Genomic DNA, 288,358 nt, shown 5'->3' with positions numbered 1-288,358 from the left:
TAGGGGAGGGACAATGGGGGGTAGGGAGTTGAGGAGGGATAACGTGGGGAGAAATGCCAGATATAGGTGATGGGGATGGAGGCAGAAAAGCACATTGCCATACATGTACCTATGCAAAATCCTGCATGTTCTTTACATGTACCCCAGAATCTAAAATGCAATAAAAAAAAATATATGTATATATATGTGTGTGTGTGTGTGTATATATATATATGTAATTTTTAAAAAAAGAACTGAACTTTCAAAAATAAAAAAAAAAACAGCTACAAGGTTACAGGTGATAATAATTTCTTCCTGGGACACAGTGAAGAAAGGTGTGGGAAGGACATTGAGTCATCCCTTGACCACAGGGTGGCAGTGTTAGCACAAGACAGCTTGGTTGTAGCTCAGACCCAGTGGAGGATGTGGAGGGAAGCAGGGGAACAGGTTTCCAGGCAGGCACAGAGCCAGGCATATGTATGTATAAGCCAATCAAAGGCCAACTGTCTTGTGATCTCCACATTAACTGCACTGTATTTTACATATGTGCATAAGTTCTTTTAAAAATTCAATTAGAAATATATGTAAATTTGTCTGTCAAACAGATTTGGAACAACTATTGTTTAGGACCCTTTTGGTTGCATGTGACAGAAAACCTATCCTCATCTGGAAGGGACGTTTTAACAATTTTTAATTATTTCATTATTTTGCTCACACAATTTAAAAGGTGTAGATCTGCCTTCAGAATCAAATTATGTCACTGGTAGTCATGTCTCTTACTCCCTCTATGGGGTCTGTGCCTTATACACTGACTCCATTCTCAGGCAGCCTCCCCTTTTGGAGTGAAAGGAGGACTACAGAGGTGACAACACTACATCTTCCCAGCTCAAAGTCCCTGGAGGGCAAAGACAGCACAAAAACCCGGAATTGAGCGTTGTGATTTCTTATTGGCTAGACCTCCATCATATGATCATCCTTGAAGCAATCACTGTGGCTGAGGATGTGATGCACAGATTGGCTTGGGCCAGAGCCACTGAGCTAGGGTGGGACTCTGGGGGCTAACCATTGTATGTAGAGGAGTGAATTCAAAAAAGAAGATGGGGCACATGCCAGAGAAGGAGTAATGGGTGCTGCAGAGACAAACACCTGCTTCACTCTATGGAGAAAGCCTAGATGATGATAGTGATGATGATGATGGTGATCATGACTCAAACCTCACATTTACTGAGAACTCACTCCATAATGCTTGCAGTCTTTGGGGCATTTTCCCATTATTAGTTTCATTTAGTCCACTCAACTACAGATGGGGGTATGTGCTATTATTATCATCCTCATTTTACATATGGGAGAAACTGAGGCACAGATATTATGAGTAACTTTCCCAATATTACAAAGCTGTATACGTGGTTCAAAGTCAACCCTCCCTTCATCAGATCATGTGGCTGCTCTAAGGAGATGGGGTCTTTACTGAACCTTATTATGTATTCAAGGAGAGAAATTCAGACATGAATAGCTGGTACACTGTGGTAGAGGAATAGGCAAACCCCCAACCAAGTGGCAAATGACCTGGGGCATGGAAGGGTGTTTGGAAGAGGAAGGAGAGTCTTCCTAAAGGAGGTGATATTTGAGCCTATTTTCTCATCCAGAAACATTCAAGCTGGGCTAAACTTATTTGATAAGACTTCCAAATACTGAACATCTCATAGTCTTCTTTGTCTGCTGCCAAAGGTGAAGCTGGGTCTAGTTTCCAAGTTTCCTGCCACTATCTGTAAACCTCAAGTGTCAGGGAGCTGGGGGCTACCCAAGGCAGCCCTGCCTGGTCAGTGGTAGTGAACCATGGCACCATGGTTGGAGCCAGACCCACTTAGGTTTGAATTTTGGATCCTCCATAAATTATCTGCTGAAAGTTGGACAAGATCTCTTAGGAGCCCCTCAGGTCTGCGTTTCTATCATTACCATTTTCTGTGCTGAAAAGCTGTGACATTTTCAGAGTCTATTTTAGACAAAGTGGGTATGTTGAACCTACACAACCTGGCCCCAGACTTCTGTGATTTGAGTTCTTACATCTGCTTTGTAGTGTTTTCTAGAATCTTTCTACACCATCTCTGCCTCCCAGCTACTGTGTGTCTAACTCAATTCATCCATTTGCCCCAAAACCTTCCCCTGGGCCAGGCCCTAGGGAACCAAGAGAAATGGGACATATTACCTGCCCACAGGAGCTCACCATCTTCAGAGGGCTCATCAAGTAAACACACAGCCACAAGACAGCACAATGCCAGCCAGCATAGGCACCTCCTGGCAGCAGGCAGCATCTGACAGTGTATTTTGTTAATTCTGCCATGCACCAGTTTTTCTCTAACATCTCTGAGAAGGAACCTCAGCAGCTCACCATCCTCATCACCAGGTGGATGCTAGAGCATGGCTGTCACTGCCTCTGGTTGTGTGAGCCTGATCATGGCTGTTCATTTGTCACCGTTGTGCCAAGCTCCATGCATTGTTGGAATGCATGTATTGAATTTAATTGCCACTTAAAATGTCTTTGGCAAGATTACATTATGATTCGACATTGAATTGGAAAGTTATTGTAGATGCAAAAAAACACCTAAAAATAGAGTATAAAGGCAACATTAGTGAAGCAAATGTTCACCATAGGAGGAATCATCATATTTTCTTGAAGAGTGACCAAGTGCTTTACCAAGCCCCAACAGGGAAGAGCTCCTCAAATAGACAAAGCTCTGTCACCTTCTGTTACTGACCCAAGCAAGTTGGTTGACCAGCACACACCAAGCAAGAAAACACCAGCATGGGACCTTGCAGAATGGGTGTCAGAAGTTTTTAGAAATGCTGCAGCACCAATGATGACTACAGAGGACAATACTATATAGAAACCAGACATCAACAACTGAGTCAAAAAGTCTTCAAAACACTCAGCCTCTGAGCATAAAAAGGCTTTAGGACTAACCTAACCAATGTATTACTCTCTTTTTATACACAAGAGGGATGAATGATAAACTCTATGTCTAGAAGGGCTCTTTTAATGAAATAAAAATTCCAAGTGAATTTTTAAGATAAGCATTATGCCAATACTTTTAAAAGAAATCATTGCATCAAAGTTTAAATGGCAGAATGTTTTCTCCTCAGATGTGTATAAAATAAAGGTGATCTTACAATCGGTAATGTTTTAGATTCAGTGGAATACACCAGACCTTTTTTAACTTTTACTTTAGGTTCGGGGTACATGTGCAGGTTTGTTATGTAGGTATTGTGGGTTGTGGGTGTTTGGGGTACAAATTATTTTATCACTCAGATAATAAGCAAAGTACTCAATAGATAGTTTTTTGATCCTCTCCCTCCTCCCACCTTCCACCTTCACATAGGCCCCATTATCTGTTCTTTCTTTCTTTGTGTCTATCTGTACTCAATGTTTAGCTCTCACTTATATGTGAGAACAACTGGTATTTGGTTTTCTGTTCCTGTGTTAGTTTGCTTAGGATGGTGGCCTCCAGCTCCATCCATATTGCTGCAAGGATATAATCTATTCCTTTTTATGACTGTGTACTATTCCATGGTATATATGAACCACATTTTCTTTATCTGTTTATGGGCATTTAAGCTGATTCCATGTCTTTACTACTGTGAACAGTGCTGCAGTGAACATACAAGTGCATGTGTCTTTATGGTAGAATAATTTCTATTCCTTTGGATATATACCCAGTAATGGGATTGCTTGCTCAAATGGTAATCTGTTTTGAGTTCTTTGAGAAATTATTACACCACTCTTCACAATGGCTGAACTAATTTGCATTTCCACCAGCAATATATAAGCATTCCCTTTTCTCTGCAACCTCACCAGCATCTGTTATTTTTTGACTTTTTGACGATAGCCATTCCGACTGGTATGAGATGGAATCTTATTGTGATTGTGATTTGCATTTCTCTGATGATTAGTGATGTTGAGCATTTTTTCTTTTTTCTTTCTTTTTTTTTATTGCATTTTAGGTTTTGGGGTACATGTGAAAAACATGCAAGATTGTTGCATAGGTGCATATGTGGCAGTGTGATTTGCTGCCTTCCTCCCCTTCACCTATATGTGGCATTTCTCCCCATGCTATCTCTCCCCAACTCCCCACCCCCCGCTGTCCCCTCCCACTTGCCCCCAACAGACCCCAGTGTATAGTGCTCCCCTCCCTGTGTCCATGTGTTCTCATTGTTCAACACGTGTCTATGAGTGAGAATATGCGATGTTTGATTTTGTGTTCTTGTGTCAGTTTGCTGAGAATGATGGTTTCCAGGTTCATCCATGTCCCTACAAAGGACGTGAACTCATCATTTTTGATGGCTGCATAATATTCCATGGTGTATATGTGCCACATTTTTCCTGTCCAGTCTATCATTGATGGGCATTTGGGTTGGTTCCAGGTTTTTACTATTGTAAACACTGCTGCAATGAACATTCGTGTGCATGTGTCCTTATAGTAGAACGATTTATAATCCTTTGGATATATACCCAGTAATGGGATTGCTGGGTCAAATGGAATTTCTATTTCTAGGTCCTTGAGGAATCACCACACTGTCTTCCACAATGGTTGAACTAATTTACACTCCCACCAACAGTGTAAAAGTGTTTCTGTTTCTCCACATCCTCTCCAGCATCTGTTGTCTCCAGATTTTTTAATGATTGCCATTCTAACTGGCATGAGATGGTATCTCAATGTAGTTTTGATTTGCATTTCTCTAATGACCAGTGATGATGAGCATTTTTTCATATGCTTGTTGGCCTCATGTATGTCTTCTTTTGTAAAGTATCTGTTCATATCCTTCGCCCATTTTTGAATGGGCTTGTTTGTTTTTTTTCTTGTAAATCTGTTTTAGTTCATTGTAAATTCTGGATGTCAGCCCTTTGTCAGATGGGTAGGCAGCAAAAATTTTTTCCCATTCTGTTGGTTGCCGATTCACTCTATTGACTGTTTCTTTCACTGTGCAGAAGCTGTGGAGTTTGATTAGGTCCCATTTGTCTATTTTGGCTTTTGTTGCCAATGCTTTTGGTGTTTTGATCATGAAGTCCTTGCCTATGCCTATGTCCTGAATGGTTTTGCCTAGGTTTTCTTGTAGGGTTTTTATGGTGTTAGGTCTTATGTTTAAGTCTTTAATCCATCTGGAGTTAATTTTAGTGTAAGGTGTCAGGAAGGGGTCGAGTTTCTGCTTTCTGCATATGGCTAGCCAGTTTTCCCAACACCACTTATTAAACAGGGAATCCTTTCCCCATTTCTTGTTTTTATCAGGTTTGTCAAAGATCAGATGGTTGTAGATATGTTGTGTTGCCTCCGAGTCCTCTGTTCTGTTTCATTGGTCTATATCTCTGTTTTGGTACCAGTACCATGCTGTTTTGATTACTGTAGCCTTGTAGTATAGTTTGATGTCCGGTAGTGTGATGCCTCCCGCTTTGTTCTTTTTGCTTAGAATTGACTTGGCTATGCGGGCTCTCTTTTGGTTCCATATGAAGTTTAAGGTGGTTTTTTCCAGTTCTGTGAAGAAGGTCATTGGTAGTTTGATGGGGATAGCATTGAATCTGTAAATTACTTTGGGCAGTATGGCCATTTTCATGATATTGATTCTTCCTAACCATGAACATGGAATGTTTCTCCATCTGTTTGTGTCCTCTCTTGTTTCGTTGAAGAGTGGTTTGTAGTTCTCCTTGAAGAGGTCCTTTACATCCTTTGTTAGTTGTATTCCTAGGTATTTTATTCTCTTTGTAGTAGTTGTGAATGGCAGTTTGTTCTTGATTTGGCTCTCTTTAAGTCTGTTATCAGTGTATAGGAATGCTTGTGATTTTTGCACATTGATTTTGTATCCTGAGACTTTGCTGAAGTTGCTTATCAGTTTCAGGAGATTTTGGGCTGAGATGATGGGGTCTTCTAGATATACAATCATGTCATCTGCAAATAGAGACAATTTGACTTCCTCCTTTCCTAATTGAATACCCTTTATTTCTTTTTCTTGCCTGATTGCTCTGGCTAGAACTTCCAGTACTATATTGAATAGGAGTGGTGAGAGAGGGCATCCTTGTCTAGTGCCAGATTTCAAAGGGAATGCTTCCAGTTTTTGCCCGTTCAGTATGATATTGCCTGTTGGTTTGTCGTAAATAGCTTTTATTATTTTGAGATACGTTCTGTCGATACCTAGTTTATTGAGGGTTTTTAGCATAAAGGGCTGTTGAATTTTGTCGAAGGCCTTCTCTGCATCAATTGAGATAAATGTGGTTTTTGTCTTTGGTTCTGTTTATGTGGTGAATTACATTTATAGACTTGTGTATATTGAACCAGCCTTGCATCCCTGGGATGAATCCTACTTGATCATGGTGGATAAGCTTTTTGATGTGCTGTTGTAATCGGCTTGCCAGTATTTTATTGAAGATTTTTGCATCTATGTTCATCATGGATCTTGGCCTGTAGTTTTCTTTTCTTGTTGAGTCTCTGCTGGGTTTTGGTATCAGGATGATGTTGGTCTCATAAAATGATTTGGGAAGGATTTCCTCTTTTTGGATTATTTGGAATAGTTTCAGAAGGAATGGTACCAGCTCCTCTTTGTATGTCTGGTAGAATTAGGCTGTGAGCCCATCTGGACCTGGGCTTTTTTTGGGTGGCAGGCTCTTAATTGCTGCCTCAACTTCAGACCTTGTTATTGGTCTATTCGGGGTTTCGACTTCTTCCTGGTTTAGGCTTGGGAGGAGGCAACTGTCCAGGAATTTATCCATTTCTTCCAGGTTTTCTAGTTTATGTGCATAGAGTTGTTTGTAATAATCTCTGATGATGGTTTGAATTTCTGCAGAATCTGTGGTGATATCCCCTTTATCATTTTTTATTGCATCTATTTGGTTATTCTCTCTTTTCTTTTTTATTAATCTGGCTAGTGGTCTGTCTATTTTGTTGATCTTTTCAAAAAACCAGCTCCTGGATTTATTGATTTTTTGAAGGGTTTTTCATGTCTCTATCTCCCTTCAATTCTGCTTTGATCTTAGTTATTCCTTGTCTTCTGCTAGGTTTTGAGTTTTTTTTATCTTGCTCCTCTAGCTCTTTCAATTTTGACGATAGGGTGTCAATTTTAGATCTCTCCTTTCTTCTCATGTGGGCACTTATTGCTATATATTTTCCTCTAGAGACTGCTTTAAATGTGTCCCAGAGATTCTGGTATGTGGTGTTTTCGTTCTCATTGGTTTTGAAGAACATCTTTATTTCTGCCTTCATTTCATTGTTTATCCAGTCAACATTCAGGAGAAAGTTGTTCAGTTTCCATGAAGCTGTGCGGTTCTGGGTTGGTTTCTGAATTCTGAATTCTAACTTGATTGTACTGTGGTCTGAGAGACTGTTATGGTTTCCATTCTTTTGCATTTGCTGAGGAGTGATTTACTTCCAATTATGTGGTCAATTTTAGAGTAGGTGTGATGTGGTGCTGAGAAGAATGTATATTCTGTGGATTTTGGGTGGAGAGTTCTGTAAATGTCTATTAAGTTTGCTTGGTCCAGGTCTGAGTTGAAGTCCTGGATATCCTTGTTAATTTTCTGTCTCGTTGATCTGTCTAATATTGACAATGGTGTGTTGAAGTCTCCCACTATTATTGTGTGGGAGTCTAAGTCTCTTTGTAAGTCATTAAGAACTTGCCTTATGTATCTGGGTGCTCCTGTATTAGGTGCATATATATTTAGGATCGTTAGCTCTTCTTGTTGCATTGATCCTTTTACCATTATGTAATGTCCTTCTTTATCTCTTTTGATCTTTGTTACTTTAAAGTCTATTTTATCAGAGATGAGAATTGCAACTCCTGCTTTTTTTTGCTCTCCATTTGTTTGGTAAATCTTCCTCCATCCTTTTATTTTGAGCCTTTGTGTATCCTTGCATGTGAGATGGGTTTCCTGGATACAGCACACTGATGGGTTTTGGCTTTTTATCCAATTTGCCAGTCTGTGTCTTTTGACTGGGGCGTTTAGTCCATTTACGTTTAGGGTTAATATTGTTATGTGTGAATTTGATCCTGCCATTTTGATGCTAGCCGGATGTTTTGCCCATTGGTTGATGCAGATTCTTCATTGTGTTGATGCGCTTTACCATTTGGTGTGTTTTTGGAGTGGCTGGTACTGGTTGTTCTTTTCTATGTGTAGTGCCTCTTTCAGGAACTCTGGTAAAGCCGGTCTGGTGGTGATGAAATCTCTGAGTACTTGCTTGTTCACAAAGGATTTTATTTTTCCTTCACTTATGAAGCTTAGTTTGGCTGGATATGAAATTCTGGGTTGAAAGTTCTTTTCTTTAAGGATGTTGAATATCGGCCCCCACTCTCTTCTGGCTTGTAGGGTTTCTGCTGAGAAATCTGCTGTGATTCTGATAGGCTTCCCTTTGTGGGTAACCCAACCTTTCTCTCTGGCTGCCCTTAGTATTTTCTCCTTCATTTCAACCCTGGTGAATCTGATGATTATGTGCCTTGGGGTTGCTCTTCTAGAGGAATATCTTTGTGGTGTTCTCTGTATTTCCTGGACTTGAATATTGGCCTGCCTGGCTAGGTTGGGGAAGTTTTCCTGGATAATATCCTGAAGAGTATTTTCCAGCTTGGATGCATTCTCTTCGTCACATTCAGGTACACCTATCAAACGTAGATTAGGTCTTTTCACATAGTCCCATATTGTTGACTTTGTTCATTCCTTTTTACTCTGTTTTCTCTAATCTTGCCTTCTCGTTTTATTTCATTGAGTTGATCTTCGACCTCTGATGTCCTTTCTTCTGCTTGGTCAATTTGGCTGTTGAAACTTGTGCATGCTTCGCGAAGATCTCGTGTTGTGTTTTTCAGCTGTATTGATTCACTCATATTTCTCTCTAAGTTGTCCATTCTCGTTAGCATTTCGTCAAGTCTTTTTTCAAGTTCTTAGTTTCTTTGCATTGGGTTAGAACATGTTCTTTCAGCTCATGGAAGTTTCTTATTATCCACTTTCTGAAGGCTGATTCTGTCATTTCATCACACTCATTCTCCATCCAGTCTTGTTCCCTTGCTGGTGAGGAGTTGTGATCCCTTGTAGGAGGAGAGGTGTTCTGGTTTCGGGTGTTTTCATCCTTTTTGTGCTGGTTTCTTCCCATCTTTGTGGATTTATCCACCTGTCGACTTTGTAGTTGTTGACTTTCTGATTTTGGTAAGTTTAAGTCTGCAGCAACAGAACTCATAAACCCCTGTTTTTTTCACCAGGTGTTCTGTCCCAGGGATTTAGGGCTTTATGAGTTTCTGCTGTGCTGCTGCCGTTTTCCCTGCCCACAAGGAGGCAGCCTAGTCACTCTCAGCCTGCAGAGGCTTTGCTGAGCTGCTGTGGGCTCCACCCAACTGCGGTGTGAACTTCCCTGCAGTCTTCTTTATATGGGTGTAGTTAGAACTGCTTCCGCTATGTTTGCCCGCCTCTGTAGTGACGGACTCTCTCTGTAATGGTGGGTTGCCTTGGCGATGGAAGGTTGCCTCGGGGAACTGCAGGCTGCCTCCATAATGGCGGACGCCCCTCCTCCACAGTGCTGGACCGTCCCGGGTTCAGTTGTGCTTGCCATGAAAGTCAACCCAGAGCATTCCTAATTGCTGTTTTTTTGTTTTTGTTTTTGTGGGGGTCAGACCAGCCGGGCCTGGTCACCTGGTTCCCTGCCTCAGAGCCTTTTGTTTTTTTAGTTGAACGGTCGGCTCTCTACCAGGTGACCTGGTCGCCTGTTGAATAGGCACAGGGATCTGTGTGATTTCCTGTGCGGCGACCCACTGCGCCAGCTGAAACCACGGCTCTGAGACTCGTGGTGCTTTTTTGCCTGGGAATCTCCTGGCCTGGCTTCCTGCTTCAGCTCCCCTTGCTGGCTAAGAGGGGACACAGTCTTGTTTACTCTGCACTGGGAGCTGCTGCGCCGGCTGAAACCGCGGCTCTGAGATTCATGGCACTTTTTTGCCCAGGAATCTCCTGGCCTGGCTCCCTGTTTCAGCTCCCCTTGCTGGCTAAGAGGGGACACAGTTTTGTTTACTCTGCACCGGGAGCTGCTGCACCGGCTGAAACCGTGGCTCTGAGATTCATGGTGCTTTTTTGCCTGGGAATCTCCTGGCCTGGCTCCCCATTTCAGCTCCCCTTGATGGCTAAGAGGGGACACAGTCTAGTTTACTCTGCACTGGGAACCCCTGCACCAGGGTGCAGGCCAAACAGCCGCGCCAGCCAAAACAGCAGTGCTGGTGACCCGTGGGGCTCCTCCGCCTGTGAATCTCCTGGTCTGTGGGCAGTAAAAATCCGTCTGGAAATGCAGCATCCACTCACCCTCTGTGCTTTCACTCGGACCTGCAATCCTGAGCTCCTCCTAACCGGCCATCTTGGATCTCTTACTTTTCATTTCTGTAATTCCAGCTACTCAGGAGGCTGAGGCAGGAGAATCACTTGAACCCGGAAAGTGGGAGTTGCAGTGAGCCGAGTCACACCATTGCACTCCAGCCTGGGCAACAAGAGTGAGACCCCATCTTCCTGGTTGGTCCCAGCTCAGCTCAGGGGGCTGAGCATTTTTTCATATGCTTCTTGGCCACATGTATATCTTCTTTTGAAAGTGTCTGCTCATGTCCTTTGCCACTTTTTAATGGGGTTATTTTATTGTTAATTTGTTTAAGTTTCTCATAGATTCTGTGTATTCGACCTTTGTTGGATGCATAGTTTGCAAATATTTTCTCTTATTCCGTAAGTTGTCTATTTACTCATTGATGATTACTTTTGCTGTGCAGAAGCTCTTTTTAGGTCCCAATTGTCCATTTTTGTTTTTATTGCAATTGCTTTTAGCATCTTCATCATGAAATCTTTGCCAGGCCCTATGTCTAGAACAGTATTTCCTAGGTTATCTTCTAGGGTTTTTATAGTTTTTGGTTTTACATTTAGTTTTTAATTCATCTTGAGTTGATTTTTGTATATGGTATAAGGAAGAGGTCCAGTTTCAATCTTCTGCATATAGCTAACCAGTTCTCCCAGCACCATTTATTGAATAGGGAGTCCTTTCCCCCATTGCTTAGTTTTGTCACCTTTGCTGAAGATCAAGTGATTGTAGGTGTGTGGCATTATTTCTGGGCTCTCTGTTCTGTTTCATGGTACACTAGATTTTGAAGTAGGTTTTTCAGCAAGAGAAATGTGGCAAGACTTTTCAGATGGAGGAGACAGCATCATGAAGAGGGATGGACAAGAAAGGACTCGAGAGCAGCCTGGGCAACACAGCGAGATCCCCATTTCTACAAAAATAAACATTAAAAAATTAGCCAGGCATGGTGTTTCATGCCTGTAGTCCTAGCTACTTGAGAGGCTGATGTGGGAGAATCACATGAGCCCAGGAGTTCAAGACTGCAGTGAGCTGTCATTACCCCACTGCACTCCAGCCTGGGTGACAGAGCAAGACCCTATCTCAAAAAAGAAAAAGTAATTTCAAGTGATTTGTTAGAAGATTGAGAAGTGGAAGGAACTAAGACCTGGAAATTCAGAGCAAATCAGGATAGAGCCCTTGTCTTTTTTTCTTTCTGGGCTGTTCACTGTTTCAGATTCTCTGTTCCTGCCTGGGAAGTCATGTAGTACAGCCATTGAGAGCCAGGGTTCTAGAATCTGCCGCTGCTCTGCTGCTTACTATATGATGATTTTAACCTGCCCTTTCATCTCTCCAAGCTTCAGTTTCCTCATCACAAAAACAGGGATAATATATTAGTAAGGATGTGGGCAGGATGAGATAAGCCCTTGGAGTAAAAGGCTTAGAACTGGGCTGAGCCAGAGTAGGTGCCCAGTAAATGGTAATCCTAGAATGCAATGTGGATTGTGTATCCTGGAGTTATGCAAGGCAATTGCCCTATCTACTTCCTCACTTCAGGGCCTAATTCCAAATTCAGGGTGCTCTGGGTCTTGGCTTGGTGAGTGGAGGATTATGTCATCTGTCTTCTCACTCAGACTCACCCATGCCTGTGGACTGTGGGCCCTGAATCTCTGTACCAGAAAATAGGTTTCTTTGGTGGTTTTAAGGAGTAGTCTCTTCCTGCTTGAGTGCAAACACAAAATGAATCCTCCATTGCATGGTGCCATGACACTTTCTGTCTAACTCCATTAACTGCCCCCCTCAACTTTGACTAGGAAAAATGGCAGGGCCAATACTGCTCTTCCTGTTCAGCCCTCTGTAGATTCTGCTTCCACCCATGATGAAGATAAGCTTCTGCACCTGTTGAATTACATCCAAGCCCATGATCAGTAAAAGAACGAATAGAGATGAAGGTTTTAATAGCATAGACCATGCTATTGCATGGCTTACTGTGTTAAGTTCAGTGTAATACCATCAGGAAACAAACAATATTTTACTTAAATTGATATCAGTTTGGTTATTTCCCTTCCTCCTGTCCTCAAAAACACAGAATCTGATTAATCCTAATCCTTTATTCTTGAGAACTCTAAGAGTCTGTAGATAAATTACTCAATATAATGCAAAAGCTTAGCAAGGTTACTGACTATAAGATCAATATGAAAAAGGCAATTGTATTTCATATACAACAAAAACCATTTCAGAACATTACCTTTTTCAAAAAATAACAGATACTGCAAGGTTCCTGAGAAAAGGGAATGCTTATACACTGCTGGTGGGAATATAAATTAGTTCAGCCATTGTAGAAAACAGTTAGTGATTTCTCAAAGAACTTAGAACTACCATTCAACCCAGCAATCCCATTAATGGGTATATACCCAAAGGAATAAAAATTATTCTACCATAAAGACACATGCACACATATGTTCATTGCAGCACTATTCACAATAGCAAAGACATGGATTCATCCTAAATATCTATCAATGGTAGACTGACACTATGCAGCCATGACAAAGAATGAGATCACGTCCTTTGCAGGGACATGGATGGAGCTGGAGGCCATTATCCTAATCAAACTAACATAGGAACGGAAAACCAAATACCAAGTGTTCTTACTTATAAGTAGGATATAAACACTGAGTACACATGGACAGAAAGAATGGAGCAATAACACTGGGGCTTACTTGAGTGTGGAAGGTGGGAGGAGGGGCAGTATTGAAAACTACCTATGGGCTACGATATTTATTACCTGGTGATGAAATAATGTGTATACCCAACCTCTATGACATGTAATTTAGTGATATAACAAACCTACACATGTACCCCTGAAACTAAAAAGTTTTTTAAAAGTTACCTTTTAAGACACATTTGTAAATGTGTAGAAAAAATACAAACTACCTAGGAATAAATCTAATAAAAGATTTCTATGTGCAAAACTTGTGTGTAGAAAATTAAAATGTTGTTAAAAGATATTACAGATGGCCTAAATAAATGGAGAGACATTTTATGACCATAAATAGGGATATATAATATTGCAAAGGTGGCAACTTAACCATAAATTGTGTATAGCTCCAATACGATTCCAATTAAAATTTCAACAAATTTATTTGGGGACCTTGGCAAGCTGATTCAAAATATTATTTGGCCCACAAAAAATAAAGCTAATAAACAAGTTAAATTGTAAGAAACAAGATCAATATACAAAAACCAGTTATGTTTTTATAACTAGCAATGAATAATCCAAAAATGAAAATGCAATAACAAGTCTCTTTATAATAATAGCAAAAAGAATAAAATACTTAGGAATACATTTAACAAAAGAAGTACAAGACAAGTCGGTTTTTCAGCAAGAGAAATGTGGGGAGACTTTTCAGAAAACTATAAAACGGTGTTGAAATTGAAGACCTAAATAAGCAGAAAAACATCCCATGTTCATGTATCAAATACTGTTAAGATAAAAATAATCCTCAAGCTGATCTACAGATTCAACACAATTCCATAAAAATTCTAACTTTCTTTTTTGCATAAATTGACCAGATGTTCCCAAAATTTATATGGAAATGTAAGGGACCCAAATAAATGTAAGGGACCCAAAATAATCTTGAAAAAGAACAAAGTTGAAGAATTCACACTTTCCAATTTTAAAACTTACCATAAAGCTACAGTAATCAAGACGGTGCAGTGCTGGCATAAGAACAGATATATAGATAAATGGAAAAGAATTAAAAGCCCAGAAATAAATCCATGCATCCATGATCAATTGCTATTTAACATGGATGTCAAGATAATTCAATAGAGAAAGAATAGTCTTTTCCACAAATGGTCCTGGGGCAACTGCAAATCCACATGCAAAAGAATAAATTTGGACCCCTAACTCACACCATATATAAAACTTAACTCAGAATGGGTCACATTCCTAAATGTAAGAGCTGAAACTATAAAACCCTGAGAAGAAAACACAGGAATAGATGCCGGCAATCTTGAATTAGGTGACAATTTCTTATACGTGACACCTAAAGCACAAGTAACCAAAGAAAACAACTGATAAATTGGATTTCATTAAAAATTTAAAACTTTCATGCCTCAAAGCATACCATTTAAAAAGTGCAGCCAGGCACAGCAGCCCATACCTGTAGTTCCAGCTACTTGGGAGGCTGAGGTTGGAGGTTCACATGGACACAGGATTTCAAGACCAGCCTGGGCAACATAGCAAGGCCTCATTTCCCCCTAAAAAAAGAAGGAAAGAAAAAAAGTGAAAAAGCCCACAGAATGGGAGAAAATATTTGTAAATCATATATCTGATAAGGGTCTAGTATTCAGAATAAATAAAGAACTTTTACAAATCAACAGTAAAAAGACAAATAGTCTAATTTTAGATGTGCAAACAATTTGAATAGACATTTCTCCAAAGAAGACAAATGGTAAAAAAAAAAAAAAACACATAATGAGATACTCAACATCATTAGTCATAAGAAAAATGCAAACAAAACCACAATGAGATACCATTTCACACCCACTAGGATGACTACAATAAAAAAGGCAAAAAATAGCAACTGCTGGCAAAAGTGTGGAGAAATTAAAACCCTCGTATACTCCTTGTGGCCATGTAAAATGGTGCAATGGCTATGAACAACAATATGACAGTTCTTCAAAAGTTAAACATTAGAGTTGTCATATGACCCAGCAATTCCACTCCTAGATGTATACCCAGCAGAAATGAAAACATATGTTCACATAAAAGCTTGTACATAAATGTTCATAACAACACACTATTCACAATAGCCAAAGTGTGGGAGCAAGCCAAATATCCATCAACTCATTAATGGGTAAACAAAATATGGTCTGTCCACACACTGGAATACTATGCGGACATGAAAAGGAATGAAGTATGGTGCATGCTGTGACCAGGATGAACCTTGAAAACATGACGTCAAAATGAAAGAAGCCTGTCACAGAGGCCATGTATTGCATGATTCCATTTATATGAAATGTCCAGGATAGGCAAATCCATAGAGGCAGAGCATAGATTTATGGTTGCTTGGAGCAATGAGGAGTGTTGCTAATAGGGACAGGGTTTCTTTTTGGGATGATAATGTTGTAGTTGTGGCAATGCTTACACAATCCTGTGAATATACTAAAAGCCCCTGAATTGTGTAATATATCTCAATTTTTTTAAAAGAATAAATAACCAAGAATACATACATACATATATATATGAAAAAAATATATATATAAGACAAGAAGAAACAGGACAGGACATATCTGAAGAAGATTAAAGGCTTGCCTTATCAGATATCAGAATGTGTTCTAAAACTCTCGTAATTAAAATAGCAATGCCTGAGTTTTCGTTAAAATCCGGCAATGGTATTATCACACTACTAGGCATGTTTTCATTTCTGATGGGCCTTCTTGAAAACACCGTTGATGACATTCCACAAATGTTTGTGTGCATCTCTATTCCAGTGACCCACAGAGTAATCAATCATCCTGTCAGTGATGCAGTATATTAAAGACCCCTCCCCCAGACCTTTAATGGGCTAAATGCGCCCAGTACTGAAGGAAATATAGACAGGAGTTGGCAAATAGCTGTTTCCAACTATTTCCAAAGTGTGGTTCCCAGGCCTCCTGCATAGGAATCACCAGGAGGCTTGGGATAAGCTACAGATTTCAGAGCCCCACTCCAAACCTCCTGTATCTGAAGTTCTGAAGGTGGAAATTACAAATCCCGACATAGTGGGTTCACTGTGTGATTCTTCCGAAAGGCATGAAGAACAACTGCTAAGAAGGTTATACCTATGAGCCACTGGATAGCCAAGTTCACCCCAAATGTCCCAGAGCTGTAACTCCTCTTCAGATCATGCAGGAAGAGTGTAGCTTGCCTTGATTTCTTTAAGGTGCAAAGAGGCTAGGATGTATATTTCTCCAGCATGTTGAAGACCTAAAGTATTGAGTAGCCTTCGAAAATATTGGAAAAGACAAACTACTTCAGATGTAACAGCCTTTGGACAAGACATTTGAGTGAAAGGATGGACAGGACTTTGTTGGAATCATGGATCAATGTGTAGAGAATAATATTATTATCTTCCTAAGAGCTACATGAAAAGCTTCTCTTAAATTTCATATTTCCTACATCCCAAATTTCCCTGGCCAAAATTTTGATGGGTTCTGATGATGTCACAGCAATTTTTTGCATCATCCAAGCCTGCCTATTACTCCAGGGAAAGCTAGGATGCCAAAGCCCTGATTTGGGGCTGATTTTTAAAGGTCCTTTTGACTGAGTGCTTGATACTGTAAGTACTCTAAGTGTAATACACTTAGAACAAGATTTCAGGGGCAAAGTATTCTTTCGCAGTTTTGCTTCAATCATATTTGCAATGAAAACATAAGAAATCCCAGCACTTTGGGAGGCTGAGTTGGGCAGATCGCCCGAGATCAGGAGTTCAAGACCAACCTGGCCAACATGGCGAAACCCCATCTCTACTAAAAATACAAAAGTTAGCCAGGTGTGGTGGCAGGTGCCTGTAATCCCAGCTACTTGGGAGGCTGAGGCAGGAGAATTGCTTGAACCCAAAAGGCAAAGGTTGCAGTGAGGCGAGATTGTGCCACTGCACTCCAGCCTGGGCAACAAGAGCAAAACTGTCTCAAAAAAAAAAAAAAAAAAAGATCATGTGGAAAACCTTCAAACCACTCTGGAGTATGCTTAGAGTGTTCTCATGATACCAAGTGCCAGGCTCCCATTTTCTTCAGTGTGTTTCTATTTTATTATTGACAGCTCCCTTCAAGGGACCCACAGGATACCCTTTCACCCAATTAAAAAATATTTTAATGCACTAATGAGGGAGGAAAGCGTTTACCAAGGCCAGACTCCTTAGCTGAGGGACTCTAGGCAATTAAAAACCTTACAGTTCCTATATCTATCCATGATTTTGCTAATATAAAATTATGCTAAAGCTCATTTTAAGTTTGCTAAAAAATTTAAAATGTGCTTGCATTGAAGAATAGTGTCTGTGTTTTAATATATGGCTGTGTTATTTTCAGACTTTGATTTTGTGTATGTAGTCATTTTTTTAACTGAAAAGAAAGAGGAGGCAATTAATGGGTTTTGACACCTACACACAACACAACACCAAGAGAGTTATGTGAAGGTGGAGGAAGGATTTGATTTTGCCTTGAGGCCTCTCTGTACCTGTTTAGCAAATGGCTTACATGCTGTTTTTCTCTGAGCTGGTGGCACAGGACTTTCTCTTCTGTGACATCCAAGCTCTTACCTTTTCTGAATTTAGATTCCTGGCAGAAATATTTTATATGTAATGCAACAATAATAACTATTAACGATGATGATGATGGCAATAACTGTGCCTCCTGACATATCAAGCCCTTTCTAACACAGACCTCTGCCAGAAGAATCAGGCCTCATTTTCTGGGAAAATATGTGCTGTTACTCTCCCCATCTTACAGATGAAAAAACTAAAGCTGAGGCCGGGTGCAGTGGCTCACATCTGTAATTCCAGCACTTTGGGAGACCAAGGCAGGTGGATTGCTTGAGTTCAGGAGTTCAATACCAGCCTGGCCAACATGGTGAAACCCTGTCTCTACTAAAAATACAAAAATTAACTGGGCATAGTGCCTTACACCTGTACTCCCAGCTACTTAGGAGACTGAGGCAGAGGGATTGTTTGAGCCCAGGAGGCGGAGATTACAGTGAGCCAAGATATAGGCACTACACTCCAGCCTGGGCAACTGAGACTTTGTCTCAAAAAAAAAAAAAAAAGAAGGAAGGAAGGAAGGAGGAAAGGAAGGAAGGGAGGGAGGGAGGGAGGGAGGGAAAAAAGAAAAGAAAGAAAAACTGAAGCTCAGAGCAAGAGGTAAAATATCCAAGATCGTACTAATAAAATTTGAACTTTAGCCTTGTCCGATCCCTCACAGAGAGAGATTCCTAATCTCTCAAAACTAATAAAGCAGGTAATATGAATTATGTAATACAACAATTTCCAAATCAGCCATGCTGTAGAGTTCCTGGGAGAACTTGTTATAAATAAAGATTTCTGAGCCCCAACCCCTGTGATTCCAATGGGCTGGGATAGGACCTGGGGTTCGTTTTGTTTTTGTTTAACAGCCCTCTAGGTGATTTTCATGTAGTCTGCCCACAGATTAGTCAGGGGGAAAACGTTCTGAGACAGCCTCACTATGTTGCCCAGGCTGTCCTCAAACTCCTAGCCTCAAGGAATCCTCCCGCCTCAGCCTCAGAGCCCTCTTGGAACTACAGGTATGCACCGCTGCACCCAGCTCCAGGGCCAGCAATTTGGACAAAGGGTGATATAACTTATGGCCCTCACAAGAAATATACTTGGCCAAAAGCCACTCAGGTTTGCAGCTCTGGCTTCCAGAGCTTCTGCCTCCTCCTCAGCCCAGCAAAGCACTTTCACCTCTGTTAGGTCACCCACGCCTCCCAGCCAGCCACTATGTACTGCTCTCCCTTGGGGAGTGGTCTGGTCACACACAACCTAATCTGCCCACTCTTGTAACGTGCTGACTGCAGAGAGGGCTTTCACTCCAGGTGCTCATCCCCGTTACCAAGGAGCTCATCCGCGTTACCAAGGAGCTAAGGGGACGGATGACAAGCTTGCTTTCTTCAATTCTCAGTTTTCCCTTTTCTGACCTATGCCATTTATTTTCAGCCTTCTTTCCAGGATGAAATATTTTCCCAATAACACCACCTAACAAAATTCCAGGCCCTGTTTTAAGCACCTATATAAATGATCTCATTAATCCTACCACAGTCCTCTGAAGTTGAAGCTATTACCATGCTCACTGAGAGAGCTGTGGCTCAGAGAGGTTAAGCAACATGCCCAAAGACACACAGCTAATAAGTGAAGAAGACCACCAAGCAGTCTGGTTCCAGAGCCTCTGCTCCTAAACGCCATGGTTCACTCATGCCCTCGCTCATTGCTTCCCCCTTCCCCAGCATATCGGGCTCCAAAATGGGATGTGCAGGCCCAGAGGCTAGGCACCACGCGTGGTGGGAAGGAAGAACACGTAAGGACGCCTTTCTCTTTATCCATCTCCTTATTATGTTTTATGCAATTGTTTGTATAGCTATTAGCACCTATTTTTACAAATATAAATGTTTGTTCAATATTTTAATATTTGATAAAATACAAATAAATTATATACCTGTAAATAAAAACTAGCACATAATTCAGAAATGAATAGATGGTAGAACATGGGGATCTATATCAAGCTGGATTTTTTTGGCTGATAAGGGTGTGCCATCAAAATAGTCTGGACCCCATTGGCTGAAGGAGCCTCTGTTTTTGGCAAAATGGGGGTGATGGTAATAATGCTTCTCTCGTGGGGTTACTTTGAGATGAAGTGAGAGGGTTCAGGTAGGCTCACAGTACGGCGGCCGGCCGTCGGACGCTCTCCACTGAGAGTGTGCTGGTCCCTAGAGATACAGAGGACACTCAGCCTCGGACCTGCTGCAGAGGAGGCCACGGCAACAGGCTCACTAACAGATAACAGCTGTGGGGAGGGCAGGCAAGTGTTCCCCACAGGAGATTCCAGGCAGGCTTCCTGGACCAGGGCGCCTCTGCGTGGAGCCTCGTGATGACTAGAACTTTAAGTGAAGCAGGGGAACACATGCTGCAAGTGAAGTGAGTTGTGTCATTTATTGAGCACCTACTATGTGAGAGACATTGTTTTCACCATTGGGGGTATAGCAGTGAACCAGCCAGACAAAAACCTCTGGCTTCATGGAGCTGACAGCCTTGCAGGGAAGACACAGTCATGAGTAAAATATATGGTGAATTATGGGTGAGAAGCGACAACAAAAATAAAGTAGGGCAGGGAAATGGGAAGTGCTAGAGGCCCTAGAGTGAATGCTCCTAAGAAAGGAGCATCAAACCAGAACCTGAAGGAGGTACGGAAGCAAGCATCTGGAGGAGTGGAACGGCTGGAGGATGGAGCAGCCTGTGCAAAGGCCCTGAGGTGAGGACGGGAGGGCACATGCTCAGGAAACAGTGAGGATGCAGTGGGCCTGAGGCAGAGTGAGCCAGGGGAGGCAGACAGAGAGGATCAGGCCAGATGATGTGGGCCTGCAGCCCAAGTGAGGGTTTTGTCTCTGCCTCTGAGGAAGGTGGGAGCCATGGAGGGTGTGGAGCAGAGGAGGGAGGTGGCATGACTTCCAGTTTAGTTGCATGCATTCTGACTGCATCAGGAGAAGGGATTGTATGAGGGAAGTAGGGAGCACAGGAGGGTGAACTGAGAGGCTGTGGCAATGATCCAGGCAGGGGCTGGGGGCTTGGACCAGGAGTGGGGCAGGGAAACTCCTCACCCCGCCTCTTAGGGAGGCTCCTCCTGACTTGTCCCCACCCCCACCCCTCCCTGCACCCCAGCCCAGGCAGTGTTCGCTCAGAAAGCCCTGCCAGCCACCCCCAGGAGAGGCCCAGGCTAGCGGAAAGAGATGTTCAGAGACCGCCAACCCTGCAATTACCCATAAGATGGATTCTTCTCCCTGACAGGGCACGGGAACAACCGAGCCTGTTATTACCAAGGCCTAATTACAGCGTCTCGGGCTGCAGTGCTCATTGCAAGAGAAATACCAGCGGCCCGCAAAGCGGGGCTAACTGTTCCCTCCTCCCTCTTTCTTTTTGTCAGTGTATTCAATTGGCAGCAATAATTACACATTTTCTCCCCCAAGGCACTCCAAGACAGGCTTTGCTCTTCTCCCAGGGCTGGAAATTCAGCTCCCTGAATCTGGAATTACCAGCAGGCAGCTTGGATGCTCACATAGAGGGTGGGTGGCCCTAGGCAAAACTCTTCTCTCTGGGCCTCTATTTCCTGGGTCCCAAGACCCAGATCGGAGTCCCAGAGCTGCCTCTGTCCTCCAGGAGCCTCCAGCTTATTTACTGTCCAAAGTGCCTGTTCATGCCTGAGCACACAACTTCATGCCTGGGAGCCTCAGTTTCCTTATGGGTTAGATGGTTCCATGGCACTCAGCATAGGGAGTGGCAGATAAATGAGCACAGGCAGGTAAAACCTTGGCCACGTGCTGCTGCAGAGTGGGCGCTAATACCTGGTGCTTGGTAGGTCAGATTCTCTTTTGAGAAGTGAAGGAGGTTCTGTGTGTTGAGTACCTACTACGTGCCTTACACCCAATGTCCAGCAAGTATTTGTTGAATGACCCATCTCCTAATGACAGCTCACGACCAACCTAGAAAAGGGAGAGTTATTGTTCCCATTGTACTGATGAGAAAACAGAGGCCCAGAGAGGGCAGGCACTTCCCCCACAGTCACGGTCACATGGGGTGTGTGTGTGTGTGTGTGTGTGTGTGTGTCTATATGTGTCTGTGTGTGTGTGTGTCTCTGTGTGCATCTGGGTACACCTATGTGTGTCTGCGTGTGTATCTGTGTGTGGGCATGTGTGTGTATCTGTGTGCATCTGGGTGCACCTGTGTGTGTGTGTCCATGCATGTTCTGGGTGTGTGTGTTGGTGTGTGTGTGTGTCTGTGTCTGTGTACCTGGTGGTACGTGGACAGCAGAGCCAGCCCCCTAGCCATGAGGCTTTCAGAACCAGCCTTCTGATATGGGACTTTAAGCACATCCTCCCTCTTCTTTGGTCCTGGGTTCCCCAAGTTTCACATAAGAAGCCATTAGATGGGACCAGAACACTAAGTAATGTGGGCGCGCCTGACAAGAAGGTCCATGATCTCCTCCTCCTGCTGACTGCTGCGTAGGGAAGGTCTTGGTTGCTGCCAGCCTGTCTCTAGTGCCCTCCAATGCCTGCCCACTGCCTTTATTAGCCAAGGGAATGGACCTCAGCATCCTGAGACTCATGCTCACCAGCATTCATCACCACTCCTTAGAAATCACTGGGTTCATTGTTTGACTGCCTTGCATCCCTGGTGTGTGATGCTGGGTTTGGGGTCATCGTTGTTTAAGGCATTTTATCAAGTTTCCATTAGTTCAAGAGGAAAAACGTCAGTGTGCCTGAAGTAAGATGAGCCCAAAGACAAGTCTCCCAGGATATGGCAAAAATGGGAAGGGGCAGGGCAGTTCCAGAACAACTCAGGAGCATCTGAACCAACCAGGAGTCCTCTTGTGTGAGTTCCCAAAGATGCTGAGCACTGAAATTCTATGAACCCCTGAGCTGAAACCTGGTCCATTCATCTCTGCCATTGAGTCACTGCCACCCTTTGAAGCACCGTCCCCTCACTTGGCCTCAGTTTCCTCATTTGTAGAGGGGAAAGGACTGGCCTCTGTAGCCGCTCCCTTCCCAGCCCTTTCAGACCCCAGACCTGGGTCCCAGGCTGGACAGCTCTGGGCCGGAGTCCTCTGCCAGGTGCCACAGTTGAGTGAGATGTCAGTGCTCAATGGCTCCACTTAGGCTGATGGGCTAATGAGGGGGCACCTGACAGCCCTGAAGACCTGACATGTCTATTTTCAGGAAACGAAACATCTGGTTCCCAGCCCCATTTTTCTCCTCTGCACCATCTGCCCAGCTTCAGCCAGGCCCAGTAGTGTCTGTGCCTGACAGATTGCCCTTCTGATATCTTTATTATTGCTTTGAAAAGACACCACAGGGGCTCTGGACCCACCAATCTTTCCTGGAGAAATGCTCCCCCCAGGGCGTTCCGATGTCAGCCAGGTTAAGGATGTGACACCACCGGCAGTTCCTGGCCAGAAGTTCCCCCTGTCACTCGGACATCTCCATAAATAATGCCCAGCCTCTCTGAGAAGTCCAGCTCAGGACTGGGATTGCAGATGCTTGCACGACACGCTGCCAGTTCCACATTTCCTGCCAGAGGTCAGCTCCTTCCACAAGTTCTGGGAAATAAGGATTTCCAAAAACACAATCAATACATAAATTCAAGTACCATGGGTTGCACACACCCTCGAGGCCTCAGGTTGAATTCAAAACTTGTCCACTTTTCCTGCAAAGATGCCCTGAGAGAATGCGTATCAGCTGTCATACATTCACTCACTCATCCACTAATTCATTTCCAAAGCGTGTCCATAGGACACACTTTGACCTTGCTTGTTCAAGAAATGACATAGAAATGAAAAGCAGGGAGAGCACATGTTATAACGACACTTAGGAGACTTATCAACCAAAAGCACTTTGTGGATCTTACGGGAATCGTGATTTGAATAAATTGGGTTTGAAAAAATACCCTTGAGAGGAGTGAGGTGGTTGATCACGAATGAAGCTAGAAGATAGCCAGGAATTGCTGTCAATTTTTTTTTTTTAGATGTCATAAGAGTTTCGTGGTTACTTTTTTAAAAATCCTTATCTGTAAAGTTCAGGATTTCCTTGAAAACATTCCAGCCCTTCCCCCTACACACACACACACACACACACACACACACACCCCTTAGGACTTTGGGATGAAACGAGAGCAGCAGAACGGGACAACAATGGCTGGGACAACAGTGGGGAGGTGCGGAGAGTTCGCGTCTGTATAATGATTATGCCGGGCCCTCCAGTTCTCGGCTCCTTTTTAATGTCAGTAATAATCATAGTAAGTTAAAGGGAATGTCAGCCTGCAATGTTGGAAGACTCATTCTGCTGGGTGTGAAAATTAACTGGCACCCAGTAGGTGCTTATTAAGGATAATCCCCCCATTCCTTTTCATATAATCATCCCCACAACCCTTGTGGTGAGGAGCTGAGTCTTGGCGACATGGAGTGATCATCCGGGGATCAGAACTGAGGCTACCTGGTATCTTACTCTTAGGGTTCCCAGGGTACTCCCCATGTTCCCATGGAAGTCAGCCTTGAGCCTGCCTGCAGGAGGTCAGCATTCCATATAAATATAAGAGAACACATAATACCATATATCATTATATATAATCATCATATATAATTTATTATGATGTTATAATTACCCACATGTTATCCTATAACATATTATATATGTCATATTATTGTCTTACTATATTACACAGTGTTATAACACATAATAAATATAACAAATGATGTATTATCAGTAATATTAGAATGAATATTATGTGCAAGGTTTATATTTTATATTTTTCTGTAATAAGCTTGGGGAGATACATACATGATTTTAAATTGCAGCTGGTCCTCCCAGCACTTTCTCTCTCTCTCTGTTTTATTTCTAACAGGGAGGAGCTATTTTATCATAGAGGATATTAAATGACAGTATATAATGGAGTTATTTATCATGTTTTCCAAAGCATCAGGAAATTTAGTCAGTTCTGATTCACTTCTAGCACATCGTAGGCCCCCAGTAAAGCTTCCTGGGCAATTAGACACAACCTGGGTTTACACAAATGTAAATCCCTGGTTCTCGGCATGATGGAGGCTCAAATGCACCCTCCTTTTACCCCCACCCAAGGTGCTCTAAGATCATGGGCACTACTCACTGACTCATTCACTCATTCCTTCCCTACCTCCCTCATTCACTTACACATTCCCTCTGCATTTGTTAGCTGGGTATCATCTCTCCACCAGTCCCATTGAGATGTGAAGGATAGACAAGTCTCCAAGGGATATGGTTTGTCTGTGTCCCTACCCAAATCTCATCTTGAATTGTAGTTCCCACAATTCCCACATGTTGCAGGAGGGACCTGGTGGGAGGTAATTGACTCATGGGGATGGGTTGTTCCCATGCTGTTCTGGTGATAGTGAATACGTCTCACAAGATCTGATGGTTCTATAAGCGGGAGTTTTCCTGCACACACTCTCTCTCTTTTCCTGTTGCCATCCATGTAAGACATGACTTGCTCCTCCTTGCCTTCCATCATGATTGTGAGGACTCCCCAGCCATGTGGAACTGTGAGTCCATTAAGCCTCTTTCCTGTATAAATGACCCAGTCTCAGGTATGTCTTTATTACCAGCATGAAAACAAACTAATACACTGAGCCTGTGGAGTTTCCTTTTCTAAAGGGAAAGGCAAACCAGAAACAAATACTTACATAATTTAAATACCTGCAGATAGGGATTTGGGAAATAAAAAAGAGAAACTAGCAGAAGTTGCTGTAATGGAGAATGAAGGAGACCCACCTTAGACTGGGTGGTCAGGAGCAGGTGACATTTGAGGCAAGAGCTGTGAGGAACTGGGGATAGAGCACCCCAGGCAAGAGAAGAGCAGGTGCAAAGGCCCTGAGGCTGGACCAAGCCCATCTGTGCAAGGATCAAACACAGGCAAGGATCAAACATAGTTGGTCTGCAGTCAGCCCAGGACGGCCTACTCAGCACAGCTGACTGCTTCAGTGCTGCTATCAGAAGATGTCTTCTATCTTTTGTGAATAATTGGAACTTTTAAACCTCTCCTCCCCTCCTCCTTTCCCCTCTGCACCTGTTTTTTTCCCATTGGTTCCAGACAAATATGACTTATAAATATATTTAGTGTTTTGCCACACACACATACACACAAAAAGAGTCCCAGAGCTGCCTCTGCCCACCAGGAGCCTCCAGCTTGTTTACTGTCCAGAGTGGTGGAGGGGCTAGCAAGACGGGCAATGGGGTGGCTGGCCTTGTGGGAAACAGCCAGGATATTTGTTCTGCACCTCATTCAAAAATTACCTTCCTGAATGTTTATGCACTATTGGTGGGAATGCAAATTGGTTCAGCCCCTATGGAAAGCAAATTTCTCAAAGAACTGAAAATAGAACCACTATTAGATCCAGCAATCCCATGACTAGGCATATACCCAAAGGAAAATAAATTGTTTCACCAAAAGGACACTGTAAGGCCAGTCGCCTCGCTGGGAGCTCGGACACGCCCACCCCCCTCCACACCTAGAAACCACGTCACCACTCCACACCCACTTCTGCACTCAGCACGCAATTCTATAGCTCTGCACTCAGCACCTAGGCCGCCGTTAAACTCCCCCACGCCCACTTCTGCACTCAGCACTCAAATCTGCACTCAACACTAGCCTCTGCACTCAGCACCAGCCAACCGTTGAAGAACCCCACCAAAATTTAGAAGAAGCCCCGCCAGAACCTGCCCGATAGCATTTTGCTCCGTCCAGGTCCCACTCCCCCTGGGTGGCCCGCTCACCAGAAATCCCGCCCACCTGCCAATAGCAGCTTGCCCCATCCACATCCTGCTTCCCCACAACCAATCAAAACGCCTCCACTCCCTATAAAACCCCACGCCCAAGAGGAGCCAAGCGCGACTTCTCCAGCCCCTCCTGTCAGACCGCAGAGCCTCGCCCAGGAAGAAATAAATTTCTTTATTTCAATAATGGCCTCAGTTGCCTCATTTGAACCTCAGTTGCTTCATTTAAACCTTACAGACACCTACACTGGTATGTTCATCACAGCACTATTCACAATACTAAAGGCATGGAATCAAACCAGGTGCCCATCAATGGTGGATTGGATAAAGAAATGTGGTCCATATACACCATAGAATATGACACAGCCATAAAAACAAATAAAATCCTATCCTTTACAGCAACATGGATGCAGCTGGAGGCCATTATCCTAAGTGAATTAACACAGAAACAGAAAAGCAAATATCATACTTTCTCATTCATAAGTGTGAGCCAAACACTGGGTACACATGGGCACAAAGATGACAACAGTAGACACTGGGGACTCCAAAAGGAGGAGAGAGAGGGCAAGGGCTGAAAAACTTCCTATTGGGTACAGTGTTCGCTGAGTGATGGGATCAATAGAAGCCCAAACTTCAGCATCATGTAACATCCCTTGTAACAAACCTGCACATGGACTCCCTGAATCTAAAATTAAAATTAAAAAGAATTCCTTTCCCTTTGCTGGGAAAGGAGTTTCCCGCAGCAATGAGTTGAGTGCTAAGGCAACACAAATGGCATTTGTGCTCTCAAGGGGCAGCCTGGGGGAGCTTCTCACCAATCAGATGGAATTCTTTCTGCCAGGAAGACATAGAATCTCATAGGCTTTCAAAGGAATCTAGTTCCCCGTCTCTCATACCCAATTAAATGCCCAAATTCCCCTCTGCACTGCCTCCAGCACCCAGACCCTGCTCCCCACCTGCCATGGTAGAGTGCTTTCTCCCCCCTTGGAAACCCTCCCTGGACAGCTCCAGGGAAAGGAACCTCTTTCTCACACTGAATTGGAAGCGGCTCCTTGTGCTTCCCTCCCCACTGAGTGCTGGTGCTGGCCTGTCCTATGGTCTCCCACCCCTGGTGCTGCCCCTGCCTCACTGTGACTCATACTAACTGGCCCATGGGAGGTACCAGTTCAAAAAGCGAATTGTATATGTGGATTGCATTAACAAAGAACTGATGCCCAGAAGAGAGGAGGGATCTTCGCTGGTCTGTGCTATTCAAACTTTCCTTTGAATCCTGTGCTTAGCTCCAGGCCCTGCCCAGGAATAGTCCAAGAGTGTCCAGAGAAGGTGGTCAGGGATGTGCAGGGGTTGACAATCTCACCCTGCAAGGAGGGGCTAATATAGTGAGGCCAGCTCAGCACGGAGAAGCCTCCAGACTCCAGTGCTCATCTCTGATCTCCACCAGGACAAAGGGAATAGGCAAGAGACCTCAACAAATTTTGAAAGAGATGAAAAGCTAATGGAAGGAAGTTCAATAGGACAGAGAAACTATAGTCCCAAGTACATGTGGAGGTGGGTACCAAAGAGGACTGGTTCCCCCACAGGCCCCAGGAGCCTTAGGACGTGGGAACCCCAGAGCCAGCAGACAGCAGGAGTGGGAAGTGAGAAGTTGAAGGTCTCTGAGGTCTCTGCACCTGAATAATCTACCTGTTCCTCAACACCTGCAAGAGACCCCAGGAGCCAGGTGCCCATCTATTCTGACTGCCACCCGCCTGGCCTCATCCAGGCAGGAGATGAGAGCTTTACTCCTTGGAGCAGGTGACAGAGAGGCACTTAGGACCTGAGGTGACAGCAGACAGGGCATTGAAAAGAGGAGCTTAATTACAGTGCAGCACAAAGATGGTCAGACATTTGTCCCCTTTCCACGCCCCCCATTGACATCAGCAGGACAACTTCCACACAGGAAATTGAGACTCTTCTTTAGGAAAACTGAACAGACTCAGAGAAAAACCCTCCACATACTGATGTTTGGGAGATGCCCAATAAAATAATCAATCCCTTGAGAGGAAACTCACCAGAGGACAAAGCCCACCAGAACCTCAAATATTTGTCTTTGGAGTGTCTTATTCTCAGACTGAGCGGACGGCAACAGCTCCCAATGAGAAACAGAGAGAGATCAGGCTCCAGACAATAAATAGCTTTCATTTGCTAAGTCCACCCTCTGCACCAAGCACTGTACTGAGGGTTTTGCATGGATTACTTCACTTAATTCTCACAACACTATGAGGTCAGCATTATCATAAGTCCACTTTACAGATGATCTTCAGAAAGCTTAAGTAATTTTTTTCTTTTTTCTCAATTTTATTTTTATTTATTTGTTTACCTATTTACTAGAAACAGGGTCTCACTACTTATTTACTAGAAACAGGGTCTCACTATGTTATCCAGGCTGGTCTCGAACTTCTGAGCTTAAGCGATCCTCCTGCCTTGGCCTCCCAAAGTCCTGGGATTACAGGTGTGAGCCACCGTACCCTGCCTTTGTTTATGTATTTTTTTTTGTTAAGTAACTTTCTGAGATGATACAGCAAGTTCATCAATGACACAGCAAGTTCAAGTTCAAGTTGTACGTAGAACTTGACTCCAGTCTGTCTGACTCCAAAGTCCATCCTCCTTCTCACTGGACTCATCACGTAGACTGTGAACCTCAGTGTGATGAGTTGCCTGGGAGGTCATAATTACATGAAGGTTGTATGGGGAGTATAGAAACACAGCCTGAGGGGTTTTAGTCTTAGGTTACCCTGACTGAGGTCAAACTACCTCAGAGCAGAGTGCATGGCTAAACCTGCTGTTTTTTATATGGTTAGGTATTTACGTATAGGGCTGGGGCAGTAAAGATAATAATCCAACACAGAAAAGGCAGCTAAAGGATGAGTGGCACTTTTGTTAGCTTCACAGGATAGGGGACAAGAGTTAGGCTTTACCGAAGGGGAAGACACTGAAAAAAAGCCCATACTTTGGAATGCAATCCTGCATTCGGAACCCCAGAAGCAAATGTGAACAGGAAGTTGGTGAGTCCAGCTTCCAGTCATCTGGACACCCAGAAAATCTTGATCTGTGAAACTGCATTGAGGTGATGCCAAATTCTAGTGTCCACTAGGAGACCAGTAGAAGCAAACAAAAACATTCTCTGAAAGAGAATACCTACCATCCTAGGCCTCAAGCTATTTTGACAAACAATTTTGCATATGAAATATCTACCACATAGCTAAAATACCCAAGCAAATGAAGAGACAAGACAACATAAATGAAACATAGACACACAGAGGCTCTGGATATTGGGATGATCAGGAATAGTCTTTAAAATTACTATGTTTGTAAGTCCCAAGAGACAACAGAAAAGATTGATGATTTCAGCAGAGATTGAAAACTCTATTTTAAAAAATGAATGGCATATTTAAGCTAAATAGAAATCAATTTTCCAATTTCAAAATATAATCACTGAAATTAAAAATATAAAGGATGGGTTAACAGCAGATTAGACACAGCTAAAGAGAGAATTAAGTTAAATGATAGATTAAAAGAAAATGTCCAAAATGAAGCACAGTGAGATAAAACTATGAGCAGAAAATGAATGAGGGAATAAAAGAGAAAACACAATGAAAAGGTCTAAATACATTTCATTGGAATCCAGTAGAAGCTATGAGATAGAGGGGGCAATATATGACAATAAGATGGCTGAGAATTGTCCAAAGGTGATGAAAAAAATCAATCTATAGATTCAAAAATTCCAACAAATCCAGAGCAGAATTTTTTTAAAGCCTACCACAAATATTTCAAAGTAAAACTGCAGAAAACCAAAGACAAAGTCTTTAAAACAGGCAGAAGTACCCAAGAAATTACCTTAAAACATAACAATTAGAATGAATGCTAGCTTTTCCACAAGAAATACAAAAGACAGAGGACAATAGAATAACATTAATGTGCCAAAGAAAATAACTACCAACCTAAGAACTTTATAACCAGAGAAAACATCTTTCAAGAACAAAATTGAATAAAGGCATGTTCAGATACATTTTTTTAAATGACAGAACTGTCACTAACAGACATGAACTGAGGGAAACACTAATAGGTTTTCTTCAAGCAGAAAGGAAATAATTTCAGATGTAATTTCATCAGTTCAATGTTTTAAATGAAGGGTAGTAATAAAAATAATATGCTGTGGCGGTAATGGTTAAGACATCCAGCTATGGTTGTGTGAGGATGTCAACAAACTCTCTGCTCAAAAAGCTGGATAAAACTGACAGTCCAACCATTTAGGCATTCTGAAAACGGGCCACATACATACAGCCCTCTGAGAAGCTGTTATGCTTGAAAACCTACTGGTATACAAATAGTAGCAGGGTAAGACTGCGACCATAGGGGCTAGAGCTGTTCCCAATCCCCCCAATTCAGTTGACACAGAGGCTCTTCTTGGGTATGAGAAGCAGAAATGAGGCTGCCATGGTTAAAGGTGGCTCATTCAATGTAGAGCAGTGTATGATGCCCACTTAGCAAAAGCAATAATCTCAGAATCGGGAACAGGCAGGCCAATAGCCAATAGCTCTATTATCCTGAGTTGTGGTTGTGACTGGGGCAAAGAGTTTATATTTTACCAGTATTAATATTAATTGGAAGTAGACTGTGATAAGATGCATATTAAAATCCCTATAACAATCATTAAGAAAATAACTCAAAAATAGAGAAAAAATCAATGGAGAAATTAAAATGGTACACTAAATAATGTTCACTTAACGTGAAGGAAAGCAGTCAAGGTAAAACAGAGAAATAAAAAAGACAGGAGACATAAAACAACAGTGAAATGGCCAATGTAAGTCTAGCCATATTAATAATTACATTAAACAAATGACTGAAATACCCAAATATAAAGGCACAGATGGTTAGACTGCATTAAAAAACTGAGATCTAACTATAAACTGCTGACAAGAGACAAACTTTAGAGTTAAAACACAAATTAGTTGAAAGGAAAAGGATGGAAAAAGATCCATACTATACAATAATAACCATAGAAAGCCACAGTTGCTACATTAATATCAGACAAAATAGACTTCAGGCCAAGAAATATTGCTAGAGACAAAAAGGACATGTCAGAATGAAGAAAATCAAGTACATCAGAAAAATATAACTGCCTCACTGTTTAAATTATATAGACATCTAATAAGAGCCTCAAAATGAAAGAAAAACTAATAAAATTGAAAGAAAAAATAGGCAATTCAACAATAATAATTGGAGACAAAGAAGGACGTTTTTATGATAATAGATGGCTCAGTCTATCAGGAACACGTAACAACTATAAACATATTTTTCCCAACAACAGAGCCCTAAAATACGCAAAGCATAACAGACAGAAATGGACAATTCAACAATAGTAAGACTTAAAATTCCACTTTTAATCATGAATAGAATACCCAGGAAGGAGATTAACAAGGAAATAGCAGACATGAACAACCAACTAGATCTAAGAGACATCTGTAGAATACTCCACCCAACAATAGCAGAATATACATTCCTCTCAAGTGCACATGGAAGGAACATTTTTCAGGATAGACTACACATTAGGCCACAGGCAAGTCTGAATACATTTTTAAAATTGAAGTCATACAAAATATGTTCCCTAACCACAAAAAAATTAAATTAGAAATCAACAACAGAAAGAAACCTGGGAAATCCTCAACTATTTGGAAATTAACATACTTCCAAATAACCCATGAGCCAAAAAATAAATAACAAAGAAAGTTAGAAAATATTTTTACCTAATTTTTTTAATGTCAAAATTTATAGGATGCACTAAACCAGTGTTTAGTAGTACATTTAAAGTTTCCATCTTAAGAAATTAGAAAATGAAGAGCATGCTAAATGCAAAGAAAGCAGAAAAAAGGAAATAACAAAAGTTAGAACAGAAATCAATAAGAAATCAACAGCAGGGTAAATCAATAAGACCAAAATTTGGTTCTTTGAAAAGATCAATTAAATTGATGAACCTTCAGCTAGACTGACCTGGAAAAAAAGACAGAAGGCACAAATTACCAAAATCAGGAATTAAAGAGGAGACATCCCTACTTATCCGGAAAGGAATTATAAGAAAATGTTATAAGCAACTTTATACCAACAAATTAGGCTACTTAGAGGAAAAAGGCAAATTTTCAACAGACGCAAATAACCAAAATTGATTAAAGAAAAAGCAGAAAATCTTAATAGAACAACAATAAGTAAAGAAATTGAATTAAGAATGAAAATCTTCACACAGGACAAGATGGAGTGGTTGCAATTTGGCCTATTCTTCTCTAACTACAGCTAAAAAAGAACTTCATTTCATTTGTAAAACAATAGTAAGATGCCAGAAACTGGAGGGAAGAGAGAAGACCAACTAAAGAACTTGAGACCCAAAGGGCAACGTAACAGTGTGCTCCGTGGAGTGTCCTTTTGCCTCCTAGATCTCGGACCAGGTGCTAGAAAAGCCAGAAACACCAATGGTTGTAGAAATTTTGAAGTTCTAACTTAAAAGCCTGATTTCTGTAGCCAAAGGACCAGGAAAGAAACGACCTAGCCAGACAGATAACTTTAAGATAATAATTTCCCTCCAAACAGTCCTATTCCTACATGGAAAACAAAAACCAAAACAACCTGTTTACTCAGCCCCACTCTTATCAGCAAAGGTTGACTAAGGAGCCAGGATATTCATCCTGACCCAGTAATAATAAGGTATTCCTCCCCCTCCCCTCTGGGTGTTGTCAGAGAAGGCCAAGTGGAAAACAAGATTTTCACCATTGCCTAGTGGTAATGAGAAACCCGCTCCACTACGTCAGTGGAAGCCACATGAGCAGTAACAGTATCCCTCTCCCTCAAAACCATATTGTGTTGGCAGAGGCCTACTGAGGACCTTCCATGCCCAGTAGTAACAATCTATCAGCCCTGGGGGTGTCCATGGAGGCCTATTAAAGAACCTGGACCTCTACACCTACTTGAAGATTCAGAGCTTTTTAATGTATCACACAAAATGTTCAGGATACAACAGAAAATCACTCATCACACCAAGAACCAAGAAAAACTCAAGTAGAATGAGAAAAGACATTAACAAATGCCAACACTAATATGACACAGAAATTAGAATGATCAGACAAGGATTTTAAAGCAACCATCATAAAAATGCTTCCACAAGCAATTATAAACATACTTGAAACAATTAAAAAAATAGAAAATTTCAACAAAGAAATAGAAGACATATAGAAGAACAAAATGGAAATTTTATAACTGAAAAATACACAACTGAATGAACAACTCAATGGACAGTTCAACAGGAGAATGGAGGGGACAAAGGAAAGAATCCATGAACTTGAAGACAGAACAATAGACACTGCCTCATCTGCACGAAGAAAGAAAATAAGCAGGAAAAAAAATAAGCAGAGCCTCTGCGACCTATGGAACTATGAAAAAAATATCTAACATGTCATCAAAATCCCTAGAGGAGAAGGGGAAAAAGTGTGAGGCTGAAAAAGTATTCAAAGAAATAATGACTGAAAATACTCATGAGCTGAGCTGATGCCAACTAAACTCAAAGGTATCCACACCAAGACATACAGCTAAACTTCTGAAAACCAAAGAAAAGTCTTGAAAGCAGTGAGAGAAATATGACACTTTCCTATGTGAGAAAACCATTCAGATGACAGCAGATTTCTCATCAGAAACTATAGAGACCAGAAGAAATTGGCATGGCATTTTTCAAAGTGCTAAAAGAACAGAATGCTTAACTTAGAATCCTATACCCAACAAAATTATTCTTCAGAAATGAAGAGAAAATCAAGATATTCTTAGATGAAGTAAAACTAAGAAATTGTCACCAGCAGACCTAACCTAAAATGATGGCTAAAGGAAGTTCTTGAAAGAAAATAAATGATTAAAATAAAGGAATTTTGGATCAAGACAGAAGAAAAGAAAGAATAAAAATACAGGTAAATGCAGTAGATGTTCTTTCTCCTCTTGAGTTTTCAAAATTATGTTGGAGATTAAAACAAAACTTTTAAAACTATCTGATATAGTTCTCAATGTATATAGAGCAAATATTTAAGACAATTAAATTATAAAGGAGAGAGGACACAGGAATGTGAAGAGAGATAGGTTTCTGCACGTGACTCAAATTGGTAAAATGTCAACACTAGTAGGCTCTGATAAGTTATGTATGTATCATAATATCTACAGCAACCACAAAAAAATCTATACAAAGAGACATACACAAATATACTATAGATAAATCAAAATAAGATTCTAATAATTGTTTAAGTAACCACAGGAAATTAGGGAAAAAAGAGAGATATGAAAATGGAATAAATAGAAAATAGAATGGCAGACATAGCCCTTAACTGGCAATAATTAATTACATTAAATTTAAATGGCATTATATTAAATGTAAATTAAAAGGCAGATTGGCAGGGTAGATTCAAATATGATCCAGCTATATACTTTCTACAAGAAATAGATTTGTCTAACACATATAACATTGCATCTAGAAAATATTCGGGTTTTTTTCTTTTTTCTTTTTTCTTTTTTTTTGAGACAGAGTTTTGCCCTTGTTGCTCAGGCTAGAGTGCAATGGTGCGATCCCAGCTCACCACAACCTCCACCTCCCAGGTTCAAGCGATTCTCCTGCCTCAGCCTCCTGAGTAGTTGGGATTATAGGCATGCACCACCAAACCAGACTAATTTTGTATTTTTAGTAGAGATGAGGTTTCTCTGTTGGTCAGGCTGGTCTCAAACCCCTGACCTCAGGTGATCCGCCAGCCTCGGCCTCCCAAAGTGCTGGGATTACAGCATGAACCACCATGCCCAGCCCTGTTTGTTTTGAACACAGATGGGGCACTGACAAAAAATTGATCATATCTTAAGCTGCAGAGCAAGTTTTAACACATCAAAGATTTGAAATCACCCAGAATACATTCTGTGACCAAAATACAATTAAGGTAGAAATCAATAATTTGAGAGGGAGGCAGGGAATTATTTATTTTTACTTTAATCGTATTGTAAATTCTCAATTTTTTGTAACTAAAAGATAAACTTGCAAATAACCAATAGATCAAAGAATGAATCACAATAAAATTGGAAAATATATTTAACTGAAAGGTAAGGAAAATGCTACATATCAAAACTTTTGACTAAAGCTAATGCAATGATTAATGGTTAATACTTCTAGTATTCAAAAAGAAAAAAGGCTGAAAAGAAATCAGTGACCCCTCATAAAAATTAGAAAAGGATAACAAAATAAACCCAAAGAAAGTAAGAGAAAGAAAATATCAGAAATTAGGCCAGGCTCAGTGGCTCACGCCTGTAATCCCAGCACTTTGGGAGGGCAAGGCAGGTGGATCACGAGGTCAAGAGATCGAGACCATCCTGGCCAACATGGTGAAATCCCGTCTCTACTAAAAATACAAAAAATTAGCTGGGTGCGGTGGCACGTACCTGTAGTCCCAGCTACTTGGGAGGCTGAGGTAAAAGAATTGCTTGAATCTGGGAGGCAGAGCCTGCCATGAGCTGAGATCATGTCCCTGCACTCCAACCTGGCAACAGAGCAAGACGCTGTCTCGAAAAAAAGAAAGAAAGGATAAGAAATTAATAAAACAGAAAACATAGCAAAGATGATCAAAAATGCTAAAAGTGTATCATTTTGAAAAGAGCAATAAGGTCAATAAACACCTTACAAAACTGATCACGAAAATGAGAGAGTGAATACACAAATTATTAATACTGGGAATTTAAAAGGGGATATTTCTACAGATCCTATAGACACTTAAAAAATAATAACGAAGTTACAAACAATTTTATACCTGTAAATTTGAAAAGTAGGTAAAAATGGACAAATTTATCTTTAAAAATGCAATGTATCAAACTGAGACAAGAAGTAGAAGTATCTTATAACTATTTTCAAATTTTCATCTATATTTAAATATTTTTCATGCAGAAAATATACTGGCAAATTCTACAAAAACCATGAGGAAACAAAGTCAGTTTTCTGCAAATTTACCAGAAAATAGAAAAAGAGATAACTCCCCCATTAGTTTTATGAGATCAGTATAATCTTGATATCAAAACCCTAGACTCAACAAGAGAATCATAAGAAAGAAAACTACACAGCCCAATCTTATTCAAGAACATAGATGCAAAAATCTTAAAAAATATAGTAATTAAAATTCAGCCATATGGTCTGTTTTACATGTTTTTCTTTTTATATTAAAAAAACTTCTTAAAAATGAAAACAATGCTTAGCTCCAGGGTCAGACAAAAATAGGATATCAGCAAGATTTTACCCACTATTCATGGTTTGCCAACTCTTGATCTAAATAAAAGAAGAGAAAACCATGTTTAAGAGTTCACATCTAAGTAATCCAAAGAATCAATCAGGCCGGGTGCGGTGGCTCATGCCTGTAATCCCAGCACTTTGGGAGGCTGAGGTGGGTGGATCACGAGGTCAAGAGATTGAGACCATCCTGGTCAACACGGTGAAACCCCATCTCTACTAAAAATACAAAAAATTAGCTTGGCACGGTGGCATGTGCCTGTAATCCCAGCTACTCAGGAGGCTGAGGCAGGAGAATTGCCTGAACCCAGGAGGTGGAGGTTGCGGTGAGCCAAGATCACGCCATTGCACTCCAGCCTGGGTAACAAGAGTGAAACTCCATCTCAAAAAAAAAAAAAGAATCAATCAATGAAATTCCAATAGAAAATACAACAGGTTATTTTGTGAAAATGGATAAAATAATTCTAAATCTTATATGGCTATATAAGAGACTAAGAATAGCCAAGTTCAATATAAAAATTGATCACAAAGTTTTTGTAATTAACACAATGTGTTCTTAGCACAAGAATAGATAAATAGATAAGTATAACATCATAGAAAGTTTAGAAATAGTCCCAGTCATATCTGAACATTTGAGTTATGACAAAGGAGACTCTTCCGGGCAATGAGGGATGGTCTCTTCAATACAGGAGAAAAAGGAAACCTGACCCCTACCTCACATCATATACAAAAATATAAATTCAGTAGAATCATAGACCTAAGTACAAAAGGTGAAGTAATGTAGCTTCTAAAAGCTATTATGAGACAAAATCTTTGTGAGTTCTACTTCCTGCATGATAGTGTGAGTTGTCCTATAGACCACTCCCAGAGCAACTGGTGAAAAAAAAGTTTTAAACAATTATTTAATGTATCTGGAAGTACTTCTAAAGGTGTACAGCTAATTAATAAACATTTATTTTTTAACTATACCAAAATTCAGGAAGATCAGCAAGAGTCTGTTGTGCTTAAACCAACAATAATTGATACAACAAAAAATTATTTTATTCCTCCTCTCATCCAGCTCAGTGAGACAGAAACTTTACTCCATACGAGTATAGCCAAGAACACAGGATTTCCTTTCCTTCCCACTCCTAGTCAGAAGCTAACTTCCCAAGAGGTGCACAATGTCAGTATTCCTCATCCTGCTCGTGGCTGCCTGTGCTGACTCTATGTTGCAGGCAAGTTCAGCCGGGTGGTGAGGGCTCTTCTTCTACCCAGCCTAACTCATGGCATGGAGGCTCTACCTTGGGCACAGATCCACAGAGACTACTGGAGACCGAATCACTGTTGCCCAACTGGTGGAGCAAGGATTCCACACAGAGAGGTAAGCTGAGGAGACCTGAGGCTGTTTTCCCTACATACTCAGCACTCAGATCCTAAATCTGATGCGTCATTCAGAGAAAAGTTCACCATTGCCCTACTTCCAGCATTAGAGCTTTGCTTCAGAGATTTTTGCCTGGAAGAAAGAACAAGGAACTGACTTCATTTGCAACCAAGTGTGGACAAGTTTAAGCCTAAAAGCACTCTCGGAAACATTGCAGGTTGTGGTAAAAAGCAATTGGGAGGAAATTGATGGGTTCATTGGAGATATAGGCTAAATTATAAACCAGCTATTTTACTGGAGAGAATCAAGGGAAGAGATAGCTGAAAAGAGCCCTCCTGAGAGTCACAAGAGATCTCAAACACTGACCTCAAGAGCTATCTCTTCAAAGGAGTCTGGTTTTGATGGGATCAGTCTTTAAAGAAATGTATGTAGTGTTGAAAACAATAGGGCAATCAGCCACCCATTAGTGGAACTTAACAGTTGGGTGTGGTCAGAGAAAGATACAATTAAAGAGAGCACTGTAAAAAACACTGTCATCTCTGGGTGGCTGTGGGCATACCCAAGGATGCACCCCCTAAGAGCAACACCAGAGGCTTCACGCAGGAAAATCAACTTAACTAAAATAATCCAGCAAGTCACAAAAAAGTAAACAAGTAAATAAGTTCCAAAAGGAAGGACTAATTTATCCAGAGTTGCTACAACACATTATATACAATGTCTACTTTTCTATAACAAAAAGATTATGAGACATACAAAGAAACAAGAAAGTATTACTCATATACCAGGGGGGAGAAAAGCCAAAACAACTGCCTGTGAGATAGATCGTATGTTGGATTTAATATACAAAGTCTTAAAAGTAGACATTGTTAATGTGTTTAAAGAACTTTAAGGACATCATGATTAAAGGAGTAAAGGAACATATGATGACAAAGCCACATGAAATGGAGATATTAATAAAGATAGAAATTATTTTTTAAAAGAATCAAATGGAAATCTATAGTTAAAAGTACAGTAACTGAGATTTTTAAAAATTAACTACAGGAACTCAACAGTGCATTTGACCTGGCAGAAGAATTTGTGAATTTAAAGATAAGTTAATAGAGATTGTGAAATCTAAGAGCAGAGAGAAAAAAATGATGAAAAATGAACAGAGCCTGAGAGAAATGTGGCACATCATTAAGCACAACAAATACATGTAGTGGGAGTATTAGAAGGAGAAGAGAAGGAGAAAGAATCAGAAAAGATATTAAAAGAATTAATGACTGAATACAACCCAAATTTACATTAACATTAATCTATATATCTAGGAAGCTCAATGAACTCTGAGTAGAATAAGCACAGAGAAATTCACAAACAGACAAATCAGAGTAAAAATGTTGAAACCCAAAGACAAGAAGAAACTCTCTAAAGCAATGAGAGAAAAATGACTCAGTTTACAAGAGAATCCCAATAAGATTAACAATGAACTTCTCATCAGGAATAATGGAGGTCAGGAGGCAATGGGATAGCATATTCAGAGTGCTCAAAGAAAAAAACTGTCAACCAAAAATCCCAGATCCAGCAGAGCTGTCTTTTGAAAATGAAGGTTAATTCAAGACATTACAAGATAAACAAAAGCTGGGATCACTTTTTGTCTAGCACATCAGCCGTACAACAGATACTAAAGGAAGTTCTTCAGACTGAAAGCAAATGACCCCTGACAATTACTAGATTCCACGTGAAAAAAAGCAATTATGCAAATACAAGAGGCAGTACAAATGCGTATTTTTATCCTTCCTTCTATTAACTGATTTAAAAAGTAATTATATGAAGCAATTGGCATAAAACATATTGTTGTCCCTATCATACAAAAATATAATATATTTACCAATTACAGAACAGGGAAATATGTGAGAGAAAAGCTGTACTGGGTTAAGAAAATGACTCCAGATAGTAACCCAAATCCACAAGAACAAATGAAGAAAACAAGAAATGACCAAGAAGGGTAATATAACAAAAGCTATGAACATATACTTGTTCTCCTTTCTACTCTTAGCTTCTTCAAAAACATCAGATTATATAAAACAGTAATTCTATAATGATGTATTATTGTTTGTAATATGTATAGCAACACTATCACTAAAAGAAAGGGAGGAATAGAGCTGCATAGAAGTAATATTTCAATTTCTAACTGAATTTAAGTTAATATAAATCTAAAGCTGATTCTGAAAATTTAAGATGTATATGGAAAGCCCTAGACTAATCATTAAGAAAATAATTCAAAAACATGTAGTAAAAATGATTAATGATTAAATGCTACATTTTTAAAATCACTTAATGAGAAATGCAGTAATAATGATGAATATAGGAACAGAAAAGACATAAGACATAGAAAACAAAAAGTAAAATGGTGGATGTTAATCCAACTACATCAATAATAACATTAACGTGACTGGATTAAACAATCCAATCAAAAGGCAGAGATTTCCAGACTGGATTAAAAAAAAAAAAAAAAAAAAAAAAAACAAGATCCAACTATATGCTGCCTGTAAGAAATACACTTTAGATTTAAAACAAATAGATAAGGGTAAAAGGATGAAAAAATGATATGTCATGTGAACAGCGACCACAAGAAAGTTGTAGTGGCTATACTAATACCAGATAAAACAGACTAAAATGCTACTAGGGATAAAGAATGATAAAAAGCATCAATCTATCAGGAAGATACAACAATTATAAATATATGTGCAGCTAACAACAGGGCCCCAATGTACACAAAGGTAATTCAACAATAATAATAATAATAGAAAGATAATTCAACAATAATAATTAGAAATGACAATTTCCTATTTTTAATAATGTACACAAAAAATTGGCAAAAGATCAAAAAGGAAATAAATGACTTGAACAATACTATAAACCAACTAGCCCTAGCAGGCTTCTATAAAACACTCTACCAAACAAACAACAGCAGGATATGCATTCAAGGGTACATGGAACATTCTGTAGGATAGACTGTATCTTAGGCCAGAAAATAAACACCAATACATTTAAAAGGATAGAAAGTATGTTCTCTAACCATAAAAGAATGAAACTGGTTAACATCAACAGAAAGAAATTTGAAAACTCACATATATGTGGCTACTAACAACACACTTCTTAACTAATGGATCAAAAGAGAAATCACAGGGGAAATCAGAACTCTCATCTAGTCCAACAACACTGGCATTTTAAAGGTGGGTAAACTGAGGCTCAGAAAGGGCTGAGGACTTAAAACCACACAGCTAGTTGGTTCAGAGCCTGGGCAACACCTCAGGTTCCCAGGACCCCATCTACGCCCTTGGGACTAGGCGAATGGGCTTGATGAGAGTTTCCCAAGGTGTGGACTTGGCCCACTGATGGAATGGCAGTGCTGCTATACACCAGGACCAGGGTGGGGAGAGGCATTTCCTGTGCAAATCTTTTTAGTCCTTTTCATCACTTCCCAGCCAAAGTGTCAGCTTAGTGTTGGGTGTCTTCACTTTCCCACCAACAATTGTTGGTCTCTCTGGAACTAGGGACTAGAAGGTCAGACCTTGAGCTCAGGGCCCCCCCAGACAACCGGACCCCACTGGAATATGGTGGTGGCCTTGCTCCATCCCCATGTGCTATTGTCACAGCTACCTTCTGTTAACAGAAAGTGGTGGTATATCTTTTCATTTACATTCACTTAAGTAGAGAAGCTAAAAATAGTGAGTGAGAAAAGCGTGTTGTAGGGCAGTGTGTGCATTGCATACTAAAAAATTGCCTTTGGATTGGAAAAATACATCAAATACATATAGTTCCTATTTGTTGATGTAAAATAATAACCATGGCTTTGGGGGAGGGGCAGGGGGTGGAAGACAGGATGGGAGGCAGACTCCCCTCAAAGCACTTACTAAACTTTGATTTTTGAGCCATGTGAGTACAGCTCAGATGCAAACAAAAATTAAATGAAAAAATAAATTAAAACTTAAGACAATCATGAAATAAATTATAGTAATGCTCACTCATAAGGCAAAAATCTCAAAGGTGGCGCCCAACTGACTGAGGCTGGGGAGACGCCGGGCTGGCCGGGAGCTGCAGTCCCTCCATCTCTGGCTGTGGTGATGGGGCCGCATTCCCGGGCACATGGCCCACTCCCCACCCTCCACTGCCCGCCTGGTTCCCGGCGGGTGCCCGGGCACGGCTCCCTCAGCCTGCGGGACTCCTGTCAGTGCACAATGTCCTGTCTGTTTCTGGTGCCTGGTCAGGTCGGGCCTGCCCACGCCAGACATGCTCTTCAGACTCCAGAGACCCCCACCTCACAGCAAACCCCAGTTCCTGTGCTGGGACTTTGGCCTGAAGATAGGAGCCGGCTGGGGTCAGTGCTCTATGTGAGGACCTCCCCAACCAGGGCAGGCTGCCTCCACCCTAAGTCGGTTTTCTCATGTTGCCCCTAGAAGATAATAACAAATGGCACAGCTCTTCCGTGCACTGCTCTAAGCATTCATCTTACAGTCACTCACTTCATCTGCCCAGCAGCTCCAAGAGGGAGTTCCCATTATCATCATCACCATCTTCATCATCCCATTTTCCAGGTAAACACATAGAGGCAGGCTAAATAATTTGCTCCAAGGCCACACATCTGAAAAGGCAGAGTCTGGATTTGAACCCAGGCCCCCTAACCCTGAATCCACCACAGAGCCGGGTACAGAGCAGAGACTCTACAAGGGTCTTGCGTCTCAGCCCTTGGAGTTCCAGATGGGGCACCACAGCCCAGAGAGGGAAGCACAATACACAAGGTCACACAGACAGGAGACCAGACCCAGCCCTGCATGGTGGAATCCCTTGGAAAAGGCTGCCCCATCCACAGGGATATATTTGGTTGGTGCAAAAATAATGGAGGTTTTTGCCATTACTTTAATAGCAAAAACCACAATTACTTTGTACCAACCTAATACTTTGTGCACCTGTTTTCTTGAGAGAGAGAGAGCATGCAAGTCTGAGTCTAGTGAGCCTATCTAGCATGTTCTGCTGCCAACTGTCCACTCCCCCACCCCACCCACAGCCCCTGCCCTCATAGCCAGGCCCCCTCCCCTCATTGTTCCCATCACACCTAAAAGAACATGCACATTTTTCTGCAGGAGACATACCTCTTTCCCTGCTGCAATCCAAGGAGGGTGGGGGGACTAAAAAGGAAAAAAAAAAAAAACCCAGGGAGGCAAGAGTTTCAGATTAGAGCAGCTGTACAGAGGAGACCCAGTCAGACAGTGGAAGGGCTAAGGTTGAGGCTCAGGTGGACAGATTGGGTCGCAGAGCCTGTTTTGTCATCAGTAAACAGGGTTCTCGGCATGTCATTTGCAGACCTGTTGTCAGGGTTAAACAGGATTTATATGAAATGGCCTAGCTCAATGCCCAATCCGGAGCAGGTGCTAATAGGCATGCATTTCTTTCCTCTGTGCCTCAGTTTCATCATCTGGAAAATGGGGATAATAGCAACCTCTTTTTTGAGGTTTCTCAGGAGGATTAAGTGGGTTAATAACTGTCAAGCTCATGAGAGGTGCCATGTGATCTGTGTGACCAAATGCCTGGATTTGCATCTGTCATCTTCAGGTAACTGTTAATCATGCCCCTGTTCATTTCCAAAATGTCCTAGCTTGGAATAAAAACTATTTATGTCCTGTGTCAAACCATTGGCCAAACGAAGAGTGAACACAGAAGAGGACATGGTTGCCAAAGCCGCATGCCCCCAAGCTGCTCATCTGCACAGGCCCTGGTCACCCCAGCCTATCCCTGTGTCTCTCCCAGGGCAGGGCTGCCTCTCACAGAGGACCAGGATCCTGAGAGGGCTGGGGGAGGGTCCTGAGGCTGAGTAGCGTCACCATCACTTCCCATTTCCAGTAGGGTTAAATTGCAGAGACAGTTTCTCAGACCACTCACTGCCCTCCCAGGTCCTGCAGTTCCCTGTTTCTGTCTCTCAGGCTGTCATTCCATCCTTTGCCTGGCTCTTGTACACAAGGACAAGGCAGTCCCAGGGTGATTTCTCTGGCTGGGCTCACTCTGGTTTCTTCTTGCCTCAGGCCTGCACTTATTTCCATTGCCTCCCTGCCTGGTGGACTCCTAAGCATCCTTCAAAGGCCAGGTCAAATGACCCCTCCCCCCCAAAAAAAAGCCTTCCTCTTTCCTCTTGGCAGATCATGGCTCCCTTCTCTGGCCATTTTTCTGGGCTCCCTCACTGCTCTGAGATGCACCACTTACCAGCCACCTAACCCAAGGAGAGTCTCCTAACCTCTCTGTGCCTCCGTTTCCTCATCTGTGAAATGGGAATGAACATAACAAGATCTTCTTCCTAGGGCTGCTAAGAGAATTATATGAGCTGGTACATGGGAAGTGCTGAGAAGCGTGCCTGGGACTTGGTGAACACATAACTTCCTGTTACTATTACACTCTATTAACTATCATCATAGCAATCATCCTCACCGTCACCCTCACCGTCCTCGCCACCTCACACTGCCACTGGCGGTTTTCCTGTCTGTCACCCTCATGAATCAAGGAGCACACACAAGGGTGGAGGCTGGGGCCATCTCTGGATCCCCAGCTTACAGCCCTGAGATGGGCAGAAAATCGATCCAAATGGTAAAAAAGCCGCTTCACATGGGGGGTAGCCTCAGTTTCTTCCATGTGCTCCCACCACAGTGGTGGTCCAGCCTCCTCACCTGGGGGTCCCCTCAGTTTCCTCTACATAACCCATTGAATGGTAGACCAGCCTCCTCACACAGGGGTCTTTTGTTCCCTTCATGTGCCCCCACACCAATGGCAGACCAGCCACACCAAATGGAAATCCTCTGTTCCCTCTGCACGCTCCCCAATGGTAGACCAGGCTCCTCACATGAGGTTCCCCTTATTTACCTCCACGTGCCCCTACGCCAATGGTAGACAGGCCTTCTCATGTGAACATCTGAGTTTCCCTCATGTGCCCACCCAATGGTAGACCAGCCACCTCACATGAGGGCCCCTTCAGTTTCTTCCACATGTCACCCCAATAGTAAACCAGTCAACTCACATAGGGTTCCTCTCAGTTCCCTTCACATAACACACTCACAAATAGACTAACCTGTTAACACGGGGTACCCTCAGATCCCACTATATAGCCCTTTTAAGGGCAGACCAACCTCCTTACACGGGGATTTTCTGTTTCTCTTCACATGTCCCCTCCTCAATGGTAGACCAGCCACCTCACATGAGGGTTCCCTCACTTCCCTTCTCATGCCCCTACACCAGTGAATGACCAGCCTCCTCTCATGAGGCCCCCTCAGTTCCCACAGGTGACTTCTATAATCAATGAGCCTTCTCACATGGGGGTTCGCTGTTCCCTCCACATCTTCCCACCCCATGGTAGACCAGTCTTCTCACACGAGGGTCTCCTAAGTTTGCTTGACATGTCCCCAACCGAGGGGTAGACCAGCCATCTTACGTGGGGATACCCGTGTCCTCCATGTGCCACCAACACAATAGTAGACCTGCCTTTTCACATGGGAGTCCCCTCAGTTTCCTCTACATAGCCCACTTAATGGAAGGCAAGCCTCCTCAAACAGGGTTCTATATGCCGCTTTATATGGTAGACCAGCCACTCCAAATGGGAATCCTCTCAGTTTCTGCCACATGCTCTGCAGTGGTAGGCCAGCGTCCTTACACGATGTTCCCCTTATTCACCTCCAAGTGCCCTTACCCCAGTGGTAGACAAGCCTTCTCATGTGGACATCCCCTGCGTTTTCCCTTGTGCCCACCTAAAGTTAGACTAGCCACTTCACACAAGGGTCCCCTCAGTTTCTTCCACACACCACCCCCCATAGTAGACTAGCTGCCTCACATGGGGTTCCCCTCAGTTTTATTCACGTGACCCACTCAGTGGTAGACCAGCTTCCTAACACAGGGGTTCTCATTTCCCACCAGGTAGCCTTTTAAGGATAGACCAGCCTTCTTACACAGGGATTTTCTCAGTTTCTCTTCACGTGTCCTCACCCCAGTGGTAGACCAGCATTTTCACATGAGGGTCCTCTCACTCCCTCCAAGTGCCTGCACACCAGAGGTTGACCAGCCTCCTCTCATGAGGTCCCCTGAGTTTCCTCAGGTGCCTTCAACGGTAGATAAGCACAAGGGCTCTCTATTCCATGTGCCTCCACCCTTATGATAGAAAAGTATCCTCACACGAGGGCCTCCTAAGTTCTCTTCACACACCCCCAACACAGTGGTAGACCAGCCACCTCACACGATGGTCCCCACAGTTCCCTCCACATGCCACCCCCAATGGTAGACCAGCCTTCTCACATGTGGATTTCCTCAGTTTTTCTTCACATGCCCCCACCCCAATGGTAAGCTAGCATCCTTACACGGGAGTCCCCTCAGTTTCCTCCATGTGCCTTCACCACAATGGTAGACCAGATGTCTCACAAATGGGAAGTCCGCTCCATTTCTTCCATGTGTCCCCACCAGTGGTAGACCAGCCACCTCACACAGAGGTCTCTTAGTTCCTGTCCATGTGGACCCTTAATGGTAGACCAGCCTCCTCAAATGCAGGTCCCCTCAGGTATCTCCACGTGTACCCCCACCCCCATCCTCCTCACAGGCAGATTGTCTCTATCCCTCTCCATGTGATTTCCTCAATAATAGACCAGTCTCCCACATAGTGTTCCCCTCACTTTTCTCCATGTGGCCCCTGCAAATGTAGACCAGCCTTTCCACACAGGTGTCCCCTAACTTCCCTTTACACTCTCCTACCCAGTGATAAACCAGCCTCCTCAGACAAAAGTCCCCTCAGTTTTCTCCACATCCTCCCAGCTCAGTGGTAGATCAGCCTGTTTATATTGAGGTCCCCACAGCTCCCTCCATGTGCCCACCCATTGGTAGTCCAGCAGCCTCACACGGGGTTTCCTCAGTTCTCTCCACGTGCCCCAATCACAGTGGTAGACCAGTCTTCTTTCATGGGGGTCCCCTCAGTTCCCTCCATGTGCCCACCCAGTGGTAGACCAGCAGCCTCACACAGGGTTCCCTCAGTTCTCTTCACATGTCCTGACCACAATGGTAAACCAGCCTTCTTTCATGGGGTTGACTCAGTTCCCTCAATGTGCCACCCCTAATGGAAGACCAGCTACCTCACATAGGGTTTCCCACAGTTCCCTTTATGTGGCCCATTCAAAGGCAGAAGAGCCTCCTAAAACAGGGGTCCCCTCACTTTTCTCCACATGGCCCTTTAAGTGATAGACCAGCTTCCTCACATGGGGAGTCCCTCAGTTACTCTTCACATGCCCATAGCCCAATGGTAGACTAGCATTCTCACACAAGGATCTCCAGTTTCCTCAATGTGCTGCCACCCCTCTGGTAGACCAGTCTCCTCAAACAAGGGTCTCCTATGTTCCCTTCACACACCCCCAACCTAGTGGGAGACCAGCCACCTCACATGAGGGTCCCCTTAGTTCCCTCCACATGCCACCCCGATGGTAGACCAGCCGCCTCATGTGAGGTTCCCTCAGTTCCCTTCATGTTACCTGGCCAAAGTGGTCCTCTCTCTTCCTTGCAAGCGGTCCATTCAGTAAGACCACCCTCCTTACATGGGGATTCCCTCAGTTTCTCTTCATGTGCCCCCACCCAATGGTAGACCAGCATCCTCATGCGGGGGTCTCCTCAGTTTCCTCCACGTGTCACCCCCAACGGTAGACCAGCCACCTCACATGGGGTTTCCCTCAGTTCCTTTCACGTGACTGTCTCAAAAGTAGACCACCCACTTCACATGGAGGTGGGGGTCCCTTTAGTTCCACTCCTTGTGGACCGACACATGCTCGTGCCCTCAGTTTTCTCCAGGTGCTCCCCCAGTGGTAGACTAGCCTCCTCATATGTGGGTCCCCTCTATTCCCACGTGGTTTTCTCAGTAATAGGCCAGTCTCCTCGCTTTGGTCCACATGGCCCCTGCAGAGGTAGACAAGCCTCCTCACACAGGTTTCCTCTCAGTTCCTCTTCATGTGATCCCCTCAATGGTAGACCAGCCTCCTCAAATGGGAATCCCCCCAGCTCTCTCCACATGCCCCCCGATAGCAGACAAGCCTCCTCACACAGGTTTCCTCTCAGTTCCTCTTCATGTGATCCCCTCAATGGTAGACCAGCCTCCTCAAATGGGAATCCCCCCAGCTCTCTCCACATGCCCTCAATAGTAGACAAGCCTCCTCACATGAGGGTTCTTTTAATTCTCCTCCACATTTCTTTATTCCAATGGTAGAACAGCCCCCACACACAGAGATTTCATCAGCTCTCTCCAAGAGCTCCCTCCCACCCTGGTGATAGACAAGCCTCCTTACTTGGGCATCCCCTCAGTTCCCTTTACATGCCCCCACAATGGTAGACCAGTCTTCTGATACTGGGGTCTCCATCCAATTCCGTTCATGTGCCCCCACTTCAATAGTAGACAGCCGCTTTACACGGGGTCCCCCGAGTTCCCACCATGCACTCCCATCCCTCCTCCTTTGGGTCTCCCCTCATTTTCCTCCACGTGTCTTCCCCAAGGATAGAACAGCCTCCTGACACAATGATCTCCTCAGTTCCCTTCACCTTCCCCCACCTTAATGGTTGACCAGACACCTCACACATAGGTCCCCTCAGTTCCCTTGATGTGCCACCACCCAGTGGCAGACAAGCCTCCTCACATGGGCGTTTTCTGTTTCCCTCAAGGGTCCCCACAATAGTAGACGAGTCTTCTCACAAAGGGGTTCCTTCAATTCCCTCCACGTGCCCCCCACCGCAATAGCAGACCAGACTTCTCACAGGGGGATCCCCTCATTTTCTCTCCCTGTGTTCCTACCTTTTTTTTTTTTTTTTTTTTTTTTTTTTTTTTTTTTTTTTTGAGACGGAGTTTTGCTCTTGATACCCAGGCTGGAGTGCAATGGCGCGATCTCGGCTCACCGCAACCTCCGCCTCCTGGGTTCAGGCAATTCTCCTGCCTCAGCCTCCTGAGTAGCTGGGATTACAGGCACGCGCCACCGTGCCCAGCTAATTTTTTGTATTAGTAGAGACGGGGTTTCACCATGTTGACCAGGATGGTCTCGATCTCTTGACCTCGTGATCCACCCGCCTCGGCCTCCCAAAGTGCTGGGATTACAGGCTTGAGCCACCGCGCCCGGCCGTGTTCCTACCTTAATGGTAGACCAGCCTCATAACACTGGGGTCCCCTCAGTTTCCTCAACATGCCTCTGTCCCAATTGTAGACCAGCCTCCTTACACTGGGGTCTCCTTAGTTCCCCTCACATGCACCACCAATGGTAGACAAGCCTCCTCAAACTGGGATCCACTTAAGTTTTCTCCAAGTGCCCCCACCCAAGTGGTAGACCAGCCTCCTCACACAGGGGTCCCCTCCTCACACGTGGCTCCCTCAGTGATACACCAGCCTCCTCACATGAGGATCCCCTCAGTTTTCTCCAGGTGGCCCCCTCAATGGTGGAAAAGCCTTCTCACACTGGGGTGCCTCAGTTCCCTCGACGTACCCCTATCCCAATCGTAGACAAGCCTCCTCACACGAGGTCCCCTCAGGTTCCTCAAAAAGGCCCCATCACAAAAGTAAACCAACCTCCTTACACAGGGGTCTGTTTTAGTTCCCTCCACATGCCCCCACCCAATGGTACACCAGCCTCCTCATACGGGGGTCCCCTCACTTATTTCCACTTGGCCTCTCAATGGTAAACGAGCCTCTTCATATGGAGGTCCCCTCAGTAGCTTCCAAATGGCCTTCTCAATGGTAGACCAGCCTTCTTACACAGGGGTACTCTCAGTTTTCTCTGCATGCCTATACCCCAATAATAAAAGAGCCTCCTCATATGGGGGTCCACTTAGTTTCCTCCTCATACCCCTCAATGGTAGGCCAGCTTCCTCACAAATAGGTCTGTTCAGATTCCTCCATATGGCCCTACCCAATGGGACACCAGCCTCGTCACATTCGGGTCCCCTCACTACTTTCAACCTGACCCTTTCAATGTTAGACTCCTCACATGGAGGCCCCAGCAGTACCCTCCATAGGGCCCCCTGAATGGTAGACCAGCCTCCTCACACAGGGGTCTCCTCAGTTCTCTCCCCATGGCCTTCCCGACGGTAGGCCAGCCTTTTCACAGAGCATACCTTCAGTTTTCTCCGCATGCCCATACCTCAATAATAGAAGAGCCTCCTCATATTGGGGTCCTTCCATGTGCCCCCAATCGTAGACCAGTCTCCCCAAACAGGGGTTCCACAGTTTGCTCCACATGACCCCACAATAGCAAACTAACCTCTAATACAAAGGTTCACTCTGGTCCCTTCATATAACACCATCAAAGGTAGGCCAGGCTCCACACGTGGGACTCCCCTCAGTTCTCTTTATGTGGCCCCCTCAATGGGAGACCAGTTTCCTCACCAAGCGTCCCTTCAGTTCCATTCCCGTAACCCCCTCAATGACAGACCAGCCTCCACACTCAGGGGTCCTCTCAGTTCCCTCCACGTGGGCCCCCCAGTGGTAGACGGACCTACTCACACAGGGGTCTTTTCGGTTCCACTGCAAGTGCTCCACCCCGATTGTAGGCCAGCCTCCTCCTCACACTGTGTTTCCTCAGTTTTTCTCCACGTGTCCCAACCCTGATGGTAGACCAGCTGCCTCACATGTGCATCTTCTCAATTCCCTCCACACGGTCCACTCAAAGGTATACAAGCCTTTGCACGTGGGGGTCCCCCCACCATGGTAGAACAGCCTCCTCACATGTGCCCCAGTGATAGACTAGGAACAGCGAGGAGGGCAGAGTGGCGGGAGGGAGGGGAAGTGTGGTAGGAAAGGAGGTTGGAAAAGGCCCATTAAGTTGACAGAGGGAAGGGGCCTTCTGGGCTGGGCACGGCATGAGCCAAGGCCTGGAGATGGGGAATGCAGGGCGTGCTCCAGCGGGGAGCCTAGCTCAGAGGGACTGGGGCTTCGGGAGTGTCCAGAGTTAACAGCCTAGGACACGGGCCTCGGGAAGCCTCGCTGGCCCCGTAGGCAGAGGCACCCAGGACGGTGCCTGAGCAATGGCAGGCCAAGGCCCGCCTTGAGTTGGGCTGCCCTCCCAGTAAACCCTGAGTTCCTCCTCACCTGGGTGTCACCCCTGCTGGGAAGCCCCTGTCACTGAGGCTCTGGCTCTATCCTACCTGATGGCACTCACAGCACCCAGATAACTGGCCAAGCTCAAAGGCCTGGCTCTGACTCTCAGCCACACCACCGGCCGACTCAGGGACCGCAAATGACTAATTTCCCTTTGCTGGGCCACCATTTCCCCACATCTAAAGTGAGCAGCGCTGGGGGCTGTGGGCAGTTCTTCCAGCCTCACCTGAACCTTAGTTCACATCACAGAGCTTTGGGAGCAACAGCTGTGTGCTTACAACCTGGAGCAGAGAAGCTGAGGCTTTCGTACAGATAGGGAGACTAAGGCCAGGGAGGGTGGGGTTGGCCGAGGCGAGTCTGTCGATAATATCTGGGAGGGAGCATGCAGTGTTGTGTGATGCTTCAGAGTCTGCGGCCGTGGGACACCTCGTCCCCACTGTTTGGACAGATGGTGATCTCCCTAGCAGAGGTTAATGCAATTCTCATTGTCTGAGAGCTGGACCCGCCCGACAGTAACAGGATCCTTGACCTCTCTTCCCACCTGCAGGGCAGCCTCTCTGATACCCGAGCCTCAGGATTCAAACAAGGGGACATAGGCAGGCTTGCTGGTGGAGAGACGTGAACTCAAGGAGGACGAGCACCTGCTATGTGCTAAGACCGTCATCTTACTTAATCCTCAGAGCTGCAAAATAAAGCAGGGATTGTCATTATCATTATCCCCTTGCGGATGGCGAAACTGAGGCTCAGGGAAATCATAGAGGGAAGAGGAGAAGGCATCCCAGGACTCAGGAAAGCAGGATCCCAAATGTACAGGGGACCAAATTGCCTTTTGTAGAAATGCCTTTTTGTTTTTTTTAATGTTTGCCCTTCTCATAGGCAGGCCCTTCTCAGATGAGCCAGGGAAAATGATGCCTCCCCAGATAGCCCTCCCACCCTCCTGGCAGGGATAACCACTCCTGTCTCTCAGCTCCAATTGCTCCGAGATCCACTACTTACCAGCTGCCTAACCCAGAGAGTCTCCTAACCTCTCTGGGCCTCAGTTTCCTCATCTATAAAATGGGAATAAAAATAAGACCTTCTTCCTAGGGCTGCTGAGAGAATCACATGAGATAGTAGGCGTGAAGTGCCTAGAAGTGTGCCTGGGGCATGGTGAACACATAACCTGCTTTTGTTATTATGCTCTGCTAACTATTATCATCACCACTATCATCCTCACAGTCCTCGCCTTCACGTGCAGGCCCTTCCTAGAGGGAACCTCTTGGTGTTTGCAACAACTTGGGGATACAATGTTGTTCCATTTCTCAGATGAGGAAACTGAGTCTCCAAGAGGTTTCCTGACTTGGCAGTTGTCAGAGGAGGGAGAGAAAGCCAGAAGAACCTGACTCCAAAGCTCTGCCCCACCCCATCTTTCCAGCCATCCTGTGGTGACCACAGACAAGATGCTAACTGTGCTAACCAGGTCCTTCCATTCGTGAATTTCTGGCTTCCTCTGGGCGGTCCACAGACTGGACCTAGGGAGAATCCCCTTGCTCCTCTTCCCCTGCAGCCAGGGGTGGAACACAGGCATCTGAGGTGACGGGGTGTGGGGTCAGAGCCCAAGCCAGTCTCCAACTGGGCCATGCCTTCAGCTAAGGGTGACGGCAGCTTTTCCCAATGCTAGATACTAGGCTCAGGTGCAAGTCCAGCAGAAGCACCCAAAAGACTCACTTACATACCTCCCTCACTGGAGAGGTCAGTACTGGTCCCAGCTTTGCCCAGGACAGCCCTGCAGAGGCTGGGGGACGGGACACCTGGGCAGACAGTTGAACTGACAGGGAGGGGCGAGGAGGGCACCCAGCCTCCCTTCTGAGGAGTTCTGCACCTGCCCCCACCAGCAGAGCCACAGGAGGATTGGGGGTGGCCAGTAGGCAGTGCAATGGTTGGGTCGTGGCCTCTGGGGACCAAACACTTGGGTTCAAATTTTTCCAGTTAGTAACTGCTGCGCTTGGTCATATTCCTCTGCCTCAGTTTCCTCATCCGTAAAATGGAGCCAAAATGAGGTGAAACATGGAAAGGACTTCTGTGTCTGGCACAGAGTGAGTGCCCAATATACAAATGTGAGTTGTTGTTTGCATTGTCCCATATTTCTGGATTGAATGAATGGTGCACCCAGGCAATGGCTGGCATGGAGTGGGATGGGGCAGGACCTAGGAAAGCCCCTCTGGAGCACATAGCGGGCAGGAATTCCCATCCCAATCCTGGTGATGAATCCACCATTCAGCCTGCACCAACAATACAGGATCAACCCATAAATGCCCAGGGGATGCTGGGGCTAGGCCAGTATTTGAATATGAAAGGGTGAGAAACCAAGAAGCATTCTGGGGTCTGGGGGCAGGGAGGGAGTGCGGCTGTGCAAGCCAGGCTGGGTGCAGGCAACAGCATGTATGCCTTGCACACAGACACATAAAAACACACACATGCACATAAAGACACGTACACACCGTCAGCAAATACATGCAAAGGCAAATACAAACTCACAAGCATGCACAAACACATGCATACACACATAAATGCATACATGCATGTATGTGACAGACACACACACACAAACACAACTCCCTTTTGCCCTCGCAACTGCACAGAAACAGCAGTAAGACCAGAGTAATGGACGTGCATTGAGCAGAGCCTGAATGGCACTCCAGTCACAGCCTCAGAAGATGTTCAAGAAATTTTTAATAAAGATTTCTCTTTCTTTTTTTGAGAAAGAGTCTTGCTCTGTCGCCCAAACTGGAGGGCAGTGGCACAATCTTGGCACACTGCAACCTCCATCTGCTTCAAGCAATACTGGTGCCTCGGCCTCCCGAGTAACTGGGATTTCAGGCGTGTGCCACCATGCCTGGCAAAGATTTCTTTTCTATGTGAAATTCATTTCTTGAGTCCTACTCTCACAGAAATTTAATTTTGGCCTGTCTGGAATGCCCACCTTTCCCCCAGAGCCCCTGAGCTGGGAGCCATTCAATCTGGCCTGATCTGCTGAGGACTCCACAGGCCTCTCACAAGGCCATTAGCCTTGTACCTCTCCTGCATCTGCCTGAGGCTCCTGTGTGCCCCTCCAGGTCCCCCTGACCCTCCAGTGCCCTACCCAGGGAAGCTCTCCATCAGCCACCACTCCCATGGAGTGGCAGAGCAAGACCCGCCTGCTACTACCGCCTGCTACTACAGTTCACAGCCAGCCTGAGCACCCAGAGCCCAGCCAGCTTCCCCCTGAGCCTTCTGCCTCCTCGCCACCACCCCCAGCCTGGGAAACCTTCCTGTGAGCTGAAGCAGGCAGGGAGGAGGCTGGGGAGACTCAGACTCCAGGCTCACCACAGTCTATGGCAGAAGAGCACAGTGATGAAGAATCCAGGCCCCCGAAAGTCACCACCCCCTGACATCACTAGCTGTGTGCCCTTGGGCAACACACATAACCTCTCTGCGCCTCGGTTCTCTCATCTGTGAAATGGAAATAATGAGAGCACCTGCCTCATAGACTGGCCTTAAGATTCCAGGAGACCACATGTTCAGAGCAATGGGAACAGTGCTCAGCACACGGCGAACTCTCACTACCTTTTTAAAGACCTCCTGTGAGATCTTCCATTCCCAGTGGGTCTAGGCTTTCGAACACCAAAGTCTAAGAAGCAGCTGGTTCACTGAATTGACCAAGAGGTAGCACAGGCTATCTGGAGAAAAATAACTATTCAGTAATATTTCAAAATAGAAGCCCTCCAACTCTCCTGCTGTAGCCAACAGCATGCTAAGTTCTCTGTAAGCCTCAGCTTCTTTAAGCCTCCGAGAAAATCCATGGGGTCAGTACTGTCAATCACTACCTCTGCTTTGGAGATGAGGAAACTGAGGCCCAGGCAGGCGGCACATCTGACCCCAGGACCAGGCTCAGAGTTGGGAGTTAGACTCGGCCCTGAAGCCACTTGCCCAAGGCCACACAGCCAGGCTTTGGCTGAGCCTGGCCTGGAGCCCGATCCAGGCCTGGGACACTGGACACAGCACATAAGTATCTGGGGGCTGACCTTGGCCATGAGGACTCGAATGTCCCAGGAGTCTCACTCAGTCATATGCTTCTCTTTCACTGATAGAAAAGCCACTTTAGCAGCCTCTGTGGTTCACTCCAAATTTCTATAGGATTGCTCTGGGGTGAGGGGAGAATGGAGAGCAGAGCCAGGACTAATGGGAGAAGGGAACTGATCACAGGAGGAAAATCAGAGTGTCCTATGAGGAGAGCTTTCTCCCAGTCAGGAGGCCAAAGAAAGGGAAGGGTATCCAGGAGGGAGTAAGCTTCCCATCAGGGGAGGCATGCAAGCTAGGTTGGAGGAGCAGCTGGTAGGGCTGCTGCAGAGGGAATTTGGGGACTCTGCCTGGTAAAAACATGCAGGAGAATCTCCCACAAGACCCCATAATCAGGCTTTCCAGACTGAGTAAGAAGCCAACCTGTGTGCTAAAATTAACCACCCATTTGCGGTTCCCAGAAGACTTTCCATACCTAAACATGCTCTGCTACGTGTCCTGGGACGTTGTGAGGGAGATTCCCCCAGGCTGTATTGCACAGCTTCCAATGCCCAGAGTACAAGGCAGAGACCACAGTTGTCCACAAGTTTTCACCTTCTCCTTCTTATGAACAGTAAGGAATCCTCTACCTGTCATCTGGGATCATGATGCCCCACCATCCCCCAGGAGATTACATCTCCCAGCCTCTTTTGTGGCTAGACACGGGCATTGGAGGAAGTCCTGGTCAATGGGAGGTGAGCCAAAGAGGCACATGCCACTTCCAGGTGCACCATGAAAGGAACTAGTGCCTGCAGCACGGTACTAAGGGTGGCTTGGACCCACCCAGCTCTCTCCCACCATTCTTACTTGCAGTCTCAAGAATTGCTGTAGAATGTGCTGGGGATGCAACATCCTGGGATAAGGAGGACCTGGTCGGAACAGCCTGGGCTCTGTTCCTGTCCCTCCTAGAGCAGAATGTCCTGCAGAGATTTAGCTCGGCAAGTTGCCTTGTCTCTGGAGTATGAAACCCAGGGCTGACTGCTTTCCAGAGTCCTTCAGCTGCAGTGCAAGTGCGGCACATGCAGACAAGACTCCATCCACCCTGGGCAGCCTTCTCGAGCCTGGGGACCAGCTCGCCACACATCCCAGGCTCCGCTGTCCCTGGCTACCTATCTCTAAGTAACAAATTTGCCTCGTGTAACTTGCTGTAGGTGAGTGTCGTCTCACCAGACTCATGCAAGTGACAGAAATTAACACAACTCAAGGTGCAGTGGGCAAGGTGTTTAGAGTCCTGCCCTGGGACTGACGTGGTACACAGTGACCCTGCATCGCACTCCCCAACCTTCCTCCATGAGCCAGTGTCGCCTGCACCAGAAGACTGTCCGGCCCTGCTCTGCACCTCCCCAGTTACTGTCTCTCTCTGCACCACTTCACTGTCTTCATAGCCCTCCCTACACCTCCACAGGAAGTCATAACTTCGTGTGTGTGTGTGTTAGCCCTCCCCACACCTCCACAGGAAGTCATAACTTCGTGTGTGTGTGTGTGTGTGTGTGTGTGTGTGTGTGTGTGTGATGTCTGGTCTCCTCCCAAGACCGTCTGCTCCAGGAGGGCAGAATCGTGGTCGATTTGGCTCAGTGGTGCAACTCCAATGCACAGCCCTGGGCCTGACACATTGTAGGGGCTCTGTGTATGTCTGGGGATGAATGACAGAAATATAGGCTGCCTTAGGTTGAATAACTTCACGCAAGAGCAGAGGTGGACCCAGGGATGGCACCTATGTTCTGGAGCAAGGCGGGTCGGTGGGGCTGGCTGTCCAGACGGGAGTTGATTTGAATGGAGCACACCCAACAGAGCCAGCACTCACACCCAGGCTGCACACCACACCAGCACCCTGGACACTCACTGCAGGTGCAAGACAGGTTCACTGTGCACCAGTAACAGTCCCAGGCGAGGACTTGGCACTCGCCAAGAAATTGTGTATCAGCCAATTTCTTTTTTTCCTTTTTTTTTTTTGAGATAGAGTTTTGCTCTGTTGCCCAGGCTGGAGTTCAGTGGAGCAATCTCAGCTCACTGCAACCTCTGCCTCCTGGGTTCAAGTGACTCTCTAGGCTCAGCTTCCTGAGCAGCTGGGATTACAGGCACCCACTACCAAGCCAGCTAATTTTTTTGTATGCTTTAGTAGAGACAGAGTTTCACCGTGTTGGTTAGGCTGGTCTCAAACTCCTAACCTCATGGTCCACCCGCCTCAGCCTTCCAAAGTGCTGGGATTACAGGCATAAGCCACTGTGCCCAGCCGGGTGTGCCAATTTCTACCACTTGCCCCACTGCAGCAAGACAGAACACTTGCACACGCTGCCCCCTTGGCCATGCATTTCACTGCCACCATGACTGGCCCCACCACTTCATTAGCTGAGAAATGGGAGGGACTTGTAAACCAGTCACAAATCCAGTGCCCTCTGCGGCCCTCAGTTTAGAGGTTGGACGAGCCTTGGGGGTTGATGGGGTCTAGGGGTGGAAGGATCACTCAGGGAGCCTGACTCCAGAGAGAGAGTCTTGGGAAGGTGGCTTCACCACCACCAGCAGCAGCAAATAACAGCATTCAAGGTGTGCGCACCTGGGATTCCCTCCTCCCGGGAGCCTTCTCAACCCATCCCGTTCCAGCTGCCTTCGGGAGCCCCACACCTTGTCTGCCCCTTCCTGGGCTCTTGCCCATCCCCAGCTTCATGGCTGTGGCAGCCCATGCCTTATAATGGGCATAATAAAAGCACAGGGAATTAAGAGAGCCCTGAGCAGGTGGGCAGCCAGACCCGGCCTCCCACTGTAGCATTCCAGGGGCCAGGACAGTCTCTCCGCCTGGCCCTGATGAGGTGGGCCTGTGACCTGGGTGTGGCCAGCCAGATGGTCCTGCCCAGAGTTTGGATTTGAAAAACAACTCAAAGAGGCAGGAGTGTTTTGGATTCATTCCAGGAACCTCAGGAACAGCATCCCAACACAGTTCTCAAGGCCCTGACCAAGGATTAATTGCATTAATTAGGAGCGTGTTCAGCTGCATGTACTAAAAACCCCTGCAATGGTTTGAATATTTGGCCCTTCCAAAAATCACATTGAAATTAATCCCCAGTATGGCAGTATTGAGAGACGGGGCCTTTAAGAGGTGATTGGGCCTGGAGAGCTCTGTCCTTATGAGTAGATGAACCCATTCATGGGTTAATGAGTTAATGGCTTAATGGGTTATCATGGGGATGGGACGGTGGCTTTCTAAGGAGAGAAAGAGAGACCTGAGCTGGCACACACAGCCCTGCACCACCTTGGAACTCTGGAGTGAGTCCCCAGCAGCAAGAGGGCCCTCACCAGATGCAGCCCATCAACCTTGGACTTCTCAGCCTCAAGAACTGCAGGAAATAAACTCCTATTCTTTATAAACTGCCCAGTTTCAGATATTCTGTTATAAGCAACAGAAAATGGACAAAGACAACCCTGTTTCCATGCTTAGCCAAATAGGATTTTGGTCTCCCCTAGAGATTGGCAGGCCACGGCTGGGGCAGCTGCTTGTGGCTGTCATCTAGAACACAGGCTCCTTCCAGCTCCTGGGCTTCCATCCTTAGCATGCGGCTTTCATCCTCATGCAGGCAGTGAGAAGATGGGAGGATGGAGAGGGAAAAGCCTATGCCAGCCTTTTTAGGAAACAATAGCCTTTAAGAACCCACCAAGCAGAGTGTCCCATCCCTCTAGACAGAACTGGGTCTGGTGGCCACCTGTAGCCAGTAGGGCATCTGGGGAAGGAGCTTCAAGGACACATCATTCCTCTGAAGTAAACTGGGATCTGTTAAGAAGGAGGAAGGAGGGAAACAGATGCAGGGTAGATCAGCAGCAGCAGCTGCCACAACCGCCCAAACCTTTCTCTCTGCCCAAGCCAGAGCCACTTCTGGGTGATTGTAAATAAGATCCACAACTGACATGGGGGGAACCCAATCAACCTGAGGATACTGGGAATCTTCCCTGAGCTAAGATCTGAAGGATACTAGGGGTGACCCTGACAACACAGTGCAAGAGGAGAATTCCAGGCAGAAGGAACAGAAGGGAGATGCTGAGAGAGAAGACAGCATGGGATATTTGAAGGAAAGAAAGCAAGCCAGCATAACCAGGGAACAGAGAGTGAGAGGGAGAGAGGGAGAAGATAGGGTTGGTAAGATAGGAGAGGGCTAGCGCTGAGCTCTATGGGCTGCAGTAAGGGTTTGTGACTGCCCTATCAGCAACAGGACCAGTCACAGTTTTCCACAGAAGATTAACATGACTTTTAAAGATTATCCAGGCATGGAGGGGGCCAAGAGAAGTGTGTATTGGTCAAAATAAGTTAATCCTGTAACAAAGAGCCACCAGATCACAGTGGATTGAAACAGCAAAGGTTTCTTACTCACATCACCATCCAATGCAGGGACTCAGCTCCACACAGTCATTCAGGGATCTAGGCTCCTTCCATTTCGTGCACCTCCATCTTTGACACGTGGCCACCAAGGTCACCTTGGCATCATCCAGCTGGTGAATGAAAACAGAGAATGGGGAAGATGATGTAGGGTTCTGGAGGCCAAGCCTGGAGATGGTGTCCCTTCTGTCCACATTGCTTTGGTCATAATTCAATCACATGGCCCCAGCTAACTGCTAGGAGCCAGGAATGTGGCCTCATGCAGTGCCCAGGAGGAAAGGAGGTGACATGAATATTGCTATCTACTAGCAGTCTCTGCCACAGTCTGCCCCCTGCCAACACATACCCATGAGGCCCTCCTTCCTACACATAGAAAAAGCTCATCCTCTCCCCAAGGAGAACAACCTGAAACTCATCCAGCCACTGTATGGTCTGGTGACCTGTGGACTATAGAACAAATGTGTTCGTTGCTCCCTTACACACACACAGACACATACACACACAGAGAGAGAATGTGATGGTGAGGCAAGGATAAGATAACCCCAGTAAAAACTCCCACTCCAAAGAGAAAGGAATGGCAGCCACTCAACAGTAGGCAGTCCATTGCAGGGTCCATTGTGCAGGGTCCATTGCACAGGGGCAGAGACTGAGATGTTTCCCTATCCTGGTGGCCAAGGGTGTGCCCTGACTAGACTCTGGCTCTGCTCTCTTAGAAAACTCTTTGTCTAGGTTGCGGTGAGCCGAGATTGCGCCATTGCACTCCAGCCTCGGTAACAAGAGTGAAACTCCATCTCAAAAAAAAAAAAAAGAAAGAAAACTCCTTGTCTAGCTGGGCACTGTGGCTCACACCTGTAATCCCAGCACTTTGGGAGGCTGAGGCAGGCGAATCATTTGCAGCCAGGAGTTTGGGACCAGCCTGGCCAATACATAGTGAAACGCCATCTCTACTGAAAATACAAAAACTAGCCAGGATTGGTGGTGTGCACCTGTAATCCCAGCTACTTGGGAGCCTGAGGCAAGAAAATCACTTGAACCCAGGAGGCGGAGGTTGCAGTGAGCCAAGATCGAGCCACTGCACTCCAGCCCGGCAACAGAGCGAGACTCTATCTCAAAATAAAATAAAATTTTCTCCACACCCCCCTACTCCCCCCGCCCCACCCAGTTCAGCCTGTATGAGCTCTTCCTTGTTAATTTTCCTCCACTGCCCCCTCTGACGTGGCTGTGTAGTGGAGTTCCCTCCTCAAACGCCACAGAGTTTTCAGAACCTACTTCTTGTTCCTGGATAGTGGGGGGTGGACAGGGATATTTTAAGCTTCAAAGACTCTTTTTATTTCCAGGATTATTGCTTCTTTATCAGTGCAATTCCCTCCATAGCTAACTTTCTGATCTATTCGCCTGTCAGTCAACAATCACACCCATAGTTCTCCCATAGACTTAATTGTCCAGCCCCATTAATTTTTTCCCTGCTTCTTTGCTTCCCTGCCTTTTCCTCCCAACATGACCATCTTGAGGCTACGTAATTGAGTGGAAATGTCACATCCTTCTTCTAGTCTTCACTGTAGCCTGAAGTGTTTCTCACTCTTATTTCCTACTGTTTCAGGTCCAGATGTGCTTGGTTTTCAAACCCCGAAAAGCCCCTCTTTCTGTCCCCTTCTGTTTCTGCTTCAAGCCAGCTGTGACTCTCCTGAGCTCATCTCTTTCCTGTAACACCTTGCCAAATGCAACCCATGGTAGCCAAGACACACTAATCCATCAATTCCTTCCAACTACTTCCCCTGGAGCTACAGGTTCAATGCTGGTGTGCTTGGTCATCCCAGCTATCACAGGCAACCGTTCTTCCAAATACTTTGCCACTTCATAACATGGACTGCCATATTTCACAGCATCTAATATCAATTTCCACACTGTTGCTCCACAACCAGTGCCGCACCTTGTAGGTTCTTACGGTCATGCTCATTTCAGATTACCAGTTTTTGTATTGTTGGAGAAAGTTAACAGGCCCAAATCTCAGCAGCTCATCACCACGAAGGTCTATTTCTCACTCTTGTTATAGTTCAAGGAGGCTTGTCCAAGGGGCTCAGCTTCACACAGTCACTTCAGGACTGAGGTTCCTTCCATGCTGTGCACCAGTGTCTCCACTCTGTGGCCCAGAGGCCACCCTGGTATCGTCTAGCCAGTGAGTGGAGACAGACTGTCGGCAGGAGGAGGACACCTTTTCTGGGCCAGACCTCAGAATGGCAGGCATCACTTCTGTCCACAGTCCAGGGGCCAGAACTCAGTCACTAACTGTAGGTCAGCCTGAGGGATGTGCCTATCCGTGTGCCCAGGAAGAATGGCAGCACCCAGATTTCAGATCTAGGGTCTAGCAGGTGCCCACAGGGGCCTCAGTTTGTGCTTCTTCGCCAGGATGCCTCCATTCTGCCTAGAGCATGACTTCACAGCCTCCAGGGTTCTGATCCATGAGTGACACTTCCCTCCCCCAGGCAGGAGGGAGGGAGAACAGGTGCAGGGTAGATCAGCAGCAGCAGCTGCCACAACCGCCCAAACCTTTCTCTCTGCCCAAGCCAGAGCCACTTTTGGGTGACTGTAACTAAGATCCATAGTTGATATGGGGGGACCCTATCCACCCCATATCCACCCCAGGCAGAAATGGCAAGTCCCTGCTCTGTGCCTGCCCTGTAGTCCACAGAGGACTCTTCCCAGCACTCCTCGGTGAGGATGACAATGGTCCCTTTAACTGATGTCCAGAGCTCAGGATGCAATAACATCTGACTCAGCTCTATGTGCTCAGCGTGGCACAGCACAGAGCCTGGCGTGGAAGAGGCACCCATCAGTGTCTGTGAAAAACCAAATGTCAGCCAGGACATCGGCTTCGAGTGACAGGTGGCTTCCATTAATCATACTTCTTGCAGCTTGGAAGAGGTATCTGACACCTCTTGTCCCCCACCTCGCATGTGCTGGGCCATGCCTGCCCTCCAGCTGTGGCTGCAACAACCAGCTCTGCATAGGATCAACCCAGAATGCCTCACATGCCAGCCCTGATGATCCATCTCTCATAGGTCTGCTGAAGCCACCACATGGGACAGGGTACTCTCCCCCAGAGCCATGCTGACACATGGGCAAACCCAGAAGTGCAGGCAGGGGAGGGACGCCCCACTCCACAAGGACTTAACCTCCTCCCTAGGAGGACAATCCTGAGGCACCCAACACACTCCACAGAGGGCCCCCAGCAGGCTTGAACCCTCATTGCCCACAGCAGTGACTGACTCAATAATGTCCCCTTGGACTGGCCTTGGGGGGCTTCTGTCTCACTAGCCTCAATCCTCCTTCTTCTTGGGATTATACCTCAAAATAAACTGCCAAGTCCTAAACCCTTGCCTCAGGCTCTGTGTTTAGCTGGGAGCCCAGGCTAAAAGACACATTTTTTCCAAGCTGACAAGAAGTATAACCAACAGAAGCCACCTGCTGCTCACAGCCAGTGTCCTGGCTGACACTGGGTTTTTGACAGACACCAGTGAGTTCCTCTTCCATGCCAGACTCCGTGCCATGACAGGCTGGGCACATGGAGATGAGTCAGATGTTGTTCTTGCACCCTGAGCAAGATTGTTGACTTTCCCCAGCCTGGAGGGCCCTTAAGCCCCCAGAAAACTGGCCTGTTTAAAGAAAACCCCACGCTTGAGCTGTGTGCTGCTCCTGGAAAGACAGCTTCATCTCCGTTGGTACCCCCAACCCAGTCCAAGCCAGCTGGCACCAGCCTAGTTGACCTCCAACGTCTTTTCATCCTGAAACCCCCTGCCATGGGAACGGTGGCATGTGTCCATCACACAGGAGGAGAGGACCAAATCCTCAGCTCGTCAGGCCAGGCTTCCAGAACCAAGCTCTCCCCCTCCCACCCTCTTACATCTTCCTTTCCCACTCAGTGTTCCAACCAACGCCCACATGACAATTTCCACTGCTTTGGGTGCATTGTGTCACTCTCCAAAATCCACATACTGAGGTCTTAACCCCCAGTATCTCAGAACGGGAGCTGTATCTCAGACAGGGCCTTAAAGAGGTGATTATGGTGAAATGAGGTCCTTAGGGTGGACCCTAATCCAAGCTGATAGGTGCTCTTATAAGAAGAGGAGATTAGAACACAGATGCCCAGAGGGAAGACCATGTGAGGACCCAGGGAGAAGACGTATCTACAAGCAAGGAGAGAGGCTGCAGGAGAAACCAACCCTGCCAACACCTTGGTCTTGGACTTCCAGGCTCCAGAACTGCAAGGAACTGTTTCTCTTGTTTAAGCTTCCCCATTAGTGGTTCTTTATGATAGCGAATACACCCCCTCCACACCTCTGTCCCCACTCTGGAATGCCTTCTCCCCTCTGCTCAGCTCACCAGATCCTGTGCCTCTCGGGGCCTTCACACACCTCCAATTTCAGGGGCCCATGTCTCGCTGGAGCCCTTCCCTGGCCATGAAGCAAGTGACTTCCCTTCTTCATCTGTGGGGTAGGACAACCGCGCCTCACTCACAGGAGAACGCGCCAAAACATAAAGCACCTCGTAGTGGTCGCCAAAGTTGAGGATTTTCACAAACAAAAAACTCTATCTCAATAGAGAACATTGTTCTGCTTAGAGAACATTCTGGCTGACTGAGCTAGAATCTGCTCCCCACCCCATTGAGCCCAGCCCTGTGTTTGCCTGCGTGCCCTGTCCTGGGGCAGCCTGCAGAAAGCAGGGCTCAGCCACAGGCCCCTGCTCCCCCGCAAGGCTCAGCAGCCTCAGAACCTCCCTTCTGACAACAAACAGCACAATTTTGAGACCCTTTTATCCTGTCAAGTCAGGCCCTGGAGACAACACATTCACTGTGTCAGCTGGTCCATTTTGGGAGAATCCAGAAAAATTACTGCATATGCAAAGAGAATGCAAATGAGCTGCTTCTGAGCCCAAAGTGCTCCCTTTGGCATTCTTTGAGGGCCTGCTTTAGCGAGTAGATATAAATGCCGGTAAGTGGCACAGAGCAGCTGTTGGCATGGAAACGGGGCTTCCACAGTGCTTAAGGAGACTTCAAATCAGCCCTGGAACCAACTATGCTAAACATCCTCTCCCTGCGGTCTTGTTCACACTCAAGCTTCCCACTTCAGCTGGAGAGAGGGTGAGCATGGCTTCCGATGGTGAGTGCTGAGTCGAGATTCAAGAGATTTGCCCCAAAATGGACACAAGCTTTAAAGTCACACAGGCCTATGTTTAAACCCTGGCTCCCAAAATGCCCAGCGGTGAGACTGTGGGCAGGTTGCCAGATGCCTCCAGGTCTTCGTTCCTCACTGTAAAATAGCGAAGTTGTGGGGGAGCTGTCCTGAGGATCCAACCAGTTGGAGGGGTCCTCACAATCCCACCCAGCCCTGGCCAGAGGCTGCCAGGATCTCCCACGCTCCCAGAGCAAGGCCCAGGACACATGAACACTCAACATTCCATCCTCCCTCCATCCTCCCTCCACACCAGGAGGAAGGAAGAAACTTCTCTCAGGTCGATCTATATATCTTGTGGGCTATTTTTATTTGTGTTCCAGTTGAAATAAAACAAGTTAAAGCAGAGCATGAAATCTGAGGATTCCACCTTAAGGGGAAAAAAAAATCAACCTTTGCAATAACAAATAGTTGGAGCTGGTGCACTACTTGGGTGAAATTGTTACCCCTCAAGACAAGTCTAAACTCTTCAGCGTTATGAAAAGTCTGAGGGTTGCTTTGCTACTGAAAATTTATGGCCTCCAAATCATTTCTAAAAGACAGCACACATTCCCAACTGAGGGTTTCCTTCTGGTACAACCAGCTCCCACCTCTGGGCGACCTGGGGAGGCCCTTGGCTGCCATATTTGGGGACATGGTACAGGTCGTGCATTTCTGCCTGAGGTGTCTGCTCTATGGGGCCCCACACAAGACCCAGCACATAGTAAATGCTCAACAAATATTCTGTCTTTGTGTGTTTCTGGCTAGTGGCAGCACCAAAAGATGGATTGGGAGGGTTCCCTCTCCCTGGAATGCGCTTGCCACCCCCCTCCCCTATCAGACACAGAAATAGAACCTCAGCTCTGGCTGCATGCTCCCTGCTCACCGGCAGGGGATTGAAGGTGGTTGTCCCCATACCCTCCTCTAAGGAACACATTCACCCTTGAAGATGAAGAGCCAGAACCTGCCTACACTAAAAGAAACTTCTAGACCAAGTGGTTCATCCCTGAATTTTATGGATGTGGAAACCAAGGCTCCAGGGGTGCAAGGGAACCTGCCAGGGCCACATGGAGGTGGTGCTGAGACCCAAAGTCCTGGGTGACTCCCCTGGGCAGGGACAGCTTCACATCTAGGGCAGCACAGGTGTAAAGACCCAGACCCGCCCTTCCCTGGCACTGGTCTGTCCGAGGGCCCGGGAACCTCTGAGGAGAGGCGCTAGGTGACTGCATCCTTTCGCATCTCTGTTGACTTTGGAGAGTTGACTTTGGAGGTGCCCCCACTCAAGAACCTCCATGGGTCCCCATCCTCACCGTGTGATTGGAGGGTCCTGGTGGCTTCCTCTGCCCTCTGCCAGCCACCCTGCTACCCCTGTGCCCCCTCCCAGATGAGCTGCAGTCTCACTGAGCTCTTCTTTGTCCCCCTTGAGGCGGGGTCATTCTCACACTGTCCCCCATTCCTGGCCTCCCAGCAGCCCTCTCAGTGCCCAGCCTCCCTCCTCAGTGGCACCTCTCTGGGTGTCTAACTTCCCAGGGCTCTACTTGCTGGTCCCTGTGGCTTCACAGCCTGAGCTGCTCCCCACAGCCCGCTGCCTCCATCTGACGCCATGCAGGAGAGCAGGGCAGAGCTGTCCTTCCTCTGTCCCCACTGAGCTCAGCAGCAGTCAGCCACGATGCCTCCTGAGCACAGACAAAATGCCAAGAGGCCTGTGCTGAGCCTGCTCCAGGCACCACATGCTTTAGTCCACTCCAAGACCCAGAGAAGCTAAGTGACTTGCCCAAGGTCACACAGCAGGTAAGAAACAGAGCAGGGAGTCCAAGCAGGTCAGTTCAGATGAGTTGGCAGTCGCAAACAGAGGCAGCTTAGGGGTCACACATGGTACATTAATGAAGGCCCTGGCTCAACAGGGGTGTGGTGGGGAAGGACATGTCCTCCTCCTTAGTAGGGTGCTGCCCCCAGCTCCAGCCAGAGATTAGCAGCTTGGGAACATCAGTACTACCAAGGTGAGATTCTTCAAGAGAAGGTAGAAACCCAAATTTGTATGGGAAACCTCCTACATTTGAACATTGACACCTGCCCTGATGTTTGTTGTAACACCGGACAAGGAAAACACACCTGCAGGCCCGACCCAGGTACCACAGCTGCCGGGATGGGGCTTGGGGTTCTTTCCAGATAACAGTTTCAGAGCACGAGTGTACAGCCCCTTTTGACAGATGAGGAAACGGAGGCCCAGACACTGGAAGCTGGCTATGGTTACATGGGGCTCAGTGGTAGAGCCCAGCCAGCCAGTCCTTCGGCAAAGGGATGAAAAACAGCAAACAAATGCGGCCCGGCTCCATCTCTGTGTGCGCAGGCCTGGGGCCGTTTTGGGCAGAGACTAGAGACAGGGCCAGAGGCCTCTCTCTGTGATTAGGAGGCGGACCTAATGTCTCCGGGCCTCAATTAACCCACCTGCAAAACAAGGAAAGAAAAACATAAGAAAGCTTCCCTTCATTTCCGTCTTTGTGAAGATGATAAAGGAATCACGGGTAGAAGAAATGTGTAAGTAAGCCTAAAATCAGGAGAGGCGACAGGTCCCTCTCTGTCCTCAACAGAGCTTCCTAGACTGAGAAATTAGAACAGATTTCTGGGGTCACAGCCCCTGGCATCTGAAATGGGCTGTGGAGGTAAATCTTGTCCTCCTCTCGGGGACCGTGGCTAGGACCACAATTTACAAATGAGAAGATGGAGGCTTGGCAAGCTTGGTGCGCGTCCACAGACCCAGGACCCCAGGCCTCTCCGGCCGACCGGGGTCGGACCCCCAGCCTCAGCAGGCCGTCACCCCAGTGTGGCTGCACTCACTGCTCCCTTTGAAGTTCAAAGAATGAGCCTCACCCCTCCAAAGCAGGCTGTAAATCAGGCAGGAGAAAGGAAACTGTCCGTCCTGGCTGACTTATGGCAGCCACGGCGAGACAGCCCCCACCCTCCAGGACGGCCGGCCCCACCCTTACCTGCCCCCGCCCGCCCTCTCCTGCCCCCTCTGCCCTGGCCCATCTCCTCCACTCCCACCTCTGGCTCCCAGGGTGTCTGGCTGGAGGCTCCTGCAGGACTCTCCCTCTAACCCCATCTCCTTCTAAGGCAGGCTGGAGGCCCCTCCACGCCTTCTCTATCAAAGAGTGGTTTGGCCCGTGCTTGCATACCTCCTGTGATGGGAAGCTCACTCCCATGCCCAGCCAGCTTTGACCTGGACAAAGCTCTCCCTTCTGTGGGTTTGGAGCGGCTCCCCAGTTCTCTCCCATCTCACTCCTGAGGGCTGGTCCTACACCCTCAGTCACAGGCCCCCCCCCCCACCCAATACAGCCCTGCAGAGACGGGAGAAACCACTGCAGTCACCTCAGGTGGCTCTCGGTGTCCCAGGCTCCCCAGGGAGGCAGACATTGCCCTGCCTCGGGGCCTGAGGATTCCAGTGCAAACTCGGGAGTAAGGGTGCATGTGAGTGATTTGCACGTGGAGATGTGTGAACTTGTGGGTGAAACGTGTGGGTCAGGGCATCGGGGCGCACACCAGAGGGAGCTCAGCCAGTATGCGGTTGTGTGTGTCCAGCGTCTCAGCACAAGGCCATGAGGCAGCATATCAGGGAGTGTGAACGCACATGCGCCTGACTGTGCAGCGAGTGCACAGGGGGCCGGTGGGGAACAGGGGGAGCCCAGGGCATGTCCCGCTGAGGAAGCAGGAGTGTGGGAGGCTGTGAGCCTCCCAGCCTGTGTGAGAACATGGGAACATGTAAGAGTGTGTGTGTGCATAAGTGTGAGTATGTGAGAGTTGTGTGGGTGTGAGGATGTGAGTGTATGAGGGTTGTGAGAGAATGAGGAATGAGAATTGTGTGTGAGTGTGAGTCTGTGTGTGAGTGTGAGTCTGTGTGTGAGAGAGCTGTGTGGGTGTATGTGCCTATGTGTGAGGGCTGTGAGAAAGACTCTGGATGTGAGAGTTGTGTAGATGTGAGGGTTGTGTGATAGACTCTGGATGTGAGAGCTGTGAGTGTGAGTGTGTGTGAGGGTTGTATGATAGACTCTGGATGTGAGAGTTGTGAGTGTGGGTGAGGGCTATGAGAAAGACTCTGGATGTAAGAGTTGTGAGTGTGTGTGAGGGTTGTGTGATAGACTCTGGATGTGAGAGTTGTGAGTGTGTGTGAGTGTATGTGAGGGTTGTGTGACAGACTCTGGATGTGAGAGTTGTGAGTGTGTGTGAGTGTGTGTGAGGGTTGTGTGACAGACTCTGGATGTGAAAGTTGTGAGTGTGTGAGAGTTGTGTGGGTGTGAGGGTTGTGTGACAGACTCTGGATGTGAGAGTTGTGAGTGTGTGTGAGTGTGTGTGAGGGTTGTGTGACAGACTCTGGATGTGAGAGTTGTGAGTGTATGTGTGAGAGTTGTGTGGGTGTGAGGGTTGTAAGTGGGTAGGTGTGAGTTGTGTGGGTGTGAGAGTTTGTGTGTGAGAGAGAGTTGTATGGGTGTGAGGGTTGTGTGGTAGACTCTGTATGTGAGACTTGTGAGTGTGTGTGGGTGTGTGTATGAGTTGTGTGAGTGTGAGTGTGTGCCTGTGTGAGGGTTATGAGAGAGAATGTGGGTGTGAGAGTTGAGGGTGTGTCTTGTGGGTGAGTGTGTGTGACAAAGAGGTTGGTGACTAAGGTGGCGGGGAGGCCAGGCCTGGGCGGATGGCAGGACCAGCACTGAGCCCCTCCCTGGATGCAGATCGGAGGAGGTGGCAGGGAAGAGGTGAGGCACTGGCTGTGTCTCAGGCTGCTGGGCTGGGGGTGCTCGGCCACCCCAGGGCACTCCTCTCCTACTCAGGGCCTCCTGGGGCAGACAGAGGAGGCTGGCTCCTGCTTCGCCCAGGGTCTCCAGGTTCCTGGGCCAGGGCGGCAGTCGAGGGGGCAGGTACAGCTCCTTCATTGAGGCCTGACTGCAGGCCCTGGACAGGCCGCTGTCCCCGGCACCCACCTCTGTAGTGAGGGTAGCGCCTTCCTTCCAGGCTGCCATGAGGGCCCGGTGCCTTCCTGGTGCAGTCTGGGTCCAGGGCCGCCCTTCTCCCTATGGGGCAGGCCCAGGGGACACCCGGGGGAGGCCCTGCTCCCTTGAGACCCTCACCTATTCAGTTGCGAGTCAGCCAGGGCCCCGGGTCAGATGCCTGGGCGCTGTCCTGACCAGTCACTCTCTGGCCCCACATCCAACCCACCGCCAAGCCCCTAGGTTCTTCTCCTCCATCTCTCAGGGACCCAGCCCCAGCTCTCCGTCTCCACCAAAACCACCACCACCTCTCGCCCGGACCACACAGCGGCTCCTTCCATGACACACTCCTGTAGACACATGCACACAGCTGTCCACAGATGTGCACGTATGCATACGTAAGCGCACACACACACATGCGTGCGCACACACACGCCTACATACATGCACACAGCCTCAAAAAGGAATTAAGAAATGCCACAAAGCTCACAGAAGGGAAAGATATCTTCTGCCAGAGTCCCTGGAAGAGGAGGAGAACCCCCGGCTAGGGCGTCTTTCCTCATGAGAATGCTGAGAGGCTGCACCCCTCTCTCTGCTTTACAAAGGAGACGGATGCTCCAGGCAGGAAGCAGCTCCCCCAAGCTGCACAGCCCAGGGCCTGGAGTGTGGCTGTGACACTGCCCAGCAATCCATGTCTGGCTTCTGCTCTCCTGCAGTCCAGGGCCTGTGGGTGTGACGAACAATGCCTTGCTGCCACTTCCAGCCAAAGGTGTGGGGGCTCAGAAGTCCAGCTGGTGGTGGGCAGGCTTCTGAGAAGAGGTGTCCCTGAGCTGGGCCTTGTGTCCAGCCACAGCTCTGCCCCCGGGCACACACGGTCCACCCAACCCACTACCCCTTACACCAACAACTCACAAGACCAAGCCAACCCTTCCCCAGCACCTCTGGGGGTGCCAAGTGTCCCTGTGCCCTCTGGCTTCAGGCTGAGTGTGGCCAGGGAGCACAGGAAGAGAAGGGAGGCTAGCGCTTGTCCCCAGGCCCCTGTCTCGTGGCCGTCTTTCTGTTCCTCTCTTCCTCTCTCCTGGCTCCTCAGGCCCAGGAGGAGCACCCTTGTGGCCACGAGCCCTGAGGTCCCGCACAGTGGGCTCCAGACACTGTGCCGTTTTCTCTGGAAATCATCCCCTGATTGAATATCCCCCTCCCAACCCGGCCGTGCCCTTCCAGTTCAAGTGGGCCTCTGTTCCCCGCTGTGGCCCTGCGCCCGCGCCCAGGTCTTCTGCGAGTCACTCACACATTCCCCTTCCTAGGCGGGCTCCTCTCTGGCCTTGCTCAGGCCGGGTTCTGTGTCCCAGAGGCCACCACAGGCCAGGGTCGGGGGTACTATTTGGCCACAGTCTGCACAAGGCCCAGGGAGAGGGGAGGAGCCACCAGCCCAGAAACACACAGGCCATTGTGGCAGGAGTGGACCCCACACAGCCAAGGTCCCCCAATCTCCCTCCTGAGCTCGGCCTGGGTGTGCTGGGTCTGGGCGTTCATAGCACATCCCAGAGAAGATGTAAGGAAGCCACTGTTCACAGAGACCTGGGGTCCAGGACAGAGGTCTGGGCAGCAGGCAGAGCTCCAAGGGTCCCCAGGGTGTGGGAGATTCTAGAAATAGTTCCTTGACATAGCTACCCAAATCTGTGTGACTCTCTCACTGCCACGTGCTCCCAGCAAGCGGAAGCTTTGTGCAGGCAAAGGCCAAGAGTCACTTGCCACCTTTGGATATAAAGCAGCAGGCTGCAGTCTCACACATAGTAGGTGCTCAGTGAAGAGAGCCTCACTCAAAACACAGAAACACCACGTCTGAGCCCAAGGGTCTTTGGAGATCAAAGTCTCCCAAAGGAAGCTGAAAACTTGGAGGTCCACGGGGGCCCAACAATTGCCATAAATAAGGGGAATGGTCTGGTGCAGGTCATGGGGAGCTGGAGAGCCTGTGTTCTGGATGCGGGGACTCCACTGCCAAGAGCCATTGACCATGGCCCTGCAGGGTGTGTGCCCAAGGTGCACAACGGGCTCACATAGACAGCTTCTCCCCTCATCGAAGCCTCTCTTTCTGTTGAAAACAAACTGGGGTCTCCAAGAAACTCAGTGGCACAGCTACACACAGCACTAGGACAGAAGTTCAGCCCAGGTCCCCAAGGAGCATGGCAGTGGCCAGGCTGGTGAAGGCAGCAGGTGGTGTTGGTGCCAAGCCCAGGTCCCCCTTGTCAGGAGGTACACCCATCCCTCAGCCATTGCCAGGGTCTCCACCATTGACTCACAGCCACCCTTTACTGAAGAAGGACCCACAACACCTGGAAATACCAGGACGGTTTATGCACCATCCGACCCGCACCCCCGGGGCTACCTGCAGCCTGTTACGAGGTCCTGTCTGGCTGGACTTCAGCTCTGCCGTGCCCTTTACTCCCCAGCACTCCCCGTGGGGTCAGGCCGAGACTAGACTTCTCCTGCACCCTCGTGCTCTCTCGGTGTCATCCCCGCCTCACCTGCTTCCCTCCATCAGTGACTACAGGCGCCCAATCCCTATCTCAGGCTCTGCTCCTAGGGAAGCAACCCGAGCAGCAAGGGTGGCAGCGGGAAGACTGAGCGGGCACAGCCGAAACCTGAGCACACCTGAAGGCAAGAGGAGGGAGACAGATGCGGTGTGCAGAGAAGGAAGCTGCTGGGGAGAGGGGTCCCCTATGCAGCCGAGACCTGCAATCTCCAGAAGTGTCCAAAGCCACCAAGTCGATTGGCAGTCATTGTCAACTTGGATGAAAACCAGGGGACAGTCATTATTGCCATGTTCCCTAAGGAATTCCATAGCCAGCCAGTCAAAAATACTCATTGAGGGCCTGCTGGGTGCTGCAGCTGTGGGGGACACATGCAGGCGGGTGAAGCTGCAGCCTCTCCAGCCTCGTGGAGCTGCCCGCCTGCTTCTCTCCTTCCTTCCGTCCACATGTGCTTTCTCTCCAGATTGTCTTTCAGCCCTTACATTCTTCCACAGTCTGTTTCCAGTAGATTTCATGCGTGCAGCACAGCTAAAGTTTCTTGAAACCCTAAGAGAGGAATTGAAGGAAAGAAGCTCTGGAAAAGCCCCAGAGAGGGAGGTACTGAGTCAGAATGCAATCCCAGAGGGCTTCAGAGAGAAGAAGACCTCTGAGTGGCCCTGAGAAGGATCATATGAAGGGAGGGGTGTTGATCTGGGTAAGGGGAAGGCTGTGATTTTTAGCTAGCAGCATCCAATCTCTCTCTTCAAGCCCCCAGATGTCTCTCAGAATCTCTCCTTTGCCTTTCTTGGGGCCCTCTTGGCAAAAGGGGGTGCTCACCTCCCACCATGGAAGTCCAAGGCTCCAGCTCCCTGCTCCCTGCCCTACGGCAGCTCCAGGAGGGCATGGATATGGGCTGAGCTGGTCAGATGCTCCATTCCAGGCCTCTAGGTCTTGAGAGAGCTACCCACAGGCTGTAGAAGACTGAGGAAGGCTGGAGGAAGGCCACATGGTCCCTGCCAGCTCCCCAGAGAGTCCTTCAGACTGGCCCCTTTTTTTGTAAACATAATGCCAGATTCGGTGCTGGTCAAGTCCCTCACTTTTCTGTCCCTTGGCTCTCTGTAAGCATGTATCTGCAAATTACACACCGTATTGTTCTGACTGATTTTGCATTTTACACAGAAGTATAAATTGCGAGTATCCTTCTTGAACCTTGCTTAGTCTGGCTTACACCTGTAATCCCAGCACTTTGGGAGGCCAAGGCAGGCAGATCACCAGAGGTGATCAGTTTGAGACCCTGCCTGACCAACATGGAGAAACCCCATCTCTACTAAAAATACAAAAAAAAAAAAAAAAAAAGCCAGGCGTAGTGGCGGGCACCTGTAATCCCAGCTACTCTGGAGGCTGAGGCAAGAGAATCACTTGAACCCAGGAAGCAGAGGTTGCAGTGAGCAGAGATCACGTCACTGTACTCCAGCCTGGGCTACAAAGAAAAGAAAAACACTCATCCAGCTTCTTAGATCCAAGTCCTTTAAGATCAAGAGAAGGAATTCCAAAGCAGTCACACACCAGCTGGTTGGAGCATCCTCATGCAAAAAAGTGACTGTCTATAACCCCTCTAAACTGGGGCTCAGAATAACTGGTCCCAGTGCTTCTGCTGGAGTTTCGTGCAAAGTAGGGCAGCTCCCCTCCCATCTCTGAGTCTCAGTATTCTTTGTTGTCTGTGAAAAGGGGCACTAATTTCTGACTTACAGACACATTGTGAAAATCGAGTAAAATGATACAATCTAGCACAGTTGTATTTCAGTTCCTCTTCTCCTGATGGACTGAGTGACCTGGGGTACGCCTCTGTCACTTTTTGGACTTCTTCATCTGCAGTTTAGGAATAATCACTACTATCTCAGGATAATTTGTGGAGTAGATGACAGAATGGATTCCTCTCGTGACAAGTTACAGAAGACCCATTTTAACTAGTCCAAACTAAAAGGGGAATTTATTAGAGCACATAACAGAACATTCCAAAAGTAGATAGTTTCAGGCAAGGTTTGATCAGGGCTCCAACTTTGTGTCTCTACAACTCTTTCTCCTCTACAGCCCTTTGGATGTTGGCTTTGCCTCAGGGTGACTGTCTCTATGCAGTGATTGGCTTAGGCACTCACTATATATCCATCACTCTGACAAAAGAAATGGGACTGTGCCTCCTGGTTCAGGTCAAGCAGTGCTCACGGTGGAGCTAAGGTGAAAACAGCCACCTTCAACATGTCATGATCACTGCATAGTGGGGTGAGGGGAAGATTGGATGCTGAAGAGGCCACACAAGGACCCTGACAGGTACCTAGTCCTATGACAGACATATGGGTTAAGGTACCACCTCCTCTATCACTGGCATGTCCCTACCTGGGCCTCAGTTTCCCCTCTAGTGATATACAATATAAGAGGGCTGCCTGGATGCTGCCTCTCGACTTCCACCCTGCCCCAACTCCCAGAGCCCACGCCTTGATGGACCAGTTTGAGCCTTAGGTGGGAGGCTAGGGCCCACCCCTGCCAGTTGGGTGGAGTGGGCTCCACGGGCAAATGCGTCTGAACAGAACAAATTGCTAGGGCATTGTTTCTCATTCTTTCTCAGGGTGAATGATTTCCAGTAGCCAACTGGGTGGGTGAATGATTTCCCAGCCCTGCCAAGCCCTTTCCAAGACCATAATTGCATTTCTCGTGACAGGTTCCCAGTTGGGGCTCCCCCTCCAGGGCCAAGGTGTGGCAAACTCTGTTCACACATTTTAAAGCCATCTATCTGTCTGCTGCCCGGCCACCTTCTGCTCGCAACCTGGGGTCTGGACCCTTGGGCTGCAGCCAAAGAACTGAGAGTTCCAGTACTGGCTCTAGCACTGAGTCTTCCAACACAGGGTCGCCGGCCGCATGTGGCTGTTTAAATTAAAAATTCAGTCCTCAGTTGCACTAGCCACATTCCACGTGCTCAGTGGCCGTATGGCTAGTGGCTACCATATCGAACAGCAGAGCATGGAACATTTTCATCACTGCAGAGGGTTCTATTGGCCAATCTGTTCTCCAGCAGAAACTCAGTGGGATACCCCAGGCAGTCCCCTCTCCCTTCTGACCCCCGATGTATGCTTCCATCCTTTCCAGTTCTGAGCCTCAATTTCCTCCTCTGTAAAGTGGGGGCGACAGTGCTAGGGGATACGTTTGTGAGATAAGGGCTGTGAAATGCTAAGCCCTGGGCCTGTATGACTGGAACATGACTTGGGCTCAGGCTCGGGCCACTCCAGGGGAAGGGGATGCTGTCACAGGGGAGGGGGTCTTTGAGCAGACTTCACACAAGAAACTTGTTTGGTATCCAATGCAACAGTCAGTCCTTCTTCCTGTGGGGCTAAAATGCATAGTCCTCGGGAATAAATGATGATTGTCCACGCCAATCACGACACCCATAATTATTTATCTCCAACAGAGCAAGAGGTGACCAAGTGACATCAGAGGAAGTCTGCTGGAGGCTTCTGGGAAAACGTGTCATCCCTGATAACAGAGAAGCATATCCAAAGAAAGCCCCCTTTGTAACCTGCACTCCCGCTTCCTGCTTTGGCTCTACGGTGCCTGGTGCTTTTGCAGCCATTTTGGGGCCGTGAAACACCACCCCAAAGGGGAAAGTGAACACACTGAGGAAGCCATGTGGGAGGATGGCGAAGGCTGGGGCCCTGGTGTCTTTGTCTGTCCCCTCATCTCCAGGCTGCTTTAGGATAAAACTCAATACCCCTGGTGAACAGATTATTGCAGCCAAAACCATCCTGAGTGATTCTCTTTCAAGGGTGAGTCAGTTTGTCTGGTGGGCAAGATGCAAAAAACATTCCAGGCCAAGAGAGCAGTGTGCTGAGGACACGGAGTGGGAGGCGAGGGCTGCATCCTGGGAATGGAGAATGGTAGGTGGGTGAGGCTGCAGGCAGAGCTGGAGTTGGTGAGGGCAGCTCAGTGCCAAGTGGCAGAATTCAGACCTGCGCTTGCAGGCTGGTGGTGGAGTGGGGAACATCAGAGGGCTTTAAGGGATGGTTCTGAGTTACAGGGTGAACTGTGGGTTAGGAACAGGTTGGCAGGGGGAGACTGGAGACAGGGAGGCCAGGGAGGGGGCCAGGTGGGGGCTGACCATGTAAGGCCAGAGTGGGAAGGAGGTGAGGGAATTGGGAGGGAGGGGGAGGGGAGGAGCAGACAGGTGTTGGCAGCTGAGGTGATGAGGGGAAGAGGAACTGAGGGTGGAGAAGAAACTAAGGACAGGGTCCTGGGGATATGGACATCATGGAGACTTGGGGAGAAGAGGAAGCGGTCAGAGAAAGCCAGGAGATGAATGCAGAGAGGGTTTCCAGAAGGACGCTGGGCACCTGGGTGGAATGCTGCTAAGACCGCTGAGCCCTGGGTGCTGTCTTCACAATGTATCCAGAGCCACCCTCACCAGCACCACCTCCCACCGCCCACATTACACCTGAGTCCACACCACCAGCCCCTCCAGCAGCTTCAGCCTCCTGCTTCCCGTCTCACTCCTTGCACTCAGTCCTCCCACAGCAGCCAGAGGGAGCCTGGCAAAACCTCAGCCAAGTCACACTCCTCCTCCGCTCCACACCCACCCTGTCTCCCCCACCTCAGAGTAAGACCGAAGTCCCCACCAGCACCTTCAACGCCCTGAAGACCTGCCACCTCCCACCCCACCTCTCCAACCTCACCTTCCCCTACTCTCTCTCTACCGTGTTTCAGCCATGCTGGCCTCCTTGCTGTTCTGTAGGCAAGCCAAGCGGATTTGCACCTGAGGGACTTTGCACTGACCGTGCACACTGCCTGGAACATGCTTCTTCAAGATTTTACAAAGCTCCATTCCAACAACGAGCAGAAAAGACAGGTCTTCTCTAGCTAACTTATACAACACCGCTGCTTCCCCACGCACTCTGCATCCTCTACGCTGTTATTTCTCTCCACAGCATAAATACTGGGCTATTTAGTGCCCCTGCCTCCCCACGCACGCCGCATCCTCTATCCTATTTCCTGAGCAGCTCAAAGCAACTCCATGTGTCTTTTCTGTTGTGTCCCCATGTCTAGAAGACTCCTGGACTATAATAAGTGGTCAGTGAAATTTGTAGAATGAATAAATGAATGAGGTTCAAGTAGGATAAGAACTGCAAATAGCCCTCTCTGAGTTTGGCGATGAATCCAGAAAGTGGGAGGCATGGAAGCCAAGGCACCAAGTATAGACGATTCATTTCGCAAGTTCGGTAGTGAATGGGAAAAAGAAACAGGATGGGGGAAGGAAGTGAGGGAGGGCTTTATTTTTCAGATGCATGTAGTTTACACGTGTTTAAAGAATGAGTGAAGAAGTCAATAGAGAGAGAGAGATTCCCAGACCCAGGAGAGGGGTAACTGACAACGCTGGCCAGGGCAGGTGGGAGGGAGACAGATCCAGAGCCCTGGACAGGGGGCTGCATGCCTTTGGGGGAGACAGGAAGTGGGGTGTAGGTACCTCTGAAAGTGGTTCCTGTCGTGGGCAGAGCACATAGGGGATGCATAATGACAAAAGTACTTCAAATTAGTTTGGTTCATCCAAAGGGGGTTTTGAGGGGCCACTTACATTCCACAGAGACAAGAGAGTCGACAATAGCACCTAACACACATTTATCAGGTGCTCACTCTCTGCCAGGTACTGGGCCCAGGCACTGGGCAAAATTCAGTTTGTGATATAGCCCAACTAAATAGTAGGAAAAACTGAGACTCTCTTTTCAACGCCTCCCCCTTTTTTTTATTAGACAGAGTCCCGTTCTGTCACTGGCTGGAGTGCAGTGGTGCGATCTCGGCTTACCCCAACCTCCACCTCCCGGGTTCAAGTGACTCTCCTGCCTCAGCCTCCTGAATAGCTGGGATTACAGGCACACACCACTGCACCCGGCTAATTTTTCTATTTTTAGTAGAGACGGGGTTTCACAATGCTGGCCAGGCTGGTCTTGAACACCTAACCTCAGGTGGTCTGCCCACCTCAGCCTCCCAAAGTGCTGGGATTACAGGCATGAGCCACCTCACCTGGCCCAACACCTCCTCTTTAGGGATGATGAGAATGATATCCGTGTTGGTCTCTCCTCCTTTAATTGGCCACTAGGAGGCTCAAAGCCAAATTTGCAGGTCAACTTGTAAAGCCATGTAGAATTCTTTGACCCATGTGGGTGCATTCTTACTGCCTTCCCAGACTTGATTTCTAGTTGGATTTTTCTTTTGCCTTTCCCTGAAGTTTTTGTTTGCCATTGCATGTCTGTGGGGCTGCACAGCATAGAAAACCTAAATAACAGTGGCTTAAAACATGATAGAACTAGAAGTCAGGAGGTATACAGACCAGGCCTAGATAGCCACTCTACACTGTCCCCAAGTACTTGGGCTCCATTCCACCCTACTCTACCTTCTTTCAGGTGTGCCCTTTTCTCATGATCATAAGGCAGCTGCAGAGTTCCAGCCATCACATCCACATCCCAGGCAGAAAGGGAAATAACTGCCAGAGAACAAACATCAAAATGAGTTTCCCAGATGCCTCTCCCAACATCTGCTTAGAATTCATTGGCTACAGCTGTGTCCATGTCCACTTCTAGCTGCAAGGGAGGCTGAGAAACATTTTCTTTACCTGGGCATAGGGCAGCTCTGAACAGAATTGGAGCTCTGTTACTGAGAAGAGGGGGAGACAGGTGTTGGTCAGGTAAATAACAATGGCTACCATAGTTACCTATATTTTTCTTTTTCGGCCTTCGTAGAATAAAGAAACATACAGATGTTGGAATGAGTGCATAAGCCCTACAGTCTCCGGGGCAACTGTAAGCTGTCTGCCTTGTTTGTGGCTCTGTCTTCAGTTTCTGGAGCAGGATCCGGCGCATACAGCTGACACTCAACAAATATCTGTTGACTTGAGGAGGAACCAAGCACCTCTTCTGTGGAGAAGAGTGTCATTACCCCCATTTTATAGGAGACAAAACGGCCTTTTCTCCAAACCTCAAAAAGCATCAATCCACAAAGTCACTGGACTTAAGTCGTTATTTCACAGAGGAGGAAATGTGGCCCAGAAATATTAAATGACTTGACCAGGATCACACAGCAAATTCACGGCAAAGGCTAAAACCTGGGTCTTCCGAGTTTTCTTTCGGATGACACCTGGTCCAGACAGAACTCAGCCTGAAGGTCGTCTAAGGCAGGGTTTCTACACTCCCTAGGGCACCAAAATTCCAGTATCTACAGTGAACTTAGACGTGGGGCTCCAGGAGGTGGGAGACTGGAGTCGTCTTTGAGTCATACAGCTGCCACAACACCAAAGGAATGGAGAAAATAATTAAAAATAACTTGCGATCAAATTCAGGGTGAAACTGGTAAACAATGAACTTGAGGCAGAGAGGGGGTTGTTTTCCACTCAAAGTCCATTTCCTTAGGTCAAAAACATTTTTGGCAAGATGGTTTTCCAGTAGACCGTGAAGACCTGAACATGCCCAAAATATGTAAGCCCTTAATAAGTGCCAGAGAGACCCCATGCTGGCATCCCGACAAGTTGCCACCCGAATCACAATACAGTTTCAGCCCCCAGAGAGAAATCAAAGTCCCCCTTATTAAAATGTGTTATTTATAGCTTCCAGAAAGTCTTCCAGACCCCTGACAGGTTAGGAATGAGCTCGGAAATTAACTCTTTGATATTATCAGGGTCAATCCATCTCTCTGGATTCTTTGCCCCGTGTTCTTTTTTTTTCTGAAAGGCATGTACTGGAGAGGAATTGCATTCAAGGCACAAAGGAATGACGAAGTCAGCTGAGGAATTGCATTAGTCCCTTCGCTGAACAGCCCTCTGATTCATCTGTCCTTTGTAAAGACAGAAATGACTTCTTGTTTCATTAAAGGTAACCATAAGGACAGGAGAACCCAGGAGGTGGCCAGGGATGCAGAGAGTGAAACTGGAGCGCTCCCAGACACCACCTCATCCCACAGAAGCTCAAAGGGGGCCAACGTTTGCCTTTCTCACACAGCAAGCCAGTGCACCAGGGCTGTGGGAGGGGAGGGAAAACCAGAATCCCAGAGCCAGTATTGCCCTCTTGGAAGTCCTTGGCAAAGATTTGACTGCTTGGAGCCTCGGTTTTCCTCTCTCTGTAAAATGGCTATAGACCCAAGCCCAATGTGTTACGAACTCTCTTTTGATTATTGAACCCCTATTAAGCAAAACCATTCAAGGAAACCTTAAAAAAAACAACAACCAAAAAAAAACACGATGTAGGCTGGGTACGGTGGCTCACGCCTGTAACCCCAGCACTTCGGGAGGCCGAGGCGGGCAGATCATGACGTCAGGAGTTCAAGGCCAGCCTGGCCAACATCATGCAACCCCATCTCTGCTAAAAATACAAAAAGTTAGCTGGGCATGGTGGCAGGCAACTGTAATTCTAGCTCCTGGGGAGGCTAAGGCAGGAGATTTGCTTGAACCCGGAAGGCAGAGGTTGCAGTGAGCGGAGATTGCGCCATTGCACTCCAGCCTGGGCGACAGGAGTGAAACTCTGTCTCAAAAAAAAAAAAAAGAGAGATGTAAAGTGTAATCATTCCTCTCCCAGTCCACCTACCATAGATGCCAAGGGACCCCCCACTGGAACTCTGCAGCTCCATGAATTTCAGCATAAGCTGAGCACTGAGACACCTCCAATGTGGAGCTCTGGGTTCTGCTGGGGTGGGAAGACATCTTTACCACTGGGCTCATTTCTGACTATGCTGGCTCCCTCCTTGTCTTCAGGGGCGCCCATGGCAGAGACAGGATCCATGCTGGAGGGGTGGAAGAATGGCCCACCTGTGCCCAAGCAGGGGCTCCTGGATAGATGAATGGATGGGTGGGTGGGTAGGTGGGTAGGTGGCTGAATAGGTGGATGAGTGGGTGGGTGGGTGGGTGTACAGATGAATGAATGGGTGGGAGGGTGGGTGGGTGGATAGGTGGGTAGGTGGCTGAATAGGTGGATGAGTGGGTGGGTGGGTGGGTGTACAGATGAATGAATGGGTGGGAGGGTGGGTGGGTGGATAGGTGGGTAGGTGGCTGAATAGGTGGATGAGTGGTTGGGTGGATGGATGAGTGGTAGATGGCTGGAATACATATCTTCCTAGATATCCCTTCTCTTTCCCAGAAACTAGACTGGGAACAAGCGCATACTCAGGCAGAGCTTCCAGCTTTCTTTAGTATCAGACACCTATACATAGAGGGTCCTAGCCCACACACTTTCCTGCCCCTCCCACCTCCAGCCCCTTCAAGGAAGCCCTGCAGACACTGGAGGAGGTAGTGACCAGGACCCCTGAGTGACCAGCTCCTCCAGTTGCCCCTCACAAAGAGGTCTCTCCTGCCTGGCTGCCCCCTCTGGACATAGCCCAGTCTATGCCTGACCTTTAGTAAAGGATCCCAGCTGCAGCATTTAGGGTGTTCTAAAGAGCATAGAGGTGGAGGCAGACATCAGCTCCTTCCTTCTAGGCTCTATGCCCTAGGTAATGTGGCCTCTGAGCACATTTGCTTTTCTGTGCCACACGGGGCTGAGCCCCTGAGCCCCATCAACAGTGCTAACCCATCTTCCTATCCTGACCACGTGCATTTTGCTTTTTGGACCAAAGTGCTGGAATTGACCTGATTCCTGCCAACATGACAAGGCCACTGTGAGTCCTGAATCAGGGTTTTGAGCCATTTCCACCTCAGCCCAATTGCCCCTCACCATTCTTTGAGCAGCCAGGACCCAGACACGGTGGCACTTCTCCCTGAGGAGGCCACAATGGGCAGGGGGAGCGGGACAGGGGAGGCAGCACAGTGTCCTCGTGGTGAGTGCCTGAGTCAGACTCTGGCCCTCACCCTCCTCCCAGTGTCTTCAATTTTCATCCTTTGCTTCCCCCTTTATCTGGGTTGGGGGCTGCAGTCCCCCTCCAGGCAGAAACTTTTCGAAGACCCAACCCTACTTCCCCCCAAGAACCCCTGAAAGTGGACATGACACGAGTGTGTTGTGTGCTGTACAGATGAGGAAACAGAGGTCTGTAGAGAAGATGGGCTGGTCAAAGGTCTCCCAGTACATCTGGGGCCAGACTGGATTCCAGCTCTATTAAGGCACCTCCATCACTTACTAGGCCGGGCCATGCTGTGGTTAGACAAAGGGACACATTTCTGGGGTGGAATATCAGCTCCTTCCCATACGAGCCAGGTGTCTTTGGACAGTGACCTCTCTGCATTGTCAAATGGGATTAGTATAGGACGCACCCCACACCACACAGGTGTTAGGAGGATTAAATGAGGTAGTCTATGTAGCGTGTGAAGAACGGTGCGCCGCCCCCCGCCCCGCCTGGAAATGGGCAGCAGCTCTGCATGTCTGCCCTTCCGAGTGCCAGACAGCATGCTGGGCGCACCACGCATCCTTACCTTTCTTCCTCACGGCACACATGCTAGTTAGAAAGTTGTTCGCATTTTACAGCTGGGGAAACTGAGATTCAAAGAAGGAAGCCCAACCTGCTGCATGTGTTGGTGACCCCAAAGCGGTCACCACGTGTTCTATTGAACCAGAGAGCAAAGGCACCCACCCTTGGGTCACTGCCCACCTGTTTCCAAGTTCACAGTTATTCCAACTCTCATTTCCAGGCACCAATCTGGGCTCTGAGGAGCTGTGCGGAGCAGCACAGACAAGGTCCCTGCTCTTTCTGTTGTGGAGAGACCAGGACGGACCTTCAGCCACCACCCACTGCGATCTTGACTTGGTGCTGTACCCCTGAGAGAGCTGAACCTTAAACCAGCAAACAAATACAGAAAAAGACACATTCCCAAAGTGATCCTGCCACGATGAAGACAGACAGGATAATGAAGGGAAGGGATGGGGGCAGGGCAGGCACGTTTAAGCCAGCGTGGGTAGCCAGGAAACCTCTCTGGAGACATAGTTTAAGTTGCAGAAAAAAAGATAGATGGTGTCTATCTACAGGAAGAGATTCCAGGCAGGGGAAAGGCAGGTGCCAAGGCCCTGGGGCAGGAGCGTGTTTGGCCTGTTTGAGAAGCAGTGAGGTGGCCGGCGTGGTGCTACCCAGAGTGAACCAGAAGAGACAGAGAGCGGGAGGAGATGAGGCTGGGCGTTTCGGGTCCCAGGAAGAAAGCCTGACTCCCCAGAGGGTATCAGCTCCTCCAAAGCATGAGGAATTATGTTTGAAGGAAGAAACATATGTAGCACGGATCACTTTTGATCCCAGAACGTTTTGTGTAAAAACTAACACAGAGCTGTGGGAGTAGGAACCAGTATCATGCATCAAACATTAAAAATGCATGCTCTGAACAGGCAATTTTGCTTCAAGACACTGATGCTAAGGAAGCAGCGTTACATGGAGACAAAGATTTAGCGCCAAGGGTGATCGGGGCATATTCACCAGAGCAGAGAAAACCCAGGAAACACCTCAGTGTTGATGGAGGGTTAGGCTGCATGCATTACACCCTGCCAAGGCGCTGGATGCCATGCAGCTGCGTGAAATGATACTGTAGAGAAATGTTTACCAGCACAGACTCATGAGCACTATGTACTGTTAAAATGAAAAATAGCATGGTCCCTTCTTTCTAAATATGCATCTGTATATGTGGGCATAAAAGAAGAGATTAGCAATGTTAATGACCATCTCTGTGAGAGGGGCTTGCATGAAAGTATTCTTGTACTCCTTTTGTTTATCTGGATATTTTTTTCCCTAAAAGCCAATTCAGTTCCCAAGTTCACAGGGAAAGTTTAGAGATTCATGGCTTTGTGGTCCTGTAGCCAAGAGGAGTCCCAGAATGGTGGCCTCATGACTCTGGTCACTGGGATGGGTCAGTCTGTCATCTGCAGTCCTCTGCTAACGCAGAACCTATCCTTTCATGCCCTCATGTACCAAGCCCTGTGTCGAAGCTTACCCCATACAGCTTCTAATCTGGGAGACGCTATTGACAACTGACAGATGGGATACGCAGGCTCGGGAAGGGTGGCAACCGACCCAACGTTTCACAGCTAAGCATTACCAAAGCTGGGACCCAGACTCAGCCAGACTCTGGAAGCCTGTGACTAGATGACAGCACCAACTTATGGCCAGGTTTCTACCCACCCACTCATCATTTCTCAGTGCCAGCCACGTGCCCAGCCCTGTGTAGGGCAGCTCTGCACATGCTCTCACCATGATGGGAAACTAGGCACAGAGAGGTTAAAAAATTTGCCTGAGGCCGCCCAGCCTAGAAGTGGCAGAGCCTGGAGCCCTGACTGCCCACTGCACACTCCAGCCTCCATCTTGGGAGAAGTCAGAGGGAGGCAGGAAGATAAACTGCCTTCTGTTCGTAATGGCTTGGTGGGGAAGCTGAGGCAGTTATGAGTGGTTGCAGGGAGCCGCTGATGACCCACTTCCCAGACAGTCCAGCCTTCCTTCTGAACCTCCTGAGATACTGAGGGCCTTGGATGGGAAGGTCTCCATTAGAGGCACTGTCAGAGCCCTGGAGTTCCCCAGGAGGCCCAGAGAATGGTGATGACTTGTCCAAGGTCACACAGCCCGAAAGCAGCAAGGCAGGGCCCATAAGCCTCCTTCCCAGACACAACAGGCTAGTAAGGGGACTGTCAAGGAGAAGGAAGGAGAGAGCTGCGTCTTCCAGGCAGAGATTCCTCACGTCTGGCAATCACGTCATCGGCCGGGATGCCACAGCCCCCGGAGTCACCGTCCCCGTCCTTCATGACCTCATCTCTTGGCTGGGACCCAGCCCAGCGCCTGGTGCCTGGAATCAATACCTCTTGGCAGCACCCAAGACCCCCTTGTCTTCCTGCCCCCACCCTGGGCAGCGCTGCCCAGCACCTCGACCTGCCTCCCACGCCTATCACAGCAGGCTGGAAGCCAGCACTGAAATCATCAGGGAGCACAAACTCATCCCCTCCCCAGTGGCTCGCCTGTGCTGAGCTCACTGTAGGTGGGAGGAAGGAGCCTCTGTTCAAATCCAGACATCTCCCCACACTTGCCACCCCATGGGGGCAGCTCGCATGTCCTCCTTGAGCCCCTGTTTCCCTGTGGGACTAAGGGAGGGATGAATCCAACTTACTGGGTGGCCACGAGTTTCCACTGTCAAACACAGTGCCTGGCAAACAGCGGCGACATCATACACACTAAGCCCTCACCCTTTAGTCTGGATGCCTAATAAAGCAAGTTCAGGAGCCTTATCACAGTTAACAGCAACCATGGGAAGGAGACTGGGGGATCGATGACTCCTCTTTACAGATGGGAAAGCGGAGGTTTGGGGAGGGCAACATGGAAACAGGCTTTGAACCCAGCACTTAATGACTTCAAAATGCTTCTCAGGGCTGCATCTCGGTGCCTGGGCTGGAGAGCCTCTTATAGAACGTGCCACCCAACCCACGCACCTGTTCACGGGTGGGAAAACCACGGCTCAAAAAGGTCCAGGGATCGCTGAAGGTCAGAGAGCCAGTCAAAGACGGGGCTGGGTGTCTACACTCCAGGCCTGTGGGGACTGGAAGTTTTCAAGTCCTGCGACCTGGAGGAGGCTGTGACAGGATGGTTCCTCCTCTGCAGCCACCCACTCGGCCCCTGCGCATTTGCGGGCATCTGCCATGTGTCCATCCAGTGAGAGGGCCTGTTCTCATCACCCCGTCTGGGGACTGATCTCCCTGTATCAGATTTGACCAGGATGTCGTGGCTTCTCTAGGACTTCTCTTATGTCCCTGCTGCCAGCTTCAGAGCATTGGGACAGGGTGTCCCAGGAGGGGCTAAGAGAGCTGGAGCCCTGCACCAGCTGGGGCTGTAAAGTCAACGTAGGCAGCAGAAGGGAGATGAGAGAGGCAGCTTGGCTGCTCCTGTTGGTGTTATTGTATTGTTTTTGAAAAAAAAAAAAAAAAAAACAACAAATCCAGATTTTTAAGTAAAATCGCCTTATTGAATCACTTAAAACACTGAGTCTCAAATAAAACCTTCCTGCGAGCTGAAGGAGGCCCCTCCAGAGAGGGCCCTGGTGGATGGAAGGGTGCCTGTGGGGAGGGAGCAGGGATGAGGGAGGGGAGTTTGGCCCTAAACCAGGAGCCTCAGTTCCCTGTGCTGTAAAGCCGGTACATCAGTCCCAACCCGGCTGGCTGACTGTGCAAATGCCTCTTGGGCTCTCCAGAACTGTACAGGGCCAGGCTCACCCTGGGCTTTCTCAGGTTTCCTGGTGGGGTAGGGTCCCCAAGTGGCCCACCCCTGCCCTCCACAGGCTGGCACTCGGGCTGAGGACACCCATGTGCAGCCTTGGATGTGCGGCCGCGGGTGAGGGTTTGGGGCAATTCCTGGTGTTTTCACTGGCACTCTCCTTTTCGCTCCCCGACACAGAAAGCAGGTGGAAAGGACTAGCAGGGAGAGCTGGGAACGTGCTCTGGTTCGGCGGTGGGAGCAAAAGGAAACCACTCCCACCTCGAGTCCCATGCATTTCACTCAGGGCACGTCTCACACCACACACCCCTCAGCAGCTAAGACAGCAAACGGGGCAACCACAGGGCTGCCTGGACTCAGCTACCCACCCTGAGCCATTAGGGCAGCCTGTGGCTGAGAGGAGTCGGGGTTAGAGAGTCCCCATGCCAGCAGCGAGTAGGACTAGGCCACTGTGGTTTGAAAATGATGCATCTCCCCCACCCCCTGCCGAAAAGAAAGGCCACATCCTAATCTCAGAATCTGTGAATATGTCACCTTGCAGGGCAAAAGAGGCCCTGCAGATGTGGTTTAACCAAGGACGCTGAGATGGGGAGAAGACACCAGCCTGCCCAGGTGGGCCCAATGCGATCACAAGGTCCCTATAAGAGGGAGGCAGCACTTTGGGAGGCCGAGGCCAGCGGATTGCCTGAGCTCAGGAATTCAAGACCAGCCTGGGCAACATAATGAAACCCCATCTCTACTAAAAATACAAAAAAAAACTAGCCCAGTGTAGTGGCACATGCATCCCAGCTACTCTGGAGGCTGAGGCAGGAGAATCACTTGAACCCGGGAGGTAGAGGTTTCTGTGAGCCAAAATCGCACCACTGCACTCCAGCCTGCAACACAGTGAGACCCTGTCTCCAAAAACAAAAAAAACCGTGGGAGGAGGCAGGAAGTCCCAGTAGGAGAGATGGGGTGGCCTCGCTGCGGGCTTTGAGGATGGGAAATGGCCAAGAGGGGCTTCTCAGAAGGGGCGCAGCCCAGCCGACACCTCGATTTTGTCCATGAAAGCCATTTTGGATGCCTGGGTTTCAGAACCATCAAAAAAATAAGGTGTTCTTTTCACCTGCCCCATTTGTGGGAATTTGCTATAAGCCCCATAGAAAAATAATCCAGCCTGAAGAGGGCGTGGGGCAGGAGCGGCTGGGGCATGAGGAAGCCCTGGGCACGCCTCCCACGGGACACTAAGCTACCCCTGGAAAGGCCACATTCCTAGCGTGGGCACAGCCGTGAGCATGGTGGGGACCTCTCACTCCCAGCACATGCGGCAGGCACACACACCTGCCTCGAGGAATGGGCCATCCCACCCCCTCGCCTCAACGACTGGTCCAGATGAACCAGGACCAAGTCAATCAGAGCATGGCCTCCTCCTGCCCCTAGAACAGGCATTAAAATGGTCCAATCGGTGCAAAGGACAGAACCTCTGCTGGAAACCTTCCAGAGAGGCCTGGAATCACAGCAGCAACTTTGCCATCATGAGGGAGTCAAAAACCAGAGGAGGCAGGAGCAAGAAGACTGCCAGCAAGAGAAGAAGAGCTCTGAACCAGAACAATGGCTGTGGAGAAGGCAGAGGGGGCCAGAACAGAACGCTCTGGAGAGAACAGGGAAACCTGGAGCTCTGTGGCACTGGGGGAGAGAGGATAGCCTGTGGGGAAACTGAGTCATCACCCTTTCTCTCATCTACATTCTCCCCGCAGCAGCCAGGAGCACGTGTACAAACCTAGGTCAGACCACCACCCTCTACTGTTCAGAACCCCCAGCAGGGTCCCTGCCCAAAGTCCTTACCCGACCAAACTCCTTACTGTGCCTTCAAGGTGCTGCACACCATCTGGCCCTGTGGCCTCTCCGAGCCCCCTGCACCCAATTTGCTACTCCCTAGCCTCGCACTGTATTCATGCGCATGAGGCCCATGCCCGCCTAAGGACCTCTGCCTGGGCTGTGCTGCCTCCTGAAAGGCCCGGTCTTGGACGCCTACTCGACTCTCACTCCTCCTCTTGCAAATGTTTGCCCAGGAGTCACCTTTACAGTGAGTCTGTCAATGACCATCACCTTGCCATCACTCCAACCCCTGTCGTCTCTCCCACCCCACGTCCTGCTTGGGTTTGTTCCCTAGAACTTAGCGCAGGCCATTTATTTCCCTATTTGTTTTGTTAATTGACCGTATATAGCTCCTGGAGGGCAGGGACTTTGCCTTTGCCCAGGGCCTATGACAGCTTAGCCCCAATCAGAGCATGGCCTCCACCTGCCCCCAGAACAGGCATTAAAATGTCCCAATCTGTGTGAAGGATAGAACCTACACAGAGGAGGTGCAAAATTCATGCTTAACTCAAAACCATCAGATGGGAAGCTCAGCTCTGACCCTGATCACCTCCTCCACACCCACCTCAGGGCCTGGAGCTTGCTCTGGGGTGCCCTTCACCCCCCAGTCGCCTGTGAGTGGAGCCAGACCTCCGGAGTCTGCACAGATAACTCTGCCTTAAAAAGAGCAGGCATTCCTGGGCGCCCCCCTCCCACCGCCCCGGCCCCGGGGCGCTAGTGCACACAGGCGCATGTACGAACAGGCCGGCAGGAGCGGATTCCAGAAGCTGAGGGAGCAGCCTGTGAGCCCAGAGAGGCTGCCCACCAAGGGGCACCAGCAGCCCCCACCCTTCAAGAGCCCCACATCTGCTACCCATGTTCCTCTACACACACGCCACATACACACACACATATGCCATGCATACACACTGTGTTTGGAAATTTCAGAAACTTAGAATTTTGAAAACTCGCTTATTTCAGTTTAGCTCACATTCTGTTCTTGAAGCCTGAGTCATGGACAACTGTACCTTCCCAAACCCTCAGAATCTCCAAGACTCAGAGCAGAAAGGCCCCACAAGATCGTCCTGTAGCAGAGTCAGCTGGTAGATACCAGAACAATCCTCCCCTTCTTTCCCTGAATTTCAGCTGGGCTCCCAGAATAAAGCCCTCACTTTCAGCCTCTCTGGCGACTAAGGGTGGCTGTGCAATGAAGTTCTGCCCAGTAGGATATAAGCAAAAGTGTCCCACATCAGCTTCCAGAAGGCTTTCTTAAAAAAACATCTGATATTCACAATCTGTCCTTTTTCTTCTTCCCTCCTACTTAGAACTTAGATGTGATGACTGGAACTCCAGCAGCCATCTTGGACCACAAGGCCAGATTTCCTCCTTGGTTAGATGGAGCCAGGAGCTAGAAGGAAGCTGTTCCCCATGCCAGATCTGTACCACCTACCTTGGAGCTTAAAGATGAATGAGATAGAATTTCTCTTTTCTTGAAGCCATTATTCTTTGGGTTTTTCATTTACAGTCCAATCCTTTTATTGCATAGATGGGGCAAGTGAGGCCTGAGTCAGGCATCGACCTATGCAAGGCTGGACAATGAGTCCAAGCAGAGTCAGGGCGGGACTGACGGCACCTCACCTGCCTTGCCTTCTTGTGAGCCCCTAGGCTGCTTCCTCTGATTTCTGCTTTAATGGTCACAAGACCCTCTTCCCTTGAGGCCACACTTGCCAGCCCCTGTCTCATTCCCACCTATGGAAGCCCCAAAGGTCCCAGAGGCAGCCTTAGGTAGAGGTACTGGGAAGCCTGGGCTCTGTGTGAGCCTAGGCGAGGCCCTTCCCCTCTCTGGGCCTCACGTGTGCTATGTCACCTGCCTCCATGTCTATGGAGGCTATGTCACCTCATGTGTGCTATGTCACCTGCCTCCATGTCTATGGAGGCTATGTCACCTCATGTGTGCTATGCTGACCCCGGTCACCTGCCTCCATGTCTCCATGTCTTTCCCAGGGCCCAGAATTCATGGGTTCTGACTCACCCTCAAGTCTCAGGACTAGAGGGTTCCTCGGGGGTCTGCTAGCCCAAGACCTACCTGCCCCTTTCACAGCATCACTGCCAGATGGCCACCCAGGTGCTGCTTGGACATCTCAGGTGACAGGGAGAATGGTTCCTCCCTGCTGGTCCAGCCCAGTGCTGCTGAGCTCCAAGTGGGATACCTGGGCCACACACAGAGCTGGACCCAGCCTCCAGCCCTTGGCCCCGGCCTACCCTCTGGGCTTACTCAGGGGCAGAGACCAGGACTCCCTGAAGCTGCTTCTCTCCAGTCTCATGGGCATTTGCCACCCTGCCACTCTGAAATTCTGCATCTTGGGAAGAAGTTCAAGCAGGAGACAGGAGGGAAGAAAATACAGACTCACTGGGGCCTTTTCAAACTCTGGGTTTTGATCTCAGTGGATAACAGAGCTGCAGAAGCTCACCCAGGCCTCCCATGTCACAGGAAGGGAGGGAGCTAGCGCATGTTGACCCCTGGCTGTAGACCACGTGGAGTACTGAGTGCCTTCAAACATCATCTGCTTCCATTTTCATACAATGCTCTAAGGTAGGCCCGAATATTCACCCCACTTTACAGATAAGGAAACTGAGGTGCAGAGAAAGTTGCCCAGGATGGCCGTGCTAAAACATTCAGCTTCCACCCAGGTGTGCCCCACTGCGAGGTCTGCACTCTTTCTGGGCCCAACCATGCCCCTCAAACCTGGAGCAGGTCTCAGTGCTGGCTCTGCCACGGGGCCACTGCTCCTCAGCGTCCCTCCCCCATCCCACGTCCCAGTCAGGACAAGACTCCAACTCGCAGCAGAAATTATGAATAAGGCAAAAGAAAGTTGTCCTGGCCCCTGTGCATGCCTTAAGTATTTAAATTCTTTTTCATAATTATCTCAAATAGTAATTATTGCAGGAGCAATGCGCTTATCGCAGACATGAAACCACCTGCCTTCCCATTTTTGTCAGAAGTGGAAACACTGACATTATTTTCGCGATTCATTTCAATAGCTGTTTTCACTGTAAATACCACCTTAACCACAAGAAAAATACCCTGGGAGACGCTGGAGGTATCGGAGGTTTCAGAGGAATTATTCTAAGAGGGCTGGAGGTGTCTCCCAAGCACAGAGAGAATGGAACGTGGAAAACTGCTTCCTCTCCAAGCCAAGAGGGAAAGCGCACCCTGGGGAAAACTCCCATGGGCTCACACGTGCCCCCCAAGTCCCCTTCCTCCTTCTTTCATCGAACTGCCATCCACATTGTCACCTCCACCCACCCACCCTGGGCTGCCCATCCACTGGAAGCACCTCATTCACTCTGAAAAACATCAAAATCAGGAGGATTCCTCCCAGGCACCATCAGAAACTAGGGGCCGCGGCCGCAGATTCTTCCTCCCGTAGGAAGTTCGAAGAATCTGAAGACTAGAAGGGACCAGATTTCCAAGAATGCAGCTTTCCAAGATTACACAGTCTGGCACGGGTGTGGGCGGGGGAAAGTTGGAGAAGGGAAAGGAACATCCGGAGCTGCAGCCTGAGAAACCACCTGCCCTACAAGGAAGGGCCCCAAGACATGGTTGGATGAGCCATGAAGGGAAGCAGGCATCCTGGATTCTAGTCCCGTGCCCGCCACAGGGTGGCCTTGGCCAGGCTGCCAACCCTCTCCCGACCTCAGCGTCATCTGTCAAGTGGGCAAGAGTCCTAAAGGGGCCCCTCTGCCTCTCATTCCTGGTGACTATATGGTGGGCTTCCTCTTCCTAAGCTTCAAGGTTCTCCTCCAAACAGCAGGTCTCTCCCGACTCTACCACCCCAGGTCATCAATGCAACCCTCATGATTATTGTTACTGTCACTGGGCACTGACTAAGTGCAGGCTCTGTGCATGCATGATGCACGTGTATATGCCATGCAGAAGATCCCCACACCATAGTCTTCCCATCACTTTACAAGTGGGAAACTGACTCAGGGAGTTGCCCAAAGCCACACAGGTCGTTGTGTGAGGCACACACGGTTGCAAGCAGACATTACTGAGCACTTGCGACGTGCACCCTAGAGATGAAACTCTGATTGCTCCCACTTCACAGATGCCATGGAGGCTTGAAGAGATGTGCCTCCCAGAGCAGCGGAGTGGAGCGGTGATTTCTGCAGGTGCTGTTCATGCTGCGTAGGAGGGAGGAACTTTCCAAGAGAGAAGTGAGGCTGGGTACAAAGAAGCAGAGGGGAAGGGGTCCTGTCTCCAGCCCCGACTAAGTGGGAGGCCCCAGGGCGCTCAGATTCGGTCCTCATCCACCACCCTCATCCTAGCCGTGTTCTCTGCTGCCTCTGTGTGGTTGTTGGGGTTGGTGCAGCCTTTCGGAGCCGCACAGCTTTGGGGACAGGGAGCTTTGGGGTCGTGGAGCTTTGGGGTCGCGGAGCCGGCTGGAGGAAGGAAGGGGTGACTGCATTGGGCAGATGGCAAGGGGGCACTGGGGTGCAGGTCACAGTCCTGCACAGGAGTCTCGCTCATTCCATTCCAGCCACACCTCTCCCCGGCACATTCCCGCGTCCCAGCCTTTGCTCCTGCAGGTCCCGCCACCTGGCACATTCTTCCCCTGGCTTTTCACATCATCCCATTTCCCGTCCAGTGGCAGCCCCACTGTCTAACCAAGGCCCCTGCTGCTGCCGTCTGACCCCAGCCCTGCTCACCTTCCCACTTGTCTCCATCTAACTTCATATCGATTTATTTGCTGACTGTCAAATTCTCCAGTAAAATAATATCAGCTCCAGTGTCTGGCACACAGTAGGTGCTCAATAAAGACTTTTGGAAAAATAACTGAATGAACATTTCCACCAAATAGCTATCCCAACTTGTTCACCCCCATGTGGCAGCTATGAGTAAAATTGGGACACCTTTTCATAAGCTTGGGACCTGTCTTCTAAAGGTCCCAGTCCTGCCCACAGATCTACCAGCTTCTCCTGACCCTCCTGTCCCAGGACAACTCTGCAGAGAATTAGGGACAGCGGTGGGAACCCCCTCCAGGCTGAGCCACCCCATCTCCTAACAGAATGCTGTCTCCAGGGGTTGCTGTTCATCTCAGGATCCGCTGAAGTGTCTGGAGCTGAGCACAGGAGCCAGAGAGCTCAGAGAACAAAGCAAAACTTGACATCTCCTCCCTCACTGCAAGTACAGACCTTTGGTAATGTGGCCTGACAGACACAGTCATCCACTCAACAAATATATCTTCATGCTGCCCCATGCTAGTTCAGAGGGGTCTATAGAAATGAATCAGGCCTGGACATTGCTCATGCAAGAGACATACGGTCTTGGCCCCCTTTGTCCTACACACCTGTCAGGCCATGTGAATTTGGGCAAGCCCTTTAGCCTCCTCTGCTCAGTTCCTTGTAGGTACAGTGCGAGGCTACTGAAGATGGTCACAAAGCCCCCATCTCACTGGTGTCAGACCTGTCCCTGCTCTGAATCTGTGCCTTCCCAGGTACCCCCACCTGGTGTGCCTCCTGCCTGCCCCTCTCCAACTACTGATCGCCTCCCACTTGCTGCTCAGAGTATGGAATCCACAGCAGGGAAGAGGAATATATGGCTCAGGGGGACAGCCAGGGGCACCGAGGGCTGCCCTCCACCTGCCCATCACCCTTCGAGGATGGCCTGACAGCTGTTGTCATCACTGTCTTCTGGGAGGAAGGGGACAGCCGGCTCAGTCTCCCCATGAAAGCCTCCCTTGCTGTGTGACAAAGTAGGGGAGACTGCCACCCACATTTACTGAGCACCTATGTGTGCCACAGCCCATCCCTGACGTGCCCTGTGTGAGATGCAGCTGTGCCCATTTTACAGATGGGGAGCCTGGGGCTCAAAGTGTCTTGCAACTGGCCCCTGCCACCTAACTGGTTTGCGTCTCCAAGGCCTCTGTCTTGGCCTGGCACAGACTTCACCTCTATGACTCAATGTACTGGGGCCTCTTATTTCCTTTTCTTCCCAGAAAGAGAAAATTCTGGACCAAATACTCACCGCAGGGTAGATGCAGCTATCTTTCTCAACGCCCTGAACCTCTGTGCTGCGACGTGAGTCTCTGGGTTCCTGACCCTGCAGCGAGTGATGGTAACTCCCGGGGCTGAGCTGGAGCTGGACTGCACTGAGCTTCCAGTTCTCGCACAACCCGGTGGGGCTGCTACCTTCACTAGCCTCGTCTCACAGGTGGGAAACGTAGGCTGCTACCTTCACTAGCCTCGTCTCACAGGTGGGAAACGTACTGCGTTTCTTGCCTGGAAAACGCAGAGCTGGGATTTGAACCCAAGCCATCAGGTGCCTCGTGGCTACACTATACTGAAACTCTTGAGGGCGGAGGTCCCGAATTCTGGCGCTGAGATTCCAAAGCAGAGATAGTTTAGACCCCTAAGAGAGTGTTGTCTCCTTAATGGGATGTTCCCGGAACCTCCTCCTGCTGCTCTCTGGGAAAGCCTTCAGGCCCACGGAGGGATGGCACCTGTCTGTGCCTTCCAGAGAGGTGGCCCAAGGCTCCCCGTAGTCTCTGGTTATCTCTGGGCAGCCGCTCTCCTCGGAAGTGCCAGGGGGAGGAGGAGACCCCCAGGGTTGGCTTGTCAGGTCCCTCCAGCCCCGGTCCCGCTCACACGGGCACTAATGGGTGAAGCCAGGGCGGAGCGTCGAAGGGAACATCACGCGCCCCAGGGGCACTGGCAGACGCAGCAGGGCAGGCGGCCAGGGCGGATGAGCCTTGGGCCGCGCCTGGGAGACCCTCAGGCCTCTCGCGTCCCCGGCGCCGCAGCGGCCCCTGGCGGCGGTCCCGGCCCTGGGAGCGGGCGGACCCTTCCTGCCGAGCGGGACGCGCTGGGCGGCCAGGGCGCCGGGAAGAGGAAGAGGCGCTCAAGGCCCGGCCGGGCGCTGCTCGGGGACGGCCGCGGGCGGGCAAGGGCGGAAGGCGGCAGCCGGGCGGCAGCTAGCGGAAGGGACCGGCTCCCTGGCGGGCCGAGCCTCGCCACCTGCTGGAGGGCGTCCCGGCCCCAGCGCCCCGCTCACACCCCGCCCCCGGCCAGGTTGAGCCCCTCCGACAGCCCGGCGGGCTGGAGAGCGACCGCCCAGGATCCGGGACACTTCTGCGCAGCGCCGTTCTGGGGACGCCTGGGCAGGGAGTTGACATCCCATCGCCCAGCTGTGCTGACAAGCAGGCCCCCCTCCTGGTATCGCCCGGCCCTAAGGGGGAACCTGAGGCAGAGGGGATGTCTCCAGCTGTCGTGACGCTGAGGGCTGCCGTGTGTCACTCCCCGCCAAGCCCACATCCTGCCCCAGTGGGCATGGGAGGAGAGAGGTGGGCCAGGCATAGGTTTGATCAAAGCAGAGCTGTGTGCAGAGGGAGTGCCAGGGCTATGGGGCACAGATGACAATGCGGGAACTGTCTAAAGCCACCTGAGGTGAGGACACGCTCCTGCTCCCTGTGCCCTGGGTCCTGATGCCCCTGATCTTCCACCCCTAGCCTGGTACCCTCTGCCCTTTCATCATCTGCCTCACAATCTAGTAAAGCAAACTGCAAGCTGGGGGCTGGGGGCAGGACGGCCAGAGTAGGGCCAAGTTGTGGCTACTGGCCCCTCAAGAAGCCCAGACCCCACCCCTGCAGCAGGGGACCCCCAGAAAGCAGGCTCTGGGTCTAACAAAGGGAGGCAGATGCTGCCTCTTCTAGAGCCTCCTGCCTCTGTTTCCATGGCAACCCCACTTCCAGGACAAAGCAAAAGTTCAGCATTCCCAGGACACGTGAGCAGGCAGGGACAGAGAGCCCACGCCTTATGGCACAGAAGGGGAAACTGAGGCCCAGAAGGGCAGTGACTTGCTGTCAGTCCCCAGGAGATGCCCGGGTTTCCCCCATCACAACACCCATCATGCCAGAGTCTGTCTCCCGGGGCCCCAGATTATACTCGTGCAACTAAAGATATAAAGCAATGTCCACAAGTGAATGTGCCTTGAAAACACTCATGCAAGAGTGAGGAGGGGGATGCCAGGCGTTGGGGAGGGTATTGTAGATATGGCAGTCAGGGCAGGCGACTCTGACGAGGTGATATCTGAGGAGAGGCCTGAGTGACAGGAGGGAAGGAGCTTTATGAACGCTGGGGCCAGCATGTGCCAGGCAGAGGAAATGGCAGGTGCAAAGGCCCCGAGGTGGGAATGGGCTCACTGAGCTGTGGACACGGCAGAGGGAGGGGAGGGAGAGGAGGTCGAAGGGGCAGCAGCGCCAGGGCTCCGAGGGTCTCACAGGCAAGGAATGTGACTGTGTCCCAGTGTGATGGAAACCTGGGGCTGGGAGCTGAGAAGAGTCATTAGTTGTAATGGCTCAGCCAGCTGTGAGGAGCAAGGTGGTGACAGTAGACGGGGAGGGGGTGGAGAGGAGAGGAGGAGAGCTCCAAGGAGGTGATTGCAGATGCCGGCAAGAGATGGCGGCGGCTGGAAGCAGGCCGGGGCAGTAGACACCTGGGAAGCAGCAGGTGCTGTAGCGGGCAGAGGGCTGTGCAAGACACCGCTCGCTAGGAGGTGCGGGGAAGGGCAGGGACCGGGCTGTCCAGGTTTCTAACTGAGCAGCTGGGTGACCAAAGGCACCATCTCCTGTGTATCCACTGATCCAACTGGCCTTGCCCCTCCTCCCATCCCCATTCCTTCCACTGCAACCCCTGGCCCCAGCTTGCTGCCAGCGAACCCACTAAAACCACCTCTTCTTACCTCCTGCTCTGGGAGCCCCAGCCTGTGCGTGGGACCCCTGTTGAGGAGGCACCCTCTCAAGCCCCAGGCCTGGAGAGACGGTGTGCAAGGGATGGCCCTGCAAAGTCCATGTGCATTGGCACTGGCAAGGGGAGCTCCCGAAAAGAAAATGGGGACACTGCAGTCAGGCACATTGGCTGAGGTCCTGTAGACATGTGCTGTCCAAGAGCTCCAAGCGGTGCGTACTAAAACAGTGCCCACTTACAGCTGTGGAAACAGGCCCCAGGAGGCACCATGTCCCAGCTGATGTCTCCCAGCAGGACAAAGACGCTAGCCATGTTCACTTGGGACCCAATCTGCAGCTGCCCCGTGCCAACCCCTCACCCTCGCCCACCCCGCAGCCTGGCCAGCTCCCAGCCTGTAGGCTCTACTGGGCCCCCTGCAGCGATGGCTCAGCACCAGACCGAGGGCGTGGGCCTGGTGACCAGGTCTCAGGGTGGGAACATCAGGGCATAAATCCTGACCTGGCTGACAGCGCCCCGGGGCAGACACAGAGGCCTTACTGTCCCCTTCCTGTCCCCACCCTTCCTGGTATGTTTCACAGGGTCAGAGTTGCTGGGTGGGGAGGACAAGCACATAAACCTTGGCCCCAGCAGGTCAGCCTTGAGCTTCCGACCTGATAAATGGATGGAGAAGAGGACAAGGCCTGGCCCTGCACTGACCTTTAGGGCCGAGAAAGAGTGAGTCACAGAGGGCCGAGCTGCAGAGGGGATATCCAGGGGCCTGAGTTGAAGCCACGGCCAAACCCCATCCAGGATCATGCAGAGAGGGACCTGGAGCAGATGCCTCAGGTGTTGGGGTAGGGTGTGCAGCTCATAGGCCTAGCCTGGCCTCCCAACCCCAAACACAGCCTGCTGGGGACTCAGATCATGTTAGCTGCATCAGTCCTGAGAAGGGCTACCTGCAGGGATGTGTGAGGGCAGCACGGGCACACAGCAGGGAGATGCCAACTCTGTGCGGGTGCTCAGAGTGGAGCATTGCAGGATGCATAGGAGTTTGCCAGGCACTCTAAGCAAAAGATACAGAATGGGCAGAGGCATGGAGATGAGAAGGGTCTTGGAGGGTGCTAGGGAGGGCTGGTGGCTGGGGTGGCTAGAGCATAGGGAATGGACAGGGAGTGATGATAATGAGACTGCAGTGGGCAGCGACCGGAATGCCAGGCCGTGGCACTGGGACTTGATGCTGTGGCAATGGGGAGTCATGGTGGGCTTCTCACAGGGGAGAGACCAAAGCTCAGTGTCCTCTCTGCTAGCTCAGCCCCAGACATCTTCCTCTCACCTCCCGACACAGCAGACAAGGACAGCAAGGCTTAGAAAGGCCAGGCGTCCTGTCCCACCCAATCCTCAGCCTTTCATCAGCCCTGGATGGACTTCCCGTGTGGCCTGGGCCAAATATTCAACTCTTCTGGGCCACAGTTTCTGTGTCTGTAAAATGCGGATGATCATGGAAGGGAGGATAAGTTTAGTGAGGTAAGAAGTCCACACATGTAGCCCACCTGCCTCCCTCAGAGGAGGCAAGACAGAGCAGTTCCGGACCATTTGCTACCCCAGGGAATGGCTGGGCAAGGTCTCTCAGAGGGCTGGAATGACCAGGCTGAACGCAGGGCTATAGGTTAGGCATCCGCTAGAACTCAGGCACTGGAGCTCAGAATGCCCTACACACACACACACACACACACACACACACACACACACACCCAGGACAGGGCAGACACCCCTCCCCACCTCAGATGCAGTCCACCAGGAACCCCCACACTCACAGCCACATGCCTGCAGAGATGCAAACTCACACACAGCTCCCAGTGTCCTGCAGGCCTCAGGGTGGCCCTGGTCCCAGTGTGCCAGGGACAGTCCCACCTCATGTCCACTGCCCTGGCCTTTCTCACTCATGTCCATGTCTACAATAAACTATCTGATCAACCACTACGTAGCAGACACGCTGGCGTTGCCTTTCCTCTCCAGAGGGGTTCTCAAACATGCATGTGTGTATGTGTGCACGTGTGCATACATACGTGTACATGCAGTGTGTGCACGTGTTCATGTGCATGCCTGCATGCATGTGTGTCTGCTTGTGTGCATGTTAGTGTGTGTGCATGTGTGTGTGCCAGAGACACCTTTGGCAGTCTGGGCAAGCCTGTAGGTTCTTAAATGCCAATTAGATTTAAATTATAGTTATTAAAATACTAAAAGAGGTCTGTGACATGGCGCTACGTGGGCTTCCTTCTTAACCCAGTGAATGACACCATCTAGCAGCGGGTCTAACACCCACTGTAATTTCAGAGTAGTAAGGAGGGAAAGCAAGATTGCGCCATCTCTGAAATGAGTAGTGCTACTGCAGTTCATTGCGTCCGTAATTAAAGGACGTCCTACGTTCCAATTAGCGTACAAAAGATGTTATTTCCGCCATCCACGTTCACACACACCCCGATTTCTCTCCAGGTCCTGGAAGCTGCTGTGGAACGCGGCCCTCGGACCCTGCCACCTGCCTCTCCCTGGCCCGGCCCGCACTGGCCCGCATCGCTGGGCACCACCTCTCCGCTGCCCGCTCCTGCGCAACCGTCCGCAGTGGCGCAACCACCGCCAGGTGTCGCTGCACACACGCCGAGGCCCCTCTGCAAGCCAGACCTGGGATTCAACCCTGGGGCAGGTCCGCGAGGCTCTAGGGGACACCCAGGGTCCTGTTGCCCGCCGCCCGCAATTTATCTGTGCACGGAGCACCCACCCCCACGCTGCACTAGGAACTTCCGCTGCTCCCGCAACTCCTCACTCCTCGGTGCCTTGTGCATGCTGCCTTTAGTGCCTGCCCTGATCTCCAGCTGGGCAACTCCTGCTGCACGTCAATACCCACTGGAGGCAACACCTCCCTCAGGAAGCCTTCCCTGATGCCACTGTAGTGGCCCCCTCTTGAGTTTCCACAGCCCCCTGTGGCTGCCTCATCACTGCAGTGACTGCCCACATGGCTGTGTCTGTTTCTGTGTCTGACTCCCCACTAGAATGTGAGCTTTGGGAGTACAGGGAGGGCCATGCAGTGGGCTGTTGTGTTTTGTTCTTTAAACAGGCTTAATTATTTTTAGAATAGTTTTAGGTTCACAGGAAAATTGAGTAGAAAGTACAGAGAGTTCCCATACACCCCCAGCTCCTACACATGCACAACCTCCCTCTCTATCACATCCCCAGCAGAGGGGTGCATGATGGGCCTGCACTGGCACATCAGTGTCACCCACAGCCCATGGGTTACATGAGGGCTGTACATTCCATGTGTTTGGACAAATGTACAATGACCCTTATCCACCATTATTCTACCACACAGAATAATGTGTCACCGCCCTAAAGATCCTCTGTGCTCCACCTGTGACCCCCTGTGCTCCCTTCCCCCAACCCCTGGAAACCACAGATCCTTTTACTGTTCCCATAGTTCTGTCTTTTCCTGAACGTTGTATAGTTGGAATCGTACAGTGTGTAGCCTTTTCAGATTGGCTTCTTTCACATAGCAATAGGCATTTAAGTTTCCTCCATGCCTTTTCATGGCTTGGTAGCTCATTTCTTTCTAGCCCTGAATACTATTCCATTGCCTGGATGTACCACAGTTTATCCATTCATGATACTGAAGGACTTCCTGGTTGCTTCCAAATTTTGAAAACTATGAATAAAGCTGCTGTAAACATCTGTGCACAGGTTTTTGTGTGGACATAAGTTTTCAACTCATTTGGATAAATATCAAGGAGCACGGTTGCTGGATTGTGTGGTAAAAGTTTGTTTAGTTTTGTAAAAAATGGCCAAATGGCCAGGCACAGTGGCTCACACCTGTAGTCTCAGCATCTAGGAGGCTGAGGCAGGCAGATGGTTTGAGCCCAGGAGCCTGGGTCACATGGTAAAACCCCACCTCCACAAAAAATACAAAAATTAGTTGAGCATAGTGGTGCATGGCTGTAGTCCCAGCTACTCAAGAGACTGAGGTGGGAGAGTCAGCTGAGCCTGGTAGGTTGAGGCTGCAGTGAGCTATGATCATTTCACTGCACTCCAGCCTGGGTGACAGAGTAAGACCCTGTCTGAAAAAAACAAAACAAAACAAAACAAAAAAACAGCCAAACTGTTTTCCAAAGTGGCTGCACCATTTTGCATTCCCACCAGCAATGAATGTGAGTTCCTGTTGCTCCACATCCTCGCCAGCATTTGGTGTGTTAGTGCTTTGGATACGAGCCACTCCAGTAGGTGTGTGGCAGTATCTCGTGGCTGGTGTAATTTGCAGTTCCCTAGTGACATATGACGTGGGGCATCTCTCGTGCTTATTTGCCATCTGTGTGTCTTCTTGTCTGTTTAGATCTTCTGCCCACCTTTTAATTGGGTTGTTTTCCTATTGTTGAGTGATAAGAGTTCTTTGTAGACTTTGGATAATAGATATTTATCAGCTATGTCTTTTGCAAATATTTTCTCCCAGTCTGTGGCTTTTCCCTCCCAGGGATCATTCATTCTCCTGAACAATGAGGTTTTGCAGTCTCTACAGAGTTGAATCCCTGCGTGGCCCTTGGCAAGTCATACGCTCTCTCTAAACCTCAGTTTCCACCTGTATAGATGGGGCTGGGAGTCCTCCCTCCATGTTGTAGAGGGAAGAGGATCTCAGCAACGCAGAGCCCGCCAGCACAGAGCGTGAACAGGGGAGGGGCTACCGGTAGATGCTGGTGGAGCTGAGCCACCTCCATTCTCTTGGGGGTGCATTGTGCCCACAGTTCCACCATGAAAGCCCCTAGCCATCAGTGATGGTCCCATCCGTGGCAGAGCAGGCCAGGCCGGCCGATAAATCTGTTCGCAGGAAAATTCTTGTGGGTGGGAATCCCTTGGTCTTAGGAATGAGTCAGAGGAGCAGACCCCAGGGAGGCCTTGGGGTCGGACAGACCTGCTGTTCAAGGGAGGGGAGGCCACTCTGCCCAAATTCCCTCAAGGACCACTCCTCACTCGGCATCCTCTCCCCTCCCCATCTGGTCCCCACAGACCTCTGGCCTCTGCTCCTGCCACACCAGCCGTGAGCAAGGCCTTGCAGCCCTCCCTTTCCCCTGTGCCACTTGTTCAAATCCACCCCTCTATTAGTTGCAGGCAGAGTGGCCAGGCTGAGGCTGCAGCCACAAGGGGGCACTGTTGCCCCACAGCTGCATCAGAACTCATCCACAAAGCTGGAAGGCGCTTCTGTCCCACCAGCTCACAGAGGAGCAGGCGAGGAGAATGCCTCTCACAAAGCCATGGAAACTAAGTGGGAAACTAAACGAGGGGGACTTCAGGGGCCCCATCCCACACCTAGAACCTACTGGGGCCGCTCTCACACCTCCTGCAATGGGTGCTCACTGCCTCCAGCCAGGCTGCCCGTCTCTTCACGGGAAAAGCGCTGCCTGGAGAAAGGACTTTGCAATGGTCCGGACTATTTTGCAGAAGCCATAAGGTCCTGTGGGGCCACAGGGTCTTCCAAATGGAAAACGTTTAGAAGAACAGATTTAGCTTGGAAACCATGAGAAAGCAGCAGCTTGGGGTTTCCAGAGAAGCCCAAAACTAAAAGTGCACGTGACATTCCTCAGCGTTGACATGTTGGCTCAAAACTTTTCTAAATATTGTGCCCAAGCCAAGCAATGACCCACTTGGGCCTGCAGCCCACAGGATGGGATGCTGGTTTCGGGTGTATTTCAGTGACTCAGAAAGCAGAACGCTTAGCACCCACGTGGAGCACCACCAGAAAGCAAGCCCGGCACACCTGTCCACTCAGCACATATCAGGAAGTGGGATAATTGACGGGATGCACAGGCTTTCTGGAGGGCAGCTGATAAAATGGGGCCAAAACCAGAGCACAGACACCCTATGATCAGCAGTTCACTTCTTGGTTGCATGTCCAGGAAAGTCCACAAATGAGCCCCCTTCACTGCAGCATTGTCTGTGGGGTGTGTACCTGGGAGCAGCCTGGACACGTGACCCTGGGGAAAGTGTGGGGTGCCCCTCGGAGGACTCCGTAGCAGGTAGCAGCAACAGACAAGACGTGCAGCAACAGCAAGGAACACTTAACACAGCCGACTATACAGTCAGGGAGCCGAGTGGCGTCCACAACACTGCGCTGCAAAGCAACTGCAAATACGTTCACCCCAGAGTGGCGAGTGGGGAGGAAGAGAAACTTCACAGTGGAGAGACCGACCAGCACCTCAGCCAGGTGGGCACGGCCAGCATCACAGGGCGTGCGTCACATTGACAGCAGGTGCCCTCCATTTGATGTGCTGATCAGGGCACGTACCTCTGTGATCTTCCTCCCCAGACACAATCCCAGTATTATCATGAGAAAAGCGTCAGACAAACCCCAGCAGTGGGCATCCTACCACGTATCCGGCCTGGCTCTTGTCCTGGTTTTGTACAATGGGTCGGGCCTGGCTCTTGTCTTGATTTTGGCTTGACAGTCCCGCCTCAACTGTCAAGGTCGTCAAAACCAAGACAAGAGCCAGGCACAGCGGCATGTACCTGTAGTCCCAGCACTTTGGGAGGCTAAAGTGAGAAGACTGCTTGAGACCAGGATTTCAAGACCAGCCTCAGCAACATAGCGAGACCCCCATCTCAAAACAAAAACAAAATCTCAAAGCGAATCTAAGAAACCGTAATGTGGAGAGGACTTCACATTCCAAACAAGGTGCAGGGTTCATTTCTGTGGGACTGATACGGAACTGAATTTAGGCCCAGGGAAGGAGCCACTGGTCGAGAGCCGCCCAGGGGGGCAAATCGAGACGTTTCAGTGGGGTGGGGCACGTCCCCACCTCAAAGGTGCAACTGGCTGGGAGGGTCGGCGGACTTAACCCCGTCGGTGCTCCGTTTCGAATTCTGTGCTTACCTCATCCCTCCTGCAACCCACGGTCCACGAGATCCCTGCCAGGCGGTGGGGTACTGTGGGTAGTCGATGCAAATCTGAGCAGCGGCTACTGCCGGCTCGGCATGTTGTCGCAGGGACCTGGGGGGGAGTTTGGACTAACGCCAGCGGGACAGACAGTCCCACAGAGGGAGGCAGAGTTGAAAGCAGGGAAACAGAACTTAAGGCCTGACAGGCCCCACCTCCACAGAACTCAAACTGAAACCCTTGCTAGAGAGCTGGGCAGCAAATACACCAGCTTCACCCCAACCAGGAAGACCGAGCTCTGGGAGAGACGCCATTGGGAGGCGGGGCCAATCTCACCTGCAAACAAACTCCAGGGAAGGACCACCCACCCAGCAACCTGACGGAACCCGAGAGAGCCCAGCGACGCCCTCTACAGGCCAAAAAAGATACAGCGCCAACCTCAATAGAAAAAAAGTCCACTCAGAGACGACTCCTGAAATCACCAACTTCAAAGATTAAAGGGAGATAAATCCACAAAGATGGGGAAAAAAACAGCGCAAAAAGATTGAAACCATCAAAGAACAGAACACCTATTCTCCTCCCAGGGATCAAAACTCCTCACCACCAAGGGAACAAAAAAAGAGAATGAATCTGATGAATTGACAGAAGCAGTCTTCAGAAGGTGGGTAATGACAAACTTCTCTGAGTTAAAAGACCATGTTCTAACCCAATGCAAAGAAACTAAGAACCTTGAAAAAAGGGTAGACGAAATGCTAACTAGAATAACCAGCTTAGAGAAGAACATAAACGACTTGCTGGAGCTGAAAAACACAGCACGAGAACTTCACAAGGCATACACGAGTTTCAACAATCGAATCGATCAAGCAGAAGAAAGGATATCAGAGATAGAAGATCAAATCCATGAAATAAAAAGAGAAGGCAAGATTCGAGAAAAAAGAGTGAAGAGAAATGAACAAAGCCTCCAAAAACTATGGGATTATGTGAAAAAACCTAAACTATGCTTGATCGGCGTACCTGAATGTGACGGGGAGAATGAATCCAAGCTGGAAAACACTCTTCAAGATTTTATCCAAGAGAACTTACCCAACCTAACAAAGCAGGTCAACATTCAAATCCAGGAAATACAGAGAACACCACAAAGATATTCCTCAAAAAGAGCAACCCCAAGGCACATAATCATCAGATTCACCAGGGTTGAAATGAAGGAAAAAATCCTAAGGGCAGCCAGAGAGAAAGGTCGAGTCACCCACAAAGGAAACACCATCAGACTCACAGCGGATCTCTTGGCAGAAACCCTGCAATCTAGAAGGCAGTAGGGGCCAATATTCAATATCCTTAAAGAAGAGAACTTTCAACCCAGAATTTCATATCCAGCCAAACTAAGCTTCATAAATGAAGGAGAAATAGAATCTTTTACGGACAGCAATTGCTGAGAGATTTCATCACTACAAGACCTGCCTTACAGGAGCTACTGAAGGACGTACTAAACAGGGAAAGGAACAACCAGTACCAGCCACTGTAAAAACGTACCAAATGGTAAAGAATAACAATGCAATGAAGGAGCCATGTCAATTAACGGGCAAAACAACCAGCCAGTAACAAAATGGCAGGATCAAATTCAAACATAACAATATTAACGTTGAATGTAAATGACCTGAATGCCCCAATCAAAAGACACAGACTGGCAAACTAGATAAAAAGTCAATAACCATCAGTGTGCTGTATTCAGGAAACCTATCTCACATGCAAAGACTCACATAGACTCAAAATAAAGGGATGGAAGGAGACTTACCAAGCAAATGGAGAGAAAAAAAAAAAAGCAGGGGTAGCAATCCTAGTCTCTGATAAAATGGAGTTTAAACCAACAAAGATCAAAAGAGACAAAAAGGGGCATTACATAATGGTAAAAGGATCAATGCAACAAGAAGAGCTAACTATCCTAAATATATATGCACCCAATGCAGGAGCACCTAGATACATAAAGCAAGTTCTTAAAGACCTACAAAGAGACTGAGACTCCTGCAAATAATAGTGGGAAACTTTAACACTCCAATGACAATATTGGACAGATCAATGAGACAGAAAGTCAACAAGGACATCCAGGACTGGAATGCAGATCTGGACCAAGTGGACCTAACAGACATATACAGAACACTCCACCTCAAATCCACAGAATACACATTCTTCTCAGCACCATATTGCACTTACTCCAAAATTTACCACATAATTGGAAATAAATCACCCCTCAGCAAATGCAAAAGAATGAAAATATAACAAACACTCTCTTAGACCATAGAGCAATCAAATTAGAACTCAGTGTTAAGAAAAGCACTCAGAACTGCACAATCACATGGAAACTGAACAACTTGCTCCTGAATGATGAATGGATAAACAATGAAATGAAGGCAAAAATAAAAATGTTCTTTGAAACCAATGAGAACGAAGACACAATGTACCAGATCCTATGGAACACATTTAAAGCAGTGTCTACAGGGAAATTTATAGCAATAAATGCCCACATAAGAAACAAGGAAGGATCTAAAATCAACACCCTATCATCAAAATTGAAAGGGCTAGAGGAACAAGATCAAAAAAACTCAAAAGCAAAGAGAAGACAAGAAATAACTAAGATCAGAGCAGAACTGAAGGAGATAGAGGCACAAAAAACCCTTCAAAATATCCATAAATCCGGGAGCTGGTTTTTTGAAACAATTGACAAAATAGACCGCTAGCTAGACTAATAAAAAAGAAAAGAGAGAAGAATCAAATAGATGCAATAAAAAACAATAAAGGGGATATCACCACTGAGTCCTCAGAAATACAAACGACCATCAGAGATTACTACAAACAACTTTACGCACATAAACCAGTAAATCTGGAAGAAATAGATCAATTCCTGGACACTTGCTCACTCCCAAGACTAAGCCAAGAAGAAGTTGAAACCCTGAATGGACCAATAACAAGGTCTGAAGAACAGGCAGCAATTGATAGCCTACCAACCAAAAAAAGCCCAGGTCCAGACGGGTTCACAGCCGAATTCTACCAGACGTACAAATAAGTTTCGCTTATTCCTGTCGAAACTATTCCAAACAATACAAAAAGAGGGACTCCTCCCTAACTCTTTCTATGAGACCAACATCATCCTGATACCAAAATCTGGCAAAGACACAACTAAAAAGAAAACTCCAGGCCAATATCCATGATGAACATCGATGCAAAAATGTTCAATAAAATACTGGCAAACCGATTACAACAGCACATCAAAAAGCTTATCCACCACGATCAAGTAGGCTTCATCCCGGGGATGCAAGGCTGGTTCAACATACACGAATCTATAAACGTAATCCACCACAGAAACAGAACCGAAGACTAAAACCACATGATTATCTCAATAGATGCAGAGAAGGCCTTTGACAAAATTCAACAGCCCTTTATGCTAAAAACCCTCAATAAACTAGGTATCGATGATATGTATTTCAAAATAATAAAAGCAATTTACAACAAACCCACAGCCAATATCATACTGAAATGGGCAAAAATTAGAAGCATTCTCTTTAAAAACTGTCACTAGACAAGGATGCCCTCTCTCACCATTCCTATTCAATATAGTATTGGAAGTTCTAGCAAGAGCAATTAGGCAAGAAAAAGAAATAAAGGGCATTCAATTAGGAAAAGAAGACGTCAAATTGTCCCTATTTGCAGACAACATGATGGTATATTTAGAAGACCCCATCATCTCAGCCCGAAACCTCCTTAAGCTGATAAGCAACTTCGGCAAAGTCTCAGGATACAAAATCAATGTGCAGAAATCACAAGCATTCCTACACACCAACAAGACAAACAGAGAGCCAAGTCATGAGTGAACTCCCATTTACAATTGCTGCAAAGAGAATAAAATACCTAGGACTATAATTAACAAAGGAGGTAAAAGATCTCTTCAAGGAGAACTACAAACCACTGATCAAGGAAATAAGAGAGGACATAAACAGATAGAAAAACATTCCATGCTGATGGTTAGGAAAAATCAATATCGTGAAAATGGCCATACTGCCCAAAGTAATTTATAGATTTAATGCTATCCCTATCAAGCTACCTATGACCCTCTTCACAGAACTGGAAAAAAACCCTTTAAACTTCATATGGAACCAAAAGAGAGCCCAGATAGCCAAGACAATCCTAAGCAAAAAGAACAAAACTGGAGGCATCACACTACCTGACTTCAAACTATACTACAAGGCTACAGTAATCAAAACAGCATGGTACTGTTACCAAAACAGAGATACAGACCAATGGAACAGAACAGAGGCCTTGGAAGCAATGCCACACATCTACAACCATCTGATCTTTGACAAACCTGACAAAAACAAGCCATGGGGAAGGGATTCCCTGTTTAATAAATGGTGTTGGGAAAACTGGCTTGCCATATTCAGGAAGCTGAAACTGGACCCCTTCCTTACACCCTACACAAAAAATAACTCCAAATGGATTAAAGATTTAAACACAAGAACTAACACCATAAAAACCCTAGAAGAAAACCTAGGCAAAACCATTCAGGACATAGGCATAGGCAAGGACTTCATGACTAAAACACCAAAAGCAATGGCAACAAAAGCCAAAATAGACAAATGGGATCTAATTAAACTTAAGAATTTCTGCACAGCAAAAGAAACAATCATTAGAGTAAACCGGCAACCAACAGAATGGGAAAAAGTTTTCACAATCTACCCATCTGACAAAGGGCTAATTTCCAGAATCTACAAAGAACTAAAGCAGATTTACAGGAAAAAAAAAAAAAACACACAAACAAACCCATTCAAAAGTGGGCAAAGGATATGAACAGACACTTTTCAAATGAAGACAAATACACGGCCAACAAACATCTGAAAAAATGCTCATCATCACTGGTCATTAGAGAAATGCAAATCAAAACCACATTGAGATAGCATCTCACACCAGTTAGAATGGCGATCATTAAAAAATCTGGAGACAACAGATGCTGGAGAGGATGTGGAAAAAAAGGAACATTTTTACACTGTTGGTGGGAGTGTCAATTAATTCAACCATTGTGGAAGACAGTGTGGCGATTTCTTAAGGATCTAGAAATAGAAATTCCATTTGACCCAGCAATCCCATTACTGGGTATATATCCAAAGGATTATAAATTGTTCTGTCATAAAGACACATGCACACATATGTTCATTGCAGCACTGTTTACGATAGCAAAGACCTGGAACCAACCCAAATGCCCATTGATGATAGACTGGACAAAAAAAATGTGGTACATATACACCATGGAATATTATGCAGCCATAAAAAAACAATAAGTTTGTGTCCTTTGTAGAGACATGGATGAACCTAGAAACCATCATTCTCAGCAAACTGACACAAGAACGGAAAACCAAACACTGCATCGTTTCACTCATAGGCGAATGATGAACAATGATAACAGTTGGGCACAGGGAAGGGATCAACATTCATAGGGCTAGGTTGGGGAGGGTGGAGGGGAAGTGGGGAATAGCGGAGGCGGGGCAGGGAGGAAGGGGAGAGATAACACCAGGAGAAATGCCTGATGTAGGCAACGGGGTGGTAGGGGGAGAGATGGAGACAGCAAACCACCATGGCATGTATGCACTTATGCAACCAACCTTCAGGATGCAGGACGTGCACATGTACCCCAGAGCCCAAATACAATTAAAAAAAAAAAAGAAAGAAACCGTAATGCGTATCCCAGAGGAGGTCCTGGGACAGAAAAAAAGGACATTAAATAAAAGCAAAGGAAAGCTAAATAATGTATGGACTTTAGTTAAGAATATATCAGTATTGATTGATACACATCTCGCTGTGGGCATATGGTAACGTAAGGTGTTAGCAGTGGAGGGAATTAGGTGGGGGACCCTCAGGAGCTCTCTGTACTAGCTTTGCACCTTTTCTAGAGATCAAAAACTATGCTAAAACTAAAACTTTATTTTAAAAAATACATACCCAGGCTGGGCATGGTGGCTCACACCTGTAATCCAAGCACTTTGGGATACCAAGGCAAGCAGATCACCTGAGGTCGGGAGTTCGAGACCAGCCTGACCAACATGGAGACACCCCGTCTCTACTAAAACTACAAAATTAGCTGGGCATGGTGGTACATGCCTGTAATCCCATCTACTAGGGAGGCTGAGGCAGAAGAATCGCTTGAACCCGGGAGAGGGAGGTTGTGGTGAGCTGAGATCACACCATTGCACTCCAGACTGGGCAACAAGAGTGAAACTCTGTCTCAAAAAGAAAAAAAAAACCTGCCCACCACACCACAGTACCCATTTTCTAAACCAACTTTCAGCACAGAGATACCCAATGAAGATGTTAGGATGGAGGCCTGGGGGGCAGAGATGGGGATGTTGGCACAGCCCCCAGGGACAGTGGTGTGGGTAGCTGCCAGCCCTCACCCCCTAGCTCCCCAAAACCAACCCAACAAGAAGGCCAGGGGCCCTAGGCACTCCCCACATGCCCTCTGCATGTCCTGATAGTGGGGCAGCCGTACAGACCTGCCCATCACAGTGTGCCCATCTCTAGCTGGTCCCATGCTGACCATGCCCAGAGAGGACAGGCAGGCTGACCCAGACACGGGACCCACAGGCAGCAGAGAGGCCCTGGCAAGGGAGGCCAGCGGGTGGGCTGGGTGCTGCCCAGACCGTGTGGGACTAACACATTCGAGTGTGTCTGGGGCCTGGGTGGGGCTGTGCTTCATTCCACACGCTCCTCCTCCTGCAGGAGGGCAGAGATAATGAACATGGGTTTGAAAGTCGCTGCTCTGGCTGAGATGGGTCCAGCAGGCTTGTATAGTCTGAGATGGGTGAGCCACCAGCCTGTCCTTGAGATAAGAGGGGGCCCAGGCATGAGATACAGCCCAAGTGATAAGACTGCCATCCCAGGACCCGACACCACAGCACCCCAATATCCCAAGGGATCAACTCTAGCAGGGCCTCCCCTGTAATCCGCTCTCCAGACTACAGCCAGAGGGGTGTGGTGAAATGCAGGTCAGAGGCTGTCACTGCTGCCCCTGCTTCAGCTGCTCCCAGTGCCCAGGGGATTTGCTCAGAGCCCTAGTGGAGGCTCATGGTGTCTTGCTGACCCTGCCTCACCACACCCCCTCCACCCTCATTCCTCATCCAGTCCTTCCAGGCAGATCAGGCTTCTCCACTTCAGAAACTTTGCACATGCTGTTCCCTTGGGCTGGCATGCCCTTCCCCACTTTTCACATCATTTGGTTGGACTTTTCCTATTACATTCAACAAAAAATTCACAGGTCTTCGGCCTGCCACTCAGCTCTGCCTGCCCTTCCCCTTCAGGAGACAGGTGCTGCTTTGCGAGCTGCTCTAGGCCCTCTGCCACCCACTTAGCCACCAACCTCCTACTCACAGCTCAGACTCTCATCCCTCTGCCAGGCAGTGCAACTCAGCCGCCCCGGCCAATTCCACTGTCTTTGTAGTCCATTCCCTCACATTTTTCCAATGCCTGCACTGGCATTTCCGGCCACAGCATTCCCTGTGCGTGTTCTCAGGCCATCACTGGTGCCATCTTTAGCAATTGTGCTGCCACTTTGTGCTGGGAATATCTGTGCCCCAACCACCAATGAGCTCCAGTAAAAACTCTAGGTACCAATGGCTCAAATAAACTTCCTTGGTTGGTCATCCTCTTCGTGTATTGTCATACATCATGCCTGGGAGGAGGTCACACCATCTGGGACAACCAGAAACCCCATGTTTGGACCCTTCCTGGATTCTGCCCTCTGTGCCTCTCCCCTTGGCTGGCTTGGATCTGGATCCTTTTACTAGAATAAAATTGTAGTAAGTATAGCAATTTCCTGAGTGCTATACGCTTCTTTGCATCATTTTAGTGAATTATTGTACCTTAGGATGGTTACGGGGACCTCTGAATATGTTGCCAACTGGTCTGAAGGGAGGGTGATCCTGGAAACACCCACACTTTCGGCTGGTCCCTGAAGTGAGGGCAGTCTGGTAGGGATGGCTTCCTTAAACTATCATTTGCTGAACTCCTTACAGTTGGTGCCAGAAGTGGGACTTTCTAGACCAACCGTGACTCACTGGAACATGTGGTTTGGGAAGAGCAGAGGTAAAAGGGTGGGAGCTGAGGGAACTTTGATTCCTGGTGGTAGCTGTGTTGCAATCAATTTTTTGTCTTTTTTTAATACATTTGCAGGTAGAACCAATGCAATCAATTTTTTAAGGTAAAAAATTTTTTAAGGTAAAAAAATGTAATTTTTTAAGGTAAAAAAATTTTTAAGGTAAAAAATTGATTGCCAATGGAATTCAACATGATGGATCCAACTCCTAAGCAGCTGGCTCTCTAGAGTATAAGGAAATGCAAAGAAACAACAAAAAAGAAAAATATAAAACCCCTTGGTTATTGTCATCTGCAACAGTTAAAAGGTAAGTAAGGGTGAGTGTGGGAGGGGACCCTGGCCTAAGGTTCTGGTCAGCCTGGACTGCAGCCTCTAGCCTGAGGCCCCACCCGAGGAACATGTGGGGTAGATTCTGTTGCTGGGCCATGGTACAGTCAGTTGGCCCAAGATGTGGCTACTGGCCTCAGAGCCTCCTACAAAGGGAAAGGTGTGCAGGGACAACAGATACCAAAGGTTTTTCACGACAGCATGGACGAAACAAAGGGGTAGGACCGAGGAGAGAGTCAAGGGACTCATCCCAGCAGAGTGGAAGCTTTTAAACAGTTGTTAAGAGTAAGATGAATAAAGTGGATATTGACGGGACAAAACAACGGTCTCAATGCAGAAGCTGGTCCACTCACAGAAGCGGGAGGACTCTGCCAGCCACCCAATGTGAAAGGACCCTAAAACATCTGTGTTATTCATTCTAGTTTGGAGGATTTTTTTCTAAGAATGAAGAAAACGAAGAAAAAGGAAGAGAAAGAGAGAGAGAGAATGGGAGTATTGCTTTCTTGCCCAGGCTAGAATGCAGTTTAGTAATGGGTATTGAAAACCTCTTTTATACCAATAATTATACTTAATGATGTAGACAGGAAGGAATAAGGGAAGAAAATAACAAACGAGCAGCCAACCAATATTTCATTTAAACCTACGAAATGCTATGCGATTACTGAGGAGTGATTTACTTCCAATTATGTAGTCACTTATGGAATAGGTGTGAGGTGGTAATGTATGTTTTGTGTATTTGAAGTGGAGAGTTCTATAAATGTTTATTAAGTTTACTTGTTCCAGGTCTGAGTTCAAGTCCTGGATGTCCTTGTTAATTTTCTGTCTCGTTGATCTATAGAATCGTTAGCTCTTCTTGTTACATTGATCCTTTTGCCATTATGTAATGTCTTTCTTTGCCTCTTTTGATCTTTGTTACTTTAAAGTCTACTTTATCAGAGGCGAGAATTGCATCTCCTGCTTTTGTTTATTTGTTTATTTTTACTCTCTGTTTGGTTGATAAATCTTCCTCCTTCTCTTTGTTTTGAGTCTTTGTGTATCGTTGCATGTGAGATGGGTCTGGATGCAGCATACCGATGGGTTTTGGCTTTTTATCCGATTAGAATATATATAACTTTAATACTGGCATTTGATGCTAGCTGGCTGTTTTGCCCATTAGTTAGTGTAAATTTTTTGTTGTGTTAATGTTCTTTTCTTTTTGATATATTTTTGGAAAGGCTGATATTGGTTGTTCCTTTATATGTATAGTGCTTCTTTCAGAAGCTCTTGTAAAGCAGGCCTGGTGGTGGTGAACTCTCTAAGTACTTGTTTGTTCACAAAAGATTTAATTTTTCCTTCGATTATAAAGCTTAGTTTGGCTGGATAGGAAATTCTGGGTTGAAAGTTCTTTTCTTTAAGGATGTTAAATATTGGTCCCCACTCTTTTCTGGCTTGTAGGGTTTCTGCTGAGAGATCTGCTGTAAGTCTGATAGGTTTCCCTTTATGGGTAACCTGACCTTTCTCTCTGGCTGCCCTTAGTATTTTCTCCTTCATTTCAACCCTAATAAATCTGGCGATTATGTGCCTTGGGGTTGGTCTTCTTGAAGAATATCTTTGTGGTGTTCTCTGTATTACCTGGAGTTGAATATTACCCTGCCTTGCCAGGTTGGGAAAGTTTTCCTGAATGATATCCTGAAGAGTATATTCCAAGTTGGAAAATACACATCTTCGTCACATTCAGGTACACCTATCAAACGTAAACTAGGTCTTTTCACATAGTCCCATATTTCCTGGAGACTTTGCTCATTCCTTTTTATCCTTTTTTCTCTAATCTTGTCTTCTCGTTTCATTTCACTGAGCTGGTCCTCGACTTCTGATATCCCTTCTTCTGCTTGATCAATTCGACTGCTTAAACTTGTGCATACTTCGCGAAGTTCTCGTGTTGTTTTTTTCAGCTCCATCAATTCACTTATATTCCTCTCCAAATTGTCCATTCTCGTTAATATTTCGTCAAACCTTTTTTCAAGGTTCTTAGTTTCTTTGCATTGGGTTAGAACAAGTTCTTTTAATTCACAGAAGTTTCTTATCACCCACCTTTTGAAACCTGCTTCTGTTATTGGAACACACTCGTTCTCCATTAAGCCTTGTTCCGTTACTGATGAGGAATTGCGATCCCCTGTAGAGGGAGAGGCATTCTGATTTTGAGTATTCTCTGCCTTTTTAGGCTGGTTTCTTCCCTTCATTATATATTTATCCCTCTGTCATGTTTGTAATTACCGACTTTCTAACTAGGTCTCTGAGCCAATGTCCAACTTGTTGATTCCCAGCATCGAAATCTGAGCAATCCACTGCACTGGCCAAAACAGCGGTGCTAAGATTGATGGTGCTTTTCTGCCCGGGAATCTCCAGACTCTGCACCAAGTACTGCCGCACTAAGGCGCCAGCAAAACCGCCACGCTGGCCACAAGAGTTGCCCTGGTGACCTGTGGGGCTCCTCCGCTGGGGATCTCTTGGTCCATGAGCAACAAATATTCGTCTGAAAGTGTGGCGTCCTCTTGTTCTCTGCGCTTTCACTGGGAACTACGAGCCCGAGCTGCTAGTGATCAGCCATCTTGGATCTCTCTCCTAGTTTGGAGGATTTTTAAAGGCTGGGAGGCCTAAAACGACAGTGAGAATTCTGATCTCGAGTTGTCTGAGGCAGTGGTCTCACAATCTAACCAGGAAAAGGCCTGAGTCCCTTGGCTCACCACCTAGCTGGGGACCCAAAGCCCTAGGCGCACGGCAGGGAGAGGAGGACAGACTGTCCATGGGAGCCCCTGCTCTGTGATTCCAAACCCCATCAGTGAAGTCCAAATGGAGGTTCTCATTCAAGGGAGGATGTAGAAATGTGATGGTTAATGGAATTAAAGTGGATACTTAGGTGAAAACTGGAATGTTGGAACAAACTCTCTGTGAAGTGGCTGCACCTGCTTTACCTGAGCATATGCTGGGGATGGAGACGGTGTGGCTGGGAATGCTTCTCCCACCGATTGCTGCAAAATAGAAGGCAGGTAAACCTGCCCTTCAGGCAATAGTGATTGAAGACCAGCATCTGGTCAGTCGATTCAAATTTTGGGGGGTTCACACTCCATGTCCAGGAATACCGCAACCCCTTCCCATAAAACTATCCCCAAAAGCCCCAGAGTCCTTACACAGATGGGGCTTTATGGCAAAAGCCTGTTAGTGCCGCCCAGGGGTGACCACAGGGATTTGGGACTAGAAAATTTTCATTTGAGAGACAATAATTGGACTTTGACTGAGGCCACCCTTACTTACGACTGAAGGTGGCTATAAAATAATCTCAAAATCTGAAATACACATAATGTTCTGGACAATGTCAAAACAAACGTCTAATGGGGAGGGCAGCCCCCAGAGGTTTTTGTTCTGTTTTGTTTCGTTTTTGGGACAAGGTCTGGCTCTGTCACCAGGCTGGAGTGCGGTGGCGCCATCTCAGCTCGCTACAACCTCCACTTCTTGGGTTCAAGCCATCCTCCCATATCAGCCTCCTGAGTAGCTGGGACTACAGGCATGGGCCACCATGCCTGGCTAATTTTTGTATTTTTGTAGAAATGGGGTTTTGCCATGTTGCCCAGGTCTCAAACGCCTGAGCTCAGGTGATCCACCCACCTTGCTTACACCACCACACCCGGACCCAGTTTCTTAATAAAATAGAAATGGTTTGTGCAGGAATGTGCTACCCGGGAATGCAAAGAGGTACTTGGTGTAGTCACGAGCAGGCAGGCTTTCCTTCCCCTAGAACAACTTTGGAACCACCCGAGGAGCTGCCAGATCCCTTCCAGTCTCAGGGCCTCAGTTTCCCAGGTTCCTTCAGGCACCTGCCCAGGTCTACTGCCTGACCTGACAGCTCAGCAACAGGGGCCAGGACAAGTTCTGGATGACATCCAAGTGACACACCAGCGGCGGAGGTCCCCATCTGGGGAAGGCGGAGGAAGGAGGTGGGAGGATGGAGGGAAAGCAGAAGTGGTAAAAGCAGAATACAGGGCCCGAGGAGTGTCTGCTCACACTGGGGTGCTCTCACCCCAAGGTGAACTCCCGGTGCGGAGCTTGTTATTGGAGAAGGACATCAAGGTCTTAATCAATGAGCTGACATGCTGGCCAGGCCACGGAACCCTGTGACATCTGGTCAGGCCATGGAACACTGTCAAACTCAAAACGCTTTACAAAAGTAAAGGGACCAAGAGGTGTTTTCCTCTGTTACTTTATAACCCTTTCATACTAGTTGAGCATTTTTTTTTTAATGTACATATACTACTTTATAATTATACAAAAAACTTTAAAATGATTTTTTAAAAAAAGAAAATCACAGTGGAACATGAAATGGAATGTCAACTTTGGGGACAGGTCATCCAGGGGAGTCCAAGAGCCCCAACGTGGTTGCGTGTCTCTGGTCCTCAGGTCATCGCCCAGCCTCACCCATAGGGCACCCGCCACCGCTGTGGCCCACCCCACAAGCTTCCACTCGGTGCCTGCATGAGAACGCACCACCTGCCACGGAACTTCCTCCTGTGGGGCAGAGGAGGCATCCAGAAGGCCACAGGAATCAAGTCAGCAAAATTAAGTTAATTTACAAAGTTATAGTAAAAACCACAATAGTAACCCAGTCCCTCCCACACAGCGTGAGCCCTGGGCTGCGCCGCCCCCGCAGGTGGCCCGTGCTGGCACCTCACACGCCAAAGGCGGTGAAGAAGATGTGCATCTTGGCCAGGAAGGTGGTGACGGAGCCCTGCCGCCAGAGCTTCATCTCCACATCCAGGGCAAAGTCCCGGGGCTCCAGCACCGCTCGCTGCAGGTAGACCACGCCCGTGTAGGGGGTGAGCCTGCGCGTGCCAAAGTAGCCCTCCTCGTTGCCCTTGATGATGGTCAGGGCGATGGTGTCCCCTGTGAAGGCTGGCGCGGGGCCAATGCGGAAGATATGCGTGGGCACCAGGAGGTTTGTCTGGAAGTCAAGCTGGTAGTGAGTGATGGTCGCCGGCGAGTCACGGCACTCCACGAAGTCATGGCACGTGGTGCGCTCGCACTTCCTGCAGGGAGGATGGGCTGGGTCACCACTGCTCACCCACCCACCCCCACCCCAGACAGGGACACAGACATGGCACAGCTCAGCAGCAGGATCAAGGGCCAGCTCTCTCCCAGTGGCCTGGAAGCCTCAGGTAAGTCCCCTTACTTCTCCTGGGTCTCAGTTTCCTCGCCTGTGAGAGGAGGTTAATAAAAGCTTCATGGGCTCACTGGAATGGGGTGAGGTTATGCATACAAAGCTTAGCATGGCACTGGCCAGGCTCATTAGCAGCTCTTACCCTCCCCATGCTCCTTTCTTCCTCCCTCCTGCCATCCTCCCATTCTTTCTCCTTCCTTTTCCTTCTTCCCTTCCTCCTCCCTTCTCCCTTCTTCCCTGTGCACCCAGGGTCCCTCCCAAGTCCGGGCTATGTGGCTGGTGGCAGAGTAGCAGTGTGTGAGTTCTAAGGTTAAGTGAGGTTAAGCAGCTATCATTCATGCTCCTGATGCCAAGATGGGGAGTGGCATGTCGCAAGCAGCCTCCTGGAGAAGCTCATGCGGTGTGGAGCTGAGGCCTCCTGCCCAGAGCCCCATGAGTGGTGGCAGGACCCTGCAGCCCCAGCGGACAGCCCCTGAGACCCTGAGTCAGACCACCTAGCTACACCGCTCCCGGGCTGCTGGCCCTTGGACACTGTGTGACAGAGAAATGATGTGTTGTATTATGGTGCTCAGTGTTGGCTGGGTCACACAGCAGTAACTACTACGTATGTGTGTGAGGAAGCGGGCTGGTGTTTTCTGTGAGTCTTTTCCCTTCTTTCTCTCAACGCTGAACTCTCTACAAGGTTCTTATATTTGTTTTGGTCACCAATCCCACAGACCCAGCAGTCAGGGGCTGGAAAGAGAAGGAGGCGGTCGAGGCAGGCGCCCATCTCTCGGCCTCTCCCCTGGGTAGTGCGGGACCAGGCCAGGCTCCCTGGGTCGGGGACTGGGGTGGGGGCACTCACGTGTTGGAGACTCGGACATAGTTGGGAGGACAATCGAAGCGCAGGCAGCGGAAGCTGCCCGGGATGTTGTGACAGGTCTCAGCCTCGGAACAGTTGTGGGTTCCCAGTGCACACTCATCCAGGTCTGAGGGAGAAGAGGGGCAGTGGCAGAGTCGCTACAGCTGGGGGGCCCAGCCTGAACCTCCCCAGCCTGCATGAGAGGCCTGGGCCCCACGGCAGCAGGACCTGTGAGAACAGCCCGTGTGCCTCCCTGGACACACATGCCCCATCTCACTTGCTCGGCACCTGCAACAGGGGGCCTTGCTCTAAAGTGTCAATCACCTCATGTCACATCCTCCAATGGCTTCTCATACCCCAGAATAAAGCCTAAGTCCCACCCTTGGACATCAAGCCACACAGGGCAAGGCCTCTCTGACCTTTCTAAGCCCCTTCTCTTCCACAGAGGCCACAGTCCTGCTGGACATCCTTGGGCTGCCCCAATAGCCCGACCTTTAATCTACCCCAGGGCCTTTGCTGCTGACAAAACGCTTTCCCCAGCTTTTCCTATTGCTGGTTCCTTCTCATCTTTTAACTCTCAGACCTTGCGTCACCCCTCCAGGATGGCCTCCCTGACTCTACAGTGGTCCTCCTTCACCCTCCATCCCACCCATTTTATTCCCTGTGGCTCGTCATGCTCTGCAGCACACCTAGGCTGTTTTGTATGGCTGCATGTTTTGTATGCTTCCACCGTCCCCCCTCAACCTGGGCTCCAGGAGGGCAGGGGTATTTGTTCTTCTCATTCCCACGGTGTCCCCGGCGCCCAGTGGAGTGCCTGCATGGAGCAGCTCATTCCCACGGTGTCCCCAGCGCCCAGTGGAGTGCCTGCATGGAGCAGCACTCAACACGTCTTGCTGATGGAAGTGTAAGACCCATCGCTTGCAGGTACAGACTCCGAGACACAGAGCTATGAGTGAACGTCCCCCATGAGCCACAGATGTGCCGATGCTTCCTTTTCAGAAGGAACTCCAACAGGCACAAAGGCTCAGCACACATGTGAGCACACGCACACCCACACAGGTGCAGAGAAACATACAAAGGGCCCATCCGGGACAAAGAAACATATACATATAAACATCAACAGACATAGGAATAGATATTGTTCACAAAAGCTCAGAGAAGCCGGGGTATGTGTGTGTGTGTAACCTACAGACATCCCAGAGGACAAAAGGTCTTAGAAATGGGTTCTTGAGAAACTTTCTTTGAGGATGAGCTGCTCAGCCCAGAGAGGGCCATCTCAGGAGGCCTCAGGGAAGTCCCATGAGGTGGAGGCAGGGGTCTTCCAGGGGCAACCATGGAGGGCTTCAGTTTTTGTTTTTCAATCCTCCATATCAATACTATTTAGAAATTTCTCCTCACTCAGTCCTCACACCAGCCCCGCGCAGTGAGGGTCACTGGCTTCCTCAGACAGAGGAGGGCATGGAGGTGCAGAAAGGGGCAAAGCCTTGCTCAGGGTCACACAGCAGTGAGCAGGGCAGCAAGCCAGGTGTGCCTGATGCCAAAATCTGGGATCAATCATGATGCTAAGCTGACTCCTAACAATAACAATATAAGAGTAATAGTAACAATAGTCAGCCTGCCTCCAGAGTTCACCGCCTAACATCCCTGCGATGCCTGAGGCACTCTGCACCGACACCAAGCCCACGAAGCAGGTGCAGGTGTCCACGAATGTGCCCCAGGTCACGCGGCTTCCAGGGCAAGGCCAGGACTCACTACCCCTGGCCCACCACCCACTCTGGGCTCTTGGCCACCAGGCTGTCTTGTAGTGGGTCAGCTCACATCTGTTTACCTTTCTGGGCCTCACTTCCCTCCCTCTGTAAAATAGGTCCCACGGTGGTGCAAAGGTGAGTGGGAGAAAACATCGCAAGAGGCCAGGCAGGGTAGAGCCCAACTGGGTAGTCCCAGGCTGCTGATTATTTGCTAATGGACTCCACATGGAGAGGGCCTCCTTTGGCTTTTCCTGTCGTTTTTTTTTTTTCAACTGTTGGAGAGGGGCTGGAGGCTAATGGAGACATTGCCCAGCATATTCTTTCCCCCAAGGTCGGCCTCCGCCTCCATTTGAGCCGAGAGACCTCGGGGTTTGGCCCAAGCCAGAACAGAACAAGAGGACAACCTCTTAGCTCTGAAGGTCAGTAGCTGCAGAAGTGGCTATGTGGAGTGACCTGGGAAATGGACGAGGCTGGGGAGCCGGCAGCCCCCGCTGTGCCCTCGCCCACCATGTGAGTCAGAAGGCTCTTCCAGAAGGAAGGTCTGGAGAGGAAGTGAGGGCAGCAGATGTGCGGATGTGGGGCTCTACCTTGCCCCAACCTCCTGGTGCAGGCTGGTGGTACACAGGGGGCTTGCAGAGGGGACCTAGCCTCACCAGTTCTTCAACACAGAGCAAGCTGTGGGGGCAGAGGGGCAGCCACCCCAAGAAGAGGATGCAGAGACAGGGTCGGGGGCAAGCCCGGTCAAGAGAGAAGCACTGGGGGTCAGGTACACCCATGATGAGCATATGCCGTCCCAGGGAGCCCTCTCTAGTGGCCAGCCAGGCACATATGGGCATCAAGGTGTACCCAGGTGCCTGGTGTGGGTCGGAAAATAAAAAGCCAGGGAGAGTCTGTCCTCAGTGTAGACGGGTTAGCATCCTGAAACTCCTCCAAGAGCTAATGTCACTGCAGGGTGTGACAGGGCTTCCTTGAGGGGCCACACTTGTGTTCTGGCACCAGGAGGAACAGGGCCCAGTGTCACGTGTGAAATCACAATCCAGAAGGATAAAGTCGTATTTCCTGCCAAGCTAAGCACATGGTGAGTAGAATCCTTACATTTTACAGAGTCCATATTGATTTTTTAAAAATTAAATAGTAGAGGGCTTTGCAGCCCGCAAGACTTAGGCCAGCTTCTGTGGGCCTAGCAGGCCTCCCAGTCAGAGAAGATCGGGTCTTCTCATAGTCTTCTGATTTAACTTATGACTGATATGTTTACATCCACCCACAGTAAGGACTCCTTGAGCACTGGGACTAGGTACACACATAAGGGCTGGAACCTAGGGGTACCTGCCCCATGCTGCGCCACTCTACCCTGCCCGATGCTGCTTTCTGTTCTATGCTAATAGAAAGGAGAATGCAGACAGCTGGCTAAAGTCCACCGACTTGATCTCAGGATTCACTGACAGGGAGCAACCACCAGCCTGCGCCAAGCCGGGCTAACTCCAAACCCTTCTGGGTGCTAACTCTGACCCCTGGTCCTCAGAACACCAGGACCTGCCTTTGTGAGCCAAGAAGATACCCAGGGCTGAGCCAGGTCCATGATCACACCCCGAAGGCTGCACCCCAGGGAACTCCAGGTTCTCAGCTCCATGTGTGGGGAAGACCTGGCCACTGAAGCCAGGAGGAGGGCAGGTGGTCTGAGCTCTGCAGCGCCCAGGGGCCGAGGGGCTGAGGGACTGAGGGACCGAGGGACTGAGGGACTGAGGGACTGAGGGACTGAGGGACTGAGGGACTGAGGGACTGAGGGGCTGAGGGGCTGAGGGGCTTAGGGCCAAGGGGCCAAGGGGCCCAGGGGCTGAGGGGCTTAGGGGTTGTTTCTCCCGGGGCAAGGGCCCCTTCTGCGTCGTGGCCCCTCACCTTGCCCTGGTGACTTACCAGGCCCAGAATCTGGTGGCAAATGGCACTGAACTTAGAATTATGACTCTCTAGAGGAGGAGGAACACTAAACACCACAGAACATGGTCTCTATTCAGGGACACAGTCCCCTCTCTTGCAAATTCGGACAGGTGACTGGCCAGGCCTTGTACATCCTCAATGGCAGGGGAGTGGGACACCCTCCCATTGTGCAGCCCCTCCCAGATCTACACAGCTGTGACGAGGAGAATGCCTTTCGGCACAAGGGCTGGGATCAGCCTCCCAGTGACCCCCTGCCCTACTCCAGGGATCCCACCCTACCCTCTGGGTCCACAGACCTGCCTGATCCCCTTGTGCCCGCATAACACTGCAGAGACTCGGGATACTGCCTGGGTTCCCTGTGGCTCTTCTGCAGTCTTCTCACTGGACAGGCCTCCTGCCTCCTTAGAATCACCCCATAGTATCCCTGTTCCACTCTCAGGGCAGGGTCGCAGAGCTGAGCCCAAGCCTAGAAGATTCTAAGCTGGACTGAGCCGCAGCAAGACTGTCAGCTTCTTCACCCCAGGCACAACCTCAGTTAACGTGCATTGGACGCAGTGGCCATCCTGAATTTCTGCACTGGGTGTGGGGGCTCCAAGTGCATGCAAGCCGTGTGTGCTTTTCTGGGTCTGCTCGGAGCCTGCCCAGGGCCCTGGTGGAGGCGGGGGTGGGGGGACTCGCTCACCCTTGCAGGACCTCCCGTTGGCGGTCATGGTGTAGCCCCGCTCAGGACATGCACACTGGTAGCTCCCCGGCACATTGAGACAGCGGAAGGTGCAGAGGATGCTGGCACCTTGAGCACACTCGTCGATGTCTGTCAGAGAAATGTTCGGCCCCCAGTGAACCCCGTCCACCCACAGGGCCCAGCCAGACAGTCAGCCTGTCCCTGTCGCAGTCACAGAGCTTAGAGGCCCATTTCTAAAATGAGGACAAGGGGACTGAGAGAGTAGAAGAGACTTGCCCAAGGCCACAAAGCAAAACAGGATCCCACTCCAGTGCTTACACCCTAGGGCTGCTCCCTGATTGCTGCCACCAGCGGAAGGGACGATCAGATGCCAGTCATGGGCACCTATGTCAACTTAGTTCTTCATCCCCCTGAAGTCAGAACCATTATTCCCATTTTACAGAAGAGGAGCCTGAGGTCAGAGTGGAGAGGCAATTTGCCCAAGGTCACACAGCCAGGAAACTGCAGGGCTGGGGCTTGAACTCAGATCTGATGCTAAAACCTTTCTGTGTCCATGGCCCAGGAAGGACTCTCAGGGAGCCTGGCACAAGGGGAAGGAGTCTCTCTGGAAGGGAGCCCTTGGGCAGAGGAGAGGTACCTGTGCAGGTATGCCCATCCTCAGCCAGCTGGTAGCCCTGGCGGCAGTAGCACTGGTAGGAGCCGTAGATGTTGGCACACTCCTGGCTGCAACGGTGGGCCTCACACTCGTTCACGTCTGCAGGGACACCAGCGGGCAGTCATGGCAGGGCCCAGATCCACCTTGGAGAGCACATCCAGATGCCTCCTGACAGCCAGGCCCGCCATGCTCCCTGGTCTGGAATGGGGCTGGCCCATGTGAGGGCCAGCTCTCCTGCCAGGCCCTGTAACTGGGAAGGGATGCATGGCCTCCCAGGGGTCTCAGCCAACTCATCTCACCAAGAGAAAGCAAGGAAAGTGCCTCCAGGCCAGGGAGGGGCTAGAAAAGACTGCGCCAGGTAAATGGGCCAAGACCTCATGCCCCTCTGTCTTGGCCCCTCACTCCCTCGCTGAGCAGCCTGGTGGCCTCACTCCACATCAGGCCCCACTGAGCTTGGGGCAACAGCACCATGAATACATGTGGGAATAATGTGACAGCCCCTCCCTCAGCCACAGGTGCATCCCACACAGGTGGGTATATGAACCCACCTGTTCATGCCTCAGATACCCCACTGGGGGGTACAGATGACACACAGACCCAGCCCCTCTGGACTGAGGGAGCTGGGGCCCCAGGACCTCATCGAGGGAATTCAGGGCAGAAAACAATAGGAGGAAGGCGAGAGTGGAGGCCTTAGAGGGACTGGCCAGATGGAGAAGGAGGGAGGGGCCAATGTGGGTGAAGGTGTGAGGGTGAAGGGTCGGGGAGGCTCTGGGCTTTCCAAGGTGGCTCTGTCCGTTATGGATACCAGGCGGCATGGGGTTGGAGGCCAGGGTCAGGGTCAGAGATTAGGGCCGGTGTACCTTCACAGTGCTTGCCGTCGGCTGCCAGCAGGAAGCCAGAGGCGCAGGAACAGCGGTAGGAGCCGCGTGTGTTCTCACATGTGTGCTGGCACAGGCGGCCCGGCGAGGTCCAGCACTCGTTCACGTCTACGGGAGGGCAGGCATCAGACACAGGGTGGGTGGCCTGGAAGCCACCTCCCTCCAGCCCCAGGGGCCACCCAGGGCCGAAGAGGGGACTGGGTAGGAGAAGGACACAGAAGAAAAGACAGGGAGAGGCAAGGACAGAGAGGCAGAGACCAGGTGGTGGGGACACAGCAAGGGTGTTGGAGGAAGGCGAGAGGCAGAGGCCAGAGGGACAGACACAGGCATAGCAAGTGACAAGAAGAGATGGTGACAGAGACTGAGGGAAGCAGGAAAGACCAGAGCAAGAGGGGCAGAGCCACAAGGATGAGACAGCAGGGACCAAGAAGGTGGCAGAGTCACAGCCAGGCCCAGCAGGAGGATGAGGCCAGCTGGAAGGCGGCCTTGGGGGCTTCATCAGGTGGGTCCCTCAGGCAATGGGGGTGCTGGGCATGGGGAGGTGAAGTGCACAGAGGGCATGGGCCCAGCCAAGTGTTCCCCAGGAGTCCTGGCCACCAGCCCTACCTACCAATGCAGGCCCGGCCGAAGGCGTCCCGCTGAAAGCCTGCTTTGCAGTCGCAGCGGTAGGAGCTGGGGAGGTTGTGGCACACTTGGTCCTCACCGCAGCGGTGCACACCCGTCTCACACTCATTCACATCTGTGGATAAGCAGGACACCCTGAGGCCTGGGGCTCCCTCCACACACACCTCCCACAGGTAGGGGAGCGGGCAAGCCACACTGGCTGGCAGGGCGGAGGGGCGGGCCTTACCCACACACTTGGCCCCATCTTCACTGGCGTGGTAGCCGCGCCTGCAGACCAGTGGGTTCCTCTGGCAAGTGTAGGAGCCCACTGTGTTGATGCAGCTGAAGCCTGACCGACAGGCCTCGGGCAATGATGTGCACTCGTTGATGTCTGCAGAGGCAGGTGAGGGTGACAGGGAGCCTGGCGTGGTGCCCTCCCAAGCCCCATCCCCTCCCAGGGCCACACTGGGAGGGGGTTGGTCCCAGGCTCCACACCAGCCTTGGTCAGAGCTGCAGGGCCAGACTGTCCCACCCCTGTGTCCCACATCCCAGAAGCCAAGCACCTGCTGGCTGGCCCTACACCCTTTCATATCTGCCCAACGGAGCAGCTGGAGGCAGGGTGGGATCGAGGCTCAGTACCAGGATAACTACACCAACCACAGGCCAGGGAAGCACATGATGCTGGGGAAGCACAGCACATTCACAAGACATTTTAGAGGCGCAGAGACTAAGTTAGCAAACCCCTTTTTGGAAGGAGTTGATGGGGGCGCAGAGCGGGTGGAACCTCAGGCCCACTTGGGGACAACTAGACTGGCATCTGTAAAACTGTAAGTCTCAACCCTCGAGTGCAGCATGGAATCATTCTAGGAGGTCTCACTGGCATTCTCTGGTAATGGGGAATTTCAGTGGGTATCACACACAGCACTGTGTGGGGACGCTGGTGTTCCAGTTCTTCCCAGATGTGTGTAGATATATATGCCAGGTCATGATCTATCACACAGCCACTGCTGACTGGTTAAAAAAAATGGATACTCATTCGCATCCAGTCCAGCTCCACAGACAGCTTCACGGAGGCCACTGCATAGTAACTCAGCCAAGGTCTGACAGCTCAAGGTAGCGGAGGCAGCTGCACTTTGGGGGTAGCGGTGCCCCCAGGGTTGGACACTTGACATGCCATTCACAGGGAGGGACAAGAAGGCTGGGAGAGGAATGGAGCAGAAGCCAGGCCTCACTGGTCTCTAAAGCCCTCAAAGCCCCCACAATGCCCCAGGTGGCCCCCAGCCCCGCAGCCTCTGCTCACCCACACAGTTGCCTTCAGGGTCCTGCAGGAAGCCCTCCATGCAGCGCTGCCGAGCCTGGCAGTAGAAGGAGCCCTTGGTGTTCTGGCACAAGAAGCCTGCCTGGCAGGTGTGCGTGCCCATCGCACACTCATCCACATCTGCAGAGGAGAGGCTGGATGTCAAGGGCTGGGGGGCAGGTCCTGCCTTTACACTGAGCAGGCCTGCCCACACATCCCCAGCCTCAGAACCATGACCCTGAGGGCCACAAAGATCTGCTCCCTGGGAAGCTGGCAGAGCCATACTGTTGCTGGCATGGCCCTTGTCGCAGGAGTAACAACGATGTGGCCATGTTTATTGCACTTCTCCTTGGTCCCAAGCACTGTTCTGGGCACTCTGAGATGGACTGATTTCCTTAATCCCCACACAACCCTACGAAGTGGATGTCATGATGTGCTCCATCTTACAAAGAGGGAAGCTGAGGCATAAACAAGGCTCCACCACTGGGAAGCACCGGACCAGGACAGAACTCGGGGGATGGGCTTCCAAGCCTGCTCTGTTAGCCGCTGACCCACACTTGCAGGGGGCAGAAGTGGGGATGTCCCCACCATGTGCCTAAATCTCAAAGGTAAGGTCATGTGTCCCCACTTTAGGGAGGTAGCACAGGGAGCAAGAAGGCTCCAGCCCCAGAGACTTTCTGCTTCTGAACATGCCAAGAGTGCTTCCTCCCCACATCCCACGGGCCTCAGCACACTGTCCCCTCTGCCTGAACACCCTCCCCAGGAGCTTCTTATTCAGGTCTCAATTCCAACATCACCTCCTCCAGGGGCCTCCTTGAACCCATCACTTACAGGGGCCCCCAGTCACTCTGCCATCTCTGTTTGCCTGTGTGCACCCCACCATGAGATCAGAGAAGGGCCACAGCACCCCACCCTGCATCCCTGGTACCCAGAACCCAGCAGGCACTAAGAGCAGCTTGGGAAGTACTTGTTGTAAAGGTTGGATGAAACCCCTCCCTCTGCTTAGAAGGCTGGAATTTTCCAGGGAAAGGGACAGGGTGAGCCCTCTGTGGGCTCCACCTCAACATACAAACAGGGGAACCAACCCACAATGAGGAGAATAACTGGCACCCAGACACCAGCAGGCAGGAGCAAAGCCGGGGTGGACCTAGCCTGCCCTCACCCAGCCTCAGCCTCCCACCTCTGCCCCAAACACCACCATCATGGGGTCTTCCCACCAGCAGGAAACCAAACTAAGGGAAGCTTGCTAGAACGGAGGGGATGGGGAGGGGCGTGGTCAGGCCTGAGCATGGCCAGGGCAGGACTGCGGTGGAGCCAGGGAGCGGTAGGGCCTCCAGCTGGTCCTTCTGGGCCCTTCTCACCTTCACACTCGCCATCCTTGAGGGCATAGCCTGGCTCACAGGTGAGTGCCTTGTAGCAGCGGAAGGAGCCCAGCGTGTTCACACAATGCTCACCCCGGCTGCACGTGTGCAGGTCCGTCACGCACTCGTTGATGTCTGCAGGGAGAGCGAGGCAATCAGAGGCTGCAGGGAGCCCCCAGAACAGTGGCTGAGTGCAGCCAGCAGACCTTGGGCCACCAGGAGGGAGGGAGCACCAGGCCCTGCCCTCAAGGTGCTCACCATCCAGAGATGTGGCTGATGTCTCGGCACCCAAACATCCGTTCATTCAACAAAGATTTATTGAGCACCTGCTATGCACCAAGCACCGTTCTTGGCACTTGGTGTACATCAGTGACCAAGACAGACAGAAACCTCTGCCCTTGTGGGGCAGACACACAAGGGGAGGAGACACAATAAATACATAAACAAACATAAATGGAGGTGGTGCTCAGTGCTGTGGACAAAACAGAGCGGGACGCCAGAGGCAGGGAGTGCCCAGGTACAGCGGGGGCGCTGGGGAGATGGGTCAGGGATAGATTCTCAGAAAAGAAGACATTTGAGCAAAGATGTGACAAGCTGACAGACTGGGTTGTGCAGACAGTCCAGGCAGAGGGGTCAGGGACGTGAAGGCCCTGAGAATGAACCCAGCCAGGCAGGTTCAAGGGCCCACCAGGAGTGGCATGTGCTCCAGGGGAGAGAAAGGAGAAAGAGGGTGAGCAGGAGGAAGGGTGGGAGCCACAGAGAGTTCCAAGCAGAGGAGGGAGTGGTCTGACTTATTTGGAGCAGGGATCTCTGGCAGGGGGTGGATAATAGGGGTGAGGATCCAGGCAGGAGATTCACTGGCTCAGACTACCTTCCATGGGGCGGGAGAAGCGGTTGGATTCTGGAAGTATTGTGAAGCTGGAACCAACAGGACCCACTGACGGATGAGATGAAGATGAGGCAGGAAGAGGGGCCCAGAGGCCCACAGAGCTTCTGGCCAAGCAGCTGGACAGGTGCCAATGAGGGCGGCTGTGAGGTGCAGGCTGTGGGGGAAGGTGGGAGCCCTGCTGGCCATGAGAGTTTGAGAGTGAAGAGGCAGTCAAGGACACGCCTCTGAGTTCACACAAGGGGTCCGAGTGAGAATAGTAACTTGAGAATGGTCAGATGGCTGAGGCCACCCAGGAGAAGAGGCCACAATGAGAGGAGGCCAAGGACCAACTCCTGGGAGATTCCAGGGATAAGCAGCTGGAGAGAGGAGATGCCAATGAAGCAAAGAGAGGATGCATAAGGAAGGTGGGGAACCACAGAGGCTACCAACTCAGAAACCACCGCTGGGGCCACAGAGGCCACCAACTCAGAAACTGTCCCCAGGGCCACAGAGGCCACCAACTCAGAAACCGCCCTGGGGCCAGAGCTAAGCCAGCATGGAGAGCTGACCCAGTTCCTGACTCCTGATGCTCCACCTTGCAGCGGCAGTCGGGTGCACCATTCCTCTGCTTATCCATCCATTCTACACACATTAACTGTGCTAGGCTCCTGTAACCAAGTGGGTGTGTCGGCCCCAGCTCTGGCCCTCAAGGACAGGCAGGTGGAGGCTTGAGGGCTCCAGCCAGAGAACTGTCTGCTGTGGTTCTGGACCATCAGATTCACTGCTCAGGAGTGGTGACATTCGAGTTGAGTCTACAAGGACGACTAGGCGACCAGGTGGAGAGGTGGAGCCCTGGAGAAAGAGACCCTCCCAAACTCACAGGTGAACCAAACAGTGTCCGGGCCAGGCAGACCCGGGGGTGGCTGGGAATGGGCCAGCAGTTCTGGGCCAGCAGTTTCCAAGGAAGGCTTGGCTGCACAAGATAAAGACTTGATTTATAGGCTGGACTAACAGAGGGAGACAGTTCCCAGGACCCCAGAAATGCCCATAGCCCAGGGAGTCTCCCACAGCCTGGAGGAATTAAGGCAATAAATAATAGCAGCACCATGAGCAGAGGCTCACCAGGGTCAGGTGGTTTAGAGGACCTGGTTCTGCAAGCCCCGTTTCACAGATGAGGAAATCAGCCTCCCAGTAGTGCTGTGACTGGACCAGTCACACGGACAGCCATGTGGCAGGATCAAGAACGGAAGCCAGAGTGCCTGGCCCCGAGCTGTGCTCTTGCCCCATCATTCAGGCACTGCTGCACCACCACTTCATGGCAGGCTCAGAGCTGGGGGCTGTCTCCCTCACACCTCCCTGCAGCCCAGCCCACCTGAAGCACTTTTCCCTGTGCCCAAGACAGTCTACAGACCACAAGAGGTAAATGGTAAGCACAGGGGAGTCTCTGGCAGAGCTCACACCCAACACTGTCCCACTTTGATTTACATACCTCCAGTGACAGAGAGCTTACTACCTCTGCAGGTTGCCTCAGTATAATACATCAATTGAATCGTAATGATGATGTCACAGAACTAGCAAGTTCTTTAAATGAACTAGTTCATTTAATTCCCACAATGACTCTTTGAGATGGGTGCTGTTATCTCATTCCCAGTTAAGGAACTGAGGCTCAGAGAGGTTAACCAACTCGTTTAAGGTCTATAATTAGAAATCCAAAGAGCGAGGATTTGAGCACAGGCAGGCTGGCTGCAGAGGCCACACTCTTGATCCTAGCATGATTCTCCCATCTCACCTGCCCCGGTTAATAAACAAGTACAGAGCAAACAAATAAACTGCAGGAGTGTGCTGTGGACGTACAAACGATGGAAAGAATGCGCAGCAGGTGCTAACACGCCAGGATGAGCATGTGCGCGAGGGGCATGGAAGGATGAAGAGGAGGCGCTGACGCGTTTGTACAGGATGAACAAGGAGGGAAAGAAATAAAGGAATGCATGTGAGCTCATAAATTTTGCTGAATGGAATGTGCCCTTGCTCTTTTACTCCCAGAACCCAGTTTGCAGGTGCCTGGGGATCCCTTTTAGCGTGAGGTCTTATCTCCAACAACCAGAGGAGCCTGCATACTCAGGCACAGTAAGAGGGCAGGGCGTCCCAGGAGGGGTGCTCAAGGGCCCTCGTGGGATCTGCCTTCCCAGACGTACACACATGGACCCAACCCAGACAGGAAGAGCTGGCCAGTTGCTGGCAAGCAGGGTCAGGAGCGCATGTTGTGCCGACGGCTGGAGGCCTAGGGCAAACATGTCTGCAGCAGGCATTCAGCCCAGCACCATGGGCCCATGTGCCCAGCGGTGAAAGGTGAGGAAGGAAGGGGCCATGTCCGGGCTGGACATGGAGCACAGAGAAGACAAAGGGGGCTCTGGTCACAGGCCTGCACACACTATGTTCTGGTCCTACTTCCATACCTTTTTTCAAGCTGTTCCTTCTACCCACATGCCCTTCCTGATTTCCAAATGCTATCCCGCTACCACCAGCTGGAATGAGCTCGCCCTCTGCGTGTGTCTCTGTGATGGCATTTACCACAGTCTGCCCTGAGTCCCAGCTACTTTAGGTCTATCTCCATTTGGGACCACGAACTGGAGGAGGACAAGGGCTTACGGTCCTCTATGAAAACATCGGAGGCTGCAGACATGTACGCACAGAGCACTCCTGGAGTCCCAGTCCCTGGCCCACGGGCAGCCTAAGAGAGGGGAAAGAAGAGACGTCACCAATAACCGACCCAGGCGATGTGCAGCGCAAGTGCCAGGCGTGAGCCCTCACCCCGTCCTCTGGCCCCACGGTCAGAGGGGAGGAAAGGGAGGCTCAGAGAGAAGAGCTCTGCTGCTCAAGGTCACATAGCAAGAGAATGTCAAGCTGGTGTGCGAGGCGGGCTCTGCTGGACCCCAGCCTCCATCCACCAGCCTCTGTGGGGCATCCTGGGGAAGGCACACAGCTGATGTAGCATGCTCCCAGTGCCTGGGCTCTGTGCTATGACTGTGCACACACATCACACAATTGTCAAGGGAGGAGCAACAGCCTCCATGTTACAGATGAGAAAACTACAGCTAGGAGAAGGCAAGTCATTCATCCACGGCCACGGAGCTTCTGGGGGTCCTGCTTGGAGCCCAGGCCTCCCACCCTCCAGACCCCACACACGCTATTCTACTCTCAGCATGTCTGACCCCCTCATTTCCCTGCAGCCCAGGTGGGGTCCACGACCCACTAGGCCACACATCCAGTTCCCTGACACATAGACATGTCCCTGGGGAAAGCAGCCTCCGGGTGGAGCTGGCAGCCAAGCGGGACAGGACGCCAGGACACAAGGGTGCAACATGGAGCACAGGGGTGCCGGCTGTGCCGAGAGCTCACATGCAAAGGGCAGGCCCTTTGGCACGTGGCTGCAGTGTGACAGGCTTGGCTTGGAGCAGAGCAGAGAGCTAAGACGGCAGGCAGCAGGCGGGGCCCTGGCTTACCCACGCACTTCCTGTGCGCATTGAGGATATAGCCCTCGGCACAGATCACTGTGTGGTTGACACAGTAGAAGGATCCCAGGGTGTTCACACAGAACTGTCGCCGGCTACAATCGTGAGCACCCATCAGGCACTCGTCTTGGTCTAGCGGCAGCCGCAGGAGGAAAACAGAAGTACTGTTAGAGGGGCATGGCCTGCCATGGAACACCCAGTGACAGAAGGAGAAGGAGACCCAGTGAGGGGTGGGGCCTGCTGGGGTCTCCCCATCTGTGTGTAGCTGGGCCTGGGCCCAAGTCTGAGTGTACAGAACTGGGCCCCACTGCTTCAGTAACGACAGTGGTGAGGTGAGACTCAGAGAGGGTGGGCGGCTGCCCACAGTCACAGTGGGGACACGCCCAGAGGCTACCTCTCATGCACACTCGACACTTCCCACATCCACAGCCATCAAAGGAACCACACCACAGAGAGCTTGCAAAGTCCAATACTTAGGGGACCAGGCCAGCCACATAAACCAGAGAAGGGCCCACAAGGGCTCCAGGACACTGAGGGTCTATGCTCTGTCCCAAAGGGGACAGGGCTATGAGCCCCTTGTATAGAGATTTCACAAAGTTTCAAGAGAAACCTGGAATCTGGAAGTGTTTTAAGCAATCAAGTGTTTAGAACTCACTTAATTATTTCCAATGCAGCAGAGTCGAGCAGCGCTCCTCTGCAGGGCAGGTGCCCCTAAGAATGCCCATCACGACCTGTGGCCTGAAACCCGGCTTTCACTGCCAGGGCCTCCAGAGGAGGGAGGGGGTCCTGAGGATGCAGACACAGGCCAGGCTGCACGGCCAGCACAGGCAGAGAGGCCTCACGGGGCCAGGCCCAAAGGAGGCCAGACCCAAAGGAGGCCCACCCCAGGAAAGATGCAGTGCTTACATTTTCAGGGCCCTGGGAGATGTGGGGCAGGGCCCAGAGAACCCAGCTCCACCTGGACCTGAGAGCCGCCCCCACCATCAGAGAGGAAGGCCTGCCAGTTACCACCACATCATGTACCCTAGGCAAATCTACTGTCCTCTCTTGGCCTGTAGGATGGTATCTGTCCACATCAGAACACGGTCTCAGCTGGGGGTGGACACAGGCTTTCAGCTTCTGACAGGGATATGGGTATTCACCCGGGCAGATTTCACTCTGTTCTCCCCAGACACCTGCCAGGGTCTCATCTCCTGAGCCTGAACTGCTGTTCTTCCTAGGCTCTGCATGCTCCATTTCTGTCCTGCCCCCAGGCAGGAGGTGGAGTCTTGAGACCTCTTAGCTTGGCTCTTCAGATGCCACTCACTATGGGAACCAATCCAGCAGGTGCTGGATCCAATGGTCTTATTTAACAGTGGGGGGTCCTGGCCCACAGAGGCCCCGCAGAGACAAGACCCAGACCTAGGCGGGGCCATGGGGGTGGAAGGACTTGGCTCCCCGGACAGCTAATCATCACCAATGTCCTTCATTTGGGAACAGATTCAGCCAGGGATTCCTGCTGTCCAGCCTCCCTCCCACTCATTGCTGGAGACACTTCTGTCTGCCCTTAAAACAACCAGCATTGCTGGGCCGGGCGCAGTGGCTCACACGCCTGTAATCCCAGCACTTTGGGAGGCCGAGGCGGGTGGATCACGAGGTCAAGAGATCGAGACCATCCTGGTCAACATGGTGAAACCCCGTCTCTACTAAAAATACAAAAAATTAGCTAGGCATGATGGCGCGTGCCTGTAATCCCAGCTACTCAGGAGGCTGAGGCAGGAGAATTGCCTGAACCCAGGAGGCGGAGGTTGCGGTGAGCTGAGATCGCACCATTGCACTCCAGCCTGGGTAACAAGAGCGAAACTCCGTCTCAAAAAAAAAAAAAAAAAAAAAACAACCAACATTGTTTCCCCTTCCCCCACTCCACCCAGGCCTGAACATGGCCGCACAGACCAGGGCAACTCTCAAGGGCAAGGTGAGTGGAGGTGGTATCCACGAACCAGCAGCATCCACATCACCTCATTAGAAGCACAAATTCTCAGGCCTACCCACTCAGACTATTGACTCGATCTCTGGGGATTTGGCAGAATCTCAGGACCACCTGTTTTACCCAAGCCTCTAAGGACTCAGGTGCACACTCAGCGAGAGAAGCACCACTCCAGGAAACACGGAGCAACACCATAGGAGGAGCCCGGGCCCTGTCCCTCTGCAGCCACGTTTTTGGGCCGCCCTGGAGTGCATGTAACGCCACACAGCCACGTGAGAGGGAGTGACTATTTAACCTGCTCCACTGGGGGTGCTCATCATAGCAGCCAAGACCTTTCCCCCACAAACTCAGCAAGTTTTAGGTCCCAGCCACCCCCACCTGGAGGTCCCCATCACAGGCCAACTCAGGTTTGCACAGGTAGGAGGGCGCCCCAAGGCACTCACCTTCACAGGACACGCCATCCGCCATGATGGCATAGCCAGGAAAACAGGAGCACATGGCTGAGCCCCCAACGCTGCTGCACACCTGCTTGCAGGGTCCATTGTCTGAAGGAAACCACAAAGAAATCAGAGACCACCCAAGCCTGGCCTTGGCCCACACTGGCTCATTCCCCATCCCTGTCTCTAACCTACTAGTGAGACACAGAAACAAGGCTCCTGGGAGGCAGAGAGGCTGGGAGACAAGGAACCCCACTCCTGGTCCTTTTCACAGGTTCATCCGTTAAGTCGGCTCCAACACTGGCTGGCGTCAGGGACGATGTCCTGGGTCTGCCTCCCCCACCACTCAGATCCCAGCCCATGCCTTGAGTGATAGCAATAATAGTGAGGAGGCGGAGGAGAAGAGAGAAGGAGGAAGAGAAAGGAAGGAGGCAGGAAAAAAAGGACAGGGAGAGAATGAGGAGAACAACAAAGAAGAGGACTTTCTAGGCATCGCTGAATGCAGCCTCCACGACAGCTCGGCAAACCAGGAACCGACTACCTCAACTACAAGAACGGAGACAAAAAGCAGCTAACTGGCTTATTTGGGGTCACACACCAGGCCCCAGGCTGCCCCACACTGTGCCTCCTCAGTGACTTCCTCAGCTCCTCACTCAGCCCCAGGTGAGTCCATCATCCCCAAAACAGAAGCACCCCCTTTGGAAGGGCCATCTTGTACACACCCAGCAGCAGAGAGCTCACCACCTGCAAGCAGCCCAGACCCCCCTCCCCCGGGCCCTGGGCCCTGTCCTGGAGACACTGCCCCCACTGCTTACCTCTGCAAGTATTGGGCTGTGGCAATGGCAGCGGGATGGTGTTAGGGGCCACCTGGGAAAATTCTGACTTCAGCGCAGGCTCCCGTGGGGCTGCCGGCTGTGGACGGTGACCCTCTGTCACGGGTAAAGCAGAGAGGGGTTTGGGGAAGGTCTCAGGTCTTCAGCCAGGCCTCAGGCACTTCTAGGCACCCGCCCTTCTCACGCAGGGCACTGACATTTAATCCCCCACCCCATTTCACAGGAAAGGAAACTGAGGTTTGGAGTGTGCATATACCTTGGGCAAGATCAATCTCAGCTACTGGGAGTAGAGGGGGTGGAATGAAAAGAGGAAAGGAAGAAGAGAGGGGAGAAAGGAAAAAGTGTCTAGATTAAAAACCAATCAATTCTGGGACCACTGGCTGGGAGCAAATCCCTCTGGAGCACCGTGGGCCCAGCGTCGGGGAGATAGCTGGGTTTTGGTGAGAGCCTCTGTGGCCTGAGCCTGTCCCTGAGCTCAAATATAGGACCAGGAACTGGGGCCAGGTCCCTGCAGATGGAGCTCCAGGAAGGAAGATTCTATTTTCTCTGCCTCACAAATTCCCCATCACCGGGGGCTTCAGGCTCCTGTGGGTTCCAACGTGTGAGGTAGCAGGAGGTGAAGGAACCCACAGTGTGCACTCCAGGAATGCCACACTCCCCTGGCAAGATCAGCCCTGCCCACAGCCCCTGCCTTGTCCATCACAGTCCTTACCTGGGCGGCAAGTGCGGCCATCATCCTGCAGTGAGAAGCCGGGAAAGCAGGCACAGTGGTAAGAGCCCACAGTATTGATGCAGAGGTGCTGGCACAGCTCTCCCGGGAGGAGAAGGCACTCATCCTGGTCATCGCCTGGCAGGCTGTTGGGGAGCTCAGCCTCTGTGCCCAGGGACAGGGCCTCTCGGCCTGCCATCTCTGCCTCTGAAACTAGGACAGGGGTGAGAGCTCAAGACAGAGCCAGCTTTGTCAGAGAAGGTGGCTGAGACCACCGGCTTCAGGAAACTAGTGCAGGTCCTCATCAGGACCTTTGTGTCCCCAGCAGATAGAAAGGATAGATGAAGCAGGATGGGTGGGTGGGCAGGCAGACGGATACATGGAGGGGTAGATAGGTGGGTGGGTAAGTAGATAGATGGATGGGTGTGGATGGATGGGTGGGTGAGTAGATGGGTAGATAGATGGATGGGTAGATAGATGGATGGGTAGATGGGTGGGTGGGTGGATGGGTGGGTGAATGAATGGGTGGGTAGATGAATAGGATGGGTGGATGGGTGGGTGAATGGGTGGATGGGTGAATGGATGGGTGGGAGGATGGATGGATGGATGGTGAGTGGATGGGTGGATGAATGAAGGAAGATGGATAGATAGGTGGATGGGTGGGTAGAAGGATGGATGGTAGATGGATATGTGGGTGAATAGATGAAGAGGTGTGTGGTTGAATGGATGGATGGGTGGGTGGGTGGACAGATAGATGGGTAGATGGATAGGTGAGTGGATGAACAGATGGATGGGTGAGTGGATGGGGATAGATAGCTGGGTAGATGGATAGGTGAGTGGATGAACAGATAGATGGGTGAGTGGATGGGGATAGATAGCTGGGTAGATGGATAGGTGAGTGGATGAACAGATAGATGGTGAGTGGATGGGAGGGTGGATGGGTAGATGGAAGGGTAGACAGGTGGATGAAAGGATGAGTGGGTAGATGGATATGTGAGTGGATGTATGAATGGGTATGAGACTGAATGGATGGATGGGTGGATGAGTGAATAGGTAGATGGATGGGTGGACAGACAGATGAACAATGGATGGATGGATTGGTAGGTAGATGGATGGACTGATGGATGGATGGACGGATGGGTGAGTGCATGGATGGATGGGTGGGTGGGTGGGTGGATGGATGGATGGATGGATGGATGAGCAAATGAATGAACAGACCTCCGCAGTAAGAATGAACCCATCAGAGCCAGGTCCAAATCTTCATCACTGAGTCCCCTACAATAGGACCCACAGGAAGCTCTCACTAAAGTGTTATAATGGATTCAGACCCCTGACCTCAGTGACATCAGGGAGGACCTTCCTTAGCAACAGAAAGGGCTCCAAATCTGGGCTCCACTGGCTCAGATGTGACCACTGACCTGGGCTTTCCCTAGGTGGGTCACCTTGGGTAGCACTAAGCCTCTCTGTGTCTCCAGATTCTGAGATAAACCCATCTCCCAGGGCTGCCCTGGGGAGCAGGTGGGAGTGGGAGGGGAGGCTCCTGGGGCTGAGCTGCCTTGGGAAGCTCTTTGTATCACAGCTGTGGAGAAATCATGCAGCCAGGACTTCAGGGGGAGGCCTACCGCCCCTCCAAGCTCTGTGCCAGCCCAGGGCCTCCGCCCTTCCCACCCAACCCAGGCAGTGGAGCCCACAGAGAGAGTAGCTGCGTGAAGTCATGTCTGAGGAACGTGTTTCATATGGAGGATGTTTACATTAAGCTGCAGCCCAATCAGTCCCAGCCGGTGCCTCCAGGCAGGGCCATGATGGCTGGCAGTCTGGCCCTGCAGAGATTCAGCACTGCAGGCAGATGGCGGACAGACCTGGGCCCAGGGCCCCTCCTAGCACACCACAGGCTAGGCAGCACCTCCAGGATTCAGGCTCAGCTCACCCTCACCAGCATGTTCCTCACAGGAGGAGGAAGCATGGATCTCTGGTCTGGATCATGCCTGGCCCTGTTGCCCACCCACCCGTCCTTTGACATCTGAAGCCAGACTCCCTCTCAAACTCTATCTTGAGCCAGACTCTTCTGTGTACTAAACTGGCCTTCATACCAGTACTCAACCAGCCCCCTTAGAGCCAGTCTCAGCAAGTAGTACTTCCTTAGACGGGACTTAGTCTCTGTACCCACATTGGATTGGAGAGGGTGGTTTGTCCATCTATTTTGGTTAATCTGCCCAGGCCTGGCCTGGTCCAACCCCCACACACTCGCCCCTACCTCACTGTGATAGGAGATCCAGGTATCTGTTCCCCGACCTGTACCTCACAGGATATGAGCTCTTCCTGTAGGATCTCCTGGGCCCTGGCAGCTGCAGACAGCAGGCACCTTAATCCCTATGCACGGACTTCCACCATCTTGCATTATAGTGACAGAGACCTGGGTTGCTTGGAGCCCAGGCTGATTGGGTCTAGGTAAAATTCCGGGCAGCAGGAAGCCTGAGGCAGAAATGGAGTCATTAGAGACAAGACGTCCAGCCCTGGCTGTGCCAAAGACCCGGCACATGCCTGGGGCAAGATCCTGCCCTTCTCCAGGCCTCATCTTCCTGCTCTGAGCTACTGACGCATGGCAATGGTAACAGCAACAGTGGTGGTAATGCTGAGTGCATCACTAGGCACTGCGGAAAGCCCTTGACAGGCATCCTATCATTCATCCTTGCACTGAACAAGGTAAAGAACACAACTCCATTTGACAGATGCCACAATGAAGGCTCTGAGGACTGTGTGACTTGCCCCAGGAAAGCAAAGGAGCTGGGATTCCAACCAAGTCTGCTTGACTCTCAAGGCTAAGAGTTTAATCTTGATACCAGGATTAAATTGTGGCTTTAATTCCCACTCCATGAAGTGCCCAGGACAAATCCACAGGGGTCCCAGATGATGGTCTATAGGAACAGCAAAAAAACTAAGCTGGTGGTTCTGGAACCCACCTGGACATCTAACCCCCAACCAGTTGAGGCTGAACATGTGGATACCCACAAAGCAGGTCTGCCAGGACTCTCATGGCACCCGCCCCAGGGCCACCAAGGCCCATGTGCACAAAGAACACCTGCTGACTCACTGGGGCACCCTCATTGGGCTCCTGCAGACCTACCAGGCACAGAGAAGGCTAATGGTCATGGGTCCAGGAGACAGTCCTGGCTAGGAGACAGGAACTAGACATGGCAGCTGTAACACACATCACAAGAAGGGAAACAGAAGGGGGTGACACCAAGAACAATGAGGGAGGATGGATGGATGTATGGATAGATAGATGGATGGATGGATAGATGGATGGATGGATAAATGCATGGATGGATGGATGAATGGATAAATGCATGGATGGATAGATGGACAGATAAATGGACAGATGGGTGGGTGGATGGATGGATGGATGAATGGATAGATGAATAGATGGTCAGACAGATGGACAGACGAACAGATGGACAGATGAATGAATAGATGGGTAGGTAGATGGATAAATGGATGGATGGAGGAATTGATGAATGGATGAAGGGATGAATGGATGGATGAATGGATAGTAGATAGGCAGATATATTGATGAATGGATGGATGGATACATAGATGGGTGGGTGAGTGAATGGGTGGATGGGTGGGTGGATGGGTGGGTAGGTGGATGGATGGATGGATGGATGAATGGATAGATGGATAATTGGGTGGGTAAGTGGGTGGGTGGGTGGATGGATAAATGGAGGAACAGATGATGGGATAGAGGATGAATGGGGGAGTAGATGAAGGGATAGAGAGATGGACAAGAGGACAGGAGGATGGGTGGGGGACAAGTGCAATGGGTGGAGAGAAAAAGAACAGACTGGTAAGTGGATAGGGAAGAAGTTGTATAGACAAAGAGAGGGGAGGGTGAAAGGGTGATGGGTGGTAGTTTGTGGTTAGGTGGGTGGAGTGGGTGGTCCACGGAAAACAATGAAATCACCATCCTCAGAACTCTGTTTAGAGCAGACCTTGTGTCTCAAGCCACAGGTGATAATGGACCCAGGGTTCCCACAGAAGGCCAGAGGTCACCCAGCCTTGGCCTCATATGCTACAGCCAGGGAAGGACAGCACTCACCTCTCCGTGGTGCAGCCGCGGGCTCTGGAGGTCTTCGGACCTCAGGTACTATGAGAGGCTCTTCACCCTCACAGCAGGAGAGCATGACATGATTGCAGGGATAGCCCAGGTTGGGATTGGACTCACACGACTGGCCCTCGGCCCGCACGCGGAGCCCCAGGCCACAGCAGTCACAGCATTGCTGCAGGGAGAGACGGTTATCACTGCCCAATCCCTGGGCCTAGCCTGGAGCTAGGCTCAGAGGAGGGGCTGATAAATCAAGGTGAATTCACCATTATCTTATCTCCTCTGCCAGACTATGCGCTCTCCCAGGGCAGAGGGGTCCTCTGCCTCTATTTCCCGGGTCTGGCACAGGGTAGGGCTAATTTAAGTCTTTTGAAATAGACAACAAATAAATGGCCTATTGTGGAAGGAACTATAAATTAACTCCCCAGCTACACTCATTATCCCCTCATGTTTACTAGCAAACGCCAATTCTATTCAATCAGCTAAAAGGCAGCATTTCCCAGGGGCCTTTGCAGCTAGAGACAGATTCACTTGGTGAAGCCTTCAGGAGGGCTTTAAACTGGGGATGACTCTACTTGAATCAAGTACATTATTTTTGCTCCCTGTCTTTCTCCTTCTTGGAGCACATATATGATGGCTGGAGCTTTAGCAGCCCACTTGGGCCATGAAGTGACCCTGAAGATGAAGGCTCTAAGTTAAAGATAAGTAAACATAAAAATAGAAGATAGGGTTCCTAGAGATGTAGATCTACCCCATCCCAGACCACTTTCTTCAAAAATAAATTGGTTTAATTATTTTAAAATACAGTGGTATATTGGTTACAGTAACAGCACCAATTATTCACTCTTTTCTGTGTTCACTGTCTTTGTAATGTGATATTGCAGCTACTTCTATTAAGAGAATGTGTGTATTTCCCAGCCTTTCAGTTGTGCCTTATGTCTTGCTTTGGCCAATAGAATGAGATACACATGACGGTGTACCAGTTCCTAGCCTAGGCCTCAAAAGACCTCGAATGCTTCTATTTCTTTTCCTGGAACTCTGCACATCCACTAACGGAAGATGCCCATGCTAGCCTGCTAGGGGTTGAGACACTGCATGGCGCAGAGACAAGTCATCCCAGCAGAGGCCATCCTAGATCATCAAGCTCCAGTGGAGCCGTCGGCTGGCAGCAGCCACATAAGCAAGCCCCCCAGGATCAGCTGAGCATGGCTCAGGTCAGCAGAAGTACTTGGCTGACCACAAATTCATGCGCTAAGCCAGCAACAGGCCACTGGGTTTTGGATGGTATGTTATCCAGCAAAAGCTAACAGATAGTCTAGTCCTGCATCTCTCAACGTTGAACACTTCCTGCTACTGAAGGCCCATCACATACTTAACACTTACTTGCATTATCTCTGATTCCCCACAACCACCCAAAAAGACAAGGATTATTAGCCCCATTTTCCAGATAGAAAAGCTGAGGCTCAGAAAAGAGACCTGGTCAAAAACAGAAAAGGGGATTCTAAACGTTTCTAAACCCTGTCAACGGGGTCCTCTCACTAATACTAGTTGTTTTAAAGAAAAAACTGACCCCAAGATGACGAAAATTGAAGTAAAATTCCTCCCCTAAATGCCAGAACCATCCAGTGGCCTCTGTCACCATCACCCAGGCTTCAGACCGTGGGCTTCAACTCCTTTCCCGGCTCCCCAGTCAGGATGAGGTCCCTTCTGGGAGGTTTCCCGAAACTGTGCTACTGCCCTAGCTTGCCCTCCTGTGCTACTGCCCTAGCTTGCCCTCACCTCTGCTGTAGACAGCCAGCTATCCATCCCAATGTCTGTTTTCCCTTCTTCCTCATGTTCAGTGGGGCCTCTGACCTCCCAGAATAAAGACACTGCATTCCTTAGTCTTCCTTGCAGCTAGGTGTGGCCAGCAGACTAAGCTCCAGCCAATGAAATCTAAGCAGAAGTACCGTCCACCCTCAAAAAAGGGAGCTCTTCTGCTAATGTTCACAGCAGCATTATTATTCACTATAGCCAAAAGGCAGAAGCAACCCAAGTGTCCATTGATGAATGGACAGATACAGAAAATGTGGTCTGTCTTACACAATGGAATATTATTACTCCAACTCAAAAAGGAAGGAAACACTTACATTTGCTACATATGGCATGGATGAACCTTGAAGACATTATGTTAAGTGAAATAAGCCAGACACAAAAGATCAAACACTGAATAATTCCACTTACATGAGTTCCCTAGAGTAGTCCAACTCACAGACACAAAAAGTGGAATGGTGGTTACCAGGAGCTACAGGGACAGGGAATGGGAGTTAGTGTTTAATGGGAACAGTTTCAGCTCGAGGAGAAATTCCTTGGACGGATGGTGGTGATGGCTAAACAACAATGTGAATGTGCTTAATGCCACTGAGCTGTGCACTTAAACATCGTTAAGACGATCAATCTTACATCACATGTATTTCACCATGACCAAAAATAATATAAGCCAGGCACGGTGGCCCCTGCCTGTAATCCCAGTACTTTGGGAAGCCGAGGTAGGTGGATCACTAGAGGTCAGGAGTTCGAGACCAACTTGGTTAACATGGTGAAATCCTGTCTTTACTAAAAATACAAAAGTTTGCCAAGCGTGGTGGCGCATGCCTGCCATCCCAGCTACTCGAGAGGCTGAGGCAGGAGAATTGCTTGAACCCGGGAGGCAAAGGATGCAGTAAGCTGAGATCATGCCACTGTACTCCAGCCTGGGTGACAGAGACTCTGTCTCAAAATAATAATCATAATTATAATAATAATTATTATTATTTAAAACAAGGGAGCTCTCCTGTCCTTTTCTGGAGTTCATCCTGGACCATAAGGCAGCAAACTAGAGCTGGCAGGTCAAGAAGACCACCACGCCTGTGACCCATTCCTGATGACCATGGAGCCACTCACTCCCCTAACTCAGGTCTGCCTTCCCCAGCCTGTAGCATATGAGAGAAAAGCCAGTGTTCCAGGAAGTTTTCCATTACTTATAGCCAAACTGACACCCTGTCCCTGGCTCTGTCCTGCAGTGGCTACCATGAGCTCCAGCACACAAACTGACCTCCTGATGCAAATCCCTCCCAGGGCTGTGCAGACGCTCTGCTGGAAGCCCAAAGTTCTCAGCATCTTCTACTGTCCTTTATGTGCCAGCCTGAAGACTCCTGGTGGCCTGTCTCTACTGCTGCCAGACCACTGGACCACACACCCCATTTCCCAACGTCCTCGCCTATGTGTTAGCTCACACTGTTCTCTGCACCACTGCTGCCTGGTGGGGTTTTACCCCATCCCAATCCCACTGCCCATGTGGGAAAGCCACCATCAATAACTGGTCCCCACAACTGCCAGAAGGGACCCGAATTACGTCCCTCAAACTCTCCATGGGGTCCACCTTACTCAGAATCAAACCACAGTCCTTCCCATGATGGCTGAGAGCCCTGTCATCTCTCTGGGCTTGGCTCTGCCTGCCCCCTGTCACTCGCTGCACTCCAGCCACACAGCCTAGACATGCCAAGCAGGCTGTGACCTCAGGGCCTTCGCATGAACTACACTCTGCCTGAAAGCATTTTCACAGACGTCCCTACCCCAGGCACAGTACAAATGTCCCCTTCTCAGTGAGGCTGTCAGCTGGTACTGTAGCCCCTTCCCAGCCCTGACACTGCTTATCCCACCTCTTCTTAGGTTTTCCTCCTTAACACAATCACCTGCAACCACGCCAGGTGCTAACATATTCACCGTGATCTTTCTCTGTCTTCCTGGCCAGAAAGAAATCCCCAGGAGGGCAGGAATTACAATCTGTATTATTCATTGCTACATCCCTGATGCCTAAAACAGGGCCCGGGACACACACGGAATTACAATCTGTGTCATTCATTGCTACATCTCTGATGCCTAAAACAGGGCCTGGGGCACACACTGGTGCTCTAAAAAATACTCTCTGAATTAACTGGTCAGTATAATAACTGATGACATTTTCTAAGCAGATGTAGAGTCCCCCACCTCAGGCGTGAGCACTACCCCCAGGAGGAGTCCCGAGGAAAGCCTAACTTCTTGGACTGTGAGGACCTTCAGGCCCAGGCCAGCTTCCCCCGTCGCTGCCCTGCCCCGCCCCGCCGTGAAGGGTGCAGGTCAGGCTTGCCTTGTACAGGGAGACACTGCAGGTGTCGTTGTCCTCAGCCCCACAGGTCTCACCCTCCTTGGCTCCCAGGACACCGGCCATGCAGCTCTTCTCCTTCAAGTAGGAGACACAGCAGTGCCTCTGGGCTGTCCTGCAACAGAGGGGGCACCTCAGCCCCCGATCGCCCACCCCATCCTCCCAGAGGGGAAACTGAGTGAGGCTCGGAGGAAGGAAGCCCTGTCCAAGGTCCACAGCGAGGGAGCTGGTGCTGATGGCCGAGCCGGCACAACCTCCGCTGGCTTGCATGGGTTTCATTTCTTGACTTAACCAAGAAGAAGCAGGCCTGGGTCCCTGGACTCGGAGCTGTGTGTCCCTGACCTCTGAGAGAGAAGGGTTGGTATCAGGGCCCCCACCACCACAAGGGTCGAGAAGGACAGAGAGACCCAATCCCAGGAAAGGCTGGCAGGTCAGGCTGGAAGAGCACAGGCTCCAGGTCCCTGGTCACTGCCTGTCAGTCACCATTGGGCTGCCTGGGGCAGAGGTGGCTGACAAGTCAGCTGCAGAGGCCGGAGCCAGGACAGGGTGGTGGGGATTATGGGGGGCAGGGTTCAGCACCCCCTGAGGCAGGGCAAGTCCACAAGAGGGATGCAAGCATGTACTACGACCGCTGGCTCCAATCTCCAGAGGTCCCAGTGGTGCATGCTCTAACTCCTAAGTAGCCCCAAATTGGTGGAATAGCAGAAGGAAAAGGCAAGGTTAAAATATAAATGTTTTAAAGGAGGTGGAGTGGTTTCCTGGGATTGGGAAACATAGGGTCTAATCGTGGCCATGCTGCCAGTGAGCTGTGTGGCTTTGAGTGAATCACACTGCCTCTCTGAACCACATCTTTCTTGTGTGGAAAAACGAGCAGGTTAGACGGGGTCCCTGGAAAAAAAGAAAGCTTGAGCAGCTGACTAAGAGCCCTGCTGGGCCTGGAAAAGGGAAGAAGGCACGGGGATAAATGATTGCTTTGCTGCGATATCAGTCAGAAGAAACAGTCAGCACAGCAGCAAGGGAGCATGGTGAGAGGGCAGCCTCCTAGAGGCCCAAGGGTAGCAAAGCGGAGAAAGGAAGAGGGCAGAGGAGAGAAGGCCCGAGGAGGCTGAGTGCGGCTGCAACTGCAGCGTGTGGGGAGGGGAGCACCCAACTGTTCCTAGGAGATAGCAGTTTTTTAAAACTTGTTTCAAATTATATATTCCTCGGATCTTGCTCACTGGGCCAGTTACCAATTTATGTGGCTGGTTTGTTCCTGGGACATCTTGGACTTTCCACGCCTGGAGAAAGCCTGGCCAGATGGCCCACGGCAGCCACACCCAGTCACCCTCGTGCCCCGGAGGCAGGTGAAGGTACAGTCTCTCTGGGCTGCCCAGGGCCTCGGGTCCTAGGCAAGCAGGGTTCTGGAGAAGGCCAGTGGGCAGCTCTGCCTGCTCCAAGGAGCCCACCCTACCTGCAGACGCTGCCCTCGGTGCCGCTCTCAGGGATCTCCAGGCACTCGTCATTGTCGATGGCCCACTGCTGTCCGGCCGCACAGCACGTCTCGATCAGGTCCTTGGTGGAGCCTGTGGATGGCAACATGAGAAAGAGTCACTACATAGAGGTCACCGAGTACAGCAGATGCGCAGGTGCCTGTCCAGGTCTCCTTCACTGGGCAGGCAAACACCCACCCCTGCTGCTGTGCATGCTGGCTGCTGACAGCTCACAACAGCTGTCTTTGGAGAACTATCTGGGAGGTGGAATCCTCCCCACAGGGGCTGGGAGGAGCCCAGGCAATAACAGGCTAGCATGGGGCTAGAGCTCAGCCCCTAGTCTCAAAGCAGCCAGCTCTGTGGGGCCACTGGCACTCCGGAGATCCCATGGGGTCAGACCGCAGGCAGGTCACAGCTTTGAACGCCTCTCACCCCTTACTCCTCAAATAGTTCTCCTGAGACGTCTCCCCAAATGAACCAACACATGCACAAACTCAGGCTCTGCTTCTAAGGAACCCAACCTAAGACACCAAGACAGGACAAGAGATGAGAAAACAGCAGCAGTGGCAGCAAGAGAAGTTTAAGCTCATTCAGGAAATTCATGGAGGGTTCATGTTGAATACACACCTGACCCCTGAACAAAACAGGAGTCTTTGCTTTGGTTGGAATCGCACTGAAGCTGTAGAGTGAGTAGAAGAGAATAGTCATCTTTAAGGTATTGAATCACCCATCCAGACACATGTATGCATTTATTTTGAATAAAGTGTAGGTTATACCCATAAAACGATTAAATCTTCTTCAAGTGAATCAAGCATATTTACTGTAGATTTATTTCTAGAGAATTTTTGGGATCTTTTTCCTGTTAACTTTTCTATTTAATTGTTACGGGGGCCTCTGCCACCCCTGAGATGGCAAGACCAAGCCCTCCTCCTCCTCAGCCTTCTCAACATGAAGACAGCGAGGATGGAGACCTGTGTGATGGCCCACTTCCACTGCAGAAATAGTAAACGGATTTTCTCTTATGATTTTCTTAATAACATTTTCTTTTCTCAGGCTTACTTTACTGTAAGAATACAGTGTATAAAACACATAACATACAAAATATGTGTTAATTGACTATTTGTGTTATCAGTAAGGCTTCCTGTCAACAGTCAGCTATTAATCAAGTTTTTGAGAAGTCAAAAGTTACATGTGGATTCTTGACTGTTAGTGGGGTCAGCACCCCTCACTCCTGAGTTGTTCAAGGGGCAACTGTATTTGTGACGGGGAGGTTGGAAGGAGTCAAGAGTAGTGGAGAACTTCTTAAAACTCAAAGGCACAAGCTGTAGGTTACAAAAATTAATGAATTTGATTACCTCAAAATTCAAATAATATGTATAAGAAAGACTGTTGACAGATTAGGAGACGTTTCTGGAATGTCCAAAACTGACAAGGAATTGCTATCTACAAAACATAATAAACTCCTGAAAACTAACAAAAAAAAAAGAACTCCAAAGTGAAAGACACCTTAGGCCAGATGTGGTGGTTCACACCTGTAATCCCAGCATTTTGGGAGGCTTAGATGGGTTGGTAGCTTGAGTTCAGGAGTTGGAGACCAGCCTGGGCAACATGGTGAAATGGTGAAACCCCAACTCCACAAAAAATACAAAAGTTAGCCCAGCTACTTGGGAGGCTGAGGTGGGAGGATTGCTTGAGCCCAGGGATGGGGAGTAGGGGCGGAGGTTGCAGTGAGCTGAGACTGAACCACTGCACTCCAGCCTGGGTGACAGAGTGAGACTCTGTCTCAAAAAATCATAATAATATGTCCATTAAACTGGAAATACGAGAAATGCCAGCCAGAGGTGAGGATCCCCTTTTCTCCTTTAGTGCTGTGTTCCTCCACACTGCTGTATGTCCGCGTGTCAGGGTGGGAGTGGCAAGCGGTGCGGCCAGCTTGAGGGAGATGTGGCACCACTCGCTTACGCAGTTAAGCACATGCATCATCTAGGACCCAGATGCTCTGCTCCTGCTGTCCATGCCAGGGAAGTCCTCACCATAGCCCATAACACAACCAGTATAAGGATGCCCATGTCAAGCGTTATTTGTGAAAGGGGGTTGGGGAAAGCCTGGGTGTCCATCACTGGGAGGAAGATGAGGAAAATGGGGGCCATCCTACATGGAGGAGCTATCAAAAACAACACACTGGATACAAACACCGCAGCACGAGCCAGACACACGGACACCCAACAATGTGGAGGAACACAGCACTAAGGGAAAAAAGGAAAAAGTCAAATCAGTTCTACTACACAAATTTAAAATATCACACGTAAAATAACAATACATACTTTGCAAGAACACATGAAAGCAAAAACACACGGATGAGATGAAACTGTCAGCTATGGGGGTGGAGGTGGTGGATGGGAATGGAGAAAGGGGATGAAAGAAAATAAAATATTAAGACTGTACTTTCAGGGATCATTTCTATAGTTTGTTACTAGAGAAGTTTCTCTAACGTGTAGAGCACTGAAAATAAAATATCAATATATAAATAAAACAAGAGAGAGCCTTGCAAAGAGGATAATAAGAGCCACGCCAAGAAATGAGAAATGTAATTAACCCAAGCATTTGCCCCTGAGGTCTGAAAGTGACATTCCTAAGTCAAGTTCATACAGAATGCCTAGACATTCGTGCTGGGGGCAACAGGTAACAGACGAGTGCCTCTGAGCCTGATGGGCCTGGGTCCACATCTCAGCATTACCACTCACAGCTGCTTCTCCTCCCTACAGACTTGGTGTCCTTCTCTGTATGAGGATGAAACCGCTGTGCAGGCACTAAGGCCCATAAAGTCCTCTAAATGTCCTGAGCAGTTCATGTAAGGGTGCAGGGCTGAACAGCAGGACAGATGCTGTGAAGGATAGCGCCTACATACTCCAGCAGGAGCAAGAGCTTAGCAGGCACAGCAAGTCACTACGCTTTCCTAAGTTTCTATTCCACAGGGAAAACAGCTTTCATCACAGCCTGTTACTGTTCTGAGGCACCGAGAGGAATGAGAGTTCCTGAAAACTGGTGTCTACCAGAAGCACACAGCAAACATCACACTCAATGGGGGAACATTAAACACACCCCCCACTGAATCATTAAATATTACAAAAATAATGCCCATGGGCCATGCTACTGCATAGCATTGTCCTGGAGATACTGGCAAATACAGTAAAACAAGAAAAAAGGAGGCCGAGCACAGTGGCTCACGTCTGTAATCCCAGCACTTTGAGAGGCCGAGGCAGGTGGATCATAAGGTCAGGAGTTCAAGACTGGCCTAGCCAACATGGTGAAACCCTGTCTCTACTAAAAATACAAAAAAATCAGCCAGGCGTGGTAGCATGTACCTGTAATCCCAGCTACTCAAGAGGCTGAGGTAGGAGAATTGCTTGAACCAGGGAGGCAGAGGTTGCAGTGAGCCAGGATCATGCCACTGCACTCCAGCCTGGGTGACAGGGCAAGACTGTCTCAGAAAAAAAAAAAAAAGAGAGAGAGAGAGAGAGAGAGAGAGAAAAGGGCCAAAGAAATAACAGAAAGAAGAAACAACAGTCATTATTGGCAGATGTTATGGTTTCATCTTCCTAGACAATCCAAGAGAATCAAAACTCACAAAGTATTAGAATTGATACAATTAACAATAATGATTTATAATACAATAGCCAAAAACAACACACTCAAATTAGTGGCTTTCCTATACCCCCATAACAGTTAAATAGAAAAGCTAATAGGAAAAAATTCCCTACAAATAAATCTACAGTAAACATGCTTGATTCACATGAAGAAAATTTAATTGTCTAATGGGTATAACATACACTTTATTCAAAATACATCCCATGTGTCTGGATGGGTAATTCAACACCTTAAAGATGTCAATTCTCTTCTACTGACTCTACAATTTCAATATGATTCCAACCAAAGCAAAGCATAACTGTCACAGAATTTGTCATGTTAATTCTAAAATTCATCCCAAAAAAAGAAATGTTTAAGAATACCCAAGAACATTTCTGAAAAATAAGAATAGAGAAGGCAGACTTATCTCTAACAGTATCAGAATACACTTCAAAGTTCTAATAATCAGAACAAGGAGACAAGGAGCTCAGTGGAGACGAGTTCAGAAGCAGAGCTATGTGCATACGGGAACTGAATATATGAGGAAGGCAACGTTCAAACTTAGCAGGGAAAGAATATAACATATGATGCTGGGACCCACATCACATCATACACGAAAGTAAATTCCAAATCTATAAAGGTAGTATTAGAATAAAATTTACAAAGATAATTTCAGAATAAAGAGAATCTTCTTCAGAAATAAAATCCACAGCCTGTAATCCCAGTACTCTGCCAGGCTGAAGCAGGAGGATCACTTGAGACCGATAGTTTGAGACCAGCCTGAGGAACACAGTGTGACTGTCTCTTAAAAAGAAAAAATTTAACCGGGCATGGTGGCACATGCCTGCATTCCCAGCTACTCAGGAGCCTGAGGGGAAAGGATTGCTTGAGCCAGGAGATGGAAGCTTCAGTGAGCTACGCTTGTGCCACTGTACTCCAACCTGGGTGACAGACTAAGACCTTGTCTCAAACAAACAAATAACGCTCTGACAGGAGATGGCACTGTGAGAGGCTCTTGTTTATGAGTTTACTTTCTCAGTTGTCTGTTTCCTCCTCTGCAATGTCAGCTCCCAGATGGTAGGTATCTTATCTATCTTGCTCACAGCTGTATCAGCCACTGGCACATGGCAGGTGTTCAATGAGTGCTGAATGAATCTAGGAGACCCTGGGCCCCTGAGAGCCGCTGTGTCAGAGGCTGGGATCAGTGCTCACCATCTGAATGGAACATGGCTCAGATATGTCTGGCCCAGGACTCAGGAGTACCGGGTGCCAGGCAGAGCCCTGCCTCCACCTCCCGGGATGCCACAGTCCCGACTTGAGTCTCTGTGGCCACTGAGGGTGATGCCACTATTCAATGCTTCATCCCCTCTTGTTACACTCTGGGCATGTGGGAGTGTCTCATTATTTGGATACTTCTGCTGACAGGCTTTGACTCTGCCCAGGTGGCTTATCCTCTCTTCTGCACAGCTCAGACTCACAACATTTTTCTACAGAACCAAATCCTCCCTCCCTAAACCTCCTCCAAGATTGCCTTACAGAGATGATGGTCCCTGGATCTTAGCCAGGTGACATCAGTGGGATGCCCAATGAGGATAACAGTAATAGCTGAAATACAGCAGAGCGAGCAACCAGCCAGGCCAGGTCCCAGCACACGAACCTCAAAGTTACTAAGAGTGGGTACTGACAGCATTCCTATTCACAGATGAGCTGGGGAGTTAGAAATCCCAAGCAAGGTGATTACACGTCACAAAAATGCACTGTGCTCAGGTGATGGATACCCTCAACACCCTGACTTAATCACTATGAATTACATACATGTCACAGAATTTCACATGTACCCACCCCATAAGTGTGTACAAATTTAAAAAAGAAGTCCCAAGCCTCAATTTCCCCTCTTCCTCTCCTTTCTCCAGGCCTGAGTTTCCCCACGTCTTTTGCACAGGGGACCTGATGCAGCTGATCCTGAAGGTCCTCTCTGAGACTGTAACTATCACCAGCCCGAGAAGTGGGTCTGCTTTTGTGGCGGTTGAATGGCGCCCTCCACCTGCCCCTCCTTGATCAGATGCCAGGTTTCAGCCTGAGTTTGGCAGGCTTCTCCCCATTCTCTCCTGGCCACCTTTCTTCACAAACAAAGCTCAGGAGCTATGACCCTTATGCTGGGAGGGCCAGCCACTTGCAGCAGGAGGGGAAATTGTGCAGGTATGATGAGTGGCATTGCCAGGTACCATCCAAAATGTGGGAGGCAGAGCCAGGCAAAGCCCAGCAAGATGAGTGAGTACAACTCATCTTATGTCCAGAGGCCCCAGCCCTCCACCCTGATTCTCCAACCAGCAACCACCTCCACCTCCTCTCCTCCAAGTCTCCTTCTGAGATCACCTCTCTCCCTCTCTCTCCCTCTCTCTCTCTCTCTCTCTCTCTCTCACACACACACATACACACACACACACACACACACACACATTTTAAGTTCCTGAGAACAAGGCTTTTGGAGTCTCAGCCCTGAGGCTTCTTCTCCATCACACCCTGGCCTGGTTGATCTCATCTCCAAGCTTCCAATGCCACTTTTTCCTTGCCCCCGCCCCCCACATCACATGCACATGCCCATAGCTGGCCAAGAAACCACCCCAGATGTCTCCCTGGCACTCCCCCAGCTGGAATTTGCTCAGCTCCGGATTTTCCCGAGCTGCCCCCTTCCCAGGCCTTCCTGTGTCAACAAAGGCCCCCCCATCCTCAGGCCAATACCCCGTCCCCCGATTCCCTCCAATCCATCACTCATGGGGCCACCTTCAAAGGCATCCCAGTCCACCAGTCCACCAGCCACCCCCTCCTCTACCACCCCCTCCTGTCCTCCTTGCTCCCACTTCTGTCACCCTCCAGCCCATCACCCACAGGGCTACAGAATGACTGTCCACAAACACAAATCAGATTGGATCTCTCCTGCGCCTATGGCCCCCCCATGGTCCCCACATTCCTTACAAAGCCCTATATGGTGGGGCACTGCCCGCCTCCCCTCCTGGCCTCCTTTCTCTGACCCACTCTCCTACTCGCTCTCTCTACTCAGGAGCTCCTTGGGCTCAGTCCTGCCCCAGGGCCTGGGCACTTGCCATGCTGCCTGCCTAGATACTCCACCTCTCCCTGTGCCATCCGCTGCCCCTGCTCTGTATGGGGCGGGCTCCTTCTCTTTTAGGGGGACTCTCCTTCTCAGAGAGGGTCACCCTGACTTCCATATCTAGACTAGCTCCTACTCAATCCTCATCACATCACCTTACCTAGTCTTCCTCACAATGCCCGGGCCTTCCCATCCATGAGTCATCTTGGGGAGCCCTGGGGCTCCACAGATCCCACAGGAAAGCCACTGCCCTATAGGATCAAGTGCCTCTCTCTGGAGTGAGACTCAGAGCCTTCACAGGACAGCCCAGACTCAGCTCCCAGTCACACACACCGTCTCTTCTTCTATGCCTTTGCACACGCTGTTCCCTGATGGGATGCCCTTCTACCTTCACCACCTGGCAAGTGTCCAACTACCCATTCCTAATAAGCCAGTCCAGATGTGACTCCCTGTCTGTCCGTCCAGCAGGCTCTGTCTAGCACCCAGGAAAAGCAGCTGCTTCCTCTGACTTTACTCACGTCCTTCCACCACGATGTCCCTGTCGGGTGGCAGGCTTGTCCTAACCACCAGATTGTGAGGGTCTCATGGGCCAAGAATCAGCCTGATCATTTCAGGGTCTCCAGTGCCCAGCACACAGCACAGACCAGGTCCCTGGTAAAATCTGGGGCTGGGTGAAATATTTCAGGCTCTTGGTGTATATCATCTCATGTAAAGCTCACATCAACAACAGGAGGTCAGTGTGATGATCTCCCTGTCCCAGAGGTGTAAAAAGAGGTTCTAAGAGTTTAAGAGGTATAGCCCAGCCAGGCCCTGTGGCTAACGCCTGTAATCCCAACATTTTGGGAGGCTGAGACGTGTGGATCATGAGATCAGGAGATGGAGACCATCCTGGCTAACACGATGAAACCCGATCTCTACTAAAAACACAAAAAATTAGCCAGGCATAGTGGCATGCACCTGTAGTCCCAGAATCACTTGAATCTGGGAGGCGGAGGTTGCAGTGAGCTGAAATCGCGCCACTGCACTCCAACCTGGCAATGATGCAAGACTCCGTTTCAAAAAAAAAAAAAGAGAGAGAGAGATGCAGCCCAAGGGCACAGGCTTAGAGAAATGACAAAGAAGAATGCAACCCTTACTGGCCACCTCCCCTTACGCCACCTCTAAGTAGCAGATGCTACCAGGGTCACAAGACAAGCACAGGTGTGTCCTCCCACCGCTGGAAGCACAGGTGTGTAGCTGGGCCACCACTCACCGGCTGGGGGACCTGAGCAAGTCACTCAGCTTCTGAGCCTCCATTTCCTTACCTGTAAAATGGGAAAGTAACCCCTCCACCCACATTTCACAAGTGGGGACATAAGATTCAGTGTGCGGTAAACAGCTAGTGCTCAGTAAATGCAGCCTCCCTATCCCCTGGCGCATGCAAGATGCTTGGTGACTACTTTCCAAATTAATTAACAAAGGGACAGACAAATCCATGTAAGGATAAGCAACCATCCCTTCAGCATCAGAAACTGGTGCAGCCTTCAGCCAACTCTACTCTGCCTCTTTTTTCTTCTGACTTTTCAAGAATTCCCCATTTCTGTCCACTTTGCTGCTTTGCAGGAGCTCAGGCCGAGGGAAAGCAATGCCTTCCCCACCTGCTGGTTCTCAGAAGCACTATGGAAAGAGAGATGCAGGTGCTTTTCACCCTGACAGCCCAGCCCCAAGCCAGAGGCTCTCTCTGGCCTTCTGGGATTGGCAGCAACATGGCCCAGCAACATCCCGGCTTTAGAACGCACGGTTGACTTCACAGCATCAGGGCTCCGGGCCTGGCAGCAGGGTAAGCACGACCCTTGCCCGGAAGGAACCCCACTGCTCCCACGCCGAGCAGCACAGAGCAGGTCCACTCTGGAAAACCACTCACTGTCCCCTGGCAAAGTGGAAGGTGCCACACCCACGGCCCTGAGTGTTCTGGTAGTCTCCAGGTGGTTTCCAAGTGCCCACAAATGAGAGAAAGGGTCCATAGGCTGCAGGGCGACCACATGATGCCAGCTCCCTCAGACCACAAGGACCACACCAGCACTGCGCCAGGGAAAGAGGCAGGTCACAGGGGAGTACTACACACAGACTTGCATATGAGGCTCAAAAACAGAGAAGAATGAGGCAAGATTGCTCGGGGGTATAAAGAGAAGGAGGGAAAATGGTAACTGTGGGGTGGGGTGTCAGGGCAACCCTATGGTTTCTGCCCTGCTGCCCACGTGGACACTTCCTGAACTGCTCTTCTCCTCCCAAATAAAAACAGTACTGAAAAAGGTAGTATGATCAGAAACCTCTAAAACTAAAGACTAAAAGAGTATTTTAAAAATAGATCCAGGCCAGATGCAGTAGTTCACAATTATAATACCAGCATTTTGGGGGGCCGAAGTGGGAGGATTGCTTGAGGCCAGGAGTTCGAGACCAGCCTGGGCAACACAGCCACACTCCATCTCTATAAAAAATTTAAAAATTAGCCAGGTGTGATGGTGTGTGCCTATAGTCCCAGCTACTTGGGAGGCTGAGACAGGAAGATCATTTGAGCCTGGGAGGTCGAGGCTGCAGTGAGCTATGATCGTGCCACTGCACTTCAGCCTGAACAACAGAGCAAGGCCTCATCTAAAAAAAAAAATTTTTAACAAAAATAAACTTAAAAAATAAAATCAAGGTAAGTGAAACAAGCCAGATGCACAAGGATAAAGACTGTATGATTCCACTTGTATAGGATCCCTAGAGTAGTCAATTCATAGAGACAGAAAATGGAATGGTGGGTGCCAGGGGCTGGGGGTGGGGGATAGGGAGTTAGTGTTTAATGGAGACAGAGTTTCAGTTTGGGAAGATGAAAAATGTCTGGAGGTGGATGGTGGTGATGGCTGCATAACGAGGTGGATGTAATTCATGCCATAGAAGAGCAGAGCTAAAAATGGGCAATGTCACATTATATGATAAAAACAAAAATACACTGCAGTGTAAAAAAGTTGTGACCCTGCACCTCTCCTTGTAGGAATTTAATCTGCTGATAGAGTAGATGATCTAATGAACACAAACAGGAGCATCACAGATTCTGATGCACCTGCATTTGTGATAGCAAAGATCCAGAAACAACCTAAATCCCATCTGCAGGGCAGTGATTGAAGAATAACTGATGCTGACCAACACAGTGAGCCTCCATCTTCACAAAAAAATCTAAAAATTAGGCAGGCGTGGTGGCATGCAGCTGTGGTCTCAGCTACTTGGGAGGCTGAGGCAGGAGGACGGCTTGAGCCCAGGAGGTCTAGGCTGCAGAGACCAGTGATCACGCCACTGCACTCCAGCCTGGGGACAGAGCAAGACCTTATCTCAAAACAAAGCAAAACTGACGCTATATCCATCTAATCTGATGCAGATGTTAAAAAGCATTAGATCTGCACGTACTTACACGAACCAATTTCCACGTGTACGGTGAAGAATTTTTTAAGGATCAATGCTGAATAGTATCTCTAATAAGCTACCATTTGTCTTTCTAAAAAAATGCATGGATATGCATGGATTATTTCTAGAAGGAGACCCAAGAAACTGGAAACAGTGGCTATCTTGGGGAGGGACTCAGCCCTGGGAGGGAGGAAGGAAACTGACCTGTCACTGTTTACCCCTTTTGATTTTATATTTGTTTCTTATCTCATATGCAGGTATTACTCATTCAAGAGACTTATAAAAAAATTGAGATTCTGAGGATTCTAAGCTCCTTTGATCATAGGACAATGGATTTCCGAACAATTCAGCGCAGAGGTCGTGACCCCTCTAGACAGTCCCAGCTCCTTGACATTAAAGCCTTAAAGAATTCTGGCATTGAAAAAATGCTGCAGAAGAGTTTTCACACCTGGCAGGAGGCTGGTGATCAGGCCATCTCCACCAGGCCCGTTTGGACAGGATGTTTGTGAGGCCTGAGTAAACATCGCAGAGAAGGCTGCAGCCTTGATGTTCCCGCCATCCTTGGTGGGAGGGGCAGGGTGAGGGGGTTACCTGCAGGTCTGGGGAGGCACCTTGAGTTTTTTTTTTTTATGAGGACTGTAAAATGGACAGACAGGAAGGATTCCTGAACCCGGGTCTGCCTTCCTCCCCAGGATCACAGAAACCAGCAGGGGATGGTAAGAAACAGCAGGAGTGGCTGGGTGGGGGGCTCTGCCTGAGCTCACCCAACTCAGCCCAAGGGACACCTTCCTCAGCAGGCAGAGCAGCCCCAGCCGGCCCCCTCAGCACCAGCTTCTGTGTCCCCACTGCTCTCCATGGCCCTCACATCACCTTCTCCTCTGTGGATGTCTACCGTCTGGACACTCCAGCCTGGCCCAAAGGAGGCGCCTGGCCAGTCCCAACAACCAGCCGGATCTCAGGCTTGGCAGAGCTACCTGCTGGGCCCAGGCCTGTACCCATGGTATCTTCCCTTTGGCTCTAGAAGGAAGGTCCTAGCCCCAGCCCTCATTTTGCAGACCAGCAGACAGCTGTGGAAAGAGGAAGCACAGCTTGCCCAGACCACACACCCAGCCAGGGCAGCCGCAGGATCTCACCCCAGCTGCATGGCTCCAGAGTGCAGGCTCCTGAGCCAAGCATCAGAGAAAGGAAAGAAGGGGAGGGAAGTTCAAGTCCCCATCCGCATCAATTCTTCCAAAGGAGCCAGGGCCCTCCCTGCCACCCCTCTGGCCCCTTCCCCACACTCACTCTCACAGCAGGCTCTTGGCTACACACTATCCTGCACAGGGTCTGGAGCCAGGGGCCTGGGCTCTGGGGTCCCTCTGCCTCCCCAGCAGAGTGCCACCTGGGAGCCAGCCTGACCATTCAGCTCTGCCAGCTTGAGATGCCCGGCTCCCAGCAAGAGCTGTTCCCTGGGCCCAGGTTGGGGGCTAGGACTCCCCCTCCCCTCAGAGCCTGCAGAGCCAGGATCACTAGTAACAGCCACCACTCAGCTGGGAAAACTAAGACCCAGGGAGGCAAAGTGACATGTCCAAGGTCACACACAGGGTTTAAATAGCATGTCGGGCTTATTTTGTGAGGTGACCCCTACTCCCCAAGACAGGAGTCAAAGCTGCCCAAGCTGCAGGTTCCCTGAGCCCAGGAATGGTGAGAGATGAGGTCTGAGCACAGAGAGAAGCCCATCACAGCAAGGGACCTCTGCCTGATCCAGAGAGAAGCCTGTCACAGCAATGGACCTCTGCCCCATCCAGAAAGAAGCCCATCACAGCAAGGGACCTCTGCCCCCTCCAGAGAGAGGCCCACCACAGCAGGGGACCTCTGCCCTGCCCAGCACCACCCCCAACCCATCAAGCCCAGGTAAGTGGTTCTCTGATGGAACTCTGCCCACATATCTACACACAGCCGCCAAACACCAAGGAGAGTAGGTTTAACCGTACCCTCGGTATCCCACCCACCCACTGGGGTCTTTGAGCTTTTCAAAGGTCTCCAGAAAAAATGCTTGACTCCTGGCTCCAAATATAGAGGCTCCAAAATCTAAAGAAACAACCACAGAAAAGAACTGGGAACATGTTCACTTAAAAGTCTATAAATTTTACAGGATAACAGCTTGTCGACTGTAGCTCAGCTCAGCTCAACTCTGAAGTGGAGGTAAACTGAGTGCTAGGAAAGCTTGCAGTGTTTGTGGCAGAGCAAGAGGAGGTACACTGGCTTAAGACGGGCTGCTTCCGGGGCTGAGAGAGGAAGATTTCATATTTGCTGATGGTTACAGCCGCCCACGCTGGGGACTTCTGAATATGTCACCCTACTTCGTTCTCCCCACAACCCTTCAGGCTACGGGTAATTATCTTCCCTTTTTTTTTCTTTGAGACGGAGTCTCGCTCTCTGTCACCTGAGCTGGAATGCAGTGGTGTGATCTCAGCTCACTGCAACCTCTGCCTCCCGGGTTCAAGCAATTCTCTTGCCTCAGCCTCCTGAGTAGCTGGGACTACAGGGGTGCACCACCATGCCCGGCTAATTTGTGCATTTTTAGTAGAGACGAGTGTCACCATGTTGGCCAGGCTGGTCTTGAACTCCTGACCTTGTGATCCGCCCACCTCGGCCTCCCAAAGTGCTGGGATTACAGGCATGAGCCACTGTGCCCAGCCAATTATCTTCCTCTTAAAGGTGAAGAAAGTGACTGCACCAAGATTGGAATGCAGCTCTGCCTGTCTCCAAAGCCAAGGCTGTTGTCTACCAGAGATAAACTTGAAAACATTTCCTTATGTTTATATCACAATGTGAGTGTGCAGATTAACTCTAACCCAGGCCTGGCTAGTTAACATGTGGAGGACTCCAATGAGGTTCCCACCCTGCAGAGAAGGCTGCTAAATTGAGTGTGAATATTGCCATCCTATCTGTGACAACTGCAGAAATCACCTCAAGAGGTGAGAGGTAGCACCTATTTCCCCACCTGTTGAATCTGGGCTGATCTCGTGACTATGTTGCCATGGACAGCAGGATACAGCACATGCGAAATCCAAAGGGACCTTGTGGCTTCTGCACTATCTCCTGGGACTCTGTAGTCTGGGCTGGCCTGCTGGAGGATGGATGAGGGAAGATCGACAAGCATCCCAGCAGAGGACATCCAGACCAGCCATCCCCCAGCTGAGCCCCCAGCTGACCACAAACACATGAGCAAGCTCAGCTAACATCAGCCACACCTGGCCCACATCAGCAGAGCCCAGCCTAAATTGCTAACTCACAGAATGAGCTAAATAAACTGTTACCAAAGCAAACTAATATGAGCCACAAAAACTTAGAAAATGAAGTGTTGAAATCAATATTTGCAATAGTATTAAAAACATCAACTAGCTAGGAATATGTCTAATTAAAGATATACAAGAACTCTACACTAAAAATGACAAAACACTCCCAAAAGAAAATAAAAACAACCTAAATAAAATGGGGATAGATCATGTTCATGGGCTGGAAACTTAATATTGAATGTCAATTCTCTCAGACTTGAGCTACAGACTCAATACCATACCAACTGAGATGCTAGCAGCCTTTTAAAGGGGCTAACTCTAAATTTCAATGGAAATGCAAAGGACCCAGAACAGCTAAAACATCTTGAAAAAGAAGATCCCATGCTGGAAAACTCCCACTAGCAGATATTAAAAATTACTACAAGGCTACAGTACTCAAGACAGAGCGGTAATGGCGCCAAGATAGATAATGGAGCAAAAAAGAGAGGCCAGAAACATTGGCCGGGCATGGTGGCTCACGCCTGTAATCTCAGCACATTGGGAGGCCGAGGCAGGCGGATCACTTGAGGTTAGGAGTTCAAGACCAGCCTGGCCAGCATGGTGAAACCCCGTCTCTACTAAATATACAAAAATTAGCTGGGTGTAGTGGCAGGCGCCTGTAATCCCAGCTACTCGGGAAGCTGAGGCAGGAGGATCGCTTGAACCCAAGAGGCAGAGGTTGCAGTGAGCTGAGATTGCACCACTTAAGTCCAGCCTGGGCAACAGAGTAAGATTCTGTCTCAAAAAATAAATAAATAAATAGATAATAAAAGAGAAGAGAGGCCAGAAACAGACCATACAGATGCAGTCACTTGATTCCTGGCAAAGCTAACAATGTAACACAGTGGGGGAAAGACAGCCTTTTCAACACATGCTGGGCCAGCTGAACGTCTATTTGTAAAAAACTGAATTTTGACTCCTACTCACACCATACACAGAAATAAGTTCCAGATGGACTAAGGAGCTAAACGTGAAAGGTAAAACAATAAAACATCTAGGATATAACAGAAAAATATCTTTATGACCTTGAGAGAGACATCGATTTCTTAAATAGGACACAAAATGTATTAACATAAATATACAGATCAATAGATGACACTTTATTCCAATTTGGAATTTGTGTTCCTCGGATGACAACATTTGCAATGAATTCATCAGAAAGTATCACTAAGAGAGTAGAAAGGCAAGTCATAGAATGAGATCACATACGTGGAATCCAACAAGAAACTCATAACCAGAACATATTTTAAAAACTCCCATGAACCAATATGACAAAGAAACTTAATTTTAAAATAGGCAAATGACAACAAAATGGCCAAGTGTAATATAAAATGTACACAACATCACAACTTGTGAGAGAAGGCAAATAAAAGCCACAGTGAGCTACTACGACACATCCTCCAGACTGACCAAAATTACAAAGAATGGCAACCGCCAGAGTCGGCAAAAATGTGGAGCAAATGGAACTCTCATGCATGGCTGGCAGGGATGTAAACTGGCGACATACTTTGGAAAACCATATCCACTAACGTTAAACATAACCTTTGATGTAGCAACACCAGTCCTCGATATATATCCAGCCGACATGGATGCCTACATCTTCCAAAAGACGCAGATGAGAATGTTCACAACAACTGTGTGCAGCATGGAACCCAAATATCCATCGACACTAAAATAGATTTTTTAAACTATGACATATTCCTACAATGGAATCATAAGGAGTAATTTTCTAAAAATAAACTGCTGCTATATGCACCAACATGCATACGTCTCAAATACTTTATCTTGAGCTAAAGAAGTCAAATACAAGCAAGATCATGCTGTATGTTCCCATCATTCAAAATAAATTCAAGAATAGAAAACAAAACAGGGCAGGGTGCAGTGGCTCACGCCTGTAATCCCAACACTTTGGGAAGCTGAGGCAGGTGGATCATTTGAGGTCAGGAGTTTGAGACCAGCCTGGCCACCATGGTGAAACCCCATCTCTACTAAAAATACAAAAATACTACAGGCATGGTGGTAGGCGCCTGTAGTCCCAGCTACTTGGGAGGCTGAAGCACCAGAATTGCTTGAACCTGGTAGGCAGAGGTTGCAGTGAGCTGAGATGGCGCCTCTGCACTCCAGCCTGGGAAACAGTGAGACTCTGTCTCAAATAAATTAATTAATTAAAGAATAGGTAGGCTGGGTGCGGTGGCTCACACCTGTAATCCCAGCACTTTGGGAGGCCAAGGCAGGAGGATCACAAGGTCAGGAGTTCGAGACCAGCCTGGCCAAATAGTGAAACTCCGTCTCTATTAAAAATACAAAAAATTAGCCGGGCATGGTGGTGGGCACCTGTAATCTCAGTTACTCGGGAGGCTGAGGCAGGAGAATTGTTTGAACAACCTGGGAGGCGGAGTTTGCAGTGAGCCGAGATCATGCCACTGCACTCCAGCCGGAGCAACAGTGCAAGACTCAGTCTCAAAAAAAAAATAGGAAAGAGTTAGGCCAGGCACAGTGGCTCACACCTATAATCACAGCACTTCGGAAGGCAGGAGGATTGCTTAAGGCCAGGAGTTTGAGACCCAACACCTGGGCAACATAGCTAGACCCCATCTCTACAAAAAAAATAAAAAATCAAGGCAAGAGTAATTGATGGTGATAAAAGTCAGAATAATGGTTTCAGGCAGCGATGGGGTGTAAGAACTGAGGAAGGGCACCAGGAAAACTCTGCAGTGCTTGAAATGTTTTCTATCTTGACTGTGGAATGCCCGGATTTACACATAAGTAGAAACCTGCTGGGCTGTTCTATTAGGGCTTGTTGCTTTATTGTCTATACATTTTACTCTAATAAAAAGCTCTGGCCAGCAGCAGTGGCTCACGCCTGTAATCCCAGCACTTTGAGAGGCTGAGGTAGGCAGATCATGAGGTCAGGAGTTCAAGACCAGGCTGGCCAAAGTGATGAAACCCCATCTCTACTAAAAATATAAAAATTAGCCAGACATCTTGACATGTGACTGTAATCCCAGCTACTCGGGAGGCTGAGGCAGGAGAATCACTTGAACTCAGGGTGGGGGTGAAGGTTGCAGTGAGCCAAGATGGTGCCACTGCACTCTAGCCTAGGCAAAAGAGTGAAACTCTGTCTCAAAAAAAAAAAAAAAAAGCTCTAAGAGGAGTACTGTTATATTATTCTAGATTAAAAGACATTCAAGAGTATAGACATTATGCTTCAACAGAAACTTTAAGAAAGAAGGAAACTCAGGAAACATAACAACCAAAAATAAACCAAATATCTAATTATCCTTGATTAGACGTTCCTTTTACAAAACGAGCTATACAATATCCTTTGGGAAGAAGAAGAGAGAGATGAATATAGTCTGAATATTAGAAGGCATTAGGGAATTGGTAATTGCCTTAAGTGTAGGGTCATAGTATGTGATAATATTAGAGAACAGCTTTATTTTTAAGAGTTGCAAGATACAGTGTCAAGATTGACATATCTGTGTGTCTGTGTGTGTGTGTGTGTGTGTGTGTCTGAAATTAGAGCACTGGACAATGATGAGGCTGAGCCCCTTCTTCACTTCACCCTTCCCCCTCAAACAGCCCCACTGAAAGTCTGTCCCAGCTGCTTGGTGTGGGCTGGGGTTCCAAGTGGAAACCTGGGATGTTAGTGAGCTATGGCTGGGAGAGTCACAGCTTCCAAAGAGGGCTTGATGGTGGGCTTCAACAACGTGGGAGGGAGGGGCCGTGAGACCCCACAGTATCTGACTTCCAGCTGCTCCTTAGAAAGCTCTGGAAGGTGGTATGTTTGCAGTCAGATGACCCATGGGCAAGCTGCACCCTTCCACAGCCTTCCAGGAAGCCAGTGATGTGTGTGGCTGTCGTTGGCATTTTCATGGGTTATTTCTGTTGAGATGTCTAGGGGCCAACTCTCTGCAAAAGAGAGAAAAGTATCTTGCACAACTCTGGGCTCCCCTGATTCAGGAGAAGCACAGAAATTCTTGACAAGTTTAACTCTGTTTAAAAAGAATGTGTGGAACATGCAAGACACAAAAGTGTGTACCGTCCCTTCTCAGAACTGTCAATTACCTCTTTATTAGTTTAAGGAACTTCTGTTACCTAAGAGACTATATTTCAGCTCAAGCTGAAGTTTAACACAATTCTGATTCTTAGACTAATGTTTTATAATACAAAAATTAGCCAGGCATGGTGGGGCGTGCCTGTAATCCCAGCTACTCAGGAGGCTGAGGCAGGAGAACTGCTTGAACCCAGGAGGCAGAGGTTGCAGTGAGCGAAGATTGGGCCATTGCACTCCAGCCTGGCCACAGAGTGAGACTCCGTCTCAAAAATAAAACAAACAAATAAACAAAAAAGTGAATGTTTTGTGTTACTTACAAATGAATCTTACAAATGACTTAATTCTGTTTATGGTTTTTCTATCTTGCTTAATTCCCAGCCTATCATATATACAGTTTAATACGAGACATTTAACTACATAGCAATTTTGGTGTTCCCAGGCCAGTATTTACTGTAAGAAATATAAATTTTTAGAAACATTAATAAATAGTGATTGATAAAAAATAAAAATAAAAATATCACATAATATAAACTGGATTTTTTTTCTCTTAGAAGTAAACAGGAAGTGGGGCACCAGCATGGTCCAGCTCGGTCCTCTGCAAAGCCTCAGGTGACCCACGCTGGCCAGCGAGGCGCTGACTCAGAAGTCCTGCCTGGAGAAGAGGCAGCAGGTATCCTGGGAGCAGCCACTAGATGCACTCTGCTAGAGCAAAGCCAGGGTGGTCTGGGACCTGGAGCTCAGGGTTGCCAATGAGAAGCCTCAGGGCCAGGCTGGGGCCCTTCCAGAACTGAACACCCGGTGCCTCCACGTGGAAGCTTTCCATTTCTCTTCACCCCACACAATCATGCATCACTTAATGAAGGGGACAAGTTCTGAGAAATGAAGAGTTAGGTGATGTCATCATCGTGTAAGGACACGGAGCATCCTTACCCACACCTAAGTGGCATAGCCTGCTACACAGCTGGTCTGCATGGTGTAGCCTTGCTCCTAGGCGACACATCTGTCCAGCATAGGACTGTACTGAGTGCTACAGGCAATTGAAACACAATGGTAAGTATCTGTGATCTAAACAAAGCTAGACATAGAAAAGGCACAGTAAGAATATGGTATAAAAGATAAAAAGTGGTTCCCCTGTATAGGGCCTGCAGACCCAGAAAACCTGAGACAGTTCTCAGTTAATTCAGAAAGTATTTTGCCAAGGTTGAGGATACGCGCCCATGACAGCCTCGGGAAGTCCTGACCACAAGTGCCCAAGGTGGCTGGGGTGCAGCTTGGTTTTATACATTTCAGGGAGGCATGAGACATCAATCAAGTACAGTTAAGAAACACATTAGTTTGGTTCAGAAAGGCAGGACAACTCAAAGGGAGGTTGGGGGCGCCTCCAGGCTACAGGTAAATTTAAACATTTTCTGGTTGACAATTGGTTGAGTTTGTCTAAAGACCTGGGATCAGTAGAAAGGAATAATATTTGGGTTAGGATAAGAGGTTGTGCATGGTATAGTTTTATCATGTAGATAAAGACCAAAGTTTTATGCAGATGAAGCTTTTAGCTAGGCTGTAAAATGTTTCTTATCAGACTTAAAGTCTGTGTTGATATTAATGTGAGAGGTATAATGAGGCCTGTCCGACCCCCACTTCCCTTCTTGGCCCGAACCAGTCTTTCAGGTTACATTTTAAGAGCCCTGGCCGAGGAGGAAGTTGGTTTAGATGGTTGGAGGTGTTGTGGGGTGGGTAGAATTTTATTTTTGGTTGACAGGGCCCTTACCACGCATGGAACTTGCAGGACTGGATGTTGCTTTGAATGAGTGTGAGTGCATGTGAAGGCCTAGGGCACTACTCTGCACTACTGCAGACTTTATAAACACTGGATACTTAGGCTACACAACATTTATTTAAAAATATTTGTCTTTCTTCAATCATAAATTCATCCTAGCTTACTGTAATGGTTTTACTGTATAAACTTTAATATTTTACCCTTTTGTAATAACACTTAGCTTAAAACATAAATGCATTCATTGTACAGCTATAGAAAAATATTTCTTTATATCCTTATTCTATATATGTTTTTCTTTCTATCTTTTTTTTGAGACTAAGTCTCACTGTGTCACCCAGCTTGGAGTGCAGTGGTGCGATATCTTGGCTCACTACAACCTCTGACTCCCGGGTTCAAGCGATACTCCTACCTCAGCCTCCCAAGTACCTGGGATGACAAGCATCTGCCACCATGCCTGGCTAATTTTTGTGTGTGTGTGTGTGAGAGAGTCTCATTCTGTCACCCAGGCTGAAGTGCTGTGGCACGATCTTGGCTCACTGTAACCTCCACCTCCCAGGTTCAAGCAATTATCCTGCCTCAGCCTGCCAAGTAGCTGGGATTACAGGCCTGTGACACTGCACCTGGCTATTTTTTGTATTTTCAGTAGAGATGGGGTTTCCCCATGTTCGCCAGGCTGATCTCGAACTCCCGACCTCAGGTGATCCACCCTCCTCGACCTCCCAAAGCGCTGGGATTACAGGCATGAGTCACCATACTCAGCCTATTTTTAATTTTTCTTTTTTTTACTTTTAAAACTTTTTTCTTAAAAACTAAGACATAAGTCAGGTGTGGTGGCTCACACCTGCAATCCCAATACTTTGGGAGGCCGAGGCAGCGGATCACGAGGTCAGGCGTTCAAGACCAGCCTGACCAACATGGTGAAACCCCATCTCTACAAAAAATACAAAAATTAGCTGGGCATGGTGGCGCACATCTGTAGTCCCAGTTACTCAGGAGGCTGAGGCAGGAGAATTGCTTGAACCCAGGAGGTGGAGGTCGCAGTGAGCCAAGATCATGCCACTGCACGCTAGCCTGGGCAACAAAGTGAGACTCCATCTCAAAAAAAAAAAAATCTAAGATGTAAACACACACACTAGCCTAGGCTTACACAGGGTCAGGATCACCAATATCACTGCCTTCCACCTCCACATCTTATCCCACTGCGACGTCTTCAGAAGCAGTAACAGGCATGGAGCTGTCATCTCCTGTGATAGCCATGCCTTCTCCTGGATACCTCCCAGAGGACCTGCCAGAGGCTGTTTTATAGTTAACTTTTTTTTTAGTAAGTAGAAAGCCAAATAACATACTAGTGTATAGTAGTACCCTGGGCCTACACCAAAATAACAAAACCATAGTAAATACATAAACTGCTAACACTCGTTCACTATCAAGTCTGATGCACTGCACCTAACTGCATGTGCTAGGCTTTTATATGATTGGCAGTGCCATAGGTTTGCTTACACCAGCACCACCACATACACAAGCAATGGCTATGCTGCCACAGGAACAGGCATTTTCAGCTCCTTCAGCTTCACTGTAATCGTATGGAACTGGCCAGGCCCTGTGGCTCAGGCCTGTAATCCCAGCACTTTGGGACGCTGAGGCAGGCGAATCACAAGGTCAGGAGTTCGAGACCAGCCTGGCCAACGTGATGAAACCCTGTCTCTACCAAAAATACGAAAAATTAGCTGGGCATAGTGGTATGCACCTGTAATCCCAGCTACTTGGGAGGCTGAGGCAGGAAAATCCCTTGAACCCGGGAGGCAGAGGTTGCAGTGAGCCGAGATCGCACCACAGCACTCCAGCCTGAGCGACAGAGCAAGATTTCATCTCAAAAAAAAAAAAATCATATGGGACCATCACATATAGGGTCCATCATTGATGGAAATGTCATTATGCAGTGCTCGACTGTACTTGGGACCATGGCCCCACCAGGCCTGCCTGCCTAGACCTTGACCAGGCACTGATGGATCTGATTTCCCCACGCACACCCTCAACTAAAACACATCCCTCCTCTGTCTAGTTGCTCCTGCAGAATAACTGACCACTCTGGACACTCAAAGTGAAGCAATCAGCACTGATTAAAGGTGCCTGGGAGAGGTCAGGGTAACACGCTCCCCACCCTCACACCGAGCAGGAAACACTTCGACGCTGATGGCCACATCTCGTTGGGGTGAGGGACACAGAGCCTGGAAGCCAGAGAGCTCCACTCAGAGCCCAGCCATGCCCCCACCAGCCAAGCAACCTCCAGCAAGATCTTTGGCCTCCTTGCTTCTGCACCCGGGCTTCAAGGGCCATGTGGTGACAGAGGAGGAATTGTAAGGTCATCCTCCGTGATCACTCACCCACCACCCAGCCAGTCCCAACTGCCAGGTGGGCCAGTTTGGTGGGGAAGGGACAGAAGCACAGAGCCATTCTCTGATCAGTTTCCACCTCCAGCTCAGACTTGTGCCCTGAGCACCAGGCTAGAGTTCCCACTGCCAACGTGGCATATCTACCTGGGTGTCAGAGCTGACACCAGCTCTTCCCATGTGAGCATGTGAGGAGCACACAGAGATGAGTCTGAGGCCGCTCATCTCACATCCACGCCTGTGTGCTGGCATCACAGACAGTCCCTGATCCCCGACCACCACACCCATACAGCCAACCTCCCCAAAGCCTGCTGCCCAATCCCCATCTGTCCTAGACCCACCTCCCACCAGTCAGTCTTGCTCTTTGTTGAGGGAAGCTGGCCTGGAGGGTGGCATCCCAGGGTCCCCATGCAGGCACAGCTGCCTCTACCTATGGCCACGGCTACTCCCTGGAGCCTCAGCTCTCACCAGGCTCCCCTGCAGGCCAGGGGTGACGCTCCCACTGCTGCTGGTCCAGGTGCTGTACTGTTACTCTGCAGGTCCCTGCCCTCGGCTCTCCGTGTAGCCTTGCCATGACACTGATCCCACCAGCTCTGACTCAGCTGGGATGGGAGGTCTGGGCAAGAGAGCCTGGGCTGGAGTCAGGACTCCTGGGCCCCCATCCTCTGTGCCTGCAGAGCCATCGGCCAGCTCCTCACCCAGCCCGGGGCCTGTGTGTCATCCTAGTGGTGTCATGAGGGGTGGGAGAGGGGAAGTCCAAGTTACGGCAGCAATCAGGTGCCAGTAGTATACTTTGTAGGTGCTTTAAAAATGTGTGAATGAATTGCTAATATTTACAAATTGAGAGCTGTCATATGAAGTTCCAGATCCCAGGCTTCTGGTAGAAAATCCCAAATATCAGGCCATGCTGGGCCTCCACGGCCCCAGGGCAACAGCAGGGGTGACCGCCCTGTGTTGCTAGGTGCGGTCTCTGGTCCCCACGGCCCCTACTTTCCCACAAGCTGTTTCACTCCCACGGTCCTGGCACTGCTTCTCCATCATATGCATTCTAAAGGCCGGCTGGCTACAGTCGCTGGAGTGACAGCAGGGACCCTCATCCCTACAGGTCTTCACCTTTGTGGTTCCCACTGAATCCCTAGCACTCAAAGGATGACGGAGGCAGGTGAGAGGGCGGAGCAGGAAGCAGGAGAGAAAGCCTCTGGCTCTCTCTATCCCCACTCACCCTAGCTCCAGGTTCTGGGCCCTCTGTGCCGGGCAGGCTTGCCTACCTGCTAATCTTACTGTCATATACGGGGTCTGTCATTGACTGAAATGTCCTTATGCGGCCCTTGACTATACTTGGGACCACCAGCTCCACCAGGTCCACCGGCCTAGACCTTGACCAAGCAGGTGCCAGGAAGAGGCCTGAGGGTGGGGGCGAGTGCAGAGCCCAGGGCCTGCAAGCCTTGCCCTGGGCTCAGCTTTGCCCCTCGTATGTCAGTCATCCAGATAGTCCTGAAGCCTCAGTCTGCCCACAACAAATGCCTGCTCATGCCGGGCAGCCGGGCAGACTCAGAGAGGTGGCGGGCAGGAGGTGGAAGTGCGTGGTGCAGAGGACCAAGTCAGGGGTTGGCAAACATCTGCTTCACTAGTTTCAGGGACCTTGGACAATTCACTTAACCTGCCTGGGCCTCAGCCAACTCGTATACAAAATGGGCATAATGAGGACATCCCCTCACAGCGGGGGTCATGCTGCATCACGGACTGATACTCGTCCAGTGATGAACACAGCGCCTGGCACATAACAAATGCTCCACTGATGAAGAGTGACCTGTGAGGGTGATGAAGAGGGCCTCGTGTGCAGACTCAGTAGAGGAGGGTGCCCCTCCCCTTGTCTGTGGGGAGCCAGCCTCACAGCCAGGCTGTGTGGCTGAAGGAGGGGTCTGGCAGCTCCATGTTTGCTGACGTGGTTGGCAGGGGCTGAAACAAGAGTGCAGCGTGGGAGGGAAACAGCCAGTGAGGAACACGCCGCTGCACATCTGGAGGCAGCTGGAGTAGCAAACACAACAGCCAAAAGGCCCCTGCCCAACCCCACCAGTCCTGGCCCCTCTGCTCTTTTGCCAGAGGGGACAACTTCTGGCCACCAGAAGATACACATCTACATCTGTTTGTGGATACAAAAACACAAAGCCTTCTTCTCATCCCGGCCTCCCCCTACCCCGCTCCTGCAGAACCTCTGACACTCTGTGCTGTCTGCCATTAGCCTGCCTGCTCCTCTCAGTAATCCTGAGACTAACAGGACTACCCCACTGTACAGATGCAGAAACTGAAGTTCAGAGGGTGAGTTGCTTGCCTCAGGTCACACAACTAGGAGCAACAGAAGCAGGAATTCACTCTCTGAGGGCCAAAGCAGGCTCAATCTCACTGCAACTTGGCCCCAAGCCCACTTTCCCTGCATGGAGGCCTAGGAGTGGACAAGGGGGTGGACATCCTAGTAGAATCCCAGCCCACGCAATTCTGATCTCAACCAGAAGCTTCCCCTCAAAGCCCCGGACACTGCAGGCCAGAGGTTCTAGAGGCCACACAGCCTGGCCTAGCCTGGAGGAGGTAGGTGCTGGCAGGTAGAGGATGCTGACACTGATCCCAGGGAGACCTGCAGCACAGACCCTGAACTCCAGCTCACTAAGGCCCCCAGGATTCTGGAAGGCTCAGGAGGCCAAGGACTCCCAGGCATGGTCCAGCATTAGGAGAGCCACATCTGCTGCCTCGGCCTGGGTGCGTGAAAAGGATGCAGCCCAGGGCTCGGAGGCTGCCACCCTCCCAGCAGGGCTTCAGGGCTTGGAACCACAGCACCCAGGACACCAGCCGTGAGTGGAGCCCTGCCTTGTGGTAGACCCCCACCCCTGCCCCTCCAGCACCTGGAATCCACTGCAGGCTTTCTTCCCATTGAGAACACAGCTCTGGGAGGGAGCCAGCAGTAAGCCGCTTTTACAGATGAGAAATCTTGAGGCCCAGGACAGTTAAGCATTTTGCCTAAAGTCACACAGCTAGTGACAGGTGGAGCCACCCTCCAACCTGGGGAGCCCTGTGCCAAGACCCAAGCAGGAAACACAGAGACGCCTTTTACATGAACAGATCTGAGTTCAGAGCTGGGCCCAACACTTCCTCGCCCTAGGCCGTGGCCAGGTACAAGTTTGCACCACAGTGGGAAGGGATTCATAATCCCTTTGCCGTAAGGTCGCCATGGGAACTAAATGAGATGAGGCACGTGAAGCACTGGCAGGGGGTCTGGGGCTTGGTGCTCAGGAATGGGGGCACTCACTGAGCAGACCGCCCGCATTCTCCCCTCCTTAATCCCCGCCATGGCAGCGGGACTCTGCAGCAACTCTCATGGCCAGCAGCCTTGACCCTGGGCTGGCCTCCTGACTGGTGACAACACAGTATGGCAAAAGCAGTGGCCCTGCTAGTTCTGAGCTCAGGTGCAAGAGTCGGTGGGTCTTGAGGTTTACAGCAAACGTACTACCTCGGCCTCCGCGGTTAACCGGCCATCTAACTTGGATGATAAATTCCTGCTGTCTTTCCTCTACTTCAGTCCAGCTTGCCCCAAACCCACAACTGGCCTCTAGGCCAGCAGGATTCCAAAGTAACACCTCCTTCCAGGAAAGGAGTTTGCATTGGTTTGCTTTAAATCTCAGGCCTGCTTGCTTTAAACTGCCCAGCCACTACGTGGCTTCATGTTCCCCACCCTGGAGCCCAGTGAAAGCCAGTGCCCCAGGCCCACGCCTCTCTCCCCCATGCCCCCCACCTTGCTCTCCCCGAATTCCCTGTGTGTGGCCCCCAGGTGCACCACATATCCCCCAGGAAGTAATAAAGTCTCAGTCTCCATCCCGAGTCTGTCTTAATCATTGAAGGGGTGCTCTCCATCTTCAAGATCCTAAATTAAAACACCTGTGTTTAACCTTTCTCTTGGACGTCTGTTTCCACAATGAGAACACACCAGAGCTAACCAGCTGGAGGATGAGAAACCACGTGGCACAGACATGAGCCAACCTGGCTGAGGCCAACCCAGACCAGCTGAGCTGCCAGCGTACCACAGACACATGCTTAGGCCCAGCTGATGTCAGCCATGCCTGGCCAGGTCAGCAGGACTGCCCAACTGGCGTGTGGACTTGGGAGCAATAATAAATGTGTGTGCTACAGAGAAGCAGGGGTTGCCTCACTCACATTACTGTGGCAATGGGTCAATTATACCATGACCAAAGTGTGTCCAAGGAGGAAAGACTGACATTGGTTTGGTGAGAATGGCAGGAAGGCCACCCCACAGCAGTATGGGTGGGAGTGTGACCAGTGAGACTCACCAGGGAACCCTCAGATGAGGCGTGTGGAGAGCTAAGCACACACAAACCAAAACCACCAGGAGAGGCTGCCCCCCACCTCTCAGACTGGCAAAGTCCAGAACCTGCTTAATTTCCTTTGTAGCACTTTCACCATCTAACGTGCCTGATTTCAGATGTTCATTTCAGTGACTGTATGTCTCCCCGCCCCATGACTGGCAGCTCCAGCCTCGTCTGTTTTGCTCACCCTGTCTCCCCAGCATCTGTTACAGTGAGACAGGCACTCAATAAATATTTGTTGCATGAATAGAACGAGGAAAGACATTCTCATGCACTGCAGATGTAAGTAAAACCCAGTACACCCTCCAGGGTGGACAAGTGAACAACATCTACAGGGCCTATAAAAATACATCCATCTCTTCTAGAGCTGAGCCAGCCAGCGCCTCTCAACAGAAATGCACAGGCATGAGGACCAGAAGCCTGGCAGAGAAAGCTCATGGCTCCTACTGGAAACAACCCCGATGCCCCCAGCCAGGGAATAAGAAGCAAGGCAAAGTTGATCCCTACAATGGGGCATGATGCAGCAATCGAAAAGACCCCTCCTGATACACGCAACAACACGGAATGTTCATTTATAAAAGTTTATTTATACAAGCTGGAAAACTAACCTCTGCCACTAGAAGTCACAGCAGTGGTTTCCTGAGGGGGGGCCGAAAGAAGACTTCCTAGGGGCTGGTCTTGTCTCATGAGCTGAGGGTCAGCTCCACAGGCGTGTTCACTTGTGAAAATTCATTTGAGTTGTGTGCTTCTGACAGGTTCTAGTGGTTATGTATCAACAGCGTACAAAGAGAAAAAGCACAGACACACTGACCTCACAATTCCACACTGGGGCATGGTGTAGAGAGGCTCACAGCAGCATCACTTTTTAAGAGCAGAAGACTGGAAACAACCTGAATATCCATCAATAAGGGGACTGGTAAATCAAAGATGGGGTGTGCATACTGTGGGGCACTGTGGCCATCAGACACAGGAAGGGGACCTTCCATGCAGTGACAGGGAAAGCTCCAAGATTCATCGTTATTCAAGAAAAGCATAGAACAGAATGCTGTGCATCCTATGTCAGTGCTTGTGAAAAATATGTGCACGCACCTACATGCTTGAAGTCACAGTGACCAGTGGTTCTCAAGTGTGGTCCTAGCCCTAGAGGGTCTCCAAGACACTTTCAGGAATCCATGAGGTCAAAATTATGTTTGTAATAACATTAAGACTTCGGTTGCCTTTTCATACACTCTCTCCCAGAGTCCAGTGTACATGGAGTTCTCCGGAGACTACATGATAGTGTGATGATGTCATCACTTTGAGTCTAATGGGACATGCACTTGCGTATTCTAGAAGTTTCTAGAATGATCTCTAGAAACTCATGCTCAGCATCCTTAGTCATCAGGGAAGTACAATCTAAACCATGATGAGATGCTATTTCACACCCACTAGGATAGCTACAACAGCAGGTGCTGTTGAGGATGTGGAGAAGCTGGAACCCTTGTGCATGGCTGGTGGGAATGTAAAATGGTGCAGTCATTTGACATTCCCACCAGCCGTGCACACTTTGGAGGACAGTCTGGTAGTTCTTCTAAGAGTTAAACACAGAGTTACCACGTGGCCCAGCAATGCCACTCCTAGATATGTTCCCGATGAATGAAAACGTGTCCACATAAAAACTTACACATGAATATTTATAGCTGCATTACTCATAATTTCAAAAAGTTGGAAGAACAATGTCCATCAACAGATGAACAGATTTTTGAATTGTGGTATATTCATACAATATTATTCAACCATGAAAAGGAATGAACTGATGACACATGCTACCCCATGAATGGACCCTGAAAACACTGCTAAGTGAAAGAAGAGTCACACACGAGAAACCACACAGTGCATGACTCCCAGAAAGTCCAGGGGTATCCAGAATATGCAAATCCATAGACTCAGAAGGGAGTGGGCTACCGGGGGCTGGGAGAAGGAGGGAATAGAAAGTGCTACAGGAAGTGGGTGTCTTTCTGGAGTGACGAAAACACTCTGAGGTTAGACTTTGGGGATGTCTGCACAACTCTGAATCTACTAAAACCCACTAGATTCTGCTCTCTCAAAGGGGGGACTTTATGGCTGCAAATAATATCTCAATAAAGTGGTTTTGAATGAAAGACAAGAGTTAGTTTTAAAAATTAAAGAAACCCACCACAGGCCTAGCCTTGGCCCCAGACTCTCAAGACGGGTCGGGTGCAGCTGTGAAATGCATGCATTTTGTCTGGGCAGGCAAACACGGCGAGCGCCCAGCTGCTGGCCACCCAGACTCACTTGTACCTCTATGTCCCCCATGGGAACCACAAGCCCTCCTGCTCCACTGGGAGACTGGGCCCCTGCCACAGCCCCAAGATGATAGTGTTCTCTTCCATGAAATGGGATGTCCAAGTGGAGTATCTCAAGGTTGCCACAGGGTGAAACTTGATGCTTCTGACAGATGCCCCTGAGCAGAGGGCCTGAACCCAGCCGCCAGCCAGGGCTGATGGCATTGAGACCCAGGGAGCTGGCCTGGAGGGGCCTGCAGCAAATGCAGGGCACCTGTCCAGCTGTGAAGCTCTGTGGACCTGGGGCAGCCACCTGCTCCCATCCTCCCCAACAGAGCCTCTAGGCACAGCTGTACTCTTGGTCTCTGTATTGACAACAGAGAGGATATGTTCCCTTTCGGGAACCCCTTGTGAGGGCCCAGTACTAACTCTGCCACTCCTTCTAGCCAGAGATCCTATTAACACATAAGTTGGCCAGCATCCTTCCTCTGCTCAACACCCTGCTGTAGCTCTCACCTCACTCAGAGTGGAAGCCAAAGTCCTCATGGTGGCCACAGGCCCTGGACAGCCTGCCCCAGTGACCTCCCAGACCTCCTATCCTCCCCCACCCACTTATCTCAGCTCCACTGGCCTCCTATCCAGGCACCTTCCTGCCCCAGGGCCTTCGCACTCGCTGCTCCGTCTTCCCGAACTGCTCTTCCCGGTGTCCGCGTGGCTCCCTCCCCCATCCCTTCAGCTCTCTGCTCAGGTCACTTCCCTAGGGAGGACTCCCCTGTCCACCCACCCTTCCTCTCACTGTACTTTATTTATTTATTTTATTTATTTATTTTGAGATGGAGTCTTGCTCTGTTGCCCAGGCTGGATTGCAGTGGCACGATCTTGGCTCACTGCAACCTCCACCTCCCAGGTTCAAGTAATTCTCCCGCCTCAGCTTTAAGAGTAGCTGGAATTACAGGTGCCCACCACCATGCCTGGCTAATTTTTATATTTTTAGTAGAGACAGGGTTTCATCATATTGGCTAGACTGGTCTTGAACTCCTGATCTCAGGTGATCCACACACCTTGGCCTCCCAAAGTGTTGGGATTACCCAAACAGGTTCTGCAGGGCAGGAGTATCTGAATGCTGTGATGCTCTGGCTAACAGGGAAACCCTCAAACTCAGATGACTGCTGTTGTCCACTGCAGATGCCCCTCAGCACTGTGACTCTGCCAGGCAGACCTCTGTGATTACTGAGCCCCGTACTCCTCACAACGGCCCTCTTAGTTCACAGGAGTAGAGAGTGGGCTGCAGTGAGCCCGGGCCACCACCTGTGGACACAAAGGCAGGAAGTGGTGGAAGCAGGCTTCTCTCCTGCCTTCTTCAGCTCTTCACCCTCTGACAGTGGTTTCTTTTTTTCCTTTTTTTTTTCAGACAGAGTTTCATTTTTGTCGCCCACATTGGAGTGCAATGGCGCAATCTCGGCTCACTGCAACCTCTGCCTTCTGAGTTCGAGTGATTCTCCTGCCTCAGCCTCCCAAGTAACTGGGATTACAGGCGCCTGCCACCACGTTCTGCTAATTTTGTATTTTTAGTAGAGATGGGGTTTCACCATGTTGGCCAGGCTGGTCTCAAACTCCTGACTTCAGATGATCCACCCGCCTCAGCCTCCCAAAGTGCTGGGATTACAGGCATGAGCTGCCGCGCCCGGCCCCCGCTCTGACAGTGGTTTCTGAGTGCCCAGCATGTGCACGTGATCTGGGCAGATGCTGAAAGTACAGGGTTGGGCAAAACCCAGCAGAGACCCTGCCCTTCAGAGCTTGGGGCTTTGAGGGGGAGATGAAGACCCCAGCAGTCACAGAGGTGTGACGTTCTGAGCAGTGATACGGGCTAAGGAGAAAAGTGGTGAGCCTCACTCGGGCAATCTGACTCCTCCTGGGGGTCAGGGAAGTCTCCCTGGAGGAAATCTTGAGCCACTGCACCCAGCCTCATCCTGCTTTAATTTCTCTTACCAATACCTGACATTACAGCAGATAATTCCTATGGACTTGTTTACTGTTTTCTTCCCCAGCAGAATGTCAGCAGTGTGAGGTGAGGGTGGGGACCATACCTGTCATATTCTCTGCGGAGCCCAAGGGTGTCCAGCAGGGCCTGCACACAGTTAGAGCTTTATAAATACTGGGTGAATAAATAAGTGAACCAGGGGAGATCCCCCGACCACCCTTTCTCTTAGTAATTCCTCCTCACCCTAGTTCCCCTGCCATCCTCTGAGCATCCCAAACCATCTCCCCTCTGTTCCAAGCATTTGCTCATACTGTTTCTGGCCAGCTCAGACAGCACCTCCTCTGGGAAGCCTTCCTGAATCTTTGTGCCTTCTCTCAGCACTTCCTCAACTCCAGCTCTACTTTCTCCCTGTCTCCCTTCTGAGGTTTCTAGAGATCAGTCTCCACAGCTGGATGCCTGTGTCTTGTTCAATCCCATATCATTCACTCTACAAACCTTCACTAGGTGTCAACTGTGAGCGTGCCCTGGTGTCCCTGGGAAGGCAGAGATGGACCAGTATGGACTTGGTTCACAGGCTGGGGGCTGTGAGGAAAAGATGCCTGTGTGGTATCTTGGAAGGTTTCTTGAAGGAGGCGGCATGAGGGGCTCTGGAGTGTCAGCAGTGTTTGCATCCACTCATTCTGCTGCCCATAGCTGTGGCCTTAGGCAAGGCTCTTAACTAGCTGGGATCCTGTTTTCCCATCTCTCAAGTCCTCCCACAGCACTTGCTGGGCATAGACCATGTGCAAAGCCCATGCACACGCAACGAGGGTGAAACTGTGGTCTCCATGGGCTCCTCCAGGCCCACTGGCTGCCACCTCTGCCAACTCTGCTTTCAGCCTGCTCAAGGTGGGCAGGGCCAGAACTCACCCTCGCTGAGCACCTCCTGGGTGCCTGGCTCCTGTTTCTGTGATTTGATCCTCCCAACAAGCTGGGGAGATGGGCTCCATCTCCCTATTCTCAGTGGAGTGCATCCGAGAGGTGTGGCTAGCAGCACCAGGTCACGGGCGGGAGGTGGCACGCTGGGATGGGGGAGGTGGGGAGCATGCATGTTGTAGGCGGGGTGTGTAATGAAGTGCACATGTGCCAGGGAGGGCGTGCAGCCAGACTCAGGAGCATGGTACAGGCAGTGCAGCTTCCAGGGTTTCTGAAATAGAAGCAGCCCCCGCCCTGGCCCCTGCCCCTGCCTCTTGATGCCCAGGCCTCTCTGTGGTCTGGGCTGTGGGATCCTGGAGAGCAGCTTTGTTTTCAGGAGCCTCAGTTTTCCCCTCTCCCCTGAGCTTTCTCAAATGTATTTTTGGGTGTGGGCTTTGATGAGTGCTGCTGGCCAATGGGCCCCCAACTCAGTGCCCCTTATCTTGTCTGAGGGCTGTTCTGGCAGGGACCCAGCGCATGCAAAGGCCCAGAGACCAGAATTAGCAGGGCAGGGACAGGCAGCTGCAGTTTTTGGTGTGCAGGGAATGGAAGATCTAGGACCCAGGGGTAGGGGATGGATTCAAACGGGACCCAGAAGCTCAGGCCTGACCAGATAAATATCCACACCCACACCCCATCTCTCACCCTTCAGCCCACCAAGACCCACTCATCACCACCAATTCATGGGCTCTGGCTCCAGAACCCACAGAATTTGGGCATGTGGCCTATGGTTTTGTGCCTCAGTTTTTCCATCTGTAAGCAGCAGGGAAGTCCCTGAGTCATGGGGCTGCTTTGAGGATTAAACAAGCTAATTCTTGTCCAATGCTCGGCTGAGGACTTGCTGAGCAATTTGAAATGTGACAATGATTAGTCGCCATCTGTCCTCAGCCCACCCGCTGATATCTTCAACAGATACTCATGGGGCAGCCTCACTGTGCCAAGGCTGCGACAGTGAGCAAGGCGGGCGCAACCTCACCCTCGTTTAGGGTCTAATGGGGTAAGAGGGCATTACAGAGACATACACAGGCAGGTTTATCCCTGGTCACCGCCATGTGTACCCAGCATGGGAGGGGTGGGAGATGGGAGCCCAGCAGGTAGGGGATCGGGCTGCCCAAATGAGCCTCCTGGGAGAAGAGGGGTTTGGACCTTAGAGCCCCTAGCTGCTGTTGTTGGGGGAGGCCTTGGGGGATCTGGATGATGGAGGTGCCCTTGGTGAAAAGAAGCTGGGGAGGTGGCTTTGCCCTGCTCAGCCCTGGGCCCTGCAGAAAGGCAGGTAATGGGGCCGGAAGTAACCCCTCCAGCCATGTTGCCATGGCAGCCCTGGGGCCTGGAGAAGGGGTTTACAGCCAGTGCCCCAGGCCCGGCTGGGCTGGGGGTCCTGTCTTTGAGCTGGAGCTCTGCCAGGGATCCAGACTGCCTCGGCCAGGCCGTCCCTGCCTCTGAGCATGTCCAGATGTGGCCTAATGGAAGCCACATGCCCGGCTCCCTGGGCTGGGGAGAAGGAGTCTGACGTCTGTTGTCACTCAAGAGGCTTTGTGAGGGCAGCTTTTCCCGCAGGGCTGGCACAATGGAGGGCCACATGGAGGAAACCTGAGGCAGGGTGGCCCCCAGGAGATCGGAGGTTATCAGGGCATCTGGGAGCAGCCCCTGACCTGTAGAAGGCCTCAGTACAACCTGTGGCTCCAGCTAAAAGGGGTCCCTTCCTCGGGCCTCACACGAGCAGGTTCTGCAGGGCAGGAGTATCTGAATGCTGTGATGCTCTGGCTAACAGGGAAACCCTCAAACTCAGATGACTGCTGCTGTCCACTGCAGACACCCCTCAGCACTGTGACTCTGCCAGGCAGACCTCTGTGATTACTGAGCCCCGTACTCCTCACAACGGCCCTCTGAGTTCACAGGAGTAGAGAGTGGGCTGCAGCGAGCCCGGGCCACCACCTGCAGACACAAGGGCAGAAAGTGGTGGAAGCAGGCTTCTCTCCTGCCTTCTTCAGCTCTTCACTCTCTGACAGTGTTTTTTTTGTTTGTTTTGTTTTCGTTTTTTGAGACGGAGTTTCATTTTTATCGCCCACACTGGAGTGCAATGGTGCAATCTCGGCTCACTGCAACCTCTGCCTACTGAGTTTGAGTGATTCTCCTGCCTCAGCCTCCCAAGTAAGTGGGATTACAGGCACCCACCACCACGCCTGGCTAATTTTGTATTTTTAGTAGAGACGGGTTTCACCATGTTGACCAGGCTGGTCTCAAACTCCTCACCTCGGGTAACCCACCTGCTTCAGCTTCCCAAAGTGCTGGGATTACAGGCATGAGCCACCGCACCTGGCCCACCCTCTGACAATGGTTTCTGAGTGCCCAGCATGTGCACAGGATCCAGGCAGATGCTGAAAGTACAGGGTTGGGCAAAACCCAGCAGAGACCCTGCCCTTCAGAGCTTGGGGCTTTGAGGGGGAGATGAAGACCCCAGCAGTCACAGAGGTGTGACGTTCTGAGCAGTGATACAGGCTGAGGAGTGAAGTGGTGAGCCTCACTCAGGGGATCTGACGCCTCCTGGGGGTCAGGGAAGGCTCCCTGGAGGAAGCCTGCAGCTTCTACTTGAGCTGCAATGTGGAGGATGAGGTGGTAAGTAGGCAGTGGTGAGAAGGGGGTGCTCCAGGCAGGGGAAACAGCACGTGCAAAGTCCCTGTAGCCAGAGGGAATTGAAGTTGATTGAAAGGAAGCTCTGGGCCAGGCACAGTGGTGCACACCTGTAATCCCAACACTTTGGGAGGCCGACGCAGATGGATCATGAGGTCAAGAGATTGGATCATCCTGGCCAACATGGTGAAACCCTGTCTCTACTACAAATACTAAAATGACCTGGGCATGGTGGCATACACCTGTAATCCCAGCTACTCAGAAGACTGAGGCAGAAGAATCACTTGAAGCCAGGAGGTGGAGATTGCAGTGAGCCTAGATAGCACTACTACACTCCAGTCTGACACAGAGCGAGATTCCATCTCAAAAAACAAAAAAGAACGGAAGCTCTGATTCATGCGAGAAGAGGCTGAGGAAGGGCAGGAGGAAACCGTATAGGGCAGAGGGTGGCATGCTCTGATATGGTGTTCTCCCCAGGTGTGGGGCTGTCCCCTCTCACACTGAGGGAGCTCGGCCTTTCCAATGTCCATGGGTCTGTGAGGCCCTAGATTCCCCAGGCTGTGGCAGCAGAGGGTGGCCTGCCCAGACCCGCCTGTTTGCTGGAGGACTCCTGACGCCTCTCCTCTCCAGTGTTGGCCCTCGGGGATTTCAAACCTGAGTGGGGTCTGAGGAGCACAACTCCAGGCACCACGGGAGCTAGACCAGGCTTCTGGATCCACAAGCCCGCGGCTGATGCAGAATCACCCCCTGAAGGAGCTCAAGGCTCCTAACGTGAGCAGGAAGGGGTCAGCCTCGTGGGGGCTGTGGCCCCTGCTCAAGAGCAGAGCCCTTTGAGGAGGGCTCATAAGTAGGCTCAGCTGACCCTTCCCCTCCTCACCACAGCCCGCAGGGTCTTCCAATGGGGTGTCTGACTGTACCGGGCTATGGAGGGCCTGCTGAGAGCAGGCATGGACAGGCAGGAAGAGGCGTGGGCTGTCTACCAGCCTCTGCACAGCCTTGGGCTGGTCCCTGTCTGAGGCCTGGGTGCCCTGGTCCTAGCTGCCTACTCTCATGTGCCCGATGGAGTGTGTTGAACTCCGTGTCAGGTGGCTTGAAGGATAAAGGATCAGGAGTGTAGGGTCCAGGGCATTCCAGGCCCACTGCTTACCTGAGCCTCCAGCACCACCCTGAGCCCCAGCTGCCTCATTAGTGAAACAGCATGCATGGTTGTTAAGCACTCGGTGCTGCTGAGAGGACTGGTGGGAAACTGCCTGCCCAGCTTGGAGAAGGGCCTCCATGGAGTGAGGGCATAGCTGGCGTGGCCCGGCCACCTCCACTGGTCCAGCATGGCCAGTGGCCCCACTCAAATGGCCCACCCACTTCGCCTCTGCCCACGAGTTCACTTCTTTCTACAACACATGCTTGTGAGATTAGAATTTGCTGCAGACACTTAGAAATGAGAAGACGTCACCACAAAATTCAGCTTTCTGGCTGACATGTGTTGAAAACTTGGCAGAGGTAGCCATGCTAGGCTCCTAGGCCACAGGCCAGCCACTGGGACAGCTGAGAAGAGACTGCCCTTCGCACTTCCTGCCAGGTCACGCGGGGGCTACTGGACTGAAGCAGGAACCCTCCTCAGCGCCCCCAGCTCTGGAGGTGTGCACCTTCTAGACCCCTGACCACAACTGCAGCCCTACCAGGGGGTCCAGCACCTCCCACAACAGGAACCCCACTCCCACCCACCCACCCCATCCCAAGAGCTGGGCCTGGGAGAAGGTACACTCTCACAGCCTCCTGCCCACACCAAGGGCCTGGGCTGGCCTCCCTGGGCCTGGCCCCACAGACCCAGCACCCCCAGACCCAGGCAGAGACCTGGGGCAGTGGCCAGAGCCCAAAGCTGCCCTTCCGAAGCAAAATGCCATGAAGGAACCAGGACAGGGTCTTACCTTCAGGGCTGCCTCTGGGGATAGAATGGACAGAGTTGGGGTCTGTGTCCTCCTCCGCGTGGAAATGGGGGAGAACCTGCAGCTTCCTGGGCACTTCTAGGGTGGGTGGCACCCAGGCTGAGTCATGCAGTGGTGTGGACAGGATGGTGTGGGGGCTGGGCTTGACTGGGTCCCTGGGAGGGTCAGGCATGGCCTGAGTTAGAACAACAGCAGCTGTGCCTGGGCCTGGTGCAGGCGTCACGTCCTCTGGCCCAGCGCTGTGGAGCGTGGCTTGGGCATCTGGGATGAGGTTCTCTTCGGGCCTTGCCCCAGCTTCTGCCCTCTCCTCCTGGATGGGAAGACTGGGTCCAGCTGCAGCTGTAGTGGGCCATCTGTCCAGCCCCCTGCGGCCACCTGCTGCAAGTGGCTCAGTAACAGCCATTTCCTCTCTCTCCTCCTCCTCCTCCTCTTCTTCATCCTCATTGTCCTCAGTCACTCTCCTAGCTTTGGCCTGCACTGGGGCTGGGGGACCCAAGGCAGCAGCTGCTGTCGGCCTGGGGAGGGCAGCTGGCCAGGGAGGGGCCTGGATGGTGGACAGTGGCTGATTCCCACCTCCCAGAGCAGCCGGGGGCCCCCCTGCGCCCGCCTGGACTGCACCCGTCTGATCCTCGCCCCCCAGGGCTGCTGCTGCTTCTGCCTCAGCCACCTCCTGATCATAGCTGTAGGGTTCTTCATAGTGTCGCTCGGAGTCGCCCTCCTCGGCATTTGAGAAGTTCCCGTGGCAACCAGGGAGCTGGTAGCAGATGAGCTCCCCGCCGGCATCAGGGCAGTGGCAGGCCCGGCAGGGCGGCAGGTGAACAGTGTGGCCAGCGGCATACTTGCGGCCCGCGTGGACGCAGCCCACCTGGCCGCACTGTGGGCAGCTGTCAGCCACCACCACGGCCTCGATGCAGTTGGGCGGCAGCTCCGGGCACAGCATGAACTGGCAGCTGATCTTGCCGCCGCCTGGTGGACAGGAACACTCGGTGCTGCCGAAGTCCACAAAGTAGGACTGACCGGCGGGCACTCGGCCGCGCGTGAAGCCCCCCTGCAGGCAGTCGTAGTACTGGTAGCCCTCGCAGGCACAGCCCTGCTGCACACATGTGGCGCAGCACGCACCTGGCTCCAGCGCCTCCTCAATGCAGTTCTCCAGCAGTGGGCACTCCATGCCTGTGCAGTCCTGCCGAGGGGCAGCAGTGGCCACGCTGGGGCCCAGGACCAGAGCCAGGCCCAGAGCAAGCCAGGCTCCCACAGGCTCCCAGAGCAGCACCATGGTCCAGGCCAGCCCAGCACGGTCCCCTCTCTTTCAAGACCCTGGGGGAATCAGAAAGGAAGCCTGTCAGCACCGGGGGTGCACACACAGATGGGGTGCACACTGGCATGCACGCAGGCAGAGCCCAGCCTCAGCCACCTCACATGCAGGCCCTCATCCCTGGGGGCACACTCACGACTATTCCCCCCCTACACACAGGCTCTGCCACACGTGGGACAGATCACAGACAGGTGAGAGTGCAGTGGCTGGCTGCCACAGGTGCTGACCTGGAGTTGCTGACAACCCCACAGGTGTTTGCTGGGCCACTTGGCCTCCAGCCTCACCTGCATTCTGACGCATGCCCTCTGAATGAGCCCTCGTGCCCACATGCACAGCCTCACACCCACTCAGTCACACTCACCAGGGCACATCGGGCACATAAGCCTCCATGCATCACACATGCTGTCTCACCCACAGCATCCCCACATGCTGCTACCCACCCTGGGCAGTCTCACACACAGGCCCATGCACACACATGACCAATCCCTCCCAGCAGATCCCTGGCTCGGTCCCCAGCCACGCACGGCAGCTGCTGGCCAGAAAACACGTTCAGTGGGGAAACGCTGGGCAAGAACTAGACCCCCACTACAGCCCCAGCCCACAGACCCTAGGACCCAGGAACACCCCCGTGATACCCTCTGGGATTGCAGGCTGAGCCCCAGGGGCTGCTCCTGCTCCCCTCCCCAGTAGCACTGGCAAACGCCTCCTGATGCCTTGCTATTCCTAACACCCCACCAATTCTCCTAGTCATGTCCATTCACCCCACAATCCGTCTCCACTCCCTCCCCACCACAGTCTCTGCCCCTTCCCTCCATCGCCAGGTCCTGTCCCCACTCCAGCCTCGGCTCCCACCTGCACTGGAACAGCCCCGCCACATCCCTGCCCACCCCAACTCCACTCCTCTCCTTTCCCAGGGAGCCCAGTCAGGTCTGAGAGCAGCTGACGTGCCTCGGCCCCACAGCCTGCCCCAGCTTCCATGGCCAGCAAGGAAAGGTCCAGATTCCCAACTGAGACCGGCACTCAAGACCCTGCAGGAGCCATCCCAACCCGACCCTCCCACAGGCCCTCAGGCCTGAACTCTCCTGAGGGCTCTCTTCTCTCCTCTCATCTTGCACAAGACACTCAAATGCCACCTTCTCACCAGTCCTCACACCTCCTCCCTCTGCCACCCTGGCCCAAGTCCCAGGACCTGTAGTCCCACTTGCGACCCAGTGACCCCGCCTGCCCCATCTAGACAGTGTGCTCCCCAAAGTCAGAGGCAAGAGCTCCTCTCTGACTCCCAGCCTAAAGCCCAGCCCCACAGGACAGTGACAGTGGGACAGTGGGGCTCGTCACCACAGCAGCGGTCCCCAGGCTGGCCCCCGCCCCTGGCCCCAGCCCTGAGGGAATGCCTCCTCTGTGTTCAGCCCCTCTAGGAACCAGGGGTTTATGAGCCAGCAGGACAGGCTCCCAGCGTCCTCCCAGCACTGACACCCTCAGGGCTAGCGGGGCAGATAGTAAACCCAAGAGCAAACCTGCAGAGAACTGAATGCCAGGTAGGTATGAGCCCCGTGAAGAAATAAACGACGGAAATTGGGGAAACAGAAGGAGGACATGGCAGGGTAGGGGAGCCTGTGTCAGCCCAGTGGAAGAAGAGGGCTTCTCTGAGGAGGGGTCAGGCAGGGAGTGGCAGGGCCAAGGGGCTGAGGCTGGACCAGCAGCAGCAGGCAGTGAGGGAGAGAGGGCCCCCAGGGCTGAGCCACGCCAGCACAAGAGCCACACCAACATAATTCCTTACTGTGGAGCAATGGGCTTCTGCCCCGCAGTGAGGGCCTCTGGACATGCCTGGAAGCACTCATCCCCACTGGAGCCTGGGACTCTCCAGTGCAAGGGATCCACCCAGCTGCCTGCCGCACTGAGACAGGGGAGCCGGCAGGAGCAGGTGAGAGAGGCTAGGGCAGTGAGCCAAGAGAGGTGGGAGAGGGTGGCACAGGGGATCTATTTTGAAGGTAGGACCCACAGGATTTGCTGATGGATAGGATGCAGTGGACAGAGGAGAGAAGTCCAGGAGCGCCTGGAAGCGGGAGCTGTGTGCTCAAGGCAAGGAGGGCTGTGGTAGAGGGCCATGCGTGGGTGGGGAGATGGGAGCCCATGCCAGGCCCAGGGCCAGGGGAGTACCAAGGAGCTTTTGGGGCCTCGAGGGCTGACGCCCTGCCCTCACACTGAGATGCCACCTCAAGAGGCTGGAGGTCTCCGTAAAACCACTGAGATTAGGAGTGGGCCCCTGGGAGAATGAGGGCATTTGATCCCAGTTCGAAAAGGCAAAGACCCTCCAGACTGCAAGGGAGAGGCCCTCGGGTCCACTCTCAACAGGGCCTTTCTATGTTTGTTTTTTAGGGACAGGATCTTACTTTGTTGTCCAGGCTAGAGCACAGTTGTATGATCATAGCACACTGCAGCCTAGACCTTTCAGGAAAAAGCGATCCTCCCACCTCAGCCTCTGAGTAGCTGGAACTACAGGCACATGCCACCACACTCAGCTAATTTTTTTTCAGCAGGGGTCTTACTATGTTGCCCAGGTTGGTGGTTGGTCTTGAACTCTTGGCCTTAAGCAATCCTCCCGCCTCAGCCTCCTAAAGTGCTGGGATTACAGGCATGAGCCATCATGCCAGCTGACAGTGCCTTTTAAAAATGGAAATCATTGGCCAGGGTGCTGTGGCTCATGCCTGTAATCCCAGCACTTTGGGAAGCCAAGGCGGGCAGATCACTTGAGGTCAGGAGTTCGAGACCAGTCTGGTCAACATGGTGAAACCCCACCTCTACCAGAAATACAAAAATTAGCCGGGCTTGGTGGCATGTGCCTATAATCCCAGCTACTCGGGAGGCTGAGGCAGGAGAACTGTTTGAACCTGGGTGGTGGAGGTTGCAGTGAGTCAAGATCATGCCACTGCACTCCATCCTTGGTGACAAAGCGAGACTCCATCTCAAAAACAAAACAGGAAATAGCTGGTGGACTGAGACCCAAGCTCCCTGCCCTCCTGCCTTCTGGTGCATCACACACCTAGGCATGAACATCACATCCTGGAGGACAGTACCCTGGCCACAGGACACAGGGCTGTCCTAGAACTTCTTCCAGAGGAACTTCCTGCCCAGTCCACCCGGTCCACCAAATCTGTCCCCTTGCTCTGCTCACCAGCACAGCCCTCAGGGCAGCCTGGCCCCTTGGCCCCCTGAAGCCTGGCCTCACATTCTGTCCATGCTCAGGCAACCCCAAACCTCAGGCTTGCCCATCTCTTCACTCTAGCCTCAAGCAATCGCCCTGTCTCAGCCTCCTAAAGTGCTGGGATTACAGGCATGAGCCTCTGCGCCCAGCCATTCCTTTGTATCTGGCCACCCATTCTTCATAGGAAGAGCCAAAATGACAATGGGCATTTAGGTGATAATGAGGATGTCAAGCAACCATGAAGTGGCACTCAGCACTTAGCACCTGGGAGTGCATCCAGAACTGTGGGCAAGGCTTTGACACCAGCGTAAAGACACAAGAGCAGGTTCCAGACAGGACCAGCAGTGGGTGGGGCCGCTCATCTGGGCTATCGGGCTATCACAGCTTTGGCCTTTGTTGATCAAATCCCTGCTCTGGGTAGGGGGATCAGGGTATTCTAAAGTGGCAGCAGGGTTCACACCTGGGGTTATGTTCTCAGGGCCATCACTTGATCATGCACAGGGCAGTGTGGGGTTGGGGAGACACTCAGCGAGGGTCTCCCCAGGGAGTATTCAGCAGGGACAGGTGACTCAGCACGCACTGTAAGCCTTCTGGAGACCTGCTGACTCCCCACAAGGCAACTGGAGCAGGCAGGATGGGGAAGGAGGGCTCCGGCACAACAGAGTCAGACGTGCTTCAGGATATGGCTCAGGCCCCAGCTGCCTCTCTCACTGGCCACAAGCTCCTCGCTCTGCTGTCTCGGCCGGGCTGGGACCCAACCCACCATAAAAACAAACACATATCCCTACAGTAGAGTGGCACCGCCTCCTTTGATAAATTAACCTTCACATTCATCCAGAGCAGGCCCCAGATGAAGCCTCTCTGGACTGGCAAGAACACTGGAAGATCAAGGCCACCTTGAGGGACAACCCCAGTGCCGCCACTGTGGAAAGTGGTGTCCCACTTCAGTGGATGCAGAGGCCACAGGATATTACATTGGATCAGGAAGGAAAGGTCTTTCCACCTCTAGTTCTGATCCTTCTGGGTCTGATGAGGTCCAGCAAATACAGATCTGGGATGTGCTCAGGCATCTCAGAGAAATGATGGAGAACCGTCTAGCGGTTAATGATGTCCTGTACAATATCTGGGACACATCTGTCACTTATCTGAAATTCCACCTTAACTGGGCAGCCTCCATTTGACCAGGCAACTATAGGTAAGAACAAAGTCTCAGGCTGGTGCCAGTATGGCTTTAAAACTTTTTAAATATTTGCAGGGGATCTCTTTTAAACAATAATAGGCAGCTGTATCAAAACACGGGGACATGCAAACAGCTGGGGATGACAGCAGGGAAATAAACACACAAGTCACTCACAGACAAGACAGTGCAAAGACACACGTAATCAGTACCACCTGGCCCACCGGCTCTGCCTACACGGCTGCCCCCCGGCCCAAGTCTAAGCAGAGAGCAGATGCAACCAGCCACCCAGCCTGTCCACACACAATGTGTTTTTGGGGCCCACGTGGTGCTTTTTAAATTAGTTGCCAATATTAGTCATTGACAATTAATTTAAGATGATAGCATTTAATGTCAGGACTCTTGACGCTGAAGCTGTGGGGCCCAGCAAAGGGCTTCCCTGGGCTAATTCGGATCCATAATCCCTTCCCGTTGGCATCGTTGGGCCCCCTGGGTCATCTCTACCAGCCTGAACACTCTAAGGCCTGAGCGTCTCTAGTCCACACCAGGAGGAAAGAGGCCTGGATGAGGTGGGAGCTCCTGCCCCTTCATCCACCCCACCCTACGGTCACCCCCAGAATAGCTGGTTTCCTGGATGAGGACCTGCCTCTCCTATATGTGGTGGATGCTGGGACTTCTCGCCCTCTTCCAAAGAGACCACCCATAACCATGTGGTATAGTCAGCCTCAGTAGATCAGCTGCATCAGAGTCCAACCCAACGCCACAGTAATGCAAGACCCACAGAGCTCGGAGGGTTATGTGAGCTGCACACTCTCTTTGATTGGGCTCCCCAGAAGCACAGTCCAAGGTGGGGACACTTGAGGGCATGGTCTGTCAGGGGAGTGCTCTCAGGAGAAGGGCAAACAAAAGCGGGCAGAGCCAGAGGGAGCTGGGCAAGGCTCCGTCTCAGCTGGAGTCCAGTGACCCAGGAGAAGCCGAACAGTGTGGGGCTGCCCCAGGCTCATCCCACTCAGAGGCACATCAGTCACTGGCCAAAGACCACAGAGAGTGACCTCTCAGGTACCCCATGGGGAGGTGACATCTGCCAGTAAAGGGCAAGTGGCTGGAGAAGGCACAGGTGTGAGCCATCAGCAGCCAGCACCTGCGGCCGCTGGGAGTCATGTGCACCTCCGGGGGAGAGACCTCGGTGGGCACCCACAGTGGCCATGGAGTTTACTGAGCACAGACACACCGACACACACCAGGCAGAGGCAGGAAAAAGAGCCTGGTCCTAGCAACTGTCCAAAAATCTACCCTTAATTTATAAGTGGGCCTGGGACCACCTAAGGCCCAGAAAGTAATTTTTTTTTAATAATATTTGCACGTCCAAGTTCACTACAGCGTTATTCATGATAGAATCGAGTCACATGGATCAACCAAGTGACCACCCATGGATGAATGGACAAACGAAATATTCCATACAATGGAACATTATCAGCCTTAAAAGGAAAAAGGAAGGGCACTCTCACCCATGCTGCAACCCGGATGAACCCTGAGGACACTGTGCTAGGCCAATAAGCCAGATACCAAAGGACAAATCCTGTGTGATTCCACTTCTGTGACATATCGAGAGTCATCAAATTCAGAGACAGAAAGTAGAACAGTGGGTCCAGGAACTAGAGGGGTAAAGCAGGAGTTCCTGCTTAATGGGGACAGAGTTTCTGCTCAAGACAATGAAACAATTCTAGAAACAGACAGTGGTAATGGTTACACAACAGTTTGAATTTACATAATGCCACTGAGCTGTGCACTTAAAAATGGTTAAAACGGTCAACTTCGGCCAGGTGCAGTGGCTCATGCCTGTAATCCCAGCACTTTGGGAGGCCGAGGCAGGCAGATCACAAGGTCAGAAGTTCCAGACCTTCCTGGCCAACATGGTGAAACCCCGTCTTTACCAAAAATACAAAAATTAGCCAGGCATGGTGGCAGGGGCTGTAATCCCAGCTACTCGGGAGGCTGAGGCACGAGAATTGCTTGAACCCAGGAGGCGGAGGTTGCAGTAAGCCGAGATCGCGCCACTGCACTCCAGCCTGGTGACAGAGGAGTCTAAAAAAAGGTAAAGTTTATGTTACATATATTTTACCAAAATAAAAGATGATAATGACACATGTGCACTGTAGAGCCAAAAGGAAATAACCAAAGAACAGGGAGAAGAAAAGGAAGAAGAATTGCACTGAAAATGGACAGGAAATAAGAGCTGCTCCCGAGACCTCCCCTTAGCAGTATGCTTCCTGGCAGCCAAGGCCAAAGGGAAATTAGAGGGTGACCCAGTGCTCTTTGTCTGATAAGAGGAAGTCATCTAGTTCACTGGGAAAAATAAACTTGTTCTTGGCACAAAGCATTAAGTAGAGATTTTAGCTGTTGATCAAGTTCCTGTCTAACTATCACTTCCTCAGTGCCAACACAATGCCAATCACTGGACTGTGAGTTTCCAAGGATAATTATTTTCCTTAACCATCTAACACCTACAAATGAGGAAACTGAGGCCCAAACAGAGTAAATGATCTGTCCAAGGCCACAGAATTGTAAAAGGTGTGGGGATTTGAACCCAGGTCTGTTTAGCCAAGAAAGTAAAGCTAGAGTCCTTTAGTTTGCAGCTATTCATCAAGCAGCTGCTACCGGCTAGCCCACTGCAGGTGCTGGGATATGGCAGGGAAGAAGACGAGGGAAAGCCCTAAACACGTGCAGCCAACGTTGTGATGGGGGCAAAGATAAGGGAGTTGCGACAGAGACAGACTGCATGCTCCTTTGGCAAGAATGGTCACATGAGGAGGTCTAAGAGGCAACATTTCAGCCGACACCTGCTTGGTGGTATCATGCAAAAATGTGGTGGCCACGCAAAGATCTGGGGACTGGTATCCTAAGTGGCACTAACAGTATGCGCGAAGGCCCTGAGGCAGGAACCAGCCTGACACACTGCAGCTGGCATGCAGGGAATGAGGAAGAGAGTGTGGTCCCTAGGCAGTGAGCGGCACAAAGAAAAATGGTAGAAGTGGGGGAGGGGGCACGCACATCACAGGAGGGACGCCAAGGAGGCGGAGGTCAGTCAGTCACTGCATCCAGTGCCCAGGGACCTCAGCAAAACATCTGGCACATTTAGAGGATGTTGTCCCAACAGGGTGGCCGGGCCACCACTACGTCACAACACACTGGGAATTCAAGAACGGACTGTAGACACCCCTTTTGAGAAATCTGAGACGGATTCCAGTCATATAAAGTACAAAACCTGGCAAAATCTAAGCTACATCATTTAGGGGCTACAAATGTAGGATGCAGAACTAGAAAGTCAAGCAGGATTTGTCACCATCATAGTCTAGTGGCCAGTAAGGGAAATTGGAGGACCTACAGGGCAGGCAGTGTCCTCTTGCTTTGCCCAGGTGGTGATTATCCAAGAATTTCCTCCACCACCCTACACCGATTTTAGGTACTTTTTTGTATGTGTTTTCTTCCCCTTCAAAGAGACTTTGTATCTAGCTACTTGGGAAGCTGAGACGGCAGGATTACTTGAGCCCAGGAGTTGGAGGCTGCATTGAGCTATAATCACACCACTGCACTCCAGCCTGGGTGACAGAGCAAAACCCCATATCTAAAAGACACACAGAGAGAGAGAGAGAGACTTTTTAAAGAAAAGAAAAAGAACCATTACAGGGCCAGATGCAGTGGCTCACTCCTGTAATTCCAGCACTTTAGGAGGCTGAGGCAGGCAAACTGCCTGAGCTCAGGAGTTCAAGACCAGCCGGGGCAACATGGTGAAACCCCATCTCTACTAAAATACAAAAAATTAGCCGGTCATGGTGGCATGTGCCTGTAGTCCCAGCTACTCAGGAGGCTGAGGCAGGAAAACTGCTTGAACCTAGGAGGTGGAGGTTGCAGTGAGCCAAGATCACGCCACTGCACTCTAGCCTAGGTGACAGAGCAAGACGCTGTCTCAAAAAAAAAAAAAAAAAGAACAATTACAGTAATCCAGAAAAAGGAAACAAAAGCCAGAGAAGGTGTTGGCAGGAGAAATGGAAAGAAGAGGAGTGACTAATTTGAAATTCACAAATTATCAGAGCCAAGTAATCAAGTTGGCTTCAATCTTGAAAACTACAGTTGCCTTCATTTCCTCATGGGCAAACATCTTAATAATAGATAGCATGACATGTTCAGAAAGACCAGAAGTTTGGCTGTGAAGAAAGGGCTACAGGGCCAGGAGGATGGGAAGGGGTCTGTGGACCTTCCTGTTGAGCAAGGAGGCTGATTACATAGGTGGGTGGTGTGAGACCCCCCAAGGAGGAGGAGGGAGAAGGCAGGTTCAGGGCAAGCCCTGTGTGTGAAGTACAGACCAAGCTGTTGGCCTCAGGTGGGACTTAGGGTGCCAGGTGCCCCGTGCTCCTCACATGCTCACTGGTCACTGGGGCCTTCCTTCAACAGGGTGAGCTCATGAGAACCCTGGGAAAAATAATCCTTCAAGTGGAACAGCCAGGGTTTTCTCCCCTACCTTTCCTCTCCTCCCTAAAAAAAAAAAGGAATAAAAAGCTCCTCAAATTTTGAGTAAGAGCTGACCCTACATATACAATCACTAATCTCATTACCAACATAAGCAGGTGAAAAATTACAAAGATTAATGTCCGTGACTTTTAATCAACCTTTGAGAAAAGAAAATGTTGCTTTTGGCATTGAAGGGAGCTGGTATTTTCCTTCCCCACAAGTTACTCCTCTGCAAAGAGGAAACACTCCCAGGGTGGGAGCGATGAGAAATGGGGCTGCCCTCAGCCAAGGCTGAGCTCACTGCCCTCCCCACCTGGTGCTCTGCAGGCCCTCCGCCCGACCCCAGAAGGAGGCACACCCTTGACCCCCCTGGGGCGGGGGTCCAAAGATCCCCAGGCATCCTCCACGTGGTCTGCCCCTGGCCCGAAATCCTGCCTCCAGGGACTGCTTATGACATCTCATCCCTGCTCCAAATCCTGAATGGTTCTGTATCAGCTCTGGCCCCTCGGAGAATGTGAAAAAAGCTATGGATGATACACGCCCAGCTCCACCAAATGAACCAAGCTCTGCAGTGACATTGGGGGGTTTCTGACTACCTCGCACATATTCAGCATCTTTCCAAGAACAGCCCCTGGATTTCATTCTGTGGCCCCCATCACCCCGCTGGAGCTTCAATCAGCACTTCCCGTTCCCCTCGCAACAGCGCCTGATTCAGAGATGGACACCAGGACAATCAGAGCCTGTAAGACCCATCTCAGGTGAAATACTGGGCAAACGACTTCTCTCTTTCCTACTAAAATGATTTAACATTAAGGGTACCTGAAGCCATGTTGTCATCAACTGGAAATTGTCAGAGGCTGGCATCCACTCATAAAACATAAAAGCCAAGAAATGCGAGAGAGAAACAGGGTCATAGTGACAGCTGCCCAGCACCTGGATCCAGCTGTGCCTGAAGCTAACTGAAAAGCTGAACTTCACAATGACATGAACCCCTTTTGTTTAAGCTAACTTGGACCAGGATTTCTGTTACTTGCAACCAAGAGCCTTAAGACATATGGGCACATACCTAAAACGGCTGTGTGAAGGAATTACACAGACTCCTTGGAGTCCACTCATAGATCCCCCTGGCTGAAGACCTGTGGCCCAAGGATAAAGAAAAAACTCCTAAGGGAGGTATTTAAAGCCCTTCACCATCTAACCCCCCTAGCTTTTCCCCTTTGTCGTCCTCCACACACCTAACTCCTGCTAAACTGGAAAACTCTCTCTGGTTTCCAATCCCTCATCTTTTTCTTATCTTAGCTCAACCTGGGATGCCCTCTCTCCTGAAACTCTCCTAGAACCCTGAACACCCGAATCCCACCCCCTGCTTTAAGGCCAAGCCCCAAGGGTGAGGTAAGTACCAGATGGGTGAATGGGTAGGTGGATGGGTGGGTAGTTAAATGGGTGGGTGGGTGGGTGGGTGGATGGGTAGATGGATGGATAGATGGACAGATGGACAGATGGATGGACAAGTGAATGGATGGGTGACTAAGAGAGCGGGTGAGTGGATGACTGGGTGAGTGGGTGGACAGATGAGTGGGTAGATGGATGGATGGGTGAGGGGAGAGGGTTAGATTCATTAATCTGTATGGCCCCAACACAGGGCTGGCACAGAGGATGGGATGAGTTATGAATGTGAGTATCACAAACAATTATCCCAGGAGGGCTTCAGAAACAGAAAAAGCTTCCCTGAAGTCAGCTGGCAAGTCACTGGTTAAGTAACTGAAAGAGCCAAGGTCCATGTCCCCCTTTCACACAGAAGCACTTTTACTTCTGTGTCTGCCTTTAACTCACAAAGGGCTGAGATCCTAGACTTGGGTGGTGGTGGGGGTAGAGGGGAGTGGTGCCAACAAGAGACAGGCAGAAAGAGACACAGAGAGACACAGAGACGGCCAGAGACAAGGAAAGAGATCCATCAGGGAGACAGAAAGAGAGCAAGACAGAGAGACAGAGAGAAGCACAGACCGAAAGCCAAGCAGACAGTCAGACAGCTGATGGAGACAGGCAGGTGGGGCCGACCTACGGCAGACCCAGGCTCCCTCGGCCCCCACAGCATCTGGAAGGAGGCACCAGCCAGCGGAGTGGGCAGCCCAGTCTCTATGACTCCCTCGGGCCTTTGCTGTGCCCAATTTATCTGCACGGCCCTGAAATTTAGGAATTTCTCAGGGCTGCCAATGAGGCGGCTGGTGTACAACCAACATCGGGGTCTGGCCCAGGCTGTGACATAACTGTTGGGCTCAAGAGCCCTGGAGGCCCCCAGGGCAGTCAGCCCCCGCTGCCAAAGCCAGGCGAGACAGCCAGCAGGACCAAGCCCTGGACTCCCAGAGATCAGAGCTCAAATCTGAAGCCAGCCCTGCCCCTAGTTGCTGGGCACCTCGGAGCATGTGACCCTCTGAGCAGCAGTGCTTTCATCTGCGCAATGGGTCCAGCCACAGCAGCCTCTCAGCACTACTGGGAACACTCAAGGAGACGCTGTAGAGACCCCAGCTCCAACAACAGTGACCTAGAAATCCTTAGCAAACAAGTTACTCAAGGAATGTTCAATTTTTTTTTCAACTACTGGCTCCAGCTACTCTAAACCTCTCATAGCTCCTCAAAACTTCCCATGCCTTTGCAAGGGTGGTCCCCCTGTCAGGCATACCTTTCTTTCCCTTAGCAAACTCCTATTTATCCCCTAAAGATCCAGCTCCATATTCCCTTCTCTGGGAAACCTTTCCTTGGAGTTCAGTGATACGTCTCTGTGACCTCCTGCACCCTGCATAGGGAGTTCCTGGATCTTCAGGGTTTCTAGATGAGAAGGGTGAAAAACCAAGAAGTTTAGAGCAAACCCACCCTCAGAGAGTAACAGACTCCACACCACTTGGCATCAGTGGGGCTGGGTTGGAGGTTGGGGCTTTGCAGCCTCTACCCATTCTCTACAACTCCCTATTTTAGCATGAGCTATCCTAGATCATGAATAGCTGCTGCTACTAGAAGGTCTTCACATTCCGTTTCAATGAGTCGGCCATGAGAGATCATGACAGGGAAAGAAACGTACTGGCTGTTTATGCAGAGCAGGCCAGAGATGACTGGGGATCTCTGCCCCCTTCTCCTGCTAAGAGCACCCCAATTTTCCTCTGGGGAACCCCCCTCCCACTTCAAGCTACATGGACTGCTAGATGGCCAATGAGAGGTCTCCCTGCCCCATCAACAGTGTCAGGTCAGGGCAGTCACACAACCCAGTCACATGGCCCACACTGATGCTCCTGGGAGGGGGCTGCCTTGCTCCAGAGCTTCTGAGCGCGAGGGTGAGCCTGGAGTTGCTGGGCCACCTAACCACCACACGGCACAGCCTGCCAGGAGTATGGAACACAAAGAACAGCAGAGTGAGAGATGGAGACCCGGTCCCGATGGCGTCTGCACAGGCCCTGGATACAGCCATGCCTGAAGCTACACCCTGTATGTTTTTAGTTCCGTGATTTTTTTTGCTGAAATTGTACTTTCTATCACCTGCAACCAAATTATCCTGACATTTGTGACAACAAAGAAAGAAGAACCACCTTCCTATATTCACAGCTGACTTAACCCCAAAACGTCTGAGTTTCTGGGGTTATTAAACCGTGTCCCTGCAGTAGACTAGACCCCTCCTGGGGCAGCAGGCTGCCTCGATCAGTCCCCATGCTCAGGGAATGGCTCCAGACATGTCCCTAGGGTCACATCAATGCATAACTCTGTGACCCTCCCCAGCCACAGCTGACCGGCCCAGGGCAGACGTTCTTCCCAGGCTGGGCTGGTCACAGCTCCTCCCTGGGCTCCTGAAGTGGAAATAAAGGAACATACAGACCACCTGCAGGGGAAGAAATAGCGAGTTCTGAAAGTGAGCACACTTCCTGCCATGTGGTAGGCATCATTTCGAGAGAATCAACCAGGCTCACAGAGAAAGGCAGAGACAAAGGAAAGATAGGGCGTGAGGGAGTCCTGGTGGCTGCAGCTTGACCCAGGGCTGACGGGTCGCTAGTCCTTCCATGAGGATGCAGTGGGGCCCCTATGTCTCCTGAGTGGCCTCGGACACAGAGAAGCCCATGCAAAGGAGCCCCTGCTTCCAGCAATGGGCAGGCCAACTTCCGAAGTCACTGTAGGGGACCAAGCCCATGTCACAGGTGGGCTACAGTGCCATGTGCTGATGCCCAACCAGCCCCTGGGACCCCCAATGTCTAGGGCCAAGGAGGGGTCACTCCTCCCTCCCATGCACAGGAAGCCATGGTCACCCCACCTCACCCTGCCTTGGGGTCATAGTGTGACCATTCAGGGACAGGCAGCTGGTGTTACAGCGTTTCCACCCTCGGCAGTTCATTAAGCCAGTCTGTTAGAGGCTGAACATCTGTGTCCTCCCCACATTCATATGTTAAAGCCCTGACCCCAGTGGGATGGAATCAGGAACTGGGGCCTCCCATTAGGAGGTTTAGATGAGGTCACAAGGATGGGGCCCCCATGTGCAGATTAGTGTCCTTAGAGGAAAAGAGACCAGAGCTCACTAGCTCTCCCTCCCTCCCTCTCTTCCCTTTCTCTCTCTCTCTCTCTCTCCCCTCCCCTAACCCCCTCATGGCTCCCTGCCCCCCATCACATGAGGACACAGCCAGAAGGCACCCACGTGCACTCGGGGAAGAAAATGCTCACCAGGAACCAAATCTAGGGCTTGGACTTCCAGCCTCCAGAACTGAGAAATAAAAGTCCATCTTCAATTCCCTCCTTAACTCATCTCTGACATTTGTCATAGCAGCCAGAACCCACTAGGATAGTCTTAGGGCATGGGGCTGGGGGCACAGAGGAAACAGTCACTCCCTGAGAGTCAGAGACTTGGTCTCAGAGAAGATATCCCTGCTGGAGGGCTGGAGCCTCCTCCGTCCAGCCCAGCACAAAACACACCAAGGGGGTCCCAGGAGACCTGCAGGTATGTGACACCCTGCCACAGAGGACTTTCCCAGCAGGGCTAGAGATGACTGTGCAGGGACAGCTGATTTCAGGGACAAGTACCAGGGCTCAATGGTCCTGTGGTGAGGAAATGTTCCTCTGTGACTTCCTCTGAGCCAATCGGACTATCGGAAACTGTCTCCGGGCAGCAAGAGTGTGTGCCTCCCACATCTCTGAGATGCTTGCCAACTGTTCCTTTTAACAAACCAGGCAACACTCACTTGGGCCAAAGGCCGTGGCAGGGAACATAAGGAGGCTAGGATGTTAAGCACTGTATTTTTACTGCTGTATTTATTTTTAGGGCTACTGCTGGTTTAGGGCAAGTGATCCTAATTTTTATCTACAGTTGTGATAAAAGGTTTCCTTTAAAAGTAAATGGCCGGGCGTGGTGGCTCATGCCTGTAATCCCAGCACTTTGGGAGGCCAAGGCAGGGGGATCATGAGGTCAGGAGATCAAGACCATCCTGGCCATGGTGAAACCCCATCTCTACTAAAATACAAAAAATTAGCCGGGAGTGCTAGCGGTTTCCTGTAGTCCCAGCTACTCAGGAGGCTGAGGCAGGGGAATCGCTTGAATCCGAGAGACAGAGGTTGCAGTGAGCCGAGATCATGCCATCGCACTCCAGCCTGGCAACAGAGCAAGACTCTGTCTCAAAAAAAAAAAAAAGTAAGTATAAGCAGCCAGGTGTGGTGGGCTCACACCTGTAGTCCCAGCTACTCATGAAGCTAAGGCAGGAGAATCGCTTGAACCCAGGAGGTGGAGGTCGCAGCGAGCTGGGATCATGCCACTACATTGCAGCCTGGGAGACAGAGCGAGACTCAGTCTCAGGAAAAAAAAAAGTAAATATAAGCAAAATGGGGAAGGGATTATTAAAATAATATTAAGTTATTAAGTATGACGTCGAGGAGAGGTGGTAGGGAGGATGCAGCCGAAAACACGGTGGTGAAGCTCATCCTCACTCTGTCAGAAACAAAGCTGACACCCACTGGTTTGCTCCCTAAGAAAGTGCACAGGTTCCCATATGTGCCCTCTGCCTCTATCAGCCCCCATAATCAGACAACAGCCGCCAGGGCCCCTGGGATGCCCATGGGCCAAATCAGTGGAATTAATTTATTTCCACGGCCATGCAGGAGAACAGAGATGAGGGAGGACACTGAGATGCTTGGGCCAACACCAACCACCACGAGGACAGTGAATGTCTCCGCTCCAAGGACTAGGGAAGTTATCTAAGAAATCACGGTGATGAGTAGGATCTTCAGAGACAGATGAGAGAGATTGAGAGAGAGATTGTATGTGTATGTGCCCACACACGTACCGAGGGCCAACGAGGGTGTGACATGCTTGTGACTTTGAAGGGTTGGCATGTGTCAGGGCCACAAGTCCAGGGTGGCAGCGGGGCACGGTGACTCACACCTATAATCCTAGAGCTTTGGAAGGCCAAGGCGGGAAGATCACTTGAGCCCATGAGTTCGAGGCTGCAGTGAGCTGTGATCATGCCACTGCACTCCAGCCTGATCCTCAAGTCCCAGCTGGGCTTCCACCCGAACCCCACTCTCCCTACTCCTTCAGGGATCCCCACTGCCCTCAGGGATCCCCACTGCCCTCAGGGCTACTGCATAGTCCACAGGCCGGACCCGTGGAGGCCAGGAGATGTGTTCCAGGGTCCTGAGAGTTCTCCACTACAATGTTTTTGGATTATGTGTTTTAATTTTGAGGAGACTCTAAGAAGAACAGAACATTCTGGATCATCTAAAAGCTCACTTGGGCCAGGATGGGGTCCCAGGCTAAGGAGGGAAGAATTCTGGGAGGCTTATCAAGCACTGGGGTGCCCCAATCACAAGCCCAAGGGCTAGCCCCAGACACAGATGATGGCATCTCCATGGCCAGAAGAGAGAAGCCACAGGAGAAATGGGCAGACGCACTCAGCCATACTCAAGAACCAGCTACAGCCAGCAGCACTGTCCACCTCCCCGAAGTGGGCCCAGGGCTCTCCATTCATCCTTCAGCCTTCACACCAACCCTACTGGGAGGCCCTACCACCAGGCCCATTTTCCAGATGGAGAATCTGAGGCTGGCAGATGAACCCCTCATGCCACAGGCTCCGGGGGCTCAGGCCCAGGCAGCGCTTGATGCCCACGGTGTTCCCCATGCTCCCAGCTGGGCCCCATCACACTTCAGAGCCCTCCTCCAGTTTCAGGCTATTTCTGGGCACCAATGTCAGCAGAGCCAAGGGGGCACCCCTATTCACAGATAAATAACCGGAGGCCTGACAAGGTATGAGGCCTGGGACCGGCAGGGTCTGCCTGAGCACATGGATGCTCCCCTCCACATCCCCGGCCTGGCACAGGCGGGTGGCACCACTTCCTCACCAGCACACAGACCTGGGTGGGACGCACTGGCCGCCTACAATGCAGCCCCTCTCAGGAAAGCCAGGCTCCCCGCCCGCAAGGAAGGAAATAACCTTTCCCCAAAGCAGCACTTGCTTTGCAACAATCTCCATATATGAGGAGAGAGAGAGGCATTTCTGCAACGTTTCCAAATTCCAATAACTGAAGACAATGGCACAAAATGACGCACAGCTTGACCCAAGAGGGGCCCTGGGAAAGGACGTGCCTGGAGGAGGTGAGTTTGTGGTGCAGGCGTGCGGTGGTGCCCTGTACTCGAGGGCAGCTCTCCAGGCAGGACCTGGAGGTGGAGGGAGCTGGCTTCCATCCCAGATATTCCTCCCCAGTCATTATGTGACTGCAGGCAGGCAGGGCCCTCTCTGAGCCTCAGTTTCCCAGCCCTGTCACTCTAACAGGCCTCCCACCTGCTGCCTTGCCCTCTCCAGGCCCATCCCTACACCTGGGCTACAGAGGGATCCGTCAGCCTGCTCCCCCAACAGCAGCAGCATTGGGTAAGTTACCTTTAGGATCTCAGTGAGACCCCACTCCTCCCCGAACCAGAATCCAGCAGCAGCTCCTCAACACACCCAGTCACCTGCACCTGGGGTACACTCAGTCCTAATGTCCCTCCCCTCAGCAACACCCAAGGCTGAGTCCTGACCCCCACTGACGCTTTACCTAAAACAGCCCCAACTGCAGTCCCTTCCCCGGACCAGTGTCTCCGCCCCTCCTCCCACACAGGGTCAGCGCAGGACACTACAGTGTACATCAATGCGTTTCCATCTGGGTCTCCCTGTGGGAGCGAGCTCTATGGGGGTAGAGGACATCGTCTTGGTTACTGCTTTACCCCCAGAACTCAGAACAGTGCCCAGCACCCAGCAAACACATGCAGAATAAACGAATGTGTGCTCTCCTTTCCTCTTTTTTTGAGACAGAGTCTCACTCTGTCACCAGGCTGGAGTGCAGTGGTGCGATCTCGGCTAACTACAACCTCCGCCTCCCGGGTTCAAGCAATTCTCCTGCCTCAGCCTCCTGAGTAGCTGGGACTACAGGCGTGCACCCACCATGCCCAGCTAATTTTTGTATTTTTAGTAGAGATGGGATTTCACTATGTTGGCCAGGATGGTCTTGATCTCGTTATCCGCCTGCCTAGGCCTCCAAAAGTGCTGGGATTACAGGAATGAAGCACCGCACCCAGTCCCTCCTTTTTTTTTCTTTTTTTTTTAAGAGAGGATCTCGTCCTGTCTCTCAGGCTGGAATGCAGTGGTGTGATCACGGCTCACTGCAGCCTCAAACTCCTGGGCTCAAGTGATCCTCCTACCTCAGCCTCCCAAGTAGCTGGGACTACAGGTACACCACCCAGCTAATTTTATATTTTTTGTAGAGATGGGGTCTCACTTTGTTGCTCAGGCTGATCTTGAACTCCTGGCCTCAAGTGATCCTCCTGCATTGGGCTCTCAAAGGGCTAGGATCACAGATGTGAGCCACCAGGCCCAGCCTCACTTCCTCATTTCCTCTTTCCAACCACCCTGAGAGCTAGGGAGTTTGACACCCACTTCCCAGAGGAGGAATCTGAGACCTGAGATATGACACACTGGCCCTAAGGGAACACAGCGTGTGAGCAGCAGAGGTGGATTGGAGCCTTGCAGAATGCCAGAGAGGGACTTCCCTGCACCTGGCTGCTCCCTGCCAGCAGCTGGGCCTGCTCCCCGCCCCCCAGGGCCCGGACCTGTCACCAACCCTGGGGCAGTGGGGCAGACTGAGAAAACAGGCTCTGGACAGAATGTTCAATGCAGTGATGCCCCACAGGAAAAGCCCAAAGTCTGCTCCCCAGAAGGAAACACCCACAGGAAGAGAGGTGAAGGAAAGGCAGGAGGGAGAATGGGTGGGGCTTTTTCTTTTGTCCACTGGCCAAACTGCAAAAACTGACTGCAGTACCATATAATTTTAATCACAATGGAAACTTTCATATATCACTCCAGAAAGAAGTCTCTTCAATAAGGTCAGTAACACAGGGAATTTTAAACCATCTTAAATATTTTTACTTAACACTCACCAATGAACATTCACCCACCAACTGCTTTTTAATTTCATGTAATGTGAACAGGTGATACAGCACCACAGCTCCAAAACCAGAAAATAGAGCAAGTCACGAGGTAGGAAGTCTCATCTCCCCTTGCACACTTGTCCCCCCACCCCAGGTGACCACAGGTAACCATGGAAACCAGCTTCTGATTTGCTGATGCACATGCAAGTGGAGGTGAATTTCTATCCCTATTTTACACATAAGGTGGCACACTTTACACACCAGTCAACACCTTGCTTTCTTCTCGTAAAAGATCTTAAAGGTCTTTCCATCGAAAACATCCTCATTTTGGCAGCTGCATAATATTCCCTGTGAGGATGAGCCATAATCTATTGAATCGGCATGAATCACCCCAGACCTCAGCACCTGTGGACGGGCTGACCTCTCCCACCTGCCTGTAGCTTCTCAAGGAGAGGCCTGTCCCCAGCACAGGGCCTGGCACAGGTGAACAGGCAGCTCAGGAGTCCCGCCAGCATCTCTCCACGGAGGCACAAAGCCTCTCAACCTTGCAGCTAGGGAGGGGGTGTTTGAATGAAAATCGGACCTCATTGTACCCTGGCTCAAAACTTTCCAGTAGCTTTCCAACTCCCTGCCTGCCTCTTCTGCCCCAATCTCCTCTCCGTCACCCACTCCAGCCTCCTCTCTTTCTTTGTCCCTAGCATGCCAAGCGGGCTCCACCTCAAGCTTTTCATACAAGCTGTCCCCTCCTTCCCCTGTTGCTCAGCTCATAAATCCCCTCCTCAAAGGCCCCCTCCCTGCCCACCTAGATGCCACTGCCCAGCTGGCGGTAACTCCTTGACAGCATCTAACCCATCTAAATACAGCTCCAGTCATTCAACTCACCCCACTTCACCCCTCCAACTAGAATAGAACCTGCATGGGAGCAAAGACGGTGTCTGCGTTGTCCTCTGTGAGCCCCCTACCCAGACAGAGCCTGGCCCAGAATGGGCAAGTGACTCCCCCGTTAGCCCAGGAGAACCAGGCCCCCAGCTACAGCTCCTGCCTCACAGAGGGCCAGGCAGAACACAGTGTCCAGAAGCCTGTCCCAGGCTGGAACTGCATCTCAGGGAAAGGCTTTCAGATGGGGGAGGCCCTCAGAGTTCAAGAAGCCAATGAGGTGGCCCACACCCAACTGCCTCCTGCAGAGCCATCCCCGAATACCCCCCATCACCACCCCACAGCAGGACCCTGAGCACTGGAAACCATTAGAAGCATTCACTTTACAGAATGGAAGACTGAGGTCCCGCAGAGGGAGGGCCAGACTCAGGGGTGCATGGCGGCCACACACAGACCAGCCCTGGCCCCAGGCCCTCCATGTCACCTTGCACATCCAGGCCCAACACCTCTCCTCCAGCAGGACAGAAATAAAAAAGCTAGGGTCAGCCTCTCCAGGAGACACAAGGAAGAGGCCAGGGCTGCTTCCCCAACCCCAGGTCCCATGTGCCGCTCACAGGTCTGGTCTTCATTCAGGCGACAAACTTCCAGGAGGCCACACATCATGAGGCCTTTAGTTTACATGAATTCAGCCACATACAGATGGCAGGCAGAGAGCAGAGGATAGAACAATGCAGCAACTGCCTCACCCCATGCCACCCACCCAGCCACCCCATGCCACCCACCCAGTCACCCAGGGGAACATGAGCTGGGAGGGAGAGCTGCCCCCTGCCTAACACTGGCCCCGAGTCCCTCGCCATGTGGGATCTCATGTGCCTAGGCCAACCAGGGGTTTTGGGAAAAGATGCTAACACCCACAGCTCCTAAATGCAAAGCAAACACTGCATGCAGCATCCAACGGGGCATCCAACGGGACACACCATGATGGTCCCAGGGCCTCCTGGACTCACCCGGGACTCAGTTGCCTCCACCTGGTGGCCATGGAGTCACAGCAAATGTGACCATCAAGACCCAAGTAGGAATCCTGGGCTGGGTTTTACAGCAGATTAAAAGTGTCAAAGGTCATGTAAGTGGCTGTGCAATCTTCACCTTAGGCCCAAATTTGCTGCAGAGAACACAGTTTCACTTACCACCAGCATGCCCCAAGCATTTATTATGAAGCACTTACTTTGTGTGGGGTGTGGATGGGTTCAGGGAACTCCCCCCAGGGCCAAGGAGACCAAGTCCTCCCTCTAGTGGCTCAATGAGAGGGGCAAAGAGCTTTGCTTTGGAGGGACAAGATCCTGGGCTGAACCCCAGCTCTCCCCCTTGCCTGCTGGGAGGCCCTTTCTCAGCCTCCCCTTCCCCATCTGTTAAATAGGGGTAAGAATTCCACCCTGCAGAAGGGGCGACAGGATCTGGGAAGAAAAGCGATGAACAAAGCCTGCCTCGGAGTATACTGTCTGCCATGAGCTCTTGCTTCATGGGGACTCCAGGTCACCGTCCCCCACAGCCCCGCAGGAAGTGTCTGCCACCATCACAAAGATGCTCTGTGGCCCAGGGCCCTGGGCACCACTCATTGCTCCAATGACTAAGGCCTTGAAGGAGAGAAGGCCCGCCCAGGGCTTCCCCAGCTACACTTGAAGGACCAACCCAGGCCTATGCTTAAGGCAGGCAGTGCAGAAAAATCAGCCCAAGGCATGCAGCAGTCACAGTCGCACAAAGGCCATGCAGGCCAGGTGGGAGCTGAGAAGGCACGAGAGGACCAGGTGGGGATGGGGACCAAACAGCGCTCCTGCCCCATCCCTAGGGCTGGGGGCGGGCAGCACCAGCCAGGGGATGCAGACCCTGAACTGCCAAAGGAAATCCGGACTTTTACGTGAAAACTGCCAATTTGTAAATGCTGGCAGCTAATTAATTTTTTAAAATAATAATAACACGGTGAGAGCCAAACAAAACATACAGGGCAGCCACAGCCGGGGTTGGCAGGTTTGTGCCTCCGGAATAAGATTCTCTGACTTCATCCCCTGCTCACCCCCATCAAACAGCTCAGCTGCAGGAGGGGAGGGCAGGAAGTCAAGGGTGCACCCCAGGGTAGTAGCTCCCCCTCCCTCTTTTCCTCCTGCTGGGGAGTCTTCACCCCATTTTGCATATGGGGAAGTTAAGGCCCAGAGCCCCAGTCAGCCACAAACACACACTGGCTCCCAATCTGTGCCAGGCTGAAGGAACACTTCTCAGCTGTCATCCAATTCATCAGGGCTCCCTCTGGGAGGGCCCAGATCAGCACCTCAGGGGCATCGGGGCACCCAAACTATCCACTTCCCTTTTTCTCTTTTTGTTCTGTCAGGGACACCTGCTGGCTCAGACCTGCTTGGGACCAGCCCAAGTAGGCACTGCAAAGTTGATACAGGCAAGTCCTTGTGGCAGCAAAAAAGGGAGGGAGGGCCCCCCTATTTGGGAGACTGGAGCAGGGGAGAGAGGATGCAGAGAGGTGAGGAGTCAGGCCCAGCCTGAGACTGAGCCACCCCCATGCTCCCCACAACCACCCAGGTCCCACGGTAAGCAGCCTCCGCCAGGAGCAACCACCTCCCTCCTCCAAAATCAGCTCCCCACCCCCCAGGAGAAGGGAGGACTGCCCATGGAATGCCAGGGGGGCTGGGACTGTGAAGTCGTGGGGGTCTATGGCTTGCGTGTGAAATTCAGTGTGTGTGGCACTCCCAGTGACTCCAGGTATCTGAGGAGCACACGCATGTGACACACACATGTGACACACACATGTGACACATATGATGGAGATATGCATGTGATAGCCACCCCTGTGGGGCGGACATGTGTGCGTGTCAGAGGGCAGTAAGGGCACATGTGTTTATTAAAGACACAACTCTGCTAGAGAGGCATGCCTGGGAGGGGTGCCAAGGTGCAAGGCACGTGTGGAGCATTGTGTGCTAAGGGGATGTGAGATGAGTGTGAGAGATTCTGGCCTGGAGGTGCCGGGAGGGTGAGCATGGGGCTGGGAGAGGGAGGATGGGGTGACAGGGAAGGTGGGTGTGCCAATGCAGAGCGTGCAGAAACTTCTGCTGTTGCGAGTGCGAGTGCGTGTGTGGCTGTGAGTGTGACTTGGGGGTGATGGAGGGGGTAGTGCTAGACCAGGGGATCCAGTCTTTTTTCCCTGAGGGTGTTGACCCGGCCGTCTGGACTGGAGGGGTGGCGGGGTCCCGCGGTCGGGGTGGGGGTAGGCAGTGGGACCAGGGTAGATGTGGCGGGACCTGGCCCCGGGGGAGAAGGGAGGACCCAGCGTGGAGGAAGCTGCGGACCCGAGGTGGGGGACCCCGCCCGCGGGCCCCCGGCCCCCCACCCTGCGCCGGCCTCTGTGCCCTCATCTGTACACTGGGTCGCGGAGCTCGCGGGCCGTCCCCGCGCTGGGACTGGGAGAGCGAGACCCAGGCGGACCGGACAGGCGCCGCGGATGGAGGCGCGGGCAGCCCGCGGGGCACGTCCGAGGGTCCGCCGAGCCGTCAGAGCGTCCGAGCGCCCCTGAGTCCTGCGCTGCGAGGCGCGGGCCGGCGGGAATGAGCCGGGGCGGGAGGGGCCGCGTGCACTCACCGCGGGGCGCTGCGCTCGGCGTCCGTCCGTCCGTCTGTCCGCCCGGCCGTCGGCGCGTCGAGAGCCCGGGCGGCCCCCGGCTGTGTGCGCGCGGGGCGGAGCGGAGGCGCGAGGGGCGGGACCAGCCGGCCCCCGGCCCCCTCCTCAGACTCCGCCTCCGCCTCCGGGGCGGGGTCTCGACCGCCCACCGGGGAGGGGGCCCGGCCGGCGCGGCTCGCTCGGGGCCCAGGCGCGCAGACCCGGCTCCCCCGCCCCGCGCGCTCGCTGCGGAGCCGGCGCCCTAAACTCTGAGCGCCAAGGCTAGCCCTGCTGCCCACAGGGCAGGGCTAGGGGTTGGAGTCCGGCCGCCTCAGCCAGCCTGAGCCTCAGCGCTCACCCCTAGAAGATGGACCCAGCTGTCTTAGGCACATTGTGAGGGCCTGAGGGGCCCGGGTACAAAACTGCCCAGAGGCCAGGCCCAGCTTCCTGGGGGCCTGCCTGCAGCCCCGCTGCTGCTGTACGTCCCTGGGCAGACGGTACTGAGCCCCCAGCTTTGGGACAGACTCAGTTTGTCCTTTCCCTCAGCCCAGCTTTGATGCCTGTGACTACGGTGTAACCGCCCCCCAGCCCACGCCCACGCCGCTCCCTTTCTGGGTCTCTTTCGGGGTCTCCATCTCTGATCTAATGTGTCTGTCTCCGTCGGTTTGTCCCTCTTGGTCTCTTCATCTCCCTCTGATTTTATCTCTTGGTCTCTGTGTCTCTCTGAGTCCTGGGGGCCATACTGTGTAGGTTCTGAGGCTCAGAACCACCTCCCATCCCTGTCCAGAGACACGTGGCCCAGCGGTCACCACCTCACATCTGAGCAGCAGCCCTGGGCCCAGAGTGTGCCCACCCCACCCTAGGGGTCTCCCTGCAGCCCAGGATAGGGATGAGACAGCCAAGAGCAAAGGCACAGGGCAGGGCAGCTGACTCCCCAGGGCCACACAGCAGAGAGGGTGTATGTAGATCCAGGAAGGGCCCATTGGCTCCTCTGGGGCCACCCACAGGAAAGCCAGGAGCAGATGGAGGGGCCAAAGCCTGAGCTGGCAGCCTGCACCTGGCCTGCCCCGGCTTCTTTCTAACCCCGGGCAGGTTCCTTCCCTCTGCGCCCTTTCCCCATTGGAGCTCTGTGCTTGCTGTTCCCTCAGGGCCTTTGCCATTGCTGTTCCCTCTGCAGGGAATGCTCTTCCCCAGATCGGCGTGGCTGACTCATCCCTGCATTGAGATGGATCTGAAACGCCACCACCCCCAGAGAAGCCCTCCGGGAGACCCCAGCAGGGGTAGCAACTACCACTCTCCACTCTGGGACTCAGCCATACTCTATTTACAGTGCTTGTCACTGGCTGACTTCTTTTATTCATTTATAAATGACTATAAGTAGGATCACCTGGTCGTTAAGAATGTCAACACACACCAGCTGTGTGACCTTGGGAAAGTTACTTCACCTCTCTGGGCCCTCATTTCCTCTACTGTAAAATGAACATAATGACATCAAAGCCTCTTATGATGCTATTGGAAAGATCAAATGAACCGAAATGAGCCAAATAGAAAGTACAGATGCTCCTCAATTATAATGGGATCATATCCCCATAAACCCATCACAAATTGAAAATACAGTAAGTTGAAATGCATTTTATCCACCTAACCTACAGAACATCATAGCTCAGCCAAGCCTACCTTAAATGTGCTCAGAACACTCCAATTACTGGCCTATAGGTGGGCAAAATCATCTAACACAAAGCCTATTTATAATGAAGTGTTGAATATCACATGTAGCTTATTGAATAGTGTACAGAAAGTGAAAAACAGAGTGATCACGTGAGGATTCCAAGTTCAGTTTCTCCTGGGTGTGTACCACTTTCCTAACATCCTAAATTCAAAAAATCTTAAGTCGAACCATCGTTAAGTTAGGGATTATCTGTACTTTGGATGGGACTTGACCCAAGGGAGTGCTCAGTAAATATCTGATGAGTAAGTGACAGATTGAATCCTTCCTCCTGTGGGGGAGGAGGGGCAGTGGCCTGGGCTGATCGAAGTGCTTCAAGACCTTGAGCAACTGCTAATGAGGCTCGCTCCACCCCACAGGGCCCAGGCCGGGAGCAGAGGCACTGAGCCAGATGCAGCTCACCCTGCAGCCCAGGAAGCCCAAGGCCTGGCCGGCTTTCCACAAGATAAAGTGGAGACACTTCTCCTGTCCTCTGTTATCTGAGCCAGAGATGCGGCCAAAGCGGCCGTCCCTTCGGAGTCCTTCCAGGGCTGTTATCGCAGACAGAGCACGCATCACCCACCAGGAATTTGGGGCCCAGGGCTTGGCTGAGACATGGTTGGAGGAAGTTTCAGGCTGATAAGGCCTAGAGAGAATGATCGCAGTGGGCAGAGAAGTTATTTACATCCGTGACAATCTCATCAGCTCCCTGGGTACTGAGGCGCCAGGTCCAACAGGCATGAGGCTCACTTGTCCCACCTGGGCAGCCTGGATTGGGAAGAGAAGCGTCGCTGGGCTTCCTGGGTCTGCATCCTCACTGGGTAGCCTTGGGGAGGCCACCTCCACTTCTCTGAGCCTCAGTCCTGACATCTGCAAAATGAGGGTAACAATAATAATAACCCCATGCAATAATATAGATTTAGGAGCATAAGCTCTGGGACCCAATGGCTTTGATTTAAATTCACATCCTCCCTGTATGACTTTCAGCAGATGGCTTCACCTCTCTTGCCTCGGTGTCCTAGCCTATAAAGAAGTCCCTGCCTTATAGAATTGTTTTGAAGCTTAGATGCTCACAGCAGTGTCTGGTATATCATAAGCTCTCCATTAAATATTTGTTGTTGTTAATTACAAACAACATGAACTAACTTGAGCTGTTTGAATGAGAAACGAGATTTGTGATCACAGAGTCTCTGGAAGCCAAGCTTCGGGGGGAAAGACCCAGCAACAGGGCCCAAAATCTTGCTGCCCACCTGGGACTTCTCCCCAGCTCCCTCCAAGGGATGCGGTGCCTCTCCTTCCCCAGCAGTGGTTCAGCCCTGAGCCTGCTTAGTCACCTCTCCTGCCTCCCATTTAACATGCAGCTACAGTGGGGGCAGCGTGGGTCCTCACCTGCAAGGAAGAAGAAAGTCAGTGTCTAGGCCCACCAAGACCCTCAAGGGGGAGAATTGCACACAATAGGAAAGATATCTAGACAGAGCCCCGCTTCCCTCATGGGACGGCCCCACCTGCCATCCTGCTCCCCATCAAAGACCCAGGACAGCACACCTGCTCCCAGGCTTTAGAACAAGGCTTGTCAGCATCCAAATCACCTGGGGAATTTCTCGCTCTCTCTTTTTTTTTTTTTAAATACCACTGTCTACTAGACTCTACTCCAGAACAATTAAATCCCAGTCTCCAGAGGGTAGAGTTGGGCATCAATACTTTTTTTTTTTTTTGTAATCCCCAGTAGATTGTAAGAGGCTGCCAGATGTGAAAAACACCACTTGGGGAACCTCCCTCTGGCCTCTTCTTCCAGCTTTGTCCCTTCCCAGAGTGAGGAGTCTAAGAGAACAGGAGATGTGCCCACCAGGAGTCCCTAATGCCCTCCCCCTACTCCTTTCCAGATCATATGCCAGTGCCCAGAGGTCCCTGCTCAAATGGCCCTGATCCCCAAGGTCTGCACGGGTCTCTTCCCATCTTCCTTCCTCCCAAGAGTGGACTGCACCCCAGTCTACACACCCCAGGCCCAGGCCCAGGCCCAAGGGCAGCTGCTAGCAGGTAGCATGAACAGAGTGTGGACGTGTGGGCACGCAGTCACTCCTGGGAGCCAAGTTCACACTCTCTCTGGTCTGGATCCCCACTGCCTCTCCAGCTCTTTACCCATCCTACACCCCTGTCCTTACATCCCAGAGCCCTACTCCTCACTCAATGAAAAACTGATTTCTTCTCTTATGCCAGGTACTTCCCCACCTCTCTGCCTTTCCATCCTACTACGAATGCTGTTCCACCCACCCAGATCCTTCCTACCCTGTAGCAGAAACCTCATCGGCCCCTACCATTCATGTAAGAAACATAACTGTAGAAATTTCAGATGGACACATGGCTTCCTGGCTGAAGATTTCACTCCCAGCCTCCCTGGCAGCCAGTAGGACCACAAACGTGTTGTGCTGTTGAATGGGGGCAGAGTAACGTGGCCAGTTTCTGGCTCATGGCCTTAAAGGAAAGGATGAGTCTTCTCCTTCCTTTCCCCTCCTGCTGGCTGGAAGCAGCCACTTTGTATTACCAGATGAGAGTCACACTTGCATGGAGGGGTCCCTGGGCAGCAGAGAGGCACCCGCCTGACCTGTACCTTCACATGAGTCTTTCATAGCCTTGCTATAACTAGCAGCCTAACCTACACCCAACTAATAACCACCCCTCCCATTTCAATATCAGGCTCAAATGCTCTACTAAGAAGTCATAGATGGACACGCTGTGTTCTTCAGTCTCCCACAAAAGCTCATGACTCAGAGCCTTCCAAGAAGACTTGTGCAGTCTACATCTTCGGTGTCTGCCCATTCCCATGCCCTGCACCAGCTGCCAGCCCTGAGGCTCCTCTGCAGAGCCCTCTTGGCTCCAGTCTGGGTTCATTCGGATGGAGCTGATCCTCCCCGGCACCTGCGCCAGGTGTGGCCCACTGGGGGATCCCCTCCCCAGCCACAGTGGTTGGCTCAGGGAAGGGCATGTGACCCTAGTGAAGGGCATCTGTAAGGGCTGGAGATTGTACCTGCCCTGGAGCTGGGGAGGGAACTCTCTTTCGGCCCCGTTGCTCAGCTGGAGGTGTGAGCCAGTAGCTTGGAGACCACCTCTTAGGGGAACTTGCTAAGAATGAAACCAGCTCAGAGGTAAGGGCTGAGAGGAGGAGGGGAAGGAGAGAGAGGCTTTCTGATGGCATGATGTTTAAGCTTATAGCTTGGCCTGAAGCCATCTTGCCCTTGGATCTTTCAGTTATAAGGGTCAGTAAATGCTCTTTGGGGCTTCAGCCAATTTGAGTTGGGGTTTTGTTTTTGAGTTGGTTTAGTTGAGACTACAGCCAATTTAAGTTGGGATTTCTTGTGCCCGAGACTTGATGTGCCCAATTCTATCACCCTAGAGCCTTGGCTAATAAAGTTCATCTCACTGAGACAACATTACCCACCAAGTCCAGCACCTGTACTTCCCAGGCCCCTTTGAGCACTGGTATTTGCTACTGGGGTTCCATTTTCTGTGATGGCTAGGTTCTCTCCAAAGGTATTTTGCCTTAAATAAAGGGGGCAGTGATTGTGATGAAAAATAAACTCGTGGGGCCAGGCGCAGTGGCTCACGCCTATAATCCCAGCACGTTGGGAGGCCAAGGTGGATGGATCACGAGGTCAAGACCTGGACATGAAAGTGAGACTCCGTCTCTTAAAAGAGAAAACAAACAAACAAATGGCCAGGCGTGGTGGCTCATGCCTGTAACTTTGGGAGGCCAAAGCAGGCAGATCACGAGGTCAGGAGTTTGAGACCAGCCTTGCCAACATAGTGAAACCTTGTCTCTCTACTAAAAATACAAAAATATTAGCCAGGCATGGTAGCAGGCACCCTACTTGGGAGGCTGAGACAAGAAGAGTCGCTTGAACCTGAGAGGCAGGGGTTGCGCTGAGCCAAGATTGCACCACTGCACTCCAGCCTGGACGACAGATCGAGACTCTGTCTCAAAAAAAAAAAAAAAGAAAAGAAAAGAAAAATAAACTCATGTCTGTTAACCATATACTGTGTACTAAGCATTTTAACAGGAACCTTACCTGGATTAGTTCGTTTAATCCTCTACACAATTCTGGAGGTACTAGATATTTCCCCCATTTTACAAAGAAATCGAGGCTCAGCAGCGGAGCTAGGGCCCCACCCAGAGCAGCCCAACTCCAGAGTCAGCATGCTTTTCCCTGCCCTTCCAGAGAAAGAGGGAGAACATCGTAGAGAGGTGGTGGGGAGCTGGGGTGTGCGGACAGGGACTGGAACCCCTTGGCAGAGTGGCAGGAAGGGCTGAAATGCATGGAATAGAGTGGGGAGAGGAGTGGGGGAGAGGCACTACAACTTTTCTTCCACTCTGGAATTTCTTTGCACTTTCCCAAGTAGTCTACTTATTCCAGGAAAGCCGTCTGGCCTCACAACCCCCGTCTGGGAATGGTCAGCCCTCCTTACCTCCTATGGCCCAGCTTGCTCGTGACTCACCCTGGCCCATTCCTTCGCCTGGTGTGATAAATTGTGGCCCAGCCTTGCTGTTGGGGCCAACTCTCCCAGCACAGGAAAGGGTGAGGGGGCAGGGTGCTGGTCTCAGAGTCTGAGACCTCCCCAGCAGGCTGAAAAAATAGGCTGAGCGGCCTCAGAGCCCCTTCCCCACTGCAGCCACCCAGAGAGGGAAGCGACTTGCTTAAGGCCACGCAGTGAAACCCTAAGGGGCTGAAGAAGGCCCTTGGGACAGCGAAGGCAGCCCAGAGACAGGGGACCTGGTTCCAGAAAGGCTCTTGCCCACTCTCAACCTCAGTGTCCCCATTTGTGAAATGAGAGAGACTGGCTCTAATTTTAATAACGAAGTTAGAAAATACATATAATGAAACATTTAACATTGGGAGATTCTATCTTCCCGAGGAATCTCTTCCAGCCGCTTTTGTTTTTGTTTTTTTTTTGTTGTTGTTGTTGTTGTTTCTTTTCTTGAGACAGCATCTCACTCTGTCACCCAGGCTGGAGTGCAGTGGAGCAATCTCAGCTCACTGCAACCTCCACCTCCCAAGTTCAAGCGATTCTCCTGCCTCAGCCTCCTGAGCAGCTGGGATTATGCCACCATGCCTAGTTACTTTTTGTATTTTTAGTAGAGATGGTGGTTTCACCATGTTGGCCAGGCTGGTCTCGAACTTCTGACCTCAAGTTATCCGCCCACCTTGGCCTCCCAAAATGCTGGGATTACAGGTGTGAGCCATCCCGCCCAGCCCCAACTGCTTATGTTCTATACATATACATAAGTGTATGTATGTATGCCTGCCCACAACTTCTAATAAACATTTTCTATCATATGATATATTATGGTCATTTTTCTACATCAATAACAGATATCTTTGGAATCACTGTCAACAGCTGTCCATTATTCTACCGTATTCTATAACCATAGTTCATTTATCTGGGCCTCCACTGATAATTTCCAAATTTTTATTATAAAACATGATTTAAAGAACATTCTTTGCCAAGCATGGTGGCTTGTGCCTATCATCCCAACACTTTGGGAGGCTGAAGCAGGAGAATTGCTTGAGGCCAGGAGTTTGAGACCAGACTGGGCCACATAGCAAGACCTCATCTCTACAAAAAAATTTTAAAATTAGCCAGACATGGCTGTGCATGCCTGTAATACCAGCCACTTGGTAGACTGAGGTGGGAGAGTGCAGTGAGCCGTGATTAACCCCTGCACTCCAGTCTGGGAGACAGAGTGAAACCCTGTCTCTGGAAAACAAAAACAAAAAACTATAAATCTGTATTTTGGAGCACCTGTCTATTTCCTAGAAGTTGCAAGGACAAAGGGCATGTATACATGTATTTTCTTTCTTTTAAATATTTAGCCATTTGCATATATTCTTCGTTTCTTTTCACTATGGATGGAGGTGTCCATCTCGGTTGTAGCACTTGATCAGCATTTTTTGTACAGCAGGAGTGCCAACCTACTGTCTGCCAAGTGCATGCTGCAGACTCCTCTAGTTTAGCTTTGGTTATGTGCTTTTTTACACATAGAATTTTAAAAATTTGATGTAGACAGACCTACCCGTATTTTTCTTTGTGGTCTATGGTTTTGGGGTTGTGCTTGGAAAGGCTTCCTGTATTTCAAGGTAGAAATAGAATAGTAAGCTACCTATGTTCTATTCCAGTTCTTTTTTCATCCATCCATTCATCCTTTATTTATTGCTGCCCTTAAATCTAACCCCGAGCCCCTCTAGCTGCCCCTCCTATGCAGCTGATGACTGGTCCTCCGGCAGGTTGCCTTGTTGTGGGGCAAGAATTTCCAGTTATGCCTGGAAGTCTCCCCTTCTAGGAAAGTGAAGAAGGGAAACACATCTGTTTAAATAACAAACTTTGGCCTCTGAGGCTCCAAGTAACCTCTGGTTACCTGGCAGGACTTGACCCAACCTTGTGGGTTTCAGATACTGAGGATTATGATGGCCATGAAGATGTATCTCCAGTTATCTCCATAGCATAGGTCACTGACTGCTCCTCCACACCCACCATCACATTTGTGCTGAAGCCACCGTGAGCTGCTCCCAACCGACGGCAGAGCACAGAGCTAGGAACAGGAATGCAGCAACATCTCAGAGAGACCCAGGACTCCCTGCAGTTACCTGCTGGACAAGTTCCCAAGGCTCCCTCGTCATCCTGGCTGAAGTTTTTTGGAATTGCATCATGTTCCAAGACTCCTTCTCCGCAATCCTTCTTCCCCTTCTCCCAGCAAAAGTGGCACCTCTGAACCTCTCTCTGCCTTCTCCTGCTTCCTCCCTGCAAACTGTTCCTTGCACATCTAATCCTGTCTTGCCAGGCAAAATCACTTTGGGCTTCTTAACAGACTTGAACTAATGCAATGATAGAAATAGTAATGTTAAATACAGGGAGTTCTAAGTTTCTTTTCAAAGAATCAGTATGTCAGAGTCTTGCTCTGTCACCCAGGTTGGAATGCAGTGGCACAATCTCAGCTCACTGTAACCTCCGCCTCCTAGGTTCAAGCAATTCTCCCGCCTCAGCCTCCTGAGTAGCTGGGATTGCAGGTGCACGCCACCACGCCTGGCTAATTTTTTCTTTTTTTGTATTTTTAGTAGAGATGGGGTTTCACCACGTCGGCTGGTCTCGAACTCCCGTCTTGTGATTGGGAGTTCACAAGGTCGGGCTTCCCAAAGTGCTGGGATTACAGGCATGAGCCACCACACCCGCCTGTTCTCCATTTTGAAGTTTAACTTCCTTATTCTCTTTGTCCCCTTGCCCCTAGTTTTAGTAAACAATCTTCCCACCAGCTCTAATCAGTAGTTCACATCTGTTCCCCTGTTACCTGCACTGATTCCTCTCAATGAAACATGTCCCCCCCGCCAACATCCTCCTTTTAACCCATATATTTAAAGTCCTGACTCATCGTGGTCACCTGCTTCATCCTGAGTCACCGCTGGTCACCTGTTCCATCCTGAGTCACTTTTAGTCACCTGTTCCATAACCATCTTTCCTGCTCTGGCTCGTATCCCTGCTTTATTTTAAATAGCCAATCAGAATTAGCTTAGACTGTGCAGTCCAACCCTAGCCAATAGGGGAACAACACAGCAGTAAGGGCTACCTGCATCAGGGATATGAACCCCCTTCCCTTCCCTTATTCAGGTGTGCACTCGCCATTGCTCCATCCACAAGACACACCCTTCTATAGAAGTAAGTTGCTGTACTTCTATAGAAATAATATTAGCTAATACTTACTGAGCACTTACCACATGCAAGCCACATGCAAGTAAATGCTGAGAACGTTTATGTTCAAGTGCTATTCCTTTTGCAGTACTGAAAATAAATAAATTTATTTATTTGTTTATTTCCTTCTTTCTCTTTTTTTTGAGATGGAGTCTTGCACTGTCCCCCGGGCTGCAATCTTGCCTCACTGCAACCTTTGCCTCCCAGGTTCAAGTGATACTCCGGCTCAGCCTCCTGAGTAGCTGGGACTACAGACGCATACCACCATGCCTGATTAATTTTTTGTATTATTAGTAGAGATGGGGTTTCACTGTGTTAGCCAGGAATGTCTCGATCTCCTGACCTCATGATCTTCCTGCCTTGGCCTCCCAAAGTGCTGGGATTACAGGCATGAGCCACCATGCCTGGCTCTGAAAAGTTAATTCTAACAGTAACTGAAATCGTCACTGCATTATACAGTTCATGAAGCTCAGATACAGCTGCCTCTCTTGCATCTCCTCCACCTGCTGAAATTTAAACTCTGTGTGTCCCTACTTCACAGATAACAAAACGGAGCCAACTGAGCTTGGGTCTCCCCAGGCAGCTTGGGCGAGCCACACAGCCCCCTGGAGTCCCAGGCTCTTCTGTCTAGGCCTCTCAGTCCAGACCCTGTGCCTGGGGCCATGGACCAGCAGGCTTTGTGTTTCCCATGAGGCCACCAGAATGCCAGGAAAGACAGAGCCTGGAAGCCCCTTCCTTGGGTGAAAAGAGCCCACGTCCCCCTGCCCCAGCTGAACTCAGAGGAAGAAGCCAGGAACTGGGCTATGGGATGGGAAAGCAACATCTTCTCTTCTTGAGCAACTCTGGATATTGAGAAAAAAGTCCTCTTCTCACAGAAAGGTGACCCCCTTCTGAGTTCCGGCCTCGCCCTCTGCTCCTCCAGGCTTGCCTGCTCCTCCTCAGCCAAAGCCTCAAGGTTGCTGTATTCCAGGCTGAGTCACCCCAGCTGCTCTAGTGCCCTGGGGCCAATTCAGCCATCCCTCTTCCAGGACTATGTCAGAGACTAAGCATAGGTCCCTGTGGTGGTCTGCACGGCCCATAGAGAACTTTCACCTTCCACATTCCAGCCTCTAGATTTCAGGCCATGTGACCTAAGCTGGCAGTAGTTATTTGGGGTGATGTATTAAGGTGCCAACACACTCTGACTCCAGGGTCCCTTGACCTCCAAGCTGAACGTGCAGAGCTGCTTGGCCATGGGTATCTGCACTGAGTTGCCCTCTGGTCTCTTCCCAGTCCCTCCAGCTTTCTCCCAGGTGCTTCGGCCCCTCCTTTTTCCAGGCCTCCTCACCAGGGCTCTGATGAGGGAGCAGGTGGGAGACCCACACCCTCTGGACCACACTGGCCCAAGGCCCTGAAAATCGTGAAGACCCCAGGGAGGTATGCCTCAATCCTTCATTTCCATCTGTCAGTCCTGGCCTCCTGACATGTTTGGGGCTTCCACGACTTGAGAGCCAATCTCTCAAGAGGAGGTGGCAGGGCGAGGCCTCATGAGGGAGCCTGTGGGCGTGGGAAGAAGCTTCGTGTTTATTCTGAGAGCAGTGGGGAGCCACTGGAGGAGGCTGGTGCAAGAGTGTAGGCGGGAGATGATCGGGCTCAGACTGGGCTGGCGGCATGGAAGCAATGGTGGGGTTGGAGAGATTTGGCGGGGAGAGGACACAGACTGGTATGATGCTGGGAGCCAGGGAGAGGGAGGGACAGGCTCTCTCTCTCTCTTTCACACACACACACACACACACACACACACGTTTCTGGCTCAGGAGGTGTGACTGATGTGAGTTGGGAAAGGGTGCCAGACTGGACTTTCTGCTACAAGTCACAGTACACTTGACTCAAAGAGGCTTAAGTCAAGAAGGGAACTATTGACTGCAGTACTGACAGAGTACGGGGGTGGACTTCGAGTATGGGGTGGACTTCAAGTACAGCACAATCCAGACTCTCAAATATGTTACCAGGAGCAAGTTTCTCCCCCCTTGTCCCTCAACGCAACCCTTGAAAAGTCCAGCCAGAATGCAGCACTAATGCACTGGTCTTAAGGTTCTCCCCAGTTGGAGGGGCTCAATTCAGGTGCCCAAGCCTGAACCAGTCACTGCAGCAGAGATGGGCTGTGCTGACTGGCTCCGCTCAGGTCATATGTGTGCCCAGAGGCCTGAGCAGGTGGGAGGAATCTCCACGTGGAAACTGAGGGCTATTCCCAGATACTGGAGAGTGATCCGTGAATGGCCCCGATAGTGGGGGTAAGTTTGCAGTCTTTAGTTTCAGGTCAATTTCTTGGACATTAAATTCAGACACTGTCAGACGTGTATTTAGCACACATTTTTTTATATACATATTTTTTGTACTTTAGGTTCTGGGGTACATGTAGCACACATTTTTTTATATGTTCTCTATAAAATTTTCAATAAACACAAGGGGACTTCATCAACCTCCTCAGTGATTGGCTCTCAAGTCGTGGAAGCCCCTGTGATCCAGCCAGAGCCCAGAGATATCCAGAAATACCCAGATCTCATAGGGTCATTGGTTTGCACTAGGCTGGGAACTGAAGGCTAGGCACACTGCGAGGGTCTGATGGAAAAGCAAGTCGCCTGCGGTTGGTGACTAATAATAAAACAAGCAGGTTACACCCATTGCAAAAATGTTAGCCAGCAGGAGAGAATGTGACATGAGCCCAGGGGCTGATTAGGGTTATATGCAAACATGAGAAGGGGATCCTGTGAAAAGCACAGGCTTCTTGACCCAGAAATCCTCTCTGGGGTCCCTTCCCAGTCATACTAACTCCCGGAGTTTCCTTAAAAGTGTTCCCACTTCTGTAAGCATCCCTAATCTGTTTAGTTAGGGCTATTTTCGAACTTGATGTAAAGAGACTCATACTTTAAGTGTTCCTCATTGCATTGAGGAGATGAGATGCATCCATCAGTGCTCCCAGGTGGTCTTCATTCCTTTTTCAGTGCTGTAGAGTATTCCACAGACCAGCTTTTGGATACTGAATGAGTGTCTGTCTATGGACATTTAGATTGTTTTCTGGGTTTTGTTTTGTTTTGTTTTTCCTATTACAAATGATGCTGCTATAGCTGCCTTGTGCCTGTCTCCCCGTGACATTTGTATGAGTCCTTTAGGGCAGGCATACAGGAGAGAGCTAGGTCATGGAGCATCCACATATTCAGGCTCATCAGCTCATGCCAAACAATTGCTGCAGAGCGTTTGTGCCCATGTGTATTTCCACCAGCTGCTGCCAAGCATGGCACCTCCTCACCAACTCGTGTATGCCGTGTAGTAGGTGTGAAATGGCACCTGGCGTGGTTTTAGTCCACATGTCCCTTGTCACTAGTGAGGATGGACATCTTGCCATGTTCCTCAACCGTCTGCATTTTCTCTTTTGTGAAATTTCTGCTCATGGCTTTTGCCCCTTAAAATATTGCTTTCTTCTTTGCAATCACTAATTTCTAAAGCACAATCTGGCCATGTGACTCCCTGCTTTCAAGGCCTTCCGTGGCTCCCTGTGGGCCTCGGAGTCAAGCCCATACCTGGCAAGCCTGGCCGGCAAGGCCCTGCAGTGGTTTGGCTGCAGTCTGTGTCTCGGTTTTCGATGGGAGCTGTTTCCTGTCTGTTTCCGCTCACGGTCTCCCCTCCCCTCCCCCGACTCCTGCTTCCTCCACTGGCTTGCCCACTCCCTACTCTCTGCAACCTCCCAGCTCCTGCTTGTGCTGTGCCACTTGCCAGGAGCACCCTGCCCCTCCCCCAGGGCCCCACATTCTTTCCTGGTTGCTTCTTTCTCAACCTTCAGGTCTTAACTGAAACATCACCTCCTCCTGGGAGCTCTCCTGGCTCACTCCCATCTTCTGGACTGTGCAGCCACAGCACCTGTGAGCGCCTGTCTCAGGCCACTACTCCTGTGACATCAATGTCAGCGGGCTCATCAGGCCTTGCCACTGGGCAGCAAGCTCCCTGAGGGCCAAGATCATGACTGTTTTGTTTACACTCCTATTCCTGGTCACTGGGAGTGTGGCTGCATGGAGCCAGCTCTCTGAAACTCTCCGTGGAAGGGCAGGAAGGAGGGAGGGATGGGCTGGAGGAGTGGGGTTGTTAAAGAAAAGTGGCTACACCAACACAAAGTCTGGGAGGGACCCAGGAGCCCCCGGGAAGCCACCTTAGGGTGGAGGAGGGGAGAACACTGGATTGGGAAGCAGGGAGCTAGGTTCTAGTCCTGCCTCACTGCTGGCAAACTGAGCTCTCTGGACCAGTCTCTTGTTCTCTCTGCCTCAGTTTCCTCATCTAACAGAGGGTGACCCCTGGCTTCCTCCATCACAGACAGTGCCCCTAGATGCCCAATGTGAGGTCTGACCCATAATTCCAGGCCCAGGGAGCAGGCAGACCCAAGACCAGACAAAGGGGCCTTGTTCCCCGGACTCTCTGGAGGAACTTTCCCCCACAACTTGGCTCCTGCTGAACAAAACCATATGCCAACATGTGGGAGGAGGGGCAGGTGGGCGGCCAGCATCCCAGCGTCCCAGCACCCTTCTCAATGTCTGGGCCCCTGCCCAGAATGCCAGATGCTGTGGACTTCGAGGAGAGCTCCCTTCTACCCGCCCCAAGCCTGCCTGCACCAGGCCCTCATCTGAGTCTCCATGGGGCTGAGGGAGCCAGGCAAAGCATACCCCCTTCCTGTCCCACGCACGGCTCATGCCAACCCGCCAGGCAGGCCCTGCTTTCAAGCCCGTTTTACCAATGAGAAATGAAGGATGCTTGGAGGTGGTGGTGTAAGCTCTTGGGCTCAGCCAAGAGGGGCAGAGGCAGCCTGACCCCCCACAGCATGGCCACCCCAAGACTCCTTCCTGAGACCACAGTGTCCTCCAAAGCTCCCAATGAACTCCAAATCCCACACTGGCCTTCCCTCTAGAAGACTGGGCACAGTGCAGCCTCTCTGTAGCAAGCCCAAGAATAGGCAGGGAGAGATGTCACCACATGGCCTGCCGGACAACCTCAAGGAAGGAGCAGCTCTCAACCCCACGGCCAACTTCCCACAGCTGAATCAGCTCCATGCCCCTCGGGGCTGCCCCCACCACCTGCATCCCTCCGGAGAGACTTCAGCAACATCCTGCCACCCACAGGGAGTGTGACGTGGAACAAGGAACTCCCTCCCCTCACCTTTGTGTTCTCGCCTGTGAAATATGAACAGGGTGGCAGGAGGGTGGAAAAGCTGAGGCTCCCCACTCCCCGGAAGTGTGGAAGAGGCCAGAAATGCAGAAAATAACAATTGTGGACAAAGAAGTGAAGCAACAGGAATGCTCATCTGCCAGCGGGAGTTTCGGATGGTGCGACCATTGTAGGAAGCCGTTTGGCAGAAGGGACCAAAGCAGGACGTATGTGTGCGCTGTGACCCAGAAATTCCCCTCCTCAGTTTCCACTCAGGAGAGCGTGTGTCCTCCAGGCAGGAGGCACAAACAAGAAGATCCCCAACAGGGCTGGCGGCAGCTCTGTAAACCGGAAGCCACTCCCCACCCACTGACAGTGGAGATGGGCAGGTGCGTCATGGGGTCCCCACACAGCTGAATACCCACAATTCAAACAACTACACATAGCAAGGTGGATGTAGCTCACAGACACAGCCCAGAGCCGAAGAAGCCAGACACAAAGGAGTACCCGCCTATGGCATATGCGCTTTGTACATTTTGTATGAAGTTCCAGAACAGGCAACACTCATCTATGCTGTTAAGTTAGGAGTGGGTACACTTGGGGTGGTGGCACCTGGAAGGGAGCACAAAGGGGATGGGAGCGGGGGTGCTGGTCAGGTTCCATTTCTTGATCTGTGCCCCAATTCCACAAGTATGTTCAATTAGTGAAAAGCCGGTGTGCACGCACTTGTGATACAGGCATCGGTAACTGGTGAAAGACAGGGCTCTGGTGCACTGTTCCCTGGGTGTGTTGATTTTGTTCTTGGCCTCTAAAGGGATGGCTAGAGTAGTTCAGTACAGACGGCATCCTGCCTGTCGTCCTTCAGCTGGTGCTGGAGGTCACCGCAGCCTCATGGCTGGCTCCTGCGCACAGAGATGACTTCTCACCTACACCACTAGCTGCGAGAGCTCATCAGGCGCATGTTGGCCAGGCAGCCCAGGCGTGTCCTGAGTTAGTGCCTCCAGGAGCCGCTCTCAAGCAACGTCAGGGGAGGGGGACGGCGGGGCTGGCAGTCTCTTGCTGGGACAATTCTGAGCTGTGCTCTACACTGTCCCTTTGGATTCCAGCTGGACTGAGCTCCAGCAGCTCCCAGTGATGACATTCATTAACATGCCTTTTCTTGTTTAGAGACAGGATCTCACTCTGTCCCTAGGCTAGAGTGCAGTGGTGCAATTATAGCTCACTGCCTCCTCAAACTCCTGGCCTCAAGCGATCTTCCTGCCTTGGCCTCCTGAAGTGCTGGGATCACAGGCGGGGCCACTGCGCCAGGCCTAACACACCCTTTGCGGGCTTCTTCCTTTCCCTGCCTCACACCCGCACTGTGCTCTCTGAGATAAGCTCCCAAATAAACTACTTGCACCCAAATCCTTGCCCCACATCTTCTTTTGTGTCCCCAAATGTTAACACAAGAGGGATTGTTCGTATCTGGGAATCAAGAGGTGGGAATGCCAGTCTCCGAAGGAATCAGAACATACCACATGGCCTTAGACAGGTCACCAGCCTTGCCTGAGCCTCACACAGGAGAACAGGGTGTTGAGGGAGGCTTTTCCTTTTGCAGAAATTAGTGGCCAGGACCCAAAGCTCAGGACAAAGAAGCAATCTGACGCCCACATTCTAAAGAGAGCCATCAGCCCTGCCAGCACCCCAAGATCCTCTCCTCAGCCAGCCCCACCAGTCTAAATATGCAGACATCCAGGAAGAGAAAGGGAGCTGGGAAATCACCAGGCTTGTGAACTGTTGCTACGGGGCAGGAGCTGCACTTCCCTTCCTGCTCCAAAAAAAGCCAAAGTAAACCCAAAGCCAAATCTCCAAGAGATTGAGAGCACCTCCAAGGCAGGGAGACAGGTACCCCCTCTCAGCCTGCATGTCAGCTCCTGTACCAGACCAGCTGCGCTGTGTCCTGGGCCCATCAGCACAGGGAGAGGAGGGTTGAAGAGAGCCTCAGGACAAGGAGGGGCAGCAGGGACTGTCTGCAGCCCATGGGTTGGTCCTATGAGTTTCTGCAAGTCGAATGTCACCACAGTAGGGAGCCTGGCATGGGCTGTCTCCCTGGTTCCACACCATAGAGGGATGCCTGGCCATGGGGGACCACAGTAGCAGGGGACCCTGATGGGAGTAGGAACTGAGCTGGTGGGATGTGGTCCAGCAGGAGCCAAATGCAGAGGGGGCCTCCCCCGACAGCACTTCTGGAAGAATCACAGAAGCTCTGGCGGACAAAGGCCATACCAAGGGCATTGCTGGCGTTGATGACTGGCGTCAGTGCATCCAGGAGGCTACAGAGACAGAGACTGGCCAGCAGAGTCAAATTCAGCCTCCTCCCTGCTGTCTCCAGCCTCAGGGAAAGACAGGCCACACCCTCTCCACCCCATCCCTGGTGCCTCAGGCCACATCCATCCAAACCCAGTGCAGAGGGGAGGAGTGTGGAAGTTGACTGAAGCCTGAGTAGGGATTTTCAATCTGCACAGCGTTTAGGGCACACCAGAGTCCACAGAGCCCAGTGGACAGCACCGATGGAAGGAAAAGAGAATTCTTTTCCCTTTGTCCTCCCGGAGAGTTCAGGCTGCTCCCAAAACTGGTGGTGCTTGGATTGGGAAGTGCCCTGCATGAATGAAGAAGGGGAGGGGAGCCAGGGATGTGGGGTTTATGGGGAAGGGGAGTTTGGCTAAGGCCTAGCCACAGGAGCCCCCCACTCACCCACTCACCACAACGGGCACCCTCCAGACTAAGGGAAGTCTCCATCACCCTTGGTGACTATGTCCCAGTGGCCACCAGCCTCGTGCCCAGGATCATTAACTCCCCTCTCCAGAGGGCCCCCCAGCTCATGCCCACCCAGGGCCCAGGAAGCTTTGCCCCACAGCCCCAGCCAAGCTCTTTGTCTTGGTGGCTGGTCCAGTTCAGATAGCTGAGCCAGTGAGCATGGCCAAGGGTTGGGTGGGGAACGGGGTGGGGGTGATTGAGCAATAGGAGGTTGTAAGTTTAAGAAAAGGAAAGCACAGGCCAGCCTCATGCAGAGACACAGATGCAGCGCCCTACAGTACACACACTAACAAACCTGGTGCAGCGGCTTCTGAAGGCAGTTCGTCACCTGCCAGCAGGAGGCATCCAGGAAGGCAAGTTTCGCTTTGCCCTAGAAGAGCAAGGCGTTTAGCTTACTAAGGTAAAGGAGCAAAGTGATATGATCACCTCAATAAAGACAGGGAAATGTTTATAATAAAGGCAACACCAGGTCATGCACATGGCTCATGCCTGTAATCCCAGCACTTTGGGAGGCCAAGGCGAGCAGATCACCTGAGGTCAGGAGTTTGAGACCAGCCTGGCCAACATGGCAAAACCCGTCTCTACTAAAAATACACAAATTAGCCAGGCAAGGTGGTGGGTTTCTGTAATCCCAACTACTTGGGATGCTAAGGCGGGAGAATCGGAATCGTTTGAGCCCGGGAGAGGGAGGCTGCAGTGAGCCGAGATTGCACCACTGCACTCCAGCCTGGGTGACAGGTGAGACCTCGTCACAAAAAAAAAGAAAGGCAACACCTTACAAGCTAGGAGTGGAAAGGAACTACCTTAATATCATAAAGTATATTTATTTCATTTTCTACAGAAAATTAAAGATAGGATCAGATGAGTGTGCAGGACCTATTTCAAGACCAGTTTGCTCTGGCAGGCAAGTGTCCCTCAGGACCTCTCACGCCAGACGCATTACACAGAAATAGCAAGGGGCCCCTCCCTGGTAGAACTACATGTGCCTGTCCTGCCTCAACGAGGCCTTGTCTTGTTCCAGAGGTGGCTGCCCCCAGGGTCGGGGAGCAAGGCAGAGCCGACTCAGTGCCACATGCCAGCTTCCTGGCCTGCCTTTCCCTTCCTCATGTGAATATCTGCCACCTTTCTTTACAAATTATGATAAAATACACTTAACATAAAATTTACCTTTGTAACCATTTATTCTTTTTCTTTTTTTTTTTTTTGAGACCGAGTCTCGGTCTGCTGTCCAGGCTGGAGGGCAGTGGCACCATCTCAGCTCACTGCAATCTCTGCCTCCCAGATTCAAGCAATTCTCCTACCTCAGCCTCCTGAGTAGCTGGGACTACAGGCGCTGCCACCACACCCAGCTAATTTTTTGTATTTTTAGTAGAGACGGGTTTCACCATGTTGGCCAGGCTGGTCTCAAACTCCTGACCTCATGATTCACCCACTTTAGCCTCCTAAAGTGCTGGGATTACAGAAAATTTTTAAATGCACATTTCAGTGGCATGAAGTACATTCACACTGCCATGCGACCATCACTGCCATCTAGCTCCAGAACTTTTTCCTCTTCCCAAACTGAAACTCCCCCTTCAACACTGACTCCTGATCCCCCCTCCCCCAGCCCCTGGCACCCACACCCACCATTCTACTTTCTGACTCTGGGAAGTTGACTCCTCTAGGGATCTCACGTAAGTGGAATTATCCAGTATTTGTTCTTTTGTGACTTGGATGATTCCACTGAGTATAATATCCTCAAGGCTTATCCATGTTGCAGCATGGGTCAGGATTTCCTTCCTTTTTAAGGCTGAATAATATTCCATTGTATGAATACACCATATTTTCTTTATCCATTCATCTGTCGATGGACACGTGGGTTGCTTCCGGTTTTTGCTGTTGTGAGCAATGCTGCTGTGAACACAGGGAAACAAATATCTATTCAAGTTCCTTGTGGCAATTCTTTCAAACCCTAGGACCACTGGCTCCTCCTCTCTCAGTAGCTCAGACACTGGGATTGGGGAGATTTGCTGCAGAAGGACTGCTTTCCATCCTTCTGAGGCTTGTTTTTAAGAAGGGGAGGGATGTGGGTGGGCAGAAGAGTCAGGGGCTGCATTTGTTGGAGTCATCCACGTGTGCAGTCTCAGCTCATCTTCACAGTAACCCCGATCTGGGCCACAAATGTGTTTTGTTTGCTCAGGATACTTTAAAACTCAGGACAGTTCAAGAATCTGTGTTTCTGGCTTTCTGTATTGAAAAGCCAGCGGGTGTGGTTTGGCCTGCATTCCTGCAGCGGGAGCCACGTGGTGGCCTTTAGTCAGAGCCTGCCCCGCCACTCCCTGCCCTTCCCTGGACTCCTCCATGCTGAGGAGAGGGCCGAATACTGCCGGCCATCCGGGCTCATTCTCCTCCCTTGGAGACCCTGTGAGCAATGGAGCCTGTGAGCCCTTAGCTGAGATTCGGGGAGTGGAGGTCATCGTTTTCCCATTTTACAGCTGAGGAAAGTGAGGCGGAGAGGTTAAGGAAGTGGCTGAGTCAGGACTTGAACCCAGAACTCTCAGGCTACAAGCAGACACCAAATGAAAACCTGACTGTGGAAGTTGGGACTGGATGCTCAGAGCGAAATGTGGTGACTCATCCACAGGCCCTCACCTGCATCCCAAACTGCTCTCCATTTTGCATCCCAGACTGTGGCCAGGAAGGGCCTTTTGGAAGCATGCACCTGCCTACATTATTCCCCTGCCCAGAAGCCTTCCTGTACCCCCACCACCTTCAGGATGGAGTCTGAATGCATCAGCCTGGCCTTCAAGGCCCCTGTGAGCAGGCTCAGCTGCTCTGCCTCCCCATCCCCCAACACCCGCCCCTCCAGCCAGACCACACCATTCACGCCTCTGCCTTTGCAGATACTCTTCCCTCTGCCTTCACGCCCTGCACTCACTCTTTCTCCTGGTAAACTCCCACTCACCCCACAGAGCCCAGTTTAGGCGTTGCTCTCTGCCCTGGGCTTCCTCCGTTATATGTATTCCTACTACGCTTCTCTCATGAGACTGAGCTCTGCAAGGGCAAGGAGATTGTCTGAATCAGGCCTGAGGCCCCCATGCCCAACCTAGAGCCTGGCACAAAGTGGGACAAATTGAATAAATAAGTGGATAAAGGGAGGAAAGGAGGAAGGGAAGGATGGGAAGAGATGGGTGGGTGGAAGAAGGGAGGAATGGAGGGATACAGGGAGGGAGGGCTGGATAGAGAGAGGGATAGAAGGACAGATGGATGCAGGAATGGAAGGAGAGAGAGAATAGGTGGATGGAGGGAGAGAGGGAGAAACGGATGGATGACGGGTTGAAGGAAGGAAGAATGGTGCAATGGAAGGAAAGAGGGAGGGATGGTGGGAAAGGGATGGATGGATAGGTAGAGGGAGGGAGAGAGAAATAAATGAGTAGAGGAAGGAAGGGAGGAACAGAGGGAGACATGGAAGGATGGATGGATGTGGAAATGGAGGGAGGGAGAGATAGATGGAGGGATGGGATAAAAGGGATTTCCTTACCCCACTGTGTGGTGAGGCCCTTGGGGAGGCAATGAGGTCTTCATCTGACCCAGGGGTCCTCCTTGGAGCCTAGCACAGAGGTGGGTGCACAGCAGGAGCTGCGTAGAGAGGGGGTAGCTGGAGCAGGGATGCGCTGGAAGTGTCATTGGGAGTGGAAAGAGCAGCCTCAGTGACGGTGGTGACCAGCCTAGGACAGGGGCTGGGGTCCAGAGAGGAGTGGCCAGGCCATCAAGGATGAGAAGATGGGGCTCATGGGACTGTCGGGGAGCATGGCCAGCTGGAGCTGACATGCAGAGCCCAAGGACTGTTCCCCTAGGGTACCATCCAGGGGCAGTGCTGGAGCCTGGGTCAGTGCTCTGGACTGGAGCTGGGCTGGGGGTTTCTAACAGAGAGAGGGGAAGAGAACATGCGGGATTGAGGGAAAAAGCAAGAGGATAAGGCAAAACCTTGGGGACAGGAGAGCGAAGCCAGCCAGGAAGGAAGCCAAGAGAAAGGGGTGGGGAAGGAAAAAAGGGGTGGGGAAGCCCAGGAGGAGCCCAGGCCACAGGGGGCTGGAGAGAGGGCGTTCAGAGTTTGTTCCCTTCCCTTAGGCCTCCTCTTCCATCCTGTTCTGCCCTTGGGGTCAAAGAGATGATTGCAGAGAAAGGACGAAGGAGGTGAGGAGTGGGCAGAGCAGTTGTCATTTGCAGCACCAGGGCGTCAGGGCTGCCTGCCAGCAGAAGCAGCCAAGGGTCATGTTAACAGAGATGCGACGTGCAGAAAGTGGAAGTGCTGGGTGGCTCCTGGCAGACTCCTCCACCCTGGCCTGTCGTGGCACCCCAGCCTCTGTTTGACTTTCTTTCCCACCCCTACTTCAGCTGCACCTTTAGCACCCCTCCTCCCCAGCCCTGCCTTGCCTCCCCACCCAGGCCTGGGGTTCAGAGTCCCACACCTCAGGGTCTTGCACCCCATCTGGGTTCTCTCTGTGGTGACTCTAGCCCAGTGGCAGACGTAGCACGTCAGACACAGAGCAGGTCGCTTTTACAAAGTTACTCTTGGTAAAAATCACAAAATGAAAATACTGTGTCGATGAACTGAAATGTGCACTAACCAAGCAAAACCATTTCACTCTGCTTGCATTTGTTTCACTGTTTTAAATGTTAAACCCAAATAAAAACTCCATGTGGGCAGGCACAGAGAAAGAACGAAAGTAACCCAACTTTTGTTTCTTCGTTTCTTTCTCTCTCTTTTTTTTTTTTTTTGGAGTGCAATGGCATGATCTTGGCTCACCGCAACCTCCGCCTCCTGGGTTCAAGCGATTCTCCTGCCTCAGCCTCCCGAGTAGCTGGGATTAAGGCATGGGCCACCATGCCCAGCTAATTTTGTATTTTTAGTAGAGACAGGAGTTTCTCCATGTTGGCCAGCCTAGTCTCAAACTTTTGACCTCGTGTGATCTGCCCACCTCGGCCTCCCAAAGTGCTGGGATTACAGGCGTGAGCCACCATGCCCGGCCATGTTTCTTTGTCTTTCTAGTCACTGCACAGTCGCTGATTATTTCAAACCCACTACCTAAATGCAAGAGTAGATAGCACCACGGGGAACTAGAAACACAAGCTGTACCTTAAGCTGCTCAAATGATCCTAAATCACCACAAACAGACTCTCCAAACACACGCTTGTCATTGAATAGGCATGTGTTGGGGCTGGCTGCATAATTGAGTTTTCCAATTAAATTCCACGTTTATTAAAACAAAAGTCAGCTGGGTGCAGTGGCTATAATCTCAGCACTTTGGGAGGCCTATAATCCCAGCACTTTGGGAGGCTGAAGCAGGCGGATCACCTGAGGTTGGGAGTTAGAGACCAGTCTGACCAACATGGAGAACCCCATCGCTACTAAAAAATACAAAATTAGCCAGGCGTGGTGGCGCATGTCTGTAATCCCAGCTACTCTGGAGGCTGAGGTAGGAAAATCGCTTGACCTCGAGAGGCAGAGGTTACAGTGAGCTGAGATGGTGCCATTGCACTCCAGCCTGGGTAACGAGTGAAACTCCATCTCAAAAAAAAAAAAAAGTCACCAGAATATGCTAATGTGAGCATGCCTATATGTTAGTAAAACTTAACAGTATCTACCGCAATTGTTTAGCACAAAGAGCAATATTCTATCATTTACCTTGTTTTTTAGATTTTTTCAGAGCACGGTGATAATAAAAAAGCAGCCTGGCTTTTGGCCGGGTTCGTTACTGATTCAAATCGTGTGCAGCAATGCACCCCTGACTGGCCGTCCCGGACAGACAGTTCCCACCTCTTGTCTTAGTCTGCCACGGCCCTGGCACCTCATTAGCTGTGAGGAAGGGTCCTGCCCAACGCCCCAGGCCTAGCTCTCTGACCATGGCACAGATCCTGTGGCTGGAGACTGTCCCATTTACCCTGGCCCACCTGGAGACACCAGACCACCTTGGTCCTCACCCTGACTGTGTCCCGCCTGGGCAACCACCACCCCTGGTCTGAGTAGTGGCAGGGCTGGCCCGAGGGTGAGGTCTCTGGGGATGAGGATGTTTCTGGCTCTGCCCTGTGACCCCAAGAGGACACTTGTCAGGGTCCCTCTCACTTTCCCAGGCCAGATGGCTGTGAGTCCACCCTCCGCAGAGATGTGCCCCAGCAACCAAGCCTCGCAGCAGCAGGGACGCCGTGCCCAGCAGGCAGCCTGGGCCAGCCTGTGCCTGCCCACCAGACTGATGACCCCAATCCTGTGTGCAGACAGGGCTGGCCTGAAACCCTCCCTTGCACAAAAGGCCTTTGTTCTGCTGCCCCTTCTCCCTGCCCCCCACGGCTGCCTTTTCTTCAGCCAGGGAGGAAGGAAGCTCCCTGCCGAGCACACCACCTCCAGGCCTGGTGCCAGCCATCCGTCCCCTGTCCTCATCCCTGTCTGCAGCTGAGAAGAGACTAGAAAGGCCAGGCGTGGGTTTTTGTGTCAAGCCTGAGAGGGTTTGCTCTGATGCCACGCACCCGCTTCGCAAGTCTGGGCTCGTTCCTGCCTCTCTGCAAGCCCACTTCTTGGACATGGAGGTGTCCTCCTTCCTGGAACATATTTAAGCGCAGTAGGAAACCACATCTCCCCTCCTCTTTGCTGTGTCTCTGGCTCCCCAAGCCCCATCCAGACTCCAGGCCCTGACCCTCACCAAGCCCCAGGCCAGAGCCCTCCTCCCTCGGTGGCTGGCCCTGATGACACGGGGCCTGATCACATGGAACACTCCGAATTCTTATCCAATTTATTTTTCTTCCCAACCAGCAGGTCTCAAATATGTTGCTCTCAGGATCCCTTTACGAGGATTGCCGGATTTACTACAGAAAGTACAGAATGCCCAGTTCAATTTGAATTTCAGATAAATAACAAATAATTTTTTCAGAACAACCACGTACCACATACTGCACAGGACATACTTCCATTTCATCTGGCCTATTCTCTATACTCTTAAAAATTATCAGGGACCTCAAAAAGCTTTAGTTCATGGGAGTTATGAAAACTGATAATTACTGTATTCAAAATGAAGACAGATTATCAGTCTATTTTTAAAGGTAATAAACAATATATGTTCACATGAAGCATTTTTATGAAAAAGCTACATTTTTCAAAACAAAGAAATCAGTGAGAAAGTGGTGTTGTTTTGCACTTTTGCAAATCCTTTTAATGTCTGGCTTAATTGAAGTCAGCTGGATTTTCGTAGCTGTTTCTTCATTCAGTTCATTGCGATATGTGGTTTTCATTGAACTATGTGAACAAAATCTGGGCTTGCACAGATATGCAGTTAGAAAAGGGAGGAGCATTTTAATAGCCTTTTCAGATCGTTATGAATGTTTTTCTTTGCTATAACACCAAAACTCAACAAGTGTTAATTTCTTAAACTTTATTTGTGATGTGGAATTTGGAACCATATGAAGAGCTTTTCATACTTGGTTACACAAAAATCCATCTGTCTTTTTTTTTTTTGAGACCAGGTCTCACTCTGTCACCCAGACTGGAGTGCAATGGCGCGATCTTGGCTCACTGCAACCTCCACCTCCCGGGTTCAAGCAATCTCCTGCCTCAGACAACCTAGTAACTGGGATTACAGGCACATGCCACTACTGCCAGCTAATTTTTGTATTTTTCATAGAGATGAGATTTCATCATGTTGGCAAGGCTGGTCTTGAACTCCTGACCTCATGATCCACCACCTCAGCCTCCCAAAGTGCTGGGATTACAGGTGTGAGCCACTACACTCATCATTTTATTTTGTTATGTTTTTTAAGACAGAGTCTTGCTCTGTTACCCAGGCTGGAGTGCAGTGGCTCACTCTTGGCTCACTGCAGCCTCCGCCTCCCAAGTGCAATCGATTCTTATGTCTCAGCCTCCCAAGTAGCTGGGACTATAGATGCGCACCACCACGCCCGGCTAATTTTTGTATTTTTAGTAGAGATGGGGTTTCACCATGTTGACCAGGCTGGTCTCAAACTCCTGACCTCAAGTGATTCACAGGCCTGGGCCTCCCAAAGTGCTGGGATTACAGGTATGAGTCACCTCATCTGGCTTGCTTATCTTGCTCTTTGAATGGCTCTTTTACCTACACACTTATCATAACAACATGTGTTGATCATTTAAATACTGGTTCCCTCACCTTCCAAATGTTGACATATCTTATTATTCAATAAGTAAACATCACAGTTTGCTGATATCTGCCAATCTGATCAGAAAAGTCTGTAAGTATTGGCTACTGGTGCTGGTACAAGTTTTTGTTTGTTATTTGTTTGGACTTACGGTCTCACTCTGTCACCCAGGCTGGAGTGCAGTGGCCCAATCACAGCTCACTGCAGCTGTGCACGCAACCATGCCCAGCTAATTTTTGTGTTTTTAGTAGAGATAGCGGTCTTGCTATGTTGCCCAGTCTGGTCTCAAACTCCTAGGCTCAGGCAATCCTCCCAAAGTGCCGGGATTACAGACCTGAGCCACCACACCTGGCCAGTTTTCTTTTTTCTTTTTTTTTTTGAGACAGAGTTTCACTCTTTCACCCACGCTGGAGTGGAGTGGCACAATCTCAGCTCACTGCAACCTCTGCTTCCCAGGTTCAAGCAATTTTCCTGCCTCAGCCTCCTGAGTAGCTGGGATTACAGGGGTGTGCCACCTTGCCCAGCTAATTTTTGTATTTTTAATAGAGATGGGTTTTCACCATGTTGACCAGGACGGTCTTGATCTCTTGACCTTGTGATCTGCCTGCCTTAGCCTCCCAAAGTGCTGGGATTACAGGCGTGAGCCACTGAACCCCGCCACCTGGCTAGTTTTCTAACGTTCTAATTTTCACTTGAAAGCTGGAATCTTTTCACTGGCAACAATTCCTATCAATTGTTTTCCTTGAACTGACAACTCACTTTGATTATTTTCAAGAAAATATCTGCCACATTGCCAAATCTGAATAACCAAAGCTTGCCATTTTTATGGAACCCTAGGGTTCTATAAAAACGCGGCTGATCTGGGTGCAGCAGAGCATGCCTGTAGTCCCAGCTACTCAGGAGGTTGAGGCAGGAGACTCACTTGAACTCAGGAGGTGGAGGCTGCAGTGAGCCAAGATCGCGCCACTGCACTCCAGCCTGGTAACAAAGTGAGACTCCATCTAAAAAAAAAAAAAAAAAAAAAAAAAAAAAACCAAAAAAAAAACTACAGCTAGTTGGGTTCCCAACTCAAACATCACGTGTGTGCCTTCTCTCAGAGAACCAGCCAGCGCACTTGGGCTTGCTTTAGGTGCACTTCCCACTTCGTCACAATATTCAGAAGATGTGCACTAAGGCTCAGGCTCAACACCGCTGCTGGTCTGTGGTTTTAGCGAGGATGTGGCCCAGGTGTGCTGGTGAAGACGCTAGGGGCCACCAACAGGTGCGCCATGGTCCTGACTGCGATTTCTCCTCATCTCTGCATCATTCGTGCAAATGTCAGTGAGGGAAAGGGACTAATGATATCTTAGCATCATTATGAAAACCATTTGAGTGGCCAGGCGCAGTGGCTCACACCTGTAAAACTTTGGGAGGCCGGAATTCCATGTTTGGGTCCCCTTCCAAGAACACTCCCTTCATGGAAGCCGTCTTTCTATCTCCTTGATTTCTCCTCTGGAGTCCCCTTCACACTCTCTCATGGAAGCCTGTCTTCCCCTCCTAAACTCCATCTCCCTCTGTTCCCTTCCACTCAGTGTGGAAGCTGCTTTCCTCTCCTGGATTCCATCTTTCTGGATTCTCTCGCTTACTGTGAGAGTTAGCTGTTTCTTTTTCTCTCCTTCTCAGGTTTCTCTGTCTCTATTAAAAAATAATAATAATAATAATTTTAAAAAGAAAAACAAACTTTGGGAGGCCGAGGCAGGTGGATCACGAGGTCAAGAGTTTGAGACCAGCCTGGCCATGGTGAAACCCCATCTCTACTAAAATACAAAAAATGAGCCGGGCATGGTGTGCCTGTAGTCCGAGCTACTTGGGAGGCTGAGGCAAGGGAATTGCTTGAACCTGGGAGACGAGGTTGCAGTGAGCCAAGATCGTGCCACTGCACTCCAGCCTGGCAAAAGAGCCAGACTTTATCTCAAAAAAAATCAGAAAACCGTTTGACCTTGTAGATCTTCTAAGAGAGGCTGAGGATGGCCAGGGGTCTGTGGACCACACTTTGAGAAGCTCTGTGTTGCATGGATTTATTTGTACCTCTGCCACTGGACTGTTGGCCCCACGAAGGTCAGGGTCTTTGTCCCCCATTTCCTGCTGTGGCCCAGCCCCTCAAACAGTGCCTGCCTCTCCTTGAAACACAGAATGGACAATCAGGGCTTCTCCTCCCTGCCCAGAGAGACCCACGGTCATGAGTTTGGTGTCTATGCTTCCAGGCATTTTTCTATGGGTTTCCATGCATGGTTACTCCCCCAGGAAATAAATGACATTAATGCTACACATCCTTGCTGAGTGCTCACTGTGCACACAGTGGGGGGCCCAGCAGGCAATAAGGCACACAGACCTCCACTGGCCTATGGCGGACTGCTGTGTGGGGAGACCACCAGCAGGCCCATCAGTAAGCCAATACGCAGAGGGTCAGCTGGTGACACGGGCAGCAGGGCAAAGCTGGGCAGGGCTCGGGAGGGCTGGTAGCAGGGAGGGTAAATATGAGACAAGTCAGGCGAAGCCTCCCTGAGAAGGTGACACGTAAGCAAACAACTGCAGACAACGAGTAAGTCACGTGGATACTTACTGAAAGAACAGCAGGTGCAAAGGCCCTGAGGTGGGAACACGCTGGCTCCCTGTCATGGCCAACAACACCTGGGATTCATTCCACACCCCAGAGACATTCCCAAGCACTGGCCATTTGCCCGGTGCTGCCTGAGACCCTCATGGAGCTCATTCCAGAGAGAGGAGAGAGACAATAAAAACAAATAGGTAAACAAACACATCTGTGTCCAAACTAGCACGTGAAAAACAGATACAATGCGCTGGGTACACTGGCTCGTGCCTGCAATCCCAGCACTTTGGGAGGCCAAGGTGGGGAAATCACGAGGTCAAGAGATTAAGAGTAGCCTGGCCAGCATGGTAAAACCCTGCCTCTACTAAAAATACAAAAATTAGCTGGGTCTGTTCACAGGCACCTGCAGTCCCAGGTACCCAGGAGGCTGAGGCAGGAGAATCGCTCAAACCTGGGAGGCAGAGGTTGCAGTGAGCTGAGATCACACCACCACACTCCAGCCTGGGCAACAGAGCAAGACTCCGTCTCCAAAAAGAAAAAAAAAAAAAGGACACAGAGTAGCAGGATGGCTGTTTTCAAAACAGGGCCCAGGGGAGGCTTCTCTGAGGAGGGGACATGAGGAAGAGGTAGGGGAGATCTGCTGGCTTCATTCCCATTTCACAGACAGGGAAACTGAGCTTCCAGAGCTCACCAGCCTGCCCAAAGGCACACAGCTATAACAGGACAGAGTCGGGGGAGGACCCAATTCTCTCAGGCACCATGCAGACTCCCCCTGTGCTGTCTCACGGCAGCAGGACCCTAACTCAGGGTGGAATCTGCCAGAGCTGGGCAGGGTCTCCCTGCACAGCCCAACAAGAATAACATCCACAATAACAGTTAAAGCTGGGGCGGCCCGGAGTACTTCCCTTCCGAATCCTCACAAGCACCGTGTGAGAGGAGTCCTCGTATTATCCCTACTTTACAGACGAGGAGACTGAGGCTCAGGGAGGGTGTCTCACACCCAGGGCCATAGGCACACTGACTCCAAGATCATATGATTTTTTTTTTTTTTTTGAGACGGAATCTCACTCTGTCACTCAGGTTGGAGTGCGGTGGCGTGGTCTCTGCTCACTGCAACCTCCGCCTCCCGGATTCAAGTGATTCTCCTACCTCAGCCTCCAGAGTAGCTGGGATTACAGGCATGCACCTCCAACGCCCGGCTAGGTTTTGTATTTTTAGTAGAGATGGGGTTTCACCATATTGGCCAGGATGGTCTTGATCTCTTGATCTCATGATCCACCTGCCTCGGCCTCCCAAAGTGCTGGGATTACAGGCGTGAGCCACTATGTCCGGCAAAGACCATCAGCTTCCCTTCCTCCTAGGAGGTCCACTGGCTGCAAGTTAGTACAGAGTTCCACCTATACACTCCAAGTTCCTGTAGCTGAGACAGGGGCTGTGGCGCTCTGAGGTCCATCGGGGTTGACGTGGGTGCCCAGATCCCTGGCCCGGTCCCAGCCCTCCCCAGTGGTCTTCCCAACACTCAGGCTGCAAAGGGGTGGGCACTTCTTGGGGACCTCAGCCCACCTCCTGAGGGGGCCCAAAGAGGAAAAAGGCCCCCAGTCTCAGCCTGGCTGCCTAGTGGGAGAGGAGATGGGGGAGAAAGGCGGCAAGACTCCCACAGTGCCAGGAGAGGCCTGCCAGGCAGCCAGGGAGGCAGGAGGAGCAAAGATGGGGTTTGGGGTTGGGGGTGCAGCCTATCTTGCAGGTATTAGGGTGGCAGCATCAGCACCGCTGCAGGAGGGCCTTCCCAACAGACACACACACACCATTGTCCCGCTGCCCGGACTCTCCATGTTTATTCCCCTCTTGTCCTCATCAGGATGTTTTCCAAACAGTCCAGCCCTGTGTGTCATAGGACCTGGGGGCAGGACGTCCAGCCACTCAGGGACCAAGGTATCAGAGGGTGGAAGGTCACCCGGCCTCCCTCACCCCCAGAGGCCTGGAGTCACTGGGGAGGGAAGAGGAAGAGTCGTCCTCAGGGCTGCAACACCCAGGGCATGGTGAACCCAGAGCCCTGGTCTGTGAGGCCCACAGGCTGAGCCCTGCCTGGGTCTTGCCAGCCCTCCCAAGGCCTTGGCCCCAGGCCCTGATGCCTGGTCCCAGTTCCCAGCCCCTAGACTCTGCCAACCCTGGCAAGACGCCCTCCCCTCCCCTCAGCAGGCGCCACCTTCCTCCCCTAGCCTGGTAATTGTCCCATGTGTCCAGCCACAAGGGGAGCTCCCAGAGCTGGCTTTGCCCCAAGCATCCTTCAGGAACATATCTGCTCCCGCCTGCAGGCTTCCCCGGGCCCCCTGCCACCAGCCCGCGGTGGGCAGCCCCACCATTTGTGCTGAGCCCTGGCCGTCAGTCCCTGGCACTGCTTCTGCAGGCAGGTGCCCACTCTTCACCTCGTGCCTGAGACCTTGGCAGAGCCCTGGTCGAGCCTCCACCCTGCCCTTTCTCCTCCCCACTGTCTGGCCTACATTCCTGGGATGGACCCAAGTTCCTATAGGCAGAGTCCATCCCTGTGGTGGCATCATTTGGGAAAAGCATCAAGGACTCGCCTGGAGGTATCCAAGGACTCCGCAGCCAGTGCCAGAAGAAACCCCACCCGTGCCTGCTTCCTTGGGCCCTCTGGAGGGATAAGGGGAGGTGGAGGAAGACAGAGGTACAGAGCTCCAACTGCAGACCAGGCCTTTGGTGTACACGAGAGCCAAGCCTTGCCTCCGTCGCATTGTGTTGGTGGCATTACTGTCCCGCTTTATTGACGAAATGGAGAAAAGAGAGAAAGGACCTACTCAAGGTCACACAGCCAGGAAGCGGCACAGGCAGGATTTGAACCCAGAACCCATTTTCAATAGTCCTGAAATCAGCCTCCCATGGTTGGGGCCTGGACCTCCCTTGACCGGGTTGGGAGAGATGGCAGCCTCCTTCCCGTCAACAGGTAGGGCTGCAGATGGATGGTCTTGGGCCCTGGATTCACAACGACCCTGGAGCCCAAGTATCCATGCAGTAGCTGCCTCCTCCCTGGATCAAGTTTATTAGGCCCTGTAACTGGGCTCCTGCCTCAGTTTCCCTTGATGCCTAGAAGGCTGGGTCCCACTGCTCCCCCTGGGTCCCGTAGACAGTTCCCATGTGGCTCCCCTGGCCAAGGTTGCAGATTCCTCACCTTCCCGGGGGCCCTGATGGCTCACCCAGCTCCCCTGCCCCATTCTGGGGAGTGCAGCCCATTCTCAGCTCAGGCCCACCCTGTGTCAGGATGGGAGGCAAGGGGTGAAGGAGGCAGAGACTGTGGAGATACATCCTTGTACCGATCTGGGCATCTTCTTTCTGCCTAAGTGCCAGCAAGGGCATGAAGTTCTAAGGCGACTCCTGGTACTAAGCACATACAAACCCCCTGGCCCCAACTCGGCCCCCACCATGTGCCTCCTTGTCCTCCTTTTCGTGGGCCTTGGGTTGGAAGGGCAGTGGGGACAGAGGTCTCTGCCCCTAGTTTCTCAGCGGGGGTAAAAGAAGGAGGCCAACAGAGGGTCAGGGCCTGCCCCAGGCCACCCAGTGAACAACCTGGGTCAGCCAGGGACTGTCTCAGGCCTGGGAGCTGCGGGAGGCGAGGGGAGGGTGGGGCTGCCGGGGCTGGGGCTGATGACTGCTCTGTCTTCCAAACAACAGCAGCAAGGACAGCAGCCAGGCTGTCGGGACAGCCTGTTCCCGCAGCAGGGCCCAGGGGAACCTGGCCTGACCACACCTCAGCTATGCTGGGCCTGACATCTGTGCAGCTGCATTGGGTGACCCAGGCTGGCCCTGTCCCTGTTCAGTTCTTCCGAGGGCTGCAGCATGGCAGTAGCCCAGGGCCCACAGGTCCACTGTTTCCATAGCTGATGGGGCTGGGGGTCCTCCCTGAGGTCAGGGGGCCCATCTGCTACCTCTGGGGGCACCTGCCAGGCTGGTGAAAGAAACAAGGGGAGGGAAAGCTGAGGAAGCGAGGGAGGGAGCTGCCACCTACTCCACTTCTCCTTCCTGCAGCCTGTGTCACATCCGGAGAGTTGCTGTGGGCGCACACCGTACGCAGAGACAGTGAACGTGGCTGGCCTGAGCCAGGCAGCTGTGTGTGGCAGAACCCTCGCATCCAGCCTAGAGTGCCTGGAACAAGGGTCACCGTCAGGACCACTCACTTCTGGGCATGGTTCTGAGTGCTTTACATGACATATTTATCCTCACAGCAACCCCGAGAGGCAGCTACTAATATTATCCCCATTTTATGGATGAAGAAAATGAGACCAGGGCAGTTAAGTCAGTCATCCAAGGTCAAAGGAAAGTGGGCCCTGACCAGTGCCATCCAGTTTATCCCAGTACTGGTGCCCCTGTGGATGGAAAGTGTGAAACTTGTTCCTCCCACCCCTGCTGTCATCTCCTCCACCCGCTCCCCCCAACCCGCCCGGCCTGGCTGCCAGCAACTCCTTGGACACTCCAGGTGGAAAAACAATTGTGGGGCTGGCTCAGGCAGCCGGAGCAGCCGGGAGCTCTGGGCCTGATGTCCCACCAATGCCAAGCCGCTGGAGTGGGATGGGGGATGGGAGCACTTGCTCAGGAGCAGAGTAGGGAGAGAGGAGACACTGGAGCCCACCCTCCCCAGGAGAGGGATAGGAGAAGCAGGTCTCTACCCTGGCCTGGCCAAAGTAGGCTCTGGGCCTGTTCCCCACAGTCAGGAGGGCAGAGACAGCCCCCCAGCAGGACCAGCCAACTTCCCTCCCAACTGGAGCAAATGACTGAGTCTTTACCAAGCGCCTACTAAGTGCTGCAGGCCCTCCTTCTGGGGATCGAGTCAGGGACAGACCCAATCCGGCCCCTTTACTACCTGGCAGGAAGAACAGGTAAAGAAATGTGCCTGCTTGTTTGTTTCAGCTCCCTGGGGATCTCTGTTTGAGCTGAGGAAACTGGGACTCTGAGAGATGAAGTGAATCGCCCAGGCACTCAGCAAGGCCAGGCGGATTCTGAGCCCTCATGCCTGGGCTCTGAACTTACCCAGGTCCCACTCTGGTGCCAGCTGCTTCTCATTGAGCACCTACTGTGTGCTGGGTCATTCCCATGCCTGCTGACCCTCCCAGTGGCCCCCCAGGTGGGCGTGGCCATTGCCATTTTAGAGAAGTGGTAACCGAGGCTCAGAGTGAGGGAACCACTTGCTGAGAGTCATCTTGCTGGAAGGGACTCCACCCCAGAGTGTCTGACCTGAGCCCACAGCCTCTCCCAGACTTTTTCTGGAAACTCCTGTCATTTAGGGGAGTAAGAAAGAGCTGTCCTGAGCAGGCCAGAGTGGTGTCGGAGATGCTGCTGGTGGGGCCACCTCCTGCACTGGGGCAGCTGGGGGCTGGACCTTGGCTGACACCATCCTTTTACAATGATATGTTATTCATCTAGCTCAAGCCTCACAGATGAGAACTCTCTAGGTAATTTTGGTCTTTCCTTTTAGGCAACAACACAGTTATAATTTAACTATTTTAAGAGGAAATGAAGTCTACGCAATGTCTTCTCTGTGTTAATTACCATTGTGAGCCATTTTCAGGCCACAGTCCAGTACAATAAAAGTCTTTATCCTCTGTGAGATAGGAAAGGTTACTTGCACCTACACAAATGGCCCCGAACTGATATTTTATTGTTATTCTTGTTCTCATGACTGCATTTAATGGTTGCTCCATCTCCTCTCATTGTTGAGCTGTTATTTCTAAAAGCACTTAGGGTTTGCTCTGCAAAGTAAAAAACAAGCTTGATACATCTTGCAGGTGACCAAATTATCAATGGTTCTGCTGTGAGCAGAACTTCACAACAAAGGGAATTTACCAAAATAATAAATTCTACCAACTACTTACCGAGCTAGGGAAGCTCCGGGGACTCAAGGATTAAAATCAGGGAATTGATATGGCATGGCCACTAGCCTTTACAGCAATTGTTTGCAAATTAAAGAAAGGCTCCACTTCCTCAAAATACTTTACTAGCGTCTGCTAGAAAATTATCCTAATCATTACACAAATCTACTGTGATTACTGTGTAACAGCAGCCTCGAGAGTTGTGCAGTGCACAACCTGGGTAGATGCTCATGGCAGCCCTATCGGGTTCCCCTTTTTCCATCATGCTTTTTTTCTTTTGCTCCCTTCATTTTACTATTTCATACCTCAGACAGGCTTTCTCTTTGTGGTGGGAAATACGGCTTCTCTAAAACTTGATAACTCAGAAAATAAAGTCCTTCCTCTTCCACTCAAAATGTAAAAGTAATGTAAGGACTCTTGAGTTATATGATATCTCCAAACCATCCCTGTGATCAGGGAAATGGAAAGCGTATCAGCCAGGCTGAGTAAGGTTATGCCGCAGAAACAAACCACCATTAAGCATCAGGAGTTTAAACAATGAAGGCGTATTTCTCGCTCACACTGGGTATCAGCCCCAGTTTGACTGGGAGCCCTGAGTCATCTGAGACTTCAGGGACCCAGACTCTTGAGGGCTACAGCTTGAACTGTGCTCCCTCCACTGCTGTGGCAAAGGGGCGTGGAGAATCTCACACTGGCTCTAAAAGCTTCCATTTGGAGGGGACACAAGCCAGTGAGCTCACGGTTCATAAAACGAGTACATGCCACGTCTAACCACACAGGGGATGGAGGTGCAGGCCTGCCTGGCCTGGAAGGAGCCTGGTCTAGGGTTATCTGAGCTTGAATCACAGGCTAACACAGGCCCTGGAATCACAGGCCCTGGAATCACAGCCTAGCAGGGGCTGGGCCGGGTGGGGAGGGCACTGTGACTGTTCCAGCCTGGGATTGGGGAGAGGGGGCTCTTCAAGAAAGCAAGGAGGATGTCAACTGGTCCCAGGCAACCATGCAGGGCAGCTGTCCAGACTCAGCCAGCCCAGAGCGGCCAAACCCAGCCTCTGGACACTGCAGCCAGAGGAACCCAAAGAACCCAAAGGGACAAGAACTCCAGCCTAGCAAAAGCATGGGAGTGGCTGGGCCTGAAGACAGCTCCTCCCTGCAAGAAAGGCTTCAGACGTGCAGCCCCTGGATGTGCTCTCACCCTCTGGGTCTGGAGGCAGCCATGGGCAGGCAGAGGCACCGGGTGAGTAAGGAACAATCATCCACATCCCCTGCCATGGCTGAGGCCTTCCTCAACTCCCACACCACACTTTCCAGCCGGGTTTCACAGAGCAGGCTACTGGGGCTTAGATGGGTCAAGGAACCTACTTCAGTTCACAGACCCAACTGGGAAACCTGCATGTACCATGCACCTACCACGCATCAGGCTTGCTTTCCATTCTCTGGAGTCCCCGTCTCTAGGACACAGGCGAGAAAGCGCAGACGCTGGCACATCGCAATCCCAGTCAGGCGGGTCCACCCCCTGAAGAAGCATCTTCCCTCCCCACGTCACTCTCTAGGTAATGGGGTTGGGAGGGACCCTCTGGGGTTGGGGAGCCGAGGGGAAAAAGCAGCAGTCCTTTCTTAAAGGACAATGAGCATGACACGTGACCAAGGGACTCGTGCACCAAGTGGGCGTCTGCCGGCTTGCTCGTGTTTAAGGCACATTCCTGAGCTCCGAAAGGAGAAATAAAACTGTTCCCTTGTCTGCAAGCTGAAGAGACAGCAATATTGTGGGGTAACTAGGACCAGATGGGCTCTAGGAATTTCCAAAGGCCTTTTAGCATATTAGACAAAATAGCCTCCCAGACACACACCGTAACTTTGGCTGCCTGGTATCGGTTACCGAGACGACCGTCAGGCTGCGCACACTGGCTAGAGGGTCCCAGAAGGGAGCGGGCCTCTGACAGGGCCCTTGAACACTCCCACAGCAGGAGCCCCCTCACATGCGGCCCCTTCCCTCCGGTTCCAAGATGAGGGCACACCCCGAGAAACTCAGCCTCTCAGGGTTGGCAGGGACTAAGCTGGTAAGTCCCAGGCGGCTCCCACGCTCAAGCCTCTGTTTGCACACCTTTGAGTGGTGTGGGAGGTCACACCCCACAGGGCGCCCAGAGTGGGGGTGACTACAGCTGACTAGGTGTCAGCCCCGGGCTCTACCACCCTGACTGGGAGAACTTTGGCAGGCCATCAAACCTCCCACAGTCCCCTTTCCTCATCTGCAAAACACAGTTACATGAGGACAAAGCCATTTGATGCAAGCGTGGTGCCTAGAGTGTGCTAAGACTAGCAAGCGCTCCATCTGCACTGGTCACTATCACGGTGATCTGTGCACAGTTCCCACTATGAGAAAGTCCTTTCTCACTCTGACTTAGGTAATGTTATTGGCTAATATTAACTGAGCAGTTGCCACGTGCCAGGGCATCTGATGGGGGAAACACGGCTGAGGCTCAAGATGGTGGTTGCCTTACCCACGGCAGCACAGCTAGACCCAAGCTCTACTCACTGTGGACTGCCCTGCTGAACCCGCCTCCCCAGGGGTCCCAATTCCTGCTCGGCCCAAGGCTTCTGATCTCTCTGGGTCTCAGTTTCCCTATCCGTGGAATAAGTGGGTAATTATCTTGTTTTTACCAGTCTTTCTTAAACATATGTATAGCTCACATTTATTTCAATGTTTAGTATTAGAGGTGCTTTGTATTAGAGGCATTTGGTGGTGTTTTTGTCACCGAAAATATGCTGTAGGAACTTAACTCTTGTTTATATCAATTAGCCTATGTTAAAATTGGTATTGTTATAACTGATGCATTAGTCCATTCACCAACTGCTCTTAAGAAATACCTGAGACTGGGTAATTTATAAAGGAAGGAGGCTTAATTGACTCGGTTCTATGGGATCTACAGAAAGCATAGTGCCTGCATCTGCTCAGCTTCTGAGGAGGCCTCAGGAAACTTACAATCGTGGCGGAGGTGAAGAGGGAGCAAGCAGGTCACATGGCTACAGCAGGAGCAAGAGAGAGAGGAGGGAGGCACCACACACTTTTCAATGACCAGATCTCATGAGAACTTATTCGCTATCATGAGGACAGTACCAAGAGGATGATGCTAAACCATTCATAAGAAAACCACCCCCATGATCCGATCACCTCCCACCAGGCCTCACCTCCAACACTGGAGATCACATGGGATTACATTTCAACATGAGATTTGGAAGGGGACACAGATCCAAACTATTTTTTTTTGAGACGGAGTCTTGCTCTTGTTGCCCAGGCTGGAATGCAGTGGTGCAATCTCGGCTCACAGCAATCTCGGCTCACTGCAACCTCCGCCTCCCGGGTTCAAGCAATCCTCCTGCCTCAGCCTCCTGAGTAGCTGGGATTACAGGTGCTTGTGACCGCACCTGGCCAATTTTTTGTATTTTTAGTAGAGATGGGGTTTCACCGTGCTAGCCAGGATGGTCTCACCTCCTGACCTCGTGATCCACTCACCTCAGTCTCCCAAAGTGCTGGGATTACAGGTGTGAGCCATCTCACCAGGCCCAAACTATTTTTCTTTTGGAGATGGAATCCCAATCAATCTGTCGCCCAGGCTAGAGTGCAGTGGCACAATCTCAGCTCACTGAATCCTCCACCTCCATGGCTCAGGCAATTCTCCTGCCTCAGCCTCCCCAGTAACTGGGATCACAGGTACACACCACCATGCCTGACAATTTTTGTATTTTTTTTTTTTGAGACGGAGTCTTGTTCTGTCACCAGGCGCCAGGCTGGAGTGCAGTGGCGCGATCTTGGCTCACTGCAACCTCCACCTCCCGAGTAGCTAGGACTACAGGCGTGCGCCACCAAGCCCAGCTAATTTTTGTATTTTTAGTACAGACAGGGTTTCACTATGTTGGCCAGGATGGTCTTGATCTCTTGACCTCGTGATCCACCTGCCTCGGCCTCCCAAAGTGCTGGGATTACAGGCATGAGCCACCGTGCCTGGCCTAATTTTTGTATTTTTAATAGAAACAGGATTTCACCATGCTGGCCAGGCTGGGCTCAAACTCTTGACCTCAGGTGATCCGCCCACCTCAGTCTCCCAAAGTGCTGGGATTACAAGTGTGAGCCCCTGGCCTGATTCAAACTATTTTACGTGGTTTCACTTGAAGTCAGTTTCCAAGACCCTATCAAGGACTTAAATGTAGACTTACTGTACTGCTTTGCAGGGTAAATAAAGGTGGAGGTGGTGATTACAGCAATATTGGCAACCCCTGCCCCTCAGTGATACAAGAGCTGAGGCTGATTAGGTGCAGTTCTGATGCTTAAATGGGTTTATTCCTTCTCACAACTACTCTGTGAGGCCAGTGCTAGTGTGAACCCTATTTGACAGATGAGAAAACTGAGGCACAGGGAGCTGTCACCTGCCCAAGGTCACATGGAGGGTAGGGGCAGCAGTGGGACTTGAATCTGCTGCCCTAGTTCCCAGAGTGTGCATGCACTGCTCATGCTACCTGCTTCTTCAAGCTCACTGTCAGCTGGGTGCGGTGGCTCACACCTGTAATCCCAACACTGGGAGGCTGAGGCAGACAGAATCAGTAGTTCGAGACCAGCCTGGCCAACATAGGGAAATCCCATCTCTACTAAAAATACAAAAACTACTCATGCCTGTAATCCCAGCACTTTGGGAGGCCGAGGCGGGTGGATCACGAGGTGAAGAGATCGAGACCATCCTGGTCAACATGGTGAAACCCCGTCTCTACTAAAAATACAAAAAATTAGCTGGGCATGGTGGCGAGTGCCTGTAATCCCAGCTACTCAGGAAGCTGAGGCAGGAGAATTGCCTGAACACAGGAGGCGGAGGTTGCAGTGAGCCGAGATCGCGCCATTGCACTCCAGCCTGGGTAACAAGAGCGAAATCCGTCTCCAATAAAAATAAATAAATAAATAAATAAATAAAACTAGCCTGGTGTGGTGGCAGGTGCCTGTAATCCCAGCTACTTAGGAGGCTGAGGAAGGAGAATCAGTTGAACCTGGGAGGCAGAGGCTGCAGTGAGCCGAGATTGTGCCGCTGCACTCCATCCTTGGTGACAGAGCAAGACTCCATCTCAAAAAAAAAAAAAAAGAATGTCACTGTCTCTCAGGACCAGCAGGGGTGACCTGTGAATTCTGGGTGATGAAGGGGACCCAGACTGGTGCTTTACCTGCCTGGCCTCCTTGGCCCTCAAGCCAGCCTGGGGAAGGAAGGGATTATCATCCCCATTTACAAAGGAGGAAACTGAGGCACAAAGCATGAAGTGATTTGCCCACAGTCACCGAGAGCCTAGATTCAAACACAGATCCAAGTCCAGGCCCGAATTTTCCCTGTATGGGAAGAAGGCTGTCCTCCCACAGTTTGGAGATGTGACCCGCCCAGCTCCACTCCCGGGACAGAGAGCTGGGGGTGCAGCAGGCTTCAGGGAGGCTCCCCAGCATCCAGGAGGCCAGGCTTGATGATGTGTGTCCCCAGGTCCTTTCAGCTGAACAGACCCTGTGAACTCTACAGCCAGGAGCCTGGATCCATGGGAGGGTGGTGTGGGTTCAGGCCCAGCCCGAGGTGGGTGCGTGCGAGGGCTGGGTAAGCCTTGGCCTGGGGCCCTGCCCTAAAGGGCCAGCCCCCACAGCCCACTGAGAGGCCTGAAACCAGAGATGGAAACAGGACTTTGCCCTGTTTCTGGGCCAAAGAGGTGATGAGAACAGAAGAGGGTAAAGAAGTTCATGGCCAGTGTCACATGTGTTATGCACCTGCTGTATGCCAGCCTCACTCCCACTGTTACCAGAGTCCTCTATAGAGGAGGCGGTGAGGCTCAGCCCAGGGCCACACCGCAGGTATGCAACAGAGGCAGGACTGAAACCCTGGTTGGACAACCCAGAGCTGTGTTCTTCCTCTGAAAGCCACTCTCCACCGTCAGCTGAAGTCCTGGCTCTTACCCACCCTGTCCACTGTGCCTGAGCCCTAATAAAACCAGGGAGTTCAGAGGTCAACACCGGGGTGGTGGTGAAGACTTACCACTCTGCCACTCCACCATGCATGGCTGTGGGCGAGGGCCTGCAGGCCTCTCTGAGCCTCGGTGTTCCAGCCTGGACAATGGAGCGCCAGGACCTGCAGAGGGAGGCTGCTGTGAGAACGAACAAGGATCAGGCATGCAGAGAGTAGCACGGGCCTCGCCCTGCAGGGGCCTCTGCAATCCTCTTGTTGACGTCAGGCCTGGAACATGGCACACGCTCACCACAGCCACCCTCACAAGGAGGCTGCCAGGGGAGGAGAGGAGGAGGCTGGGGCCCTGGTTTGCTTGCCAGGGGGTGCCAGGTTCCTTAAAGTCCTTCCTGGGCCTCACCTTCCCCATCCACAAATCAATGACACCGACAGTCAGCACTAAGCCAGGGTGAACAGGCCTCATCGAAGGACACCTCCCTTCTCATCCACCCCGCACGCCCTGTCCAGCTGCAGCGCTGAGGCTGGGTCTCTGCACGTGGAACGGGCAGGTGGAACAGGTGGTCTCTAGGGCCTTAGACCCAGCTGCATGTGCCAATCCATGATGCATTTCTCAGCTGCCTGCTCTGTTTTATGATGATTTTAAAATTCACTTTGTACTTCAAAACTTCAAGCTGAAAGCCAATCGCCTTTCAGAAAGCCCAGTATATGTTTTCCAGCTGAACAGCATTTCAAGGGCAGGACGTGGGAGCACTTATCTCTGCAGGCCCTAGCCTGAGTAGACAGCCATGTACCCACAGGTGCCACACTTCCCTCCACCAGGCCCTGCCACCACCACTGAGGGCCTGTGAGACTACATTTCCCCTCCAGGTCCCTGTCTCATCTGGACAACAGGGGAGCTGAGGCCTGCCTCTCCCAGGGCTGCTGGTAAGGGTGTGAGCTGGGGAAGGGCATGGAGTCCAGGCAGCGTACGGATGCCATACTCACCAAGACGCTCTTTGCCAGAGGGCCTGGGCATGGGGAAAGGGCACTAGTGTTGGAGTCAGATGGATGTGGGTGCATTCACTGGCTTTGCATTGCCTGACTGTGCAGCCTTGGGCAAGCCTTTTCACCTGAGTTTATGTTTCCCATCAGTAACAAGGTGGTGGTGATGACGGTGATGAGTAGCTTGGTTGAGTGCTTACTCTTGTTTTAAGCCCTTTACAAACATTCGCTCATTTCTCTAACACCTAGGAGGTAGGTGCTATCATCCCCATTTTGCAGATGAGTAAACTAAGGAACACAGCTAGCGAGGGGAGGAGGCAGGACTCAGAGCCAGACTAGAGGGACTGGAGCCCACACAGCCGCTCATTGGCCTCCCTAGCAATCACATGACACTCCCAGGGTGGTGCAGAGCCTCCCACATTGGCCCTGGGCCTAAGCAGGGTGTCCCCAGCCAGTGTTGGCTGAGCTGAATGAAACCAACTCAAGGGCAGGCTGCCCTGGAGGAGTTCCTGGCCCTAAACCTCAAACGTTTGGCTGAGGAGCCAGGGAGCATCATAAAAGTCTTCCTTTAGGTCTGCCTGGGAGTCCCGCTAGGCAGGGAGGGGCCCTGTGCCAGCATCCGACTTTATGCCTGAGCTGGCAGGGTGGAGACATTCATGCCTGCCTCTGTCCCCATGCTGGGGCCTTATTAGCCTAGCCTGGAGGAGTGGGTCCTGGGTAGGGGCCAGGTTACAACCAGGCACTGCTGCTTCCTGCTGGAACCTCCCTGTGTCCACCCGGTAGAGAACAGAGCTGTGACCCCCAAGATGAAATCCCTCTTCCCAAGCCTCAGCTGGCTCACTGGCCAGGCATGGTGCAACATCATACCTCCCAAGGTCTCCCCGGATCATGAGTCTGATGGCCAGTCATCCCCAGCCTGTCCCTGCTCTTACCCAAGGCTGCCAGCAGCCACTAGGGTGCCAGGGCTGCTGTGCCACTTCTCAGCCACTTCATAAAGCTGACCTGGGCTGGGGTCTGGGACAGGCTGGGATGTAACTTGGGGTGTAATTTACACACAGCAAAATGCACAGATTCTGCAAACATGTCCAAACACCACCTAGCCTCAATTCTTCCGCCTCACCTATAGGACTCTCCTCCCCCTCACTCTGACAGTTACTGGGAGCAGCAGAAAGCCACCTGGTGTCCTGAGCGCCTTCCAGATACTGAGGCTCTTTTCCCAGGACAACCTCTTCCATGAGCATCTTTAAGGAGGAAGCAGCTCATAGGTTCTGGAGCTGGGGCCTTGGCCCTAGTCCTCACTCCTCCACTTAGGGGCTGTGGGCACTCAGCAAGTAACTAACCCCTTTCCTGCCTCCACTTCTGCATCTGTGAAGTAGGCATGGAAATAGTTCTAACCTTGAAGTGCCATGAGGCTCCATATGCAATTCCCAACCAGAGCCTGGATAGGGCCTGGCCCTTAGTACCCCCTGGTCAGCATCAGCCTTCATCAGTCTCCTCATACCCAGCACAGGAGTGCCAAACTGGACGCCTGCCCACCACCCCTATGTCCTTATCCCTAGCACCCTGTCTGACCCTCAGGAGGCCACCCTGCCCCCAACCCAGGCTGTGCCACTGATACTGAGGATGCTCTGGTCACTCTGCCCGGCCAAGATTCTGCCTCCCCCACTGCCTGAACACCCCACCTTCCACCCCAGTATGCAAATGTTCCAAAAGCACCCCAGGCCTAGAAGATGCCCCTTCCACCTGCTGCCCTGCCAGGGCCTCCTCCCGCTGCACAGAGCCACCATTACAGCCCAGCTGTCCCTGCCACCCATTCCCAGGCTGTCCCAAACCCCCGCCCGGTGACCTTATCCCCCAGGGACTCTAGACCCTTCTCTGTCCAGAGAGTAACTCCCCCACGCCACCCCCCTGCCAAGTGTGAGGCAGCTGAGAACTTTTACTTTGGAATCTGGCAGAGCTGGATGCAAGCTGGCTCTACCACTGTTGAGATCTGCTAAAGAGGTACAGCCTGGGGCAAATTTCTCAGCCCTGCCAAGCCTCAGTTCCCTCATCTGTGAAACTGGAATCATTATCAACTCCACAGGACTCAGAGGATGGAATAACACACTAGCATTTATTGAGCAGCTACCCATGTCAGGCCTTGAGCTACAAGAACTTTCCATCTTCATTTCCTTTCACCCCTAGTAGGTGGGGATTCTTCACCTCCAGCACACACAGCAGCCTGGGTCAATCAAGCCTCTAGGGCTCTCTAGGAACAGCTCAGCAGTGACAAACCAGGTCTGTGGCTGAGCCCCAGAAGTCACTAGCCTGCCTTGGGTGTGAACTGATGTTAGGTGCCTCGAGTCAGCGACGGAGACCAATGGCAAGGGTAGGGATCTCAGAGTGCATTGTTAGAGCCTCAGGAGGCCGGCACTGTTCACAAGTTGTGATCTTGGAACCCTGCCCCTGCAGCAGAGGGAGCATGAGGCAGGCTGGGAGACAGTGGAAGCCCCCGCACTGTAATGAACACAAGTCCTGTAGGGGGCTGATGGAGCAGGGACACCTCCGTGGACCCACTTTCCCTCCCCAGCCCTGATTTGGTCAGGGCCACAGCCGCTGGCTAGCAGGAGCGGATGCTCCCTGCATACTTCCTGGAGGGCCCTGAATGTTCCCATCAGAGTAGGGCTGGGGAACAGGTCAGAAGCCCGGCCCACCTGGGGGCCCTGGGCACAGAGAGGGATCGGGGCCTGGGCACTTTGGTGGGGCCAGCAGAGGCCACAGCCCCACCCAGGGCCCTGCCCTGGCCACCTATGCTCACTACCCCCAGGCCAGGATAGAGATCCTTGCTGCCCTCTCCCCAGGAAGCCCTGCGCCGCCTCACCAGTGCCTGGGTCCCTCCCAGACCTGGCTTGACCACCAGCCTGCATCCCTGATTTATACCTGCAAGCCTGGCCTGCCCATGTCCCCCACCCTTCTTCTGCCCCCTTCCCACCTGGGTCAGCAGCCCCCTGGAGGTTCCAGGGCTGAGGCCTGTCCCTGAGCTAAGAATTCCACCCCCAAAACCTGCCCCTTGCACTGAACAGGACAGACTGCTGCCAAAGCAGGGATCTGGGGGCTGCAGGTCTTCCCCACCTTCACCCCCACAGATAGGCCTGGGAAGGCAAGTCCAGACCTTGCTTTATTGAGGGTGAACCCCACCTGTACCCCTTTCTGACCGCCCCTCACATCCAGGCCCAGGCTTCCCACCTGCTGCCTGGGAACCAGGCCCACCTGGAGACCTAGCCCCAGCATCTTCCAGGCCATCCACACCAGTGCCCACAGCTCTTCAGCTCTGGGGCAAAGAGGATAGCAAATCCCACGATCAAGGGTAGGGAGGGAGACCCAGTCAGGATGGAGGTGGAAGCTTCCTCACTCTGACCTGGGTCTGCCATTCTCTGGAACACCCCAAGCCCAGGACCCTCGCTGTGCCTAGGATCTCACCTGTCCTCCCTGATTCTCAGTGAACTGCCTGCCTCCCTGGGCCCATGGGCCCGTGACTCCATGTGGGTCCCCCTGGGACACAGGCTCTGCCTTCTGCCCCCACCCATAGAGGCCTCCAGCCCCTCTGGCATCCAGTGGGGAAAAGTGGAGGAAGGGCCAGCTCCAGGCCCCAGCCAGGGATGGCCCTGCCCCTCCATGCTCGCTGAAGGCTGCCTCCACCACCCCGAGAGGTTAGAAACAAAAAGCACTAAGGGGCGGATAGGCGGGGCCAAGTGACAGGCAGGGCAGCGAGGGTCAGGGCACTGCAGGGGGAAGCAGCAGGGTATCTGAGTTCTGTGCCGAGATGCTGGGTGACTCAGGCCCAATGAGCCCCAGGCCAAACAGATTAAGGATGGAGTCAGCAATGATGCGGGCTGTGCGCTTCTGGTACCCGCCTGAGGTCACCATGAGGATGGGCACCTGGCGGCCACGGACCATCCGGAACACCAGTTCATCCCGCTTCACGACGCCCTATTGAGGGAAGAGGAGGGTGACTCAGGCAGGCCGGACCCCCATGGTGTCACGAAGTCCTGCTGCAGGGCTAGCCTTGCTCCAGACTGCTATTGCTTCAGCCCATCTCCTCCCTGACATGAGGCAGCCCAACCTTTCCTGCTGCTGCTGAGTCCACAGAGCGGACCCTCCCTGCGGCCCCCAGGGTCAGGACGTACCGCTGGGCTGATGGACAGTCCCCCAAGGCGGTCCCCCTCAAGGATGTCAGTGCCTGCGTTGTATACCACCACGTCGGGCAGGTGCTCCTGGAGGGCCTTCTCAATGTTCCTCTCCACCTTAACCAGGTACTCATCATCCTCTGTGCCCCATTCCAGCTCCACCTTCCGCCTGATGGCCTCTGGGAGGGAGACATGGATAGCTTCAATTTGCAGAGAAGGGAAACTGAGGCTCAGAACAAGACTGTGGACACAAGGCAAGACTGGAAACTGGTCTGTCGGATTCTGGCACTGCTCGACCTCATGCCACCCAAAACTAAGCTGAAAAGGGCACTGAGAGGTACAAAAAGGGGACTCAAAGGAGAGGAGGGGCATTGGGGCCAAAACACTGCCCTGGGGGTGTGGAGATCCATGTCAGCAATGTCAGATTTCACTGCCTCCGCCGGGCCTTGCCTACACATGTGGATCCCCTGCCCTGCCCTCAAGCCCAGGCTCAGCACCTGTGAGGTTCCATTCAGAAACTGGTCCCTTGGGCCATATCAGCTGCTGTCATATCCACACCAGACTCACCACCGGTGCAAAAATGTCCCCTACCTGCGAAGGTGGGAGCCCTGTTTTCAGATCTCATCTGAGAGTCTTTGCCTTTGACTGATGAGTTTAATGCACTTTCATTTTAACTATTATGCGTGAATTTATTTCTTATTTTATATTTTCAAATTTATTCAATTTTTTCTTTTTTTTCTTTCATCCTTTCCTGTTTTTTTGCCAGGCAGATGCATGTTTTTTGGACAGGGTTATGTGATCTTGGGTGGGCTGAGTGACTTCTCTAGGACTCAGTTTCCTCATCTGTAAGATGGAAAGGATCCCCTCATAGGGATGCTATGAACCACTGTGGTGGCTTCTGCAGGGCCTAGCAGGCAGGAGATACACAGGAGAGCAACTCATCCACAAGGACGCACTCAGGACCAGGGGAGGGGCGGCAGCTTACGCTTGGCAAAGCGGTCCCCGGGGTAGATGTGGCGGTTGTAGACATCCATGATGTACACGCGCTTGTCGTCCATGAAGTCTCGCTCGTGCCCGTTGCCCTGTGGGGAGGTCACAGTAGCCACTCTTGGGCAGGTGCCCTAGGCAAGATGGGGGCTCCGCCACCCTGCCTCAGGAAACTCCCCATGTGCCAGGGCAGCAGGGCCTGCTCTCAGGGGCAGTGGGTCTCATGGCTGTTAAGGGGCAGGGCTGGGATTCAACCTCAAAACCAGGCCCCGGAACCTTCCAGCATGAGCTTGAGCAAGCCCAGCCCTCTTAGGTGCCCTATCAGAGGAAGAAATCCTGCTCTGCCACCCTCTCAAGTCTGTGGTGGGACTGGTTGGGATCAGGAATGTGAAAAGCAAGCTGTAAAAGACTGCACATGTGACCTGGCTCAGGAGCTCAGGGTCACATGAACCCAAGGCAGGGCCCCAACTACCATAAAGCCACAGCAGTAGCACTGTGAGGGGGTGCACCAGGTCCCTTCCCCATATGACCAGAGGCACTGGCCTTGTTAGGGGTCCTGAGGAGGAGGTAACCCTCTGCTTTGACGCTTTACTCCCTAGGTGCTGAGTTCTTAAATGGGGACCCCAGGTGCCCGAGCCACCCTGAAGCCATGTGTGTGGCCATCTGCCCGAGGGGCAGGTCCCGGTGCTCAGCAGGTATAGGCAGGGGGCAGTGCCCCAAATTATTCGTAAGCAATGGGGAGCCGCAGCAGAGCTCTGTGTATGACAGCAGTCCCATCAAGGTAGGCTTCAGGAAGAACCTCGTGTGGCACAGTCAGGAGGCGGGAGGGAGGACCCTCGGGAGCAAGGAGGACTCACTGTCCTGGACACAGCGACAAAGACAGACCCTCCATTTGTAACCCAAGAGACAGAAGACAGAAGCTGTGAGAGCCGTGGGGACATGAGGAGGGAGACTCTCCTTCCCTGTGGAGATTCTGGAACTAGGGGCATCAGGTACCCCAAAAGTCCAGCCCCTGTAGGGCACTCACCTGATGGGCATCAAGATCAATGATGGTAGCCCTGGAGATGCCCTCCACACGCTCAAACAGAAACTGCCAAGGAGGAGAGGGTAGACATGAGGACCTGGGCAGGCCAGAGGACCCAGCCCTACAGCAACTCCCAGCTGGCTGGTAAGGGGCGAGGCAGGGGGCATAATGCTTGTGGGTAATCAGGCCACCCAGCAAAGATGTCACTTGCCAGGGAGAGCTGTGCAGCTCCAGCTGTGGGGCTCCATGTGTGCATGCAGGAGGTGGTCAGGGAAGGCTTCCTGGAGGAGGTGGCATGTCCTGAAGGGTCATAGGTCAGGAGGCGAGTGAGTCACTCAGGCCCTGGATTTTCCCAGATCCCCTAGGAAATGTGTGGGGGTTAAGGAGATAATCCACACGGCCCTGAGACTTCATCTAACCTCTCCCTCATCCTACAAGGCCAAGTCCTAAATGCTCCCTCTTCCAGGAAGCCTTCATTCCCTACCCCTCTTCCCCAGGAAGGTCTCCTGTGCTTCCCCTTTCTCCTAACGGCCTGCCTCCCGCATTAGTCTATGTGCACTGTGAGAGCAGGGACACATGGGAACAGGTCAGCCTGTTCCTGATGCCCAGCACGAGGCTAGGCACAGAGTGGCCGGGGAGCTGTAGGGCCCCACAGACCAGAAGCTAGAGCCAGCTCTGCCCCTGCTAGCTGCATGCCCTCACCTCTGTGAGCCCCAGCCTGCATGTCTGAGAGGATTCAGGGAGTGAGTCCTGGAGCACAGCACGGGTTGAAGCATGCAGAAGTGCCCGCTGCTATCAGCGCCATCACTTTCCACTCCGTACTCCCTTTGCAGTCATGCCCTTCTTCCTACAACTTAATATGTAGCTATGCAGTAGATCCTGGCCCTGTCTAGTCCCCTGGCTCTGTGGGAGGCTGGAATAACTCCCTTCCACCACAAGCAACCCTTCTAAGCACCATGGAAGAGGAGCGAGTGTCAGATCTGGATTCTGTTCCAGCCTGGCTGAGCAACCCAGACTAACCCCCTCCCTGCTCCAGCAGAAGCCCCTTGTCTATAATTCAAGGTGAGAACAGTTAATTAGGAGCTGTGGGGAGGATTCCAGGGGGGCTCTTGGAGGCAAGACCCCATATGCTTATAGACACACCTTGATGGCGAGCGTGATGTCCGCATAGGCACAGAAGCCCCCACCTCGGTCACTGGAGCAATGGTGGAAGCCACCCCCTGCAAAGGGCAGAGAGCAGTGCTGCTCAGAGCCAGGCTCCCAGGCTTAGTCCAGGAGTTCCTCCATCCCTTCACCTCCCCCAGCATCCTCCCTGCTCAGCATCAGGGACCGGTGCCTCGGACTCTGGGTTGGCAAACTGAACTGAGTGCCGGGACACGTCACCATCCCGAGGACAGAAGGCAGCCATCTCTTCACAGTGTCCCCAGCAAGTCCCCAGTGCCGACTCATACCCCCAAACGACAGAGAGCTCATCATTCCCGAGGCAGAAAGCTGCTCCTTGTCCCCACCAAGCTGGGCCTGCCTTCATGTGTGGCTCCCCACACCAGGAAAAAGTGGTGGCATGGGGTCTGTGCAGATTCTGCCAGTGGCCAAAGGGGATGGTCAGGAAGGGCACCCTCTGCTGGTCATGACTGCCCACAGCCACGAGGAGGGCCCTAGAGCTCAGGATCCATCACCCTTCAACCCTGAGAGAGCCTCAGAGCCCCAGGGCCCAGAGACCCCTTCCCCTGCAGCCCCTGGGATGGCCTGAGTTGCAGGGGCCCTCTGAAATGGAGCTCAACAACTGCCCCGACACACAGTGTGCAGCTGGCCCCATGAAACCAGGAACTTGCCCCTCCCACCCCCTAGGAGGCTACTGTTGGCTCGTAGTGATGAATGACAGCCACAGTGAACACCTGACTGGGCACTGAGCTGGGCACTAGTCTCACCATCCTCATTTTACAGATAAGGAGACTGAGGCACAGAGGTCAGCAACTTGCCCAGGGTCACACAGCCAGGTAACAGCAGAACCAGGATCAAACCTAGGGTGGATCAGGACCCAGGCTCTTAACCTCTACCAGGCAGTAACACCTGCCACGGGGAGAGCCATGCGGGCCACCTCAGAACCCCGCTGTAGACATGCAGGGCACAGATCACTCCTGGGTTTGTGCAGCAGAGTACCATAACATCATCACTATGCCAGGCTGAATGCCAGGCATCTGGTGATAGCAAAATGGAAGAGACCCAGCCCCTGCAGAGTGAGGCTCCCCCAACTCTGGAGTGGCCCAGGGTGGCCACTCCCTTGCAGAGCTCACAGCCAAAGGCTGGGGGGCCCTGCCTCGGGGCTCTGCACAAGCCACTAGGCATCTCTCCATGTCCATTTCCTCATCAGTAAGACAGGCCTGACGATTATGCCCAGCTCAAATAAGAGTCTGGGTGAAGGCCAGGAGTGGTGGCTCGTGCCTGTAATCCCAGCACTTTGGGAGGCCAAAGCGGGCAGATCACCTGAGGTCGGGAGTTTGAGATCAGCCTGACCAACATGGAGAAACCTTGTCTCTACTAAAAATACAAAATTAGCTGGGCATAATGGTGCATGCCTGTCATCCCAGCTACTCCAGGAGGCTGAGGCAGGAGAATCGCTTGAACCCGGTAGGCGGAGGTTGCAGTGAGCCAAAATTGTACCATTGCACTCTAGCCTGGGCAACAAGAGCAGAACTCCATCTCAAAAAAAAAAAAAAAAAAAAAAAGGGAGGCCGAGGTGGGTGGATCACAAGGTCAACAGATCAAATCCATCCTGGCTAACATGGTGAAATTCCGTCTCTACTAAAAATATATAAATTAGCTGGGCATGGTGCCATGCGCCTGTAGTCCCAGCTACTCGGGAGGCTGAGGGAGGAGAATCGCTTGAACCCAGGAGATGGAGGTTGCAGTGAGCTGAGATTGCGCCATTGCACTCCAGTCTGGTGACAGAGTGAGACTCCACCTCAAAAAAAAAACCAAAAAAAAACGATGTGAGTGAAAAAGAGCTTTGCAAACTGTCAAGGGCTGTGCCTGCAGGAGGAACAATGACAGGGATAAGGGAGACTCGTGTGCAGCCCTCCCATGAGCCAATCTTGTGGGAGAGTCAAAGGGGCTGGGGAGCACAGGCCCTCCAGACCCTTGACAAGGTGGTGGTATTGACCCCAGGTGTGTCTACCCAACCCAACATGACCCAGCTTCTGTGGGCTGTCCTGGTGGAGTCCTTCAGGGAAACCACAAGGCAGGTTTCACACCATGCAGAACTGCCCAGGGATGGCACAGGCTCTCTGGAAGGGTACAAAGGCAGGGCTGGGGAGCCACTCGGGGACCTCCTTAGACAAGGATTCCATGTCAGATGGAGAAACTGGTCAGTTCCTCCCAGGTACTAGGAGGCTACACATCCACCTCCAGGCCACTCCACAAGGAGGCTAGGGTAGCCTGGGGACACCAGAGCCACTGAACTCACAGCTGCCACCTCCAGGGATCCTCCTGCCTTCCCCTAGCCCCCTTTCAGGCCAGTTCCACCAAGCCCAGCTGGACATTCCCAAGGACATTCCCAGCACTCACCCACATTGATGGCCCAGCCTCGTTCCACGGCCAGCTTCCCCGCCTTTAAAGACAAGCAGATGGTGAGGGGCACAGGCAGCCGATTCTCCACTCATTCATTCACTGATTCATACTCATTCCATAAACACTGCTTCTAGTCAGCTCTAGGTGAAGGATGTGCTACAAGGTAGGGGTGTAGAAAGAACTCCCTACCCCAAGCAACAGTCCAGGAGTGCAAGACTGACTGGCATATGAGATGCACAGTGCATAAGCACGTTTGCAATTGTGCAAGGAAACTGGAAGAAATAAAAGTATGTATCGTCCATCACATATGAGCTGACAGTAATTTTGACATGGCTTTTAAAGGGAAAATAGGCAAAGTTTTGCTCATAGAAATATAGTAGACTGGACCAGGCGCGGTGGCTCACGGCTGTAATCCCAACACTTTGGAAGGCCGAGGCGGGTGGATCACGAGGTCAGGAATTCAAAACCATCCTGGTCAACATGGTAAAACCCCGTCTCTACTAAAAATACAAAAATTAGCTGGAAATGATGGCGCATGCCTGTAGTCCCAGCTACTCAGGAGGCTGAGGTGAGAGAATCACTTGAACCTGGGAGGAGGAGGTTGCAGTGAGCCAAGATCATGCCACTGCACTTCTGCCTGGGCAACAGAGTGAGAAGAAAAAAAGAAGAAAGAAATAAGAAAGAAAGAGAGAAAGAGAGAGAAAGAAAGAAGAAAGAAAGAAAAAGGAAGAGAAAGAAGGAAAGAAAGAAAGAAATTTGGGGGGGTGCATTAGAGTCATAGTGCTAGGATATCTGCTTTGGTGGCTGGAGAGATATGTTATATATTAGCAATTATAGTAACCAACAGTAGGTCATAGGAAAAGGAACAATGAGAATTCTATGTCTCAAAAGGGAAAAAAAGGCTTTTGGAGAAAGGGTCATTGTTGCTGAGCCTCGAGGAATATTTAAGATTCTGTTCAACTACTAAGTGGGAGGAAGACATTCCAGGGCAAAGGAGGTGAGAAGGACCCAGGGGTATGGGGGCTCCCAGCCCGGCCATGCCCCGTCCCCCACCTACCATTATGGTTCCTCCTGTCTGGGTCCGAAGGGGCCTCAGCACCTTCCTCTGCACAAGGAAGTTGGGGAGAAAGATGACAGGGGGGATTTCTGTGATGGTAGCAACAGCAAAGGACCACTGCGGAAAAAGACACGGGCTGTTGGCCTTCGTTGCCCCACCCCGAGGCAACCCGTGGGAAATCAGATCCCCGGGAAATGCCTTGAGGACAGTTTCCAGGTGCCCTTGGGTGAACTCCCTGGTCAAGCACACTTCCTTTGGTAGAAATGAGAGCCAGAGCCACAACCCTACCAGTCGCCTGCCAAGCTCTGGGCTCAGTAAAGAGCAGTTTGCACCATGCATTTCTTAAAGGGTTGACCGGGATTTCCCAGGTTTCTAAGGCCCTTGGCTGCCCTCTTGTGCCTAGAACAGGAGCTGCAGAGAGTTTCAAGTCAGCAGTGCAGGCCTAGGACTGCTTTGGGAGAACAAACTGGTCCAGACCACCCACTGTACAAAAGAGTAGCAGGGAGGCCCAGGCAGGGAGGATCTTCCCAAAGCCACACAGTGAGTCACTGACAGAGCCTGGACTGGAGCACTGGCCTCTTGCTCGCTTGCACTGCACTGCCTCTTTGTCCTCAGGAATCACACCTTCCTGGCAAAAGAAATGCACTGCCCTTACCTCCAGCTGTTGAGGCTGGGGGGTCTACGGTACCTGAAAGGCATTTGCACTAAGACCAGGACAGAGTGTGCTCCATGACCTCCAAGTCCACCAGGTAAACATCCATGGCACTGGTTGCCCAGCTGCACCCAAACCCCAAGCCATATCCTGGCTAAAAAGGCGTCCCTGCTCCCCACCCACCTGAGACAGAGCCACTCATTTTGTAAATATTTACTAAGTGCCTGCTAGGTGCCCCAGGTGGGCACTGACGGGCCCATCCTCATGCCAGGACAGTTGCAGGTGCTTACTTGCAGTGTGATGAGCATGGTGACGAACTGGGTGGGGGTTAGAGAGGCTTTCTGGGGGAGGTGGCATCTGCAGGAGGTGAAGAGTGAATAGCAGTTATCTAGATGCAGAGGTCAAAGGAAAAAGGTGACTGTGGGCAGAGAAGTGAGTCCATGATCCAGAGGAGGTGGGAGCAGCTGGAACAGGGCAGACTGAGCTTATAACACAGGGCCTAGTCTGCTAGCACAGGCTCACACATTGTCATCAGAGCAGTAGGGAGCCATAGATGGTGCTATCCCAAGCTGCTCTAGCTGTAGCAAGGAGAACCGATTAGGGGAACAAGAATAGAAGCAGCAGCCCCAGGGAGGAAGCGTGAGATAAGGAGGCTCTGGGGTGGTAAGAGCAGGTGTTAGCAGGCAGCAGGTGGGGACAGGGAGGGAGGGCCCAGGTATCAAGTCTGGGGCCTGTGAGGGTAATGGCGCTCAGAGGTGAACCTGAAGCAGGGTACAGAGAAGGCACTAGGTTCTGCTCTCCATGGGCCAACTCAGCCCCTGGGGCAGCCAGGTGAGACAGCTGAGGTTTAAGTGAGGCTGGAGATCAGAACAGGGGCAGGAGAGTGGGAGGTGAAAGGCTGGGTCGGGACTGTAGGACTCCCGTGCTGAAGGGCAAGGCCCAGACAGAGAGCCCCTGGGGATAATTGAGGGCTTCCCTGGGACAGGGTGAGGCGTGGAAAGACCTGAGGTACGGTGCTCAGGAGGCCAGAGGGAGAGAGGGTGGCTGGAAGGAGCGGGTGGAGGGAGGCACCAAAGCTGCCGAGACATTCCATGAGAGGGAAGTGGGAAGTGTGGCCACAGCATTCATCAACCGGGAGGAGGAGTTTTAGAATGGGAGACCCGAGCATATTTAATGATGGAGAGTAGGCAGCAGGGAGGGAGAGGGTGGCCAGGGATGGTGTGATGGCAGAGTGGGGGATGAACCTCGGAGGGCCAGGAGGTGCCAGAGCCAGGCCACTCGGGACCAGGCAGGAAGCAGGACACACCCTAGGTCAGGCCCCAGGAGGGGCCTCAGGGCTTAGGCCCTGGCCACCAGGGCAGGCCTTCTTTTGTGGTGCTGGGGAATGCCTGTGGCCACCGGCCCAGGCCGGCAAGGGCGGCTGAAGGCTGGGGAAGCTGGCATCACTCCCTCACTCTGGTGGAGAAGCCAGTGAGCAGGGTCCCATTTGTGGTCCGGAAGGAGAGGTGCCCATGGGGCACCACTTCCACAAGCCCAGGCCCTCTGGCTGTAACATGGAGGCATCGTGGGGCCTGGGAAGGGGTGACAGTTTAAGAGCTGGGACCAGGACGGCCGGACAGCTGCAGGACACACCCGTGTGTGTGTATGTGTGTGCACAGGTATGTGCATGTACGTGTATGTATGTGTGTGTGGTACGGGACAGACCCAGAGAAAAAGTCCCTGCCCGAGGTCATCGGCTCCTCTTGTTCACCACACCCATCCCACTGCCCAGCACAGGCCCCATATGCAGCCGGCATGGAACCATGGTTTTCCATGAATGAATGAACAAACAAATGAGCCACTGCAGGAGCACATGGAGTCACGGCCTCCCTCCCTCCCTTGGGAAGCCAGCAGGGGACAGACTGGAAGACAATGAAGCCGAGAGGTGCATCATGGACACAAACCACGAGAAAGGCATCCTCTCGCGTGCTCCACAGCTACGGGTCTCGCACACCACTCCTAGAGAAGGCTCCCACCGGCAAGTCGTTTGAGAAGTCTGGCTTATGAGGCCTGCCTCCTGGAGATTCGCAGCACACCCTGGCATGCTAAAGGCTCTGAGAAGTTCCACAGCAAACAATCCTCTCTAACTTTGCTTCCCCTAGGATTTCCCATACCCTCTGACCAGTGTCAGAAAGTCTGCCTGCCCTCTTTGCTTTTTAAGTCACACACACTAACCTTCTGCAAAGCTGCAGTGGCATGGGACACACTTGGGAACCTCAAAGAGGTTCCTTGGTATCCTCCACAGACTGCGCCTGACCAAGGGCCAGGTGCAGCCACCCAGGAGCATGTGTGGGACTTGGCCAGCAGGACCAGTCCCTACAGGAGAAAGTACGTGTGTTTGCTGTGCCACTGTTCCTGGGAGATGAGCCCTTCGGGGGAGCAGCAGCTTTGGACAGCAAAGAGGAGGCTGGCACTTGGGCCTTCTCCTGGTCAGCAGTGGTTTCTGCACAAGGCAGTGATGCGGCTAACAACACCCTAGACCAGAGCCATCTAATCCCGTCAGCCACAGCTGGCTACTTATGAATGATCGTAAATTCATCAATATTTTTAAAAATCCAAGTTTTGTTCCTCAGTTACACTCTCCATAATTCAAGATCCGTGTGCGGCCAGTGGCAACTGGATGGCACAGAGCAGATCTGAGCATTTCCATCATTGCGGAAGGTTCCACAGGGCAGCACTGCTCTAGAAAAATAACCCATCAGTGGCTGAGGTGAGAAATAAACAGAGCAGGCGGGGCAGACTAGTGGCGGGGCCCTGGGTGAGGGGAGACGGGGCAGACCAGTGGCGGGGCCCTGGGTGAGGGGAGAAGAGAAAAGAGGGACTGGACAAGAGCAGGCTCTGTGTGGTCAGAGGTGGCGGCAGGTAGGAGGAGCTCAGGGCACCACCAGGTGACATCTGGAGATTCACTTTCTGACCAAGACTTCCAGGGATAAGCCCTCAAGGGAGCTGTGGATGGGGACAGTGTGGGGGTGCAGTTCTGCTGACAGATACCTTATCTGGGACTACAGCAGGCTGCAGGAGGACTGCCCAGATCTGCCTGCAGTTCAGACTCCCTGATAGCCTCATCCTGGGCAAGGGCACTGGGCCAGGCTAGGACTGAGGTGGACAGGCTTAGAAGTCCCCCAGAGTCAAACTGGTTCAACTCTGGGTTCTGCCACAGGCTACGTGAATTTAGGCTTCACTTCTCTGTGCCTGTCGCATCCACGAAACAAGGCTTTGGATGAGGACTTAGATGTGGAAACCAGTTAGAGACGTCTGTCCTCACCGTCTAATCTAAGATACCCCTACCCGGCCAGGCACTGTGGCTCACACCGGTAATCCCAGCACTGTGAGAGGCTGAGGCAAATGGATGACTTGAGGTCCAGAGTTCACAACCAGCCTGGCCAACATGGTGAAATCTGGTCTCCATTAAAAACACAAAAATTAGCTAGGTGTGGTAGTAGGCGCCTGCAATCCCAGCCACTCAGGAGGCTGAGGCAGGAGAATCGATTGAACCTTGAGGGGGCGGAGGTTGCAGTGAGCCAAGGTTGTGCCACTGCACTCCAGCCTGGGCAACAGAGTGAGACTCTGTCTCAAAAAAAAAAAATGCCCCCACCCAGGGCCCCCTGGAGCCCACACCTTGGCTTCATCTTCCCACACAGCATTTCTCTCCCTGAGGCTACAGACTGTCCCGATTAGTATCTATCTCCCTCAAAAGGATGCTAGCTTCAGGAGGACAGCACGCGTTCTGCTCACTGCTATGTGGACAGTGCCGAGGCCATGCCTGGCACACAGGAGGTGCTGGCCGTGCATGCTTTGATCCCCTTTTATGGCTGGTGCACCAGAGCCCTTCTCCTGACGGAGGCCACCTCACCTGCACCATCCCGAGAGAGTCACGACTGATAAGGGGCTTTATTAGCCATGCCACATTCTTCTGGGCAGGGCAACCCTGTGGTGACATTTACACCCCAGAGTTCTCCATGGAATCAGGGTGAGGAGCTCAGGGCACCACCAGGTGACATCTGGACATTCACTTTCTGACCAATGAGTGTTGGTCAGAAAGCGAATCTTCCAAACCCATATCTGTGCCCAACTGCTCACTCTACCCACTCCCCACTGCCTGCATCTCTTGCAGGTTTCACCTAAAATCGCCTGCACCATTTCAGATTCTGCTTCGAGAGATGTGGTTCTCAGACCAGCAGCATCCACGGCACTTGAGAATGTGTTAGAAATGAAGATTCCCAGTCTCTACCCAAAACTACCCAGAGTTTCTGGGGAGGGGCCCAGCTATCTGCTGGAACAAGCCATCCAGGTGTTTTGGACACTTGCTTGGGTTTGACAGGCACCATTCTAGGGAACCTGACCTAAGGCAGTGCTGGGTGAATGAACACACTATGTGAGCATGGGAGATCTGCCCCAGACTGATGCCACCACGTGCCAAAGGGCATGGCCTGCATCTGACCAGGTAACAGGGCCTCTATACTTCGTTAGCCTCTAAGGGACACCACAGAGAGCAGGACATCCCTGGGGCTGGCCACACCTCTGGGACCTAATGCCCCATCCACTTAGCTCCGTAAGCTTCCACCTTCCAGACGCCTGGTTTCCTCAGGCAGACCCCCTGCCTTCAGAGGTTCAAACCAAGAACTGTTGTCAGGGAAGAGATAGGCTGCAACCTCCCTAGGGCCTCCACTGCTTGCTTTAGGTGGGTCCTTTCTACTAGTAGAAGGGGAGCAAAAGCAGAGAAGGGGAAAACATGATCTCTCAGCTGATACACAAAAAGCCTTTGACAAAAGTCAACAGCCTTTCATGATAAAACCACTCAACAAACTAACAACAGGAGGGAACTCCCTCAACATGATAAAAGGCATAAAAAAATGTAACCCCACAGCTGACATTATACTCAACCGTGAATGACTGAAAGCCTTCTGTCTAAGATCAGGAACAAGACAAGGATGCCTGCTCCACTACTGCTATTCAACATAGTACTGGAAGTTCCAATCAGAAAAATTAGACAAGAAAAAGAAATACAAGGTATCCAAACTGGAAAGGAAGCTACCTCTATTCACAAATGGTATGATTTATAAATAGAGGAGCCTAAAGAATACACATACACACACACACACACACACACACACACACACACAAAAAAAAAAACTATTAAAGCTAAGAAACAGGCCAGGTACAGTGGCTCACACCTGTAATCCCAGCACTTTAGGAGGCCAAGGTGGGCAGATCACGAGGTCAAGAGATCAAGACCATCTTGGCCAACACGATGAAACCCCATCTCTACTAAAAATACAAAAATTAGTTGGGCATGGGGGTGTGTGCCTCTAGTCCTAGCTGCTCGGGAGGCTGAGGCAAAAGAATCGCTTGAATCTAGGAGGCAGAGGTTGCAGTAAGCCAAGATCGTGCCACTGCACTCCAGCCTGGAGACAGAGCAAGACTCCGTCTCAAAAAAAAAAAAAAAAAAAAAAAGCTAAGAAACAAATTCAGCAAAGTTGAATGTTACAAGATCAACACATAAAAATCAGTTGTATTTCCATACAACAATCTCATTTATAATAACATCAAAAAGAATAAAATGCATGGGAATAGATTTAATCAAGAGATGCAAGATCCCATGTTCATGGATTGAAAAACAAAATATCGTTAAGATGGCAAAACTCCCCAAATAAATTTACTCAATGCAATTCCTGTCAAAATCCCAACGCCTTTTTTGCAAAAAAAATGGAACTTGATGCTATAATTCACATGGAATCTCAAGGGACCTCAAATAGCCAAAACAGTCTTAAAAATGAACAGAGTTGGAGGCCTCACAATTACAAATTTCAAAGTTTCCTCCAAAGCCACAATAACCACAGTAAGCCACAGTAACAATACCAAAATAGTGTGGTATTGACATAAGAACAGATATATAGATCAAATGAATAGAACTGGCCGGGCACAGTGGCTCACACGTGCCTGTAATCCCAGCACTTTGGGAGGCTGAGGTGAGCAGATCACTTGAGGTCAGGAATTCAGGACCAGCCTGGCCAACATGGCAAAACCCCGACTCTACCAAAAAACACAAAAATTAGCCAGGCATGGTGGCACATGCCTGTAGTTCCAGCTACCTGGGAGGTTGAGGTGGGAGAATTGCTTGAACCCAAGAGATGGAGGTTGCAGTTAGCCAAGATGAAGCCACTGCACTCCAGTCTGGGCTGTCAAAAGAGTCCAACCCTTTCTTAAACAAACCAAAGAAATGAATAGAATTGAGAGTCCAGAAATAAATCCATACATCTATGGCCAATTGATTTTCTACAAAGGTACCAAGACCATTCAATGGAGGGAAAAACAGCCTAACAAATGGTGCTGGGAGAACTGGATATCCTGGTACAAAACAATGAAGTTGGACTCGCCTCACACATATACAAAAATTAACTCAAAATTTATCAAGACCTAAATATAACTTAAAACTATAAAACTCTTAGAAGAAAATACATGACCTTGGGTTTGGCAATGGATTCTTAGATCCATTGCCAAAAGAAAAGGAACAAAGGAAAAAATAGATAAGTTGGACTTCAGCAAAATTAAAAAATTTGGGGTATCAAAGGACACTATCAAAAAAATACAACCCACAGAATGGGAGGAGTTATTTACAAATCGTATGGTATTCAGAATATATAAAGAACCCTACAACTCAACAAAGAGCCATTAAAAATGGGCAAAGGACTTAAACAAACATTTCTCCAAATGAGATATACAAATAGCCAACAAGCACATGAAAAGATCCTCAGTGTTAATTAGCCATTAGGGAAATGCAAATTAAAACCATGAGATACCACTTCACACCCAGTAAGATGGCCACACTGGAAAAAAAATAAACAGAAAATAACAAGCATTGAAAAGAATGTGGAGAAGTTCGGACCCTGTTACATTACTGGTGGAAATGGTGCAGCCTCTATGGAAATCACCTTGATGGTTTTTCAGAAAATTAAACAGAATTGCTATGTGGCCCAGCAATTCTACTCCTAGGTGTATACCTCAAATAACTGAAAACAGGTGTTCTAATAAATACTCTTATGCACATGTTTACAGCAATACTACTCACAACGGCCAAAAGGTCAATAAACTAATGAATGGATAAACAAAACGCAGTGTTTTACAATGGAATATCATTCAGCTGTATAAAGGAATAAAGTACTGATACATGCTACAACACAACACAGATGAACGTTGAAAACTGTGCTGAGATAAGCCAGACACAAAAGGTCACACATTATATGATTCCATGTATATGAAATATCCAGGATAGGCAAATCCACAGAGACAGAACGCAGATAAGTGATTACCAAGGGGACTTAAGTGGGATGAATGGGGAGCAACTGTTTAAAGGGCACAGGGTTTCCTTTTGGAGTGATAAAAATGTTTGGAACTAGAGGTGATGGTTGCACCACTTTGTGAATGAACTAAACGCCACTGAGCTGTACACTTTACAATGATTAATGGCTAATTTTGTTATATGAATCTTACCACAATAAAAAAAATGTTTTTTAAAGGAGAGAGGAGCCCCCTCAGGGAAGAAGAGAAAGAGAGCTGGAGACCAAGAGGAGCTCATTCCCCTAGAGACTCCTCAGGGTCCCTCCAGGTGCTCCACAGAGCTGTGGTCTGTGTCTCCTCTCCCACGCTTTACTGGAACTCACGGGAGATAGTTCTGCCCTGGGCCCTTTGCACTTGCTGTTCCTTCTGCTTGGAATGCCCTTCCCCAGATGACCACACCACCCACTCACCCACTCCCTTCCTGTCTGTGATCCCATGTCACCTGCGATCACAGGTAGTAAGCTCTTTCCTGACTCCTGATTTAAAACTGCCGTCCTCTCACCAGCAATCCCTGCCTCTTTCCTGCTGTCCCTTCCTTTCCTCAAGATACTCAGCACCGTCTAACATATTATCTCATTACTTATGACATTTATTGTCTGACTCTCCCACCTAAATGCCAGCTTCACCAAAAAAGGTCTGTTGCTCCGTCCCATCCCTGCAGCACCTAGATCACAGAGTGGTACCCTCTGAGCACTTGCTGGATCCATGCATCCTAAGCACCGCCCAGTGCAAAGTGTACAGGGGCAAGATGTCAGACACTGCTCAGCACTAACCCACACTCCATGGCAAACTGTCACCTGAGAATCAACTAAAGGCAAGAGCCCAGTGCTGGCGTGCTGGGGTGCTGGGGAGCTCAACAGCCCCCCTCACAGGAGCCAACTCTGGACCTTGCACACAGTAGGAGCTTGATAAACATGGGTTTCCCTGAATTGACATCATCTTGCAAACATCAAGCTCCTGCTTCTCCTTCAGTGCCCTGTTTATTAAGTATCAAAGGCCACACCAGTGCAGAGTCAGACATGAGCCCCAGCAGGGGTTGGAGGCCGAATGGGATGAGGCAGGGGAGGGGGTGGATGTTACACAACACACACAGAATGATCAGGAAAAAGCAGCCTGAGAAACATGCAGGACTCTCCAGGGCACTCTCTGGGTGCCCACAGCAGAGGAAGGAGAAAAGAAACATTGCAGACATCTGCGAGAGGTGGGAGATGTTCCTGAGCTGCCCCCTAGGTGCCAGATGATGTCTGAAACAGGCTTGGTCCCACCTGGACAGCAAGGACATATCACACCACATCACCCTCCTGCTGAAAACCCTCTTGTGACTGGCCCGGGTCCCTGGAACACAATATGCACTCCTCCCACAGTCTGTAAGAGACCCTGTAAGTCCTGGGGCTCTGGCCTCCCTACTGCACTGTGTACAAGTGCAATGTTTTATTCCCTTCCATCTGGCCTCCCAAGCATTCTTCGCCCCTTTGGGAGACCAAGTCTCCTCCACCCTCCAGGCCTGGGACTCTGAAACATTCTTCCTTCAAAGCTATATATGAGGGCCAGGAGTGGTGGCTTACGCCTGTAATCCCATCACTTGGGGAGGCCGAGGTAGATGGATTGCTGGAGGTCAGGAGTTCAAGACCAGCATGGCCAACATGGTGAAACTCCACCTCTACTAAAAATACAAAAAATAGCCGGGTGTGGTGGCAGCCACCTGTAATCCTAGCTACTTGGAAGGCTACAGGAGAATCACTTGAACCTGGAAGTGATGGTTACTGTGAGCCAAAATCCAATCACTGCACTCCAGCCTGAGCGACGAAGCAAGACTCCATCTCAAAAATTAAAAAATAAAAAAAAGCTATACATGAGTATCACCTGCTCCTTTGTTTAGTCTCAACTCAAACATCACCTCCTCTGTGAAGCCCTCCCTGACCACCCAGTTACTCTCTATTTTTCACTTTCTTCATAGCCCTTGGTGCTCTCTGAAATGCTCCTGGGTAGCTGCTTCCTTAACTTTAATCTTCACAACTCAAATGCAAATCCATGATGTGTGCTCTCTGTACTCAGCACACAGCTGATGTTCAATACAGATGTGTTGAATGACTACTTCCTCACCTTCATAGGTGCTGTAGAAACCATCATGTTTCTCCTTTTGCTCTGGTTTCCAGGGAGCTCCAAGCCAAATATGCAGCTGGATCACCATCTTGGTTGACTTTTTCAGTTACCTGAATTCTCCTCCTGCCCCCAACCTCAGTTTTCTTCTTGGGACTCTATCTGTTAATACTTTTATTTTTTTAAGAGACAGTCTCACTCTGTCACACCAGCTGGAGTGCAGTGGTGCAATCATAGCTCACTGCAGCCTCAAACTCCTGGGCTCAAGGTCTCCTGCCTCAGGCTTCCAAGTAGCTGGGACTACAGGTGCATGCCACCACACCCAGCTATTCTGTATTATTATATATCACATAGTAAGCTGCTTTCAGGCTTTTGGAGGACCAAGCCCAGGCATGCAGCCTGCCCTACACAGTTCCCCTGAAGGCTCCTCGGATGCACAGGGTCCTGGAACCTAGGCCCCACCCCCAACCTGGTTCACTAACACCCTGGCCCCATTCTGCTCTGGTTTCTCCCGGCCCCAGCTGAGCGCCTCCTGTCTCTGCCTTCCCCTCACCCTCGGGACTCTGGCAGCCATGTGCTCCTGGCTCAGCCCTAGGCTGTGGACTGTGACCACGCATGCCTAGGGAAACCAGGGCAGCCGAGCACTGGGCTTCCTGCCAAGGCCTCACACCCCTCTCTCTCCCAGGAGCCAGGTTTCAACCTCTTCCTGGTAATCTTTCATGAGCTCACACTGTCGTGGCCCCATCTAGAATTCTCACAGCTCCAGCTGGAGTCGGGGAGCAGGGAGGCAGCAGCCCTGACTGGGAACCTAGAAGACTGGCCTGGATGGCCTGACAGGGGTCTCCCCAAGGCCTGGCCAACTTCCCAGGTGACCTTGAGCGAGTGCAGCCCCTTTCTGGGCCTAGGCTTTTCCACCTGTGGAGCAGAGGGGCCTGCCGGCCTCAGACATCTACTGTGGCTCTGAGTCTAAGGTGAGCCCAGCCAGGGAGCCTGGGGGTCGGGGCTCCCACACTCTTGGGGCAGATAACCTAAGGCATCCCTGACCTTGCTCCCACCAAGGCAGGCTGGCAGCTCCAGATTCTGATGCAAGCCCCTGACCCAACCTCCCTCTGTTCCCACAAAGAGCACTGAACCGAATGCCTTGGCCCTCAGAACCTCAGCCACTAAAGGGAGCTGTGTCCTCCCCTGGAAAAAAGGTCACAAGCAGGCAGCCAGTGTGCCTAGTTTGGTCTATAGGTGGGCTTTTACAATCTTACAATGAATGCTACATTAAGAAATCAGGGCCGGGCGCGGTGGCTCATGCCTGTAATCCCAGCACTATGGGAGGCCAAGGTGGGTGATCACCTGGGGTCAGGAGTTCGAGACCAGCCTGGCCAACATGGTGAAACCCTGTCTCTACTAAAAATACAAAAATTAGCCAGGCACAGTGGCAGGTACCTGTAATCCCAGCTACTCGGAAGGCTTGGGCAGGAAAATTGTTTGAACCCAGGAGGCAGAGGTTACAGTGAGCTGAGATCATACCACTGCACTCCAGCCTGGGCAACAAGAGCGAGACTCTGTCTCAAAAAAAAAAAAAAAAAAAATCAGGAAATGTCACTTAATAATCTGGATTCCTGGCTTCTCTTTGAAGACCAGGTGCTCTGGCCATGCCAGGCCCACAGTGGAGCTGAGTAGCAGCCCCTTGGGAAGGGGCAGGAGTTCTCCAATTCACCCCAGACTCTACCACCGGCCCTCCCACTTGATTCTGTTCGCTGCTGAGCCCTGAGGTTCCAAATTAGTTTTTAGACCAACAATTTTCAACAAATCTTTAACAGAAGTCCTTAGACCAGAGTTTTAAACTTCAGCCCAATATAAAAAACAGGGTGGGTGCAGTGGCTCACACCTGTAAACCCAGTACTTTGAGAGGCGGAGGTGGGCAGATCACCTGAGGTCAGGAGTTCGAGACCAGCCTGGCCAACATGGCAAAACCCCATCTCTACTAAAATACAAAGAAATTAGCCAGGCATGGTGGCATGTGCTTGTAATCCCAGCTACTCACTCAAGAGGGTGAGGCAGGAGAATTGCTTGAACCTGGGAGGCGGAGGTTGCAGTGAGCCGCGATCACGCCACTGCACTCCAGGCTGAGTGACAGAGCAAGACTCCATCATAAAAACAAAAATAAAAAAACACAAATGAACAAACAAACAAAAACAGGTCAAAGTGAAAGAGCTATGGTTGGATGAGGACAGGGGCTGGGCTCCCTGAGGCCTGTCCAGGGAGCACAGATTGAAAGTCATACTGTGGAAGCCTGAAACTTCTATGAAGGCTTTCATACACCTTGGAGAAGGGGAGGTCACCACCCTCATAGTGGCCTGGACCAAATTGAGGTCTGCCTTTTTATGACCTCGCTCCTTCTCTTGGGGATCACAGACTCCCATGTTCCCCCAAGACTAGGGACATGAATGGGTGCCCTGTGAGGCTGTGCTTCCCCAGGCTGAGCTGCCTCTTGCCTCTGGCCAGTCCTGGCTAGCAGCCCCCGCCCCAGGCCCACAGACCCCCAGGCCCGCCGTCCTGTACCTTGAGCTCGTTAAGATAGCGCCTCGTGTGCACCACCAGCAGGTCCTCCTCCGAGGCCTCCCGTGCCTCCACCAGCATGCTGTCAGACAGAAGCTTCTCTTCTGAAACCACAGAGGGAGCACCCTGCTTCCCCGCTGACCTCAAGGCCAGGGCCAGCCCCAGACCCTCCTACAGGCTTCAGACTTGGCATCTGGCAGCCTGCCCCCCCCACCACCACCCCAGGGGTAGGTGGGCACTGCTGGCTTGTGGTCCTTCTGAGAAGGGGCAGCCTCTCCAGCCATTGTGGACAGTGGACAGTGCCTCTGGCCAGGGAGCACTGAACATTGTACACACAGCGATCCCGTGTTTCCCAAGCCACTGATAGTCACAAGGAGAGATCAGGTGTGCCAGGCAATCTTCAGAGACAGGTGGCACAAGGGGCAGAGATGTTGACCCTCAGAGTGAGAAAAACTCTTCTTAGGAATTCTCTCTTCACCTTTTTATCCCTTTTGTTTTTCCCCTTTAAAGAGACAGGATCTTGGCCTGGTGTGGTGGCTCGCGCCTGTAATCCCAACACTTTGGGATGCTGAGGCAGGTAGATCACTTGAGCCCAGGAGTTTAAGACCAGCCTAGGCAACATAGTGAGATCTAATCTCTACAAAATGTCAAAAAATGAGGTAGGAGGATCACTTGAGCCAGGGAGGTTGAGGCTGCAATGAGCTGTGATTGTGCCACTGCACTCTAGCCTGGGTGATGGGAGTGAGACCCTATCTTAATAAACAAACAAATAAATAAATGTGAGACAAGGTCTTGCTCTGTAGCCCAGGCTGGAGTGCCGTGGGACAACCATAGCTCACCACAGCCTCCAGCTCCTGGGCTCGAGCGATCCTCCTGCCTCAGCATTTCAAGTAGCTAGGACTATAGGTGCATACCACCACCCCCAGCAAGGTGTTTTATTTTTATTTTGTAGAGACAGGGTCTTGCTATGTTGCCCAAGCTGGTCTCAAACTCCTGGCCTCAAGCGATTCCCCAGCCTTGGCCTCCCAGAGTGCTGGGATTACAGGCATGAACCACTGCACCTGGCCTCCCTCCACCTTCTGATGACATCAAGGGAGGCTCAGTGAGGCATGGCCTCCCAACACCTGCCTGTGCTTTGCTCATCTTCCTTTTGAACCAGCAGTCAGTCTCATAGCCTGCAGGCAATAGTAACCACCTGAATTAAATTAAACTGCTGTTTTCATTGCATTTCTTTTTTTACCATGACCTATTTATGGCAAGTGAAATTGCCTTTTCCCATTTTGATGACATAATGTTTCCTTTTAAAACAAGTGTTTTTGTTGTTGTTTTTAGACAAAATGTGCTCCATTTTGCAAAAGAAGAAACTGAGGCTGAGAGCAGAAAGTGCCCTAGGGCACTGTGAGAACTGGACCATGATGCTCTGGGTTCTAGGGAAATCTTTCAATGAGTCACCCCTAGTAACTAACCCTTGTAGAATCAACTAGTTCCATACATTTTCCACATATAGCTCCAGCCAGGGCACCTCTCCCAGAACACCTCTCCCAGAACATTCCATGGTCCCCACTGCCTTCAGGCACAGGATCAGCTCCTTTCCTGGCACAGCATCTGAGGCCATCTGCTACATGGCCCCTGCATCCCCTCCATCCTCAGAGGAGAGAGGAGGGAACTCAGGCCAACTGCTGGCTCTGAAACGAAGGAGAGGAGGAACCCTTCTGTTGAGCTACTTGGCGATGCAGGAGCCCAAGGGGAGCAATGGGGAGCACTACTCCAGCTGATCATGCTGGAGACACAGCCTGAGGACTGTGTTTAGGAAGGCAAGAGAACAGCAAGGTGGGAGGTGGGCTGGCTCCACTCACCTCGCCAGGACTCTCACCATCGCCACACACCACCTGTGCTCTTTTCTACTCAAAATTTTTCTTGGAACTCTCATTCTGGTTATGATTGCAGATGGAAAGTTAGTATCGCTTGCCATAAATAGAAGTTAAACAAGAAAAGAAATACAATAGTAGCAAGGTTATTGATCTCCAATTCAGTCCTATATTCTGCAAGACACAGAGCCTGAGGCTTGCTCTAGACTTGTTAAAAAGGGAGATGGGCTTAGGTATTAAGATGGGCTAGCGCCAAAGTGAAATTTATACACAGTGTGATCACAAGGGTTGTGTGATTTTAAAATGTTCAGAGCTGCATCTGATGCCAGGTAACATCTCCTACTTTCCTCAATTAAAGAACCCCTGATACAGGAAACAAGGGGAATATTTATGCACCAGCCTATGGTGATGCCTCAATTTCCCACCTAAATCAGGCCCCTTGATCACAAACCACAGTTAAAACGATGTGCTCTCCAAAGTATCATTTTGCTCAGGGGGATGAGCCCTAAAGGTGGGGCACCTGGAGCTCCGAGTTCCAAACCCAACTCTGACTCTTAGTAGCTGTGTGACTGTGAGTATGTTTCCCAACCTTTCTGGTCCCCAACTTCCCCCACGTGTAATCAAGCGGGTTGGGGTGGAGGTGCTCTACCTCCTGACTCTCTAAACCTCAGGGAATGGACTCCTCCAAGCTTCACCTTCCCTGTGCCCATCAGTAATCAGCTGCCCTTCCTCTAGGCCTCTTGGGCAGATGCAGGACTTAGGTCCACAGGATGGGAAGCCAAGGAGAGTCTGAGTCAGGGACATCATATGGTGCTTAGGTGTCTGTGTTGGAAATACCCTTTTGGGCAGAAGCATGGGTGTAAGGCAGTCCGTGAGCTAAAACTGAAGATGGAAGAGCCTGAGGCTTATGGTGGGTATGAGGACGGAGAGGGCAGGTGGCTTGGAAGAAGCAGATGAGAGTCCAAGGGGGGCCCTTCCATACCTTTTAGGAAATTGATCACTTTGCCCCATTTTCCAGCATCAAAGGGATGCAGCTTCTCCAGGCCCATGAAGGTGATGTTGTAGCGCGGCGAGTACACGATTGGCCAGCGTGTCTCTGGCACATGCTGGTACAGCTGGGTTGTGTGTAGCCTACCGTGTGGAAAAGGACAGAGGCACAGCTGGGGCAGCCTCAGCAGAAAGCAGCTCCCTCCCGAGCCCGCCGGGATTGACCCACCATCCTTCGCCCAATACCACTAGCCCCTCAGCCACAGAGAAGGGCCACTCAACAACAGCTGTTTACACTGGCTGTCCTTCCACAAACCCAGTTCCAACCTGGTCCTCACAGCAGCCCTGGGGGGTAGGCATCACAATTGCATCAGAGGTTCAGAGAGCAGACCAGGTGTGCCCAAGGTCACAGGGCAGGTCTGCGGAGAAGCAGGCGTGCACTCATGTGTGTCTGGCTGCAAGGCCTCCGCGCTTCACCTCTGCACTGCAATCATTGCCCCCACAGCTGTGTGGCCCTAGGCCCGGGCTGCAAAATGTGTAGCTGTTGTGAGGACTCCGAGAATGCAACTGAGGAGCTGAGCACAGCAAGCGCTCAGAAACGCTAGTAGGGACCCAATGGGAGCCAGGGCAGGGGGCCCTTGGCCCCGCCGCGCGACTGACCCCTCCCATCACACCCAGGCAATCGTCACCCAGGGACAGAAATCAGCCCCAGTGGCTGCCGCCGTGGGGGCGTCCGCGCAGCCGGGGGGCCGGGCAGCGCAGACGTCAGACCTGCGCACATCGCCCGCCCGCTCCTGGTCCGGGCCCGCAGCCGGCGCGCGTCCCTCGGGCCACCGAACAGGGGCGCGGGGCTGGCCTGGCGCGCCGGGAGGGCCTAGAAGCACCCGGCCCCAGCGTCCCTCACCCGCAAACCTGGACCCTCACCTGGCGCGCCCTCCCGGCCGCCCCCGCCCTCGCGCGCCTGCCCACCGGGACCCCTGGGAGCCCCCGAGCTGGCCTGGGCGTCCCACCCTCGCCCTCGCCCCGCGGCACTCACATCCCGAGGCCGGCCCTCCCAGCGCTGGTCGCGGCTTCGCGACCGGGCGGGGCGGGGAGGGGCGGGGCGCGGGTGGGGCCCGCCCAGTACACGCCCCCGGGCCCGAACGCGTCCTCTGGGGGCGGAGCTCCGGCCGACTTGACCCGCCCCGCCGGTACCTGCGTCACAGAGGTCCCGCCCTCAGGAAGGCCACCCCCAACGCCCATCAAGCCCGAAGTCCCGCCTCCGCAGGCAAATACCCAGTGGAATCCCGCCTGGCTCTGAAGCCCCGCTCTCTGGCGGGGGGCCGCGCGGGTTTCACCCCGGGCGTCGCTGAAGGGGCAGACCACTCTCGGTCCTGTTCCTGCGTTCCCCAAGCTGAGCAGACACAGTAAGAGGCTGGGAGTTAGAAATGCCAGGTTCCCGGCGGGCTGTGCCGGGGCCTCGCTGAGTGATCTTGGGCTGGCGTCCGCGCTCTCTGGGCCTTTGTTTCCGCGGGTTAAACGTAGGGGCGAGGGAGTTCCTCTGGCCCTGCCGCCTGTGACCCAAGGAGCCCCGTGACCTCCCCAATCCGAGCCCACCCCCGGCCCGGGCTGCGGCAGCTCCGGGACCAGCACTCCCCGAGAAGGCATGTAGGCTCTCAGAGCCTGCGTTTCGCTCTGTAGAGCAGGCCGCGTCTCCGTCACCGACCCGCACCCCCACCGCCCGGGGAAGCTGAGCCAGGCCGGAGCGACAGCTGGGGGTGTCCGCGGGGCTGCAACCCAGGAGGAGACCCCAACAATAGAGCCCTAGAGTACGGAGACAATGGGCCTCTCTGTCGGCCCAGCTGTCCCCGCCAACCGAACAGAAGCAGCTGACGGAGGACTGCCGGGCTGGGATCCCTGGGCTCCGCGGGGGCGGCGGTGTGCCAGGGCGGGGCGCAAGGGAAGCGCACAGACGTTTGAAGAGTGGCCCCCGTGTGCCTGCCTGTGGGTAACCCCCCATATAGGCACCGTGGAATGAGAGCTAAGCAGAACCCTGGCACAGTTAGGACTTGAGGAATATCTCACTTTATAGTGTTACTACTCAGCTATTTCCTTTTATATAATCCTTTACATAATCATATATTAGTTTATAGAAATAGGGCTTGACGAATTCCTTTATATAATCCTCTATATATAATCATATATTAGTTGATAGTATGAGTGTCTAAAGAATATTTCCCTACATATATACCTATAATTATGTCTTAGTTCATAATCGGAGGAATGCCTAGAGTGGACACAGTACAGAGCATGAATTAAGGAATAAGCAGCTTATAATTGGAGGAATGCCTAGAGCAAACACAGTGCAGAGCATTATTTAAGGGAAAAACAGTTATACCGGGACAAGAATCCATGGCTCAGGTGGCAGCGTTCAGTATTGTAAAGATACCCGCTGTATGGCAGGCTTGGGGCAAGAGCCACTCCTCCTGACAAAGGAGTTGCAGGACCTTGCTCCAGTTCTTGTGGAAGGCTGCCCTCAGAACGGCAATCCACTTTGGTGACTGTGAACTTTATCAGCTCTTGCTACTGTGCTGCTTGAAAAGCATCGTCCCATAGAATCCATTGGAAGCTGCCAGAAGGTGGCGGTAACCTTGACAGCTCTGTCACTGCTATGTAACTTAAAGCATCCTCCTATAAATCTTCTTAGAAGTAGTTTGCCCATAGATAGAAGTATTGCACACTGCACTCTCTTCACTGTGCACGGCCCACCTTCAAGCCTCGGTGACCTAATGGGGGTGGACCCCTTACTGCACACGGCCCTTGCCTTCATGGGAAAGGGCCCCTTGCTGCGCACTGTCCACCTCCTGGCCTAGGTGACCTAATGGGGTTGGACCCCATGTTTTATTGCTCACGACCCTATCACAATCCTTAAAGATGATTTCACTCACTGCCCTGCCCCCTAACCTATACACAATAAATACTCATGCTTCTGGACATTCGGGGCCTCGCCTGACTCTGCTTATAGGTGACATGGCCCCCCAAGCCCAGCTGCATTTTTCTTGTACTTCTGTGTCCTATCTCTTTATTTCTCGGATCCTGCGCCTCAGCACAGCATAAGGCTCACCCCACGACCCTGTGGGCACTCAGCCCTACATCGGGCTCCCAACGTGCCCTACACCTGCCATGATTGCATAATGACATTTGAGTCTCAGAACCTAATCCTGAGAGAGGTGCCATCATCACCCCAAATTTATCATGAGGAAACTGAGGTCCCGACCTGAGTTAAACCCAGACTCCGCCACCTGCCAGCACTGTGGCTTTGGCAGGTTGCTTCAGCCTTCTGGTCCTTCGTGTCTACATCTGCAAATAAAGTACTGGGCCTGGCGCAGTGGCTCACACATGTAATCCCAGCACTTTGGGAGTCCGAGGCAGGTAAATCACCTGAGGTCAGGAGTTCAAGACCAGCCTGACCAACATGGTGAAACCCCGTCTCTACTAAAAATACAAAAAATTAGCTGGGCGTGATGACGGGTGCCTGTAATCCCAGCTACTCAGGAGGTTGGGGCAGAAGAATCGGTAGGCGGTATGAAGAATCAGTATGAACTCAGTAGGCGGAGGTTGCAGTGAGCCGAGATCACGCCACTGCACTCCAGCCTGAGTGTAAAGAGTGAGACTCCATCTCAAAAAAAAAAAAGAAAAGAAAATGAAGTGCTAATTCCACTTCATTCTCTGGACTTCATGGGAAAGTCCAGAGAATCAAGAGACAATAATGTTGATTATTATTCAGAGAGCATCTGCATGTGCTAAGTTCAAGTCCAAATGCTTTTTGTTCACTGAACTGTTATAACGGTCCTAGGAGGCAAACTATTGTCACCTCCATTTTATAAATAAAGAAATTGAGGCACAGAATGATGAGGTAACTCACTCAAAGGTCAGGGATGTGGACAGATGTAAACCACAGCCACAGAAGGAATCAGTACTATTTTATAAAGTGATAGAGTGCATGCAGTGGCCCTGTGGCATTCGTGAGAGTCCAACTTGCTCTCAGAACTTGCTCTGTAGTTTGAGAAACCACACAGATGAGCCTCTGGCTGAGAGGAGGATGATCTGGGGCAGCCTGGACCTTAAGCTGAGGCCAAAGAAAGTGGGATTGGTCTGGGTAAGAGGGGTTTTTAAATTTTTTTAATTTTTAAATTATTTTTTCAGAGACATAGTCTCATTATATTGCTAAGGCTGGCATCTAACTCCTGGGCTCAATCTATGCTTCCACCTTGGCCTCTCAAAGTGTTGGGATTGCAGGCATGAGTCATAATGCCTGACAAAGGGTTTTTTAAGTTGTGTCCTGGTAGCTAAGGAGGAAAGTGGTCTGCAGAGGCCCTGGAGCTTGTGAACATCTTCAAACCACCATGCCAGCCTGGGCCACTGACCCACATTATCACATTTGGGAGAAGTAAGCATTATGCATGCTGCTGTGTTTGGGGGCCTCTTTGCTACAGTATCGTAGTTTGTCTGCTCACTAAGACAGCACTGGGGAGGCAGCTGCACACAGCAGATGAGGTCAGAGAGCCTCTGTCAAGTTCATAGTTAGTAGGAGAGACAAGCCTTAACCTAGGAAACAAAATTGTGATTATAAAATGTGGTAACTGCTGTGAAAGGCACAGGCTGAGACTGAGAGAGAGACTAACGGGGTCCCTGAATTGGACAGCAGTCAGGGAAGGCCCCCATGAAGAAATAGATTTTTTTTCACTTTTTAATCATATGTATTTTATTTTTAAATGGCATTTAATGAAACAAGACACTGACTTATTGAACATTGTAGACATTTTTTTTTCTTTTCATGCAATCTTGAAATATATTTCAACTTAAAGTCCCAAATATAACACTTCTTTTAAAAAATATAGGCACCCAAAGGACATTACAGAAATGCACCAAACATGAATTATTGGCACAGATCCAACATTCCAAAACAGTTAATATTAATGAGATTGAGACATCTTTTTTTTTTTTGAGACGGAGTCTTACTCTGTCACCAGGCTGGAGTGCAATGGCGCGATCTCAGCTCACTACAACCTCCGCCTCCCGGGTTCAAGCAATTCTCCTGCCTCAGCTTCCCAAGTAACTGGGACTACAGGTGCATGCCACCATACCCAGCTAATTTTTGTAATTTTAATAGAGACAGAGTTTCACTGTATTGGCCAGGATGGTCTCAATCTCTTGACCTTGTGATCCACCCACCTCAGCCTCCCAAAGTGCTGGGATTAGAGGCATGAGCCACCGCACCCAGCCCAAGACATCTTATTACAATATTAAAACCATGTCCCTTTCAATTCAAGTGAGCACCTCTATTTCCATTCCAAGACCGTGTGATTTTATATCCATTTAACACAACAGCAACAGTAACAGTAATGTTAGCTAGTATGTTATGCGCTTAATGAGTGCCAAGCTTGGCTAAATATGTAAAATATGTTTTGTTTGTTTTATTGGTGAAGAGATGATTTCTTAAACAACCAGAAGATACTGCAAGTTCAAAGTCCTGGAGGCCAGAAGGAGCTTGTATTCAAGAAGCAATAAAGGAAATATAAGAAAATATATTTTCTCAAGGAAACATAAGTTGTGTTTCTATGTAACTCTGTGCACCAGGAGGGCCCCAGCAAGAAGGAGAGGTCTCACTCTACAGGGTTTACTGAAAAAAGTTGAGTGAAGGGGCCATTTACCTGAGATGCGGGCGAGGTTGAGGGGACCAACAGGAGATGGTGCAGCACCTGAATTGGCAACAGAGGGGAGGGAGCTCTCACCCCTAAACCTGAAGGGAGGAGGGAGAGTGGTTTCCTGGAACCAGTGAGAATAGCTAACTATGGGTCACCTGGAAGCCTGAGAGGAGGTTTGAGGCCACACAGTCACTGCCAAAACTGGGGATACATGTGGAGAATACCCCACATTTGCTCTCCTCCCAGCCTCCTATGCCCTGTTGGCATTTCCCATTGGCTGGATCAAACTGGAACCCCAAGATCAAGGAAGCCTCAGTGATGGCATCCATGGGGGTCCGCTTTGTGGGGGAGCACTGAGCAGGGTGGAAAACCCTGGTAAGCGGGTCTGCAGGTTGTGGGTAAGCAGAGAATGACTACTGATGTTCTGAGCAATGTTGGAGATTCCTCCAGCCCTCGTGAGCCAGCTCTGAAAGAGGAGTGAGTGGGCTTGAAAAATAACCCTTCCTCCTGTCCCCAGTACTGCCTGCAAAGGTCTTGTTGACCTGGGACATTCACATATCCTGTCGCTATGGAAACCTGATACTCACTCTTGGCTATCTCTGCCTACCATCTATACCAAATTGGTGGCCAGGGGGATAAGAAATCACTGCACTGCTAGAGCCCCTAATTAGAAGCCCCAGTCCCTGCTCTAGGTTCCTGGCAATAAGCAGTTTGCTCCAATTACAAGGACTGGCCCCAGGGGAACTCATAAGTCCACACCGTTGCCAATGACAAACTCAGCACACACTCTGGGGTGCTCCCTCAGCTGCATAGATGGAGGGAGACAGAGCCCACAGCTACAGGCACACACCCACAGTGCCAGACTCAAATGCACACACACAGGCACAGAGACGCACCCCCACAGTGAGTGCTGCCACGCCCCAGCCCCATGCCTGGCCACCCCTACCAATCTCTCAGTCTCCATCTCCCTGATTGTCCCAGGATAAAGATAAAAATGCGACACCCCAAAATACTGAACGTCTTCCCTGCTGTGTCTCTTCTCCAGAAAGAGAAGTTCCTGGAGCACAGATATGAAAGGAAGGCACAGATATAGCTGTGGATCTAGATATACGCATGTCAAGGACAGAGTCAGGGTTTGTGAGGCCTGATGTTCATACAGTGAGGGAGGGACAGCTCTTAAAAAACAAAAAAGACTGGTGCGGTGGCCCATGCCTATATTCCCAGCACTTTGGGAAGCCAAGGTGGGTGGATCACCTGAGGTCAGGAGTTCAAGACCAGCCTGGCCAACATGGTGAAACCTTATCTCTTCTAAAAATACAAAAATTAGCTGGGTATGGTGGCAGGCACCTGTAGTTCCAGCTACTTGGGAAGCTGAGGCAGGAGAATCACTTTAACCCAGGAGATGGAGGTTGCAGTGAGCTGAGATCGTACCACCACTCCAGGCTGGAGGACAAGAGTGAAACTCCATCTCAAAAAAAAAAAAAAAAAAAAAGATTAAAACTATGAATACAAAACTAGAGACCTTGGAAGGAGCCCTGGAGCTCAACAAGAAACCTGCTTCTGTCGCATGCAGGACACAGAGAGATAACCCCATAAACACATGTGGGAGCAAAGACACAGACACCCCAGGCTCCTCAAGCCATACACATTAACATGCACAGACACAGGCATGCACACGCACACACACTCCGTGCCTCAGGCGCTCTCAGGGCAGCCTACGGAGGCCTCTGTGCACCAACCTTCAGAGAGGCCGCTGCAGCCCTGGCTTAGACCTTAGGCTTCCCCCAGCTGCTTCAACACCCACAGGCATCCTCGGAGACCCTGCACTATAATGTTTCAGAGAAACCAACCCTGCTCCCCACTCCAGCTTTTTCACCCATGACCTCCAGCCCCAGGACAAGATGAGCAGGAGGAGGGGGAGCTACCCAACACTCACTGAGGAGTCAGCCTCTGGACCTCAGAGCCAGCATCACCCCCCTGCACTCACACCCCCACCGCATTCTGCTGCCTTCTCCTGAGGAGGGGAAACTGAGGCCCAGAGAGGGAGGGCATGAGCTCTAATTCCAGTCCTCTGGGACGACAGCAGTACATCATTACGTGCACACAAAGAACCAACACACATTTTTCTGGAATGCAGGCTATTTCAAAAGGTTTTCTTTTTTAATACAGAAAAGCACAAAGACGAAAATGGCCTGTAATGCTGCCTCACAGATAATCGCAGTGGTATTTTAAAAATAAAGTTAATGAATGCCCACGTTTGCAAAATTCTAACCATACCAAAGGATTATGAAATGAAAACTAAAACCTTTTCCATCACAGTCGCTCTCCCCAGAAAGGATGCCTCTTTGTTTCCTTCCTGAAGACATTGGCATGCCAGCATTTTTTACCTATAAAAAGAAAATCACTCTGCCCACTATTTTGGACCTTGCCATTTTTTCACCTAAAACACATCTCCGCAGATCTTTTCACATCTACCCGGCTAATCCGCCTCCTTCTTTCTAACGGCTGTGCTGTGCTCTGTTGTATGAGTGTGCCTTCCGTGGGTGTGTATTTACCGTATTTCTGGTTTCTTTCCTCTTACAATGCACCAGCAGAACCCTGAGGTACCTGAATATACTGCAAATGTTTCCGCAGGGAATATACTGCACATATTTCCACACAGGCAGAGGCGCTGGGACAAAGGGTATGTGCATTTTTAATTCTTGGCGGGTCTCTTGGCTCATATCTGTAATCCCAGCACTTTGGGAGGCAGAGGCAGGTGGATCACCTGAGATCAAGAGTTCAAGACCAGTCTGGCCAACCCGGGGAAACCCCACCTCTACTAAAAATACAAACATTAGTGGAGCATGATGGTCTGTGCCTGTAATCCTAGCTACTCAGGAGGCTGAGGCAGGAGAATTGCTTGAACCTGGGAGGCAGAGGTTGCAGTGAGCTGAGATCGCGCCACTGCACTCCAGTCTGGGCAACAAGAACAAAACTCTGTCTTAAAAAAAAAAAAAATTCTTGTAGAGATTGCCAAAATGCTCTTCAAAAAGATAGCATTCATTGACACTTAGCAATGATATATGGGTTTGTCTCCCTAGGCTTTTTTTTTTTTTTTTTTTTTGAGAGAAGTCCTGCTCTGTCACCCTGGCTGGAGTGCAGTGGCACAATCTTGGCTCACTGCACCCTCCACCTCTCAGGTTCATGCGATTCTCCTGTCTCAGCCTCCTGAGTAGCTGGGACTATAGGTGTATGCCACCATGCCCAGCTAATTTTTTGTATTTTTAGTAGATACAGGGTTTACCGTGTTAGCCAGGATGGTCTCGATCTCCTGACCTGGTGATCCACTTGCCTCTGTCTCCCAAAGTGCTGGGATTACAGGCATAAGCTACCGCGCACGGACTTTCTGTTTTTTTTTTTTTCTTTTCTTTCTTTTTTTTTTTTTTGAGACGGAGTTTTGCTCTTGTTGCCAAGGCTGGAGTGCAATGGCACAATCTCGGCTCACTGCAACCTCCACTTCCTGGGTTCAAGTGATTCTCCTGCCTCAGCCCCCCAGTAGCTGGGATTACAGGCATGTGCCACCATGCCCTGCTAATTTTTTATATTTTTAGTAGAGACGGGGTTTCTCCATGTTGGTCATGCTGGTCTTAACTCCTGACCTCAGGTGATCCGCCCACCTCAGCCTTCCAAAGTGCTGGAGTTACAGGTGTGCAGGCATTAACTACCTTGCCAGGCCTTTTTTAAGACAGAGTCTCACACTGTCGCCCAGGCTAGAGTGCAGTGATGCGATCTTGGTTCAAGCAATTCTTTGCCTCTGTCTCCTGAGTAGCTGCGATTACAGGCGCCTGACACTACACCCGGCTAATTTTTTGTGTATTTTTAGTAGAGATGGGCCAGGTTGGTCTTGAACTCCTGACCTCGTGATCCACTCGACTTGGCCTCCCGCAGTGCTGGGATTACAGGCATAAGCCACTGTGCCTGGCTGTCTCCCTAGACTTTTCATCAGTGTTGCCAATCTAAGGAGTGAAAAGTCCCATCTCGGTGGTTTTCAACAGGTTTATTGTTATATAATTCACAATCCAGTGGTTTTTAGTATAGAGTTATGCAACTATCACCATCGACTTTAGAACATTTCGATTACCCCCAAAAGAAACCCTATACCTTTTAGCACTCCCCATTTCTTCCCTTCCGGTAGCCACTGGAAGCCATTAATTCACTTTTTGCATCTATACATGTGCCTGTTGTGGACGTTTCACCTAAATGCAATTGTGTAATATGTGACCTTTTCTGGGAGAAAAGGGGCACAAGAGCTGCTGTGATTGGAGCACCCAGCACCTGAAGCCTCGCTGGTTCACACTGCCATGCTGTTGGGCACACAGGCCCACAGAGCAGAACTTGATATCTAGCTCTCCATGCCCGTTCGTCCTTCCTGGTCAAATGCCTGCCTAAACTTGCCTGCCGTGAGGGAGGGCATAGGGCTGACTTTATGTCCCGTGTCATCTTCCCTACCCTCAGCTGGGTCCCAGCAGGGTGATTGGGCACTGCTTCCTGGCCCTGCAGGATTAGCATGACTTTAAGGGGTTTTCTCCCCTTCATTTTATTATGGAAAATTCCAAACATATGCAAATAGTATAACTGAGCCTTGTGTACCCATCATGTGGCTTCAGTACTGATCAGCTCAATAATGATCAGTTCAGCTGGCCATGGTGGCTCACACCTGTAATCTCAGCACTTTGGGAGGCCGAGGCAAGCAGATCATTTGAGGTCAAGAGTTCACAACCAGCTTGGCCAACATGGTGAGACCCCTGTCTCTAATAAAAATACAAAAATTAGCCAGGCATTGTGGCAGGTACCTGTAATCCCAGCTACTGGATAGGTTGAGGAAGGAGAATCACTTAAACTCAGAAGGTGGAGGTTGCAGTGAGTTGAGATTTTGCCACTGCACTCCAGCCTGGGGGACAGAGTGAGACTCTATCTCAAAAAAGAAAGAAAGAGAAAGAGAGAGAGAGAAAGAAGGAAAGAAGGAAGGGAAAAAGGAAGGAAGGAAGGAAGGAAGGAAGGAAGGAAGGAAGGAAGGAGGAGTCCTCATGTTACTCCCACCTGAAAAGTGTTCCCAGCTGATGGAGCCTACACCAGAAGCTGTATGAAATAAGCCATCCATGGACTGGACATTGCCGCTTCAGTGACAAGTAGGAATGAATTTGGCAACATGGGAGGGTAAGGGAAGCATTCTAAAACTTAACAAGAGTTGGCCACCAGTGTCTGAATTTTAACTATGGTAGAAACCAGCAAGGTGTGGTGGTTGAACATGGATGAACCTTGAGGACATTATGCTAAGGGAACAAGCCAGTCACAAAAGGAAAAATACTGTGTGATTCCACTTATATGAGGTACCTAGGGCAGTCAACTTCATAGAGACAGAAAGTGGAATGGAGGGTGCCGGGGCCACAGGAAGGAGAACTAGAGAGAGGCAGTGAGCCGAGATCGCACCAGCACACTCCAGTCGGGCCAAAAAAGAGTGAAACTCTGAAACTCTGTCTCAAAAAAAAACCAACTTTACCATATTAACCATGAGTAAGTGTACATACAGTTCAGTAGTGTTAAATATCATTATGCACAGATCTCTAGACCTTTTTTTTCTATTTCTTGTTTTTTGTTTTTTGTTTTTTTGAGACACAATTTCACTCCATTGCCCAGGCTGGAGTACAGTGGCACAATCTTGGCTTACTGCAATTTCCACCTCCCAGGTTCAAGCAATTCTCCTGCCTCAGCCTCCCAAGTAGCTGGGATTACAGGCACCTGTGACCACACCTGGCTAATTTTTGCATTTTTAGTAGAAATGGAATTTCACCATCTTGGTCAGGCTAGTCTTGAACCCCTGACCTCAGGTGATCCACCTTGGTCTCCCAAAGTGTTAGGATTACAGGCGTGAGCCACCTCTACCAGCCCTCTGGAACTTTTTTATCTTGCAAAACTAAATCTCTGTATTCCTGATACACTAACTCTCTATTTCTCCTTCCCGTTGCCCTGGCACCCCCCATTCCACTTTCTGTCTCTATGAAATCGACGGCCCTCGGTACCTCATATAAGTGGAATCACACAGTATTTTTCCTTTTGTGACTGGCTTGTTCACTTAGCATAATGTCCTCAAGCTTCATCCATGTTGTAGCATGGCTCAGAATTTCCTTCCTTTTTAAGGCTAAGTAATATCCCATCATATGAACAGAGACATTTTCTTTATTCATTCCTCTGTCAATAGACATTTAAGTTCTTTCCAGCTCTTCGCTATTGTGAATGCTCCTATGAACATTTGTGTGCAAATATCCATTTGAGTCTCTGCTTTCACTTCTTTTGGACGTGTACCCAGAAGTGGGATTACTGGATCATATGGCAATTCTATGTTGAATTTTTTCAGGAACCACCATACTGTTTATGCCTTTTATAGTCCCACATCAGAACAAGGGTTCTAACTTCTTCATATCCTTGCCAACAGCTGTTATTTTCCATTTTGTTTAACAGTGGCCATCTTAATAGGTGTGGTATTAATAGAATTGACATTTCACTATGGGGTAGTTTTTGATTTTTTAATTGTTTAATTTTTTGAGACAAGGTCTCGCTCTGTCACCCAGGCTGGAGTGCAGTGCAGTAGCTTGATCTCTGTTCATTGCAACTCCGCCTCCCTGGTTCAAATGATTCTCCCACCTTAGCCTCTCTAGCAGCTGGGATTACAGGCATGCAACACCATTCCCAGCTAATTTTTGTATATTTTGGTAGAGACAGGGTTTCACCATTTTGGCCAGGCTGATCTTGAACTCCCGACCTCAGGTGATCTGCCCACCTCAGCCTCCCAAAGTGCTGGGATTACAGGCATGAGCCACCGTGCCCAGCCTTCACTGTGGTTTTGATTTGCATGTTTCTACTGATTAGTGATACTGAGCACCTTTTCATCTGCTTGTTGGTATTTGTATATCTGCTTTGGAAAAATGTCTTTTCAAGTCCCTTATCCATTTTTTATTGTGTTGTTTTTAAGTTGTAGGAGTTCTTTATATATTCTGGTTATTGGCCCCTTGTCATATATATAATTTGTAGATATTTTCCCCTGTTCTATAGGCTGCCTTTTCCCTCTGCTGATTCTCCTAAGGTGCAGAGTGTTTAAGTTTGATGTAATCCCAGTTGTCTATTATTGCTTTCACTGTCTGTGCTTTTGGGGTCCTATCCAAGAAATTATTGCCCAACCCAATACCATGAAGATTTCTCCCTGTGTTTCCTCCTAAGAGCTTTGTAGTTTTAGCTCTTACATTTAGGTTTCTCATCTGTGTTAGCGTGTGCTTTCATTATTTAAATACGCTCTGCATGGTCAAGCAGTCTGTAGGCTGTAGGGAAATCATTGAGACTCAAACTCGGTCAAGATCAGGCCTAGACATGGCTCTCTTCAGGTTATTGGATGATGGTGCTCATGAAGCTTTGGAGGGCTCTAGGCCCCTTCCCAGCACCAGGGGACATTGGTCCCCATCTTACAACGTTCATTGTCCTTATAATCTTCCATGTCACCAGCCTCTTATCACATAGGTGTGCATGATATTGGCATCAGTTATGAGGCCCATCTCCTCAAATGCTGTTGGGAAGATAGGCCAGGAGTGATGATCTTTTTGAAACTGAGAAAAATAAAGCTTCCAGGCACTCTCACATAGCAAGTATAACTCTAAGTGCAGAACTGTTTCCACTACACTGAAGTTATTTCTCTCAGAATACATTTATTTTTTTTTTTTTGAGATAGAGTCTCACTCTGTCACCCAGGCTAGAGTGCAATGGCACAATATTGGCTCATTGCAACCTCTGCCTCCCGGGTTCAAGCAATTCCCCTGCCTCAGCCTCCCAAGTAGTTGGGATTACAGGCGCCCACCACCATGCTTGGCTAAATTTTGTATTTTTAGTAAAGATGGGGTTTCACCATGTTAGTCAGGCTGGTCTCAAACTCCTGACCTCAGGTGATCCACCTGCCTAGCCTCCCAAAGTGCTGGGATTACAGGCATGAGCCACCATGCCCCACCTTTTAAATGGATGGTATATAATGGCCCATCCTGGGAGAATCGAGCTGAAAGAAATAATGTAAGAGAAAGCTTAAATCATTGTACCTATCATTTTGTTTGTAGAAGCAACAAAACTGGAATGGACCCAAATGCCAAAGGATAGGGAAATAGTTAAGCCAACAAGTAGAGTACTTTGCAGTTAGGAGAAGTAAGTTCCCAGATGCCTCCAAGGAAATGGAGAAATGTGTATCTTAACCAACAAAACGAAGTGGAGGCCAGGTTTCTAAGTAAACACTGACCCTTGTTACATAAAAGCCACACACAGCATGCTGGTCAACTGCCCACAGGCACTCGGGCCCATTTCCACCCTGCCCTTGTCCTCTGGCTTCTCATTCAACCAGTGACCACTGGTGTTGAAACGCTGAGGGTGGGAAGAGAGGATAAGCCAGGGCATTTCTCCCCTGGGTGCCCTTTGACATCACCAGGAGAGGGAGGGCCTTCTCTGTGGCTTCAGCTCTACCTGGTCCCCCTGGGAACTTCGGTAGTCCCATCGCCTACCCGGAAGTCCCTTCCCATGGCTCTAGCTTCTGCTGGGCATCCCAACTCCTGGGTCACACCTACTACCATCTTTTGTTCCTAGGAATGAGAGATTTTGTTCCTAGGAATGACAGTGGCCTCCTGCTGAGCTAATTCCTCTAACCTGACTGCCACCACCTCCACCACCAGAGCAACCAATCCCTTGTATTAAATTCCATGAGAGAACTTTGTGTTTTCCTGGCTGGCTCCAGGCTGATATTTGCACTAATAGTTAAAAATAAGAAGTTTTTTTGTTTTTTTTTTTTTTTTGAGATGGAGTTTCGCTCTTATTACCCAGGCTGGAGTGCAATGGCGCGATCTCGGCTCACCGCAACCTCCACCTCTTGGGTTCAAGCAATTCTCCTGCCTCAGCTTTCTGAGTAGCTGGGACTACAGGCATGTGCTGCCATGCCCAGCTAATTTTTGTATTTTTAGTAGGGATGGTGTTTCACCATGTTGACCAAGATGGTCTAGATCTCTTGACCTCGTGATCCACCCGCCTCGGCCTCCCAAAGTGCTGGGATTATAGGCGTGAACCACTGAACTTGGCCAAGAAGTTGTTTGTTTGTTTTTGTTTATTTTGAGACAGAGTCTTGCTCTGTTGCCCAGGCTGGAGTGCAGTGGTGTGATCTTGGCTTACTGCAACCTCTGCCTCCTGGGTTCAAGCGATTCTCCTGCCTCGACCTCCTGAGTAGCTGGGACTACGGGTACATGCCACCATGCCCAGCTAATTTTTGTATTTTTAATAGAGATGGGGTTTCGCCATGTTGTCCAGGCTGGACTTGAACTCCTGACCTCAGGTGATCTGCTCACCTTGGCCTCCCAAAGTGCTGGAATTACAGGCATGAGCCACTGTGCCAGGCCAAAGCTTTTTTTTTAATATCATAAATAATATTTGTTCGTTGTACAAAATGTAGAAAATTCAGAAACATATACAGTAGAAACAAAATAAAAATCAGCAGAGCCAGGTGCAGTGGTGCATGTACTTATAGTCCCAGCCACTCAAGAGGCAGAGGCAAGAGAATCACTTGAGCCCAGGAGTTTGAGTTCAGCCTGGGCAACACAGTGAGACCCCATCTCTTAAAAAAAATCAGCCATAA

At 50.8% G+C, this 288,358-nt stretch overlaps 2 protein-coding genes and 1 pseudogene across 5 annotated transcripts; 1 reads left to right on the top strand and 2 right to left on the bottom strand.

The window, feature by feature from the left end:
• Positions 1-116,622: 116,622 nt before the first annotated feature.
• FBLN2 (fibulin 2) lies at positions 116,623-224,922 on the bottom strand. 3 transcript variants are annotated; one of them, XM_021675732.2, is made up of 19 exons: positions 224,702-224,922; positions 223,371-223,445; positions 181,500-182,831; positions 145,632-145,743; positions 144,167-144,296; positions 140,014-140,194; positions 135,921-136,130; positions 135,191-135,304; positions 134,382-134,483; positions 131,964-132,104; positions 127,593-127,727; positions 126,235-126,372; positions 125,182-125,325; positions 124,942-125,070; positions 124,314-124,439; positions 123,436-123,552; positions 122,799-122,927; positions 118,437-118,560; positions 116,623-117,461 (listed from the first exon to the last, which is right to left on the bottom strand). In XM_021675732.2, the coding sequence occupies exons 3-19, from the start codon at positions 182,788-182,790 to the stop codon at positions 117,104-117,106; spliced, it is 3,681 nt and encodes a 1,226-aa protein (XP_021531407.2). In that variant the 5' UTR covers positions 182,791-182,831; positions 223,371-223,445; positions 224,702-224,922; the 3' UTR covers positions 116,623-117,103. The 3 variants fall into 3 exon arrangements, with proteins under 3 accessions (XP_021531407.2, XP_064218132.1, XP_064218130.1); XM_064362062.1 differs by lacking the exon at positions 131,964-132,104; XM_064362060.1 differs by lacking the exon at positions 224,702-224,922 and having other exon boundaries at positions 223,371-223,538.
• Positions 148,086-148,167, top strand: LOC135268916 (small nucleolar RNA U3; annotated as a pseudogene).
• A 24,862-nt stretch (positions 224,923-249,784) lies between the features above and the next one.
• On the bottom strand, positions 249,785-274,063 carry HDAC11 (histone deacetylase 11). Of its 2 annotated transcripts, none has more exons than XM_012472497.2 (10): positions 274,020-274,063; positions 272,979-273,127; positions 270,132-270,232; positions 257,447-257,563; positions 256,387-256,429; positions 253,966-254,042; positions 252,826-252,888; positions 251,797-251,893; positions 250,812-250,990; positions 249,785-250,614 (listed from the first exon to the last, which is right to left on the bottom strand). In XM_012472497.2, coding segments are annotated over exons 1-10 (1,044 nt in total). In that variant the 5' UTR covers positions 274,022-274,063; the 3' UTR covers positions 249,785-250,398. The 2 variants fall into 2 exon arrangements, with proteins under 2 accessions (XP_012327920.1, XP_012327924.1); XM_012472501.3 differs by lacking the exon at positions 274,020-274,063 and adding an exon at positions 273,311-273,431.
• Between the last annotated feature and the right edge of the window lie 14,295 nt (positions 274,064-288,358).

This window comes from Aotus nancymaae, unplaced genomic scaffold (genome assembly GCF_030222135.1).
Source record: "Aotus nancymaae isolate 86718 unplaced genomic scaffold, 86718_ANA_hifiasm-v0.15.2.pri h1tg000046l, whole genome shotgun sequence".
Lineage (NCBI taxonomy): Eukaryota > Metazoa > Chordata > Mammalia > Primates > Aotidae > Aotus > Aotus nancymaae.
This window is presented reverse-complemented; position numbering and strand designations above follow the sequence as displayed.

Bases quoted from the DNA above. Each gene is read 5' to 3' on its own strand.
- FBLN2 (XM_021675732.2), bottom strand. From the start codon at position 182,790: ATGGTGCTGCTCTGGGAGCCTGTGGGAGCCTGGCTTGCTCTGGGCCTG. The intron at 135,305-135,920 runs GTAAGGACTGTG...TACCCGTGACAG, and splicing joins TGGCCGCACTTGCCGCCCAG to AGGGTCACCGTCCACAGCCG. The intron at 134,484-135,190 runs GTAAGCAGTGGG...GGTTTCCTTCAG, and splicing joins ACAGCCCAATACTTGCAGAG to ACAATGGACCCTGCAAGCAG.
- HDAC11 (XM_012472497.2), bottom strand. The intron at 270,233-272,978 runs GTATGGAAGGGC...CTGTGGTTTCAG, and splicing joins AGTGATCAATTTCCTAAAAG to AAGAGAAGCTTCTGTCTGAC. The intron at 256,430-257,446 runs GTAGGTGGGGGA...TTGTCTTTAAAG, and splicing joins AGACAGGAGGAACCATAATG to GCGGGGAAGCTGGCCGTGGA.